Genomic DNA, 283,525 nt, shown 5'->3' with positions numbered 1-283,525 from the left:
GGGTGGGAGAGGCGGGGAAAGGAGTTGGTGTGGTGGAGGTCAAGGGCGGACCGGCAAAGAATGAGTGGTTGACATTCCCAACGGCGGCAGAGACAGGTGCACAAGTCTAGGGTTGGCCAGGAAGGTCCCTTGGCCGGAGGGATGATGGTAGAGCGTCTGGCAAGGTCGTGGGTGCTGACCCACAAGAGGCAGGCTGCTGTGACCTCTCCTGCCTGCACAGCTCTGACCGTGGTGCTGGGTACTCAGTGCTCCGTATAACACATGGTCGGGAGAGTTTGTTGGATGAACGACCGTGGCGTTGAAGAAGAGACTTGTTTGTTGTTAAGTCGGTGAGATTTGAGATATGAGTGCCTCACCTCTCCCGCCTCCCTGCCCTCAGAGTGAGTCACAATCAGAAAGGTGCCGGATGGGGGTTTCCAGGTCTTATCCAGATCTGGAAAAGATGAGCTAACCCGGGAGAAATGTGGAGGCCCTTTGGAAGGTCACAAGTGCTCCCGAGCGAGGGCTGAGAACTCCGTTCTCCGGGGGCTTTCCTGTAGTTCTAGCCTCATCGGCACCTCCGGTGGCGAGCGGGGCATTCGGGGACCCTGTAACTTGCAGCTTTTCTCCTTGGAGGACTGGGTGACTGGAGAGCCTACCCAGGCCAGCAGCCATCATAAGCAAGGCGCACTGAGGTAGGAGTCCGGGGCTAGGATGCTGGCCTAAGCTCTGCCATTATCTTGTGTGAGGCAGGCAGTGGTCTCTCTGGGCCTTAGTTTCTCCATCTGTGAAGTAGGGATTCCAATACTGCCTCCCCGGGGGATATCCCGAGGATAAAATGGAATAATGGATACAGCGATGATGTGAAAATGAAAAGGGTGATGCATGGCCCAGGGGTTTCTTCAATCCTTCATTCGTTCATGCACGCATGTGTTAATTCAGCAAAAAGTGACCAAGCGCTCCCTAGGTGCCGTGATTACAAAATACTAAGCGCTCAGGGCAGAGTAAGTGAGTGGACAGACGTTGTGATTAGAGCCTGCCTTTGACCCTGTTTGTCCCTGGCCCACCCTGCCTGCAGGGGAACGAATGGGGTGGGGCTGATGAGGTGTGGCATCAGTGCCCTAGGCTGGGAGGGTGGCTGCTGCCCGTAGGCTCTGCTGCTGGGATTGGGTGATGCTAGCATTTCGCTCTCTCTCCCTCGCCGTTCTGGTGGTGGGTGGGGGTGGGGAGTTGAGGGGGAAGGGGGAGGAGTTTATACTGAGTCGGGTCAAAGGTTGCCCCTCTTCTGCTTTGTCCTCTGGACCCCGAGGCTGTGTCCCCTGCTACTTGGTGGGCACGGACGTGGGCACAGATGTGCACGGGAGAGGGTAGCACGTGGTCATCAGCTGGCTCCCGGGTATGCAGGATCTGTGTCCGGATCCGGTGGGTGAACTAGGATGAGGTGCTTAACCTTGATGGGACTCAACTTCTCCACCCACAGCATTCTTAGTACCTGTGCTCTGTGCCGTGTTGAAGATGAGGTGGGGTGTAAGAGAATTTCGAAATATTCGAAACTCCTGCTCCTTCTCTTCCTCTTCCCCAGACATCAACTCATCATCGTCAAAATCATCAGACCACCTTTCTGGGCTCCTTCCTCCTCCCTCCTTCCTCTCATGGGCCCCTCTGTGCCATGTCTCCTCAGCCTGATAGCCAAAGAAGCGTATCCCCAACTTTGCCAGGAAATGACCCCTGGCTTGCCGGTCAGGATTGGCTGATTTCTTGTCATGGCTCGATTCCATTACAACTTATGGGGGTCATAACGCAAAGGATTCTGGGCCTCAGAACCATGAAACATCAGAGTGGGAGGAAGCTTTGGAGATTGCGTGCTCTGGCTGAAAAGAATAGGGGGATAAGAAATTGATTGGACGACGCCCCTCAAGTACAAGTGACTAGTGTTGGCAATCCTTCCAGCCCTCTGCCCTCTCCGGTCAATCTGGAGGGCCAAGGTGGGCGTGGTTCAAGTGCAGGGCCCCACACAGGTGCACCTCATCCCTCCACCGGGATCCATGCAGACGTTCAGATTTGGGCCGCCTTGCGGCAGATTACAAAGGCGCGGGGTATCGTTGCGTTTTACAGCTTAAGCTTTGAGGTATAACTACCCACGAATGACTTGAAGGCCCGTTGCGTGCCGCCATCTGTAGATGGGCTGAGGCTGAATGCCGATTGTCGGCCCTCCAGGGTCGTGGGAGAGGAAGAGATTTGGCCTGGGGAGGGTCCTGCTCATGGTGCAGCCTCTCATCGGCGCGTGGATTAGCTGTTCTCCACCTGTCATCAAACTCTCGAACCCACGAAGTGACGACAAAGAAACCCAGCTGCTGGGGCCGGAGGTGCCGTGAGGAGGAGGTCATGGGGCATGACCAAAGCAAGGATTTAAAGCCGGAAAATAGAAACTTAAGGTAACTTCAACGTTTCAAGTTACGATTTTATCTTATCATACGGGAAGTGTTATGTGTTATCCTGATGTGAGCAGCTTGAGGGATTCACAGAGACCTTCGGATATATTCTTTGGAAATGGCTTAGAGTGCCGAAGAGCAGCAGCAGAAACTAGAAACAATTGCAGCGCCACTCAGTAGGAGACTGGATAAATACATTTTGGAGCTTTCGTGCTTTGGAATGTAGTGCAGTTGTTAAGAAAAAGGAGGAAGGAATGGTTTAATAAACGAGAAGAACAAGGTTTAGAGAAGAATGTGTGGGTCCATTTATATACGTTTTTTAAAAAACCTTGTGCGTACGTATCCCAGGAGACACCTTGGTTTTTACTTTTATTTTATTTTATTTTATTTTATTTTATTTTATTTTATTTTAATTTTTTTCTGGAAGGAACATAGGCATCTGTTAATGAGGGTTCCCTTATGGAATCCTCACATCAACTCTCCGAGCCTCAGTTTCCCCATCTGGACAGGGACCCTTATAATCCCACATCCTAGGATGTAAGGGCAGTTCCCGTGGGACACCCTCTGAGAAGCCAGCCTTGTGCCCGCCCTAGAGCCTCACGGGAACAGTAGTGGTTTGTAGCAGGAGGTCGGGGAGGTGAGGAGGACCCTGTAGTCCGACACGTCTTGGCTGCCACTGTGTTCGTGGGGTCAGAGGTGACCTCAGTGTAAAGACCCTGTCGCAGCTCCTGGAACCGAGAGTGCATTTGCTCCCCACATCCACCCTGAGGGTCTGTGTGCACCACAGGCTCCCGGCAGGAGAGGGGCTTCCAGGGACCCAGACCCAAGGCTGCCCGAAAGGCAGCCAGGCACCCCGGCGTGCCCCAGTATGGCATCTTCTTCCAGGTCGTCGTCGTGCCTGGAGGTCTGTCTCCTCGGGGGCAAAGGGGAGACAACTGTTCCCTGGGAGCTTGTGTTCTCATCCGCCAGGCTCCACGCGCTCTACTGGCTGGTGGACAGCCTTCTGGGAGCAGCCTAGACACCCCAGATCAATTTGCTAAAAGCCAATTTACCAAATGATCAATTCGCTGAGTGACTAAGTTGCCGTAGGACCGAGGATCCGTTTTTTAAATTTCAGTTTCCCTGCGGCTTTGTATTGCAGTTCTGGCAGGAGAATTCTGCCTGCGTGTCAGATTTCTAATGCTGAGCCTGACGCTAGCACTCAATATTTTATATGGAAAGGCTAGGCTGGCCCAGCCCCCGCCCCTGCCCCAGAATCTACGTCTGCTCTGCTTTCTAGGTGGGCCTTCTCTTGGAACGTAGTTTCCATCTTCCATCTTTGGGCCGGCCTAGCCTGGGTCTGCTCTTGGACTTCCGTGATGAGAGTGGATTCCTGTTGGACTTGGGGCCGCTTTCCCGGAGGGGGCTCAGGACCTTGCATTGGGGTCGTTTGACAAGTGGAAGGAAGTGATATTTTTCCCAGACCGGAGTCTGAGATCTAGGATTCACACCCCTGGTATTATTATTTACCATTCTAATTGAGGTAGTAATAACCATTGAAATGGTGAGCATTTCTAAGTGGAAGAACGAACCTTTTACTTACTTATTTATGAAACTTTTTAGAATCTGAATTAGAGTTTAGAACCATCTCGCTGCCAGCTCACATTACCATAAAATTTGCCAATTACCCAGAATGAGCAGTTGAAGACTTCAAGTTATGGGGAAAAAAAAATCAGTTATTCCAACTCTCAGTTTTCTATACATGTTCCCCGTACTTGTATCTATATCTGTGTCTGTTCTGATACCTAGATCTATCAGTAGGCAATTTAAAAGAGAGGATTCATCCCAAATATTTTCATACACTTTGGAATGGGTGATATTCTTTATTGCTATTTTATTTTCTCTCTTAGGCTTCACTTATGTTGGCCCATGTTTGCCTACTCGTACCTAGTGAATGCTGATCTTTCTTCTTTACCTCTTCATCAGGCCACCGTAGTATCTTGCACAAAACGCTGTGGAGGTGACCTCGGGGCAGGTTAATTAATTTCCCCGAGTCTTAATGACTTCATTTGCAAAGCAGGGCTCAAAACACCTACCTGATGAGGTTGCTGTGAGCATGAGAAGAGACAGTGGGTGCGAAAATGCTGTAATCATTCATGTAGCTGTGCAGATGTAGGATGTTACGGTGGCATGAATTCTGGACAGGAAAAGCAAGTCCTGATGTTTGTGGTCCTTTAGAAGAGAGATGGCAGGGAGAAAAATTGCCATGGCCAAGTTGAAAAGCATAGAGCTCTTTCTTTGCTGAAGTTTTTCACGGGCTCCCCAATCTGCCCGGGCTCGATCCTTTGCTGGCCTGGGAAGTTCTGCTGCTGTTTCAACCTTGTTAGACCCCGTCTTCCCTGAATGGCTCTGAGCTCCAACCATACGGGCGCTCTAGATTTCTGGAACATTCCATGCTCATTCCTGCCTCAGGACCTTTGCACAGGCTGTTTGCCCTTTGCTTCCTCTCCCCTACAGACCATCTTTCGGTCTTAGCTAAAACATCACTTCTGTGAACTTCCCACTGGTAAGCTCCTCCTGGAAATCGTTCTCTGTTAACTAACACCTGCCCTTATTAATGTTTCACAGCATCAGTTATAACAGCAGTTAATTAATTCATTGTGTAATTATTTGTTTAATGTCTGCCCTTTCGACCGGTCTACAAACACTGTGAAGTCAGAGATTGCGTCTTGTTCCACTGTGGAACTGGCACTGTGTGCCAGCATTCAGCGCTGTGCCTGGCATGTAGCGGGTGCTGGGTGAACAGTTTTTGAATGAGTGAATGAGTGAATGAATGAATGAATGAAAGCGGGGCAGCAGGGTCGGGGAGGATGGATGTCTGCTGGGCTCCTCTCTTTTAGACTCAGTCTGGCACGCCTCAGGAGGGCCTGATTCGCTTTCCTCCTCGGTCTGTCCGCAGTTCAGGTCTTTGCCTCTGGTCTGGGCTGGAGTCCATCAACCAGCAAACATCCCGTGAGGTGAAACAGAGGGCGGCCTGGGTGACACAGAATATAAGGTCTGTGGGCTCTCTGAGGAGGGTGATAGCTCTGGTGGGTGGAGAGGGTGGGACCGAAAGCCCAAGCCCATGAAGGTTGGAAGGGGGCCTGGCCAGCTGTCGGCAACCCCAGCGGGACCTTGGCCAGCCCCATCTGCTGTCTGGGCCCCGGCTGGCCCGGCTATGGGCAGTCCGGGTGAGCAAGCCCTCTTGCCCTGGAAGGTCCCCGAGTTAGCCTGGCCCCTCGGGGAGAAGGGCTGCTTGAACCCGGGCAACTTCTGCCGGCACCTACTTTCACCTGCTTGCTCGGGGCGAGTGGGCACGGAAGAGGGGCGGGGGGGGGGTTAGGGGAGGGGGAACCCCTAACCCTCTAGTTTCTCGAAGGCACCCCGCCCCTTTAACCTACTTCCTGGCCTGAAGCTTCAGGGGGCGGGGAGCCAGTTCTGCTCCTCTGGAGACAGCCCTCCATCTCACCGGACATAAAAATCCAAGGACTAAAACCTACAAAAAGTCAACGGACAAGGGATAGAATTATACCCCCCTCCCCCACCCCTTATCAAAAATGTTTTACGGAACCAGAAAATGTTGGAGTTGAAGGGAAGCGGGGGCAACCTGACCTTTTGTAAGAGAAGGAGGTTTAGACACTGGGAGGTGAACTGAGACCTCCCTGACCCACCTACCACACTCTGGCGGTGCGTGCCTTCGATTCAGAGTCCTGGACGCTAATGCCTGCGGCCATCGCTGGGTGCCCATATTTGGGCGGGCCTGTCCGTGGGCTGAGAGCCGGGCCCCATGGGAATAGAATGTGAGTGCAGCACCCAAAGATGGGACAGCTGACCCCAAGAACTGAGAGAGTACCTCCTGTTACAGCCTGGCTCTTGTCCCTGGACAAGACCGTGAAGGGTTTCAGGACAGCACTGAGCTGTGCTTCTTGATTCCCGAGGTCACCCGTAACTTGAGGGGTGTCCGTCTTGGGGCCTGGGCCAGGACTCAGGGGAAGGTCTGAGAGGGGTACTTCCTAGGCAGAGGGGAAAGACACCAGCTTCTCTTGGGCCCCTTTCTGATGGGCCACCTGTCCCCAGCCTCCCTAGGTCAGGCTGACTGTCACTCAGAGGAACAAAGATTCCAGGCCCTGAACACCCACCTTCATCGCTAGATTCTTCTTCTTCTTTTTTTTTTTTTAATTTTTTTTTTAACATTTATTTATTTTTGAGACAGAGAGAGATAGAGCATGAGTGGGGGAGGGGCAGAGAGAGAGGGAGACACAGAATCGGAAGCAGGCTCCAGGCTCCGAGCCGTCAGCCCAGAGCGCGACGCGGGGCTCGAACTCATGGACCGCGAGATCATGACCCGGGCTGAAGTCGGACACTTAACTGACTGAGCCACCCAGGCGCCCCTAGATTCTTCTTTAAAAACGCCTATTGGATGGAAATGCACCGAGTTGTGCTTTCTTTTTTCTTTTTTTTTTTTTTAATGTTTTTCTTTATTTTTGAGACAGAGGCAGAGCATGAGCAGGGGAGGGGCAGAGAGAGAGGGAGACACAGAATCCAAAGCAGGCTCCAGGCTCCGAGCTGTCAGCACAGAGCCCGACGCGGGGCTCGAACTCACGGACCGCGAGATCGTGACCTGAGCTGAAGGCGGACGCTTAACCGACTGAGCCACCCAGGTGCCCCTGAGTTGTGCTTTCTTAAGGAAAACTCAACATTTCCTCTAGCATCTGGTGAGGGAGCTACTGAACATGCCTCCGCACCATGGGACTCCAATGTCCAGGAAGCCTTGGCTTTGCCGAGCCAATCGGGGGCCTTTGATAGGAAGGAACTCGCTTGGGTCAGCGTCACTGAGAGAGAACATTGCCGCGTTCAGGGTGCATCCCTAGCCTCCTGTCCCCAGTCCTTAGGAATATAGAGCTTTGGTCCTGCTGAGACCCTCTAAACTCGAGCAGGAAAGACACTCTAATGGTGATATGCCCATCTCTCCCTCCCACTCATCCTGGCTCCCTCTTCTCTGCCGAACACAGGCACCTGTGCCAAGGCCTGTGTTGTGGCCCATCCTTCTCCCTCCTGTTCCATAGTCTACCTTCCCTTCCTTCTTTCTTCTCAGCTCACACACTGAGCTCACGCACTCAGCTTACACACTCAGCTCACACACCAGTGAGCCGATGGCACGGAGAAGCAACGAGAATGGAGAGGCCCGAGTGGTTGATGGGGCTGCTATAGTCAGGGCAGCCTTCCTGAAGGAGGCGGCCCCAGCTGGGCTTTAATGGATGGACAGGGTTTGGAGAAGCACGGAGGAGGAGTGGTAAGCGACAGAAGAGTTTAGGGATGGGTGTGGGGGGCCCGGTTGGAGACCTGGGGGCAGCGGGCGGGGTGGGCGTGTGCGTGGAGGGAGGTTGGCTCTGAGAAAGTCAGGAAACCAAAGTGCAGATGTTTTGTTTGACGAAGATTCCAGTGTCCCGGCTGTGGTCGTTCCAGCTAAATAAAGCAGTCACTGTGATTTTGAAACCACAGTGGACTTGTTCCGCTGTGATGGCAACTAATTATGGATCGTAATTGTTTAAACACAGGGAGGTGTTTTGACCTGAATAGTAATAATGTGAAGGGGCTCCTTTGGTGTCTTCCCACAGCCGGCCCAGGAGCCAGGGCCTGGCCCCACGCACCCCGCCCTGACCCACATGGGCACGGCCAGGACAAAAATGCAGCGTCCCCTGTGGCCCCGGGAAATGGGCTTTTCTGGACCTTCGAGACTCAGGCTGCAGAGGTGGGGAGAGCTGAGAGGGGCCTGGGTCAGCCCCTGGCAGGGCTGTCGTGAAGGTGTGACAAGTCCCCATGAGGAAGGCGCCTGCGTGTGGGGGACACTGGATGCGTGGGCTGGCGGGCGGAGCGCGGCAGAACCAGGTGACCTCATCGCACAGAGGAGGACCGACCCGAGTCGCACAGCCCGGCGGAGACCCGGGGTTTTCTGAGGACTCTCATCGGCCTGGGGCACCGGGGCTGATGATCACCCACGATCACGATCACTTGTCGTGTGGACAAGTTGCTTTACCCCCCTAGCCTCAGCTTTCCCATCTGTGAAGTGGGAATAACGAATGCCGAGCCCGAGGGAGTGATCACGCGGAGGACGGCAGGGGAGGATAAGAGCAAAGCCGCACAGCGCCTGGCGCGCAGAAGGAGCTTCCCAAGTGGTGGCTCTCCCCAGTCCTCCTTCAAGAAGCATGTCCCAGTCGAGGCCTGCGGAGACACCGGCCGCCGCTCTGTCCACCCCTGTAGGGGCCTCTGGCTCTGCAGCCCGGTGTCCCAGGGTCCAGGCGAGGCTGACGGTGCGTGGATGTGAACTCCCCTGAACCCTGCAGCGGGGCTGGATTGCCTTGCCTGGGCCAGGTCTCCTCTTACAGCTGTCACACCGCATTGGGCTTCCTCCGTCCGTCTTGTCCGAAAACCGAGTGGGGCTGTGGCCTCGGGTGGCGTGCCCTCTCCCTGCCCCCGTGTAACCTAGCAGAGGCCCTCCTGAATATTTCAGGGATCTGAGCGTGCACTGCTCACTTTACAGCCAGAGAGGCTCCGAAGGGGATGGGATGTTCCTGCAGCGTCACAACACGAAGCCAGGTCTCCTGGCCCCACCTCAGTGTTCTCCCTGCGGATTCACTGACTTCCCATCAGAGTTGTCCTCTCGGGTTCAGTCTTGGTCCTCTGCCTGGAATTCTTCCCCAACCCGTTTGCTTATCGGGCTTCACATGTTCTTCAGGCCTCAGCTTCAGTGTGATGGCCTTGAGCCCCTACCTTGACCTGCTTGGATCCCTCTGTGTTCTGTTTTCACAACGTCATCTGGGACAGAGACTGCTGGTTCCTTCCTGATCTACATGATTACTTCTTCTTTTATCAAATCCCCGTTTCACAGGGAAGCAATGTGTACAGTTGAAAAGACTATCTCTTACAGCCTTCCTGACAGCTAGGAAGTTGCTGAGTAAGGTTTCTGAGAAATTGACAAAGGACTATTTTTTCTCTTTGCATTTTGCAAAATGCACTCCCCTGCATTTCGCCTGGGACGCGGATGTGGTGGCTGGAGCCCTAGCAGCTGTCTTAGACCTTTCTGTTAAGGGAATCAAGGATACTTTTATGTCAGAGCAGAAGCGGAGCAAGGGTGGGGGCCCTGGCAGGCTTTGTGGGAGCCATCACTCCAGCCCTAGGCTGTCCCCATCTGGACTTGTTGGATGTAAGAGAGAGAACCCTCACTTGTTTTCATCACTGTAGTTGGATTTCTCTTCCTGGCAGCCAAACTCGATCTCAACTGATAGAACATTCTTTGTGGCTCTTATCATGGCTGATGCTAGCTGTATGCAGATCCTTCTAATGCCACCATCATGAAACAGTGTGCTCAAAGGGGGCAGGGATTCCTTCTGCCTTGTTGACTCCTGTGTCTTCAGCAACGAGTACAGTGCCCACGTTAGGAAAGTTTTGGGGAATGGATGAATGTATCCTGATGAGTACCTGGTGTCTAGCCAGGGGTCCCATGGGATCATTTAGGGAAAGGGTGGCTCTGACAATGGCCTTCGTAATAATTATGAGAAGCAACTTTAGCTGCCCAGGCTGCTGGGAACTACCGTCCCTTTCCCTATAAATTGGTTCCCCAATATCATCCTTGAATAAAAATATAAACTGGGGGGCTTGGGTGGCTCAGTCTGTTAAGCGTCCGACTTCAGCTCAGGTCACGATCTCGCGGTTCGTCAGTTCCAGCCCCGCGTCGGGCTCTGGGCTGACGGCTGGGAGCCTGGAGCCTGCTTCGGATTCTGTGTCTCCCCCTCTCTCAGCCTCTCCCCCACTTGTGCTCTGTCCCTCTCTGTTTCTCAAAAAGGAATAAACATTAAAAAAATAATAAAAAATGTTTTCCCATGTCTTAAAGGCTGGACTGCATTATACTTTTTCAGTGGATACGTGGCAGCCGGGTTTCCATCAAGGGGAATGACTTTGCCTGCCCCCTTCTTCCGGCACTCTTTGTCGAAATGACGTTGTAATGACCACCTTTGTGCCCGAAGCTTTTCTCGTGCTGAGGGTTATTTCTGCAGAGGAGCTTCTCAGAGATGGAGTTATTTGATCACAGGAGATCAACGTGTCCCAATGTCATTTTGCAGAACCGGAGTCAATGCAAAATTAAAGGGAAAGAGAGACTTGGTCCTTTTACTTTTCTCTGGGCTCAGTTTCTCTAGCTGTAAACTGAGCAGGTCAGATTAGAGGGCGCCAGGTTTCCTTACAGATCGGAAGTGCCGCTGATGGCTGGGAAGGAGGCCTCTGACATTCTCTGGGGCGCGAGGTCAGGAGGTGAGGGGGGGGGGGGCAGAGACCCGGATGTGTCAGCCAGTACCTCAGTTCCCCCCACTGGAGATGACCCTGCCTGTGGAAGGGAGGCCTCGGAGCCTCCAGGCCCCTTTCCTGCGTCTCTCTCACCTTCACACATCTTCCTCAACTCCCGGAAAGTGTGTGCTTTATCGTAGCCCTAACGGTTCCAGAGAGGAAGGAGGGCTTCAGATCCCCACCGAGTCCGAGGGTCTGCATGGGGACTCCTATGGGGCCAAGGATTCACCTTTGAAGGCAGACGTAGGAAGGGGGCAATGCTTAACCTGAAGGAGGACCCCTGGACCAGAACGTCAGACCCTGTGGCCGGCCCCTGAGGGACCCGAGCACAGCACAGGTCATTAAGTCATTATGAGCACAGCACAGGGCATTAAGTCATTCGTGTGAACGACCAGAAATGCTCCCCGTCCTCTGTCACGAGGCTCCCTAACCTCCTCTCTGGACTGTATTATTGTGTATATTCATCTGTGCTCCACCTGACTATGAGCTCCTTGAGGGCAGGGTTTGTCTCTGCATCTGGGATACAGTAAGTCCTCGATACTATTTTAAGTGAACAAGAGACTGGCAGTGCCCGAATGGGGTGGAAGGTAGAGCTGGGATAGGAATTGGGGGGTGGGGGTGGGGGTGGGCAGGAGTGGAGAGAGGAAACGGTGCGGAAAGTCCTGGGCTGTCTTTCTCTGTCAAGGCAGCATGAGCTGAGCCAGCCCCAAATCCCTGCAGCCTGGTCCTTCTTGTGTGGGCAGGTTGAAGGGCTCCCGGTGGACAGCCATGGGCCGGGGGAGAAGCAGGTGGCAGAAGGAGGAAGCCGGGGCCTTTATGGCTCATTTGTCCATCAGAAAACATTAGTTTATGTTTTCACTCGTTCTTTCACCCAATGTTTGCACCACCCTCTGGGTGTTGTGTTTTGTGTTAGGTCTGATGTTCAAGGATGGGAAAGAGAGCTATGGCCCCTGGAACGCCTGGAGCGTACGAGGACAATCGTACCTAGGAAGGCGGTGGGGGTCGGCGGGCAGAGAGGGTGATGGGATGTGTGGGGGCATCCTGGGGGGAGTGGCCATGCCTTTCCCAGGTGGAAGGGGCCTCCCCAGCTGTTGTTGGGCCCCATGAGCCACCGTGAGGCCCCTCACTGGGGAAGCAGAGCCGGGGAAAGGGATGATTCCATGTGGTAATAAGTGGGTACAGCTCTGAGCGGGGTTGGAGGCCTTGCATGGAACACGAGCCTGGGACACACTGCTCACACCTAGAAAAGTGGCAGATGAGATCAAACAGTAAATTACAGCCTGGGGGCACCTGGGTGGCTCAGTCTGTTAAGCATCTGACTTTGGCTCAGGTCATGATCACGTGGTTCACAAGTTCAAGCCCCGCGTCGGACTCTGTGCTGACAGCTCAGAGCCTGGAGCCTGCTTTGGATTCTATGTCTCCCTCTCTCTCTGCCCCTCCCCCACTCATGTTCTGTCTCTGTCTCTCTCTCTCTAAAAAATGAATAAACATTAAAAAAAAATATTTAGGGGTGCCTGGGTGGCTCAGTAGGTTAAGTGTCTGACTTCAGCTCAGGTCATGATCTCGTGGTTCGTGAGTTCAAGCCCCGTGTCGGGTTTTGTGCTGACAGCTCGGAGCCTGGAGCCTGCTTTGGATTCTGTGTCTCCCTCTCTCTCTGCCCCTCCCCTGCTTGCTCTCTCTCTCTCTCTCTCTCAAAAATAAATAAACATTAAAAAAAATTACAGCCTGAAATGCATTACAGGGTCTTGTCGATGTAAAAACGCTACCCGCGGAAGGTAACACGCAAATGAGGAAATACCCATGGAAGGTAATATATAAAAAAAAGAGAGAACTGTTGACTGCATTAATGGCAAGGCTGAGTGATTTGTTAGACGGTTTTACAAAGTTTAATCTCACTATGTTAGTAGGTATAATATTTTTATTCCAGCAATAATAAAATTGAGAAGTAGGACAATACTAAAGCTTATGGGGATGGGAGATGTCTCCTCGAGATTCCTTATCACGTGGTAGAAGTTACCCAATAAAAATAGGACAGGATGGATGCCCTCCAGGTCCCCTGTGCTTGGGGTCAGGGCAGCTGTGAGCCCTTCAGGGAAGTTTTTTAAATTTTTAAAAAATTTTTAATGTTTATTTATTTTAGAGACAGAGCACAAGCGGGGGAGGGACAGAGAAAGAGGAAGACAGAATCTGAAGCAGGCTCCAGGCTCTGTGGAGCTGTCAGCACAGAGCCGGACACGGGGCTCAAACTCATGAACCATGAGATCGTGACCTGAGCCGAAGTCAGACGCTCAATGGACTGAGCCACCCAGGCGCCGCCCCTAGGGAAGTTTTGATGCTATAGGTGGTCCAGCTACGTTTTCATTTCTTTTAAGGATTAATGATTTGGTGTTTATTTCCCTTCATGAGCAATGATTAGCCACTACCCCTCCACATGTTAGCAAAGTAAAAGTTGAATCTGTCTCGACACTTCTGGCTGGGTTGTCGGGGTAACTGGTGGATCCTAACTGCATTAGGGCTGGTAGCACATCGGAACTGTTCCTCTGTTGTGATGGGAAAATAGAAAAAAAAAAAAAAGTGCCTACATTTTCTCTGTGGTCTTGTAAAGTTTGTTTGTTTGTTCCAACATATCTTTGCTGGGGTTGGGAGATAGCTTGATGGATGTTTGTTGAGTGACTAATGACTGACCGATAGGCTAACAGCCTCCATTGAAGTAGGCTGAGCAAGCAAACCACTGTGTGGAAGGAAGTCTAGGCTACACAGCGTAATCATCTGCTAATCACTGAGCCACCCTGCTGGTTCTCATTATGGGAAACACTAAAAGGAAGACACGGAAATACCAGGAGAGGAAGGCGTCAAGTTAGATGTAAGGGCGAGGAAGAAGTGGTGAGATACTCAGTGTTACACAAGTACAGTCCAGAAAACAGGTGATTTCTTAACAGGTGTCTTGGTCCATAACTGTTCGGTACAAGAAACAGAACTATAAACTTAGCTCTTCATGATGATGATGATGATGAATTTGTTGGAAGGCTACCGGGAGACTTGTTGAGTCCGAGGGCAGGGATGACAAGCAGTGTCCACAAGAGGCTCAAGGTGGAGCTACTGGAAAGTCATCAGAGACCCAGACAGCTTGCTTTGTGTCCCTCCCTCTCTGGGACCGCGTGGATTTTTAGCTCAGCCTCTCTCCATAGGTCTGTTTCATTCTCGTCTCTGGAGACTGGCCTTCTCCAGGTCTAAAAATGTTCGCCTCCGTCCAGACCTGATCTCTCCCATCATAGACCCGACACCAAAAGTCTAAACTTAAATTCCCAGCAGCAAGAGTCTGATTGGCCAGTGGCCAGCCAATGGGGGTGCCTCTCCTGAGTCAGGTGTCCATCTCTGTTCCAACAGGGTGCATTCAGGTGCAGGACGGCAGAGACACTTTTATGGGTGGGAAGGCGGTCCTCAGACGAGGGGGCACAGACTGGGCAGGCGCATTGGCTAAATGGAATGATTTGGTGTTGAAGAAAAGCATTCAACCACGTATAGAAAACGCCCACCGTGTACTTTTAACAATGAATAGCTTCTGGAGCTTAGCGTCCAGGTCTTCACAAGGGCCTACAGAACTGCTGATTTCTGAGGAGGTCCCCCCTCGTTTTCCAAGTCTTTGGAGAGAGCAGTTAGTAGAAAATGTTAATGACCAATTTCAGCAAATGACCATTTTGGTGCTCCCGGGCCACTAGGGCTGGCCAGAGCTAATTTTTAGAATGCCCCCTCGATGATTCTGGCAACTTGTTTAATGTTGACCTAGAGACACGGGATGGGCCCAGATCCAAACGTACAGCTAAGCCTAGATTTGCTTTACTGTGGGCAAGGAAAAGCCGCCCCAAGTACTCCGTGCGGATTTCTCGTCTCTGAGCGCCCTGTGGCTTGTTCGGTCTCACCACGGAGCTGCTGGCTGCGGCTGGGCGGGTGGTGCACAGCCGTGTGAGGTGGCCGTGCCCATGACCCTCACCAGAGCTCCTCAGGAGCCTCGATCCCACACTAGCTTCGCAGTTTTGTTTCTGTGCCTCTGGGCTCCTTCTCTGGACTGCGGGAGACATTGCCTTCCTCTTACATCACTCATGTGGCTTGTGCAGGCCTGGCTACTGGTTTCTGTCCCTTGTGCCCTCTGCCCCTCGGGATGGCTCTCGGGAGGAGCCTGACATCCACGCTCGCCCCAGACATGAATGGAGGTCACCGTCCTTCTCCGGGACTGCATTTGAAAGCCTTTTGCTGTGGCATGTTCAGGGTTGGCTCCCGTTAGAGGGACTTGAGCCCAGCTGGCAGGGAGAGTGCTTTTCTGAGAGCGGGTTGTCGTCAGTTCTGAACTCGTGCCCAGTGGCTGTACTCCCTTACAGCCAGGACCGGCCCCAAGACGGAGGCTGTTTTTCTGGGTCTTCATCCTGAAAACATGGTGGCCACATTAGCCGGTCCACAAAGGCCCTCCCAGTTCTCAGCTTCTGGTTCTAAGGGGCGCAACGTCTGGCACCTGCGTTAAGCCCTCGGTTATCGGGGGCTCGGTTGTTGGAAGGATTCCCTGCTTGGTCACCCAGAGCCAACGAACCCCCAGTCCTTGGGGACCTTTCCCTGCGGATCCCAATGTAGGGTTTGGCCGATGGCCTGGGGCTGCCTCACCATCATTATTCGCTGGTCCCGCCCCGGGGGGACGGCCTCCCGCATGTAACCTTTTTCAATTGCTCAGGCTTCCCCGGAGTGTTGACTTAGCCAGAGAGCAGGCTCCCTCTCTAACCTCGGTGTGTTTGCTCAGTGGAGGGGTGGGCATTAGGTCCGCTGGACGCCAGGAGCACATTCGTTCCTCTGTCTCTGCAGGAGCGTCCCACGGAGGGGGTGAGGCTGGGGGAAGGGGAGGGGTGCCTAGGAGGGAGGCGCAGCTTCCTGTTCTGCTGTCGGTTATCACAGGCTGTTCTAATGCTGCTCAAACAATATTGAGAATAACCCCGGCTCAATAGCACCAGTGTTAGGCTGCAGAGTCAATATTGGCTGAGCAAACACGGCAAATAAGGAGTTGCTATTTGCGTAGCTATGAGTACTTGTGTGCTCTGGGTGCCTCAACAGGGCCCTTGGAAATGAAGGGGAAAGGAGGTGGGGTCTGGAGGTGGAGGGGACGCAGGAGAGGGCCAGGCCCGGGTTGCTCCCCTCAGCCCTAGTCACAACTGGGGCCCGGCAATCTTCTGTCGTGGGCGGCTGTCCTCTGCGTCGGGGAGCATTAAGCGGCATCCCTGGCCTCCAACCACGAGATGCCAGGAGCCCCCCCTGGCCGGGTGTGACAAATGTCTCTAGACGTGGCCAAATACTCCCTGGGGGGCATCTCCCTCCCCTGCCATGCGCTGGCACAGCCCCGGGCCAGGCCGAGGAGCCGGAGGGGGCGAAGGGACGGGGGTCGGAAGGGCCTCCTCGCCCCTCCTGACCCTCTCGCTCTCCAGATTGGTTGGCCAGTCTGGTGAGCGCCAAGAAAAGCCAGCCGCCTTAAGAAATCAGTGCAATATGAAAGTGCCCCTTTCATCGAAGCGCCTTTTCGGGCCCTGGCCAGGGGTCCGCGGCCACCTTCTCCCCCTTCTCGCCCCGTCTTAGAACCTGCTCCTGTTCTCTGCCCTGAGACGGAGAGGTTGTGAGATGCTCAGATGAGCTTCATCTGTCTCTCTCTTGTAGAATTTCTGGCATGTTTCACTCTGGCTGGTGACCTTCTCAGTCACACATGCCTATTTATAACAATCTGTCCCTGGCTGTCCGTCCTCCTCTTTGTCGCCCAGGGTTGTCCTGTGCTTGCTCAAGTCCTGTAGTCAGCCAAGGCTGGGCCCCGTGGGAGGGCATGTGCCGGGGAGGACAGCAGGGCGTGCCGGCCACAGAGGCCTCCCTGGGGACAGGCTTAGAGCCACTTAGAGCTCTGCAGGGTCCCATCCAAGCTCACTTTGGGTCCCTCCTCAGGAGGGCGGGAGACAGCCTGGGGCAGGGACAGGTTGTGGGGGGCGTTGTCTGGGTCACAACTACATCTGGGCTGTTGGGCCTGACCCTGGGGCCAGAGGCGATGGCCAGAGAGCCCACACTGAACAGCTCTGGCCGCGTGCTATCGCCTGGAACCTTCCTCTCCAGTCTGGGCTCTCAAGATGCCCCGGCTGGGGTGGATTAGCAACGAAGACAACGACATCCAGAGCAAAGGGACGCGGAGTGCAATTCCTTTCCTACGTGTTGATCTCTTTTGCTGTGATGGGACCGGGAGCCGGGTCATCTGAGCAGCTGTGTCGGCACGGGGTCCTGACCACCACAGCCATCGGCTTGGGCCCCAGGAGGTAGCATCTTAGGAGGAAGGGAGGCTCCTGGGTGCTTAGACGCGGAGAAAGAAGGAAATGTGTTTATCGTCGGGGAGCAGGGACGCGGGCAGGCAGAGGTGGGCAGCTGTTGTGTATTTAAGCAGCTGCAGAAAGGCAGGAAGCTTTTGTTTTGTTTTTTTCTTTTCCGGAAGCGGACACGCACTTCTCCATGCCCCACACCACTTGGCCTCCCTGCCACCTGCTTCCCTCCTTCCTCGCGCCTCTGTTCTTTAGATAGAGTTGAAAGAAGGTATTCGAGAAACCTGCCACACATATTCCTTCCCAAAGGTCCTTGCCTGCTCACGTGTCCTAGAGCAAGGGAAGCCTTTCAAAAGTTTTCAGAGCTGCCGCCTGATTTCTTTAGAGACTTGGCCGGGGGCTGCTTTGTACGATTGGACCCCAGGCTCAAAGGCCCAGTGATTGGGGACACTCCTTACAAAGCCACCCTGTTTGTGGGGTCGCATGGGGAAATGGGGTCTGTATTTGGAGCACCTGGGGAGAGAGTCCTGGGGCATGGCTCACCCCAGTCAGAGCCTCCCTGTTGCCTGATCCTGGCTGTCCCCTTCGCGGCTCCCCGCAGGTGTATTTCTCTTCCTGCTGGGGAGGCCGCGCGTGCGCCATGAGCGGCTGTGACTGGTGACAAGAAGCCTCAGGGGCAGCCCTGGGGTTGGAAAGGGCGGCTCTGGGTCCTGCAGTGGGCCCCAGCCCGAGTCTCTCCCTCTCACTCTTGCATCCTGAGAGCCTGTGTCAGTTTTCATTTGAAGAGAGGCTTTTGCTGTTGCAAGACAAGGTTGCAAGGTTCCCCCCCCCCCCCCCACCGCCTGCACCCCCCAGGGAGTCTCAACAGCCCCGCCTCTCGAGCTGCCAATCACATCCTCCCTCTTTGACAGAGGACAGTAGCTGAAAGAACATCAGTGGCAGTGGAATGGAAGGACTTGGCTTTGAACCCCGACTCAGCAGCTTAGCGGCTGCAAGACCTCGGGCCAGGGACTTAGCCTCACTGAGCTCTGGTTTCCTCGTCTGTATAATGGGCCTGATGATACTTTCTTCAGAGGTGACAGGAAGGTGGGGGAAATGTTGGAATAGTGATGAGGCCCCCTTTGGAACTTGTTTACAGTACAGATTTCAGAGGGGCCTGGCTGGCTCAGTAGGTAGAGTGCGTGACTCTTGATCTCAGGGTCGTGAGTTCGAGCCCCATGTTGGGCGTGGAGCCTCCTTAAAAAAACGCCACTTTCTTGGCATCACTACCAGAGTTTCCGATACAGTTGGTCTGGGGTGGAGCCCAGGAAGCTGCATTTTTAGATCGGTGGGCAGGTGATCGTGATGTAGACAGTGTGTATGTGATCCCGGTGTCCTGGGGCCCCACCAGATGGTGTGTACCTGGGAGGGCACCACTTTGCACACACACACTCTTGCCTCCAGCTTCTCGGGCAGGGCCACCGGCTAAGTTTCCCTGAGTACTTCTGAGGCTCCCTCCAAAGTGCCCCATCACGTTGCCATCACCACGTCGTGCCTGCCCAGTTCTTCCTGTCCTGCCCCGTTCCCCACCCATCCGTGCCCTTCTCTCCCAAGGCTGCTCAAGTGGTCCTCCCAGTCTGTGACGAGGGCACTGTCCCCAGACGCGTCCAAAAGTGCCCATGACGCGGTGTCAGATGGGGGGCAGGTCCAGGGCAGAGAATCAGCCCCCCAGACTGCCCGCAACGCTACAAAGTGCCTTATACTAAAAGCTCCTCAAGGCCTCCGGCCAGGACCCTTACGGGAGCGGAAAACAGTCCCAGGGCTGGGCAGGGGACGGATGCCAGCCCTTCTGTGCCGGATGCTGAGGTCCGGACGCGGCAGACGTGGTTCTCCCCTCTTTCCCCCCTTTTGTACTCTTTTGTGCGGAGTACAAGCCCCAAAGTGCTGGCGCACTGGCGGGTAGCTCCGGGCAGGCTCCGGAGGCTGCTCCGTGGGCCGGTCTTTGCTCTTTCCTCCACTCCATTCTTTGCCACCAGTGGTGCTGCCCGGGGATGCCTGAGGCTCAGACCTTCAGTACACCTCCTCGTGGCCACCACCCCTATGAGATCACACCCCCACAGTCATCCCGGGTTTGGCACCTGATCAGTCTTCCTCCTCCCAAAGGCCTGCCACCGTCCCAGGGGACATCGGGGGCCTCGTGAATGACACTGCTGTCACCCACGCGTCATATGCATCCCACACCTTTCAGATCCGATGGCCGTCACTGCCACTCCCTGCTAGGGCCATGCCCTCAGTTCTGCCCTGACTGTTAGGGATTCCCGGCGCTGGCTGATCGTCAGTGCCATTTGGGGAGCTTTAAAAACGAGATTCCCAGGTCCCAGAGATTCTAGAAATGAGAGCCAGGAACCGGATTTGGCTTTCTGATGATCAGCCAGGGTGGGGACCCCTGGGACTTGTCATCCTCTCTTGAGGTTCCCTTTGGAATTCAACCTGACAGCAGCACCCCCCCCCCCGCCCCGCGACCCCACCACAACTGGTCACCTCCAGGTCCCCCCCTCTCTGTACCTGAGTTTCCTCCTCAAGTCACGGAGGCTTCCAACCCTCTCTTTTCCTCCTGTCCAGGCAGCAGGACCCACACTTTGACACTTGTGCCCATACCCCTGTCTCTTGTCCCTGCTTGCCTCCCACTACTCCTGTCTGATAAAACCAGAGGTCTGCCTTCTTCACCCCGGACATGAGGTTGTCCCCGAGACCGCCTGTTGTCACTGCCACGTGCCCATGCAGGAAATCCACACCCCCGGCAGGAAATCCACACTCCCGGCAGTCCGCGGGGCACCTGGCCATCCTCTCGTGAGCTGGCGGCCCCATCTCCCATCCCCTCCACAACCGTTTCAAGCTTTCCCTGTTTCCTCTGCCCCCCTTCTCAGCACCCATCACCTTGTGCACCTGCTAAATGCTGAGCAAGACAGACAGGGCCCCTGCCTCCCCGAGGCGCACAGCCTAACCTGGGAAACAGACAAGCGACCATCACCAGGGCTCCTGAAGAAGGCCAAGTGCAATGCCCGGCCTCCTACCCCACAGGGAAAATGGGGCCCTTAAGTGGCCCCTGCACCGTCTGCACACCTGCGGTCCCCACAACCACCTGGTCTCTGCCCCTGTGCTTGCGGGCTGGGCGTCCCCTGTGCTCCGCCCCCCCCCCCCCCCAACATCGGGACCAGCTCCCACACATTCAACCTCTTTTCTCTGTTGCCTCATCCCTTCCGGCTACATCGCTTCCCTTTTATCATCAGTAATAACATTAACTGTTCGCTGGGCTTCATGCAAGTAGGTCTTATTGACAGGATTGCTCACAAAGAACCAGCCGTAAAATAAAATGGCCTTTTGAAGGTGGGCGATGGCATGTCAGAGGGCAGAGAAGCCGGGGACTGGGCGGGGCGCTTGCCAGGAGTTCTCTGTTTAGTCCTCCCGAGGACTTCCTGGGACAGGAGTTAATCACCCCATTTTGCCTTTGAAGAGGGAAGGTGGTTTGCCTGAGGTTTGCTTGTCAGAACGGATTCTGTGTGTTCTAAGTACAAAGGGTGTTAATTCAGGGAATTAGCACCTTCGCAGCTGCTGGAAGGGTAGAGAGTGAGTGAAGGTCACGAAGTCATTGCTGAAGGTCACCCTGCAGGCTCCAGAATGGGTGGTTCCCTGAAACTCCCCTGGAAGCTGTGCGGAACCTCCTAGAAGCCAGTGGCTGTGAGCAGCGGCTGCAAATCTCCCATCTGCCGGGAGGGTCTGCTTCTGACTGCCTCTGGAGGAGAATGGACTCTTTCCTTAGCCTTCCAGATATCTCGTGAGTGTCTCCCGGGCAGAATCTAGCCTGGGACCCTGTGCAGAAGAGGAGCCTGAGAACCCCAGTTCCTGGACGAGTCTGTAGGACAGCAAGGTGGCAGGATGCCAAGGTGGACCGACAGACCAGTCCAGCATGGCTGTTGCTGGGCAAAGCTGGGGTCTGAGCTCAGGTCTGCAGACCTTCCAACCCTCCGCTCCATTTCCCAAACCACACTGACTCTCATCACACTTCCTTCTAAGGGACTTTTGTCCTTCCTGCCCCTGGCACTCTCTAGAGTTGTCCGAAACCCCTTCAAGCATCAGTGGCCGTGGAGGGGACGAGCTACAGACTACACATTTTAGGCACCTCCCTTCTGTAATAATATTTCTTGCTTTAGAATTAAATGCTTGGGGTGTCAGTTTCCATCCTGTGGTCTTTTTTGAATGTTTTATTTATTTTTGGAAGAGAGTGCTTGAGAGGGGGAGAGGCAGAGAGAGAGAGAGGGAGACAGAGGACCTGAACTGGGCTCGGCACTGAGAGCAGTGAGCACAGTGTGGGGCTCAGACTCACAAACCTGGAGATCATGACCTGAGCTGAAGTCAGACGCTTAACTGACTGAGCCACCCAGGCGCCCCGATGACTAGACTTCTTTAGGCCGAGTGTGGCCTTAAGTAAGGTTCATCATGTAGGAATGGAGCTAAAGAGAAAGTTATGTCCCTCCCACGACAGTTTTCCACGGTGCTCATCGTCTTTTTTCTGAGTAGCTTTGGCTGGCGGGACTGGGGACACCTTGTTGACAAGGAGCAGTGCCCTGGTCTGGGTGGGGCTGCAGAGTGAATCCACAGTTTTGTTCTATCTTCCTTCCCTAGTTCCTGCTAGTATGTGTGTGTGTGTGTGTGTGTGTGTGTGTGTGTGTGTGTATTCATTTAAGTGAGAGAGACAACACTGGATCCTAAATTTTTCTCAGCAAATTGCAAATATTATGAGATGTATTAACACTCTGGGCCAAGACAAATGTAATTTTGGATTATTAAATCCACATGACAAATGAGTGCCTATTAATTTTTATTTATCTTGACTGAATTAACAGGAACTAGCAATGGAAAAGAAAAATAATTGTCTTTCTGCTTCTTTGTAGAGAACAGCGGATTTAGAGAGAGCCCTACGAAACAGCAGCATAAAATCATAAAATGCTGGAACTTAGAGAAACCTTTATTTGCCCCCATTTAACAAACACATATGGATTATCTCTGAGGTCTTGGGGATTCAAAAGCACACAAGAAACTGTTCCTGTCTTCAAGGGCTCAGAGTCTGGTAGGGGCACCGACGCGTCCCCACTCCCCTGCAACAGTGGGAAATTGGTCAAGGAATAAAGGTTGTACGAGGTTAGAGTGGGGTCTCATGAACTCTTTTGAGATGGAGAGACAGCCAGGGAAGGCTTTCTGGGGGAAGTTATACCTGAGTTGGGTTTTGTTGTATGAATAGGAGTTTGGCCAAAAAAAAAAAAAAGTTAGGGAAAGGCATTCCTGTCAGAAAGAAGGACAAGGGGGGAGCCTGGGTGGCTCCATCAGTTAAGCGTCCGACTTCGGCTCAGGTCATGATCTCACCGTTCGTGGGTTCGAGCCCCGCGTCGGGCTCTGTGCTGACAGCTCAGAGCCTGGAGCCTGCTTCGGATTCTTTGTCTCCCTCTCTCTCTCTCTCTCCGCCCCTCTCCTGCTCACGCTCTGTCTCTGTCTCTCAAAAATAAATAAATGTTAAGAAAATTAAAAGAAAAACACAGAAGAACAAGGGCTTATGAAACCAGAAGCCAGCAGTCTGAAGGAATAGAGCCAAAGGAGGGGAGGCGGGAGAGAGACCACTTTGGTGGTGCCGTGGAGGAAGCCAGCCCGGAAGCAGGAGACCCTCATGAGGAGTCTGCAGCAGACGGGGGACAGAAGCCAGGCAGGCACCGTGCGAAAGGAGAAGAGTTGATGGACTGTATTCGTTTCTTTTCGCTGCGGTAACCCCTGGCCACAGATTCAGTGGCTTCACGCGACACAAATTTATCTTACGGTTCTGGAGGCCAGAAGTCCAAAATCCGCTTCACTGGGCTTACATCAGGATACTGGCAGGACTGGCTCCTTCCGGAGGCCCCAGGGACAATCTGTTTCCAGGCTGCCTCTTCTAGCTTCAAGAGGCTGCCTCGGTCCTTGGCTCGTGGCCCCTTCCTTCATCTTTAACACACATCGCGCCAGTCTCTGCTTCTATCATTACTTCTCCTTCTGTCTGGCTCTGAGCCTCCTCTGTCCCTCTTATAAGGATGGTCGTGGAGGTCCAAGCCTCCCCCGTTCCCTCCCCCCCGGCCCTGGGTAATCCAGGATACTCTCCCAACTCAAGGCCCTTAACTTAATCACATCTGCAACTTCCCTTTACCATAGAAGTTACCACTCCCCAGTTTCAGGGACTGGGATGCGAACATATCTGCAAGGCTGGTATTCAGGCCACCACACGGATGCCAGGGGCCCTGGGCAACACAGCCAGCCCAATCCAGGGACTGACGAGGGGGTGATGGGGAGGAAGGAGTGTTGGGATAGCCCCCCCTGGGCAACAAGGGGATGGTGGGGCTACCAGCTGAGAAGGGGAAAGAAAGAGGAACCGGTTTGGAGAGCAGTGCGGGACGGGGCGGTGAACAGTGAGCTCTATTTTGAACACATCAGATTTGAGATGTCCAGTGGCCCACCATTTCTGGACCTTGGGGGAGAGGTCTGGGCGAGAAAGAAGTCTGAGCCACTAAGTGTAGTTGCTAATTAAAATTAGGGGCATGGATAGAATAACTTGGGGAGAGTATATAAAAAGATCCTTGAATTTTACGGTACATCGGAATCAGCTGGGGATAAACAAGTAATATTTTAGTATAAGTATGTCTCAAATATGGTGTACCTCTGCGTGTCTGACTTTTGTCTACCTGCCTTACCTTGGGCGCTGGTTAAAAGGCACATCTGTGGGCTCCATTTCCAGAGAGGCTGGTTCGTGGGTCTGGGGGCAAAGCCTGGGACTCGGGGTTTCGCGCAGTCAGACCCGTAGCATATGCTGCAAGGTGGGGGCGAGGTCAGTGCTCCAGCGTCCCAGCCTCAGGGAGCTCTGTAGGCTCAGTTCCTCAGAGGGGACCCCCACGGGTGGCTCTCAGTTGCCCACAGTGGTGACCTCTCAGTAAGTGCACAGGGACAGCTTTTCCCCGCCAGCCCTCGCCCCATCCTCACTTCCTGGGGTCACCTGCCAGTTATACTGTATGTACCCGGGTCCTTGTTCACACCCTGCTTCTTGGGGGGACCCAAACCGACACTTTGGAGATGGCTGTTCCCACGGAACATGGGGAATGAGCTGACAGCAATGCGGGAGCAGGGAATGTTGTCCCCAGTGAAGCCCAGAGGCTCCCCTGGTTTGCCTTTCCACACTGGTTGCATCCGTTCGAGGTCTTCTGATATGACCCTGGTTCCCTGAGTCCCTTCTGCGGAACCACCTTCTGGGGCCCTTGACCCCTGGTGAGCCAGTTCCCTGGGGTCCGCGCTCCCGCCTGGCCAACACGCTAATGGGTGCCTGTGGCTCCCCTCCTCCCCTCCCCCCATAGTTTGTGCCTTTGAGAGCAGGCCTTCGATGTCTCAGAGGAGGAAGGAGTAGGCTCTCTTGAGCGCTGCCCTCTGTCCAGCTCTGCCATCGCATTTAATTTTCATATCCGCATCTTTATTCCCATCTTTCGGATGAGAAAACCGAGGCCCGGGAGAATTCAGTAACCTGCAGTGTTCCCCAGCTCGGGACGTGGTGGGGCCGGCCCTCGGATGTGGGTCTGCTGACTGTCTAGGCTCACTCAGGCCCTCGACAGGTATTTGAAGATGGTGCCCACGCCCAGCCAAGCCTTTCCTTGCCCTGGTCAGGACCGTGATCTAGTTATCCAATTTTCTTTAGATAATTCTTCAAGGGGTGTGACTCTTTGACCTCCCACCCCTCGGGGGACATTCTCGGTCTTCGTTCCTAGTGAATGTGGCCCCCAGGGCTGGAACCTTTCCAAATGAAGCCCGAGCCTTATGCCCGTTACCTCTGCTGGCCTGAACCTCACGCCTGTGTCTCTGGTCCCGGGATCGTGTTCGCTTCCGAAGCAGTCACAGCTCTGTGTGGGCTCACGTGAAGCCCTGGGGCCACCTAAAGCCCCTGGGCCCTGTTCCCACAGGCTGCGGCCAGATCAGGACCCTCCTGGCGTGGTTAATCGTTCCGAACCCCAGGGCAGGCCTGGACATCTGTTACGACTGTGGTCTTTGCGATTTGGGCTGGTATTACAACAGTGGGGATTGATTTCTTTACATCGCCGTTGTGAATTGGCAATTGACAGATTCAGATGTGTGTCTCAGATATCGGAGCAGACTGCTAGTTCCTTGAGGGCAGAGGATAAGCTTTATTGCCCACAGGGCCCGGCACGAAGGTTTGCAAGCAGTAAGTGCTCCACGAGGATTCCTCGGCCCGACTGAGAGTCTGAGTTTCCACTGCTGCTTCTCTTAGCCCCAGCTCTAGCTGTGGTCGACGCCCCCAGGCCGCAGCGCCGCCAGCAGCTGGCTCTGGTGCCCAGAACGCCCCCTGTTTGAACCACACCCATAGACTGGCTTCCTAGCGGCGTCACAAGCGACCCAACAAGTAGGGGGGAGGGAAGAGATCTGGCCCCGGAGCCAAGAGATCCGGGTCTGAAGCCCAACCCCAGCGCGTGATCACGTGCCGCTTCCCCACCTATACAAGGGGCGCCACAAATAGATAGTATGTGCTGAGCCTGTGCCATAAACCGTGTGCTAAAAACCCCAGTGCATTAAGGATCATTAATATCACCATGTTTTAGATTAAAAAAAAAAAAAAAAAACAACCAAACAAACAGATTCAGAATGGTGAAGAAATTTGCTCAGGATCACGGGGGTGGAGAGTGGCGACGGAGACCACAGTCTGTCCCGCCCCCAGCCGTTAGGCGTGATACATCTATCACTTCAGAGATTATCGTGAGAGTGGATGAAAACTCAGGGGCGCCTGGCTGGCTCCGTCGATTAAGCGCCCGACTCTTGGTGTCGGCTCAGGTCGTGATCTCCACGGTTCAATGAGTTCGAGCCCCGCGTCGGGCTCTGCGCTGACAGCGCGGAGCCTGCTGGGGATTCTCTTTCTCTCCCTCTCTCTCTGCCTCTCCCTCTCTGTCAAAATAAATAACCTAAAATAAAAAGAGTGGCTGAACGCTCAGAGCTAAAGTACCGCTTACCGTGCCTGGCACGTGCGTTTGTTGGGAGGTGTTCCATCAGGGCCGGTTCTCTCCCCTTGCTGCTTCTCCCCGCTCACTTCCCCTGCGCTAGGACAGGAAGAACGTTCTGCCAGTTGGGACCCCTGGTAGCAATGTCTGCTCTTGGCAGAGGAAGACAGAGCCTAGCTGACAGGTGGCTGGGTTTGACCTCTTGTCTCGATTCGGGGAAGAAAGAGGGCACCACGGGAGACTTGGCTGGGAGCCCTTGGACCTTGGGGCAAAGGATTCACTCATGCACGGGGCTGTTGACCTCTCTCTCTCTCCCTTGGGTCCCACACACAATCCATCACCAAACTGTGTTGACTCTGCCCGAAATACCCCCGCATCCATCCGTTTCTGTCCGTCTTCATTGCCACCACCTGTTCCTGCATTTCTTCCATGGACCTTGGCATTGGCCAAACAGCCAGGAGTGTGGCATTTCCTGACCCCCTTGTCCATCCACACAGCACTCGGCGGCGTCTTTCTGATGCAATGTGATCGTGTCCCAGTTCAGTTCGGGACTCCCCAGGGCCCGTCCATCCGTGTAAGAAAAGATCCAGAGACACCTTCAGAAGTCCCTTAGCTACACTTGCCCACAACCTCTCAGGGGCCATCAAAGCCTCCCCCGGGCCTTTGCACATGCTTCCCCCCTGCCGCCCACTGCTTGGGAAAATTTTTCCCACCTTCTCTGTCTAGCTAATTTTTTCTCCTCTTTGCAGTCTTAGCTTGTACATTTCCTCCTCTTGACAACTGTCCTTGACACCCTCATTCTTCCACCCTCACCCCCCCCTTGATGGGATGAGTTCACTTATCCCACGTTGCCAGAGCCCCCGCCTCTTGTCTCAGCTCTCGGGCCTAGACGTGAGCCACCCACCGCAGCCTTTCTGGAGTCTTCCGAGTACTAGGCCCTCGGCTAGAAACCTGAGGGCAGAGGTAAGTGTGCCAGGTTCCTAGGCCTGGATGAGCTCACCATGAGAAGGAGGCAGGTCTGGGCCAGATGGGACCGTGTGGGGCCAAGGTAAGCCCAGGTGCTCTGGGAAGGAGCAGGGTGGGGTGGGTAGGCAGGTAACCCAGCCTGACGGGACAAGGGAGGGCTTCCTGGAGGAAGTGCTGAACTGGAGTTTTAAGGTCTCAGGAGGCTATCTGAGGCCAAAAAGGGAAGGAGGGAAGTGAATGCCCAGCTAGAGTCCGGGATGCGCAAAGCAGGCTGGGACCTGCAGGAGGGCTGAGCCAAGACTGGTGTGACCTTGCAGACAGCAGCCATGCTGGGTGAGCAGAAAGGGGGACCCATGGGGCCCCCCCCGGTTTCTACAAGAGCACTATTGGGATGGAGTTTTCACCGAAACACACAGGAAGACTAGGTTTGGGGGCACAGTGGGGTGCAGAGGATTGATCAGGAGCCTGTTCGATTTGGGAATTTGGTGCACGTTACTGTGTGGAGATCCCTTGGTGGGAAGGGCACCGGAGGTGGGGAGAACGGCGCGGATAAAGGCCAAGAGGCCAGAGCGAATGGGGCAGAGGCAGGTGGGACAAAGAGGACACTTGGCTGGGGCTTGGGAAAGGGGAGAGGGGAGCTAGAGATAAAGCCAGAAGATCAGAGGGAGGAGGTGCCCGAGGGGACATATCAGAGAATCTGGTCATGAGCCAGACCCTGTGTAGGGCTTCTCACATCACTTTTCACCTCCCCGGCAATCCGGCGCGAGCCCATTTCACAGATGAGAACGTGGAGGCCCTCAGGCACATAGCACCAGCCAGAGCCTGCTTGTTCATCACACATGTGTGAAAGGGCGGACTGACTGGCCGAATGAATGAGTGAATGAGTGAATGAGTTCGAGCCCAAGCATGGCTGGCCCATCCCTCTAAACCAGGAGCCCGCCCAAGTGCTTCCCACTTCTGGAATCTTCCCTACCTGCTCCTGGGGCAGCTCCATACCAACTTCGCCCGCTGCCCTTTTGAAGATGCTGTTTGCTTTTCCTGCCTCGGGTTTTATCATTTTCTCCGGGAAAACATTTGTCTTCCCATCACTTGAATTATGCCTCTCGGGTCCAGTGAGGAGGCCTTGGAGAAGAATTTGTCCTGTTTTTTTTTGTTTGCTGTACTGGGAGAACAAATAGCCTTGTTTGACTTACCTGCGTCTTCCCAGTAGGTGGACCCCTCGGAGCAAACACAGCGCGGACCTGCCTTCTGCCCCTTGGGCGTGGAGTTGACTGAGGAGCTTTTAAACCGAAAGGGCCTCCAGCCAGGCCGGGGTGGGCCAGACCAGCCTCTCTGCTTTACCTCAAAGCATGCTGGGCCCGGCACCTTCTAGAATCCAGGGAACATTCTGTCTTCCTCCCATAGCAGCCCAGCCCTGTAATGCTTAAATGGCTTGATCCAAGAGGGAGACTTCAAAATGAAAGGGTTCTGGAGAATGACGGGTGGGGTGAGGTGAGGGGCTGTGACCAGGAAGAAACTTGACTTTGTTGTCTGCGAGGGGCCCGGGTTTGGAGCCGCGCGGGGCCGGTTCACCGTCCGTTATGGGCCGGCTGTGTATGTGTGTGTTACTGGGGGCCCAGCTGGTACCTGACGCTGCAAATAAATGTTTAGTGAGCGCTTCCTAGCTCCCAGCCCCGTCTCAGGTGTTAGGGACGCCTCGGTGAACAAAAGAGGTATTAGACTCTGCCCTTTGGAATTTACATCTCCGTGAGAGACAGACAGACGTAATACACGGGAAGAACACGTAGCAAGTTAGAAAGGGGAATGGGGAGACACGAGCAGGATGAGGGTGGCAGGGAAGGTGTTGCGGGTGAGGGCACAGGAGAGGTGGCAGTCGCGGTGGGCCTCGTGGAGAAGCCGCTATCTGAGTAGACATCAAGGAAGGGAGGGGCTTCATTCCGGGCACGTCTGGTTCCAGCACCCCGATGCAAGCCTACACCCCGTCTTTCCCGGCTACGTGAGAGCAGAGAGCTGAGCACGTGACAGTATTAAGTGTTGCCTTCTTTCCACCTTCTTCCTTTCAGGGTCTCTTTGGGCGTTCACGCGCCGGGAGGGCAGACACGAGGGTGGGGGTCCCGGCAGGGCAGCGTTGCTGGAGCAGGGCATGGGCCTCGAGGGGCGACCCTGGGGAGCAGATGGTCCGCAAGATGGCCATGACTGACCTTGAGGATGGAGTTGACTCTGGTTGGGGAGGGCAGTTACCCTGGAAGGATGGGTCTAGGGAGACAAGCTCAGCTCATGGAGCGATGGCCACTGTGCCCCCTAAACTGGCCCTGAGGACAAATGAATGAGCCATTTCCTGAGGATCGGCTAGCAGCCCGGTGCTTCAGGTGCCTCCCCGTCCATGCCATTCCCACAATGCATTGTGTCCACTGCCTCTGAGGTAGGCAGGAGTATCTCCGTCTCACAGCCAGGGACGCAGGCTCAAAGGTTGAAAAGCTTATGCGTCTCTGGCTGGGATATAGCTCTGGATCTGTCTGATTCCATAGACCAATGTCTACATCACAGTCATGATCAAACTTCCCCATCTGCACGGCCACTAACAGCGTCACCGTCACCACCACCAGCAGCAATATCAACATCGCCGTTGACATCCACCGGTGTCACCATCAACCGCGTCTGCAACACCCTTTGGGACCCCGTGATCGCAGGCAGTAGGGTCACGGTCTAACAGGTGTCTAGGCTTTGGGTAAGTCAGGTTACCTCTCTCTGCTTCAGCGTCCTCGTCTACAAAGTGGAGATAAACGTATCTACCTCCGAAGGTCCTGGTTCCTCCACGCCACTGACAGTACTCTTGTCCGGATCATCGATGATGACCTCCGTAACTGTCCCTTGGTACTCGCTTCCCCCAGGAGCATCAGAGGTATTTGGCCACTTCCTCTGCCTTGGTTCCTTCTGGCTTTTGTGACACTCACTTTCTGGGTTTCACAGATTCCCCCCTCCTTTGCTGGCTCTGTCTCTTTTACTGGACGTCTAAATGTTAGAGTGTTCCAGAGCTTGGAGATAGCCCCCTCTTTTCTTCATCCATGCAACCACCGTGCCTCCCTTGGAACACGGCAATCACCTGGACATCACCAGGGGATGGTCAGGGAGGTGGACCTCGAGGAAGGACCTTTCTAGCCACGTTTGGTACTAAAACCAATCTCGTCAAGGAGGAGGTATAGGGCCCATCCTTAACAGAAGTTTTTGCAGGAGTTTGGGTGGTCTCTGTCCTTGAATCTGCCGCCCTTTAACCTTTCTGTTGCTTACTGGGTCTGCACTGTCTCGGGTGATCAGAACCCCTGGACTCCTTCCACCCGCTGAGATGTCAGTGACAGAGAACCTTCTAGAGAGTGACCCTCACCACCTGGGCGGGGGGGGGGGGTTCTATTTAGCAAAGAACTAAGCAGAGAGCTAAAGAGAGATCTCCAGTTGGTGGCTGGGGATATTCACAGGATGCTTTCCTGGAAACCAAAATAGCACCCCTTTGGGGGCTACTGTTTCTGCCCCCACATTGGGCCCATCCTGAAACAGATGGTCCCCCGTTGGGCTGTTCTTGCACACACGAGCAGAGGTATTCTTTTAGGTCCTCTTGGCCTCGGGAGCGTTTTGAATCAGATGCCAGAAGAAGCAGGTTGCCAACCCCTTATTCTGGGGGTTGTGGGCGGACGGCTTTGAGAGGAGATCTCTTCCAAGAATGTGTTTTCTCTTACATCTTCAGGATGCGGTGCATTTCACTCTCTGCTCTTTTGAGGCTGGCAGGAGTGTGAGATTGCTTCGGGGGTATCGCCCGCACTGCCTGCCCCTCCCCCACTCCTGCTAGGAGAAGTAGGGGGGTGGGTGAGTCACACTTGGCCTCACCCTCTGTGCCCTTCCCGCAGGGCTGCCCCACCGGTGACACTACAGTCTGCTCCCCACTGCTAGATTAGCGTTCCTAAAATGGCTTTGTGTGATTGGGCCATTCCCCTGCTCCAGAACCATCCGAAGTCTCTCATTGCCCCTAGAAATAAAGCCCCAGGCTTCAGTCTCCCCTTCAAGATCCTTGCAACTGAGGCCTCGCTGGCTTTTCCAACCGTGACCCTCATTCCGGTTCCTTCTTTACCAAATTCTTCCCTCCAGACAGACAGACAGACAGACATCATGGCGGCCTCCTCACCACTCTCTTGGCTAAAAGGCCTTCTCCCACCCTCTCGTTGCCTATCTAAACTTCTTGTCCTTCCAGACAGGCTTCTGCCCAACCTTGCAAACCTTGCCTCTTCCCTGGGAGGTCTTCCCCATCCTTCTCCTCATTCACCCCAAGCCCTATAGGACCACCTGTTCATTCTTCCATGACCGACCACCCACGATGTCCCCCACTGAGGAGGGTTTGTTGACAAAGGACCGCTTGCTGAGGTGTTGTCTGGGAGCAGTAGAACCACGAGGGATAACACAGTCACCGTAGGGCTGTTCCCACCGTGGGGCCTGGAGAAACAAGGGGAAGAGATGGTAAGAAAATCCGCAAGGAGAGAGTCTGAAGAGAAGACCCAGGCACTGTGACTTTCCACGGGGAAGGAGAGAGAGGGAGCAGAGCAGAGAGGAGTCTGGAAGGCCAGAGGAAGGGGAAAGACATGACATCGCATACCTTAGATTTCCAGTGTGTGAACGGTGAGAATTTCAAGTCACAAGTAGACAGGGTCTTAGGATCAAGCCGTTCAACTTGATATCACGGATAGGAAGACAGAAGCCCCAAGCAGCTTCGTGCTGGTCTGAGGCCACACAGCAAGGTAGTTTCAGAGGTGAGACCAGGGCACGTGCGAACCCATAGTTCATCAGCAAATGGGTTCTTTGGAACAGGCCACCTGACACATTATTCCACAGCGAGGATGAGCTGAAGGCCTATTGACCATGCTTGTCCCCTAATGGGGGTCAGTTTGCAAGGGGTAGTTGACAATCCTCCAGGGAAGGGATTCATCCTGAAGGGAAAGGCTGCTACCGGTGCGTTAACCCGAGTGTCAAGTGAATAGAAGTTCAGAACACAGCGTGGTGAGGGTTTTTCGAGCCTGTTCCTCGCCTGGCTCCCTGGACAAGCGCTTGAGTCCCACAGAAAACAGTGTGTGTGTGTGTGTGTGTGTGTGCGCGCGCGTGTGCGGACGCACACACGCTATCGGAGGGGGTTCTGTAGCAGAATCTGAAAGAGCTCTTTTAATAAACTCGGAAACACGCCGGATTCCAGGCGACACCACTGTGGGACCCCTATAACAGACTGTGACACAGAAAACCGGAGAAGGGTCCTCCCTCACCCCGCCTGAGACCTCACCTTGTCTCTACGCTCTTTCACTCAATTTCCCTCTGCTCTTTGATGACAAATTAAGGCAATCGTACAGCGTGTTATAGTTTTGAGACCTTTCTGTTTCTCACTCTGAATCTCACAGCAAGCCCGTGACAGAGCCAGGCTCCAAATATCAGATGAGGGAATGAATTCAGGGAGGTCCCCAAATGGTCCAACGTCCTACAGGTGGAAAGTCATGGCGCCAAAGGGCTTGGGTCTGAAGACCACGCCCTTGTGACTGTACCATATTCGGTCCCCTCCCTGTCCAGACACTGCCTTCCTCTGAATCTTCAATTCTTTTTCTCTCTCCTTCTTTCAGCCCACCTCCTCCTCCTTTCTGCCTTCCCTTCTTCATCTCCTGACTTCCCGTCCTCTCCTCTCTGTCTATCTCCTTTTTCCTTCTCTCCCTCTACAAAGCTAAGGCTTCTCTCCAGCCTGATAGGTCCAAAGCGGGAGTTTCAGGAACTTTCTTGCCTGCTTCCTGATATCAAGCATGTCCGTATAGAGATGGCTTTGCTAGGAGAGCCTTTGCGTCCCTGGGAGCAAAACCTTCTGCTCAGGATTGACCTCGAAAATCCTGCTTTTCTGCCTCCTGTACCAACCAAAGTGTTGTTTGAGGACAGTTCCTAAAAATCACAAGCACTGTAAGTCATTGGGCAATGTTTCCTTGAACCAATTTGATTGTGACATCTGCTTACTGTTTAATTATCTTCCGACTGAGGAAATGGAAAAGTTGACAAGTAGCTTTGACCTAACAAGAATCGGGTTCCTTATCCCAACCTCCACCCCCCTTTGTGAGCATGTTTGTAGAGCACATCTGCTGGTACCTCCGAGTCTCTCTGGGGCACTGGCAAAAAAATACAGACAAATATTTATATTCCATAAACTCAAGATGTTTTTCATACTGTTTTCATGTTTAACTGATTTCGAGTGAACGACAATGGCCCTTAATGTGGTTACAAGAATTTGCCATTAATTTTCACTTAAAATTGGGTCCAGCCTGTAGATATGCCTCCATGGTATCCCAGTTCTCAATGATTTGCCTTCCAGAAATGTGGGCTGCTTCCCGCTGGCTAATTGGCCCAGTGGCTTGGTGGGGGCATCGGTCTCCTATTACATACATTTGAACAAAAATTAAGTTCGGAATATCACTCCTAGTTTGGAACTCTTTGCACATAGCGTTTGAGGCAGGCCGCTGGGAAACGGGGTGAGGGCCACAGGAGGGAGGCTGGCTCAGCGTGCAGGAGACAGGGCTGGGTTGCCAGGGCACATAGGAGTGCGGTGCAAAGTCCTAGAACACCGTAAAAGCTTTCTAGTGTGTTTCTACCTTGGCTTTTGAGTGCATCCCGGGAACGTCCTGGGTTCTTAGTGGGGTTTTGAGTCTTCCTTTCCTTGGTCTAAAACGCCGATGGTGGAACGGAGTGGGGCCGTGACAAAAAGAAGAGGAGTTGAGGCAGAGGAGTGGGATTCTCCACTTTGGGGGACATCGTTTTACCCTGATGGCATTCGGTTTCTGCTTAGTCAGTGTAACCGTGTAATGTATTCAACACTTCTGTAGGGGAGAATATGAAATGGGATGGAATGTTGGGGAAACAGGCATAAACCGGAGATAGGGTCCACCTCTGAAAAAAGAGGGCTTAGACCACATGGCAAGCGGTGGGCGCCGTAAGTAGATTTCACACCCGTATTAACACACTCCTGGAGTGTGATGCTACTTCTTCTTAGCTTGGTGAAACAGCTCCCTGATTGATGATGATTGATTATCGATGTCTGCCCCGGTCACCGGGAAGGGAAGGGCAGCAAGCACCCATGTTATGCATTGAGCATTCCGGGATTGGATGACTTTCAAGGGCCCTTTGGATTCTACTTTTTGATAAGGAATAATGGAGGAGTGAACCACGCTAACTTCCTTGTCTGACAGTGGAGACCTAGAGAGCCAGACCGGGAGGTCTAAGGCAGTGCTTCTCAAACTGGAACCTTGTTGCAAATGCAGATTCTAAATCCGGAGGCCTGGGGTGCAGCCCGTTTCCTGCATTTCTAACAATCTCCCGGTGAGGCCGATGCTGTTGGTCTAGGACCCGCACTTTGAACAGCAGGGGGATCTAAGACAGTGCTCTGAACCTAGGGCAGGGCCCCTTTACCGCAGGCTTGATTTCAATGCGGCCCCCATTCGTTAAGCACCTTCTGTGTCTATGCTTTTTTCCCAAGGGTTTTTCACGGATCATTTAATTTATTCCTCTCGCCAGCTTTTTGATGTTGGATAGATTATTTCCAACCCCCACCACCCACTTAAAAAATTTTTTTTGCAGATGCAGTGGGTTTTGGTGCTTAGCCCAAGGTCTACGTATGACAGAGCTGAGACTCACGCCCAAGTCTCTCCTTTGAGCGCCTACTTTGCCGCCCTAATGGGGTGAGCTAATGTTGTAAGCGCCCTCAACTCAAATGGGGCCGTGCTTGGAGCTATGCCAGGGGATTGGACTGATGCCAAATGTGCCCTCGGATCATGTCAGAAGGCCAAGTTCTGCCTCAGTGACCCCCGGCTCCACCATTTCAGACAGTCATTAGGCAGGCAGGAAACATCCCGTGATCTGGGTTCGTGGGAAAGGGCCCTCTTTGACCTTATGAAGGTTTTGGAGCAGGACAGATGCAGGTTGGCGTCTGGCCACGTTATGTGACCTTGAGCAGGTTACTTCACCTCCTTGAGTGAAGGCCCCCTCACTTGTAAAAAGAAAGGTGGTAAATATTCTGGCCTTTCAAAGTTGTTGAGAAGAGAAAAATTAATAATGTAGTAAAATGCATGGTCCGGTGCACAGAACAGATAGAGCCCTCAATTTCCCCCTTCTGCCCTTCTGAACCACCATAATGGCTTAGTTTTTGCGCTTTGCCACACAGATATAACCATTGTAGATTCTCTTCCAGTGTGATGGCATCATCGGACAAAACCGGTAAAGTAAGAAACTGTATTAATTACTAAACACGATCTTTCCTGATACAACAACAACAACAACAAAAAAAACCTATCGAAATAAACTTCAAAACTTATCCTCTAAAGTAAGACATGTCAGCACCCAGACATTCAGTCAACACAGACAGATTTGGAAATTAGGAGCAAACTAGCGCCTTCCGTTGTGATTTGGCTTTAGCGAGAGCATCGGCAAGTTTCTCAACTTTCGCTGCCTTGTTTCTACAGGGAGCGGCGTTAATTCTGTTAAACGCTGTTGTCACAGAGGGTTCCTTAGATAGTTTTTAATTGGTTTGAATTCAGAGGAAGACTGTTCTGCTTGAGATACCGGGGCAGGGATTGTCAAAAATAAAATGAACAGATAACAGTCTGCAGAAAAACATGTAGACATGTTGTACCATTCCATGCAAATATACGGATACTTTGGATTTCGTCAATGTCATTTGTTAATGATTCTCACAGAGCAGTGGTTTAATTGGCAATGCCTCTAATGGGTCCCTGGAACCTTCTGGGTGTTCTTCACGGTGGACTTTCCAGCCACGTGGATTAATTGGGATGGCGGAAAAAAATGCAAACAAGTCAGCAATCGCACTTAACCCTGAAGTTTTAGTTCTACTTAGGTAATTAATGTTACCAATGACCTGTGAAAAAAGGATAATATAACGTCCTTAAAAAAAAAAAAGAAAACTACTGCAGATCAAAGTACGGTCATCCTGACACTCAGAAAATAAACAGGGGCAAGCAAATGATGCCACAATCTTTTTCTTCTTGTGGTATCTTTTTTTTTTTTTTAATTTTTTTTCAACGTTTTTATTTATTTTTGGGACAGAGAGAGACAGAGCATGAACGGGGGAGGGGCAGAGAGAGAGAGGGAGACACAGAATCGGAAACAGGCTCCAGGCTCCGAGCCATCAGCCCAGAGCCTGACGCGGGGCTCGAACTCACGGACCGCGAGATCATGACCTGGCTGAAGTCGGCCGCTTAACCGACTGCGCCACCCAGGCGCCCCTCTTCTTGTGGTATCTTAAATTTCAGTCCAAGCACTTTTCCTTTCTCCCCCTCCCTCCCTCTCTTCCTTCCTTCCTTCCTCCGAGAAATATAGTCAGAATTTGTTCACCTATCTTTTTTTTTTTAAGCTTTGTTTAAATGTTTATTTTTGAGAGAGAGAGACAGACAGAGCATGGGCTGACAGGCTTTACAAAAAGCCAGGCAAGGGGCCCACGTTCTCTCAGCTATAAAGGTGGCAGAGGTCAATATACTTTCCTGGGAGTTGCCAAATAATGTCAAAGAATGGCCGCCATCTCACTGCGCAAAGCATTCAAGGCGTGCCATACTTTGTTCAAATGGCATCTGGCGTCAAATATGTATTAGAAACATGTCCCCCCCCGGGGCACCGGGGTGGCTCAGTCGGTTGAGCGTCCGACTTCGGCTCAGGTCGTGATCTCACGGCTCGTGAGTTCGAGCCCTGCGTCGGGCGCTTGTGCTGACGGCTCCGAGCCTGGAGCCTGCTTCCAATTCTGGGTCTCCCTCTCTCTCTGCCCCTCCCCTGGTTGCTCTCTGTCTCTCTGTCTCTCTCTCTCAAAAAAAAAAAAACATTAAAAAATAAATAAATACATAAATATGTATCAGTCCCCAAGCTCCCGTGCAACAACAATGATAGTAAGTAGGGCTTATTAAGAGCTTGTTCCTCTAAACAGTTTATTGTGATGGCCTCATGTAATCCTCACGGTGACTGTAAGAAGACAGTGTCACTGTCCCCATTTTGCAGATGAGGAAGTGAGGCCCCAGAGAGATTAAAACCCTTGCCTGATATCATGTAGCGGTGAGGCTATGTTTCTGTGTACTTGATTAAAAACTGTCACCAGTTGTACTCTTCTGTTTCCTGTCTTGTCCAACCCACCCAGGCTGGTTGCCCGGCGTGGGCCCCGGGCTGATGCTTGGTTGCTAACTGGCACCTCAATGCTGATAAACTTTAACAAATACATTGAACATTTCTTCCTCCCTGATGATTGACTTTAACCTTTGCTCCCCAGTGGGGTCATGAAAACAAATCCAGGAGCACTCAGCCTCTATGTTGAATTAAGTGCAGAGCTGGCCGAGGACTTTGGATCCAGGAGATTTTAGGAGCACCATGATCTTGGGCGGAGAGCCAGGAGATCGGTTCTTTTTTTGGTGGGGAAAATCCAAAACGAGGCCCGGCTTTCGTCGGAAACAACCTTACGCTGGAATCTGGCGTGCCCTTGGGCAAGCCGTTTATACTCTTGGAGTTTCAGTTTTGTCACCCGCAAGAGACTAAGTCCTGCCTCTCCTGTGGGTGGTTTGAGGTCGAATGGACCTGAAGACCCAATGCCTGGGACATGGAGACCCTGCAGCAAACATACTGTCACCCCCCACCCCAGGAAGCTTCCAGATCACGCTGATCTCTTTGTTTAGTGAAGGGAAAAGAGCCCTGCTCGTCTTCTGGACCACACATTTAGAAGTAACTGAGGTTGTGTCTTGGGAATTATACAAGTTATGTTAATCTCTACCTCGGTTGGGAAACTTCTCGTTCCCTCGTGCGTGTCTTCAGATAAGCCACCGCTGCAGAGGGACAGACCCCAAAGCCCGATGCTACCTCCCAGCCTAGCAGGTGACCGCAGGGTCCGCATGCTAGCTGCTGGCTGACGGTAAGAGGGAGGCCTGGGGGCTCCTGTGCTGGCACTGAGGTTTCAAGGAGAGAGAAAACCATGGGGGACCTGGCATGTACCTGGGGTGGGGCAGGTGAGGACGGCTGGGCCGCCTCTGTGGCCTGCCGTTCTTAGGTAGCATCAGCCTGAAGAGAAACGTGGGCCTCGCAGGGTCTTCCCCACCCCCCCCCAACCCCCCCGCTGACTCTTCCTCCCGTCTTTCCCCAGGTCATTTCCTCTGGTGAGTCCCCTGCAAGAGTTGGTTTTTCCCTGGGTTATCATTTGGGGTCTGTGGGGGATTCTGAGCACCCCGAGGTGGAAGTCACCGAGGCGTCTGGAAAGACCATGTGACTAAGTCTTAGGCTCGGTGACATTATCTCCAGGAAGGTTAGGGCGCAGCCGTTTGGTGTGCCAAGTGCTGACTTTGGACTCTGACTCCCCTGGGCTCCAATCTTGGCTCTGCCTGTTACCAGCGGTGGGTCCCCGTCAGTTCCCTCCCTTCTTTGATGTTCTGGAGTCTCAGAATACCAGCTTTGTATGGGGGTTTTCACAGAAGTTATGCTTTCCACTCTCCCAGGCCTGACGTAGGGTGACAGTATTCTCATTTTGCAGGTGACGAAACTGAGCCTTCGGGCAATGAAAGGGCTCCCTCTCCCCCTCCCCCTGCCTCTCTCCCCCCACTCCCTCCTTCCCCCCTCCTCCTTCCTCTTCCTTTCCTCTCCTCTCCCCTCCTTCTTCTTCCCCCTTCCCTCTCTCCCCCTCTCCTCTTTCGTCCCCTCCCCCCTCTCTCCTTGACCTTCTCTCCTCACAGCCAGCTGAGTTCTGGGCCACCGACCTCTGGACCCCTGGTCCCAAACTCTACATTTACCACACGGAAGAGACCTTGCTGTAAATCACTCGTGGAGGTGCGGCCCCACTGGCTTGACAGGTCATCACCACCAGGCTTGGCCGTCACCCAGACCCCCTCCGAGCAGGAGATCAAGGCTTTGCGCTCTGGAAGGGACATAACACGAGGCAAAGGAGAGACGTTTCAAAAGCAAGCATTCCTGACCTTTGTCCAGACTCTGGGAACGTTCTGTTTTGAGAAAAGTCTAATTCACACAATGGCTTTGGGGCTGAGGACACGGGTCCACAGGCTCAGTAAATGTCAGTGAATGCTGAATGCTGGGCAGAGGCAGTGAGCCCGTGGGGGGAAGGCTCTGCTCCACCAGCTGTAAATGACCCTGGGGAACCCCCCAAAGGAGTTTTACTTAAGGTGCCTACTGGCAAAGAGGCATAGAGGAAGTCCAGGACCCTCCCTCTTCCCCCGTCCCAAGCTGAAGGCAAGCTGGATATATGTTTATATGATATATGATATATACACCTTTAGGATATAAGCTGGATATAGGCATATATACGGATACAGGGTCCTGCCCTGATCTTCCCTCCTTCAGCGACTCCCAGGGCCCTTGGGAGGCCCTCTCAGCTCACAGGCTGTGTTGGCAGGCGCGAGAAAGCCAGCTCTGCCCCCAAACTGAATGAAATGCACCCGCCACCCCACGCCGTTTGTTTCGAGAACCACCCTTGGACCTTCCTCCTGTCACAGGGCCATTTTCTAACAGCCTCTGGTTCCGTTGGCAAAATTTCAGGATCTGCTCCTGGAAACTCCTCTGCCCACAGCCCCAGCATTCGTCTACCCCTTCCCCTGTTACTTCTTTCAAAAGTAACAATCCTTCTTTAAAAGTAAAAGTAATACTTTCTTACAGAGTTATGGGCGCTGGCCCGGTATGGGGAGGAAAGTGGCCAACTGAGGAGCGGGCCCAGAGAGGGGAAGGGACTTGCCCGAGGTCACACAGCCTGCTGGAACAGAGCGGGGGTGGGGTGGGGGGGTGGGGGTGGGGGTGGGGGGGGAGACTTCCCGACTCCCAGGTGAGGGCACTTTCTTCCAAAGCTCCATGCCCCACCCACAAGTTGTTCTTCCGGTTCTTGGCTTCCTTCTTGCCTGCCTTCCAGGTATCACGCGTCACCATCTAGAACCACCCCCACCCCTTGACTTTTCAGACCTCACTGACAATAGCATCAAAAAGATGGGCGACAAGACCAGAAAGTACTAAAACCATCCAGGATTCCCTGGCCCTGACCTGAGAAGCCTTCACTGCATGAATCCGAGAGATTCACAGCCTGCTCAGACCAGGGCCATTTTGCAGGGGAACGTAGTACCCTTTGGGATCACACCCTGCCTTGCCTCTGGAGGGGCTTTGCATTTGTACATGTGGGTCATCATGTCTTCAAGAGCGCCGCCCTGCTGTTTGTCTTTCTTGGGCTGTTTGCCTTAAGGCTCTGCCTCCTTCAGGGGGAGCCAGGGACTTCATTGCGGCACAGGGAGGTCATCTCCCCCCCAACTAAGTTTCATCTCTTACTAGGCGGCGAGGGCCTCCCTGCCCTAGCTCTGCTGTCCGTTGGCTGGGAGGTGAGGCCGCCTGGGTCTGCTGGGTAACCCACGCTGACCGCCCGTAATGCTTTGTGAGGGGAGGTGGTTGTCATGTGGCTCCCTTGCCGCTTTCTAGAATGATAATATCAGTTCCGGCAATTGAGGGCAGAGATTGCTTTCTTCACCTTAAGTCCCCAGCACCTGGCCCGGGCCTGGCTCGGAGCACAGGAAAGATAGGTCGAATTAGAACATATTTCCATAAACTTCTATTCTACCCAGGTCGATCAACCCACTGGCTCTTGAGCAAATGGAACCTTCCATTTGCTTGCACGCTTTCGCTCGAGCTGTTCTCCCTGCCTGGAACGCCTTTCTATCAACTTTCGATGCTCAGAATCTTACCAGCCTTCAAGGACCCCTTCCATCCCCTGCTAGATGGTATGGTCCTTAAGGAAAAGGCTGAACTCATTGATGCTTCTATCCCTATACAGAAGGGCCTCAGCACATGCCTGTTGCATGAATGAATGAGTGAATGAATGAACAAATGGAACTCTGACTCCCTTTCCTTTTTTTTTTTTTCTCCATCGTGATTCCATTTTATATCCTTCTCAGAAGCTTGCCCCTACCCCGGCCTACAGAACCCTCTTCCTTTCATTGGGCTGACTTCCTGGGTGGACGCTTCTGACACTTTGGTCCCCGTCTGGCTCTAGCGTCCCGGATGATGCTTGGCTATGTGAAAGAAATCCTTCTCGCTGCCTTCCGACATTCTTTGCCTTACTGCCCGCAACTAAACCGCGTTCGAAGGAAGTCCTGGAAGCAGGTCTGTAAGGCAAGCTAGCCGGGGTTATTCCAAAGGGGCCGGCTGAGGCAGAGAAAGACAGGTGGGATCACTGGTCCCGGCAGGGAAGGAGTCAAGTCTTGGAAACGGGCCTGGACGCTGAGGACATGAGACCAGGTGTGTACCATGGGTTGTAGAGCTCAAGTCTATGGTTTTCCATCTAGAAGGGACAGCATTCCTGAGGGCTAGCATGGGCAAAGAAGAGTAGCTATGCCAAAAGACACAAAGACCTGTGGCTCTCGGTTGAGACTGGCTGCTCTCTGCTGGGTCTGGGGACTCAGGGGCCCATAGGAACTGTCAGTGGCCAGAGGAAGGCCAGAAGCCTGGAGGTGAATCCCGTTACTAAAGTCGTCAGTGACATCGTAGGCTCCTTGAGGGCTGGCTCGTGTCACCACCATGCCCCAGGGTCTGTCAAAGTCCTCCCGAATCGAAGAAGTCTGTGGCATTAAGCCTGGGAACCTCCATCTTTAACAAGCTGCCAGGGTCCTGATCAGACCCAGTAAAATGTAATCATCACTACCTCCCGCTTCTCGGAGTTCCCACAGCCCGGAGCTCACGGTGGGACACGTACTAGGTACAACATAAATATTTCATATGATCGAAATCAGCTTACATGTTATGGGGGGGGGCTTCTCTGCCTCTTGAGATCCAGGTTAAGATTGACTTAGACCCCCAAAGTTCCTTCTCCGTGGAGCCGCAGCCGTGAGTCCCCCGAGGTCTCTGAGACTCTCTAGGGGACACAGAGTCTCCTGGCTCCTGCTGCCTCAGGCTCCTCCCGTCTTCATCTCACAGCACATGGACCCAGACAGCAAGCTCAGCCACTTCTCATTTTCCGTGGAACAGCTCGCTGGCACAAAGCATTCGTGGGTGAGGCAGATTTATTTGAAGATACAGGGTGGGACGGGGGTGGGAACGAAGGAAGGATTTATATCACGGCGGTGCAAACAACTTCAAGTTGAACATCAGGTGTTTCCATTCTTAAAATGCCCCTCTGGCCACCCCACTACTCCAGGTAGCTACAGCTTCTAAACGTACCTTCTGCTCCCCAAGCCCCTCCCCCCCCCCCGACCTTCTCTGATTCCCTTTTTTAAGCACTCCCCAGTTTCCTTCCTCATTTCCTGCAGGGTGGGTCAGCCTTTGCCTTAGAGACCTTGGAATGGGCACACCCCCGTGCCTTCAGACCTCCCCATCCGCTCCTTAAGGTATCTCCCCAAACAGAGACCCTTTGCTCTGTAGAGGGGTTCCCGTATCAGCGGTAGGTAATAAAGCTTCCTTCATTGCCTGTATGCGGAGTACAGAAGCTGGAAGGGATCCCGGAGATCATGAGTCAAACTCAAGTCAGACAGTCATTGGCCCAAGGTCCCTGGCAAGCGACAGGAAGGTCAGATGCTGGAACCCCGGCCCCTGGCTCTCCTTCTCCCATGGATTAATCGATTCCATGAGTCACTCAGGAACTCCCGCACAGTCTTGCAAGTGTTGTGATCAGGAACAGGTTTTGGGGCAAGCCCGCCTTGTCCAAGTAGACTTCCTGATGACCCCTACTGGTGCTTCTTCGTCACTCCCTGAGTCGGAAGTTCAATTCCATGAGCATGACCCCGTTGTCTCTGCACCGGTCTTGGGCTGGCAGACAGAGCCAGGATTCTAGCCCTACATCTACCATTAAGATGCTGCTTGATCTTGACCCAGGGTTATCTTCCCTTTGGGCCTCAGTTTGCCCACCCTTAAAAAGAGAGTTGTGTCTGGCATGGTCCTAGCAATTTGTAGAAATGTGTCAAGTGCCTTAAAAGGATGGCACACTTCAAGTGTGTGTGTGTGTGTGCGCGCGCGCGTGTAGGAGCATTCAAGGCGTTTTACCCCAATCCAACTGAAGACAGTTCCACTTATATCTGTTCTGAAGACTGGGGTTTCATGAGGGTTTCTAATTAGAAAAAGATTTCCATTGCTCAAAAAGCACTTGAAAACCTGTGGTGTAGCTGACATCTGGGATCCAAGTCTCTGTTGAAATATGAGCCTTTATGGCTGCAGTAAGAAGGGCTGTTCCACAGGGCTCCCTGTGGCCGTACCTTCCATGTGGCCACCATTAGCAAACTGGGACGTCCATCACAAGGCAGCTGGGGAAGCTGGGGGGGTGTTGGGTAGATCCCCATCACGGGGGCTGTTTTGGGGACTTTCTGAGTATTGGTAAGTGTGAATCAGGCCCCAAGTTTTCCACTTCCTCTGCCCAATAGACTCTTTCATCAGAGTGTATAAATGTGCGCTTCAGCAAAATGCAGATGCAAAAGTTCCACGGTCCAAAGGGGGTGTGGGCGGGAGCAGAGGGCTGGGCCCAGGTAGGCACCCAACATTTCCACCGCAGGTAGTGCCCAAGGGTGGAAGCCTTTCCTGCCTGCAGCCCTTCCCAGGAGCAAGTCTCTGGCCGGCCCACGCATTCCATGATCCTTGTCTCTCCTTGTTCTCAGCGTGTGTGGTTTGAGGGCGGCCAGGGAGGGACACAGGCAGCCTCAGTGTGGATACGGGCTCTGCTGGCCAGCAGCGTGGCCTTGGTCCCTGCTCACACACAGAAAGAGCCTGATCCACCAGCAGCTTCTTTTGGCCTCACGCCGAGGTTAAAAGGCAGAATAAGGTGTGCGTACAGCACTTTAGAGTTTGCTGGAAGACCTGAGAGCCAGGCCTCCCTGTGCCTGTGGGTCGTCCCCACGCCCACAGTGAGGGATGGACTGGGTCCCTGGAGATCACGGCTCTTCTGCTCTTATCAATGTTCCTGTGAATAATCCCTGGGAACATTGCTACTGAGTATATTCTCCTCCCTGATACACAGGATAAATACACAAAACTCAATTCCTCACATACCCACCATGACCAGGTTGAAGATAGAAGCAAACAAAACCACGATCTACCTCTGAATGACTCTCACTGAGGATTATGTGAAACTTTCATGAAGAAAGCCACACAACTTTATTAGTTCGGCGTAAGAAAACTTTTGAGTAAGTGGAGAATGCACCCGGGTTTTGACTGGGAAAAAGGAACAACGAAAAGACGTTCTTCTTCCCTGAATTAGTACGTGGATCTGGCAAAACCCCAATAAGAATCTCAATGGAAACTTTTGGTAATTTGAAAAGACAGCTCTGAAATGAGTCTGAAAGAATGGCAACCTCAAAATAGCTGAAGTCTTCTTAAGAACCTGAGAAGCGATTTGCTTTAACAATATTCAATCATATTTTAAAGGTACGCCGGTTGTACAGCATGATGTTGGCTCCTGGACCAGCCGGCATCAATAGCACATAACTGATAACTGTAAAACCAACTTGACTATGGGTAGAAAAGCAACACGAGATAGACGGAAGCATTACAAATGAATAGGAAAGGGTCAGATCGACAACTGGTGTTGAGGAAATGGGCTACTTGGGAGATAATCACTGTAGATCTTAACCTTTTTCTAAAGGAAATTTCAGGTCATTATAGCATTAGACAAAAGAAGCCCCATAACGATAGAAGAAAACATAAGTGGACATTTAAATTAGTATGGGGGCGGGGCGCCTGGGTGGCTCAGTCGGTTGAGCATCCGACTTCGGCTCAGGTCATGATCTCGAGGTCCGTGAGCTCGATCGAGCCCCGCATTGGGCTCTGCGCTGACAGCTCAGAGCCTGGAGTTTGCTTCGGATTCTGTGTCTCCTTCTCTCTCTGCCCCTCTCCTGCTCACACACCCTCTCTCTCTCTTTCAAAAATAAATAAACATTAAAAAAAATCCCTTAAATTAGTGTGGGGGTGACACCTATTTAAGCTTAGAAACAATTGGAGAAATGACTAAAGCAATTGCCTACCCCAAACTCCACCTATATATTAAAAAAGAAAGTACAAAAATAAAAAAAGGAAATGACAAACTGAGAAAAATATTTGGAAAAACAGATATGGCAAAAGGTTAATGGCCTTAGTATACAAAGAGCTTTCAGAAAGCCTAAAAAAAAAAAAAAAAAAAAGGCCTAACATCCCAGTAGAAAAATTGGCAAAGAACATTCACAAAATAAGACATACAAAGGGCTAACGTATGAAAAAATTTTAATTTTACTATTGGGCAAAGAAATGCATAATAAGGCAAGATTCCATTTTTTTTTTTTTTACCTGCCCAATTGTTAAGATTGCTGCTGCTGCTGAGGGCAGTTGCAGAAATGTTAGTGACCATGTGACGAAATGGGAACATAAATTGGCAGCAATCTGCGTGGAAGAATTTCAACAGTTTTCGCAGTTTTGACTCACCGGTGTTATTTCTCGCCATCTATTGGAAGGAAACCGCGGAGACGGTATCAGAATATTCATCACGATATTATTTATCAGATCTGAATATTAGAAATAATTACGACGTATGGCAACAAAGCCTTGATAAAATAGTGTGTATTTCTGTTGGAGAATACATTAAAAAAATTTTTTTTTACATTTTTTTATTTTTTATTTTTTATTTTAAAAAAAATTTTTTTTTTCAACGTTTATTTATTTTTGGGACAGAGAGAGACAGAGCATGAACGGGGGAGGGGCAGAGAGAGAGGGAGACACAGAATCGGAAACAGGCTCCAGGCTCCGAGCCATCAGCCCAGAGCCCGACGCGGGGCTCTAACTCATGGACCGCGAGATCGTGACCTGGCTGAAGTCGGACGCTTAACCGACTGTGCCACCCAGGCGCCCCTACATTTTTTTATTTTTGAGAGACAGAGAGAGACAGAGCACAAGTGGGGGAGGGGCAGAGAGAGGGAGAGACACAGAACTCGAAGCGGGCTCCAGCCTCTGTGCTGTCAGCACAGAGCCCAATGCGGGGCTCGAACCCACAAACTGCGAGATCATGGCCTGAGCCGAAGTGGGACGCTCAACCGACTGAGCCACCCGGGTGCCCCAGGAGAATACATTTTTAAAGGCATATATCAAAAAGTATTTAATAATATGGGAATATGCTTACCATGGAATGTTAAAGCTGTGTGTGTGTGTGTGTGTGCGTTTGTGTGTGTGTGTGTGCATGTGTGTGTGTGGCGAATCTCAGGTTTCTACTCCTCTGGATGTGGTGTGGGGAAGAGGCAGGAGTGACATGGTCTGTTACTGGATTTCCTGCCCTCAGTCCTCCCACCTATAAAATGGGATCACAATGCTTGCCTCTCGGGGCCCTGTGAGGATGAAGGAAGTACCCCATGCAAACGTGATGTAAGTTCTAATTCTTCATGCACCTGTATCTTCTCTCTCCAGGGAGGCTGAATTTTCCTAAGAGTACGAATCAAGCGGCTCCTCTACCTGTGAAACGGGGAATTCGCCTGGTGTGCATTGGGATCTAAAGGTAAGCTTTAAAATTCTTTTTTTTTTTTTAAGCTTATTTATTTATTTTAAGAGAGAGAGAGGGAGCATGCAAGTGTGAGCAGGGTGGGTGGGGACGGAGAGACGAGGGAGAGAGAATCGCAAGCAGGCCCCACACTGCCAGTGCGGAGGCCGACTCGGGTCTCGAACCCGCAAACCGTGAGATCAAGAGCTGAGCTGAAATCAAGAGTCAGCTGCTTAACCGACCGAGCCGCCCAGGCGCCCCAAACTTGAAAGTTCTGAGATGGTTGAGTTCCAGCCTTGATTCACCCTCATGCTCCTTGTGTGACCTTAGGTAACTCACCATCCACGTCTGGGCTTCAGCCACTTAGGACCCGCTGAGGGAATAGCTATGGTCCCCTTGAAAGCTGTCATGAGGGCACCATTCTCTTTGCACAGGTAAAAGTCACAGTCATCTAGTCTGTATGGGTCAAGGCCGGGCTCCCAGGGCCTTCCGGCAAGGCTACTGCCCCTACACAGACGGGTTACCTGATGGAAGGACTTGATGATATTGACACGTGATGGCAGGTGTTTTCATCTGTTTCATTCACTCTGTGTCCCCCGTGCCCAGAACAGGGTCTGGCGCCTAGTGGGTGCTCAACACCTATTGACTGAATGGAGAATGAATGGGGAGAGGATTGGTGGGCAATCCTGAAACACGGGCTGGGTGGCTGACTTGAGCGGGGGTCCTCAGGACCTCCTCCACGGGCTGCGGAGCCATCAGGGAGGGAGGTGAAGGTAAAAGGTAAAAGGTGAAGGAAGAGAATATGTGGGAGGCTGCGGCTTGCAGCTCCTGCTGTGTGCCCACTGGACAGGTCCGGGTGGTGTTCCCAGGGCCCGGGACCTGGCTCTGCGCTGTGTGTTTTACCTGTATTATTTAATTTGAGCTTCCCTTAAATCCTGGGAGGATAGTATTATGACCTCCATGTTATACACAAGGCAATGACCTCAGGGAGGGAGGAAAACGGGCCCAAAGGTCCCACAGCTTTTCGGTGGAGGAGCCAGGATTTGAACCCGGCTCTGTCTGGTTCTCAAACCCTTGACCTTGGAGCTACACTCTACAAGTGTTTCTCTCCCTGAACTCCTCTCAGTACAAAGAAAAGAGTCCACTTTTGCTGTGTGTGCATCTTGGGAGGTATCCCAGCGCTGCCCCTAAATCACCTCTGGATATGAGTGTTGTTCTGGGAATGGCCGGCCGGCCGGTGATGGATCCCCACCGTCCATCACGCCCCCGCGGCGCTCTGACATGCGGTGCTGGAGTGCAATGAGAGCGATGGTGTCCTGATCTATGGGGGCCGTACATCATCCCAGGGCTGCTACCTTGACATAGCACCTTAGCTTGCTGTCAGCGGGACGGCCCCTTAATGTATTTCTGTAATATATCACCCGCCGAAGGTGGCCAAGGAGGCCCGCGGACGCCAGTCAGGTAGGGCCCTTTCCATGAGTCTCCCTGAGTTAGTTCTTGGTCTCTTAAGATTCACATGTGCTGGTTTGTGTGAGCACAGAGAGAGCAGAAGGGGAGGACGGGCAGGAGCGGAGAGCCGCTGAAAGGCGAGAACAGAGATGGGGGTGAGGCGGGAGGGTGCAGGCAGCAGAGAGCAGAGAGGACAACGGAGGAGGGGGAGAACCCAGGGAGGGAAAGGAGTGGGGAAGGGTGGCGGTGGACGGCTGGGGTATCCAGGTGCAGGAGAGTCAGGAAGCTTGGCAGTCGGGCACAGACGTCATCGTGAGGAACATTTGTATTTGGCCCCCTGGGTGCCTTGTTCCCCTGGGGAGAGGAGGGGCTGAAAGAGGGGGTATGGGTGTTAGAAGGACATGGGTCCAGGACTAGAAACTTCTCCTTCACAGAGAGCAAAGGGGGCTGTGTGGTTTACCAGGCCCTTTCTCATTCTGCTTCCATTGCTCCAGAGGTCACCTTGGTGGGAAGGATCCCCCCTCACCGTGCTGCATCTTGGACCCCAGAATGCCATGTTCACTACCCGCTGGACAGCTTTATTCGGACAGCTGAACAGCGCCACATGCTCAGAGGATCCCACCCTGTGGTCATCCGTCCACTCCTGGTCTCCCCCCTTATTGCAGTCCAAGGTCTCTCCGGTCTCCAGTGCCTGAGATCTCACGGTCATGTCCCCTCCAAGGGCCCCACATTCGGTTCTGTCAATTCCTTTCCGTTTCTGTCGCCTTCATTCTAGCCCACGTTAGGTGACTCTTGGGCCAATCAAATATTTACTGAGAACATACTCTGTGCCAGGGTGACAGCTTGGACAGGCGCTTGAGCTCTTCCCTCATCAACATATTCTGCACATCACTACCCAACTGGCCTGCCTAAAGCACTCTTTGGTCACTTTTTAATCCCTAACATTTTTTAAAGTTTAAAAAATTTTTTAAATGCTTATTTACTTTTGAGAGAGAGAGAGAGAAAGAGAGAGTGAGAGTGGAGGAGATGCAGAGAGAGAAGGAGACACAGAATCGGAAGCAGGCTCCCGGCTCCGAGCTGTCAGCACAGAGCCCGGCATGGGGCTCGAACTCACAGACCGCATGACCATGACCTGAGCTGAAGTCGGATGCTTAACTGACTGAGCCACCCAGGCGCCCCTAAAATTTTTAAATTTTGTTTATTTATTTTTGAGAGAGAGACAGAGAGAGTGAGAGGGGGAGGGACAGAGAGAGAGGGAGAGAGAGAATCTTAAGCAGGCTCTGAGCTGTCAGCACGGAGCCCCACGTGGGGCTTGAACTCACAAACTATGAGATCATGACCTGAGCCAAAACAGAGTCAGACGCTTAACTGACTGAGCCACCCAGGGGCCCTATTTACTTATTTTTGAGGGAGAGAGAGAGAGAGAGAGAGAGAGAGCGAGCAAATGAGTAGGGGGAGGGGCAGAGAAAAAGGGAGAGAGTATCCCAAGCAGGCTCTGTCAGCCCAGAGTCTGATACGGGGCTTGAATCCGTGAACTGTGAGATCATGACCTGAGCCCAAACCAAGAGTCAGATGCTTAACTGACTCAGCCACACCCAGGCACCCCTTTCCCTAATATTTCAAAGAAAGGGCTCCCCACTGCCAACTGGATGTCTATGTGCCACCCTAATGGACCGGGAAGAGGTGAGTGGGAGCGTGATTTGCAGGTGGGTGGGTGTAAGGGTCTAGGTCCAGCCTGGAGGGGTGTTGCCCATGTTGTCCATGGCTCCTCGACTGAAGGAGAAAGAAACGTGAAGAGCGTGTAACTCTAGTAGAAGGTCGAGGCCCACAGGGTCCTGTCTCACCGTGCCGTCACATTACAAATACAGCCTAGAAAAATAAAACGGACTTCAATCTTTACCGGATCTCTTACAGGGCGTTAAAGGAGAGCCACTTTATGAGTCTCCTTAAAATCCTGTTGTGTCTCCTTCCATCCTCGTAGCCCTGTAGCGGCTCCATGGCCTCTCCCCATCTACACACATTTCGCGGTGTTCCATCGACACTCTTCAACACCAGGCTTTTCTGTGTCTCTCTCCTTCATCCCGCTTCTTCCTTCTGCCCCTTAATGTTGTAGGGCAACTTAATCCTCTTGGACTTCTTACATTCTTTTTTGCTTCGTGCATTATCCAGATTCTGTAAATACACCGGAGAATCTAGAGGCTACTCCAGCAAGCCTAAGGGCGACCAGCTGCTCCAACACCAGCTCTCGAAAAGGCTACCTTTACTGCATCGAACTGCTTTTGCTTTCTTATCAAAATCGGTTGCGCATATCCGTGTGGGTCTGTTTCTGGATTCTCTGATCTGTTCTATGGATCTGTGTGGCTCTCCCTCCACCATAACTATTCAGTGTTGATTACAGTGGCCATATACATCTGAAGTCTGATTCCTTCCACTTTATTCTTTTTAAAAAACTGTCTTAGCTACTTTTGTGGGTTTTTTTTTTGTCTTTCCCTATAAATTTTAGAATAATGTTGTCTACAAAAAATCTTGCTGTGATTTCGAATTAGGAATTATGTTAAATCTGTAATCAGTTTGGAAGAATTGGCAATATTTCTATGGTGAGCCTTCCTATTCATGAATACCGTATGTTTCTCCATTTATTTAGATCTTTGATTGCTTTCACTCACAGTGTACAGCTTTTTCAGCACGTAACTCCCGTGTATGTTTTATTATGTTTACACTCCAAGTATCCCATTTTGGGAGAGCAACTGTAAGTGGTATTGTATTTCTAATTCTGGTGTCTATGTGTTCATTGCTAGTACATAGACGTGTAATAGTTTTTGTATATTTATCTTGTATCCTGTGACACTAGGGCACTGATTAGCACTGGAAGGTTTTCTTATTGGTTGGTTTTATAGAGTCCTCGAGACTTTCTATGTAAACAATCATGTTGTTTGTACAGAGAGGCAGTTTTTATTTGTCTGCTTTTTATTTCCTTTTTCTTGTGTTATTGCACTGGCTAAAGCTTTCAGAGCTGTGTTGAGTAAGAGTGGTGAGCACAGATAACCTTGCCTGTTCTCAGTCTTACAGGGAAAGGATTCAATCTTTCACCATTAGGTATGTTAACCAAAGGTGTTTTGTAAATGCTTTTCATCAAACTGAGGAAGTTACCGTTCTATTCTTATTTTTCACTGTTGTTGAATTTCATCAAATCCTTTTTCTGCATCAAATTATATGATCATGTAACTTTTCTTATTCATCTGTTAATAAGGTTGACTACATTGATTCACTTTCAAATACTGAGCCAGTGTGCACTCTGGAATAAACCACATTTGATCATGGTGTATAATTCCTTTTACTTGTTGCTGAATTCTATTTGACTAATATTTTGTTTGCGATGTTTACATCCGTATTCATAAAGGGTAATTGTATCTTTGTCTATTTTGGTATTTTGGAAGTGTTTCATAAAAGAATAGGAAAGTTCCCTCCTCTTTCTTTTTTTTTTTTCCAGAAGAAATTGTGTAGAATTCGTGTCAATTCTTCTTTGAACATTTACTAAAATTCTCCTGTAAACCCATCTGGGTCTGGAGATTTCTTTTTTGGAATTTTTAAAATCATGAATTCAGTTTTCTCAAATAATTACAGATTGTAGGACTATTCAAATGATCTATTAAATATTGAATGAATTATGGTAGTTTGTATTGTTAAAGGAATTAGCCCATTTCATCTAAGTTGTCAAATTTATGTGTGTAGACTTGTAGTGTTCCTTACTATGCTTTTGATGTCTGCAGGGTCTGTAGTGGTATCCTTTTTTTCATTTCTGATATTGGTGATTTATGTTTTTTTCTTTTTCTTCTTTGTAAGCTTTTCTAGAAATTTGTCAATTCTATTGATCTTTTTTTTTTTAAATTTTTTTTTTCAACGTTTATTTATTTTTGGGACAGAGAGAGACAGAGCATGAACGGGGGAGGGGCAGAGAGAGAGGGAGACAGAGAATCGGAAACAGGCTCCAGGCTCCGAGCCATCAGCCCAGAGCCCGACGCGGGGCTCGAACTCCCGGACCGCGAGATCGTGACCTGGCTGAAGTCGGACGCTTAACCGACTGCGCCACCCAGGCGCCCCTCAATTCTATTGATCTTTTTAAAGAACCACCTCTGTGTTTCATCAATTTTCTCCATTTTTCTGTTTTCATTTTCATCAGGTTTACTCCTATCTTTGTTTCCTTTGTTCTGCTTTGGGTTTATTTTGCTCTTCTTTCTTGAGGTTCTAAGGCAGGAGCTTAGATGAGTGATTTGAAATTTTTCCTCTTTTCTAATGTGTGCACTTAGTGCTATAAATTTCCCTTTTCAGCTTGGCATTAGCTGTGTTCCACAAATTGTGATACGTTCTATTTTCATTTTCGTTCAGTTCACCGTGCTTTTAAATTTCCCTTGAGACTTCCTCTTTGACCCATGGGTTGGTTTAAAGTGTTTGGAGATCTTTCTGTTACTAATTTCTCATTTGATTCCATTGTGGTTGGAGAACACACTCTGCACGATTTCAATTGTTTTTAGACTTGAGGATTGTTCTATACCCTGGGAAATCATCTGTTTTAGTATTGGTGTATGTTCTGTGGGCACTTGAAAATAGTGTATAATTTACTATTGTTGGGTGGAATGTTCTATAAAAGTTGATGAGAACCTGATGGTTGATGTGGTGAGTTCTTTTATATCCTTGCTTATTTTCTGTCTAGTTGTGTAAAAATTGTTGAGAGGGATATTTAAGTCTCTAATTATCATTGTGGAGATGACTATTTCTCCTTTTAGTTCTAGCAGCTTCTGCTTCGCATATTTTGCATCATTGTCGCTTGATGAAGTCACATTTAGGATTTCCAAGTCTTCTTGGTGGATTGATTCTTTTATCATTATACAATGTCCCTCTCTGTCTCTGGTAATTTTCTTTACTCTGAAACCTGCTTTTTTTTTTTTTAATTTTTTTTTTTCAACGTTTATTTATTTTTGGGACAGAGAGAGACAGAGCATGAACGGGGGAGGGGCAGAGAGAGAGGGAGACACAGAATCGGAAACAGGCTCCAGGCTCTGAGCCATCAGCCCAGAGCCCGACGCGGGGCTCGAACTCACGGACCGCCCGACGCGGGGCTCGAACTCACGGACCGCGCGATCGTGACCTGGCTGAAGTCGGACGCTTAACCGACTGCGCCACCCAGGCGCCCCTCTGAAGCCTGCTTTAACTGACTGCTCATATAGCTACTCTTGTTTTCCTTTGATTAGTGTTTGCATGATTATCTTTTTCCTTTCTGTTGCTTTCAACCTGCCTACACCACATTTGAAGTGCATGTGTTGTAGCCACGTTTGGTCGGGTGATAACTCTTAGTTCACTCTGCTAATCGTTGTCCTTTAACTGATGTACACAGACCATTTGCATTTAATTGAATTATCGCTCCGTCAAAGTTTAAGTTTGTAATTTAGCCTTTTGTCCTCTGTTTCTTGTCTCTGTTTTTTGTTTCTCTGGTCACCTTTTATTGCCTTTCTGCGGGCTACTTTAACATTTTTTGGAAAGAAAAGGGAGCAGGCACGGGGGCTGAGGGACCCCCTACCCTACCTGGCCCTGTCCCTAATGTTTGTCAAACCAAACCCTGCCGAGCTCTATTCCCAAGATGTGCATATTGAGTAGTGATTTGCTTCTGTGTCCCCTGGGTGAGTGGCAGACAGAACCCTGAGTCTTCGGAGTTTCATTTCAGCTCTTAATCTTGTGACATCACTTCAGGCACCGGGCAAGCTGGCCTGCAGGAGGTGATCCAGAGGACCTTCAAATCCTGTCGATAAAGAGCAACCGAAGACTTCAGTCAGGAGGGACTTGACCTGAAGGCACAGGGGACAAGAGAATGCTTTTCCCTGAGTCCAGCAGAAAGGCATTCAGGAAGGGTTGTGTTCTGGCTGAGGAGGCTTCAAATCCGGGGTGTGGGCAAACGAGAAGAACTCGAACTGTTTCGTTACTAAGCCCTGTGTTCCATTTGACCAGTCGGGACAAAACAGTACAGCTCATCACTTGGAAGACAAAGAATGGGAAGTCGGAGGATCTGTGTCTGCTCTGTGGCCAGCTAACAAGGGGGCATAGTGAGTCTCGTCTAAGTCACATGGGGAAGGATGCTGGGGAACTGCAATGGCCTTTTCTGGAACAAAAAGGGGGCGAAGGTGGGGTTTCCTTCACCCTCACTGCTTTCCAGGATCACAGATGTAGGAAACATTCGACGTTGTCCGTCCCATCCTAGAAATTGAGTTGGATCCTTGGGAAACCTGGAACAATCCCCGTGTTTCTCCATGAGGACAATCGGGGGCTCTCGGCAGAGCGGGGTCCCCACGTGAGCTGCTCTCAGCAGGGCGGAAGGTCCCCCCTGAGCTCGGTGGGCAGGGCCAGGGCTGGGCCAGGGGTTTTCCCAGTAGGCGGCAGGGTTCCTGGGTGGGTGGCTGCTCCTAGCTCTGGGCTGAGCTTCCCTCCTTCCCCCTCCCCTCCCCTCCCTACTCCTGGCCACCCCCTTCCCTGCCTGCCACACAGCTGTTTTGCCAACACTGCTGCCTGATTATCTTTCAAGTGGCTTCTTGGAGCAGATGTTCTGGCTCCTTCCTGCATCGAAAACAAACAGGCGCTGTGTTGTCATTTGCTCTCCTGGGGAAAATCCCTCTGCTGCTGTAGATTCTTCTTGAGAGGTTCAGGGACTTGTGTGAAGTCTCTCCCGGCTGCTCCTTGCCAAGAATTTGCCTCCAGATGGATGACGGGGGCTCCTCAGGTCTTCCGAGGTGTGTGTGGCCCCTCACGGGCGTGGGCTGGAGGAGTGCATTCATAACAGAATCAAATTCCGACCTGGGGGAAAGCGAGGGTGGGCCTCACTCGGTCACTGCCTTCCAATATCATTTAACCTTTTGAAAAACATAAACATCTCACCCACTTTGATTCTGAAAGACTCCCCCCCGCCCCCCCGCCAGGGGTTTCTCCCCCGTTGGAACATCTCTGTTTTGTTTCCAGAAGCCTCACCAACAAGGAAATGTTGTTGGCTTGCTTTTTGAGGTTTGCGTTATGAAAGCACTGGGTTTTCAGTTTCTGTTGTATGAATATGAAAGTTGAATGTGTCTTTCCAAAGGTGCCCATGTCATCACCTTACCCTATTGAGAATCGGGGCTCTGGGTCCACCGGGCAGCTGCTGGGAGAGTGGCCGGGATGCCCTGTGGGAGGCCAGGAAGGTCCTCTGGCCACAAAGTGGCTGCCTTCCCAACCTGCTGTGTGCGGGGGAAATTGTAGCTTTAGCAATTCGCTCCTGGAGGCGAGGCCTGGGGACACAGGTGGCTGTGGGTCCTTTAACACCTCTATCGGTGGCTACAGCCTGGGAACTGCTCTGGGAAAAGAGGAGAGAGATGGGGGGGGGCGGGGAACATGCCTGGGGAAGGAGATGGGGCGTCAGGGTGGTTCCTCGGGGGTGGGAGAGGGATAACAGACCTTGCTGTCATCCATTCCGCTCCCCCACTTTGCTGTCAAAGTGTCCTCCTCCGGCCCGCTCAGTTCCTGCCCTGTTCCACCCTGGCTGGGCCCGGCATGGCCTGGAGGGGTGCGTGTGGCCCCATCTCACGTAAATGTCCTGTGCTCCCCCTGCGTGACTGAGTCGGGCTCCATGGACCCCCGGGGCCTGACACTGCCTCCTCTCTCGGCCTCCGAGACACCCATTCTCTCCCGATTTTCCTCCTGTTTCTCCGGCTGCTCCTTTACTGGTGCCTTTGCTAGGCTTCTGCCTGACGTGCAAATGCCCGCGTTTCTCCGTCCGCCCTCTGTTCTCTCCCTAGGCCAGTGTCTCGCACACGCTAGCTGCATGCAGACACTCCGGGGTGGTTGCCAAACGTGAGGACTTCTGAGCCCCACCCCTAGAGATCCGTCTGCGTGGCCCGGGGGCCCGGAGATTTGTACGTTCCACAAGCGCCCTGAGGGATGCTGATGCCGGTAATCCACGGAGCGCACTTCGATGAAGTTCTGCGTCGCACTATTGCATGTATGATTTTATCTAATCCCAAGGCATTGCACGGCATTTATATGCTGACACCTCCTCAATTGATATCTCCAGCTCGGATCCTCCTCGGAGCTCCAGGCCTGTATTTCCACATCTACTTGTCATCTTTATTTGGACGCGACCCAAGCCTCTGAACCTTAGGATTCCCGCAAGGAAACGTGATTTTTCCTTCCCAGAACATGTCTCCTGCGCTTCATCTCAGGAAGTAGAAGGACCAAACCGGGAGCCCCAGGGCTTCCTTGCGATTCCCCTTTCTGCCAGACCCATGTCCCAGACGTCAGCAACTCCTGCATCCGTGTTTACCTTCAGAATATTTGGCCAGCCGGCCGCGTCTCTCCCGTTCTGGTGCCACTGTCCCTCTGTGCCAAGCCACCATCACCACTGAGTGGACGACCATGGTAGATGCCCTAATCCATTTCTCTACACCAGCCAAGGAGGAAGTATGAGACATACCACAGATCCTGTGGCTCCCTTGCGAGGCTTCTCGCTGTACTTAGGATGAAATCCAAACTGCCCTTCCCACTCCGGCCCTGTGCCATCGACCCCTGCCTGTCTCTCCCCTGCCTCTCCCATCACCCTATGCCTGTCACCCTGATCTCTGTTCACACCGAACGCTCAGTTCCCGGAACAGGCCAAACACTTTCCGGTCTCAGGGCCTCCGTACATACTGTTCCCTCTGCCCAGAATGCTTTTCCTTGGTTCTTCAAATGTCTCTGTCTCCTCCTCATTTTGAGGTCTCCGTTTTCCTGACCTCCTCCTTATTAATATTATTGCTTTCATATTAATGTTATTCTTCATCATGGCCACCTGCCCTTTCTTTTCATGGTGTTTCGTGGAAGCTCGTGATTTGTAATTATGTATTTATTACTGCTTACTTATGTCTCTTTTTTTGGGTCCTTTTCTCCAGACAGTGTGTTCTGTGAGGGTAGGGACCACGTCTACTTGTTACCTAGCATAGATCAGCCCTCGATAAATTTGTGTTAAATGAACGGAATAAACTTTATTTCATCCAGTTACATAACATTTGGCTATAGCCCTGTTACTGGCTACTGTGCTCTTGTCTGTTCACACCTATTTGAGTCTGTTCCATTCCGTTTTAGTCTGGTGAACACCATTCTCTCCTGTCCTATTCTTTTCTACCTTGTTCCAATCTGTCCTGACCTAGTCTGTTCCATCCTGGTTGATTCTGTTCCAACGTGTCCTGGTCTAGTTCAGTGTGTTTTGTCTGCTTCCTCTTTTTATTCTGTTCCATGCTCTTCTAGTCTATTCTGTTTTTTTTTTTCTTCCCCTTTCTACTGCTTTCTATCCATATCATACTACTCTTCCTGGTTCTATTCTATTACATTCTGTTCCAGTTCATTCCATTTGCTCCATTCTGAGAGATTTATTCTCATCTTGCCCCAGTGCTTTCCTTAAGAGTTTGGAATATCTGCTCCGTGCCCTGTCTTTTGGTAAGGATCTATGGGATTGCAGGAGAAGGAAATGCCATCCTGGGCGTGACGTATCCCCTCTGGAGGGTGAGTAAGTGGTGGTGAGGAAAGAGATTGTCACATGGATCTAAGATGACCTATGACAGAGAGGGTTGAGAATAGAGGATGACAATATAAGAGAAGGACAGTATGGGTCTAAGTGCTGATGACAAACTGAGGACACCAGCCTGAGAAATTTAAGAGGGAGCCTAGGGTTAGGGCAGGCAGGAGGTAGTGAGGAAGGTCAATTAGTCCCCTGCTGTCTGGCTTGTTGCTTTGAGGTCTTTAAACACGGGCACTCCGGGATTTGCAGATGTCTGTTGGGACACCATCTGGCCTCGTGACATCAGGAGAGGCAATGTGGGCCAGTAGAATGAGAATCCTTGGGTGAGCTGCTTATCTCTTCTGAGCCTCAGTTTCCACATCTGCAAAATGGGGATAATAACGCCTACCTTGAGTTTTGTGAGGAGACAGAGCTTAGGCCCCTGCCTAAGAGGGTTGGACGGGCATTGTTGGATCCCAGTAAACGTTCACTTCTGTCTCTCATCCTGCCCCGGCTATTGACCAGTCTATTCTGATTTTACTGGGTTAGCCGTGAGCCTCAGTTTTCCCGACAACGAAATGGAGATATAGTGTGAAACAAGCTTGAAGTATTGGAGAGGCATCGGAGAGTTCATGTTGTTGCTTTGAGCTTGAAGAGACTATCTGCGCCACGAATGTTCGTTGATGCAATGGTTGATTGTAGCTTCCCTACAACCACCGCACTAACGCCACAGGGCTGGGAACACAGGAGGTGCTTAATAATATCCATTGACTTGAAGCAAATGTCAGAGAAGCTGAAAAAGTGGCAGGTGGGTTACAGCCTTTCCAGTGTGCACCAGACAGGTGGAAGCTGGGGCTGAGCTGATGAAATTTACACCAGACTTCCAAATATATTCAGAATCAGGGAATTAGGAGACAACGGAGGAGGCTGCCAAAAAGAATTTATCTCGGAAGTGGAGCTTGGGGAATAGCACTAATATTTTCGGAAATTGAAACTCCAACCATGAAATTGCCTATCATTTATCATACATGGTCTCTCAAAGGGGAAACGGAAAAGCATTTAGTCTTATTGCTTTTTAAACACATGATTGCTGAGCACAGCCATCCAGGCTGCGGTTTTAAGAGATGATGTGTCTGAGAGGGCCCTGCCAGCGCGTCCCTCCAACCCGATGCAAGGCCGCTCTCTGCAGACCGTCCTCTGTCAAGCGCCCCGGGCCACACACAGTATGGGTCCCACCCAGGCCTGGCCTGGGCAGCTGGGTGCAGTGCGAATTCTGGAACGTGTGGGAACCCCCAGACCTTCTCAGATCTTCCCTGGCCCCTTCTCAATGCCCAGCGGCCATCTCGCTGTGAAAGGCTCTAATCGTTTTAATTTCAAGTTTCCCTTTGAAAGGGTTCCACCTACCTGCTGCCTATCGTCAAGCTTCTCTGTCTCCCAAACCTACTTTGGTGGGGGGGGGGAGTGGAGCCTGTCTACATGCAACTGACTTCTGGTCCTCTTGGTGTGAGATGTTCACAGCATGTAGCAGCTTCCCACGCTCCTGCCCAACCTCCCGGCCTCCCCTGCTTGGTGTAGGGTCTCCCCGTTGCCTCGATAGCTACAATCGGCTTCAAGGCCCAGAAACGCCATCACCCAAGTGTATCAGTGGGTTACCAGTGCCGTTCTGCTATCGTGTGGCTCATCATAGCAGATATCCCAGCCAGGGGCAGGTCCTGACTATCCAGGTAGGCGACCCGTGGCAGCAGGAAGCCACGAAGGAGACTTTCTGGAGCACCTTTGCCTAGGGGCTCCTCTGTTTCCATGTGGACTGGTATCTATGTGGGATGGTGGAGGGGGGGAGAGAAAATGGGGTAGGCACAGGCAAAAGCCCTCTCCAGCCCCCCCTTTTGCTCCCAATAACCTCGCGAGGGAGACGGGGCGGCCCTGAGAAATTTTTGTCACCATTTACAGCTGGGGGTCCTGAGGTTGCAAGAAGGTGTGTAAGTCAGTAGTGCTGACGTGAGACTCTGACCCAAGGCTTCTGATGTCCAGCACTGTGTTCCTTCTCCTGAGCGGAGAAGTGCCCTGGGGCAGTGGCGTAGGCTGACAGAAAGTCAGAGGGCATGAGTTCTTGCTCCCGCGCTGAGAACTCCAGACTTGGGTGGGCCCTGGGGAAATGGGGGTGATCACGAGGCAGCATTTCTTGCCCTCCATGACCCCCCTGACCATTGCATTCCTGCCCGTGGCTTTGGACACCCTCTCTGTGCTGGTGACGCTCGGACCTCACCTGCACCGAGTGGACCTCTCCACCGAGCTGGGCAGCAAATTACCAGCTACCTCCTGAGGCCCCTCCCCTTGGAGATCCTATAGCCACTACTAAGTGCCCTCTTGGGAATCTTCACATTTAGACCTTATGAACTTCATTCCCACCGGAGAGGCTTTTCTCGAATGAAGTCTTATTGGTGTTCTTCTCACGTTTCTTCAAGACTCACCGCCGGAAATGGTCGGGTAACGAATATGTCTCCGGACATCGTCAGCATTCGTCGTTGCCTTTTATGCTATTGATGCCTCTCGTAAGGCTCTCTGAGGCCGATGCCTGCTACGATCCAGTCCTGGCCAGGGATGGGGGCGGGCGGACTTGAAATCTCTTGTGGTAGTCATTTTTTCCATGGACTAAACATCAAGGCTCAAAAGTTTCCCTTTATGCCTTGGTTACCAGGAAGCTCAGAACATAATGAAATGCTCACTCCTAGTCATTTTATGAGCCCACACTGTCATATACGTTTTTCTCCTCCTTGTGCGTTTTTTTTTTTTTATTGTGGTAAAATATACACAACATAAAACTTGCCATTTTAACCATTTTTTTTTAACTTTTATTTATTTTTGAGACAGAGAGAGACAGAGCATGAACGGGGGGGAGGGGCAGAGAGAGGGAGACACAGAATCTGAAACAGGCTCCAGGCTCTGAGCTGTCAGCACAGAGCCCGACGCGGGGCTCGAACTCACAGACCGCGAGATCATGACCTGAGCCGAAGTCGGCCGCTCAACCGACTGAGCCACCCCGTTTTAACCATTTTTAAGCGTGCAGTTTAGTGGCAGAGTTCGGTACACTCATTGTGTGCAACCATCCGTCTCTAGAACTCTTTTCATCTTCCCCAGCCGAAACTCTGTCGCCATTAAGCACCAGCTCCCCGCTCCCCCCACCCCTGGCTCTGGCCACCCTACTTTCTGTCTCTATGAATTTGACCAGTCGCGGTACCTCGTGTGAGTGGAATCAGATACCATTTGCTCTCTTGCGACTGACTTTGTTTCACTTAGCGTGATGCCTTCCAGATTCTTCTGCGTTGCAGCACGTGTCAGAATAGCCTTCCTTTTAAGGGCTGGATAAAATTCCACTGGAGGTGCGTACCGCATGTCGTTTCTCCCTTCATCTGTCGGCGGCCGCTTGTGTTGTTTCCGGTTTTTGGGGGCCGTTGTGTTCGCTGTATGGACTTGGATGTACAGATATCTATTCAAGTCCCAGCTTTCAATTATTGTTTTTCTTTTTAGTTTTTTTTTTTTATGTTTATTTATTTTTGAGACAGAGTGCGAGCAGGGGAGGAGCAGAGGGAGAGGGAGGCACAGAATCTGAAGCAGGCTCCGGCCTCCGAGCTGTCAGCACGGAGCCTGACGTGGGGCTCGAACCCATGCACTGTGCGATCATGACCTGAGCCGGAGTCGGACGCTTAACCGACTGAGCCCCCCAGGCGCCCCAACCAGCTTTCGATTCTTTTGTGTATGTATCCGCACAGGAATTTTAGTTTCCTATTTTAACAGCTTGCTGGCTATACGAGAGGCAAGTACACCTAACTTGTTTTGACCAGCACAGGACGTCTGCCCCAGTTCTAGGTCCTTTACGCTGTATCTTTTGATTTATTGTGTTCATTGTACTTTATAGTTGAGAAGTTTCTCCTTTCTGGAAGAAGGAGGTGTAACAATGATAACAAAACACGTAACTAACGAACTGAGCGGACTCCATATTCCTCAGGCCAGAGCATTGTGACTCCCTCCATGTCCCCAATTCGATGGGAATGCTTTGGGCGAAGGTCACCAGGGCCCCCCCCCCCCCCAGACAGCCAAACCCATGAAGGCCAGACCTGCTGCTGCTACTGACCTCATGACCCCCAGTCCTTCCTGAACCTTCTTCCTTGACGTCTGGGATACCACTCCGTCCTGGTTTTCCCTGATTCCTTTCCTCATCTGTCTCTTTGTAGGTCCTTTCCCTCTGCTGACCTTCAAAGGTCGGCAGTCTCCATGGCTCTGTCCTGGAACCACTGTTCTTTTCCCTCAACGTGACCTTTCCAGGTGACTCCCCGACCTTCACGCCATTGTGGTCCCTGCCTCTCCTGGCAGATGGTTCCCCAATTTCTATCTCTAGTCCCGGGCCCCATCCTGAGCATCACACTTGAGTATCCAGCTACCCATCTAGTGCATTTCTCCCCAGAATGCTCCACAGTGACCTTAAACTCAATACGTCCAATGTGGAGTTCATTACAGCCCACCCCACCCACGGCCCCATCTATCCAGCTACCTAAGTCACCACTTAGCTGTTCCACCTTATCCACCTGCCTCGCCACTCTTCCCTCCTTGGTATTTCTAAGGCTGGCCTTTCTTCTCTCTTCTTTCCAAGATCAGGCCTCACCCCTCTTGCCTGGAGTATCAGAGCTGGCCCGGGACAGGTCCTCTCCTCTAGTCTCGCCCTATTCAGATTCATCTCCCACAGCTGCCTGATGGGCTTCTCTCACACACACGGCTGGCGGTGCCACTTCTGTACCCAGAACCCTCCGGGGTCTCCCTGGTACCGAGGGCGTAAGGTCTGAGCTTGGCACCTAAACCTCCACAGTCTGGCCCTTTGCTCCCCTCTAGCTGGCCTCACCTCTGTGTGGTCCACCCTTTCCTTGAACGTGCACTGAGCACCTACCTCATGCTGGCAGTGAGGCCCAGGTGATGGCGGGGCTGAGGGTAAGGTGCCCCCAGCCGGTGGAGGAGAGAGATGGTCACCAGTCCAGGGTCACCCGGTGCAGTCAGTTTCGTGATGGGAAAACACTAGTGATAAGGAGCACGTAGTGGGTATTGGGGAGCATTCCAGACCGAGGGAAATCTGTACCTGACCCTGGACATGCTTAGCCTCTTAGCCCTGACAATGAGTCTCCACTCCTCCTCTGTCTCCCCAGTCTGGCTAACTCAGGCCTTCCTGATTTCTCACCCGGACCCTCCCGTGATCTCCTAACTGGTCTCCTCTCTGGGCCTCCAGCCCACCCCACCCAGTGACACCAGAACATCCTTTCTAAGACACGAATCTGAAGACTGCTCCAGGAAATGGCCAACTTTGATTGAGCCCGAGGCCCATCACAGTTAGGGTCTTTTCTGTGCCCCCCGAGCTGTCCTTCCTCCTGCTCTAGGCCGCTAGCCACATTCCACTGCCCATCCCTTCCCAGCCGGGGGGCACGCAGGCGGGGATCTAGCTGTGGGCCCCGAATGCCCAGTGAGAAAAGGAGGCAGGAGCCACAGACCATTCTTTGGCACGTTCTGCAGTGAAGGGGAGCGGGAAAACCAGAATGGGAGCCGGGGAGAGGCGTGGCGGTGAGTGGAGCTTGGTGTTCATTATAGGAGATTCTAGGGCATGCGCATCCTGCTGGGGGTGACCTGGTGGACGGGGACAAGATGGGGTGCGGCAAGAGGGGACACCCAGGTCTTGGAGCAGGCGAGGGAGGTGGGATCCTGGCCCCAGGTGGAACAGGTGGCCTTGGGCAGAGCAGTGACCTTCGTCCGCTCATCGGGAGGGAGGAAGGAGAGAGCCGGGGTCAGTTTCCCGATGGGACGACGAGGGAGTTCTCTCTGACTGCTGCTATCTTCAGAGCAAAGCATGAGGCCACCGAGGGTGGGAGTGGCGAGGGGCATGTGGAGAGGAGAAAGGGTAAGACATTTGTTTGGGAGAACGGGGTCGTACTTGCCAAGGTGGTTGTGCCACGGTAGTGACTGAGACTTGAGGCCATGAGGAAAGGCTGTTTGCTTTCTCTCCAGCCGTGTTCGGCGTGGGCACAGGCATCATGCAGGTGCATGGATGGACGCAGCTGAGGCTGGGCATGGCTTCGAAGTGCAAAGAAGGAAGAGAGGAGAAGGATTTGTGAAGGGTGGACAGGAGGGCAGCAGATGGGCATTGGTCCTGGGACGGCGGTGGTTGGTGGCCTGGGGGCCCCGTGAGGCTGGGGGGAGTGGGATCTGGAAGGTTAGCCAGTGGCAGGTGGTGACCAGGTGGGGTGCTTGAGGTGGAGATTGTGTAGATGGTAAGGTCAGGGTGTGATGCCCATGGCCGTGGGGTGGGTCAGATGGTTGGAGCCGGCCAGGTGGAGGAACAGAGAGGCCTCAGTGTTGGACGGATCCTCCAAGTGGACGTGAGGTCGCCCAGTGGGGCTGGAGAGGAAGCCAGCGGGCCAGGGTGGCGGGTAAGCCTGCAGTGAATGAGGGGAGCGACCCAGGGGGCAGCGGATGGCCCTGCCGCTAGGATAGTGGTGACAGGTAACGTCACTTGGCATAGGATTCAGAGGAGCTGGGGCTTTTGGAGGGAGAGGGCGGATAAGAGGACACCCACCTCCCCTCCAGGCCCCAGGCGGTGTGGCCCCAGGCGGGCCCCAGGCGGTGTGGGACACGGAAGAGAAAACAGTCTCCCCTGGGGAGGCGCCGGGGCAGGGGTGTGTGTGGGGACAACCAGGTATCTGTCAGGGCAAGACATTCAGAAGAGATATCGAGGGAACGGGGTGTCGGCGATGACAGGCCCCGCCTCCCTGGCGCTAAGGGAGGGGGGCTGGAAACCCCTGTTTCTATGTGATGCTTAGAGCCCGCCCCGTGAAGGATACACCAGCCCCACGCCTCTCTTGCTTCTGGTTCCTCAGCAGCAAAGCGGCGTCACAGTCGCTTGCTAGTGGACGATAAGGATGTTTGGGATGGGGGCCCAGCCCTAGGCCTGGTCTGGTGGCCCTCGGGTCTGGCGGGGGGCGGATGGGGGGGAGCATCCAGCCAGGCGAACCCACCAGGTGGCGGTGGGAGGCTGATGGCCCTGCTTCCCCGGGCAGGCCCCGCCCTCCGCTCTGTCCAAGTTTTCCTGGTAAGAGATGCGACGCTTTTCGAGGTCGATTGAACATTGGCAGCGCCCCGTCTTGGCAGGCGCTCGCGGCACAGGTGCGTGGGTAATAGTGAGGTGCGGGGAGAGGGGTGGAGGTGCGCCCGGTGCTGGCCTGCGGCGGGAGTAGAGGGCACCGGCCAGAGATGGGGAGGGGGCGGGCGTGGGCCCAGCAGCAGGTGATTCCTCTTGGCCCCGGGAAGGGACCTCAGTGCCCCAGCCTCCGTGGGAGAGAATCTTGCATTTTTTTCCTCATCCTATCAAGAGGGGGCAGAATTCAACCCAGCGGCGCTGGTTTCCAGGGAGATGCCCACTGCCCCCTGGTCCTAGCCCTGGGGTGCCTGGGGACACCAAGGGCACCCGAAGCCACCTTTGCCTGTCCATTTTGCAGATGAGCAGTGGGGACCCCCAGAGGCTGCTTAGCCCATACATAATAGCTCACCTCCCCACGACATCTTTCTTATCTGGGGCCGGATCACCAAGGGACCTGCCGTCAGGAAGGGTGGGGCTGCGGGCAGGGGCAGCCATTCCTGACGCTCAGGAGGGACAAAGGGCTTTTTGGAGGAAGCAGGATGTGACTAGGACCTGGGAGGACGGGCTGGCCCTGCCAGTGTGAGAAGGAAGGGCCTTCCTGGGGGGAGGAAACAGGGTGAGAGGGCATGATTCCAGATCACAGACCGTTTATCCTGAGGCTTGGGGGTCCCTGGACTCATGTGATCCCCTCTTTAGACCCTCCGCTTGTTGATCGGAGGGAAAAGGGTCCTCATCTGGCCCTCGCAGGTGCACACTTGGGCTCACTTAATCTCCTCGTCCGCCCTGAGGGGCAGAGGCTATTGGCCCCGTTGTGCAAATAAGGAAACTGGGATCAGCCAGAGGCCTTTGAATTCAATCTTGTGCCTCCCACTGCTCACAGCCATGTGGGGAGCTCATGTTGTGCACCCCTAACTAAGCACCACACAGAGGGGAGAGGATCCCCGTCATCCCACAGGCAGCCCCTGGGAGACCGACGGTCAGTTGTCCTCAGAGGCAGCGGGCAGAGCTATGAAAGCGCAAGGCCAACTGGGACCCCAGCTCACTGCTGGACCCCCTTGGACCTATCAGGTTCCATTCTGCCTTCCGTTCCCCATTGCTAGTAGGCGGGGTCTGGGTGGCCCATCTCATGTCCCGTCACCTCTATTTTCTGGGACTGCTTATGTTTCATTTGTTGCCTCCAGCCTGTGTTGCTCCACTCCTGCCCCCATGACCCTCCCCAGCCGTGGATCGAATCTTCTTCAGCTTCAACATTTCAGGATCTGGGAGGTGTCACAACCCAACCCCATGCAAGTGGGGTCTGTCTCCAAATGGGCTTACCCATTGGTGCCAGCCCCGTCCTTTAGGAAACTTTTGGGTCTGGATTCCCCACTTGAAAGTGCACGTACATCCAACGACACATGTGACGGACCCACTAGGGCTCTGATAATGGGAGCCGTCGTTGGCCGAGCGCCTGCTATGTGTGGACACACCAGGAACCATATCCATATTATATTCTCCCTGCCGGGATTGGAGTTGCCTCTCCATCCGGCCCAGAGAGAGGTCACGTGACTTGACGAAGCTCTCATAGCTTACAAGAGGCAGCGCTGGGAGATTCGAACCCAGGACCCTGTGACTTCAGTGCCTGGGCTCATGCTGTGTGACCCCTCCCTGGCTGGGCCCCAGGACACAGAGACATTCTACGTTCGTGCCCCTGTCCGCGGAGCATCCCCCCACCCCCCACCCAATAGCTTCTCCGCGAGGCGAGGGGATCTATGATCTGGAAGCATCGACTGCCGGGGACCACTACCCAGAAAGGACAGTCAGACCCACCGTGTGGCCTCTCCGTGGTGTTCGTGGGTGGGGGCCTCCCTCCCTGGTGCAGGCGGGCAGGCGCGCACAGCGGCCGTCTCCAGGCAGCCGTAGGATGAATAACTGATGGTGATTAGCTAAATCATAACATCGCTCATGCCATGCATAAGTGATGAACCAACTGGTGCCAGGCGGCGCTGAGCAGCAGCGGGCACCCCCGCCCCACCCCCCCAGCCCAGAGAAGCCACCACAGCGCTGCCTCCCTGTGTTATCTGGCACATCAAGTTCTGCGACAATGAATATAGATTGACCTTATTATAGCAGCCGGCTGCTGATGCCAGGCGCAGCCAGGCATACTTTGCACAAATTAAAGGTGTCAGCATGTAATTTACGGTTCATGGCGAAAAGGGGTGGTGGTGGTGGGGGGGAGGCACCGAGGCAGGTAGAAGGGAAGGTGGGCTGGCTCCGGGGTTTGCACCAGGAGCCCACACGCTAATGACAGGAGGTGCAGCCGAGGCGTCAGTTTCATCCCGGTTTGCACATTTGTAGCTCTTCCCTGCTCAAGGGGAGCAGCCCCCCTCCCCCCAGCTCCCCCCTCTCCCGCCCAAACCCCTGTGCGTGCGTGTGTGTGTTTCAGCTAAATTACTGGTTTTACCTGAAGAGCGTAAAGTAGGTGTGCTAATTTACGGCTGGGCAGATAAAGCTGCAGTGTGGGGCGCTGTCTGGGAAGCCTGTAATACAACATCATTTTACTAACACACCCGAGAGCAGCTTGACATCTCGAGTTGGGCCTGTGATTAAAGTTGTAGTCTTCCTCCCCCTCCCTCTCCCCGCTCCAACAGATTCAACTCCAAGCAATAGATCTCGGTTTTCTTGCCATCCCACTGATATTCACAGTACACAGTTTGACACAAAGAGTAAGTTATACATCACAAACAACAGCCTCTGCTCTTTACCGCCCAGAATTAATTTTCCATTTGCTAAGCTCCCTGCTTCTCCAAGCCCGTTTTCCTGTCGAGCGGGCCTGTATTCTAGAAAAGGGCAGGGGAGGAAAACGTCAGGTCAGGACTGGAAGGGGATGGCTCGTTTAGCCCCTTTGGGTTATGGATGAGGAGGCCGGGGCCTGACACGGGGACCAACACATCCTCCTGTGTGTTGGTGGCAGAGAAGGGGCTGAAGCCCTGTCTTTGGATGGCTGTGTCAGGCACGTCCCCCCGGACCCTGCAGAGTGGAGAGGGTGGGTGGGGGTGTGGAGGAGCTGGGAGATCACTGGGCTGCCCGAGTTGTCTCCCCCCCCCCCCCCCCCGTGTAACCTGCAAAACTCTCTCTGCCCTTCTCTGAGCCCCAGGAGGGGGACCTCTAGGGGCTGCCTGTGCCTCTGGCTTGGCAATGGAAGGCACCAGAATGAGAAGGGAAAGTGGGAGGAGAAAGATTGATCTCTATGTCATTTGCTTCTCTCTGCTGTGATGCTGTGGCTCCGGGAATGACCACCTCCCTCTGTGACTGTGCTCTAGCGGGGTGGCCCCTCTTCCACATCTCCAACTTTCCCTCTGGGTTCTGGCAATGCCGTCTGCCCCAGCCTCTTTAGGTCTGGGGCACGAGCACCGCCTGCTATCACAGACGCTCATGACCCTTTCCGATCCCCTTAACCCTGGCCGCCTCTGTCAGCAGCCCCGCCGCTCCTGTCTCTTCTATTGAACTGTTTGCGGGGAATTCTGTCTTCTGCAGGACAGCTCTGAGGGTCATTCGAAAGGTTCTTTGAGGACTCTGAACCTCACCTGTTCTTTGTGGAGGACCCACGCTTGCCTGAGTCCTCTGACTACAGGCACACGCTGGGTGGCAGGTGTCCAAATCTCCCATATGGCAACCCATCAAGTCAGGGGCCCTCTGGGGCCCTTCAGGGGCCTCTGACTGCCCCCTCCCACCAAGCCCTGTGCTAAGGGCTTGCATGCTTCAGCTCAGGGGGGCCCATGGCAGCCCCCCGAGGTCACGTCTGTTTAGGCTCATCTAAGAGATGTGGAGCTGGAGGCTTGGAGAGGTTGAGGCGCTTCCCCCGGGTCACCCAACCCAACCTCGGGCAGCCGAGCGCAGCTTCGAACTGGCTCCAGTGCCGAGTGCCTTCCTCTACGCCGCATGGGAGGTTCACCTCGCTGAATTCACAGAGGACACACACACACGCACACACGCACACACATGCACAAATGACTAAATGCCTTTTGCGAGCGGTAGATGAGCGTGGGCGAGGAGGCAGGGCCAAGAGTGATGAGCACTGGAGGTGGCAGATGGGGCGGGTAAATCTGGGAGGGCCTTCCGGAGGAGGTAAAGAAGTACTGAAGAAAATGATGTCTGACGGAAGCATGTCGCTGGGAGCTTTCCAAGCACCCCTCTGTGGACCCGTTGTGCCCGAACCACCCGGTTGGCCAGGGGTTAGGGAATAGGGATTATGGACTTACCTCTGACTTACTGAATTGGAATCTCTAGGGGTGCGGCCCAAGAATCTGTTTTGTTTTGTTTTCTTTTGAGGCAAATCCGATATGTAGCTGGTCTGGGTCTGGGGCAGCCCAGGCCCTCCACGTTTTGCATAAGGAAGGTATACAAAGGAAGTGGGACAGGCTGACTGTCCCACAGCTGCCGATTCCAGGGCCTGGTCTTGAACCCGGGCTCCCTGTGCAGCGCCCTCCCCTCCGCTCACCCAGGGGGCACGGTCTCACAGCACCTCCGCCTCCCCTGGCCACTCTACAGCCCTTCTTCAAGATGGCAAGCGGGGGGTGGATGAAGGTGGTGGCAAAGTGAGAACGCTCCTAGAATAACATGACATTTAGAAATATGAATCAGCTGGCACTTTCTGTGTTCTCCTCTGCACCAATCCCCCTCCGTCCCCCACCCTCCCCTTCCCAGGCACTGGCTCCAAGCTGCAGGAACACCAGGACTGGACATCCAGTCCGGGAGTGGAACCAGGAGGGGGCCACCCACTTGGAAGAGTCTGTGCGGTCTGAGATGACTGTGGGGACCTGGGCTCCCTGCCAGGGGCTGCCCCGTCTTGCTGTGTGACTTTGGGCAAGGTGGGGCACCTCTCTGGGCCTTAGCACCGGGATGCTCACCGCCACTCCTGTCAATGCCCTTGGGCTGCCGTGTGAGGGATGACCCTCTAAGGCTCGCTCTTTTTTTCTTTTTTTTTTTAAGGGAGCTTGGGCTTCGGTCTCACACCCTCCCCAGTCCCCTGCAGCAGCCCGCTGTGAGTCAGCTCAGTGTGTGTTTGCGCCCCCTACCCCCAGATCAGGCCTGACCCCCCTGCAGTCCGCCACGGTGCTGCGTGCACAGCAGGTGCCCCAGCAGGTGCTTGGAGTCCATGCACCCACACTGGGCCCTCTCGGGCCTGGAAGGCACAAGGCTTGGTCTCAAGAGGGGCGCCCTTGACCCCCTTCCCCAACCACACCTGTGAAATGGGGCCGGTGGTGAGACTCACAGGCTGAGTTCCCCTTTCTGCTCTTGGCCTCCAGGTCCCTCCGCTTCCGGAGAGCCGGCGGGAGCGTGGAGTTAGAACCCCAGACAGCGGTGTTTCATGCGCCACATGTATGTAGTCACTCAGCAGGGCTGCATATATTAGGTGCTTAGTTAATGCACCTTAAGAAAGGGGGAGAGGGAGAGAGAAAGGTGGGGTCAAGCTGGGGTGTGCAGCCCTATCAGCTGGCTCCCGCCCATCCCTCCTCTACTTTCACCTCTTCCTGATGAAGTCACCCCAGCAAGGATGGCGGGGAAGGACATTGGAGGAAGCTTCCTGCAAAGCAGAGCTCCATTCTAGAGACTAGGGAAATTCCCCTGCAGTTCTCCAGCCCCCTACTCGGAGGAGCCCTCTGGGTAGCAGCAGGGACTCAAAGCTGAAAACCCCAATGGCAAACCACCCCACCCCAAAGTTCCACTGAAGGAACGCGAGTTGTGGACCCCTGTCTAGGAAGGGTGGGATTTCGGTCGCAACTGAGCGAGGGTGTGGGTACGGGTAAGTCGTTGAGAATAATACACCCCGGAAGCAGGAAACCTAAGAGCAGGGAGACTTTCTACGTCTAGGGGCCCGGGGCCCATTTGTGGTTCCTCACCTGGCTTTGTCACCTGCCACTAGCTCTTAACCGTCGGTCACAAGTAGACGTTTTGCTCCCCTGTGTGTGACCTGGCATGTGGTCAGAGCGCCCTGCCTTACCTGGGGCTTGTCTCCACCAACGTCCTGGTCGGCCTTGCCCCTTGCCCAGGCAGGAAGTGCCCTTCGTCCCCTCTCTAGGTGACAGGGCTGCCCTGCCATCAGCCATCAGCCAGCTGGAAGAGTTTATGCCCTGTGATCTTTTTTCAAGGCGAATTTCTTCTTCTTTGCTCTTTGTCCCTTCTTTGTTTGTTTGTTTCTCTCAAACAGGATGTGGCCCAGAAGCATCGCCTTTCCCACCCTGGACCTGAATGCCATTCCCCAGGGGTGCAGGGTCTTTGATGGCACGTTGGGTGGGGAGGCTGTTGGGACAGCGTGGGCCCTCGCCTGGTAATGAGGCCTCAGGGAGCTTTAAAGTCAAGAGGAAACCCTGAAGAGCTGCAACCAGGCCAGTTAACTCCTGAGGAAGCAGGAGCCCCAGAGAGGCTACGCGACTCACCCAGTGACTTAACATTCTTTCTTGAAAAAAATTTATTTTTTACATTTATTTATTTTTGAGAGACAGAGTGAGACAGTGCACGAGTGGGGGAGGGGCAGAGAGAGAAGGAGACGCAGAATCGGAAGCAGGCTCCAGGCCCTGAGCTGTCAGCACAGAGCCCGACACGGGGCTCGAACCCACGAACCGCGAGATCCTGACCTGAGCCGAAGTTGGACGCTCAGCCGGCTGAGCCGCCCAGGCGCCCCAACATTCTTATTCGGTAGAAGAATGAGGAAAGGAAGTCGGCCCCGGGTGGTGCCACAGCTCTGCCAGGAACACCAATCTCTGGGCTCCCGGTTCTCTCCCAGGAGGCTCTGCTGGCGCCTTTACGTGCACGATTATTTATAAAGTGGCTGTGATTATCCCAGTTCTGCCGATGAGGAAGCCGAGGCCCAGAACCGTGACGTGCTGGGTGAATAATTACACCTTCATCTCTACTGAGATCAGATGCCGCAGGTCTGGGGGGGCGGTGTGGGGGGGTCCACATGTCAGCAACTCCAGGAAGCCCACGGGGAGTGCTCCCTGCTTCAGGATCTTAATGAACTGCTTTCGAGGGACAGAAATAGAGAAAAAGGAAGCAAGGAAGCATTCGTGAGGCACCCACTCATGGCGGGGGACAGTGCAGGTGCTCACGGGTCCTTCTGGGCCACCCTGCAGAGGGCTCGCTTTATAGATGAGGAGGCTGAGGTTCGGAAGGCTCAGGTTCAAACCCAGGGCTGGCTAACTCCCAAGTTCAATGTGCCTTTCTCCCTTAGTCACCCCTTTAGTTTGTCATTCTAGAATTGATTCCTGGATGCCGTCTTGTCTCTGCGACTCAGCCCGTTGACTCCAGAGATTCTGTCCTCGTGTGTATACCCTGCGGCGGCCCTGGGGCTCAGCTCAGGTTGACGGTCGGCGAAGATTCAAGACCCTGAGAAGGCAGAGGGGGCATGGGCCCCCCTGGAGCAGGCCGGCAGGGCTCAAATTGCTCATCTGTCGCTTCTGAGCACAGGGACCTTGGGTGCTCAATTCTTCCCTGGGGGCCTCAGCTGCTCATCTGTAACGTGGTGGTGGTAATAACCCCGAGTCTCAGGCTCACCGTGTGAAGTCGGGGGGTGGGGGCGGTGATGAGCTGTGTGTCAAGCACCCCGCCTGACACAGAATGGGGGCACCAGGCCGAGCATGTGCCATTCTCATCAGCTCAAGGGGTTCCCCGGGTGCCCCCACTCCCCCCTAGGACCTGGCCCTCCCATCCTGGGGGAGGCCTGCCTCTCCTGTACCCTGTGTGCGTGGGGGCCTGCGTCCAGCTATGGGCACACAGGGACCTGTTGGCCCTTGTGTCACTGGCCGTGGGTGGCAGCCAAGTGTGCCCAGCCCTACAGACTGTCAACCCTGGGAGCCAGGCTGGGTTCCTTGGTGCCTCCAGCCACCCCAGGGGAAGGCAGGGAACTTAGTGAAGGGGCCGGCCTCCCCCTGGTCTGCCCACAGCTGGGGAGGAGCCCTGGAGACGGACTCCTGGCCTCACAGCTAGGGAGGTGGTGGGTGGTTGCCAAGGGGACCAGAGCACCGTCATGCGGACTTGCTGTAGACGGAGGCCAGTCACGTCTCAATCACCAGCGTGGCAGTTGCCGAGGCCCCAGTCACGGTGGAGGAGGAGGCCGGGGGCGGGAGACGGAGCCACTCAGGAGGTGTGATGGGCAGGACCTGTCTACACCATCTAGGCTTCCGGCCGGGTCCCCCAGGCCTTGGTCGTAGGTGGCAGGGGCTCCTTTGGGTGCTTAAACCAAACCGACCCCTCAAAGGGGAGGTTGGGGCTGTCTGAGGCAGGGGTGCTGCTAACTGCGGGCTTTCTTCTTTGTACTGAACTGTTCCCTGGAGAGAGGTGAGGAGGGGGTCCGAGATTCTGCGTGAAACCGCAGCTTGTATGTCTACATCTATATAATGCACCCCCTCCCCCACCCTGGCTCTGAGACTCATCTTTATGGAGGAGATACTTTTCCATCGCGACCACCCAGCTCCTGGGGGACTTCCGATCCCCCAGGCGGATGGTCCTCTTTTATGATCTTTATGATCGGAGGTCACTCTGCTGTTTAGGAGTGGTCTTTGGATTTCACATCCATCAGTTTCTTTGTTTGCTAGGCAGGCTGGGCAGGCTGGAGACGTGAAACTCCCAGGTGTCTTTGTGATGCGAATGGGGTCTCAGAAAGCCTCCTGAGGTGCTGAGGGTCTCAGAAAGGGTCAGGGGGAGAGAGGGCCAGCAGGGCTGCCTGGAGTTTGGTTTTGGAGCCTCTGGGCAGGGGTCAGTGCAGGAAGGAGCCTATGAAGGAAAAAAAAAAAAAAACCAGTTACCAATATATGCATAGGTATTTGTTTATTCATTAGGCACATTCAAATGTCATACTATGTTATGTACACAACGAAAATGTACAAGTATCGATGTTTTTAAATGGGCTTTTCATATGCAAAAAACCATTCCTGTTATTTTCTTCCCATGGGCCAGTTGCTCTGAGGAGCCCTGGGGTTTCTGTGCCCGCCGTGCAGAGCCCAGACGAAGAACGTAGGCTTTAGAGTCCAACAGACCTGTGTCTGAATCCAGGCTTTTCTTGTCATTATCCGTGTGGCTTTAGGCCAGCCTCTGACCTGAGATGTTTCTTCCTTTGTCAAATGGGACAGGAAGTCCTACTTTGCTGTGTGGCTCAAAGGAGATGATGGGTCCAGGGCCTGGCAGGCTGGAGGAGCTCGCGTTCAGTAACTATGGTGACGATGATGGGCCTGGGCTTGCCCTTTCTTGTTGAAATGAACGAAATTCAGCTCCAACTACCACGGGCCCCACAGGCCGGTTTTCTGGGCTGCCCGTTATCACGAGGGACGGCAGGTCCTGAGCCAGCGTAAGTTGGGAGTAAGTCTCCCTTCGCCGAATCCCGTGGCCCCGGAGTCTGTGTGGACTTGAGACTTGGCTCACGTGAGGACTGCTCAGGATCCCTGCCGGCTGGGGCTGAGAGGTGGGTCAGGTGTCTGCTTTCTCTGTGTTCCTTTTCAAATAATGGACGTGTCAGCTTGAGTTCACGGGCTGGTCACGGTTTCGAGCCCTCCCGAACTTCAGAAGGCAAGTCCATGAATTATACAGTGCTGAAGCAGACGGCGCAAAGTACGGATGCATCACAAGCCGGGCTTAATAAGGACACTCCAGCTATTCTTGGAAGGCATTTGCAAGTCAAAAATATGGTGCACGGGGATCTGATGTCGACTTCAAATTCTGAAGATTTCAGCTGGGTCAGCAGTATTTTACGTTAAATCCCATCAACAAAAAATAAAGACGTGACGCGGGGGCACTGTACTTTGTTTTGCTTTTAATTTTAATTCCTGGATGATCGCACACATGGTCCAACGGGCCTGCCTCCTCCCACCCCCCTCACCGGCCTACCCCCACCAAGCGATGTCAACCGACATCTGTGTACGTCCACGGACTCAGGGTGGGGATGGAACGTTCCCTTGTCGCGGAATTCGAAAGTATTCCAACCATTGTGGTTTTGTGCTAAGTAGGGAGAAGATCAAAGCTTCCCCATTTTCTTGCCTTTCTTTCACCAAGATTTTACAGGACCGATAACCTGCTATTCGCTATAATGTGTGTGTATGGGTCGTTCGAAGCTCAGTCGAGAAGAAAGAGAAGAGAAACCGGGATCTTCCCATTGACCAAAAAATGGGAACTGAGGCTTGTTTTTTTTTGTTTTTTTTTTTGTTTTTAAAGAAATTGCGGTGAAGGCAGGAGAACCACAGTGAATATCTCTGTCTCGGAGGGCAGACTTTCCTAAAAACGCAGATGCTGGGGCCCTGGCAATGCAGGGCTCCGGCCCTGACTTCCCTTGATAGGTTCACACGTGGGTTTGTTTACAAAACTTACAGTACTTAAGGGCAAAGGCAAGCAGTCAGCAAGTGTCAGGAGAGGAGGGAGAAACAGAAGCAGGAACATCCAAGGTGCCTCTGGGACCCTCCTTTTCTGGTCCTTCGTGACAGCAAAGGACCATGACTTTTCTCACTCCCCTCCTTGGAAACTGGAGAGCCAGTAACATCTTTAGGTGCACAAGGGCCCGGTGTACCTGCGAACCCTCAAGCGTAGACGCATCAGAGGCAGTAACGAGGGTATTTATGGCAGCAGCAAAGTGCAGGAACAGCCTGTGGGTTGGAAACCTTTGAGGCTGGGAAGCATCCCGGTGCTCAGAGCGAGCACTTCCCAAATTTAGATATGCGGAAGAATCCCCTGGGGATCTGGTCAAAGTAAAGACCCTGATTCTGGGGAGGACCTGAGACGGTCTCCGGTCATGTTACTGTTGCTGGTTCGCAGAACACGCTTAGGATATCAAGGATGCAGACCGGGTTCGTTCTTCCAAAACAGAAGTACGTTCAGACTGTTTTGGAATCCCTGGGATCTGGCACCATGAAGGGGACGTAGAAAGGCCAACACCTGGCTTGTGGCTTCATGTCTCCTAGACCTGTACCCTAGATGGCTGGCCCACTGGAGATGGAGGTCCAGGGATGCCAGACAAACTGTGGGCAGAGGAGGAGCACCAGGCCATGTGGGAGAAGCACTCAGCCGTGTGGCACCCGGCGGCCCACCATGGCTTCCTTTTCCTCACCTGCGTGGGGTGGGGGGGGGGGCTTCCCTACAGCATTCCATAAAATCGAGTAGGGTCGAGATTCAGGGGCTGGATGATGCCCCAGGCAATAGCAGCTGTGGGAAAAGAACCTCATAACTCGGTTTAAATCATGGTTCTAGTAACACTGATAAGTCCTTAGGCAATTTTGCTCATTTCCCTGAGCCTCAATGATTAGGACACTGGCTAGGCGACCCGTGAGCGTGAGCCCAAGCAGTCTTGAGAGCGAGAGAGAGATGTGGGCTCTGCCCCACTGCCCTTTCTTTTTCCTTTTGGGGTCACACAGCTGGATCCCCCAAGATGAGACCATGACAGCTTCAGCCCTTCCTGAAACAGGCCTCCAGTCCTGGTCTCCCAACCCAAGCCTTTCTGTGTGAAGTTCTGGAAGGTTGGTGTCAAAGCCCACCTTCCCCCACGATAAGCCTGTCCCGCTCCGGCTTGTCTTAAAAGGGAAGTCAGCCAGTGGAGGGATACAACAGCTCATCTGGGCAAATCTGACAAATAGATAACTTTGCCCATGTTTATATGTCAGTGTTCCAGTGGAAAATGGAGTAGAGCACCTGCTTCCCTCAGGAATACCGCGAGCCCAGGGAGGACACTGAGAGCACAGGTTTGCTAAGCAGCCGTAATGTTTGCATCCCCCTGAGACGTTTCCCCTTCTTTTGTGGAAACTCGTTCATCTCTCTAGGACCCGTTTCTCCGTCTAATAACAGCCCCCATTTTATGGAGGGTTCTGCCCTTCCTCACTCTGGTCCACAAGGTCTGGTCGAGATTGCAGTCCTTGGAGTGGACCTACAACGCAAGCCTTGTCTAATCGGAACATGCCCTCCTCTGGCTACGGTGATTGGTTCAGTGGGCTTGGGCATGTGACCCTGGCCGGTCCAATCAGAAGGAGTCTCTGGATATTTGCTGGCCATGTTGTTCTCCATCCCCGCTCTCATCCATCACTGCATCCTCGCACTGGTAAGGCACCCTTGTCACCATCTGTTTCCCCTGGTGTCTACTGAGATTTGCCATCTAGTCTGGTCTTTGGACAGTTGCTCCCTTCCTTGTCGACATGAGCCTTGCTTTCCTCTCCGCCTCCTATCCATCCCCACCCATCTTGCCTATCCATAGACAACCTCTGACCTTACGGCAGTCTAGCTTCGTCTATCCTTTTTCCAATCTACAATGTATGCCCGATTTCCTTCAGAGCTTTGCTTCTGATGCTAAAAATTAGGCATTTAGAACTTAAAAAGCAGTTCCTGCAAATCAAAAGCCTTAGCTTTCAAGAACTTGTCTCTGCTCTGAGTACCAAAAATGTACTTTGAAATGAAAAGAGTTGACTGTTTCTTTTCTCTTCACATCTCGCATTCCTGATAGAACAATCCTAATCTTTCTTGAGGCAAGGCACCTTTAAAGAAGCGCACAGGGGCCTGGGAAGCACGATCATCCTGCTGTGGCATCAGGAATATTCTCAGCTCCCTGAGGCCCTTCCAAAGCTCTTGCGGGGGACCAGGAAGAGACAATTTTGGAGTCAGGGCACCCAAATTCTAATCCCAGTTCTGCCACTTAATAATTGCACAGTGTAGAGGGGCACCTCGGTGGCTCGGTCAGCTACGCGTCCGATTTCAGGTCAGGTCATGATCTCGCAGTTTGTGAGCTTGAGCCCTGCATCAGGCTCTGTGCTGGCAGCTCCGAGCCTGGAGTCTGCTTCGGATTCTGTGTCTCCCTCTCTCTTGGCACCTCCCCCGCTTGCACTCTGTCTGCCTGTCTCTCTCAAAAGTAAATTTTAAAAAACATTAAAAAAATAATTGCACAGTATAGAGAAGTCACTGAATTTTCCTAAGTCTCACTTGCCACATCTGTTAAATGGGTATTTGTTACTACACCATAGCCTTGCCTATCCTGACTAATATACTGGATTTGGGATGATTTTGAAAGTGACCTTGTGCAATGGGGGATTTACTGGACTTCAACCTGTCTTCTTTTCTCTTTGAACTCATTTGCACAGGGATCTCTGGGATGTTGTGGCTGGAGAGAGACACATGTAGATGGTGTTGGACACTGGATTTGTCCATCAGAGCTCAAGGAGTCAGAAGTCACTGTGGAAGGACCATGGGGGATAATTTAAGGAGCTCCAAGACCCCATCTCACGGCCGGGTAAGGCCAATGCCAACTTTACAGAAAGATAGAAGATGCTTATATTTATTTAATCACCGCAAATGTCACTATTATCACAGATGACATTAATTTTTAAGAGAAAAGGAAGAAAATATGTTACATTTCTGTTTTGTGCATATGCTGATTGAATGAAAAGTTTATGCCAGATGCCAACTTAAAATAAGGACATATAAATATTTAATTGTTTGTATGTATATGTACATTTCTGTATACACAATATGTGTCACACGGAACACTGGCTCCCAACTAGGGGCCGATGTTGCTTCCCAGGGGACATCTGGCAATGTCTGGAGACACTTTTGGCCGTTCCAGCGGGGGGAGAGAGAATGCCACTAATATCAAGTGGGTAGAGGCCGGGAACGCTGCTAAACACCTTGCGATACACGGGGCAGCCCGAATCTGGCTCAGACGTCAGTATTGCTGAGGCTGAGATCCCAGCGTGGGGAGATACATGGAGTACAGGGACCTTTCTTCAGTGTATCATTGACACATCTCCTTGACTTATTTAACATCCCCGTCTCGACGGACTTATCTAGAAAAAAAACCCCACAAATCACAAGCTGGGGGGGGGGGTTCCTCACGGCCCCTGTGAGACACAGCCTCTGTACTCTTAGGAATACACTTGGAGGCAGGCGCCTCCGTCCTGCTGGTTTCTCCTGATGACAACTGTTGACTGGCACCTAACGTCGTGTGTGGCTCACCTGGCTGGAAGCCCCACCTGTAGAAAGGGAAAGGGAGAGGCAAGGCGGGGAACTGGAGAGGAGGGGGCAAGTCATTTTAGAGCTTTATGAAGCCCTGAGTATTAGCGCGTCCTTTCAATCACTGCCCCCCCAAAGAACCGCGTAGGCATGGTTTGTCTCCATCCGAAGACATCAAGACATTTATAGCTACACGTAAAATGTCTATATACATATATAAATTTGTGCGCACATGTAAGGAGGCAAAACACTGACTGCCCTCACAGCGGGCACTGAACTCCCACAGGGCATAGGCAGTCCCTGAGAAATTTCCTTGATAAGCCACCGGACCAGAGAGAGACTCTGAAGGCAACGTTGTCATCTGGACCGTCGAATAACAAGTTGGCCTGCTACCGAAAATGGAAAAAAAATTTAACTTTTGCTTCTGGGGGGTGGGGGGGGGGATGGTTAAGAAAAAAGAAGACAAAAAAAAAAATCAACCCAGAAAGGGAGAGACAGAGTCGACGATAAGATAGTGAGATGCTGGATACTTTTTGGGGTGACAGAGGCCACTGGGAATGTATGGGGGGGTGGCATCAAAGGGGGCTTTTAGGAGTCAGAGTATGGCTCTGTACCACTTTGCCACTTTTCTAAATGAAGAAAAAAAAAAAAGAAAAAAAAGAAAAAAAAAAAAGAAAAAAGAAAAAAAAAAAAAAAGAAAAAAAAAGAAAGAAAAAAGAAAAAAAAGAAAAAAAAAAGATGGGCGTGAGCACGGCCCTGGGATGTTTGTCCTGCAGTGTGTGCTCAGAAATGTTAGGACCATATTAGGACATCTCTCTCATCTGCTGCTTTGGTGAGCTGCTTTGTGCGGGCCTGGGGAGAGGCTGGGCTTCCCGGAGGCGGTGTCTACGGCAGCAGGCAGCAGAGGGGCAGTGGGAGGGAGGCCTGCAAGCAGAGGCAGGCCGCGGCCCGGGGAATGGGGGCAAATCTAGGGGAGAGCTTGCACACCCCTAAGGCACGGATTCATGGTTTCAGCCACACTGAGCGGGACTTGAAGGGGGCCGGGGAGCTGCAGCTGACAGCTGGGATGCCACACAGATTCCACCAAGTGATTAGCCCAGATGCCACTTTATTTCCAAATCTCGGTGCCGGAGATATTGGAAAAGCCCTTGGGTAAAACCAAGCGAAGGATCCGCGGCAGGCACAAATTCACTAAGAGATTCTAAACGCAGTCACGGGGACGGGACTAGCAGTTAAAGAAAGGCCTATTCCTGAGATTGATCACACGTTTGCACTTTCGGGCTCTTGACATTCCAGAGTGTGGGACGGGGGCAGAAGGAGGTGTGAGTCAGTCACACGCGGCGCTGGGCTGCCTAAGTCGGCTGCGGGTGCTGGAGGAACTGTAGGTGAGTCACCATAGCCTCGCTCGGCCGGGTGGGCAGCCTGTGGGGACAGGGCTCCATCAGGCGGTCCCTGCCCGGGTCACCCGGTGCTGAGCACCGGATCCCTACCTCCCACAATCAGGTGAAGTCCTCCTAGCTTCTCTGGCCTCTGCGGGGCCTTTTAACTGGGAACTCAAGCCAGGCATTGTTTTCGGGCCCTCAGTGAGCACCCACCCTCCCCTTCTTCCAACGCGCCTTCCGCAGCTCCAAAGCTGGGCAGGATAAAAACACCATTTCTCAGACTCCCTTGCAGCTAGAGTTCTGATCGTGAGTCCGGTGCTGCTTATCAGATGCCGTCGGGCCGAGCTGTGAAAACTGGAGTGAGGCCAGCTTCCCGTCAGTTAGCCGATGTCTGTGGGCAAACAAGGTGGGGACGTGTGGGGACCTGCTACAAGTGTCTCCGTGTCTGAGTGCCTGCCTTGTTGGAGCCACGCCAAGCAGAGGTGACGGCTTTGCGACCCTGGCTGCTGATTCCAGGCATCTGAACACAGAGTCCCTGATTCTCCACCTTCCCGGCTGGGCCAGAGGCAGCTGCTCCCCTTGTGGACTGTTCTATGGTGTCCACAGACATTCTTGGAGGTCCCAGGCAGAAGCCTGCTGCCCTCCAGCCCTCCCTGGGTTTGGTACAGTTTGGTTTTTAACCTGCTACTAAACCCCTTTCTGTTTCAAATAGCTACACTGATTTCTGCTTCCCACTGATTGACTCAGGACATTATGAAGACATCACAGGACTTGCTGAGAATGACGGGACCAATGTGTGGGTCTAGAAAGCCACAGAGGAGGAAGAGTGGCTCCCGTCAGCACTTCTTCCTCCGATTCTCACCGACCAGGGGACTGTCCCTTCTGCTCTGGGCCCCAGGCTGGCGAACAGAGGCCCCTGGCTGTGAACTTGAAGGAGGCGTTCTCTCCCTGGGTCGTGCAAAGGCAGGGTGGCCCCTGAGGGAGAGCCCCTCCTTAAAGTGGACACCCCAGGTGCCTCGCTTGCCTCATTCTCGTCCTGGCCCTGCTCACAGGTCAGACCTCGGTGCCTGGTTGACGTCAGTGCTGAGTTTGGAGAATTCTTAGCCTGTGCACATGCTGTGGCTCAAAGAACAGCCTGTGGGTGCCTCCTCTGAGGGTCTCAAGCCTGCCCTGTGCTGTGCACTGTGCCTGTGTGAGGCTACAGCTCCCAGAGGCTCCTCCCTCTGCTGTCTCATCCTTGTCCCGACCTGCTGTGTGATGGAGGACGCTTGGCCCCGAACGTAAAATTGGTCTCGTTAGCCAAGCCGCCATGCCGTCGCCCCGTAACATCATCCGATGCCTCGGGGGAATGGCAGCTTGCGGCATTACTCTGCAAGCGCCTCGTGCCCAGTGCCCAGTCAGTAGGTTGGATGAACAGAAGCATGGTATGCAAAACAAGGGAGGGGACAGCTCTGCTCCAGCTGGTCAGATATGCCTGGAGAGCTGCCCTTCCACAGGGAAACCAAGGGGCCGGGGCCCCTGAACCCGGGGGAGCCTTTGGCAAAGGGCTGAGCGACGCACCGATGTCTGACAGATGCTCAACTTGAACAGAAGACCCGGAAGTGTGAACTAAAGCATCAGGGGCAAGGAAGTGCTTTTTCTCACCTGCTGGAAGGACGATCCCAGTAGCTGGGGACCAGAGCCGGGTGTCCTCAGTCCTCTCAGCACCCGTGAAGCTGTTGGCTACACCAACAGCTAGTGGGAGGACAAGGCCAAGAGCCTAGCCAGGATTTTTTTTTAAGTTTATTTATTTATTTTTGAGAGAGAAAGAGAAAGCGTGAGCGGGGGAGGGGCAGAAGAGAGAGGGAAAGAGAGAATCCCAAGCAGGCTCCACACTGTCAAGCAGGCTCCACACTGTCAGTGCAGAGCCCGAAGCGGGTCTCGAACCCACGAGCTGTGAGATCATGACCTGAGCTGAAGTCGGATGCTTAACCGACTGAGCCACCCAAGCGCCCCCCCCCCGCCCCTCCCCACAGTGGTATCTTTTGGAGGGAATCGCAAGTGGGTTCTTCTCTCTCAGGTTCATAATGACTGTGGAGCTAGCGAGAGGCAGATAGTGGAGGAGCGATTGCCTGGCTAGCCCCTCTTCTGCCTCTAAGGCTTGCTGTGAGGCTCGAGGCACTGGTTGCTGAGGCCGACCTTCCAGGGCGGGGGTGCCGGACCAGCTTAGCTCAGAGATACCAGCCTTAGAACCTGTTCAGAGGGAGGGGTGCACTGTTCCCCTTGCCCAGGGGCAGAAGAGATCCCACACCGGGTGTCCAGGCAGCCCTGGGAACTCCTGGAAATACATCCTCAGTGGAGACAGAGGAAGTCATTCTGGAAGAGACTGCAGCCATTGACGGTGCACTGGCCTTACCTTTGTTACCGGATGAAAAGGGGTGCTGGTGGGGGCTCTATCTCGTTCAGTGCTCTGACAGCCTGATGAAGTGTGTGCTCATTCAGGTCCTCGATCCTTGACCCCCTAGTTCCCAAACTCCAAATCGCCCCGACAGCCAAAGACTTTTATAACTCACTTGGTGGCAAGTCCTGGGCCAAGGCGATATGAGGTTATTTATGGTCTCAATTATCCCATTTACTGTAAATATTTATATCCCTACAGAAATACTCGTGTGTTTGTTTGATTACAGAGTTCCTCGGAACTCGCTGGTGTTCCATCATCGGCTGTCAGGGGCCATATAACTTTTCTAACATCCCACATTTCTGAATGTTGAGGTGTCTGGCCCTGACACCTCAGGGCCAGTGAGCCTACATTGTTTCCGTTTTACATACAATGGAAACCCACGTTCGGGAAAGAACCAGCCGTCCTGCCCGACACCACGAAACTCCTAAGCGACAGGCAGTCTTGAACCCAGGGTTCTCTGACTGTCCGTCCCGCGCTCTCCGATTCCGGGAACAGGGACTGTGCTTCTTAAATGCATGTGAATTCCGAGGTTAGAACAGCTGTGTTTTCTAACTGCACTGTCACAGCCTTTCAAACCCTCTTGTTCTGAGAATCAGGGAACAATACCGAGACTCCGTAGCGCCCCTCCACTCAACCCCAAGCCCCTGATGGGATCCGGCATGTGAAGATCTCTGTAGAGCCTTTTCAGTTATTTTTATAGCAAACTTCTAAAAGCTTTCTGTGCTTTGGGTATTTATTGTTTCTGGACATCGTGGCAAGCAGAGATTTAGCCACAGAAAGCCTAGCGTTTAATGGAACCTTTTGTACCGCAAATGTGTTCACGTGACCAAAAACAGCGTCAACTCGTGGGTGGTTCTCCTCCTTGTCCCCCTCTGTGTCATCCCTCCCTCGCTCCAAACCCTTGCTGATCCGGGGCCCCTGCCAGCACTCCCCTCTGATCTAATTCATGTTCAGTAATGAAGTCATTCAACAAACACTTATTGAGTCCCCATTGCTGCCAACAGTGCGGTATAAGAGGTTTTTTGGTTTATTAGAAGCACACTGGTCTGACGGACAAAAGATTGAGGTCCTGGTGCTACAAGAGTTTGAACAAGGCATTTCCCTGCTCTTCCCAGTTTAACCATGGATGAAACAAGGTCTGACCAGGGATCTTAATTCAGCCCTCCTTTGGGTATCTTTTTTAATCTTCAGGAAAGCTAGCCTCATGATCACAAAAGAGCTGCCAGCAGCAACCGTAGTCACATGTTTCACAACCAGGGAGGGGGAGGCAGGGCTATTTAAAGGCATTGAGCACAGTGAGCAGACAGATTGCTTGGATCCGGTTTTGTTCTCATTGAGCCCCTGCTGGTTCCAGTGGGTCAGAAACTAACCTGGACGCTATTAAATATTTTGGGCATCACACCAGGAAAAAGTGCCATTTCTTACAGTCATTAGGCCAAAGTCTGGGATTTCCAGCTGATAGGTTTAAGTCTTAAGTTACCAGAACCAATCCTCATGGCAGGGGGTTTCAGAGTGCCTCAGCTGGTTTGGAGCCATCAGGCCCACCGCTAGAGCTGGGGGTCGGGTTAGTTCTGCTCATATGGCATGGTCACTATGGGAGGGGCGGGAGTGAAGAGGTTTTCAGGTTGCACACGGGGCTGCTGTGTCTACCAGCCCTGGGGGCCCTTCCTACTCGAACCTTCCTTACGTCGGACCTTCCTTATGCACGTGGCATTGCAAAGACACCTCCCACTTGCCTGTTTCCTTGCCGCACCCTTAGTTCAGTTGTGTGGTGGGGGGGCTGCTTCCCCTGCTGGGGATTGTGCCATCCACTTCCCATCTTCCCAGAATGTTCCTCTGGCTCTGTCGACGAGAAGGGAAAACCCAGATACGGGGCAGTGCTGGTTTGCACCGTCGGCCTGGGCTGAGCAGGGAGAGTCGCGGAGGGTAAACACATCTGGCTATCTGCAGGGCCTCCCCCCATGCCTGGCACTCAGATGGCACTGAACGCATGAGCGTTCATCAGTTTTTCAAATAGAGGAGTGGCTTGTTTCTAAAAGGCTCAAAAGGTCCTGTGGAAAGTCCTCTTTCCCGTCTAATACCCTCCAGTCCCCAGAGTGAATGAATTGTAGCCATCCTGTGTGGCTTCCTGGGTTATGTTCGACGCATATCCCGAAGATATAAACAGTATTTACATCTGTGTGTGTACGAAATGAAATCCTGCATCATATATACACCAACAGGGGTTATGGTGCAAACCAGTGTTTGTTGACTGAATAAACGAGTCCCTAAAACGAAACGTGAGACCTATGCCATCCAGGGTGACCAGCCAGGAAGCAGAGACCACACAAGTGACTGTATCGGGGAATCTTACCATAGACGATCCGTGATACAAGGATCGCGGGACGGGAGAGGCAGAGAGTGGTCTTTGAGGATGCACAAAAAGGCAGCTACTGCCCTGAGTGGGGGGAACAAAGAAGGAGATGGGGGTTGTTAGCTCGCCCTGGAGTGGGGCCTCGGATGCGGAGCAGGGGGCGCTGGCTGACTGGTACCTCTGTCCCTGAGGGGGACAGGCTGTGGCTGGTTCTGAGACTGTGACGGAAAGGCGGTGATTGATCTGAAATGATCTGTGGCTACTGGGGTGACGCTACCTGGAAGCGGAAGCCCATGAGATAGACCAAGTCCCTCCGCCTGCAGTGCTGCTTCTTACCCCCCACCCCCACCCCTGCAGCGACAGTAAGGCGGCAGGGAGCACAGCAGGAGGCGGCCAGCAAAGGGGAGGGGTTTGCACAGTTCCGGCCCCAGCAACACCCAGTGGACTCGAAGCGTGGGTCTGCCGCAGAGACAAGGGTATCATAACCAGGGCACCCTGCTTCTGTTTCCTCGCAGCCGCGAGGCAGATTAGGGACAATCGCCTGCTCTGGGCAGGCTGGCCCTGTGTCAGGGCGCGTGGTCTGGTGAGCGGAATTAGAAGAAGGTGCGTCCCGGAAGAAGCAAACCATCCCAGGGTGTGTGGCTGGGTAGAAAACCGCGGGCCGGAGTTTAGCTCCTGACCCCCTTCTCATCAAGGCACGCCTCCCCTCGTACAGGGTGCGACCTGTGCCGTCACGGCCGGTGGTCTCACGCAGCACCGCCTCCGGCATGTGGCACATTCCGTTACAGATGGGCGTCGCACATGCACGCGCGTGTGCAGATGAAAACGGGTTTTCTGCCAACGCAGTATATGTGTGACGGCAGATGTACATGTGGAGACGGTTTGCCCGAGCAGGAGAGGGGGCTATCCTGTTGCCCACCCTCCGTGGGGGCTGGGAGTGAGGATGGGCTATCGAGAGACCCCCAGGGTCCCCGGGGTGTTCTGTGGGTAGCTCACCACGCACCTGCCCCGTCTCGATGCAGGACCCAGGGTCTGAACTAAACCAGTGTGCTTCTGCAGACAAAGGCATAGAAAATAGAAACAGTTTCTCAGCGAATCTAGGACAGGAAGCCGCTTCTGAGGGACAGTGTGGTGTTGGTGGTGAACCAAGATGTGGGGGCGGGAGTCTTCAGATAGTAGGCATTAGAGAAGTTTGAGAGGCTATTTCAGAATTCCTCATAATAGAGTTTTCAAATTGGATGGGACCCTAGGAATGATCTCGTGATAATGATAATGACGGTAACACTAGTTGTCTTCGATTAGGTTTTCGGGAACCAGACTCTGAGACGGTTCTCGGAGAGGCCGGGGAGCACTCATCACAAATAAAGAGGGGAGGAGGCTGACCAGGCCAAGGGGGCAAGCAGACCCAAGGTGTGGCTGTGAACGAGGCCCCAGGACCCTACAGGGGGCTCTGGAGTGGGATGGGCCTTCAAAATGGCCTCCGACCGAGGTAAGAAGGCTGGCCCTTGCGTCCACACATCACCCGGTCATCGGCCACAGGCCCCCGTGAGAGAGCAGATCCCTGTGGTCTAAGGCAGGTTCTCATGAGGGATGAGCTTCCCATTAGCTGGAGATGTGTTGCTCCCAAGAAGGGATCTGGGCAGAGCTTCAAGGGAGCCACAAAAGTAGCAATGAGGTGACAATAACCTCCCACCTGTTGATCACCTACAGGGAGCTAGAAGCCTTGCCCACAGACCTCCCCAAGTATTCCTCATCCCAGTAAGCAGCACGGGCATCCAACCACAGCTCAGCACTTTTTCATCCGCAGCCAGAATGACCCCCAACCATTGCTCTCCTGTGTAGAGCCCTTGAATCGCTTCTTGTCGAACTGCAAGTCTAAACTCCCTAGCGCAGGATGCAAGGACCCACGCCATGGGTCTCTGCGCCCTCGTCGACGTCTGTTTTCCCCTAGCCCACCATATTCTAGTCTCACTGGTCTTCACTTGATTCCTTCTGCATACCCAGCTCATTCTGGCCTCAAAGCCTTTATAGTAGCTGTTCCCCATGCCTGGAATGACCTTCCCCAGAACTGCCATGGCGTGGCTTTGTCATTCAAGCCTCAGCTCCAGTGTCACCTCCCTGGTGAGGCCTCTCCTGACCTCCCTAGTTAAACTCTTACTGGAGACATCAGTCTAGCCCGGTTTCAAGGACCAGGCCCCACCTCTTGCAGCCTGGGGGCGATTTGCAACTGATCAAAGCTTCCTTTGTACAACCTGACCTGGCTGGTGGGGTGTCTCCTTGGGAAGAAAGTTCTCACGTGGTCTTTTTCAGGATCCCAGAGCTGTCTGGGACCTCCCTGGCCCTATTGTGGTAAAGCGAAACTCACTGCGGAATAGGAGGAGCTCGGGAACTGAGAGCCCGGCCTCTCTTCTCCAAGTGAGTCAGTTAACAAGTGGAAAAGAGAAACCCCTTCACCATTGAATTTTTAACCGCACCAGAAACTGCCCATCTGTTTGGTCCAACGCGGGAGGGGCAATTTGGTTACTCTGTCTACAGGCTTGGGGCAAGTAGGAACAGAGACGAGGTTGGAAGCATTGTTAACGTGTGCGTTTTCTTCAGTCATTAAAGGAGAGCGGCAAACTTGGGACGTTTGAAGGGAACCGTCATCCACTTCACAAGCAGTCGTTTGGTGCTGTGACTAAGACGTGGAAGGACTTGGACGAGGCATCGGGGCCACCGGAGTGTCACACGGTCGGTCCCTTTTGTCGTGGAGCTTACTTTTAGGAGAAGAGACAGGGCAGAGGAAGTGGGGGCATGGGACAACGCGCGCTGAGACCGCGTGCTGCGTCAGGCTGTGTCTGTGTTTCTCATGCACGCGGAGCCCCTAATAGACAGCAGGCAGGGTGCGCCCAGAATCGAGGGGCCGGGCAGGCACTGAGTCCGAATTCCCAGGAAGGCGGGCGAGCGAGTGAGCTCCGTGGGGCAGAGGCAGTGAGAGAGGACATCTGCGGGAGTGGCCTTGGACGTGGCTCCCACAGAGCGGTGGCCTCCAGGCCAGCATCGCTGAAAGAATAACCCATCTGCCCCATGTCCCTAGCACACTTCTGCCTCTGCCTCCTCCCCTTCCCTCACCTCTTCTTCCCCTGGCTGGGGAGCACTCAGGAATGACTCTCTGAGCCCTGGTGGTGGGGGTGGGGGCACCCTACCTGGCCGATGTCTTACAATCTCCAGCAACCACACACCAAACAGAGTCTCTTGGCTGGAAAGCACGGCGGTCCCTTGGAACCTCTTCTTGGAAAAAGCAAACGCTCGCTCAGTGTTTGAGCCTCCTGGCTGGTTCCTTTGGAAGGGGGGTTGCGGGAGCCGCTGCCCAGGGGGACGGAGGGGTGAAGTGGAAAAACATGGACTGGTTTCACAGCAGAGCATAGGGAGGCTGGGAACTGTTCTGCTCTGTGAACAAAGTCAGGCTAAAGGCGGCAGTGGGGGGGGGGGGGGGACAGCGTGAGCCAGCGAGTGTGAGAGAGAAAGGCATGGAAAGGCATGGAGGGAGTCGGCTCTTGGTAATTTGAAGTTAATTTGGAATTGCCTGGAAAATCACCATGCAGCATCCAGTTCTGCCTTTGATGGTCGAAAGAGACCAATGCTTTTATTCGTCTTCAGGATTTGTTTCCTGCCTCCCCGCCCCCCCCCCCCCCAGCCCAGCAGTGAAGCAAATTAGGCAAAGCAGCAGTGGAAGAGGAAAAGGTCAGGCTAATTGTTGGTTGGGAGCTCATAGAGAGGAGGCATATTGCCCCTGCCTGCTTTAACCTGCCCCCCATCGTGTCCCGTTGGCATCTGCAAAGACAAGGCACCCACGCGGGCTTTCATTACTAGCCGGGACCCCTCGTTCCAGCCACCAACACGCCTGCACCACGCGCGGTGTCTGGGGGCAGACGAGGCAGGTGGAACTTGGCCCCGCGTTGCCCAAGAAGGGCCTACAAGGGGCAGCAAACCTGAACGCCCACCCCAAGCCGCCTGGTGACGCGGCTCTTAATTTGCAACGTCAGCAGTGCAGGGATTGGAGGGAAGGGTAGCTTCATTTTTTTTTTTTTCCTCTTTTTCCCCCGGTTGCTTCATTCTTATCAACTCAGCTGTAAAAATTAATATCATCGAGCTTCGTGGAAGGATACGCAATGTAGACTCATCTCTGGAGAGTCTAGAATGTACCTTTGTATCCCATTTAAGCAGTCACCTGGGGAGCTCGCCGGTGCTGTTTGGGGCCCCTGGTAGAGCTGTTGTCTAATGAGCAGCGTGCTGGCGGGATGCCCGCTGCCGGGGAGGAGGACCCGGGAGGGGCCTGACCTTGGGAGAGGCAGACGATGGGAGAACTGTCTTCTCCAAACTGCGAGTGGTTCCTCTCTTGGTAGAGGCAGAAGCTTTCATCTTTAGGCAGATGTTTCCTCTGGGCCGCTGAAATGATCAGGACGGACCTTTGAGTCCATAAAGTGAGCTCCGCCCGCAACTGCGGGGAGACCGGAAAGTAACCTGAATGTCAATGTTGTAAATGGGAAACACCAGAGATGCATTTGTTGCGTGTGGCTATGCCCCGGCTGGGTCTCTCCTTTTGTCTCTCTCCCTCCCTCCCCGCTCCTTTTTTTGCTGACTGTGCCTCCCCTGGTCACTTTAGTCGGGCGGTGTGGATGCTGCTGACCCAGAAAGGAAGCCTCTTCCCTTGGCTGCCTCCTGAGTAACGATCCGGGTGGGAGGTTATTCAGATCTAGTTTGGGAGCTCTGGGATTCCATCCGGACCATTCCTGGGTGGGATGTATCTTTCCTTCCCACCAGCAACCCCCAAAAGCAAAGGGGGGACCTGCGGGGGTTCAAATTTAACTTTGGTTCGGTCACCTGGATTCTCTTGTTGGATTGCCGTGATCTTGGAGCATCAGGGCGGTGACCACATGGATGAGTACATGGCTCACCACGTCCTCCTACGGTGGCCCCCATGGGCCAGAGTGGGGGATGTAACGGGTCTCTATATGCTTTATGAAAACGCTTCTCACTGCTCTTGTACCCGAACCTTCTGGACAGAGTATGAGTAGGAGATTATCAGGGGAAAGGGTGATGTTCTTTCTAGCCACTGGGATGACAGCAGAAGGAGGCCAACAACCCAGCCCCTGTGGAGGAAACATCTTAGATTTGTGCTCGGCGGTCAGCTACTGGGAAGCTGGGGACATTCGTGGGATTGGTCTTTTGGAACCACTCCTGGGGACTTCCTCTCGAAAGAAGATGCTCTGCGCAGCTTCTCCCAAACTGTTGAAGTGCCTTAAATTTAACGAACTGCTGGGTCCGCCGTCCTCCGCCAGGCAGCTCTGACCATCATTTGGTCCCTACTCCCCATAACCTCACTGAGAACTCTGTACGAAAGGCAGGAATGGCCCCAGCTCCTGCATCTCCCGCACAAAATACCGTCAGCACCTCTGGGTGTCTGGATTCTCACAGCTGTTACTCGGTCATTCCATGGGGCAGGTGAATGTCACCCGGCTGGGGGAGTGGGCACCCGGCTGGGGGAGTGGACAGACAGAACCGGTTGGACAGTCTGCCCTCAGGCGATCTCCCCCAAACCAAGGACTAGACAAGACTGATGGCAGCGGAATTGGGAACCCCATGGCTTATGACCCACTGAAGGGCCATGGGAAGTGCTGTCAACCCGTGTCCCCTGAGTGATGAAGTCCCCACTTGGGGGATCTCAACAGTTGTAAAAAAAAAAAAAAAAGTACTTTCTTTCTAGGGTCTCCATATGCACCCTTGGGACTGTAATTCTCATGTGGAAGCCAGACATTAACCTGTGTCCCTTCTGAATACATGGTGACTTACAGCTTAGAAGGCATCAAAGAGACCTTCAGGGGGCGCCTGGGTGGCGCAGTCGGTTAAGCGTCCGATTTCAGCCAGGTCACGATCTCGCGGTCCGTGAGTTCGAGCCCTGTGTCAGGCTCTGGGCTGATGGCTCAGAGCCTGGAGCCTGTTTCCGGTTCTGTGTCTCCCTCTCTCTCTGCCCCTCCCCTGTTCATGCTCTGTCTCTCTCTGTCCCAAAAATAAATAAACGTTGAAAAAAAAAGTTAAAAAAAAAAAGAGACCTTCAGTATCTAAGTAGACATCGCTAGCACGTCGGGAACCCCCCGATGACTGAAGCCACTTGGCACCTGTGTGTGTTCCTGCAGTTAGTTATCCCTATCATGGGGGTCCCCCACTCAGAAAAGGCAGCAAGAAATCTGTCCCTGCCTTTAGCTGACCTCACCTTGCCCTGGGATCTGGAAGGCACTCATGTCAGTCTCAGCTCAGTGAGAGCCGAGGGTCGAGCCAGGGTTGTTTTGAATGATGGAACTGCCCCACACACTTTCTCCTGGGAGGTCAAGGTGGAGCCTGTGCCGTCCCTAATACATTCTGTCTACTTGGATCACTGCCTTGGGCCAAGCGGAAAGGTCAGTACAGAACCATAAGGCGGAATCCCCCTGGCTTTCTCAGGTAGACCCTGATTAATATGACCTTTGTTCAGACGGCCGGGTCTAGGACTCTGGGTAGGGCAAAGCTGAGGTCAGTACTGCAGGTTGGTCTCCTCTTGCTGCCTGGAGCCCTGTTGATATTTGCCTCACTTAAATGCTGCATGACTCTAACAGAACAGATTTGGTCCCGCTCCCTGTTGGTCAGCTTAATCAGAGTGGCCAGTGGGGTGGGGTGCTCAAGGGAAAATCGGCCAGAAGCTGAGACTAAAAAGGGTGGATATGGTCGGGAGAAAATTCTCTGCAGGCCTTTGGAGTTCCTGCCTGTTTTGTGAACAGAGGCACCACCTGCCTTTGTTCCGGGCTATGCTTTCAAGTCCCTAGTACAGCCAATAGCCTTGGAGGAGGGCGTCCCTCTGGAGAGCAGGGCAGGCAACCCCGCTGTTCCTCGTATGAGATTCACCTTCCCTGGGGTGCCTGGGTGGCTCAGTCGATCGAACATCCGACTTCAGCTCAGGTCATGATCTCACAGTTCACTAGTTCAATCCCCGCTTCAGGCTCTATGCTGACAGCTCAGAGCCTGGAGCCTGCTTCTGATTCTGTGTCTCCCTCTCTCTCTGGCCCTCCCCTGCTTGCGCTCTGTCTCTCTCTTTCTCAAAAATAAATCAGACATTAAAAAAAAAAAAGAATTTATAAAAGATTCACCTTCCCTACGCTTGGGGTTTCTCTACTATAATACGACCCATTGAATGTGCAGGCATCATTTGGCCCTTTCCATGTTGCCTTATAGGATTTGGGGCTTGGGCAACCGAGGCAAGAAAGGCTGCTATTCTGCCTCTTACTATTTCTGTGAGGATTGAAGTCTTTTGTGTCTGGCCCAGGAACCTTGACTGTAGGGTGCGCTAGCTTCTTAGTGAGTAGGGTAAACCTTGGACACCTCCCAGTCCTCGACAGCCATGATTTGGCCTGGACCACCCTTAAGTGGGGTGGGCACGTGAGCGTTATCCGTCGTGGGCATCACGGGAGGACAGAAGTCCACATCACGTGGACTGTGCCGGACTGGGCTGGCTGGTGCGTGCGGGGCCACCGTCCAACGCTGTCCTTTGTCCAGCCCACAGAGTCCTTTCTGCCTATGATCCGGGAGGCTGGCGGGAGAGCGCGAGCAGGGGCCTCCGGGGTCAAACCACAGGGACTTCCACCGTGGCCCTCCACGCAGCCCAGCCTCCGTTTGCCCATCTGTCAAGCTGGGCTGACGAAAGCACCTACTTCAGAGGGGGTTTGTGGGGACTAACTAGGCAGGCTGTCGCCACCGTGGTCGTTATTCTCCTTGATAACGTTATCGCCTCGACCTTGACTCATTCTTTGTAAGCCTTGCCTCTCCCTCTTAACAGCCTGTCTGTAATCTGACTTTATCTCTTCTACACTGAAATTGGCCAATTTACATGGCACCCCTCACCACAGCCACTGGATGTGCCTCTAATCTAATTAGACTAATTTCAATTTCCTGGATTTAATGACTTTTAATTTAATTAATTTAGAATGCAGTACACAGGGTGATTAATTAGGAAACGTTACTGCGGGATTTGGAAGGTGAGTCGCAGGATGTGTTTAAATATTGTGGCCGTGGCCGTCAGTCGCTTTACACGGGGGGCCCCCCCGCCCCCAGGAGGCACAGAATCCGGAAAACCCCGGGCGGAGCCGGGACCTGAATGGAGATCACCCGACGCCAAGCTTGGATCCTTCGTCTCTGTGCTTTCAGTGACAAGGAGCAACTCCCAGGGGAAGCGAGGGGGCGGCGGATTCCAGCGAACGTCGAGCGGGAACGAGGCAAGTGTCGCGAGCGGTGAGGACGGGCCTTGTCTTTCTGCAGAGCCATACCCTTCACCGTGTTCTCCGTGCGCCAGGTAAATGGGCAAACCCGCTGCGATTTTGTTTGGTATATACTGCGTGCTATGTTCCCTTCTTGAGTACTCGGGAGAAGAAGAAGAATGTTAACACATACGTAACGCTATGCACCGGGAGCTATTCTGAGTGCTTTTGTATTGATCCGCTCATCCTGTCGTCATAGGAGGGGGGCACACCGAGCGATTTCCATCGTCTGAAGGAGGAATCTGAGGTGCTGAGTCGGCTCTGCTGGGGAGATCTGTTCTTGTATTGCACGAAAGGGACAGCCCCCGGTGGAGTCCCGTCTGTGGCAGGCGGGTAGGGAGACGGGTTAGGGCTGGGCATTGTCTTGAGCCCCGCTTGTCACGCGCCCTCCGTCTCTGAGGGGAAGAAGTAGCAATGACACCACTCGGAGAGCCCTCTACGGGGCCGGGCTGGCCTCCTAGTGCTTGTCGTGTGTTGACTCCACACATGGCTGGCCCACCCGCTGCTCACTGAGGGGAGGATGCCTGGGGTCTCCTCACAGCCCTGGGGGTCAGGGTGAGCCACCCGCCCTCACCGCCCCTCTTCCTCTTGGCCATCGACTTCAAGAAGCCATAGGCTCTGTTCGCTGGTCGGGGCTTCTGACTGCATTTGGGTTGGGCCCTCGGAAGCAGAGCTGAGCCAGACCCTCTACCCGGAGCTGGGCCCTCTCCCCTAAAGTTCAGCTCCAATCCCAAGGTCACTTATTTTCCAGATGGGTTCGTTGAGCATCTTTGGGGCTCTGACCCCTGTTCTTCTGGAATGTTGGGCCGTGACCCAAGTAAGGAAAACAGGGTGCAGACTCTACTTCCGGACGCAAGCAATGCCTGAGAGGGCTAGACCCTGTTACCCAAGGAGAGAAAGACAAGAGTTGCCTTCCATAAATGCCCTGTAGGGAATAAGGCCAATCAGGGGAAGCCAGAGAGAGAGACTCTCTAAAAGAAAGGATTTCCTTAACTAGAACGGGTTCTTCAGTAGGCGGTGAGGTACTGAAAGGGTTCAAACAGAGGCTGGTTGTCAATAATTCGCTCACCTAGTCCTCTTTTTCTGGAATGTTCTTTCCTTTCCTTTTCCGCTGGTTCCCTCTCATTCAACCTTTAAGACAGCTCAGGAGTTACTTTCTGACGGACCAGGTGTTCTCTATGCTCCTGCAATGCCCTGGGCAGAACTTAGTCATGGCACTCAACGTACATCGCAACGATCTGCGTATGAGTTTGTCTCGTTCACGTCGCGTCCATGTTGCCCTTCGATAACCCTGCAAAGTGCCTGTGGTTTCCCCTAGTTGGAGGGTGGAGACCTCAGCATGACTGAAGGTCTTGCCCATGAAGCCAGAAGGAGCCAGAGATGGTCGGGAATCTGGTTCCCAGACCTAATGTCTGCAATCTTTCCACCATGAAATACTGCTCTCCCAGCAGGGGCCCCGATTCTGTGATTCGTGAGGTCGTGGTCTTGTGTGCAAGCTGTGTGTCTGAGGCACCAGGGGCAATCTATCAAGGGGTGGCTCCTGGGCCATCTCTGGAGGTATGTTGACCCTTGCGGACAGCCACGTAAGTACACAAACCCACCTCATCAGCTCACAGGCGCACTCTCTGAGCCCTTCGGAGGTCACGGAGAGGCCAGGCAAAAATGAGAACCAGGGCCGCCAAAGCCTGTGTTTCTCCTGGACCTGTGGGGCTTGTTTGAGCCTGAGCCAAAGCCCCTCTTAGCGCCCGCATTCCTTGACTTAACAAAGGTGAGGAGAGCCCTACCCTGTGGTTTTAAGGCTGGATTCCATTTCTATTAAGATCGCTGAAGGCCTCGTAAGATTAACTCACGGTCACCCCTGTGAAAGCCGATCCGAGTGGAAAATCGAGTTAGAAAATTCTGCCTTCCCTTTCCCTCACACCGCAGCAGATTAAGGGAAGGCCTGATGCTGAGTTTTGGGGATTTATGGGAATGTGCAGTTGCTGGCTGTTAAACGTGCACTCTTTGGGATGTTGGCAACCTTGCTTCCTATAAATCGTTGCTGGTATTTCTTAGCCTTTCCTTGCCAGCAACGCGGAGGCCTGCAACACCTTTTCCGTGCAGTAGCCTGTGAAAATATTGAAGCTGGGCCCAGAAAAACACCAGCATAGAAAGGGGAAACTTTGATGTTTGCTAGTTATTTTCAGACAACCCTTGCCAAATCTTAATTTTTCTAGTTTACAAGTGAGGGATTCTGACCATCTGCCTGCTGTCAACCGATGTTTGTTTGGGTGAAGATTTTATTTTTTTCTCCCAATCTAGCACTCCTGTTCTTACAAGTAGTTTATTGGACTTCATAAATGTCAGCGTTTTGCAGGCATTTTGTAAGCAGCTTATGATTTAGTATTTAATCAAAATTGAGCAGTCAGCGTCTGTCATCAATCTGAAGCGGGAGTAACAATGAGATCGCAGCTCAACATCCACCAGGACCACGATTGGTGCGTCCCAACTATCCCTGTGAGAATTATGTTTGCGTCTGAAGGGAGGGCGGTGAGTAGGACGGTGGAGGAAATACCCACCCTTCGGGCACCGATTATGCACTATCTTGTGTTTGTGTCAGCTATCGAGTGCCAATACTGCGTAACAAGCCATCCCAAACTCAGTGGCTTAAGTCAATAGACAGTTTTTTAGCTCCTTAATTTAAGGAGTCAGCTGGGAGCTCCTTCTAGCCTCAGCTGAGCTCCTGAAAGGTGTGGGAATGAGTCGGGCCGTTGGTTGATCTTGCCTGGCCTCATCTGGGACAACTGAGGCAGCTCAGCTCTACTCCACAGATTTCTCGTCCTCCACCAGGTTAGCTCAGGCATAGTCAGGTGGTGATGGGGGAGTGCAGAAGCGAAGAAGCCAATCATTCAAGTGCTCTCCTAAGCTTCTGCTTGCCTGACATGTGCCAACATCCCATGAGCCAAAACATGGCATGGCCTAACCCTGAATCAAAGAGGGGGACAGACTCCATGTCCTTGTTGTGAGAGGTTTTCTCCAAAGTCACAGGCAGAGGCAGCGGGCACAGGGAGGGGCGGAGAACCGGGGCCCCTTGATGTGATCTAGCCCAGTGATTCTGGAAATCCCACAAAGGAGGTGATGTTTCAACCCCAACGTCCAGAGGAAGAAAGAACGCTAAGTGCCAAAGGCCTCTTCTGATGTCGTTACTAAATTCCTTCCTTGCTTGGTGCTACAGACTGAATTGTATCCCTCCAGATTTATGTGTTAAAGCCCAACCCCCCGAAAGGGACACAGGGAGAAGGGAGGTTGTTCTTTTTCTCCTTTGCTACCAGCTTCCCCGCCTCCAAGGATCAGCTCCGTGTTCTAGTCAAGTTGGTAAAAATGGTCAGGAGGAAAGAGAAGCTCGAGGGGGACATCGAGGTGCTCCTAAGAATCGGGCTCACCGGTCCCCCCGCCTCAGCCCTCTGGCTTCTCCCCTGCCCATCTCCTCCCTCCTTCTGGTTGACCCTGCTTTAGCTTCCGCTGCCTTCTCTCCAGCCCCTCCAGCCCGCCGTCCCTCCCCCATTCTGACTGCTCTGGGGGCAGCAGGGCACCAATGAGAGTCAGCCTGACCTGAGCTGGACTCCACTCAATGGCTGTTTGTCCCTGGAAGTCAATAAACCCCTCTGAGCCTCTGTAAAATGAGACGACTCGGCTTAGTGTGACGTCATTGTACAACCGCACAGCCACGCCCCCAGAGAACGTCTAGCTCGTGGGCACTCAATTCATATTCTTTTATCGCCCCCTTCCTCCCTACTCCTGTTGACCTGAATCTTCATGGCATTTTCCTGTCCCTTCGATAATTTAACACGGATGGTTTATTAAACAGGGGCTTCCTGATGGGCTGTTACTGACCTGGCAAAGAACAGATGTGCCCTGTGAGGGTGCCCAGGCCCTGAAGGAAGAGTAAGCAGTGGGCGAGCCTGCAGGGATGGTGTCCTCTTGCCAGAGGGGAGTGGCCGGCGGGGGGGGTGGGGGTGGGGGCAGACCCCGATGCTGTCACCTTCATGCCTTGGGCCACCTCTTGGCCTCCTGAAACGGTGGTTTGGAAGATGGGGTTTCCCCATCTTTCCCCGTGAGGTTTCTATGGAAACTGAAACAAAGCAGGTGAAATTCTCAGTGCTTCACCCCTCCTTGTTCTGCACATAGGGCTCAGGCCAGCTTCCAATCTGGGGAAGGAGGTTGGTTACCCACCTGGTCTAGCTTTGGTGCTGCGACAGCCAGGTATTTCTTCAGAACTGGTCATGTGGCTTAAAGCATGACTATCCTAGATTCTATTCCTTTGGGTCCTAAGGAGTCAATTTCTTCTTTCTTCTAAGAAAGAAGTTTCTACGATGAAAGACATGTCTTTGGGGTGGAGACGTTCGTGGACCCCTGATGGCTGACGTTTAGGAGGAGGGCACTTGAGGATCCCAGTGCTAGTTCTGGCTGTGACACTGCAAAGTGTCCCGATGTGACCGTGGATAAGTCACGTCCTATGTCTGGGCTTCAATGTTCTCAAATATAAAACTAAGGGCTTAGGTTGTGTGGACTCTAGGATTTTGATGAGCTCAAAAGGTTAACTTTGAGGTTACTCATGGGGTTCCAAAAGGGGTAGGTTTGATGAAGGTGTGGTTAAAAGGGCGGAAGCAGGGCAGCCGGGGTGGGGGCGGGCAGAGGCAGCCTGCCTGGGTGTGGCACCTGGGCTCACGCAAACCTGTTAAACTTGGAGGTTCAAATCAAGGCCCACTCGTGGATTGATTGGCTCATTGATTGATTCATTCTCTTCATAAGACTTCCTCTGACCCTTCCCAGCCCAAAGTGCTCTCTCCCTTCCCTGACCTTCCGTGGCCCCTCCATGCAGCCTCACTGTCGTCTCTTGCAACATCTCTCCGCTATCTCTTGCTGGCCTGGCTGTTTTCCAGATGGCCCCTTGCTTCCTGTTCCATGTCCCGGCTCCCTCGCTGCCTGATCGCGTGGGAGACTTTCCTTTCTGTCTCCACCTCTCAAAGTTCTGGCTATGGCTTAAGGGGCTGCTCAAAAGCCACCTCTTCCAGGAAGTCTTCCCAGGCAGGTAATTCAAAACTCTCTTTCCAGGTGCTCCTTATTAGCACCCTTCAGTGTCTGTCCATTGACATAAGACAAGGCCAGAACTTTGAGCTTAGGTCCCGAGCCTTGTCTCTCATCCCTGCCTTCCCCATCCCCCAGAGAGGCCAGGGTGTCTCTTACCTCCACACAGAACCAAAGATGTTTCTCTTGCCTGGAAAACCTTTTCTCCACCCTGTCCCCATGAGGATGACACTTTAGGATTCTAAGACTCCGCTTCTGTCCCCTGTACTGGTAAAGAGTTTCTTGGACTTCTCTTTTGGTCTGTATTCTGTGTTGTGCCATGCGCTAGTCTCATCCATAAGTCTGGTGACCCTGAGTTATTTGCCTCTAAGGTCACAGTGCCTGGCACATAGCAAGTGCTCAATGAACATGGCATTGAAGAGTATTCTTCTATGTGTCCATCACAGCACCCAGCAGAGGCTGGGGCCCAGGCAAATATATGGATGGGACGATTGATTCAAAGGTCTGTTTGTAGCAGTCTTGGGTTCTGGGATGGAGCCTTGAAGCTGGTGGAGCTGAGAATATGGCTCCTGCTGTGTGTGTGTGTGTGTGTGTGTGTGTGTGTGTGTGTGTGTGTATTCTCCGTGGGCATGCTTGTTGGGGTCTTGGTAACCTGCCATGGGTGGGGGGAAAGCCTTAGTGCCCCAGAGGCTGATGCCTCTCCCTGGACACCAGGCTACCAGCCTACCAACTCCAGAGTCAACACCGGAGACGCTCCTGGAGGACGCTCCACAGTCACGGTCACGCACAGACTGCGTTCTGCAGTGGACCAGGGCACGGTCTTGGAGCTGCGTGGTCTTGCACCGGGTACCTTAGACAGGTTTCTGACACCTCACATCCTCTGGGAAACTAGCCATGCTGGGCTGCCCGTGTGCCAGGCCTTGGGTGAGGCCTCTGGGGGCAGGATCCGATTTAATTTTCATGACCACCCTTGTTGGCAGAGGGGAAACTGAGGCACGGAGCGGTTGAGTTACTTGTCTTAGACCACGGAGCAGCCAAAGGGAGAGCAGGGGGATGGGGCGGAGCAGCCTTAGCCACAGCCCATGCTCATGGGTGCTATGCCTGCTCCTTCTCACATAATAATGCCTCCTTGAGCCACTGGATTAATGTAAACAGGTGACATTTATGGCATGAATGCCACACAGCAGGCATGCAACCAGTGGAAGCTGACATTATCAATCTCTCACTCAGGCCTCTCAATGTAAAGGTGAGGAAACCGAGGCACGGTTCACGTAAGTGACTTGAAGGTCACGTCGTGAGTCGGGTGAGGTCTCCTGATGGCCGGCTCTCTTCCTTATGTAAAAATGAGAAGGAAAGAGAATCTCACATTTGGGAAGAATTGAGGCAGAGAGGGAGGTGGTGGGGGACGGCGGTTGAAGACAGATGGGGAGCCAGTCCTTCCTTGTAACTCTCCCAACCACCAGTGAGGACGGTCCTGCTATCCCAATTTGCAGTCCTGCCAATCTGATCGCGGGGGGTGGGTGACTTTCCTGAGTCTGTCAGCTGGTGAAAGAGAGCAGAATTTGAACGTGGGCTTGTCTTTCTCCAAGTCCCGTGCTTTCTTCTGCATCGCTAGCCTAGGAGTGAGGTTGAAGATCAAGGTCAGAGTAGCCACGATTTGGACCGTCGCTTGTGGCAGGGAGTGGACCAGCTGCTGAGGTTGTTCCTTCTGAGTATCCGGAGAGCTCCCGGAGCTGGGGAGAGAGCGGTGTGGGGAGGAGTGGGCCCCAGGGGAAGAGGCAGCTCTTGAAAGTAGAGAGCTGCGTTTCTTTTTTAAAAAATATTTACTTATTTTTGAGAGACAGAGAGAGCACGAGCAGGGAAAGGGCGGAGAGGGAGAGAGGGAGACGCAAAATCTGAAGCAGGTTCCAGGCCCCAAGCTGCCAGCACAGAGCCCCACGCCGGGCTTGAACTCACGAACCGTGAGATCATGACCTGAGCGGAAGTCAGATGCTTAACCGACTGAGCCACCCAGGTGCCCTAGAGAGCCAGATTTCTTCCTTGCAGTACTGAGGGAGCCAAGAGGCGCCATTTTGTCTCTGTGCATCCAAAGAGCCTGGCTGGTGGGGTGCCTTTCAAAGGGCAGAGAGTGACCTTGGACCCTCAGGTTGGAGGAAACATCTCATAAATCTTAAGTTTTATTTTGAAAATTCGTGCAGAATTTGCCTTGTTTCCCACAGTGTACCCACATGTGCAAGAGGAATGGCTGAATCTAACTACATGAGCCCAGCTGAGCAGCCCAGATGAGGTATGCCAAGGGACACTGTCTTGGGCCACATCCTGTTCAACACTTACCAATGGCTAGAATGGCCTTACTACTCACGGCGTCCCTGTAAGATAGGTTGTGTTACCCCTTTTACGGGCCAGGTGATTCCCCCATGGGGCTGAACCGCCTTGTCCCCGAGGGGCGTGTGGGAAAGTGGGAAGGGTGGACGTTTCAGGGAAGGCGAGAGGCAGGGTTTGAAATGGCCTTGGCCAGGCTGAAATGGGCTCAAATTCATGCATAGCAAGATGAAAGGCGAGAGAGACCTTTGCTTGGGGTTCAGAATACCCACCAGACACACACAGGATGTGGGATACCTAGGTCAACAGCATAAGTGAAAGAGGCTGGGTTTTTAGTTGACAGGAAGTCTCGTATGAGTCAACAGGGGGGAGGTGGCAGCCAGCAAAGCTAATGTCACTGTAGCATCCACCAAGTGGAGGTACAACGAGTGGGGGAGGGAGGAGATACTCCCGAGTCAGTCTGCCTCCAGGAAATGGAGCTCAGGTCTGGAAACCTGAGTCAGGGAAAGGGGCAGAGAGCTCACCAGGCTCTCTGACCCAGAGGCTGGGGGTGGAGAGGTGGCTCCTGGCTGCTGCTGGACACTCTCCTCGTCCTCTGGCATCCCCAAAGCGTATTAGTCTATTTCTGAACAATTACAGCCCCTTCTTGCTCTTATCCGACTGCCTTGCCTGCCTCCAGAATACGTTACTCATGCAACTTCGGGTTTTATTCACGTAACCTGAGTACCTGTGGGGGATTCCTTGTGACCTCGTTTCTCCATGAAGTCACGTTCAAAGAAGCCCAATCCAGCAAGCGAAAGAGAGAGATTTCCATCTTCAGGCACACCTCTCAAAGAGATGAAAAAGAATGAGGTCCCTGTTTCCTTTCCTCTCTTACTAGCTTGGGCTTCAAGTCTTCTTTAGAAACTTTGACTCTTCCAAGGCACCCCAAACCCCCCGGGCATCCATAATCGACCTGACACGCCATGACTCTCGACTTTCTGCATCCCCATTATACACAAAGGACTCAACACCTATGTCTTTTTTTTTTTTTCTTCTGGTCCCTCCTTCCCTACCCCCTCTATGTTCTTCTTGAGTTTTCTTTCCACTTCACTGCTGACCCAAATTCCTCCCTCCGACAGGGTGGGGGGACTCAGAGACTGATCTGAAAAGCCAGGATGCTCCCCCGCGACCTGGGTCTCTCCAGCACTGTCTGTCCCTTCCTATCCTCCCAGGAACTGCGCTGGCCAAGATGGAGCTCTGAGGGAGCTGAATGAGAAGAAACAGAGCAGGCAGAGACCGCATTTTTGGAGAGTGGGGTGTGGGGGGCAAATATGGCGACGGGAGGGATGGCGGGGACGCCGGGAACACTCCGCATGCAAAGTTTGTCCTCGGTGTTTGTCAGCACATGGTCGCTGTGGGTGGAAGAGCCTGGCCACCCGTGCGTACAGATCCTACCTCAGATTGCTGTGTGATGGCTAGTGAACAGCAGCAGACAGAGGGCCTTCCCCGAAAGTTCCCCATCACCTTGCATGGTTCATTTCCATGGCCATGGGCTCCTCTCCTCCACAGGGTTGAGTCTCGTTTCTTGAATGGCATACCCTGAGATGTCCTGGGGGAAGGCTGGCTGGAGAGACAGCACTCGCCACAGATTCCATGTGCTGGGCTACACTTCCCTGCCTCCTCTGCAGCTAGATTGGGGCCCCGCGGCTTGTTCTGCCCAATGGGCTGAGACCAAGGCAATCGCGGGTTGATGTGCCTCCTCGTTTTGCCATAGGGACTTTGGACGCCCCGTGTTCCAGACGGCATGCCAAAAGGGGGAGGGTCTCGCCACTCACCGGGCACCTGATAGGCGCAAGAAATAAACTTCCATCTCAAGATTGAGATTTCAGTCTTGTCACTGCCACATGGCCTGGCCCGGCCCCGCGAATAGTCAGAGCGTCAGAATTAACGGAGCAATTGCTATTCTTGAGCTCTTTAATGTGAGGAAGGAAGAAGCTGTCTCTGGAGCCACGCGGGGCAGCTGATTGACGCTTTCCCTGACTGTCATCATCCAGCACAGATGGCACTTCCTGTTTGGTAACACCTCACGTGGGCTTCTTCATCCCCCACTGACTCTGCCAGTCACCATCCTACACAGTCAAATGTGCACAGTATTAGAAGTTTGCCAAGAGCACATCCTTGTGTCTGCCAAGGAGTGTCTGTTAGAGGAAGAGTATTCTAGCAGACGATGTTCAGAGGAGAAATGGACCACCCCAGGAGGCAGCAAACCCCTGGTCTCTGAGGTGAGCACGTGGAGGTTCGATGCCCGTCGGGGATTTGGGGGGAGGGGGCATGAAGATGAGACGCCATCCCAGAAGAGGGAGGGCTCAGTGTGGGAGGGCAGGCTGGACCAGATGATTTTTAAGTCCTGTGCAACCCTGAGAGTCTCCAGCCCAGAGTCTATTTCTTTTTTTGGAAAGTGGATGAATGGATAAGCTTTGGTCACTAAGAAAGTAAAGACCTTAGGAGATCAAATAGCCTGGCTTAACGAGCAAGTAAGTATCATAACACTAACATTATCCTTGCTTAAAGGTATATGCTCATGAGATCAACGTTCTCGGCTCCCCTGAGGTCGACAAATGGTGACGAGTAGTCACGAAGGCATGTGAAGCATATCTGTAATTTACATGTCAACCGCAAGGAGGGCTGAGCTGAGGGAGGAGTCACAGCCTTGAGACAGACCAAAGTCATCATGATAACAGCCCCGTAATAAGGGCATCGGTGCTTTATCATGTGCAAAGTGTTCTCCGTGACATCCTGAGTGCTTCGAGATTACTATCTCAGAGCTTATTGTCATACATCATACCTTATCATATATCTCTGAATTTATTATCATGGCCTCTGGAGGAGAGCGGCTGCCATTCTCACTGTATGGATGGGCAGGGAGATTTTCAGAGATTGTTCCCACCCAGGAACACATAGCAAGTTAAGGGGGGATATCCCAAGACTTGAACCCAGATCCTTTGATTGGAAGTGATGGATTTTAAAATAAAAAAGCACGTCTACTCCTGGCACTAGAAGGTGGGACCAAGCTCCATTCGCATGCTCCTTGGTTCCTGAGGGATTTCTGCTTTCTGTGTGCAAGATTGTGTGGGGCAAGGTAGAGTGAGGATAAGGATAGCCCTGAACTGCTTATAGGAAGAAGGATTTTTTTGGGGGGGGGGGGGAAGCAATGAACTGAGGCACAGAGTGCTGGAGTTCAGACCCTAACTCTTTGTTGGACCCATTTCACATCCATGGCACCCCAGTTTCCTCATTTGAAAACGGGAGGAAAGATACTGACCCACCTTGAAGAATTTCCGTGAGGACCCACTAAGAAGACGGGCTGAAAACATTTCGAAAACCCTACAAAGACCAAAGTTGTCATTTCAAGAAGGGATTCATTCAGCGGCAGGTAACAGGCGTGCCGGCTACAGATGGTTTTAACAGAGGCAGCGTTATTTTTCCCTGGACACAAGAGTAGCACAGGGCAGGGTGGCAGGTGATGGGATTATGCCGTGGAGGGCCTGGCCTTTCTGTTTTCCTGTTCTCCCTTTATCCTCTTGCTGCTACCTTATAAACACAAGATGGGTGTCCTATCTCCAGGGTTGCATGCCAGCTCCAGGCAGGACAAAGAAGGGAGACAGAGGGAGAACCGGAATGAAGAATGGGAAAGTCTTCTTAGGAATGCAATAGCTCATTGGCCAGAAGTGCAATCAAATGGCCGGGTTCTAGATCCGCGGGAGGCTGGAGGCGTGAGCACTTTGTGGAGGTGTGACCCGGAACAAATCCGAGGTTTTGATGGAAACGAGGGAGAGGCTGGGACCCACAGCGGGTGGCGGCCCGCAGTGCCTGCCATGGCTCCAGTACTGAGACGGGCGCTCAATTCACAGGGATCATTTGACCTCGGTCTCTGGACAGAGTGAAGGCAAATTGGGTTGCCTCGTGCCTTGAAGAAAAAATGGGTCTACAGGATCCCGCTGTCAGGATGGGAAAGGGAGGTGGGCCGCGGATAGAGGAAGGCTGTGTGCGGCTGCGGGTCTGGGCATCTCCACGGTGTCTCTCCCCCCACCTTCCCCTGCTCCAGGCTCTGTTTCCTTAGCCTCCTTCCATGGGGCTGGGCCCGGGCGGGCTGAATTCGAGGAGCTCATCTCTAGCCTCTGTGTTTGTGTACGTCTCCACCCGAAGACGTCTAACCACAGACTTCCTCTTGACTCCTGGCAACAGAGAGAAAAGAAAACCGCAGCAGCTTTCATTGCTGAAAACACAAAACTGCCTCCTTTGCCTAATAAGCCCAGACGGAGGAGCTTTATTTCTGCTCGCGACTCCAGGCCAAGGAGTCTCGGGTGGGCAGTCACATCGCCAGACTGTGCGTTGGGAGCAAGCCACCTGCTGGGGGGCGGGACCCCGAGCTCCAGGAGCCTGCGTTACTGGCCGGCGGGGCTCCAGGGCGACCCTCACGGATCAGGGGGCCCCAAGATACCATTGGCCTCTCCCTCCCACCAACTCTGGTTTCAAAGCACTTGTTTAGTGTATATACATATTTTTTTATCCCCTTAGTTTCTGGGCTATTAATTTCAGCTATTGGTCAATTCCCATTTTGTGCTTTCCTTTTTTGTTGGCTTATTTTTCTAATTTCCTTATGATGCGTATTCAGCTCCTTTATTTTTAGTCTTTCTTCTTTAATAAGGAAGGCGTTTCAGGCCATAATTTCCCCCCGAGTTGAGCTTTTTTGGGGGTCCCGTAGGTTTTGAAATCAAATGTTCCTCTTTTCATCTGTTTCTAGATGGTTTTTGAGTTTCGTTTTAATATTTCTTTTGATCCATGGGTTATCTAGACCTCTGTTTGTTAATTCCCAAGCACTTAAGAATATTTTCAGCCCCATTATTTTTTTACTTAAAAATTTTGGATTGCGGTCAGAGAATGCGACCTATAGACTCTCCGGTTTTAGATTAAAAGATTTTTTTTCTCTGTGTCCAAGTATGTGGTCGAATTTTATAAATGTTCTGTGGGGAAGGACAAGCTGAGCTGGTGAGACCAGCAGAAAAGAATGATGTTCTAAAATGTTCTTGTTCTGCAGATAAGTCGCCCAGTTTCGAATCTTGCTTCTACCTGTCTCTAGCTGCGTGTCCAAGGACGAAACGGAGCATTTTTTTTTTTTTTGAGAATTTGTTTTCCATCTTTAAAATGGGAGCAAAAGGAATATCCACCTCTTAGCATTTCTGCGAAGATGGTGTGAAATTGTGTAAGTAAACGGTACATATGCCCTATTGCTATTTTTATTGTTGGTTTGTTATTTTTGCAGAAAGGGAGGAACCTTTACTGTTAGTGCCCTAAGCTTTCTCCCTGCCCCAGAACCGTGGCTTCTGGTTATTGAGAGGCCTGGCAGGAAAGAGGAAATGGACGGCCCAGGGAAGCCACCACCGTCCTTGTGAAGGGAGCCACCTGAGGTGGGGGCCACTTGCCCAAGCAAAAACAGCGATTTGGTGGCAAGGCCAGGTTTCAACCTCAGGTCTCAACTGACCAGTCCCTCTCTCTCTGCTGGCGGTCACTCTGTGGTTTCTCTCTTGAAAGAAGAGACTGTTGACCAAAGGTTGGCCTCTGGGATGAGGGAGGGGCTGGAAGCTTCTGATGGGTGGCCACCTCTGAGCGTTGCCTTATTACAGCTTTGCCGTCTGGGAAGGGCGACTCTGAGGTCAGCAAGCTCCAGGAGAAGCCAGAGAAAGAGGGTTGGTTGGGAGCGGTTGGCTGCTTCGGGCACTGCTGTTTCACGGCTCAGTGGGGGGCAGAGGGAATCACAGAACAGAATTACGAGGCAGGGGGTGTCTGGGCTCTCTGATTTGGGCCATTGATCTTAGGAGCAAGACCATTCATTCGCTGAGGATTCCCTGTTTCTATCAGCAATCATGTAACCATGCTGTGTTTGGACCATGCGTGGACAAGGATGCCTGTAACATAAATGGATTTGTCTAGGCAGCGGGACTCTGACTTCAGATAGGAGTGTGTGCCGTGGGCTAGGCTGCCGGCAGGTAAGGCCTGGGATTGGCTCCTCCATATAAAATCTAAAAAAAAAAAAAAAAAAAATTATAAGGCCTCTAATGATTATTATGAAAATTAAGTAAGTCAATGTTTGCAAAAGTGCCTTGTAAATCGCAGCACAAATACCGAAGAAAGTCACGGTGTGTAGAATTTGGTCTGAAAATGCTAGCTGACGCTTGACTGTGTCCCCAGCTCTTCGCTGGAAGCTGCAGGGAAACCAAATGGGGTTAAGCCTTGTTCGCCCCTCGTGGGGCTGGTGGGCTTTCTCAGCGTGAAAGCCTTTCCCTGCCCCTTCCTTCGAACACGCTTCGATTAAGCACCTATTAATAGGCCAGCTTCTGGGCTAGAAGCTGAATAGTATGGTGATCACTGTCTCCTAGGGGACAGACGCTGAGCAAACGGGTAGGTTGCAAAGCCCCGCTGGGGAGCACCCCGCTGGGGTGCCCTTCAAAGGGCACAAGGCAAGCCTCTGAGCCTCCGTTGCATCATCTCTAAGATCCGGACCGGTGGCCTGAACGTTCTCTTGGAAATCGGTAGCTTGGTTGGAGAGAGTAACCACGAGGTGGGGTGGGCGAGTGGACAGAGGCCAATTTACGCCGGACCTAGCACTGGGGAAGAGGGAAGCAGTGGTGATCTTGGCCCTTGGAGAGTCCATAGTGCGGTGGAAAGACAAGAAAGCGGCCAGTGACAGCGTAGTCTGGTCTGAGTTTTGACTGGCTAAGTGAGGCCAAGAGGTACGGGAGCCCAGAGGAGGAACCCTTTTCCCCAGCCTGGGAAGTTGGAGTGGAAGTTAGCAAAGCAGAGACGCAAGCTAAGGGAATTCTAGGCGGAGGGAACCGAATGAGCAAAGGCATGGAGTTCTATCCGGCTAAGACACAGGATCTGAAATGGGGCGCGATAAAGCTGCAGGAGGTACACAGTGAACTTGAACGCCGTGGTGGGGAACTTGAACTTTACCCTGTAGGTAGCGGGGAGCTACTTTAGACGCAGAAGCATGAGATAAAGGATTAATCAGGCTTTGCCACCAGGATGGCAACTGCGAGTGGGTCCAGGGGAGGCAGGCTGCAGAAGTCCTAGAGGCCAACGTGAAAGGCACTTGTCTGGGGTTGAGCCCATCGTACAGCAAGTCTAGAGTGCCATTGAACTTCCACGGACTCAGCGGCAACCTTCCCCACACAGTGCCCCTGGTCCGGGGAGGATGGGGCCCCGAGCTGAGAACTCTCCTGCAGGGCCCAGGCCTTCAGAACAGCCCTCCGGGGGATGGCCCCCTCCAGCCTCGATGGGCTAGTTCAGGCTGCTTTAGCTGGGGCCCATTTGGCTGCAAGGGACATTCTGCTCAAGCCAAATGATGACCTTGTGGAAGGGAGATGGCGAAGTTTCACAAAACCCAGGGGTGAAAACTTCAGCCCCGCTTCTGAGGGACTAAGAGTCCAAAACTGCAGAGTCCTGCCTAAGGCTCTTTTCCCACACTCGCGGCTCTCCTTCTTCCTTCTTCTCTCCATCTGAGGGCTGGCTCTCTCTGGTAGAGGAGAGCCCCACTGCCCGGCTTCTCCCCCTCACCGCCAAATGCCCCGTAGTGGCAGAGGAGAGGACCTCCCTCCGGTTGCTGGGATCCGGGCAGTCTGAAGGGCTGTGCCTTGGGACAGGGGGCCTGGGGCCAAGAAAGGGGGTGTGTCCTAGACAGCAGGGCTCCAGAGCCTGCTCCTCTGGGTCTGTTGGGGGGTGGGCTCGTGGGTGGGAGGGGTGCCGGCGCTGGATTGGCCCCCAAGGGCTGTCCGTTCTATTAGACCCGGTGAGCCTGCCCTCCAGGTGCACGGTAGTCAGAATCCACAGAGACCTCCACTCACCTTTTCAGGAAGGGAGGCAGACCAGAAAAATCCCCATGTTTGCTATGTGGACAGTGAAAGCAGATAAGTAAAGGGTCCGAGAAGAGCTTGCCTTGGGGGTGGTGGGCAGGGGTGCGGGAGGCCTGGGCCCTTTTGCTACGGGCTTGGGGAGCCGGTTCAGAGCCCGGCGACCTGGTAGGAGGTGGCCGATCTTGGAGGAAGAGGCTGAGGCCCCCTAGGGCTGGAGGCTAACGGGGGCAGAGCCAGCATCTTGGGGCTGAGGAGGGGCCCAAGACTCCTGGGGTGGGCATGCGAGGTTCCTTTGTTTCAGATGCCCCGTGGACTTCACACGGCACCAGCTGGAAGAACCAGAGACCATTGGGTGGTTTTCCCCAAATGTGGAGGAATCTCTCCCCTCCCCCCCTCTGGTGTTGCTAGACGCTGGGCTTCCTGGGGGTTCTCATAAACTCAGGAGGCTCTGTAATCGTTTCCATATAGAATCGTTTCCCTGAATAGCGAAGGAGGCCAGCTGTAGCTGATGGAACACAAAACAGCATGCGCTCCTGGGGGATAAACGTGAACGCCTATCCCTGTGCCTGGCGCGCCGCCCCCTCCCCCCCGTCCCCCCAACTCCAGGAGGGAGGAGGTTGCCCAGTGGTTAAGCACGTGGCCTCTGGTCTCTGCACCACACGCTTCAACTCCGGCACGATTGCTCACTGGTCGAAACCCCAGGCACGTTACTTAAATCTTGCCGGGTCTCAGTTTTTTCTCCTGTGAAATGGGCATGATGATAGCCCGAAGAAAGGTTGTGGTCCTCAGGATTTAATGAGACACCTGGAATAGCACGCAGCACGGGTGTCTGGATGGGCTCACTAACACTAGCGGTTTCGATGGTCACTGTCCCTGCTTCGGCACGCGCTGCAGGGCTCAGCCCAGTCCCTTGTGGTTTCTCTATTGGTTTCCAGTGCTGTTACAACATACCTGATGCGCTAACCATCCCCACGTCCTCCGTGCTTGCTAAAGTCTCCCCACAACTTGCTTGGGCTCTTTCCTCCTCTGTGAACCCTCCTTGTGAGAGCTGCCTGGCCACAACCTCACCGTTCCTTGGGGTGCTGCCCGACCCGCCCTCCTTCCTGAAAGCGTGCCGCAGGCCCGGGAAGGAATTCTCCACTTCGCCTCCAACTCCCCAGGCTCAGAATTTCCACGAATCTCTGTGAGAGGGAGGCAGCAGCACGCAGCACGTCACGTCACGGTGCAGCTCTAGGGTGGCACAGCTGTAGCCCTAGCTGTGTGACCTTGGCTTGCCTGGGCCTCAGTGTCCTTGCGTGTCACACGGAGACAATACAAGCAGAGCTTTGTTCACAGGGCTGTGGTAAGACACGTAAAGCAGAGACAATGCCTCCTGGCACCTATGAAGGGCTCACAAAAGATTGGATATTTCTATAAAAATAATCTCCAAAAGCCTGGCTTTTAATGGCTGTGATATCTACTGTGTGGGTAGATCATAATTTCATTAACCAGCCCCTTGTTGTTGGGCATTTAGACTGCTTCCACTCTTTCACTATTATAAATAATGCTGCGGTGAACATCTTGTATATAAATCTTTCTGTTTATCTCTGCTTCTTTAAAAGAGCTCCCCAAAGATTGCTTGTCTTAGAACAAAGCCCCTGCCCCCCAGACTTTCCAGTGATGCCCTTTGAAATAAAAGCAAAGTCTATTTTCCACCAGGGAAAGGAACATATGGAACATGTTAACCAAGAGGTGGTTCAGGAGGAAGGTAGAAATAGGTTCAAGATGGGTTTGGATCCATTTCAGGATGTCTGACACAAAGCCAGTGACAAAGCTCCCCTCGAGCCTCCTTCCCGGAGCGAGGCAGAGGCTGATCCTCGGGGACCACTGACTTCTTTCTTTGAGAGAATTCCAAAGGGCTTTGATGTTCTTGGCGTGGGAGAAGCAACAATGACAGATCAATAAACGAAGCCAGAATGTGTGGACAATCCGGGACTCCTCCAGCCGGTAGGGGGCGATATCGCCTGCTTCTGTCTTCCAGTTGGGCCTAGGGTTTCTCCCTAACAAGGACTCCCTTTGTTGTTGTCTTAAAACTTTGGCTTATGCTTTATATATTTCTCTCGCCTGTTTTCCTTCCTCTCCTCCCACCTACGCACTTTTCAGAATCACTTTGGGTTGCCATTCATTTATCCCCTTCCTTTGGGAGAAATGTACTGCGTGCTTCCCCTAGGCCAGACATCAAGATTGTGTTCAGGCTTTCTAAGACCTAGACACGCTTGCTCTGCAAGCGCCGACTCACACGGATCGAATGTATTGTAATTCACCCATATTCCATATGACGTATATTTGTCCTGTGAAGAAAAATAAGGATTGTATTTTATAACGTCACTTTTGAAATTATTTGGCTACAAGTAATTCGTTCCATCTACGGCCGGCTTTGATTTCGCAGCAGTTATGGGGGTGCTCGAGAGTTCTTGCAAAGTGAGAAACATCTAACCTGCACGTTGTCCTCAAAGATAGTGAAATGTTTACGAATTTTTCGGAATGCTACATGAAACCATTAATGCGGTTGGCGTAATGTTCTGTTTTGTGGACGTTTCAGTAAAATTTTATCCATTGCCATTGCAAAGCTTTTCCTTCGTGTTTGGGATCCAATAATTTTGTTTTCAGGTCTACAGACAGTTTTTAGGGATCTCTGAAAAGTTCCCAGGCCCTGTAACCGTGCCCAGTGGTTAGCAGAGCCCTCTGTGAGGCTGGGGCACGGAGAAACGGAAGAGTTGGGACAGTTTTTTACAGAGTTCCCAGGCCATTGAGTGGCAAACTAATTTAGGTAAGCGTTGCTATAACGGAGTGTGAGCGGGCCACAGTGAAAGTATCATTTGCTTTAAGTTGAGACTCCAGGGGGAGTCAGTGAAGGCTTTCAGAGAGCAGGTGCGTCCGAGCCAGAATATGCGACGGGCGAACAGTTTTCGAAGCAGATACCAGTGGGGAGGGTGTTGCGGGCAGGCGGCACAGCAGCACATACAAAGGGGGTGGCTGGGAAAAGAACCTCTGCCTATGAACAAGCCAGCTGACCTCTCAGTGCTGCCCACACCGATCGCTAGGGCATCGTTTTCCAGACCAGCGGCACTGGTGTTGGAAAGGCGGTCGTAGGCTCCCCCCACCCCCCCCCGGATCTCCTCCATGTTAATAGGATCCCTGGCGATTTGAATGAACCCCAAGATCTGAGAGGCAGGCTCTAGTTCCAGCTGGATCGGAGCTAGGCCTCCTCAGGGATTGGGGCTGTGGGAGATGGGGAAGGTGGTGGTCGGCCCGCGGAACTGCAGCCCCGACAGAGCGGCAGGCCAGCTGTTTCAAAAGTTGTTTTCAAGTTTGGCCTGCGAGCCCGTCTGGGGCGGGGGGCGGGGGGCGGGGGGGGGGGTGCGGCCAGACAGTTCGACGATTGTTGGAGGGCTGGGCTTTTCTGTTTGGAGACTCCTCCATGCACTGGGCCCACACTGTCCCTTCTGCTGGCCTACACTCCAGACAGCCTGTCTTGCCTGTTGGCTCCCCTAGCCGGTGCATCACCGATTACCTAATAGACTGTAGGCTGTGTGCGTAATTTATTCCTGTGAGTAATTGATCACATTAGGATGAGCAGGGGAAGTACCAGGGAGAGAAGGGAGAAGAAGCATCAATAACCAGGGGAAGGAAAACTGCTACAGTCAGCTAATTAGATATCTCTCTTGAGCAGCTCTTTCAACATGATGGCCCATCCTGCCGCTGCTGGCTGAGCACCCCCTCCCCCTGCCCCGACGCGTGGAGGGGCTTTCTGACGGGTGAGGACTAGAGCCAGGAAACTTGGCTCGTAGGCCGGGTAATCTTAGGCAAATTACTTCTCTCTGGGCCCCAGTTTTATTGACTTACAACATGGGGAAGGCTGGATCAGTGGTTTCCAAACATGGCTGATAGCGGAATCACCAGAGGTGTTTTAGAAAATATCAACCCCAAGGTCGCTGAGACAGGAGGTACGGAGCGAGGCCAGGAAGCTGCGCGATCATGAGCGCCTCCTCCGACTCTGACGCGGTTGGTCCGACAGAAATGCGGGAACCCCTGGGTTGGAAAGATAACCCTGGAGCTCCTGGCCTGCTCTGACGTTTCCAGGTCATTGGTAAGGATGGATGCCTCCACGACCCCTTCGGAGGGTGAGGACGGTGCTGTGGAAAAGAGACTAGAAGGGCCAGAGACCCTTTATCTACTCCTGGCTGTCAAGAATTCACTCTGTAATCACGGTTTCTCCCTGAGCCTCACCGAACCCACCACTAGGCTTTATCGGAGCGCCATGTCGCCGTGTGCCCGGGAAGATTTCAAAATACAGCGGACTGGCTCCCCTCGTCCCTAGAGTCTGCCGTAATACGTATGGGGTAGCTCAGTATGTTGCATTTTTTTTTAATTTTTTTTAACGTTTTATTTATTTTTGAGACAGGGAGAGACAGAGCATGAACGGGGGAGGGTCAGAGAGAGAGTGGGAGACGCAGAATCTGAAACAGGCTCCAGGCTCCGAGCTGTCAGCACAGAGCCGGACGCGGGGCTCGAACTCACGGACCGCGAGATCATGACCTGAGCCGAAATCGGCCGCTTAACCGACTGAGCCACCCAGGCGCCCCAGGATGTCGTGTATTTAAAGGCTGCCGGGCGATTGTGAAGATCGGCTGGCTTCATAAGGCAGCGACCTGTCCGAAGGCATTGCGGAACGGGACACTGGAAGACCATTGGACTGGGCAGCATCCGGTTGGAGGAGGCCACTGCCACGTTGGCAGGAAACACGGACCGTAAAGAGCCCCGGGCAGATCCTCACGCTCCTGTCGGTCTCAGCGCGAGTGTAGGCAGAGCCCACCGGTCACGCACTCCGGCGCGAGCAGAAGACCTGTCTCCCAACTGGTGCTTTTACGAATAAGAGCAAGTCACAAGAGCAACGTGAGTGCGTTCCTTTGTCTGTAAAATGGAGCGTCCATGGTAGGGCCTTCCATCCTCCCAGCCCAGTTGAGAGGATTCAGCGGACCCACTCGAAGCCTGTGCCCTATGAGCGGTCTCTGCGAGAACTGCCCGCTTCATCCCAGATCCCCCCCAGCACTGGGACCGGCGGGAACTGGGCTGTTTGACTGTTAACCTCTCTCAACCCGCCATGGAAGCAGGACCTGGAGGGTCTGCTGCCGCGATGGGCCAGAGGGCCCGCGAGGAGACAGACTCCCGGCTTTCGGTCCAGGTGGAAACTTCTGGAATTCCTCCTCTCCACACGGCCGGCTGCATGGCCCAGTGCTTTCGTGTTTTCTCTCATCTCTTGGGGCCGCACATGACAGCCCCAGGTCGGCACGCGCCTGCGTGCTGGCTAGCCAGTGAGACTGGAGCCAGTTTCCAGGGACTGAGGTCTCTGAAATCTGTCACATTCTCTTCATCCCCTTCCCCATCACCTAACCCAAGGTACCTTCGAGGGACCGTTATTGCCCTCTGCAGATGTGTTCTCCTCATAGCAGCCAGAGGGGTCCTCTTATGACATAACTTAGGTCATGTCATTAGTTTTGAGTGGCTTCCCATTCTCACTGGATTAGATCTAAACTGGCGTGTAAGGCATACCCTGGAATGGCTTCTCATTCTCTTTGCCTGAACCCCACACTTCTCCTTGTTTACATGGCCCTGTACAACCTGGCTTCCACGTCTCATCTCACTCCGGGCTACCTCCCCTTACTCGCCTTGGGAGGCAGAAACATCGCTATGTGTCTGCCCAAGCTGTTTATTGCCTTCCTGTGCACATGGCCAGACACCGTCCCCCGCTCCTCGCGGTAAGGCGGGGCCGTATCTTGGAGTTCTTGTCAATGGAATATGAGTGCAAGTGAGATGCATCACCTCTGGTCTTGGCCCCCAGAGCTTTTGCTTTTTGCCGTTGACTGCATGCAGAGGCTATGATGGACCACTCCAAGGAGACCTCGGAGGATGGCAGGGAGCTTGGGTTTTGAGCAACCGAGCAAAAGACCTCCAACCAAACACCCGATTGGTTCTGAGGAGAAAAAAGGATACACTAATATTGTCGGAAATCACTGAGATTTGGGCTTGGGTGCTCTAATGGCCCGACTCGTCGCCTGTTCTCTGTTCCTGGAATATGTTAAGGTACTTTGTGCTTCTCCGAGGCTGTGTCCTCTGCTTGGAATGCTTTTCCTGACCATTCCTCACATGCTTGCGTCTTTAGCCGCTAGGTCTAAAACTCACCACCAGCTCTTAGCCTGCATCTGTGTTCTTGTCTTATTTTTTTTTTTTATAGAACTTTTTACAACTTGTGTGTTGTTTTTCTTAACTTTGGTTTTCATTGTGCTCCCCACTAGGATGTGAGCCTCCAAGGGCATGAATCAAGTCTGTCTCACCCCCCAGCATGTATCCCGTGCCGAACAAAGTGTCCGACAAAAAGTCGGCAGTTAACAACTATTCGCTGATGGATTGAATGAATGAATGAATGGATGAACCAATTATGTGTGATTCAGCTCAGTTCGTTTCGAATATTTCCGGGGCACCAACTTTGTGCAAGGCACTTTACGCACATATAATGCGTTCTCTACTCAATTCTCATTAAAATCCTAGTGGGGAGGTAAGAGCATTATCCCCGCTTTACGTAAAGACATCAAGAGGCATTGGCAGCAACCATAACCCAGGTCCTTCACAATGGCATTCTCCAGCCACCGTTTTACAAAAGGAAAAACTCATGCTCAGACAGACTGAGTCACTTTCCCAAGGTCATGCAGCTAATGAGGTCATGCAGCTGGGATTTAAACCCAGGTCCAGGGGGAGGGAATGGAAGAGAATGGGGACACGCCTCTCTTACAGTGCTATTCTTCCTGACAGCCTCATTAGAAATCCCCACAGAATATCTGCAACATGGGTGGAAATGAAGACTGGATTTCTCCAGAGTCCCATGAGCTCGGTTTGCAACGGGCTTTCATTTTAAATGCAGGACCTTCTCTCTCCCATGGCGCCTGGGATGAGGGGGCGCCATTTTGTATCCTGGGAATAGGAGCAGCTCCCGTGACCTTGTGTGAGCCAGGCTGGCCTGGCCACCACCGATAAGCTGGAGGCATGAGTGCCCAGGTTCATCTGGGGAGAGCAGCCGGAGCTGTTGATAGGCAGAGAAAATCTGTGATTAATTATGGCAGATGAAAGTATGAAGTAATGAATCCTTCTTGAGGTCTGGGCAAACTGAAGGGCCTCGCTCTCTGGACGCATGTGGAGACTGCACAGCCCCTTCTGAAACCAGCAGTAAACTTTAACGGCCGCAAGTTCTGTGACTTGGCGGGCTGCGGATTGGATGGCGCATAGAACTCATGAATTCTCTGGGGTGGGAGCTAATTAGGGTGCAATTTTTCAATTACGGAACATTGAGCGAGCCTCTCCCCAGACCCCCTCCCCCCCCCCGCCGCCACCATCCCTCAATGGATACACTCCATTTGTCTGTTTTCCTTTATTTCTTAATCATTTGATGATATGACAGCAATTATTTGTCATTTGGAAGAGAAAATCGTCACGGAGCTATTGTTTCCCTCCTGAAGCCCCAGCTCTTCTGTGGAGATGGTTACATGTGATAAATGGTCTGCGTTCCCGCCGCTCCTCCCCCAACCCCCACCCGGGGTTGGTGTGGCAACAGGAAAGCATTGGCCTGTGACGCGCCTGCTCTGATTGAAACGCCATTTGTAGAAAGGCCTGGAAAAGAGCAGGATCCAGCTGAAAAGAGCCGCAGCCCGGAGCTCTAGGCCCACCCACGTCACCTAGGTTGAGGCTGTGGGACATTTGCTTTGGGAAATTTGGTCACTTCTCTGAGCTAATAAGCCCAGCGTCAGGATCAGGAATGCAAAACAGAAATGGAGCAAAAAAGAAAAAAAAAAAAAAAAAGGCAAAGAAAAAAGGCAGCACTCCGCCAGAAATGGGAACACTTAAATGACTTTGTTTAAATGTCATGGTACTCTCAAAACCCTGTTCTCATATGTATGCAAGTTAATTAAATGGAAAAATGTCAAATTAGTTGCTTAAAATATTAATGGCAGGAATTATCCCAGATTCTAGAGCAGGCAGTGCGGAGGAAATGAACCTTTTAGGGCTTAACCCTTTTTTGGGTCACCCTTCTCGCACAAAATAGATCTTTCTTTTAACCCTGGGAATCTCCGTGACTCCCAAAGAGTTCTGTGGGTTTCAGGATCCAAGCTTTCGGTGGTGGGGGGTGGGGGGAGAGGGTTGCCCTGCAAGTCCGCCTGGAGTACAGAACTCTCTAGTGGCATTTATTCCTGTAGCACTGGTTTCTTCATGGGCGATTTGAGGTTTCCGGGAAGGCCCAATGATCCTGAACATGTCCCAATGGTCTGTTCTGGGGCCTGGGTAACTTGCCATTTTTTCTTTTGGTTTTTCAAGGGTATTTTGGTTTACAGAACCCAGTAAAATGCAAAATAGGAAAGGCTTGCACAAAGAGGGGCACCCATGTTCTACTCACCAAATGTTTATTCAGTACCAACGGGGTCTAATGGCGGCGCTGACCAAAATGGTGGGAAGAGGGAGAGCCACAGACTCAAGGGCTTTGAATCCAGCAGGGAGAGGCCACAGGGCCCCGGATCTGGTCTCATGGTAGCCTGTGGGGAAACTTAAGCCTCAAGAAAACAAGAAACGTTCCAAATGCCACACAGCTATTGAGTGCTGATAAGGCTCATCTATTCATGCACACAGTTTCTGCCCACCTCCCCCAGGGACTTCCATATATTAGGGGACAGCAGGGCAAATAGATACAGGCCCGTGCAGGCCACATGCCTAACACCGTAGGAGGAAGGGCAGAGGATGGACGACAGGGACACGGTTATCGGGGAGACCTTGCCTCTATCAGCCAAAGAGCATTTACCACTGACGATGGCAGCCAGCTCTCCATTCTGGCAAAGGCAGGCAGGGAAGGAAGGCAAGGCCTGTCTGTTGAGAAATTACGGCTGGTCACCGCCTCGACAGGCTCAGAAGCATCTTGCGGAATTCGATCGGTTCAAGCCTGACAGATGTTAACCCTCTTTTACAGTTTAGGAAAGCAGGAGACCCTCTTGGCAAGGGGAAGTGGCCGAAATGAGTCCGCAGGAATTTGTAATCCTACAGTGGCCAGGGGGGTTTCGGTTTAATTGCAAATTGGCAGTAGAAATACCCAATAATAGAGGTAGGGCCCAGTTTCCAAAAGGGGTATCCTCAGAAGGAAGGAGATATTCTGAGTTGCCCTGTGAGAAAAAAAATTCCAAAAAACGTAGGGAACCCCTATATATCTGTATTTTTATTTTTTTTAATGTTTATTTACTTTTGAGAGACAGAGAGAACGCACGCACGTGAGCGGAGGAGGGACAGAGAGAGAGAGAGAGAGACAGAATCCAAAGCAGGTTCCAGGCTCTGAGCTGTCAGCACAGAGCCCGATGCGGGGCTCAAGCTCATGAGCCATGAGATCATGACCTGAGTTGAAGTCGGACGCTTCACTGACTGAGTCACCCAGGTGCCCCAAGAACCCCTACATATTTTTATCCTTTTTCGTATCAGCCAGTGTAGCAAGTTGTATCATGGACCCCAAATACATTTCCATCTTAATCTCCAGAACCTATAAATGCTGCCTTATATGGCAACAAGGACTTTGCAGATGTGATTGAATTAAGCATATTGAGGTGGGAAGATTATTCTGGATAATTCACATGGGCCCAGTGTCATCGCTAGGGTCCCTATGACAAGGAGGCAGGAAGGTCAAAATGAGGAGTAAGAGATATGATTGGAGTGAGGCACTTTGAAGACAGAGAGAGGAGCCCTGAACCAATGAATACAGGTGGCCACTGGAAGTTGCAGAAGACCAGGCAACAGGTTCTCCCCTGGAGTCTCCAGAAGGAACCGGCCCTGTCAATACCTTGACTTCACCCCAGTGAGACCAGATTTTGGAAGTGTAAGGGAATGAACGCACGCCGCTCTAAGCCACTCAGTTTGCGATAGTTTGTTACGGCCTCAATGAGAAACTAATACAGTCAGTTACCGCTAAGTAACAAACCAGCTCGATGCTACTGTGTCATTCTTTGGCGGGAAGGGGTTGGGGGGAGCCGCTCGGTCTCAGGTGATAGGTTGGTGTTCAGGCTCTTCACCAGCTGCGTTCTGGGAGAAGGGCTGTGATCTTTTTGTGGCAATGACAAAAATGGGAGAGAAAATGAGGACACTTGCCATGTCTGTTACCGGTTCAGCTCTGAGACACCCCACTTCTACTCATTTTCCATTGGTCAAAGAAGTCACGTGGCCAAGCCGAACACCAGTGAGGACCCTAGAACTGCACACAGCCTGGTTTAGTGGGAAGAACTGCAAAACGGCACAGCAAAGGGCAGGGACATACGATTCTAACATTGGGGAGGGGTAGGAAACAGCTGGGTCCTGCCACACTTTCCTTGAAGATTCGGAATGCGCGTGGACATGTGGAGAGCTCCGAGAGGTCCTGCACAAATAAGTCTGTGTAACTCTGTTCACACGATGTTCTCCAAGCTTCTCGGCATGCAGAGCCCTCCTATTAGCCTGCAGGGTTAGTATTTTGCGGCGTGCTCCTGAAGGCGGTTCGTCTTTAGAAGTTCAAGGGAGGAGAAGACTGCGGGCTTGCCTGGGCCTTGAAGAGTGGATTCAAGCAGTTGATGAGGCTTTTCCCATGGGGGGAGCAAAACTGAAAATTGTTCGTGTGAGCTAATGTCCCTATCCTCAAGGGACTCTTCCTCATGAGAATCTGATCAAATACTCCGTTCCCTCAGGGACAAGAAGAGCCCAGGATGAGATCCTTGTCTAAAAGAGCAAACACCGCTGTCTGGGAGTCCGGTCTTCATTAACCCAAGGACCTGTTGGAAATTCCTCAAAAGGCAGACCCTCACCTCTCACCCAAGAGCTGGGGTGCCTCCTGCTGACCGGGCTTCCTGCGAACAAGCATGGATTTGGGAAGTGTTGCTGGATGGGAAACAGAGGCGGGTAAAACAGGTTTCCCACCAAAGTTGATCATCAGGCCTGCTACTAGAAGTTTCCCTGGACTGGAGACCTGAACTCTTTCCCCCTTCCTGTGTGGACCCAGACTAGGAACAGGCAGAGGAACAGGAAGCAAGTTTCCCAACGTGGCAGCTGTCAACTCCAACTCATGCAGGTGGACATGACTCCATGAGGCCCCCGGAGCAAAGCCGTGAGCCTCTGACGTGTGGGCCTCCACTCCTCTGAGGAACAGGGTTGAGGACACGCTGTCCCTGTGCCCTGCCTGCTTCCCTCCACTGTGAGTCACCACAGCACTGCCCGGGGAGGGCTGGCCACTCTGTGGGATGGTGACTTATTTGACACACTTAATTAGCCTATTTCCATGTAACATGTTTTAACGGAGGCCATTACAGCCTAATAAAAGGAAACAATAGCGCCATAAATCCCAGGATCAATAGAAGGGAAAGCAGTGAGGCTGAGAGTGGCTTCCTCTGAAAGATCCAGAGGGGTTTCAAGAATGCAATTCCCCTTGAAATTGAAGGATGAGGGGAAAGAATGTTTGCCGGCTCACTCGCTCGCTCCCTCTCTTATGCATTCAGCAAATATTTAGAGGGTGCAGACTATGGGCCAATCTCTCCCGTAAACTCCTAGGACGTAGACAAAAGGCAAGGTCTAGTGGAGGAGAAAGACGCACAATTCAGTGTGGCCAATCCAATGAACAAGAGCTGGAGGGAGAGACTTCCTGGAGGAAGAATATTTGAATGGGTTTTGAAGGATAAGCAGGAGTTTTCTGGGCGGAGAAGGGAGTGGGGGAGGACGATGGTAGAGGCAGGAGGAGCACATGGAGAGCGCAGAGGCAGGAAAGGAGCACGGTAAGTTTGGGGAACAGAGTATGAGACAAGCAGAGAGCAGAGACACAGAGACATGGGAGAGGGTGTGGCTGGAGAGGTATGTTGAGGCACGGTGGGAGAGAACCCTCTCTGCCAAGCTAGAGTTTGGATTCTTTTGAGATCCAGCGGAGTTGAAAGAGATCGGAGGGCACAGTTACCAGAGACAAGTGCCGCAGAGAAAACTCCTTGTCTTGGTTCATCCCGTATCCCGGGCCTGGCACCCTGTAGCTTTGCAGTCTCCCAGGCAAACTTGGTAGGGACACCACAGCCACTTCTGCTTTGTGCCCGAGCAAGACGTATACCCCAGCACAGACATGAGGTCACAGCTTTGGGGGCAGGACTGGAGGGATCGAGGAAGACAGCAGAGGAGCAACCTACCTCTTTAGTTGGAAGGAAGAAGGGGCTGGATCAAGAGAAGCCTGCAAAGGTGTTTGGAGGGACACATGAGACAGTCACACTCCAGGAGGCTCCAGGAGACACTGTCAGCTCTTGTTGAGACAACGTGCCAGCGCAGGATACACGTTTTTGGCTGATTAGCCATATGGCGAAAGCGTCGTATAGCGAGGTCACGGCCACCAGCTTAGTCTGCTTTCCCGAAATCTCACGAGTCCATGGGTTGTACTCAAGAGGAGAGCTGGATTCTTAGCTTAGCTTTGCCATCAGCCATGACTTCACTGTGGACTGCCCGCTCTATCTGTCTGAAGTTCAGCTTCTCTTATGGTAAATGAATTTTCCTCAATAGTTCTCTCCTTCACCGAAGCATCCAACCAAGTCCGGTTGATTTTACCACTCAATATGGCATCCTTCCCTCTAGTTGAAGCCGCCATCAGATGTCACTTGAGGACTGTTGGAATCCCTGACCTGGACTTCTGACTTCCAGTCTTGCTATGCAGGGTGTTCAAGTCTGTGAAAAGATGGAGTATTTAGGCTGTGTGAGCCACATATGTCTATGCCCTTCTTTGGTGGAAACAACCCAATGTCCACCAACTAATGAATGGAGAAACAAAATGTGGTATGCCCATTCAATGGAATATTACTTAGCCACGAAAACATTATACTAAGCGAAAGACGCCAGACACAAAGGGCCATATGTTACAGGTTCCATTTATAGGAAATATCCAGAATAGGCAAATCTATAGAGACAGAAAGTAGGGCTGAGGTGAGATGGGGAAATGGGGCGGGTGATAGCTAAAGGATATAGGGTTTCTTTTTGAAGAGATGAAAGTATTCTGACATTGACCGAGTAAAGGTTGCAACTGCATTGCATTGACCGAGTAAAGGACTCTGAGTATGCTAAAAGCCATTAAGTTGTATATTATAAATAAGTGAATTATATGGTATGCACATCATTTCTCGGTAAAGTTGTAGTAAAAAAAATATCTGTAGCTCACAGGCCATGTGAAAATAAGCTGTGGACCACATTTGGCTCATGGACTATTGTTTGCTGATCCAGAGGCTCTATGTTCCTGCCAAATGAATGGCCTAAAATGCAGATCTGGTTTTGTCACTCCCCTGCCAGGAAATCTTCGATGGCTCCCCATTACCCATAGGATAAAGAACTAATTCTTTGGCTCTCATACATGCCCTTCCACACTCTGTCTCCCGCTAATCTTTCTAGTTTCATGCCTTTCCACCCCTCTCCATGCTACAGCTGCACGGATGATTATTCGTATCCATTGACACTCCCCCTTGGATTTGGTTTCTGTCGTACCCTCTGCCTTCGGTATTTTGGAAAGTTCTTCCTTATCTCTCAAACTTTCACTCAGGCATCCCTTTCCTTTATGGAACCTTCTGTAGCCTCCCCCAGGAAAGGGGATCGCTGCTACCTTATGTGTTGTCTTGAATTATATTTATTTGATTAAAGATAGGCTTGCCTTCATAAGACTGTGAGCTCCTTGGCAGCGGCAAAACAGGAACCCTGTCTTTTCTTCTTGGCCCAACCAGCGCTCAGCACAAGCCCCTGGCATGCAATCAACATTTAGTAACTGCTTTCTTGAAATGAATTGAAGCCCAGTGAGAAGCTGACTAGCTACATGGCATCAGAGGAATTCAGCAAAATCTCACTGCAGAAAAGGCTCTTGGAGGATATCTAGTAACCTAAAGGCCCTCATTTTCTGGGATAAAACTTGCCTGGCTATGATAAAACTTGCCCGGAATCATCCAGCAATTAGAGGCTGAGGCATATCTAGAGTCTGAGTCTCCACCCCCCACCCCGGGGCTCCTGTGTGCACACCTCCGTGTCTTTCTGCAGTCCCTTCCAACGTTAACACTCTGGCAATCAGGGCAGTTTGCCACAGCCAGGCTTTATAACCATCTCCTTGGCTCAGCTAAGCCAAACATCCCCATGGCCACCAGCCCACTTCTCTCTCCCTCCCACTCCGGGCACTCTTGAGCTCCCTAGAAGGGGTCAACTACCTCAGGAGTGGCCAGAAGAGTGGGCCAGAAGCTCCGGGCAGTGCTGGCTGTAGGAACAGAGAGTACGGCCCACCCTCTGATGCAGCTGGAGCTGGAGGTTGGACCCCGGCTCAGATTTGGATCCCACAGTTTGATTTATTGCATTGGGTACTTGTTCCACACATGTTTTTCCTATGCCTGGGAACACCCCAGGCTGACTGTGGTTTTCTCTTTCTTTTATCGTGTGTGTGTGTGTGTGTGTGTGTGTGTGTGTGTGTGCGTGTGTGTCTGAGAGTGAGAGACAGAGACAGAGAGAGACACACAGAAACAGAGACAGAGAAAGAGGTATTTCTGAGTCAGATACAGGATCAAGGTCCTTGGAGACTGCTAAAGAATTAAAGAAGATTCTGGATTTTGCTAAGGCTTATTCCTCTCTTGCAGGCACATGTATAGCCAGCTACAACCTCTGTAGCCTGCACAGCGCCTACTATGTGCCAGGCACCTGGTCCTGTTGAGCCTCATGCCAGCTCCATGCCGTAGGAGGGATTGCCCTTGCGTTCAGGACAAGGGAACCATGGCTGGGAGGGCCAAGCCATGCTTACGACCCTGGTTAGCAACGGTGGAGCCTAGACCCAGAGTCGAGCCTTTGTTTCTGCCACCTGAGCCCTTGAACCTTCTCCTCTATAGGAAGGGCCTCCTCTGGCCAGACACCAAGCTTTCACCATGACAGGCATGTACCCACCCTCCCCCCCTTCTTAGAGCTTCATTGGTATTTGTATGATGCCATTGCCACCAGCCTTGTGCATAGCTTTACTAAAACTGATCAAACTCCAAGCTATTTTGGGGGTCCACCTCTATGTTTTGTATCGATTCTCTGACTTATTAAGGCGCAGATCAGCCATTCCAATGTCTCCCATTAGCAGAGGAAGAAATCAAGGACTGGGGAGGTCAAGCGACATGCCCAGGGCCAGCTAGCTAGTTGATGACTGAGCCGCGATGCGGGGGTCCTTGTCTCTTGTGTCTCAGCTCAAGGTCTTTGTGTCCTGCTGTGTCGCCTTCATGCTACAAGCTCTCTCTTTCCACGGAAGTGTTTTGGACCCCCATCTCGTCATTTCTACTTTAGCTGTGCGTAGTACCCCTCCTCATATCCTTGCGATGCTCTCTTGTCTCCAAGGGTGGAAATAGCACAACAGCTGAGGAGCCAGGAAACGCAGGCTCTGTCCATGGTTTCCGTGGTGCTGGCTTCTTTGAGTCCTTGAGTCTAAGGCGGCCCCCGCCCGGACAAAAGCCCATATACTGAAAAGGCCTTCCCCGTTTTAGAGGTGAGACACGGAGGCCAGAAAGGATGGAAACGACTAACCCAAGCGCACACAGAGATGACAGTCAGTCTAAGACTGGAAATTGTTGCCCCCTGCTGCCAGGTGTAGCTGTGGCTTTGAGGAGCCATTTGTCTTTTCTGGTGGGTCCTCATGAGCAGAGAAGCAGATGCCAGCTTTTTTGAGGAAGTACGTCCTGATGCTCAGTGTTGCTTGAGTTGTAAGAAGATTCTCTGAGAGGTAGTGAGCTCCCTGTGGCCGGAGATGGCCAAGTAGAGGCTGCGTGAGCCCCCGCCCAAGGGAGTGTGGAGCAGACCGAAGAGGGCTCCGTGACTTTGGGCTCAGTGCCTAACCCAAAGGGCCCATGACCCCAGGATCCAAGACTCCTGCCTTTCCTTCTGGGAGAGTAGGGGAGCAGGAAGGGGTGGAGTAGCAGCTTCAAAGACAGAAAAAGCCTTCTACCTAAAGAGGTCCCACTGTTGGTCGTCAACCAAAGGTTTTGTGGGACGTTCGCTGAAAAGTAGGTCTGAGCCTTGTAATTTAACCTTCGCTCCCGAGGGGGTGTCTAACTAGATCAAAGGGTACAGCACTTAGAGGAGGTTACAGAACCTCCGGCGGGGGGGGGGAGGGGGGGCGGAAAGGAGCCCAGGAAATGGGCGGGGATTGTCCCAGACACTCAGCTGGATTTGATGGGGCAGACGAAAGTGCAGGAAATGGCCCGGCATTCAATTCTGGGCAGCAGCCTGGACATCTTCACGGACCAGGGGCCAAGGGCCTCGGCATCCAGGGATCCTTGAAAGCTGGCGTCCAGGGACGCCTCTTCCAGTAGGTGAAGCAGATCTGGAAGTTACGTCTTCGAAGTTTCTTCCTCAGCTTGGGGCCAGCCCAGACCGAATGTGGTTTCCTGTCTTTGGGGGTGAGGCTGTGTGCGTGTGTGTTCGCTACCTGCCTTTTGCTGGCCGCAGGGTTTGTGTCCATCCCAGGAGCCCAGGACTCTCAGACCTCAGCCCGACGTGCTGAGATGTTCTGGGACCCAGCCAGATACCCGTGTACCTGGGTAGACCGCAGTGAGTGCTAATGGGCTGCAGCCCGCAGACGGGTGAAAGTGGGGTGGGGTATTGCCCCTGGAAAATCAAATAATAGAAACCATAGAAAATAAAACCATGCAAGCCATAGAATTCTCATGTTAATTTTGCCTCCCCTAGATTTGCTGAAATCTTTGCTGCCTCATGTTACCTTCATGTTCGAATCTGGCATAAGTCTGGGTCTGGTTCGACACCAAATCAGCTAGTTAAAAATCTCCTTTGTCTCTAGGTCTTTCGGATAGCACCCTCGCTTCCAGACTGTGTGCCCCCATAAAGGTTCGAGAGTCACTGAGAGTCCCTGCTCAGAGAGACTTGGGATCTAGTGTGGTTCTCGCCCAGCCCAGCCAACCTCACCTCACCTCGCCAAGCCATTTGCCGGTTCTGTTTGGAGAACAGCAACGCCTGGCCCCATCCTACCTCACAGGGCAATCAAGCCTCTGGGGGGGTTGGAAAAGTTGTGAAATGCCAGGTCAGTCCCTTCCAGCGGATTCTCACCTGCGAGAATTTCGCAGTGACTTCTCCGGACTCCGCACACGTGTTGTGCTAGGCCCTGGGACCTAGCCATAGCAGGACCTACCCGCTGCCCCCACGAGCTCAGAGCCCAGCCTTGTTTCTAGAAGCGGACTCCCAGTCTGTGTGGTTTTGTGCCTAGGGAGCACAGAGTCTGTGTGCCTGTGATGTTTTGGCGATGGGCATTCTTACCATGCTTGCCTCCCTCCTCGAAATGTTCTCACCCTTTCCCCGCCCCACATGCTCTCTCTGCAGGAATGTAGAGCGGCGGTGGGGGTGGGGTTGTATGCCCTCTTGTCCCTATGGCAGTTGAGGCCAGTGAGGCTCAGAGTGAACGACTCAGCAAGACCCCATAGCAAGATGGCGGCTGATGGGAGACCAGGTCTCCTACCTATTTTTTTTTTTTTTTAAATAGCTTATCAAGATTTACTATTACCTTTGCTTTCAACGCATGGGACATCGAGTGTAGAGATTTCATACTGAACAGATGATATTCATTAGGCCAAAAGAGGAAACGACATGGAAGAATTTGCATTGTTTCGCCTACATTGTTCGAAATACAAATATGCAGATTTTGACCCCGGAAAAAAAAAAATCTGAGCTGTGTTTATCAGGGACTTAAACTGAACCTAGGACTTTTTCACACCTCCATTAGAAAGAACACACAACAACAACAACAACAGCAACAACAAATCCCAGAAAAAGAAATAGGCTAAAAGTTCTTTGGCTGCCGAGGCAGTCAGGACTCTTGCCTTGTGCCAAGAGAGGTGACATCTGGCCGGAGATGAAATGGCCGTGTTTCACTTTGTGCAGGTTCCCGACTTGCTGACTTGTGATACTATAAAAAGGTGGCTGGGAAGGGACCAGACTGTGGGGACCTGGGAATGTATGTCACAGGAGCATCAGATGTACGCATCGCTTTCCCGGCGGCGAGTTGCAAAGCAAAGAGACCGGGGAAGCTCAGGGTTGGAGTGGCCGGGCAGAGCCTGTGTCACCAAGGGCCAGGAAGGATGGGTGACCCAGCACCGGAATTTCACCACCACCCCTGGGGCTCAGGATTAGTAAAGGGAGGACCTCTTAGGGAGGACCCTTCCCAGCTCCTGTGGACCGAGCCTGGAGGAGTCAGTGCCTTGGAGATACCTCCATGTCGTCCGAGGCCCGTGTAGACAAGGGAAGGATCAATGTGCCCGGACTAGCCTTTCTGCCCTTCATCAAGGGAAGATGTGGTCTTTGTTCCAGGCTTTTCCAAGACTGTCTCCTTGAGTTTTTCCCACGGAGGTCACCCACTGGACACCTGTGGGCTTTATGTGGGCTGGAGACGGCTTTTATTTGCTGGGATTTTCTTTCAGGAGCTGTAATTGCTGCTGGCATTGAAACGCTGGGCGTTTTCACGTCCAAAAAAAAAAAAAAAATCTGGCCTTTCTTGAGAACCTGGGAAATCTGGCCACACGGGGCCGAGTCCCCGCGTGACCACCATCGCTGGAGCTGGTTCAGTCCCCGCCACCCTTTGGCCCCAATCCCGTTTGCCTTGGTCCCCACCCAGCCACTCGCTCAGTTTTATTACCTTCCTGGCCCCGGGGCACGTGCATTTGTGACCCATGCCCGAGTCCGAGTCCTAGCTTAATATTTGTTGTCCCCGTCCCCCCCCCCCAGCCCCTCCCCTGGGGATATCCCCACTCTTCTCAAGCAGCTCCAGGCTCTGCTGGCTAAAAACAGCTGGGCCAACAGGAGGCTCAGAGACGTCGGCCCTCGCCCCACGCCCACCGTGGAATGTGCCCCAACCCCCCAAGAGCCATCGCAATTTCCAGATTAAAGATTCCAGGCAGGCTGGGGCATATTTCCCACCCAGTGTCTGGGGCTTCTTTTTTCCTTCAAGTCATTACAAGTTCGAAGTCTCTAGCAACCCAGGGTCTTGAAGGCGTAGCTGCCTTTCCTGACAGCCCAGGCTGTTCAGACACCAGGTTTTCTCTGTTCCTTTTCCATATGCCCCGCTCTAGCCTTTGGTCTGGGTGCAGCTTGTCAACATTAAATAAGCACTTCTTGTGGTTCACTCATAACAATTCTTTAGATCTTGGAAGCCAGGCTGTGGAGCTCTGCATATGTATAGATCTCATTTTCACACAACAGTCTGCTTAGCAGATGGGGACCCAGACCAGCCTCCAACATTTAGCTGAGAGTTAAGATGTGGGAAACTAGGTGGCTTTTAACCAGCCCGGACTGCTGTCAGTGTTCAACCTTAGAGAATTTTCACAGGGAAAAGAAAAAAAAAAAAACAAAAAACAAAAACACAACAACAACAACAACACGCACGCACGCACACACACGCGCGCACACACACAAAACCAACAAAACCACAGTTTTCCTTGCTCCCCCAAACCAGATGGCAGATGGTATGGAACCAATAAAACACAGACTCGAACGTTTGTTTATTTAACTTTGAATGTAATATGGCTTTGTGGTCTCGCAAGGAAACACCAACCTTCCAACCAAAGAGATGACGGGTTAGTCGAACTTCAGAGCGGCACTTGGAGGTGCTCCTGAGGAGGCCATAGAGAGGGGCCAGGGGCAATTAATGGCCAGACCCCAAGCCCCGTGGCCCGTTTGCCTCTCTGGGTAAAGACGTAGGAGGTCCTCACGCACGCTGACTGACGCTTGGTTTCTGTTGCTGGTCTTTTGTCAAGGTTCAGTCCAAGAGGCAGCCTGCCACATGAGGAATGTTTCTGCGTCATTTCCAAAACAGCTGTGGAAGATGTCGCTCCGGGCCACCAGTGCGAAAGACCATGAGAAAACGGCCCGAGCCCTTGAGGAAAGGCGCTCTTTCATGGTGCACTGGGGTTTGTGATGTCAGAGCACGAGAGTTGTGTGGTTCACTTTTTGCTTTGGCTTTCCAGAGACCTCGGGCGAAATTATATGCTCAGTTGAAATAACTATCGCCATTAATTAAGTTTCTTTGGGTTACAAGTGGCAGAAACCCAGCCCAGACACCTTCAAATAAAAAGATAATTTATCAGGTTAAGTAAGTGCAGATGGCTTCATAGATGGCTGGGTTCAAGGGCTTCATGTTACCAGGGCTCCCTTGTAGATAGGCTTTTCTACAAGGCAGTCCCATACCTTAAACTGCCCGCAAAATCACATCCTACGAGGTTAGCAATGCCAGCAGAAAGAATCTTTTCCACCAGCCTTGTCGGCAAATCCTGCTTGGCAGATAGGCTCGTTTTTGAACTAATACAGGGGCCAGAGACTTGGGGGTACTCTGACTGGTTAAATCTGGGCCATGGTGACCCTCCCTGTAGGTGGGAAGGGGGCCCAACTTAGCACCACCCTAAGCACATGGAATATATTCCCTATTGGAAATATGGGGTGAGGGAAACTAGGCCAGTAGACGTCTACTTTAGCCTGGGATTCTGGCATAGCTTTCTGTTCTCTCCGCTAATTCATTCTCTCTCTCTCTCTCTCTCTCTCTCTCTCTCTCCCTCTCTCTCTCTCTCTTTTGAAATGAGGTTAGTAAATATGCATCTTTCATGGTAAGCAATCCTAAAATTATGGAAAGTGGAAGTAACTTATTCTGCACGAGTGAACAGTGAAAGATTGAACATACTCTAAAATATAGAGTTCTTAGGTAAAACAGAACCATCGTTGGTTCAGAATGCCAAAGCCAAGGGAGGTGGAGAGTTTATAGCGTGGGTTGTGGATGAGCTCACAGAGGCCCCAGGGCCGGGGGTGGGGGCGTGGGGCTGCCTTGTTTGAAGTCTGGTTGCAAATCAACCGCAGAGCCTGGAACTCGGAACCGGATTTCAGATCCAGGGCTCTCCCCGTTCCCTGTCTGACTATGGTTTCTCATCTTCCTATGTTGCTCTCCCAAGGCCTGACCCATGTTCCTTTTTCAGACCCTTGTTCTGGAATCTTCTATGAAATGGGTGGCAAAAGTTTCTTGCCAATGTAAGAACTTACAACTGATAGGAGTAACACTTAACAGGACTCTCCCCTGCACTATTTGGGTCTTCAATACCCCAAAGAATGCATACTTTAGGAATGATTTCTGCATCAGTTTGTTAACTGCCAAGTAACAGGTTAGCACAAATGGAGCAACTTAAAACAACACACCCATTTATCACCTCACAGCCTCCATTGATCCGGAGACCAGTTGTGGCTCAGCTGGGTCCTCTGCACAAGAGCTCACAAAACTGCAACCAAGGTCTAGGCTGGGTTGCAGTCTCATCAGGAGGCTCAACTGGGGAAAGATGCACTTCCAGGCTCGCTTGGGTTTGGCCAAAGTCATTTCCTTGTGTCCGTATGACCAAGGTCCCTGGCTTTTTGCTGCCTGTGAGCTGGAGGCCTAGGACCCTTAGATCCTAGAAGCCAGCCCCCCCAGTTTCTGGCCACATGGACTTTCTCGACACGGCTGATACCTTCATCAGGCCAGTGAGGAGAAATGCTCACTCGGGTCTGGAGTTTTATATAAAGCTCCATAATCATGTGGTTGAAAGCCCATCATCCTGGCCTTATAACATAACCTAATCATGGAAGTGCTGTCCTTTGCCATAGACTGTTGGGTAGAAGCAAGTCACAGATTCTGCCAGGGTGGGAATTATTCGGGTGACCTCGGGGTCTTCCTCCACGAGCCCTCACACCTTGGTGAATCACCCTGCGTGTACCCACGTCTATGTAACGGGGAGCACCTGCCCCGTGCCAGGCAGTACCCTGGTCTCTGCAGACGGCCAAGTGGATATGTCGGACCCATGAGCAGATAGTGGCCCTATGGCAAGGCAACATGCCAAAGGCTGCATATTTGAAGGGTCTGGGGTCACAGGGGATAGGGTCTCTCCTTGGGCTGGGAGAGCAGGGCAGAGGGCCAGAGAGGGCTTCCCAAAGGGGCTGACGCTGGCACAGCCTTGACGGATTAGTAGGACATCAAGGAAGAACAGAAAGGATAGCAGAGGAGGCCAAGATGTGGAGGCAAAAAGGCAAGGGGGATCTGGGGAACCACAAGTGATCCGGTGTGACCGATACAAGTGCACTGGGGAGATGGGGGTGGGGCCAAGTCACCAGGGACTTAGACACCAAGATTAGAAGTGTCTTCCTTCTGTGGTCCGTCGAGGGCTGCCATGCGGCTATAGTTGGGGTATTGGGGGCAATGGCACGATCAGGTTGGGGCTGCAGAGAAAGAGGTCTCCTAGCAGGAGGCTGAGCAGGGAAAGTCACTGTGGGTCCTAAGGAGGGGCCTCCTCCCCCCCACTCCCCGACATAAACCCCAGGGAACGCAAACCTTCTTAGAGCCGTTTCAGGCAGCCAAGTTGTCAGAATGATGAGTACTGCAGCCCCGCAGCTGAACCAAAGAAGAAAAAAGTCCCAACAAGCCCCATTTCACTGCCCTTGACCTTGCAGTAGAGCTCTAAGTGCAAAATCTGTCATCTATTAATCTGTTAGAAGTTGACAAAAGGGACTTTGATCAGAGGTTGTTTTTTCCCCCCTTCTTAAGTTTCCTGATGACACATAATAGCCCATTTCAGCCGGAGGGCCGGAAGCGCGGCCCTCATTCTGTTCACTTCAACCCCAGTGGCCTCCCGCCCCGTGGCTCTCTCCCCGCCCCGATATTAATTGGCCTGTAAGTGGTTACATGTGTTCCTTTTTATGTGTCAGTTGGAGTCTGTTATTTGAACTTCACAGCTATTTGGGAACACAGAAGTGATGCTCTGGGCCCAAGTGGGGGAATGGAACAGTCCAGAATATGTTGCACTGGCTCCCACCTCCTGATTCTTTCCTTCCTCTATCCCCGGAGGTCTTAATGCCTCCCACTGCCACCCCCACCCCCACCCCCTCCCCATCGCCCCTCTGAGTTAGGCACCCCCCCAACACTGCAGCCCAGCTCTTGGAACCATGAAGTTCACAGCCAAGAAAAGCCTCGGGGAGTCCCAAACTGTAGCTTCTGGTTTTAAAGAAATGAAAAGCCCCAGAGAGGGGGAAGGGTTTTTAATGAAAATAACATTTGCTGAGGGGCTATCATGTACGTATTTCTTACATGTGTTCTCTTGTTTCATCCTTAAAATAACTCCATGCGTTCGGAACCACATTGCCACTTTCAGATGGGGGAATTGGAGACTCAGACTCTAAGCAAGAAGGCTCTAGGGCCAGATTGCCAAGATTAGGTCCTGCCTCTAACTCTTACCAGCTGTGTGATCTTGGGCGACTTGTCTAGCTTCTCTGTGTCTCAGATTGCCTGTCAATAATGGATCGACTAATAGCACCTACTTCAAAGGGCTGTTGGGAGAATTAAATTGATTGAGGGTTTTCAGGGGCTTAGGGTAGGGCCTGGGGTACAGAAAGCACTTAATATGGGTCAGCTGATGCTGCTCTGCAAGGCAGTGTGGCCCCGTGGTGCAGAACACTGCTTCCGGAGGGAGAAGCCCTGGGTTTGAATTTCAGCTACCCCAGTTTGCAGTGTGAGCGTGGGTGACTCACTTATTCACTCAATTTTCCCATCTACATAATGGGGATATTCCCAATGGTTGGCGGGGGGAGGGGGAGTCCCTCAATGAAATGCTTAGTTCCCCACATAATTACCTTGGAGTGAATGTCACCGACTGATAAGCCCCATTCAACCTCACAGAGATTTTCACCTGATATTTGGTGACTCATTTTATTTTTGAGAATTTTACGTTTTTAAAAGCAATCTCAGTGCCCAACATGAGGCTTGAACCCATGACCCTGAGATCAAGACTGGCGTGCTCTACGGACCGAGCCAGCCAGGCACCCCTAGTGATCCATGAATGTGAATGGACTTCAAAAAATTATGTGTCGTATCATCAGCGAGTAGAGAAGACTTTTGCATTTAAAAAAAACAATGGAAAAAGCAAAGGGGGGAATCAAACCAAGAATAAAATAGGGTTCTTGAAAAGTAACATTAACAGACCAAAAAACATGTTAAATAACACAACATTTGGAACATGAGAACTCTCAGAAAGTAAAACCAAGAGATAACCAGATTGAAGAGAGGAAAGATAAGAAAATTGGAGGGTATATCTAGGATATCCAGCATCCAAATAGTCAGAGTTCCAAAGAGAGAGGAAAACAGAGAAAACACAGGGGATGCAATATTTAAGGAAATAACACAAAAATAAAAATTCTCGGAACTGAAATCATGAGTTTCCTTGACTGAATTCACCACATGCTCAACACAGCCAATGATGAAAAGACCCACATCAAGGCAAATTATTGTGAAATTTCATAATACCATGGATAGAGGGAAGATATTGAAAGCTTCCAGAAAGGAAAAAATGAAAAACAAAAACAAAAACAAGACATGTGTAAAGGATCAGGTTATAGGATGGCACTGGATTTCTCAACACTCAGTTCTGGAAGCTGATTTACACCCTAGAATTCTATACCCAGCCAAACTATTAACCAAGTGTGGGCTTTCCAGCAGCAACACTGAAAACTAGAAGCCAAAGAAGCAATGTTTTCAACATTCTGACCAAAATACTGATTTGCAATGTAGAGTTTATGTCCAGCCAAATCACAATCTATCAGAGGCTCTAAGGGCGTTTTTAAAACACAGATTTCTTCCACATTTGCTTTCCATCTTTCCCGTCTCAGGATGCTACAACAGGGAGTGTTCTGCTAAAAGGAGGGAGTCAACCAGGGAAGAGGCAGACCCGGATCCACAAAGAAGATAATCCTGTGGTGGAAAAAGAGAAGGGATCCCTAAGAGCGTGGACGGCAGTCGTGGCCTGGATACCTCGCTCCCTCTCATCCTGCCGTCAAGGCCCCACCTTACTGTGGCTGGCACTGTGGCTCCCCTGACAGCTGACTGACTCTCCATCAAGCCCCATCTGCTTCCTGAGCCTCCCCACCGCAGCTCCTGAGCCCGCTTCCTCCCAGACCCCTCACCGGGCAATGGAAACTTCTGGAGCCGTCTGGTGCTGTCTTCTGCCATCCAGGCGTGAACGCCCCGCCCCGGTCGCCTCTTCTTTCAAACAGGATAATAATCACGGTGCTGAAGTCACAAGGTCACCGTGAGGATGGAGCCAGCGGATGTTTCCGAAGCAAGAAGCACGTAGAACGGCACCTGACGCGTGGTGACGCAATACTGGCGTCTGTTAAGTGAAATACGTTACGGAACGAAGTGAAGGTCAACCTGTAGTAGATTGGAAACACATCAGTTTAAACTTCAGCCGCGGCTGAGGTGAATTCGTCCTCCCCTCGTGGTCACGTACACCTGAACGCTCCCAAACTGGAGGCTTTTGCACTCATGATGCCAGTACAAGTCTGACCACATCGCTTCCTGCTGATCGCGACTGAGCGACGCGTCACCCGAAGGGAGGAAGAAGCTGGAGTCTTCTCCTCAGCCCATGAGCCTGGCTCGGCTGTCCTCTGTAGAGTCACCTTGACTCAGCCCTCCCTTGCCAACCATCCTCCCGCTGCCTCAGCCAGCAACTTGTGAGCTGTGCTCCCTCCCGCCTCCAGACCTTCAACCATGCTGTTCCCTCTGCCTGGACTGCTCTTCCCCATACCACCCCTTTCTCCTTTAGCTGCTTCCTACTTAACCCCTTGGATCTTAACCGGGTCATCCTTTCTGCTGAGAAGCCTTCCTGGGACCCAAAGGCAATTAGATATCCCAGGGTACGTTCTCCTGGTGCCTGGGGTATGTTTAATTCTTCTTCTTCTTTTTTTTTTTTTAATTTATTGTTGAGAGAGAGAGAGAGAGAGAGAGAGAGAGAGAGAGAGAGAGCAAGTGGGGGAGGGGCAGAGAGAGAGAGGGAGAGAAAGAGAATCCCGAGCAGGCTCTGCACTGTCAGCGCGGAGCCAGAGGTGGGGCTCGATCCCACCAACCGTGAGATCGTGACCTGAGCCCAGATCAAGAGTCAGATGCTTAACCGTCGGAACCACCCAGGCCCAGACGTCCTTCATTCATTCAATGTATACTTCCCGAGCACCTCTACTGACTAACATGTCATCCTCGAAGATACAGCAACGACCCACATAAACAGAAGCCCCCACCCTCGGTGAGGTGAGTGTGCTATTTGACGTCTTTGCCTTAATGACCCTCAGCTCCATGGTTATCACGTACGTGGTGGGAAACAGACTTTGGTAGCTATTTGCGGAGAAATGAGCCACGGGAACATTGCTGCCCTCTCTGGGAGTAGAGCTGGGGCTGGGGGACCTTCCCCGTCCTATTAAACTTGAAAAGAGCTCCTAGTAGCACCGGCAGGAAGCAGGGGTGCTGACAGGCAGTTTAGAGCAGTTTAGTGGCAAGTTAAGAGAACAGAAGCCCCACCCAGGCAGAAGGGCGCTGTGGTTTCTTTGGTGAATATGCCTCCCCCCGCTCCCCCTCTTCACCTCCTGTTCATCTGGCCATGCTTGTAACCAGGCCAGCCTTCCAGATTAACTGGGGCTGGGGGGGGGGGCCTTCATGAGTGGGTAACCCTGTGACTAATCCAGAGAAACAGCTCTGGCCCAGCGGTTCACCCCGGGCTTGTTTGTGTCTAATTTCCCTGGGGCAAATCAGCCCCTTATAATTTCACTCTGAGGTTTAGGGTTTCCCCTAGAGCTCACGGGGAGTCAGGCCAGGATGTTTTGCGTAAGTGTGGGAAGTCTTGGAGTCGGAAGTGAGAGATGGGGGTCGAGGTGAAGGTGACACGGGGGGGGGCACCCTCCCCCTCCCTCCGAAGGACCTTGGCCTCGACCCCCACGCTCTGGGTTGTTCCTTTCCAGGCCTTGTTGCAGAAGAGTCTAACAGTGACACCTAAGGAGAGAGAGGATTCAGCCTTTTTCCCCTGGCGCAGGGGGAAGGTGGGGAGAGGAGTTAAGAATTAGGAAGCAGGAAGCTCTGAACGGGTGAGAAGCAGGGGGGCTGTGTCTTTGGTACCCGAGCCAGGCATGGAGCACGCTTCCCACTGGCTTTGTTGGTGAGCGGGAGGAACTTGCAATCTCAGAGCGGATCCTCTGGGTTTGGAGCCCAGCTGTATCACTTCTGTCCCATAAACCATGCATTTCTCTTCCACGGGTCCCCTCTGTCCTGGGCTCCGGCAGTACAGACACAAAGGAGATGGTTACTTGGCGTTTATTCTTGAGAAAGTCCCTTTCTGTCCCCGATCCTCACTAGGTGCGAAAGCCTCCTCTGCCTACCTCAGAGGGTCATGAGGCTTCCGCAGGGCAGCGCTCTGCACGTGACAATGGGCTGCAACATATGTGCTTAAATAGCAGAACCCTCTTAACCAACCTTCAATTAGGTGGCCGGAGGCTGTCCATGCCCCTCAGCAAGCGCTGTACCCCGCGCCCAGGACACAACCAACCCTTGAAGCTAGCAGGGAACCCTCTGATCTTCCCGGGCTCATTCTGAGCTGGGGTGTGCTTCTCAAGTGCTACGTGTGTTCATTCTCAATCTGTACCTGTCACTCGAGTTCAATAATGCAATAATTATTCCATAATGCAATGAAGTACGAGTGCAAAAAATTAGAGTTGTTTCTTTGCAAGCGAAGTGGAGTGCTTTGGAGAGAATCAATGCATGCGGTAACCCAACAGCGCTCTGGTGAATTAAATGGAAGTGAGATAACAGTAAAGGTGAAAGGGAAAAAAAAACAAAAAACAAAACCCAAAACCTGTGAAAGTGGAGTCTTTGGCGCTCAGCTTTATGTCTTCGCTCCGCTTTAAAGAAACAGACTGGACATCGGCGATGGCAGTTCGTGGGTGTGGCTTCTTGGGGGGAAGATAACAGAGGCATCTAATAAGCTAACACAAATGACTCCCCACTCTCTGTGACTATTTGGGCCAAGTGACCCCGAGAAAGCTGGATCTTCTCAGGTTCAAGAGGGCTAGTCCTGTAGAGAACCTCTGAATTGGGAGAGGCTTTGTGGTCATTAGGAGAGGCTCTCCCTGGGGTGGGCACGTCACCACAGACCCGTGGCTAGGTGGCTATGCAGGCTTTCTGTGAATGCCCCCGTGACTCAGTATGCCTGAGTCTGTAGCCTGGCTCATTTTGAATTGTATTCTGGTAAGCATGCTTGACTCATTTCATCTCCCCTTACTGTGCTCCTTGATGGGCCCTCCTTCACCTACAGGTGAAAAATCTCTGTTCAGTTAAGAAGAAAGCGGGTCCAGAGAGAGGCTCACGCTGTAGGATAAATTGGCTTACTATAATCTCAAGATATCAATTTTCCCAGCAGGACAGGGTCATCTTATCCCTTCAGATGAGCCTCTATTCTTTCCTTACCATCTCTCCCAACCCCACGACCCAGCCCTTCTTGTAAAAGATCTACCATTGACTCCGTTCATACAGATTTCTCTCAAGATTCTACCTGACCCCTTCTTCGAGTTGGTAGGAAAATGCTGTACTGTGGATCGAGACGACTTCTAATTCTAGCACCTTCTAACTCAGAGACCTTTGACTGTATACTTAACCTCTTCTAAAAGCTGTGGTTTTTTTCATTTGCATAATGGGAATTAAAGTAACCTATTGTGATGGTTCATTCATTCAACAATTTTTTTTTTAGTACCCACGATGTGCCAAGCACAGTGCTGCCAGGTGCTCTGGGTACAGAAGTGGGAGAACCAGAGACCTTCTGGAATACCCTCAGGAATGAAGCTTCACTGCTTGATTGATGGGCTAACTCAGGGGTTGGCAAACCTTTTCAGTAAATGACCAGAGAGCAAATGTTTTAGGCTCTACCTGCCACGGTGGCACAAAAGCGGCCGTAAACAACACATCCACAAGTGGGATGTGGCTACCTTCCAGTACAACTTTACAAAAACAGGCGGGGGGCCAGATCTGACCTGCAGGCAGTCGTTTGCCCACTTCCGGGATGAAGTGTTCATACCCTTGGACTGAAGGCCAGTTCCAGATCACTCTAAGAAGGCGACTTCCGATCGTCTGCCTGTGGTGCATTTAGCCCTGAATGCAGGGAGTGCTTCTGGAGGGTCTCCAGATGTCTTTCTCACTCTCCACAAGCATCATTCCCTTTGCTTATGTGGAGCTGGGTGTCATGGATCCCTCATGGCTTCCCTAATGGCAAGGTTGGACCCAATAGCATTCGGTGGTCTCTTTCAGCAGATTCAACAAGCATGCCAAAGAGGTAAGAGATCTGTACGGGTAGGGAGGGAGGTGACGTCACTTCTCCCCTCTGGGAACCAGCTTGCCTCTTTTAAATGGTGAGACCAGTGGTTTCCCAAACTTGAATGCTCATCAAATGACTAAGTGTGCCTGTTAAAAAATGCAGATTCCTGGACCTCTCCTTTGGAGCCAGTGTGATCGATTCTAGGGACGGCTCGGGGATTCTGGACTATTAACAAGTGCCCCCGGAGGATTCTGAAGGAGGGCGCTTCAAGGAGCATAGAATTAGACCTCAGCTAGCTCTGACATTCAGTGGTTACCGACAGAATAAAGGAAGTCCGTCTGCCTTCGCCAGGCTGGGCTGGGCTGTGGTGGAACAGAGAATGGTCGTGGTGGGGATCGTTGTCTTGTCTGCGAGGACGTGGCAGGATGTGGTTGACCCAAGCTTCCTGTGAATGGGGGAACCAGAGAGCAGGGGGAGAGATTCACACCCCAGCACCAGGCTCAGCCCACGTGCTCAGAATGTGCTCAGCAGGTACTGGGGAATGGGAGCCTGGTTCCCCCTCCTGTCCGTGACCTTAGGCAGGCCATTTCACCTCTTAGAGCCTCAGTTTCCTCATGTATCAAAGGGGAACGATGACAGGTCGTTTCAAGGACAGCATGAGGAGTAAACTGAGTAATGCTTATAAAATCTCCCTCTTAATTGGTGGTAGGAAATTCTCTTCCGGTGGGATGAGTGTCCTCCTAAAAAGACCCAGGGCCGAGAGTCAGAAGCCTGCTTCACAGGCTGGGCTTTTTTCAATGACTCGCTGTTCCACCTCGGAGTGAGTGAGACCCTTGGCCTTGCTGGGCCTCATTTTGTTCGGCTGTAGAATGGGATGCTAATGCACCTGTGTTTCCCACCTCCTTTCCCAGGACTCTCTTGAAGGCTGGCTGAGACCGTGGGGTGGAAAGTGCCCTGGTGCTATCAGGGACCATGGCAAAAAAATGTCCGAGACCATCCTTGTCAAGTAGGAAGGTTGCTTTCCCCCTTTTTTTTTTTTTCTGTTTTAGACAGAGGAAGTAAGAAAACAGGATCTCTGAAGACATCCTTGTTGAATACAACCTTCTCCCTTTGACTTATTATTATTTTTTCCCTGAACTTACCAGTTGATTAAGAAACAGTCATGGATTGAAGAAGACACACGAAAGATGGAGAGGCAGTCCATGCTCATGGATTTGAAGAACAAATATCATTAAAATGTTTAGGGGCGCCTGGGTGGCGCAGTCGGTTAAGCGTCTGACTTCAGCCAGGTCACGATCTCGCGGTCCGTGAGTTCGAGCCCCGCGTCAGGCTCTGGGCTGATGGCTCGGAGCCTGGAGCCTGTTTCCGATTCTGTGTCTCCCTCTCTCTCTGCCCCTCCCCCGTTCATGCTCTGTCTCTCTCTGTCCCAAAAATAAATAAAAGTTGAAAAAAAAAATGTCTACCCTACCCAAAGCAATCTACACATTTAATGCAATTCCTATCAAAATACCAAGAGCATTCTTCACAGAGCTAGAACAAATGATTCTAAAATTTGTATGGAACCCCAAAAGACTCTGAGTCGCTAAAACAATCTTGAAAAAGCAAAGCGAAGCTGGAGGCATCACAATTCTAGACTTCAAGATCTGTTACGCAACGGTGGCAATCAAAAGGGTATGACACTGGCACAAAAAGAGACACATAGATCAACAGAGCAGAATAGAAAATCCAGAAATAAAAACCCACAACTATATGGTTAATTAATCCTGGGAAAAGCGAGAAAGAATATTCAATGGGAAAAAGACGGTCTCTTCAACAAATGATGTTGGGAAAACTGGACAGCAACATGCAGAAGAGTGGAGTTGGACCACTTTCTTTCACCATACACAAAAATAAATTCAAAATGGATGAGAGACCTAAATATTGGACCTGAAATGATAAAAATCCTCAAGGAGAACACAGGCAGTAATCTCTTTGACATCGTCCATCACAACTTTTTTTTTTTTTTTTTTTTTTTTTTGCTCTGTCTCCTAAAGCAAGGGAAACAAAAGCAAAAATGAAGTCTTGGGACTTCATCCAATTAAAACCTTCTGCACAGTGAAGGAAACCATCAACAAGACTAAAAGAACTTTGCAAGTGATCGATCTGATAAAGGGTTAGTACCCAAAATATATAAAGAACTTATAAACTCAACATCCCAAACCACAAATAATCCAATTTAAAAAAAATGAGAAGACATAAACAGACATTTCTCCAAAGAAGACATCCAGATGGCCAACAGACACATGAAATAATGCTCAGCATCACTCATCATCAGGGAAATACAAATCAAAACTACAATGAGATATCACCTCGCACCTGTCAGAATGGCTAACATCAACAAAGGCAAGAAACAACAGGTGTTGGTGAGGATGTCAAGAAAGGGGGAACCCCCTTGCACTGTTGGTGGGAATGCAAACTGGTGCAGCCACTGTGGAAAGCAGTATGGAGGTTCGTCAAAATGTTAAAAATAGAACTACCTTATGATCCAGCAATCACACTCCTGGGTATTTATCCAAAGAATACAAAAACGCGAATTCAAAGGGATACCTGCACCCCTATGTTTATAGCAGCATTATTTACGATAGCCAAGATATGGAAGCAGCCCAAGTGTCCATGGACAGATGAGTGGATAAAGAAGATGTGGTGGGTATATACAACAGGGCATCATTCAGCCAGACAAGAGAGTGAAGTCTTGCCAATTGCAACAACCTGGATGGAGCTGGCGACTATAATGGTAAGTGAAATAAGTCAGTCATAATATACACTATATGATTTCACTCATATGTGGAATTTAAGAAACAAAACAAGTGACCACAGGGAAGAGAGAGAGAGAGAATCCATGAAACAGACTCTTGAACGATAGAGAACGAACAGATGGTCACCAGAGGGGAGGCGGTGGGGGGATGGGTGAAATAGGTGATGGGGATCAAGGCGTGCACTTGTGATGAGCACTGGGTGATGTAGGGAAGTGCTGAATTGCTCTATTGTATGCCTGGAATGAATACAACACTGTAGGTCGACTAATTGAAATTAAAATACGAACTTAAAAAAAAAGTAGAGCTAAAGCAAAAACAAAACAAAGGAAAAAAGAAACATTCATGGGATACCAGCTGTGAACGTAGCCCTGTGCTAGGTGCAGAAGGAGGGGGTGGGGTCCCACACTACGGAGGCTCACAGTCCGGCTGGGAAGAGAACACCGGCATGCGTGGGAGGTGAAGCAGCAATGTAACGCTCCTGCTGGAAATAATGGCGAGAAGGAAGAAAATGAAGGTACTGATCAGTCTTCGTACAGGCGCACCATCCTGCGGTTCACAGAGCATATCAATGGTGTTATCTTACTTGATACTCAAAACTATCAAAACCAGCCCACCAGTTCTACTAATGAGCAAACTGAGAGTCATAACTTCTCTGAGATCAGATAGGAAGAAAAGTAGCTGAGTTGGACGACTTTCGTTTGGCCCCAAGAATGCCACTGTCACCAAGACACCACAACTGTCTTCCTTTACGTTGCCACGCAACATTGCAAAATGCACATTAGCATTCCGTAGTAACGTAGGTAACTGCCGTGTGGGGAGTGGATGTAACGGGAGATCAGAGAGCAGGCAGGTCATGAGGCTGGTGGCCGTGGAGAAACAGGTAACTGGGCGGAGCTCAGAGGCTGTGCCGTACTTGGACATGTGAGCCGTGGAGACGAGAGGAGGGCTGCCTCTCTGGCAAGAAGACGTGTGTAGGTAAGAAGAGAAGTGAGAGGGGCGCCTGGGTGGCTCAGTCGGTTCGGCGTCCGACTTGACTTCACTTCAGGTCACAATCTCACGGTTCATGAGTTTGAGCCCCACATCGGGCTCTGCACTGACAGCACGGAGCCCGCTTGGGATTGATTCTGTCTCCCTCTCTCTCTGCCCCTTCCCCTCCCCCACATTCTCTCTCTCTCTCTCTTTCTCTCTCTCTCAACGTAAATAATTTTTTTTTTTTTTAAAGAAGGGAAATGCGAGTTCAGCCAGTTGCCGGAATGATCAGAATGGGGCTCCATAGTGGATCTCCTGGAGGAAAGGAGGAGCCAGGGAGGTTTCTTCCCAAGGCCTGGAGCGTTTCTTCTCGTGCCATAAACAGGAGGGTCCTGCCATTTTCACCTGGACATCCTGGCCTCCTTCAACCCCAGTTCCGTTCATAATCAAATCAAAGGGCTGTCTGCAGTCTTAGCCCAAAGACAGAGTCTGCCTCTTCCGATTTTTTTTCTTTTAAAAATGTCAGCGCGCTGCTTGAGACAGCAACAGTAGTGAGGCAAGAGCAGCTCTCTGACTCACAAAGAGCACATCAAAGAAACAGCCATGATAAGGGGCCGGTAGGAATTGTGCGTGAGTCGAGCTTTCCTGACAGTCTGTGAGGCTTAGAGGCCCCTCTGGGCAGCCTCGGGGTGGAAAGAGGCATGTGGTTTTCAGAAATTAGGTGACTCACCACGCAGGCGAGGTTTGGGAACAGAGATAGGGTCCTGGTCTTCTGTAACTCCCAGCCCAGAGCCCAGGCCTGGGGCCCTGCGTCACTGCACATCTCGGGTCTCCATTAAGCTGAGACTCAGCTGTCCGTCCTCCCAGGCTTCTAGGCATCCATCCAGACATCCTCACATCCACATATCCATCTGTCCACTGTTTCATCTAGTAGTTCAACAAATACCGCGAGCTCAGACTTTGTGCAGGTCCTGGGCTAGGTCTAGGAGGATACAGGGATGGCTGAAACAGACAGAGTCCTGCCTCATGAGGCTGCTTGTGTATTGAGGGAGAGACTTTATTGAACAAGATAATACTATGTGGAACCAAATCGCTGCTGTGGTACGTACTGTGAAGGAAAATACAGGGTTTTTGGGGAGCAGGTGCATGATAGCAGAGCCTGACCTGGCCTGGGAGGATGGTCAGTGAAAGCAGGGCTAACTAAAAGATGTGGCTGAGAAGTGGACAATCAGCTCTTTAGTACCTTCCCTGTCACCATCTCAATCTCTCTACTCCCCACTCCCCAAACACGCGGGCGTGCGCGCACACACACACAGCCCATGATGAATTAATGGAACCACCGTGGTCTTCTGAGTCTCATAGACGTGGTTTCAAATCCCATAATCTCAACTTCCTATCTCTGTGACTGAATGAATTCTTTACCCTCTCTGGCCCTCCGTTAGAATTCCAGAAGTCTTTCATGAAAACAGCAAAACCCTACACTGGGAGTGATACATCTTGCTCTAATCCCAGTCCTGCCACTGATAGCCATGGCATCTCTTTTGCCACTGTGAGCCTCATTTTCCCCATCCACCCAGTGGTGGAGTTGAATGCAAGAGTCCTTCCAAGCTGTGAGTCTAGGATTCTGTAATTCCCCAGGAGGTGTGGCCCTGAGCAGAGCTGGTGCACCCTGTCCTTCTTTAGCCATACTCTTTCTGCTGGCTGGTTCCACGTGCCATGACTCCCACCTGTCCAGGTTCCTCCAGACAGAGCAGGGAGCAGAAGCAAGAGCTCAGGCTATTCCCACTGTGATCCCTGGGCATTAACATGGGGAATGTGCCTTTGGAAAGATGCACCTGGAGAAGGTAATGCTTGCCTCCACTGGGACCCTCAATAACAGAGATCTCCGGGGCTTGGGAGGGAGAAATGTATGACTTCACCTCATTCTACACCCAAGAGGGAGCTGCTGATTCTGTGCATAGGCAGGGCACCAACACTTGGGCTGGGGGAGGAGGGATGGGATATGGGGTTGGAGAGGGAAGGGTTTGAGGGTGCCTTCTGCCTGGTGGAGCCTTCCACTGAGAGTGAGTAGACGGGCGGAGGTCCAAGCCTCTGTTTCCTGGTCCAGTGTCTGGGGATCAGCCAGTGTGGCCCAGATCTAAGGTCATCTTGTCCTAAATTCCCTCTGAGCTTTATTCAATTCCTTAATAGTTAAAGGTCTATTCAGATTTTCTATTTCTTTGTGATTCAGACTTGATACATCATGTGTTTCTGGGAATTTGTTTATTTCATCTAGGTTATGTGTTTGTGTGTAATTGCTCTGAGCCCTTTTTATTTTTATAGAATTGGGTGTAATGTTGCCACTTCCATTTATGGTTTTGGTCCTTTGAATCTCCTGTCTTTTTTTTCTTTGTCTATCAAAATGTTTGTTAATCTTGATCTTTCGGAAGAATCAACTTTTGGTTTTGTTGATTTTCTCTATTGTTTCTTTATTCTGTATTTTGTTGATCTCTGTTCTCATCTTTATTATTTCTTTCCTTCTGCTGGCTTTGGGTTTAGTTCTTTTTCTAGTTCCTTTCATTCCTTTCATTGTAGATTAGGTTGTTGATGGGATAGCTTTATTGTTTTTTTAGTGTAAGCATTTATAGCTATAAATATCCCTCTTAGCACTGCTTCTGCCGTCTCCAATGTTTGGGTATGTTGTGTTTTCCATTTCATTTGTCTCTAAATATTTTCTAATTTTCCTTGTGATGTCTTCTTTGATCCATCAGTTGTATAAAAGTGTGTTGTTGAGTTTCCATAAGTTTGTGAATTTTCCAGTTTTTCTTCTGTTCTTCAGCCCATTATGAAGATATGTGGTATTGATGTCTGTCTTTATAAATCTATTGAGAATAATTTGTGGCCTAACATATGGTCTATCCTGGCACATGTTTCATGTGCACTTGAGGAGAACATGTGTTCTTGTTCAGTAGAGTGTTCTTTATGTCTGTTAGAGCTAATTGGTTTATTGTGTTGTTCACATCCTGTTTCCTTATTTCTGTCTGGCTGTTCTATCTATTATTGAGAGTGGAGTATCGATGTGTCCAGTTATTGTTGTAGAACTGTCTATTTCTTAAAGTCTGTCCATTTTTTGGCTTCATATATTTTGATGGCTTATTATCAGGTCAATAAATATTTCTAATTGTTATATCTTCTTGATATATTGAAGATTTTATTAATATAGTCGCTTTGTTCTCTTTTGGTTTGTTTGCATGGAATATATTTTTTCCATCCTTTCACTTTCAACCTATTTGTGTCTTTGGACATAAAGTGAAACTCCTGTAGACAGCATACTTTTGGACCATGTTTTTTAAATTCCTTCTTCCCACTGGGTGTTGTATGGAAACCAATTTGACAATAAATTTCATATATTAAAAAAATAATAATAAAAAAATAAAACAATAAAAAAATAAAACTTTCACTTAAAAAAAAATAAAAATAAAATGCAAAAAAAAAATTCCTTCTTCCAATCCCTGTATTTTCATTGGCAAATTTAATCCATTTACATTTAATGGTATTACTAATAAGGAGACTTCTGTCATTTTGCTATTTGCTTTCTATACAGTTTATAGCTTTTTGTCCCCCCATTTCCTTCATTACTGTCTCGTGTTTATTTACTTTTTCTGTAGTGAAATGTTTTAATTGCTTTCTTATTTCCTTTTGTATATATGCTATACCTATTTTCCTTGTGATTACCCAAGAGATTAATTAACATTCTAATGTTATAATATCCTAATTTTAATTGATGCAAGATTAACTTCAATAACATAACTTTACTTCTTTATAGCTCCATTCCTACTCCTTTCAGTTATTGATATCACAAAATTACATATTTATACTTTGTATATCCCAAACAATAAACTAAAAGTTGTTTCTTCAGTGCATTAGTCTCTAAGCATAATATGGAGTTTTTAACCAAAATTATGAAACATTTGCCTTTATTTTATTTTTATTTATTTTAATTTTTTATTTGAGAGAGTGAGCACAAGTGGGGGAGAGGAGCACAAGGAGAGAGAGAGAGAATCCCAAGCAGGCTCTGAGAGTCCAACACAGGGCTCTATCCCACAACCCTGGGATCATGACCTGAGCTGAAATCAAGACTCAGATGCTCAACCTACTGAGCCACCCAGGTGCCCCTAATATTTGCTTTTAGACTATAATGTTTACAAAATGTTTTATTCTCTTAAATCATGTAGAAAACAAAAAGTTGTGTCACAAACTGTTGTTACAATAATACTTTTAAATTGTCAATGTAGTTATCTTTATTGAGATCTTTATTTCTTCACCCAGCTTAGGATTATTATATAGAGCCCTTTCATTTCAATCTGTAGGACTCCCTTGAGCATTTCTTGCAGGGAAGGTCTGATAATAACAAACTCTATCAACTTTTGTTTATCTGAGAATGAAGATGTCTTAATTTCTCCCTCACTTTAAATTTTTTTCTTTATTTTTTAGAGGCAGAAAGAGACAGGGCACAAGTGGGGGAGGGGCAGAGAGAGAGCGAGACATAGAATCCAAAGCAGGCTCTAGGCTCTGAGCTGTCAGCACAGAGCCTGATGCGGGGCCCGAACCCACAATCCGTGAGATCATGACCTGAGCTGAAGTTGGACGCTCAACTGACTGAGCCACCCAGGCGCCCCTCTCCCTCACTTTTAAAGGACAGTTTTGCTGGGTATAAGATTTTTGGTTGATAGGCTTTTTCTTTTAGCACTTTGAATATATCATCCCACTGCCTCTGGCCTCCAAAGTCTCTGATAAAACTTATGCTGACAATCTTATTGAGGATCCTTTGTATGTGAGGAGTAGCTTCTCTTGCTGCTTTCTCTCTTTGTATTTGTATTTTTGAGGATCCTTTGTATTTGTATTTGTATTTTCTCTCTTTGTATTTGTCTTTCAATATTTTTATTACAATATGTATTTGTGTGGGTCTCTTTGGGTTCATCTTACTTTGAGTGTGTTAAGCTTCTTAGATGTTTCTATTCATGTCTTTCATCAGACTCAGCAGTTTCGAGCTTTTTTTCTTCAAATATTTCTGCCCCCTTTTTTCTCTCTTCTCCTTCTGGCATCTCCACACTGCATATGTTGGTGTGCTTAAAAGTGCTCAAAGTGCTTAAAAGCTTAAGGTACCTATAGGTACTTAACCTCTGTTAAGTTTACTTAAATATTTTTTCTCTCTGTTACATAGACTCAATAATTTCAATCATTCTGTCTTTGAGTTCATTGATCCTTTCTTCTACCTGCTCAAATATGCCTTTGGATCCTTCTAGTGAATTTTGCATTTCAGTGAACGTACTTTTTAGCTCTACAATTTCTTTTTGGTTTATTTTTAAGTTTTCTCTTTATTGCTATTTCCGTTTTGTTCATACAGTTTTCTTGACTTTCTCCGTGTCTTCCTTTGGTTCTTTGAACATCATTAAGACATTTGTTTTAAAGTCTTTGTCTAGTAGGCCAGCCATCTGGCCTTTCTCAGTGACCATTCCGTTGGCTTATTCTTTTTCCTTTTACCAAGCCATACTTTCCTACTTCTTTGCATGTTGTGTGATTTTGTTGTTGTTGCTGGTGTTGTTGAAAACTGGACATTTAAATATAATAATGTTGTGGGGTGCCTGGGTGGCTCAGTCAGTTAAGCATCTGACTTTGGCTCAGGTCATGATCTTGCAGTTTGTGAGTTCAAGCCCTGCATTGGGGTCTGTGCTGACAGCTTGGAGCCTGGAGCCTGCTTTGGATTCTGTGTCTCCCTCTCTTTGTGCCCCTCCCCCTCTCACACTCTGTCTGTCTCCCTCAAAAAATAAATAAACATTGGGGTAACTGGGTGGCTCAGTTGGTTAAGCGACCGACTCTTGATTTCGGCTCATGTTATGATCTCACTGTTCGTGAGTTCAAGCTCCGCATTGGGCTCCGTGCTGACAGCACAGAGCCTGCTTGGGATTCTCTCTCTCCTTCTTTGCCCCTCTGCTCGTGCTCTCTCTCTCTCTCTCTCTCTCTCAAAATAAATAAATAAACTTAAAAAATAAATACATAAACATTAAAAAAAATTTAAATATAGTAATGTTGTAACTCTGGAAGTCAGATCCCAGCCCTCTCCCCACCCCAGATTTACAATTTTTTTTTGTTTTTGTTTTGATTGTTAGGTTATTGTGTGTACTGAGGATCAGTCCGAGGTACAAACTTAAGGTTTTCTCAGGTCTTTTCTGAGCCTTTTCCTGGGTATGCTCAGTGAGTTTCTACCCTCCCCCATAAATGCAGTTGCTTTTGAATGTCCTAGTCTTTAAAGTCTGGGAGTCTGCCGTCCTTAGTTTTTACCAAAAGGGGGAGAAAGAAAAATAAAGGGCGGAGAAAAAAAGAGCTGGGCCCTTTAAATCCCCTAGAAGCTGCTTCAGCTGGAAGGGAAGGGCAAAAAGGCCAGTTTTGTAGGATATGGGACTCTTGGTTGAGGACGGGGTACTTAGGGCCCATCCTGACTCCCACAAGCTGTGTGCAGGCTGCTTCTGGAACATGTGCACAGCTGCCTGCCATGGGGCTGGGCATGGGCAAAGGGTAGCTGCTACTAAGTTAAGAGCTGAAATTGACCCAAATTACCATCCAAGCCTTCTCCTGGAACTTGAAAGCCTTCAATGGGCCTCCCTCCAAGTTCTAAAATAGTTACATTATACAGATTCTGCAATTGTTGTCTAAGGCGGGGAGACAGATTCCTGGGGCTCACTACTGCATCGTCTTCCCAGAATCCTCCTTGTATAACATATTTTTAAAAAATAAAATCATCTATGCTGTTTTTAACTTCCTTTCAACTAATCGAGTCAATAGCCATTTGTATCCTCAATATTTTATGGCAGGGTGATCTTGCATTATATGGCTATATCCTAATTTATTTAACTATTATTTATTTAGCTATTGTTGGACATTTTAGCTGATTTCCACTTTTTCATCACTACAAACCACATTGCAATGAACATTTTATTTTCACCATGCATGCGTACATAAATTTATACATGCCTTTGCTCACTTGTCTGATTATTTCATGAGCAAAGAAGAAAGGGAGACTTTGAGTTACTCCTGGAAGAGTAAGGACAGTAAGTACACAAAGGAGATAGGGCTTTCTAGACAGAAGGGAGAGCTTCAGCAAAGAGCCAAGGGGCTGAAAGTGCATCTCATATTCAGAAGATGTTGAGAACTGTAAAGATATCCAGGCTTTGCTGTTTTCCAAGGTTCTCCCTGACCGCTCGAGCCCACAGTACAATATCCATACTCTTGGATGTCCTGGGCCATGCTACTCAGGCTTCCTCCTCATGGTCCAGTGGACTGCCCCAGAATCCTAGGCTACGTCCCACACAGTTGGCAACACACGGGCCAACTCCCCTAAAATACGAGGCAGCCACAAAAGGGTGGGAAATATTTTAAGGACAACCTCCTTATGTCTAATTCAGTGTGTAACAAAATACAAGGGTCGGAGGTCTCCCTTTCCCCTTTCTTTCTTTTTAATTTTTAAAGGAGCTATTTGAAGTCCTGGAAACCCTTTGAGGGTTTTTATTGCCCTTGTAGACCTAACAATAAAAGACTCTAAGAAGCAGAGCTCTTGGTAGTTTTGGGTGAAAAACCCAAGAACCAGAAAGAATCTAGTTATATGGAGGTTGAAAATCTCAGGATTTTGCAAATGGTTCAGGCTGGGGTTCCAGGTTAATGTTCTCGGGGGACACATGGAAAAGTAGAGATTGTCTCTGTGCTGTGATTTATAGGGGGCACCAAGCCAACAGCTGCCTGCCTTCCCCACAAGACCAAAAATTCCCCATTATGATGTTGGGTAAAGACTGATAATAGAGAGGCACCGATGCCTTCCCCCACTCGAGCACACAGTCCTGTACTGGGGAAGACATGAAACTACAGCAGTGGCTCTCACTAAGGCCATATTGCCACCCAGGAGACACTTGGCAAAGTCGGGGGGCATTTTTGTCTGTCTGGAGGGGGTGGGGCTACTGGAGTCTAGTGGATAGAGGCCACGGGTGCTGCTAAACATCCTACAATGCACACGGCAGACCCCACAACAAAGAATCATCTAGCCCCAAATGTCAATAGTGCCGAGGTTGAGAAACCCTACGGGACAAAGGGATCCGTTTGGGGCATCTACAGGAGCATCTGTCTTACTCTCCGGCAAATGGAGTAAAACCTTGGATTGCGAGTAACTTGTTCTGCGGGTGTTCTGCGAGATGAGCAAACATTTCTACTACATTTCAACTTGATAAACGAGCGCTGGCTTGCAGTCTGAGTAGGACGTGATGCCGAACCTCACGTGATCACAACGGAGCCAATGGGTCTTGAAATTCGCTTTGATTGCGCAGGTGCTTTGGATTGTAAGCATGTTTCCCGAACGAAACATGCCCGTGGCCCGAGGTTTTACTGTAATTTAAAACGATTTCATATTAAATTTTTTTTTTCAACGTTTATTTATTTTGGGGACAGAGAGAGACAGAGCATGAACGGGCGAGGGGCAGAGAGAGAGGGAGACACAGAATTGGAAACAGGCTCCAGGCTCTGAGCCGTCAGCCCAGAGCCCGACGCGGGGCTCGAACCCAATGCCTGCGAGATCGTGACCTGGCTGAAGTCGGACGCCTAACCGACTGCGCCACCCAGGCGCCCCAAAACGATTTCGTATTAAAATAAGTATGCCTATGAAGGTGTAATAAGGCAGGACAGGTTTATTTCCTTCCCCTCCAACCCCACTCTCCCTCCACTCTCCCACCCCTCTCTCCCTCTTCCTGGGGCATAAGACCCATCATAAACCTCATTGGGAGCCTGGCTGAGCCAGGATGAGGAGAAAGGCCATCTGTAATCTGCCTCACAGGGCTCCCTCTGGGGTGGTACCAGGAAGAGCGGAGCAGGTGTGCATGTGAGGGGAAGGGGACAGTGCGGGCTGAGACAGGAGAGCCAGGTAACGGAGCATAGAGGCTGTGTGTGGGGCCAGAGCAGGCTCCATCTGGGCGGGAGCACAGGGAATGAATGAGAGGAAGGACAAGGGACTCTAACCCAGCAGACGGAAGTAGAGTGGTACTTGAGAGACCACGGTTAGGAAAGAAACTATCTGCCCTGACAAAAGATGGAGTTATTCCATAGCTCGCCTGGGAAACTTGTGAGACGTAACGGGTCGGGAACAGGGAGAATCATCCAGAGAGAGGCGGATAAAAAGAGGCTCCCCATGGAGTAACCCTTCTCTGCCCGCCCACCCTCACCCCTGGGGGCAGCCCGCCTGCCCGGTGACTTTCATGCCTCAGACTGGCCCAGCTTCCCAGCTCCTCTCCCTGCCAAATACCACTTAGAAGCTGCGCTGCCCTACTCAAGAACCATCGACGGCTCCCTATGGCTCGTCTCCTCACCCCCAAATGCCTCTCTCTCTGGCTTCCTAGCCCGACGGTTAATTCAAAGAGTATTTATTTTCCAATTCTGTGTTGAAATTGAAAAGGTAACACATGAACGTAATCGAATCACACACAGTACCGAAGTATAAGCGACGAATTCCAGCTCGAGCTCACACCCTCATTCCCCCGGTCTCTCTCCCCAGGGACACCAGAAATAGGCTATCGTATCCAATGATATCTGTGCATGTGTTTTTTCTTCTTACAAGGATAGGATATTATGTGGTTTGCCCTTGACCTTGACTTCGGTGCTTAAAAATACACGTTTGAGATTATTCCTTTTCAGCAAGTAATGCGTCCTATGGATACCCCACCGTCTAGGCAGACCCTTACTGAAGACCCGGCTTCTGATCTTTGGTAAGATAAACACCAATGCCGTAAACACCCCTGTGCGTTCCTTCTTTTGCAGATGAGCAACGCACAACTCTACCTGGGTATAAACTCCCAGGAGCAGAGCAGCCGGATCGAAGGGTGCACACATTTCCCTCTCTGAGAGATGTTACAAATCCCCCTCGGGGCCGGGCACAGCCCACAACCAGGAGTCTAGTCGTGCACCTCCCCCGGTTCTCAGGAAACGTTGTGATCTCTGCCAATCTGGTAAGTGAAAATCGCTCGGGTTTTAGTTTGCATTTCTTTGATTCTGATTAAGGCTGCGTACCTTTTCATCCATTTCAAAGTCGTCTGTGTTCCTTTTGCTGTGAACTGGCTGCTTTCAAGCCCTTTGACGATTTCTTCGTATGGGTACAGAACAAATGTTTATAGACGTCCCCTTACATGCCAGATAAGTGCGAGATGGCCTCTGCCCACCCTGTACACTTGGTCCTTGTCCTCTCTTAGCGACTCTTATCACTTAGTCCCGCTCCCCCCCTCCACCCTGACTCCAGTCCTGTCCTTGTCGCAGGCCGCGCCCGCACAAGGCAAGGCCGCGTGCTCGGCTCGTGTCATGACTGCCTCGTTTTGTTTATGTCATCGTTCAGTCTCGAAAACAAGTCGTTATAAGAAGCGATACGTGTTCTTGGTAGAGCGCGTGGATGATCTAGCAAAGGGTAAACAAGAAAATAAAAAAATCCCATGCAATTTCCAGACAAACACCTTCAGGTACTTCCTTCGATAACGTGCGTGTATGTGCCTTGCTTGTAAAACTGCGATCACACTCTACATAGTTTGGTTGCTGCCTTTTCTCCTTAATACTAGGTCATTGCAAAATTATTCAAAATTTGTGAATAATTCATATTTATCGGTCAAAAATTTTTCTCCTATGACAATTCCAAAATTTATCTAACCAACCCCCTGTTTATGGATTTTTCCCCTCCCTCCCTCCTTCCCTCCATTCCTTCCTTCCTTCCTTCCTTCCTTCCTTCCTTCCTTCCTTCCTTCTCATTCCTTCTCTCCTTCCTTCCTTCTCGTTCCTTCTCTCTTTCCTTCCTTCTCCTTCCTTCCTTCCTCCCTTCCTTCCTTCCTTCCTTCTTTCCTTCCTTCCTTCCTTCCTATTCCTTCATTTCTCCCTCCCTCTCATCCTTCCTTCCTTCCTCTTTATAAAAAATACTGTTTATGTCAATTTCCTTCTGATGAATTGATGAATTCCTAGAAAAGCAATGACAATTACTAGAGGTGACCATTTTCATGGTTCTTGATTTGGTGGATCGGCTCGTTCAAAACATATTTCACCTCCTTCTAGTGTGTCTAGATAATGGACGGCCAAAAGCCAAGACTCCATTACAGCGTGCATTCTAGATGCAATTTGGGCTCTGCTAATGAGATGAACTTCTAGGAGTGTGATTCAAGGCTGAGTCACGAGGCGGGATGGCCAGTGGTATGGAGCATCTTTGCCACCACAGATCAGGATGCAGGTGACCCACTTCTGGAATCGTGAGTTATGGTGACCGTTCCTTTCTGATCAAGGTAGAAGCAGCCGCTCCAGTGACAGCCAGTTCTGGCCTGTGCTTCTGGGACATGTCCCTGGACCCGAAGTTACTTCGACTTCCAGATGATTCTGGGAGCTATCTATTCTCCTTAATAAATCCATTTCTGCTTAAGCTAGCTGAATGGCTTCTAAGAACAACTAAGAACACTGACCAACAAAATCCCCGTTTGGCAAAATGTCCTCCAGGAAGAAATTGTACCAATTTCTGGTCCTGCTAGGTGTGAGATGACACAACCCCAAGAGCGTTTAGGGAAAGTTTGATTCTCTCCTCAGGGGGTGTGGTCAGGGAAGGCATTTTTTTTTTTTTTAATGTTTGCTTATTTTGAGAGAGAGACAGAGACAGAGAAAGCACGAGCAGGGGAGAGGAGCAGAGGGAGCGAGAGCATCCCAAGCAGGCTCTACACTGTCAACACAGAGCTCCATGTGGGGCTCGATCTCATGAACCGTGAGATGATCGTGACCTGAGCAGAAATCAGCAGCCGGATGCCCAAGCGACCGAACCCCCCGGGCACTCCAGGGAAGTCGTTTCTAAAGAAGGAAGCTGAGAACTGGGATCCTGGCCCGGAAGATCAGTGTCTGTACTTTGTATGCCGGGAACCGGGCCATGCTGTTGGCATCCATTAATCTCACCATCCTTACAACTTCACGAGAGATGTGGAATCACCCCCCGTTTCACAGAGGGAGACACTGAAACTCAGAGAGGTTGTTTGACTTGCCCAAGGACAGCTAATTCACACAGATCATGGGCTACAACCACAGATGGGCTGGACCCCAGAGTCCACACTTGGCTCGTGGCCATGGGTCTACCTTGCTAGTCCATTCCTATGCCCAGGGTTATCTGCCGTGAGTAGACACTTGCTCCCGTCCCTGGCACCTCTCTGAGCCCGGGGCATCATGACAGCACCAGTGACACCGGGTTCCTCTGCTGCTGTTTCCTGGGACCCCCCCCCCCCTTCCATCAGTCCCCTCCGGAGCCTCGGGCAGATGCCCAGTCGACTGATGTCCACCAGGCACCCCCGATGTGCCAGGCACCGGTGCCCACTGCCCAGCGCTTCACCTGGTCCCATCTGCTCCTGCAAACATCCCTGAGAGGTAGCAGCACAATCGTTGTTTCACACGTTCAGAGAGCTTAGGTAATTCAACCAAGGCCACGTAGCTGGTAAATGTTGAAGTGCAGACACAAGCCAGCTCCGTTGGATTTGAGAGCCTGGGCTTAAAACGGGACCACGTTCCCCAAAGAACGGGAAAAATGTCACCTGCGTCACCCTAACCCCAAATCAATCAGCAGGAACATCCCCGTCGACGGGCGAATCGATGTCACTTTTTCCTGACGAGTTGCCCTGGGAAGGGCTCGGCATCTCTTCCGTGATGTTTCTGCTCAAAGCGCAGGGCCTGGGTCTGATCACAAGGAAGCATCATAAGGCAAGGCCAAGGTGAGGGGCATTCTACAAAACACATGGCCTGCGCTCCTCCCAAATGTCAGGGTCACAAAAGACATATAAAAGCACGGTAGCCGTTCCAGACTAAGGAGACCTGACCATCGCGTGTGAGACCTGATTGGATCTCGGGCCAGAAAAACATTGCTCTAAAGGCCATGATAGGTGGTTGTATGAGAAAATGTCCTTGTTGCTCGAAAATGCATGCTGAGGTAGCTAAGGGGGAGGAGAATGGTCATGACATAGGAAGAGCGGTGTGTATAAATAGGTAAGTCAGTGTCTGCCATGTCACAGGTCCTCAATGAGTGGGGATCAGTTACCTTTCTTCCCCCAGTGAGGACCTGCCATGTGCCAGGCACGGACCTACCTACTTACCCAATGATGCCCATTTTACAGATGAAGAAACTGAGGCTTAGAGGACCGAAGTTACCACACCGGGGCACACAGCTGTTAGTGGTTGGGCAGGCAGAGGGGCAGCAGAGGAAGGGCATGGGTGAGTATGGCACCCTCCGTGGCTGGTCCCAGACCGGTTCCCCTGAGCGCTGAGCCGGGGGCAGAGATCCCAAGCCGTGGAGGCCACTTTGGGAGGATGCCCAGTGAGGGGACGGGATGTTGGGAGAGGAGCCCCAGGCCTCCCACGCCCTCAGCTCTAGGACACAGCCCCGATTGTGACAGGGCTTACAGAAAGGAGAAAAGAGGGCCAGTATCCAGGCCAGCAGGAGCTCAGAGCTACAGCTCTCCCGGGGAATCACAAAGTCCCGTAACTGAATATGAATCCCAGTTCCACCTGCCTTTAGTCAGAGCCCTCTGCTCTGATGACCAGTGTCCCAGTTAACCCTGACCCCCCAGCCATCCGGGAGAAGGGTCTGCTAAATGAATTGGCAAAGAGGAGTCAATACTTATAACATTAGGTAGCGTCCCCTGATTTTATTTTATTTTTAATTTTTTGATGTTTAGTTCTTTGAGAGGGAGGAAGAGAGAGAAGAGAGCGGGGGAGGGGCAGAGAGAGAGGGAGACACAGAATCCCAAGCAGGCTCCAGGCTCCGAGCTGTCAGCACAGAGACCAACACGGGGCTCGAACTCACGAACTGTGAGCTCGTGACCTGAGCCGACGTTAGACGCTTAACCGACTGAGCCACCCAGGCGCCCCAATAGCATCCCTTTATTTAACTGGCATCCCCGGGAGATCATGACGCCTGACTTCCAATGAATAAAGCTCTCATGGTACAACTTGAGGCACAACGGTAGGCTCTGAGGGAGAAATGTTGACTTGGAACCAATGGAGAAGACACGCACACCCGTAGCCTGAAAAATCACAGTTTCATAAGACCTCACGCCACCCAGAGCAGTCTCCTTCCCCAGTCTGAAACTGGAATCCACGTAAAGTATCCCCACCAGTGGTCATCTGGTTTGGTTGCCTCGAGCGTCAGGGAGCTCATTACCTCGTGAGGCAGTTTATTCCATCTTGGACAGCTGCTGGCTAGCTTCATTGCATAATAGCTAGCATGATCCATTTTTTCCCAGGACTCCAGCTGGTCTCTCTGACGGTGGCTGGCTGGGGCTGACTGTGTTCCAGCTGGAACAGGTGTGCCCTTCTCCCTGTGACAGCACAGAATCAGTCAGCGTTCCTCACACCCGAGGTCAAACATTTGTCGCCTCTCCATGGCAGCAGCAGTCGGCCTGCCTTATTTTTCCACATCGGAAGAATCCGATTATAGCAGTCCTCTTCTGGGGTTACATGTCATAGACTTCTCTGACATCAGGTTGTATTTAAAGGCTCGGCGCCGGGACTGTCCCCTGCCACACCCCACCAGCCTTGGCTGCTTCATTTTCCTATCAGTTCCTTTTGGTAACACGTAGGTCAAGCCCCCGAGTCTCAGTTGAGTGTTACACGCCGGGAATGGTGGCGACAGAGGTCTGTGACCCGGCCCTGCCCTGCAGAGGCTTACGGCGCTGTCTGGAAGGCACTGTGCCCACGAAAGAGACACCAAGCTAAGCACTCCTGATCTGCCTCACTCTACACGGGAGTGAATAACATGAAATACAATAGGGTCTGGTGCCTCAACATTTGGCTCTGACAATGCCTTCTGGGATGGGGGAGGCGAGGCCGGCTATCACTGGCATGATCGGGGCATACTTCCTGGGGTTGGTGGCCTCTGGGTACGTTTTGAAGAATGGTTGGAAGGGGCTTTGCAAAGCGAAGGGGTCCAGCCGCCATAACGAAAGAACGAGGGCTTAACCTCAGTGGAAATGCATTTCTCCTTCACGGAACCGTGGTGCTATCTGAAGCAGTCCAGGGCCAGGATGGCAGTTTCAAGGGTTTGGAGACCCGAGATTCATCCGTTGTATTGCTCCGCTCTTGTCCACTGGCAACTTTTATCATATGGCCCAAGATGACCCAGCCCCTGCCATCATATGGGTTCAAGCGACGGAAAGAAAAGGAGAAAAGTGGAGGTTAAGGAAACACCAGTCCCATTAAGGCCAGACATGACCCAGACCTGGCACACACTATTGCCCTCATGTGTCACCCGTAGAGCATGGGCTCTGGGCCACACGGCCTCCGGCAAGGGGGCCTGGGGACCAGGGCCTTTAGTTCTATTACTAAAGGCCATGGGAAGAGCGGGTCCTTGAAGGGCACCAACAGTCTCTGCCAGAGGAGGGTCCCGGGCAGCAGGAGATGGGCGTGAACTTGGCCTGGGAGTGTGGGGAGGAAGAGTTGAGTCCTCGAGGCCCTCACACGGGGCGGCCCTGGGAGGAGAACTCTGGCGGATAGGTGGGAGGCGCGGGGCCTTACTTAGCAGGTAGGGTTCATCTGACACCTCATCCTGAGGCCGCAGAGAATGTAAAGGGGCCTTGGTGAGCACGGGGATGAATTCACAGAATTCCACACCTGAGCTTTGTTCTATAAACAGACACGTTTCCTGATAAATCAGAGCATTTACAGTCGTCCCCTGTTTTATCTATCTATTTATTTATTATTATTTTTTTAATGTTTAGTTTTTGAAGGAGGGAGAGAGACAGGGTGTGAGCAGGGGAGGGGCAGAGAGAGAGGGAGACACAGACTCCAAAGCAGGCTCCAGCCTCTGAGCTTGTCAGCACAGAGCCCGACGTGGGGTTCGAACCCACGAACCGCGAGATCATGACCCGAGCTGAAGTCAGACGCTTAACCGACTGCGCCACCCAGGCGCCCCTTTTTACTTATTTATTTTTAAATGTTTACTTACTGGTTTTGAGAGAGCACTCGTGTATGTGTGAACGTGCGCGAGACCAGGGGAGGGGCAGAGAGGGAGCAGGAGAATTCCAAGCAGGCTCCTCACCGCCAACGCAGAGACTGACGGGGGCTCGAACTCACAGACTGTGAGATCGTGACCTGAGCCGAAACCAAGAGTCTGATGCTTAACTGACTGAGCCCCCCAGGTGCCCCTGTCCCCTATTTTAAATTAGCCTAGAGGAGAGGGGCCAGCAGGGGGTTGCAACTTAAAGAAACCCAGTGGGTCATTTTGCAACTCGGAGAATCCTTGGGTCAAATGAAAGGTTACTTCTCCATTAACCTTTTCGCGGTAAATCCCTCATCGCATACACCTTTTTGGGGACAGGTTTGTATACCTGTGTAGTGACTTTGCCCGACTGGAAGGATCTGCTCACGTCAACATCACGCGATCAGCAGACTATCCCCGTTTGAAAGATGCGGAGACTCAGGCTTTTGTCTCCCCCACCCCCACCCCCACCCCCCCGTGCCCCCTCCCAGAAAACAGGTGGGTGTCTCCAGCAAGACTTGCCCACACCTGACCCACCAGGGTGCCTCTCCCGCGCCCCCTGTTCCTCTCTGGCAGTGTTCATCGGGCCGGAAAGGGTAGGAGGCTGAATGTCAGGGGACCCCCCCCCCCCAGGTAAAGTCTGGGATTCTCTGAACGAGTTGCTTCACGCCCCCTGTTGGGGTTTTGCAGAGACAACACTCCTCTCCCCCTCCTGGGGTTCAGAACATATCGAGGGATCCCTGCAGGGCCACTCAGATAGAAACCAAAATGGCGGCTTTATTCTGGTAAGTGCTGCTCCTGCAGATGGGGCTCGGGTCTGCGGACAGACTTTCCCACCCAGGTGCAGACCCAATGGTTGACTCCAGACCCCCTCGCAGCAGCAGGCCCGAAGGCACCCTCCCCGCAGGCAGGCAGGTCCCCAGGAGGCGGCACCAGGAAGGGCGGGGCCATGACTTCCGTTTCTGTCCGAGGTCACCATTCAGGTAAGCCTCGGATCCCTCCTAACGCGCTTCATGCCTCAGTTTCCCTACTTGTCCGACAGGATTGATGAAACCCACTGTCTGCCTCCAGTGGGGGCAGTGCCTTGAAAGGCAGATGGGGAAGTGCCTCGAAACACCGAACATGCGAAACGGGCTTATTTGGGGGTCGGTTCTCCTAGTTTTCTCACCGGCTTGGTGTCTGTTACACCACTCGCTCACCCGTTCCTTCAAGGAGTGCGTATGTTGGGTGTAAGCTGGGTGCTGAGAGAAGCAAGAGCAGATCTCCTGCTCAAGGAGGCAGAAGACTTGGGGCTCATCTGGCCCAAGTCCCCGCCTGCGGGTGAGGAAGCAGAGCTCAGATCAGGGAGGGGCCTCGCCCAAGAGCTGGGACAGCAGGGCTGCCGCCGAGCCTCCACTCTGCCCCAACATGCCCCGCCCCTGGCGATGTCGCTGCCTGCCTGACGCTTGAATGCTCTCTCCCCTCCTCGCTAGCTCTCCACACCGATTCCGTCTTGTCTTCGAGAAAACTCCAGACCCGTTTTCTCGGCGGAGCCGTTGTTTATTCTGGCCACCCCTTCCTTGCAGCTCACCAAACCCTTATTATCCTCTGTGCTCATCTCTGCACTTGACTTTCTCCTGTGGTTTTACGAGGCTGTGTGTCACCTCCTCACTTAACTGCCCCAGGCCCCTTGTCTTGGGCACAGGGCTGGACACGCAGGAGGGGTCAGGGAGGGCACGAGGACTGACGGCCCGCCGGTGGATCTAGCCGGCCAGGGAAGGTGGCAGGCTGGCCATGATCTCATTTTCCCCTTTTGCTGACATGCTCCTAATTCGGCTTTATGAGATTTTTCTGGAGTGTCAGCTGTGCTGTTTTGAGCTGGACCGCGAAGGGCAGAATGTCCAGAGGCAAGGGGAATGGTATGTGGGAAGGGCTTGGCACAGGGAAGGGAGTCTGCAGTCCTTCCCAGCCTCCGGCAGGGTCTCAGAATGTTCTGGCCCACTTTGGAGTCTTAAAGGGACATGTCCAGGAAAAAAACACGGAACGCTCAGAGAGATTTGGGGAATGTGGACCATAGGGAGCACTTCACAAAAGGCCAAGGGTTAGGCCCTTCAAGGCAAATCACCTACAGACGGAGGAGTCGGGGCTGGGGTCCAGATACTGGCAGTGCCCTCTCGGGGGATGCCATCTTGTCAACGGTGTGGCCACGACCTGCATGGGGGATTCCCCACAAATGACTCAGCCACACTGGCCAGTGGTCCCTGCGTGGTCTCCGGAGGGCCACCACTCTGTGCCTCAGATTCCTCATCTATCAAAACAGGATGCAGTTGAATTCTACTGCCGGTCATAAGTTAGTCCCGGGTGTTTTATTTTTAACCTTGGATTGTTTCTATATTTAAGTGTTGGACTATTTTACATTAAAAACTGTATTTTATAGATGCTTTTAAAAAGCCAGAAGGTGCAGAAATCCTCGGCCTGCGGGACGATGATCGGTGTGGCAGTCACCCCCTCCCCCCACCCAGGTCCTGGCTCACCTCTTCTGACAGGACATTGTGGGCCCCCCTCCCCCTCCCCGCCACTGAGGCATTCGGGTTTGTCCCCAACTCTTGCCCTGACTTGATCACAGTCTTCCTGTAGTCCTTTCTGGCGAGAGCACTGGGGATTTGGAGTGGAAAGTGGGAAGGGAGGTCAGACGGAGCCGCAGGGTCCGGGAGAGCCGGCCTGGGGTTCTAGCCCAGGCCCTGCCTACACTGACTCACTGGCCACCCCCCCCCCGGGGGGAGCCGCCCTCCCTCTCTGCCTTCTTCTTCCTCATCTATTAAAAGAGGGAGTTGGTCATACCCATCAATAAGATCCTTTCAAGTTTTTGCATTCTGTGACCCTATGAAAATGCCATTTACCAGAAGTGAAATGGGCTGTGACTTCCATGTTGAGGAATCTGGCTGTCCCGCCCGTGCAGGCGCCATGGGTGCGAGGGGGGAGAGAGAGAAGAAGGGACGGACGGGTGGCTCAGGGGATCCTTACTGTGATCTCCGAGCAAGTCTGTGGCTGAGGCAGGCCTTCTCCAGCGGCCGGTGGAGTGAGAGGCAGCCCAGTCTCCTGGAATTCCTTCCAGGTCGAGGTCCTGAAATTCCCCCAGCCCCACCCTTTCCAGAAGCCCGAGGCTCTGGGATGAAGCTGAGGGTGTACAAACCAAGCATTCACAAGAGTGGACGCACAGCCAAATTCTTGGCTACTCCGTGCCAACAGAGACTTCTAGACGGAGCCCTGGGGCGAGGGCAGAGTGCTGGGTCACAGCGCTCAGCGGGAGAAGCCCGCTCTGGGGGGGCGAGGCCTCTGTGTCCCCTCCAGCTCTTTCCTGATGCGCCATTACTTAGTTGTCTGGGCCTCAGTTTCTCTGTTTGCCAAGCAGGCTGGAAACAAACAAACAAAAAGCAAGCCTGTTCTCTCTGTCTTCTAGAGAGAAAAACGTTAGAGAGCAGAGGCCAGATTCTTGGAGAAGAGATGAATGATATCCCCCCATCCCCCCACCGCCGCCCCAGGGGACCCGTGGGGGTTTCTCAGGGTCCTCTCTGCGGTTTATGTGTCACAGTTTCTCTGGGATGTTCCCATTTGCCCGGTACCATCGGGGGCCTGCCTGGCTCAGCCCGGGGCAGGCAGGCGCCACACCGCTGAGCCCCTAGTCGGAATGGCTTCCCAGGAGGCACCATCCGGGGACCCGCACCCTTTCAGCTGCCAACTGCATGCCCTCTTTCACAGCCCTCTCTGCCTCAGGACTCCTCAGCAAGAGAGGCCCTTCCTCATCAGCAGGGCAAGGGGCCTCCTGGTTGGGGGAGGGCCCCACAGGAGCGCAGAATCCTGGGAGGACTCAGCGTAAGGGCCCTCAGATGCAGGGACTCCTGGCCTCGGCTATTCCCTCTCTAGCCTGCCTCGAGGCTGAGTGCCAGGGAGTTAGGGTCCAAGGGACTGAGTCCTCCAGCCTCAAAGGAATCAGAGGTGGCCCCTGTCCCCTACCACTCTGCACCCCCACCCCCCACCTCCCACCCCCCGTGGTTCCAGATCGCCCCCTTGGTCCCTCAGCCCCGGAGATGACCAGGGATAAATCGTGCACACGTCATTTCTTCCCCACCCACAGTTATCTGGAGGCAGCATCCCTCTGCTAGGGAATCGGAGGTGCCGTGATACCCTTTCTCTAAGGTTCTGTGCAGCCATAGAGCAGTGCTCAGGGGCTGGCCGGGCCTGAGCAGGAGACCTGGGAGGAGTGAGGCCCTGGCGGCCGGCCTCAGGCCCACCTCCTGGGTGAATGCCCGGAGCCCTGTCAGGCAGCTGGACTAGCCCTGGGGGGCCACAGGTGACTTCGAGAAGCGGTCAGCCAGGAGACGTGAGTCCCACTGGGCAGGTTCTGGTCCCAGGCCCGGATTTCCCTGGAGGTGGACACTATCTCCCCGAGTCTCGGCTGCAGGGGGAGACAGCGGTCAGGGAGATGGGGCTTTGCCAAGGGCTTGCATGAGCATTATCGTAAGGAAACCTCGGAGCGCCCTGGGAAGGTGGGGGCTGCTCCCAGTTCACCCAGTTGCCCGCACACGGTCCATAGGAGTGGAGCTGAGACTCACAGACCCGGCTCTTCTCTGGCCAAACCCGCGCTCTTCCCAAGACCCCATAATCAGAGAGGTTCAGCTTCCGTGTGCGGTGCGGGTGAAAAACAGAGTAACTTATTGATGAATGTCTTCATTACTTATTGATAGCCCGCCTACTTGCAAAGAATCGTCAACCAACTTGCAACATGGAGCTTCGATACCGTCTGAAAATAAGGTAACGCACGCTCAGAGTCTTGGTAACAAGAAAGCGGAGGCCAGGGGTGGGAACTGAGAAAGGGCCGAAAGGCGAGTTGCCACGGGGAGCCCTCCCGGGTGCCCGACATCATAGAAGGTTCTGCGCGACGTGCGAAATAGTTTGATGCCCTCTCCGAGCTAATGAACAACTGGATGGTCCCAGTTACATAATAGTCACGATTCACTGAACGCTTGCTTTGGCCAGACGTTATTCTGAGCACTTTGCTTTTGTTTTTTGTTTTTTGGTTTTCTTTTTTTTTAGATAAATTTTTATCTTGGAGTAATTTTAAGATTCACAGAAAAGGGGTGCCTGGGTGGCGCAGTCGGTTAAGCGTCCGACTTCAGCCAGGTCACGATCTCGCGGTCCCTGAGTTCGAGCCCCGCGTCAGGCTCTGGGCTGATGGCTCGGAGCCTGGAGCCTGTTTCCGATTCTGTGTCTCCCTCTCTCTCTGCCCCTCCCCCGTTCATGCTCTGTCTCTTTCTGTCCCAAAAATAAATAAACGTTGAAAAAAAAATAAAAATAAAAAATAAAAAAAAAAGGCATTTTCTGCCCGTTCAAGGCCACACGGCTGGGAGGTAGCATTGCTGAGTTTATATCCAGTCAGCAGCGTTCCTGGGAAAGACGAAGGAGAGGAGACAGAGGGGGAGGGGAGGGAGAGGGGGAGGGAGGAGGGAGAGGAAATGGGGGAGGGGAGGAGGAGGGTTAACAGGTGGGGAAAGACCCAGACACAGGAGGGTCTGGGAGAGAAAGCATTTCCTGGCCAGTGCTGGTGACACATTTTTTTTTAACAGAGGGAAAAGAGAAAGGTGCTGCCCCCAGGATTTATGCCTCAATATTCACCCCTTGTCCCTCTCTCTTGCTGCCTCTCCCGCCACCGGCGGGGGGAAATTTTTGTGGGAAAGATCTAAAGTTCAACCTGTTCTCCAGACCACCCCTCTGCTTGGGACGAAGGCTCCTTTCTTCAGCTGTTGCTTTCTTTTCGTCATGGGTAAGCCCCACCTGTTGGTTGGTTGGTTGGTTGGTTTTTAATATAGTTTATTGTCAAATTGGCTTCCATACAACACCCAGTGCTCATCCCAACAGGTGCCCTCCTCCATACCCGTCGCCTGCTTTCCCCTCTCCCCCGCCCCGAGTCCCCCTCAGTTTGTTCTCTGTGTTTAAGAGTCTCTCATGGTTTGCCTCCCTCCCTCCCCTTTTGTAACTTTTTTTGTTCGTTTGTTTGTTTGTTGCAACTAGGGAAAGAGCCTAAATGTCCATCAACGGATGAATGGAGAAAGAAGGCGTGGTTTGCACGGGATACTACGTGGCAATGAGAAAGAATGAAATCTGGCTGTTTGTAGCCGCGTGGGCGGAACTGGAGAGGGTGATGCTAAGTGCAATAAGTCAGGCAGAGAAAAACAGGTATGTTTCCACTCCTACGTGGAAGTTGAGGAACGAGACAGAAGAACACGGGGGGGAGGGAAGGGGGACAACGTGGTACCTGTTTATGTAGGAAAACGTGGCTAACGTATTCATAAATGATCCAGAAGGCTGTCTCTGACCCATCATGCCACATAGCATGCCTTTTCACAGAAAGGAAATGTCATTTTACTGCATGGACTCTGGCGTCCGCTAAGCGGCTTTTCCTATCCAGCGATGTATCCTGAACATCGTTTTTATGCCCAGGTGTAGGTTTTTGTGACATGAAGTCCAAAAGAATTCTGTTGTAGGGACGGACCACAGGTGACGGAGCCAATCTCCCTTTGTTGGACAAGTATGTTCTTTCTAATTCCTAGGAGTATGCCTGAGTTCAGATATTTGTGTCCAGTCTTTATCATTCCACTGGGACCGGACTCACACAGAATTGCTGAGTTCAGAGGCCGGCACCCGGTCAGAGTTGTGCGGCCCCTGCCACCTTGCTCTCCAGAGAGGAGGTTCTCCGTGTCCGTCCCACACAGAGGGGCTGCTGGTCTACGCAGCAGCCCGCTTCCCTCCAGGCTCTCCCCAGAGAATAGTCATCTTTTTTTTTTTTTAATTCTTTTTTAATGTTTATTTTTATTTTTGAGACAGAGGGAGACAGAGCGAGAGCAGGGGAGGGGCAGAGAGAGAGGGAGACACAGAATCCGAAGCAGGCTCCAGGCTCCGAGCGGTCAGCACAGAGCCCGACGCGGGGGCTCGAACCCACGAACCATGAGATCGCGACCTGAGCCGTAGTCGGACGCCCGACCGACTGAGCCACCCAGGCGCCCCTAGAATAGTCACCTTTGCCAAAGGCATACCACTGTTTGGTGTGCATTTTTCTTTATTATTTTTTTATTTTCTCGTTTTTACTGATTTTAGTTTTCACTGCGATTGAAACTACTTTCATGCGTTTCTTAGCTGCTTCTGTTCCTTCTGTGAATTGCTTGTTCATTTAAGGCTGACCTTTCTGTGTTTGCTTTTGCTCTCTCTTGCCTGGAAGGAGTAGTTCCTGGCTGAACTGATGGCTAAGGGGTGAGCCAGGATGTGGGCGTCCTGGCTTCCAGAGGTTTCTAAGATGGAAGGAAATGAGCCGGTTGGCCTGAAAAACCTGGGAATGCGCCAGCCTCCACTCCCTGCAGAAAGATGGGCGGGGCCAGCTTTCCATGGAGAATTTTCTAGGGAGAATTTTCCCTGGTCCCCAGACTCCATGGCAGAGTGGAAATCTGGAAGCCTGGCTTCCAGACCTGTCCTGGGGTGACTGTCGGAGTCAGGGGAGGAGGGCTAGAGAGGCAAAGGAAAAGCAAAGGCCTTACGCTCCCAGGGCGAGCAAGGACCACCCTCATGGTGCCTGGCTCCCCATCTTAGCATCACGCAAAACTGGTCCTTGGTGCTGTTTGTTTCCCTATCACCTCGCCCTGGGATTCTTCCAGCCCCGGAAATGTGGACCGCCAGCGCCACAAAGGCCCCAAAAGCTCTTCCCGAGGGAGGACGGGACCCAACAAAAAGGAAAAGTAGAAACAAGGCTGGGCATACATGCCTATGGCCGCATTTATGCACGTATAAAACATTTCATGTATTTATACCTGAAAAGAAAACGGGCAAAACACTTTTTTTCCCCAAAAATAATCCCACCTCCCCCCCCGCCCCGCGCCGCCAACGATGGTTCCACAAAAGCTCTGCTAAAGAATGGTGACGGGGAGATGAGTTTCTTCTTACCCATCGTCTTATTTTACAGAAGGAGAAACTGAGGCCCAAGCATAGGCCCAACAGGTGGCACTTGATCCCGAATCCAGGCTCCTCTGTGATGTCTGGTTCCGGTGAAGCTACGTTGAAGGGCTGCCTCTTGCCTATAGAAAATATTCCTTGGGACTGAAAAAATACATCAGAGAACAGGCCGGGTTGGCAGAGGCACAGCGGAGGGAGAGGCATCCCCTCGTTACCCCGACCTCTGTCAACAGGCCACCATTTTCAACCTGCTGAGAAATTGTCCTTTTTTCCCCTCACGTCATATTTTGGGAGTTTCTTTCTGAGCCTCCTGTGCAGGCACTTCAAAGCTGATGACACACATCATACAGAGCAGAGGCGGAGGGACAGAGAGGGACTGGGGGGTGGCCCCAGAGCCAGTGTGAGAATCAGGACTCCAAGCCGCTTTCTAGAATCTTTCCTTCTCACTAAGGAGCTGCAGAGACATATTTTTTTCTTATAAGTGGAATGTTGGCTTTTGGGCATTACGACCCCCCCCCGGCTTCTAGAACATTCTCCCTTAATTTCTCTCTCCGAATCCTCTCAACCTCCACCACTGGGTCACGTTCTCCTTTTCCAAGCACGTTCCCAGTGAATGTCTCAGTCGGATGGTCACGGTGCTCTGTAAGGAGACAGAGCCAGACCTAGGGGATCCCTTCTCTGCAGAGGCCATGCCCCGAGATGTTCGGGGACAGTCACTGGGCACGTCAAGGTCCGCATTTGAAGACTTCGGACTCCCAAATCAGTGCCCTCTCTCATTCTCCGGCAGGTGTGTGATCGGCATTTCGAGAAGGTAGAGCCGAGCCCTGGCTCAGCAAGCTTCCTTGGAGGGGCCCCACTGGGGCTGAGCTCTGGGCGACCCCAAGGCTGGGCTGGAAGAGCGGGGTGGGGGGGGGGCTGCTTCCAACCAATCAGATGGTCCCTCCTGTGTCAGCCGCTCTGCACTCCTCCCGAGCTCTGATTCCACGACTTGCTGAATCCAGCCTCATTGGACCCACCGGGGCCTCTGGGCTCGTGGGCCTTTATTTTCCCGAGTTGCCCTCAACGCATCACTCCGTTGACCACCACCATTTCTTCACGGGCTGTCGCTGACCCTGCCACCTGCTAAGCGTCCTCGCGGTGGCCCAGCGTCCCCCCAGCTGCCGGCGGCTTGTTAGCACCCCCAAACCCGGACAGCCGGGTGACAGCCCGTGACACAGTGGATAAAGCCCAAACCCGCAGCGACACTGAGCCCTGAGCCTGCCACAGGTGACGCCAGACCGAGAACAGGACAGTTGCGGGAACTCTCAGCTCTCCTCGCGCACTGGGGACACCGTGCCAACGGCTAGACCCCCTTTCTCCTTTCTTTCTTCCCGATTAGACTTGCCAAGGATTCTCTGCTCCAGAACCAGGTCTAGCCTTTGTATCTCTACTCTTCTCCGTGCCCCGCCCCCGTCTGATTTCTCATGACTGTCGCCTTTGTATGTGTCCCCTTTGCGTCCCAAGAGAGCCGGCCGCCTGCTTTCTCTCTGCGGGGCTGATTCGCTTTTCTGGGTCATCAATTGTATGTGTCACTACCTACTTCCAGAGTGGTTTTTTAATGCAGCCATTGCGTTTTTAGCTACTTTGTAATACTTCCATTTCTCACCTCCTTTTAATGTCGCCTCCTGAGTTCAGCTCGGCGCCAGATCTGTATCTTCTCCCTGCAGGTCTTTTCAGCGGGTCAGGAGCTCCCTGAGGAGGCGGACAAATGTTCTGCTCGAATCTCCAGCGGGGTCGGGCACCCGGCTCGGTCCCTCCTTCCCGGTTGGTCTGTGCCGTGCTCCGTTGGGATCCGGAAAATCCCGCCTGGGTCTCTGGCGCTCTCAGCTGCTGTTGGGGGTGAAGGGGGTTCCCTGGGAGGGGGGAGGGGCTCTGCTCGATGAAGGCGTCCTGGGCAGGTCAGCGGCCACTGCTGGGAATTCTGCCCTTTGTCAACATTCCAAGACGTACCTAGTGAGAACGTGTAAAGTCTAATCAGGGAGCCACTCACTACGATGAGCTACACGTCTATCCAGTTCCTAAAGCACTCTTACTCTTTGATCCCTCCCCTGCACTGACTCCATCATTTTCCAACAACCTCCCCGAGTTTTCACTTAGGCACCAGCCACCTTTTGGCCCCGGTGGCCTGAGTGGGTCCCTGGAGATAGAGCACATGACCCTGACCTTAACCAATCAGCCCTTCGCATTCCCCAGCCGCGGCTACTGGTTCGGGGGCGGGCACGTGACCAGACGCTGGTGCGATCGGAATGAGGTTCAGGTCTTTGGCGGAAAGTCCTAGGAAAGAAGCTCAGGTTTCCCCTCTAGACCTGAGCCTGAAGGCTGGTGAGCGGAGCTCCCCCCCTGTAGCATCCGGGAGCCTGGGCACGAAGCCGAGGACTGGAGAGAAGCTTCGTCCTGAGGACGGCAAGGAGCCCCGGATCCAGCTTTGCCTGAAGCTGGCCCTACTTCTGGATCTTCCCGCGATGAGAACCAATAAATTCTCTTTATATGTGGAAGCCCCATCTGAGCCACGGTATCAGTCATGGGAAGGCGAATGAGCCCTCATTTATGCGGGTTGCGGTCAAAGGGTTAGGGAAAAAAAGAAGGAGCAAATATAAGGAGGACACATTCCCAAATGTTTACAGTATTATCTTTGGGTGGCAGGAATGTGGGTGATCCTTATTTATCTCTTTGTATATGTTACTCCATTTTCCTACGTTTTTGGTAACAAGCACGTCTTGTAAAAAAGCACAAACAAGAAAGTCCCCCAATAGACACTATATTAAACATTTGCTTCTTCATTTTGGAAAGGCAAAGAGGCTAAGGGCGGATGCTCGTGTTCTTGCTGAACTTGTGGAATCAGAGCCAGGCGCTCCTGGAGGGGCGGGGCGGGGCGGGTGGGGTAGGCAGGCCCCCCCCCCCCCCCCCCCGCCCCGGCCCTGTCATCGCCACGCGAGGAGCTCCCTTAAAGCTGAAGGAGGAAACCCTTCTCGAAGCAATAGGAGGCGAACCAGCTGTTCTCACCCGAGAGGATACACGTTGAAAATAGAAATGGTTTCAAGAGGTTTTGAAATGTCCCCGAATGGCAGTTCTGTCACAGAGGGGGAGAGGGGTGTGGTAGGGGTGGGGCCGTCTTGGGCCTTGGGGTGGGTGTCAGGGAGGCTCCCCAACCGTCCCCAGGGGCCAAGCCGGGGCCACCCGAGGGGCTGGGCAGGGGGCAGCCCACGGGGAGCTGGGCCGGGAGTGGGGGAGGGGGCAGTGGGCGGTGCTTGTCGTCAGCCTGCCCCTGAGTGTTCTCCCCACGGCGGGGACTCCGCGGGCAGGAGGCTGCCCCCCTGCCAGCGGAGCGCCCAGGGCTGGGAAAGCACACGTGTTTTAGCACTTGCCTTATCTTGAGTGGCACAGAGGACAAATGAGCCGCGTGGAGTGTGGAAACCCCAAATCCTGAGTCGCTGCTGACTGTTGCCGCAGGCGTAGGACTCCAGCTGAAGGCGTTTAACACTGCTTCTGTCTGTGCGTGCAGGAAGCAAAGTGGTGGCAAAGAGAGAGAGAGAAAGAGAGAAGGAAGGAAGGAAAAAATGGAATCAGGCTGGGCCAGGGAATTCCTATGTGTGCAAGTGTGTGTGTGTGTGTGTGTGTAAGAGAGAGAGAGAGAGAGAAAATTTTAGAAGTCATGCAAGATGTCTTTTCTCATGTGACATTTGACATCTGTTTTTCTGCAGCACTGTTGTCTCCAAGTGTGTTCCATTGCACTCCAGTTCGTGAGATAAATCAGCAACAAGGAAATGTGTTTGTAGCAAAATTCATTTGGGAAATCAGGTGTGTGTACCATCATCCCGCCCTGGAAAATCGCCAGTGGACCGTAGCCTATGAAAGGCTCTGACAAGTCCTGCAGTAGAGGCCTGGTTGACTGAATGATCGCGGAACTCATTTCGGGTGGCTTACCCAGCCGCTGGATGGAATGATGAGGCACGAGGCCAATTGCGCAGAGGGTGACCACTCCCTGAAGTGTGGACAGGGGTCGCCTCGAGAATGGTGGCGCTTTGGGCATGGGTGCGTGAACCAGCCAAGTAAGCTGTGTGGTTCGGCCCCAGAATATTTAAAGCCTAAAGCAGATCGTGAGATCTCGGAGTTCATCTGGTTTCAACACCTCATGTTGTAGAGAAGGCCAGTGAGGTCCCTAGAGGGGAGCTGTGTTACTATCACCGGTCCGGGTTCTTGGCTGTGCACCGTGACCAATGCTGGATAACCAAGGGGAAAGAGATGTGATGGTGGGGGGAAGGGGGGATATTAGGGAGCCCACCGAACCCACTGGAAGCCTAGAGATCCAGGTTCAGAAAACAAGCAGGAGTCCAGAGAAGGTGGGCTGCTGAGGGCATGGCCCGACCACGCTTCAGCTGGGGCCATGATGCACTAGAAATTGACCCAGGGCTCTTAGGGTCACTCCCGGGGGGAAACAGCCGATTGGCCATGTGCCCCCCGCAGTGGTCAGGGTCTGGGAGAACATGTCTGGCTGTTTTGGTGTCTGCATCTGAAGCCTGGAGCCTGCCTCTCACCAAGACTCATGAAGGAAGGAAGTGCCTCCATTTGGTGGGGGACAGAGTGAGGCTTCAGATCCTGTCTCCTATCTCCCAGTTGACATGATGCAGCCAAGGGTACTCTCTCCGATGCACGTTTAAAGTCTTGATTTCACCAATAAGTTGGACCTTGACGAATTTCTACTTACCATGGAGGATAACATTTTGAAAATATTTAAAACATCCCCCTATACCGTTCTTGGTGGTTTCTACCTTTCCCCAGTCTTTACTCACGGACCCCATGGTACGGTCATCACAGCAGAACTACAGAGAAGCGGGGCGCCTGGGTGGCTCAGTCGGTTCAGCCTCCGACTTCCGCTCAGGTCGTGATCTCGCGGTCCGTGAGTTCGAGCCCCGCGTCGGGCTCTGTGCTGACCGCTCCGAGCCCGGAGCCTGCTTCGGAGCCTCTGTCCCCCTCTCTATTTCTCTTCCTCTCCCCTGCTCTCTCTGTCTCTCGAAAATAAACATTGAAAAAAGAGAAATACAGAGAAGGAGAAATGAGCGAGCACATAGCTTGTGAATCTCACAGTGGAGACAATAGCTTGGGAGTCTCAAAATCTTCCCTTCTGAGCATTCAAATCCTGGGCATCCAGCACTTGGGAGGACTGGTGTGTGGTTAGTTAAGCCACTTTTTTCCACCGATAACCCAGATTAGGTTAATGCTTCCCTGAGGGGGGTGCTAGGGGAGAAGCAGAGGCCTCCGAAGGAAAGAATGAGTTAGATGGGTCTCTGGGAGCGATGCAGGCTCCATGGTCCCACAGCCGGGGGCTGCGGGAGCAAAGGACCCCCTCACCAGCCCGTGACCGTGATCGTGACGCCCGGGACTGGATGGGCAGGGCCCAGCTCACTGGAGGTGACCCCAGAGAACCAGCTGTGCGCCCCTGGGGGCCCTGATGCGATGTTTCCCCCACCCCACCGGGTACAGCGCTTGAAGGACAGATGGGGAAAAATCCCCGGATGAACCAAAACCGAGGTCCTGCCAAGAGCAGAATTGAGGATCGAGGGAGAAATCGGCTTTCTCTTTCTTTCTCTTCCCCCCCCCCCCATCTGAATTGGCGGCCTATGAAATTCGTTCTGATATGATACAGCGAAGACGAATCCGCGATCTTTAAAAGGCTTCAGGCGCCGTTGTCCTTGAATTACTATCAAACGCTATCTGACTTTGGTTTTCCTTACCACATCCTGGGGCAGAAAGTGAAAATGATAGACCGCACGTAGGGCAGTTATTTCCTTAACAAACGGCTGGTGCTAGTGGTCGCCTTCTGGGCCCTGCTGGTGGTTTCCGCATCCCCCACCCCCGCCCCTGTCCCCTCCCCCCGGCAGCTGAGTGTCCAGAAGCAGGCCAAGCCCCCCCCCGTGGAGCCAAGAGGGAGTCCCTCTTGCTGCTGGTTGAGTGATCGTGGACACTGGTGACATAGGGGCTGTGACATCGGCATCTGCTGGGGCTGTGTGACTTCAGTCACGGCTCCCCTTGTGAGGCTCAGTTTCCCCATCTCAGAGGCCACATGGCTTTGCAACTAACAGCCCCCCCCCGCCTTGCCCAGGCCTCACGCATTCAGGGTCTGCAACACGCAGGCGCCTCGTGTCGTCACCACAGCCCCACCAACTGCTGCTGGCCCCAGGTGACGGGGACTGGAAACAGGTTCCCAGAGGAGAGGGAACTTGCCAAAGGCCAGACGCTCAGAAGTCCTTCGTCAAATCTCAGATTCCGTAGACCGTGGGACTGTTTTCTGAACAATATTTCAAAAGCCCCCAATATTTTATAAACAACAAGGAGAGGGAAAGAGCTGCCAAGCATTCACGGGTGATATGACACCTTCTGATTTTAGAGAGGTTAAAGGCACAGAAAGCGGGCCTCGGGGCTGGGGGATGGCCGCGGTAGGCAGACAGTGACGCGGCGCAACCCCAGGTCCGGGGGACCCAGAGCCCGTGTTCTTTATGTTCAAGCAGCCACGTGCCGATGTGGGGCTTGAAAGAACCACGGGACAAAGGAGGACTTCTAAGTGGGCAGCATGCCGTGCAGACCCGGGGAATCATCTCCGGGAGGGACGTGCCAACAGCCGGAATGAATAAGTCACCTGCTGACTCTTGTAGAAGCCGCCTCAGGCAGGCGGATTTTCAGCGAATCGGAGTTGGAATAGGACTTGGGTGGAAATCTGGCCCAACGCGGAAGACTGATCTTTGTCTTACGGGGTCTGATAAAACCTCAGAAGCCAACTCATCCAAAAACCTCCCAGCTTAACACAGACCCGATTCACCCACAGAGAGTAAACTCCAAAACCAGGGTAGGCAGCCTTTTGGGCGCTCTAGGGGACTTCCAGTTGTTGGAATGGACGAGAACGGGGTCCGCAAGATGGCCTGGGCTCCACACGCCCGGAGGCTGGTGCGGGAGGCCCTGGGGCCTGCCTCTCTTCTGCCCCTCTCCTCGGGTGGTGTGGAACCTGCTTCCCTGGGGCCCCGTGCTTGACTGGGGGACGCGTCCCGGTGAAACGAGGTGTGAAGCACCCACAGGCCCCGGAAACTGACTTCTCTGTGAAACCCTCCCCCTGCATATCTGACCTGCCTTTCAGATGCAGTCCGAGTCCCCATGGCTTCCGAATTGGGATAGAGCCCTTTAACCATCCCTTCTGGGATGGTGTACCCCCTTCTGGATCTGGACCTTTCCTTTTCTGGCCCCGTCGCCTGCCCTGCCCCCTTCCCAGATGGCCATCGGACACAAGTGAGCGTTGCCATCGCTGGCTAACACAGACTGAGCGCGAGCGGTCCCGGCACCGTAGGGGGCTAATTCCAAGTCTGCTCGATGTGACCCGAGCTAGCAATTATCACCCCTATTTTAGAGACGGCAAACTCGAGGCTCAGAGAGGCCAGTAGATAACACGTCCGAGGCCACACAGCCCAGAAATAAGAGAGGTCTTCGCCAAGTCTACACCATCTGGAACAGCGCCGGAGTCGGTGTGAACACTCAATAAATCCCCGTTAGGTGACTGAATGGAAACCGCCTTAGGATGATGATGCGGAAAAGTTCACGTCTGAGCACCTGCATTTGTGCCCGGTGTGGACCTACCTACAGAGGAAGTGGGTTCCAGGCAACCAAGGCTGTAATACACACGCACACACACACACACACACACACACACACACACACCTTTAATGACCCGCCTGCAATTGATATACTGCTAAGTAGCATTTCTTGTACTGGGGAGATTCTATTTCCACACTAGCAGCAAATTTGACCTTTGTGTCAGCTGCCAGCTGCTTATAATTCTGACAGATGCAAGCACATTTCTGGGAAGCTATAGCCACTCAGGACCTTGCAGATCAACAGGCAGCGCTGGCGGCTTTGGTGAGATTGATCGGCCCACGAGAATCCCATTTACAGCCCGAGCGGAGCCTCGGTTTACCGCGGCCAGGGCACTAATGACTTCGACAGCCCCCCTCGAAATCTGTCAGCTGGGGCCGGTGGCGATATTAAAGAACACTCTATACGAAGCAGCAATTAGAGGAATGCTTGCCAATGGGGCACCGCTTCCGAGTAAATCCCTGGCCTTCCAAATGGTGTCATGCTCGTGGTTATTTTAATCCGCTTGGAATTTCAGGGATATTAATGTGACGGGCCATCGAGGAGGATTAGCCAGGTTTATTTCTGCTGACATTTCGGAGAGCACACTCAGGTTCCCAAGACGAGCCTGCGCCTCCCCCCCCCCCCCCCCCCCCCCCGCCCAGGCACATGGCTTGGCTGGCGGGGGCAGCCCGGGCGGGAGAGACAGCTGCAGAGGGGGTGAGCTCTCCCTCTGGCTCCAACTGCCCATTGCTTCTCCTGCCCCGGCCTCCTCCCCCCCCTTCCCTGAGGCACCTCCGTCTTCTGCCCCCCTCCCTCTCATTTCCCTCTCTGCACTGTCCTCCTCTTGTTCTCTCCAGGAAACCAACCTGTGTCCGTGCTACGTGGTCTTACGGAAGGACGTGGAAGGGGCCCGTTTGGCAGTTAAAAGGGCACTGGTTATCGCGGGCAGAAATGGGGTTGCCAGGTAAGATACAGCATGTTCCCTTAAATGTGCATTTCAGACAAACAACCACAACCACAACAAAAAAAATTTTTAGTATAAGTATAGCCCATGCAATATTTTGGGATATACTTACACTAAGAATGTTTTTTTTTTTTCCATTGCATATCTGAAATTCATATTTGACTGAGTGTCCTGAATTCTCATTTGCTAAATCTGGCAACCCTACACAGGGAGGGTGAGCATGAAGCAGACAGAGCACTCCTGGACAAAAGACTGTCACTTTGTCCTTTGTCTCAATCACCTTGTTGGAGACCCCGAGGGCTCTGTGCATCGTGTGACACAGCCCCTTACTTTCTGATGATCTTTTCCCCACTACACGGTGAGTCTCCTGAGGGTAGAGAGCAGGCCTATTTCCCTTCAAATCCTCAGGCCCTGACATCCGTGACATCTGGAGGCGGCCAATACATATTTATTGAATGAACGGATGAACGGAGGCACGTTTGACTCCGACAATGGTGACGTTATCTCTCGAAGCATTTGGGGAACACTTTTTAATTCAGTGATGAACCGGTTAGCGGAGTGGGCCCCTCATAGTAGCTACGAGCCCTTCAGTTGCCAGATTACAGGAACATCTGGGGGGGGGTCTTGAGTGGCCCTCAGGGACACGAACAGCTGACTGCCGCCAGCTGGCGTGGAAACATTTCGATATTTTAGCCGTAAGCACGGCTGCGTCGTTGTAGATAGCAGCTGAGTGTCGTGGCATGCCTGTTCTGGAAACAGGTAGAGTTATCATCACTCCCCTCTGACAGGTGAGCAAACAGAGAGGCTAAGGAGTTTGCCACCTGTGAGCCCAGGCAGCCTGGCTGCTGGCTCTGTGCTGTTATTTCCTTTCCCAGGGCTGGCTACCCTTTATTAAGTTCCTAGGTTTCCTCCGTGGCCAGGCGTTGTTCTGAGCACTTTCTTCTACGTGCACAGTCTGTCTGAGTCGCCCTGGGCCGCGGTAACAAAGTACCGCTGACTTAAAGCACAGAAATGTAGCTCTCACCCGTCTGAAGGCTGGAAGTCCAAGATTAAGGTGCCGGCTGATTTAGTTCCTGGGGAGAGCTCTCTTCCTCGCTCGCAGAATGACTTCTTGCTGTGTCCTCATGCGGCAGGGAGAGAGAGGGAGAGAGAGAGAGAGAGAGAAGGGGAGAGAGACAGAGAGGGAGAGGAAAAGACAGAGAGACAAGTCTCTCCTTGTAAGAAGGACACCCGTCTCATCTTGTGATCAGCCCTGTGATCGCATCTAAACCCGAGCGTCCCCTAAGGGCCCTGCCTCCAGGCACCCACGTTGGGGGTTAGGGCTTCAACCCAAGAACCTGGGAAGGACACACCCCCTCAATCCCCGAGGCCGCTCCCACCAGGACCCTGTGAAGTCGGCTCTTGTTTCCACTTTGTAGATAAGAAATGGAGGCAACCTGCAGTTAAGTTACTTGCCCAACTAGCGAGGAGAGGGGTTCGGATTGACCCCTGAAAAGTCTGTGCCATTGCCCACGCTCCTGTGGGGCCTCCGAATGGGGGTCGGGACCCTCTGTCGCGGCTTTCCGTAGGATTTCTATTTGAGGCTTGCAGGGCCCGGGCCCTTGTTCATTCCCCACCAGCAGGTGCTTCGAAAGCACTTGTGCCTTGCAAGGCACTGACCACAGTAAGCACCACGAAGGACACAGAGGGGCATGGACCGCCGTTCCCACCGGCAAGTAACTGAGCACAGGAAGTGCGTCCACTGCCGTGCTCCGGCTTTCTTCTACTTCTGGGATGCTGTCTCCAGCTCTCCGGTGACGGCTTTCAAAGGTGCACATCTCCGTGTGCCCGGCCGGCCTCTGCCTACGGCACAGAGCACGGATCCAGAGGATCTGGGGTCGCAATGGAACTCCAGGGTCACGGCCAGGGGCCCGCAGGTGCGAGGCGGCACCCCACAGCCTCGCGTCAAAGAAGGCCTTCTGTGGTTGGGTTTTAAACCGCGGGTTCCCTTGATTTAGCCGGCAAAGTCCTATGTCCCAGCCCGAACGAGCTGCTTCCTGTCCCCTGTACTAGCTGACGGTTTCTGACCCGGGGTGCCTGGCCTTGTATTTCCCAAGAGCCTAGCTCTCCTACTGGACTCTCGGCGGGGCCTGGGTTCACTATGGCGGACACTCCCAACTTCGGAGAGACAGAACGGAAGAGGCCTGCTGGGAGGCAAAGGTCCAGGGAGAAAGGGGGAAGCCAGGGACACGAGCAGTGGCTTTGGGGTGGCAGGAGGGGACACCATCTCGGCAGAGAGACCGAAACGGGGACGTGAGGAATGGCGGAGGAAGTCCCAAGACAGGGCGGTAGGTGGGGTTGGTGGTGCTGTAAAGTGAGCTAAAAACCCTCAAAATCCTCTAGAGGAGGAGCGATCTGAGTTATTGGCAAGATCTCAACTCACCCACCGGTGGCTGACATTGGGAGTAAGAAGGATTCGCTTTCAGCCCCTCCCAGATCGCTTTGGCCACCGCCCAGGGGATGTGCCTGGGTGTCTCTGTTGTCGGCAGACTGCGGGGGACCCTCAAGAAACATCCCCCGGCCAGGAATTCTTTCTGTCCCACTCGGCGGCTGGAGGTGGGGAGTGTACAGGGAAGGGCTGACTGAGCAGGGACACTGGAGGGCTATTGGGAAGCAGGGGGTGGGGGGTTTGCCCAGGCCCCAAAGATGGACAGAACGCAGAGCAGGCCTGGGAGGGCAGCAGGGGAAGCATAAGGGCGCTCTGGGACTCACTCCAGCCCTTGGGCAGGAGGAAGGATTCTGGCCTTTCTGCTGCACCCACATGATTCACCCTTAGGCCTGAACCAGACTGGCCTTGCAGGGTGGGGCCCTGCGCCTGTCCCTGAGCAGGAGGCGGGCAGAGCAGGGGCGAGGATGGGCTGACCCTGCGGCGTGCCCGGCCCTGTGTGCACACGGGCACGGGGTCGCCCGGAATCCTCGCTCCAGCCTGCCAGGTGGGCGTTATTGTCCAGATGGACAAAGCTGACCATCGACAAACGAAGGGGCCCTTCAGCTCAGGAGAACTCTGGGAGCCTGGGTTTAACTCCGGGCTCCCTGATTCAGGCTTCGGCTCTCCGTTTACCACCCCCTCCCCACATCTGCCCACGGCGCTGTGCTCCCACCTTACAGGAGTGTTTTCAACCCCCCGACACCACGGCCTCCGTGGTGGTGAATTTTATGTGCCAAGCCGATGGGCTAAGGGGTGTGTCTGTGAAGGTGTCTCTGGAAGAGATTCGCAATCGAATCGGCCAACAGTCTCCTCGCTGGCCTCCTCCATGCGGTGGGTGATGGCCTCCTGGGCATCATCCAACCCCCTGAGGACCCCTGAAAATGGGGAGGGAGGGCAGATTTACTCTTAGGCCTTCGGACTTCTGCACTCGGACTAAATTCCGCCATTAGCTTTCCTGGTTTCCTTCCTATGTATCCATCCATCCATCCTGTTGGTTCTGTTTCTTTGGACAACCCTGACTGATACCCACTCTCTGGCCTCCAAGCAGTTGCCCATTCACCTCTCTGGTCTTCTCCACTCAGACGTCAGTTCCAGGACCCAGACTGACAGCTGCCCCCTCCCCCCGTGCTCCTGCGTGACTAGAACTGCTTGGTGACTTGTTGCCTCCCGCCCCCCCCCCCCCACTGGATTTCAAGGTCTTCCCCCCTGCCGGGTCCCCAGATACCGTTCCTGGCACATAGTAGGTGTCCTGTCTGTGTCTCTCCAAGGGATGTGTCCAAAACGCAGGCCCCTCCTCTCTGTATGTTGAGGCCCCAGACAGCCTGGCAGACCAGTGAGGAGGAGCCTGCGGGCAAGGACGCAGGCCACCTCCGTGTAAAGTCTTTCCAGGGGAAGAATGGCTCTGTTATCTGTGACTTGGCCTGAGGCTAGGATGCGGGGAGGCCCAGGACCGTACATCTGGGCATGTGGAAACGTAAAAGAGTGCTTTATTGCTGTTTTAGGAGTCTTTGGACAATTCCTTCTGGAAATAATTTTGGACTGCGGCAAGAGCCCGGGGTTGTCCAGAACTCGGCAGGGGACCAAGAGGGCTGCAGGCGTGGCCTCTGTGACTAGCTGCTCCACCCAAGCGGCGGGCCAGAAGGGCGTTTATTGGGGCTTTGGCTCCCCATCCTGGAGACCCGCTCATAACTGTCCCTACCTTTGCGCCTCGGGCAGAGCCCCGTTCCTCCTGGGCGGGCCATGGAGGGAGGGACGAAGACGGCCCATTCCTCCTGAACCCAGCCCGGGTGCGTGTGCTTAGTTCTCTCATCTACGGAATGGGAGGCGTAGCACCAGAAGCCCACGGTGCAGACTGCTGAGAGAACGCCAATTTGGAAGTGCCCGGATACCTCAAACTTACCTCCAAGAGAGTTATTGGCACTCTGTTTGGGGGGGGGGGTCTCAGTAAACCCAGACTTCCTCAGCCGCTTCGTGTGAAGAGTATACAGGACTGTGGACTCCAGTCCCGCCTTGGGAGGGAGCGGCCCTAACACAACTTCACAATCCCAGGAGCTTCCGGCGTGATGTGCGACGCTGAGTGTGCAGAGAGAGGAGGGGTGGGAGGGACCAGCTGGGACAGGGCAGGCCCAGGGCTCCCTGATGGAGGGGAGTGGGGACCCGGGGCATTGAGAGGCAGGGTGGGGGAAGCAGAGGGCTGAGGACCGACTCCGGGAGGGGGAACCGGGCAGCGAGGTTCCTTAGAATTTGGGTTTCCTAGAATTTGGCAGGGGGTGGGGGAGGGGGGGCTGGAAGCCAAGCTGGGGCCCCCCAGGTCTCCACGGGCCCCGGGAGGCGAGCCGTGGGGTGGAAGCCTGTTCAGGCAGCCCCGAAGCCTGGTTCTCCACGTCTGTCAACCCCTGCCTCCGTGCCCAGAAATCTCCCTTTCTCTGGAGTGATCGCCCCAAGCCCGCTTGGGGCCATCTTCCGCATCTCTGTCAACACCCCCCTGTTTTCCGTCCATGAGAACAAGCGAATGTTGGGGAGGGCAGCGCCCACCACTCCTCTCCAAGACCTTCCCGTCAGCTGGCTTAATGTCCACCGATACGTCCAGATCCGGATCCATTTACTTGTGTACTCTTCCCACGAGAGGGGAGGCCTGCCCGCTCTTTTGCTTTTGGAGTTGATGCTTCCATCCAGAAAAAGAAGGTAGAGTGGGCCTCTCTTGTCCCCACCCTCCACCTGTGCCAAAGGCCGCGCGGCTGCGTCGTGTGGGGACAGACGCGCCATGCCCAGGGCAGAGCCACGTGGCGGGTACCTTGTGCACGGGGCCACAAGCCCTGGGGCTGGATCCCTCCACTCCTGGGCTGGAGAGAGCGGATGCGTCCCGGAGATCGTGGGGCTTGTGCGCGGAGAGGGGCAGGGCGTGCCTTGGTTTCTCTCCTTCTCCCTCGATTCCTGCTCCTCGACTTCCCCCTCGCCTCCCCCAAGCCCTTCAGGGGGTGTCCACGGCAGCGGCGGCCGGCTTTGCCCCGTGTGCTGGCCGGTGAGAAGGCGCCAGGCGCCAGGTTCAAGGGGTCGCTGGCCGCGGGGCTGGCTGCCCTTTGAAATTCCTCAGCTGGAGAACGTCCTCCAAGAAACCAGACTGGGATCGTAGCGCAGACCTTAAGTAACACTTAGCTCATGAGTGGAACCAGACAGCGCGTAAGACTACGGGTTCCACGTGGGGAATTTGGTTTTTCAATCAATCTGGAGTTCCCTTTGGTGGATTTCTTCTGGGTGGGAATTTGGACCCCACCCCTGAGACAGTGAGGTCAGGTTGGCCGGCAAGGGCTGCGGGGGCCGGTTATGACAGAGCTGGGGAGCTACCGTAAGGACGGAAAAAGCTCGCGGGAGCTCATCTCAAGGCGGGAAAATAAATCGATAATGGGATCCAGCTTGGGCGATGGTATTACAGGGCTGAGCCAAACCGACTTGGGCTCAAGTCCCAGCAGAAACACCGAAAGGCAAGTTACTTACTGCCTCTGAGCTCAGCTTCCCGAGGGAGGGCGAACGAGAAGAAAAAACAAACAAAATACCAACCATGCACCCTTCTCTGACATCACATGCTCTTTTTATTTTTTTTAAGTTTATTTATATATTTTCTGTGTGTGTGTGTGCGTGTGTGCATGAGCAGGGGAGGGGCAGAGAGAGAGAATCCCAGGCAGGCTCCGCACTGTCAGCACAGAACCCGACACAGGGCTCCAGCTCACGAACCGCGAGATCGTGACCTGAGCTGAAATCAAGTGTTGGACGCTCAACTGAGCCACCCGGGTGCCCCCACGTGTTCTTTTTCAAGTTGCATCGTTAATTCCCAGCGGGGCGTGTAAATGTGTGTGTGTGTGTGTGTGTGTGTGTGTGAGTGTGCTGGGGTCTTCCACTGTTCACGTGTACCCCATCTACTTACGAAGCTTCGCGTTAGTTAAATAGCCATTATCTCGACACCCCAGAATGAGCCTCTTCGCCTGCTGGGCTTCTGGGTCACCATCTGTCAAACGCCGATAAATAAAAATGGTTGCTTTCCCTCCAGGGCTCCCACGGCGGGGAGGGAGAGGGCAGGGGTGTTGGAACCTTTAGCCACAGATCAAATCTAGTGCTGACTCAAACGAGCTGTGTGAGCTGTTGGCCCCCGTCGTTCAGCAAATCCTCGTCTACCTTTCTGGGTCTCAGTGTTCTCACAGGTAGAATGGGTCGAAACTGGACGTCTACCCTGAGGCTGGGGGACTGCCTGGGCCGCTGTCAGTGAAGGTGCACAGAGCAGTGGCTTCCCTCGGGGGGCGGGGAGGCAACCCCAGACGTGCTCAGAGCACCGCTAACGGGGGGCCGGGGGGTCTGGGTGGAGTGCCTTTTCGGGAAGAAGGGAACTGGCTGTCTATCTCTCTCGAATATAAATAAACATTTAAAAAAAAAAAAGACCGACTTCAGCCAGGTCACGATCTCACAGTCCGGGAGTTCGAGCCCTGCGTCGGGCTCTGGGCTGATGGCTCGGAGCCTGGAGCCTGTTTCCGATTCTGTGTCTCCCTCTCTCTCTGCCCCTCCCCCGTTCATGCTCTGTCTCTCTCTGTCCCAAAAATAAATTAAAAAAAAAAAGAAAAAAAGAACGTCTAGAGCCCCACTCTGACTCCGTGAGCACTTTGGGTAAGTCTCCGGATCGCTCCAGGCCTCAGTTTCCCCATCAGCAGGGTGGAACCAATGTTCAGAATGGGGCCAGGTGTGGAAGTCGCTACTGCCCCTATTCGACCAGGCTCTGCCATCTCTCTGAATCACGTGTCACCAGAAATACGGAGTCTCAACATAAGAGGCTAAAAGCCTGGGTCTCCTGCTTACTTTAACTTGTCTCCCGGCACCGCTTAGAGAACACGGCAAAATTTTAAATGAAGTTTGGCTAAAGGCAGGGTGAGTAACTGCTCACGCAACTCCTTCTTTCTTTCCTCCTCGAAAGCCACGCACATCTAGCCAAATAGATTAAATTATCATTATGTTGCATTGACATCCAACGCGGTGCCCATTAAATGCATTCATTAGCGAGTAAAAGTTCAGTAAAGCCCCTTTGATAGCTACTCACTTCTCGCCCCCTGCCTTGAGTTCCCTATCAAAAGATGCCCCCAAGTTTCATCAAAGACCTCCCCAAGATCCCCCCCCAAACCATTACTTACGAGGCTGGAGCTTCTGCGGAGCGGGGAAAATGCCTTTAGAAGGATATAAATAGGGCCAATTTAGAGATCTTTATTGCCATGGCTCCACCGAGGACCGAGGGACAAAATAGATTCCTGAGACTTTCTTTAAACGTTACTCCAACTCTTAGCTTCCTCCTCTGTGAGAGCAAATGGATTTCAATTATGCCAAGCCCGCGAGCAGCAAACATGGAATTTATGCCCGAAATTTCCCCCCATTCACCAGTGATTCGGGTTTGTTTGTGCTGCTAACGAAGCTTTGTGCTGGCGATATCAACGTGCAGTGAGCCGTGGTTTGATTTCACATAGAAAAGCTCCCCTTTCAGCACGACTTTCCAGGTGTGCTAGAGTACAAAGGCCTTGATGTTCTGGTGATTTCTCATTGAAAGCTGGAGTCAATCACATGGCTTTTGAGGTCCTTCCCGCCTCGCCTGCGGTGTTCGGGCCCTACCCCACCCGAATGGCACATCGCTGCAGGGGAAGTGCGTGGAGGTCAACACCAGAACTCTTCTGGCCCTTGGCTAGGTGGGGTGGCCTTGGGTGAGGTGCCTCACCTGCCCGCAGGGTTGCTCTGGGGATGAAACGGAGGGCAGAACCGTCCTAGGAACTGTACAAGTCCACACAAAGGGAAGGTGTCATCTGATGTCCCTGCTTTGTGCGTTCCTGTCTCCCTGCTTCTCTGATGTTTCAGTCTCTGGATCACACCTAATGTTTGTGCCGGGCAAGAACTGAGGAGCTTCTAGAATGTTCTTTGTGTCCAAAGGACGGCACATCCGTTTGTGTTACCTACGGGTTTTCCCAGAGGGTTTGCTTGTGCTTCCTTTGCTTCAGGGGAACCCTGGAGAGCTAAAGAAACTTCTGGCAAGCCTGGCAGCCGCTAGGGTCCCCGGGCGAAGCCCCTCCGTCTTCTGGGAAAGGTGGAGAGACTCCCAAGCTGGCTTGAAGGCTACTACCCCGACGGAGAATTGGGCTGGTCGTATTAAACCTTAGAATTCTGCCGGGTTTTAGGAAGGGGTAAGCCTACGTCTGGTTTCTGTCACTGGAGCACTGATTCCATCTGCTGAGCCCCTGGTGATGAGAGCTCCGCGTTTCCTGCTGAGACTCGGACAGCGAGGGTGGAAAGCAAGCTGCATGTCCTTCTGGCATAAACGCCCAGGACGTGGAGAAAACCCTGACCCTCTGAAGATGTGAAGCGGGCAGCCTCACGAGCCTGGTGAGCTGGTGTGTTGACAAGCTTTCGAGAACCTCTCTGGAGTGAGAACGAGGGTAGCGGGAGAAACAAAGCCCCCTGATGTTCAACATAACAAACGCAAAGGCATTTCGAATACGCGCGTCTTTTAATTTTCATATACGCCCTGTGAAATAATCACGTCTGCCCACGCGGTGCCCGAGCGTGGAGGCCAGAGCAATAAAATGACTCTCTCTGGGTCACGTCGACCAGGACAGAAAGGATCCAGACCCGGAGGGAGCCCTCGCCAGGATTCCACACGGGCCATCTGATCCCACTGGTGCCTCTGTGGCCGGCACGGCTGCCTTTTGGGCATCAAGGGACGGCCGAGAAGCCGGGCTGTGGTGTGGGACGTCACGGGAAGCCAGGGGAGAGCTTGGCGGGGCCCCCTCGGGCCCTCCCACCAGCAGGCTTTGTTGCACCAGTGCTCTCGGCCCACCTTGCCCAGGGACAGACACGGAGGGGTGCGTGGATCCGGCCAGTCTCCCAGAGGAAAAGGCCGGAGCCTCTGGGAATGCACGCTCTTTAATCAAGGGCTTGAGGAGGAGGGTCAGGCTGGGAGGCCAAGAAAGTTAGCTCTGTTTGCGTGCCCCTGATGCTAAGGTGGTTCATGAATGCGCTAATCTGGTTTTGCTGCTACCCTGACGTGGACCAACGGTCCGTCCTAGGCCCTAGGTCTGAGTCCCCTGGGAGGGAGACCGAAAGCGGGGGAAATGGGGTTGGCTCAGTAGGCCCGAGACCACACCGAGCATCTCAGGGGAACCGTAGGCTCACGCTTCCAGCGAGGTGGGGATGAGCAAATACCTCTTCCTCTCGAAAACCGTCAACGTTTTCCGTTGTCAGAAGTCCGCACCTCTTAACAGTTTTTGAGGTGGACCCGATCCTTCCCGTATTCTACCTTTCTGTTCGCAGCTGTAGAAACTGGGGTCCGGAAAGCGAGGTACCAGGAGATTGGCAAAGGGGGCGCCGCGCTGGGTCTCCAGCCTCCCGCACAGAGGATTTATGCGTTGCGTTACTCCTTCCTGGGCAGTATACTTCCTCCTTCGGGGACAGGGATCGTGACTTGGAGTTCCCTAGCCCAAATGTGACAGCTTGGGCTCCATAAATGCTCCCGGGATGAGTCGGATTTGGGAGAGATTTCTCTTGCCTCGCGAGCCCGCCCCCCTTTAACACACAGTTCAGGTCCCCTCTCAGAAACGTGTCTGGGAGGCAGCTTCTGGGTGAGCTGGGGCTGACGGTCCCTAAGGACTTGTGGGGGGAGGGGTGGTTAACGGAGCGGCAGGGCACCGAAACATATTTGCAGGGCATCGACTCTATTTTCCGACTTAGATTAGAAGCTCTTTTTTGTTTTTTTAATTTTTTTTAACGTTTATTTATTTTTGAGACAGAGAGAAACAGATCATGAATGGGGGGGAGGGTCAGCGAGAGAGGGAGACACAGAATCGGAAGCAGGCTCCAGGCTCCGAGCTGTCAGCACAGAGCCCGAGGCGGGGCTCGAACTCCCAACCCGCGCGATCATGACCTGAGCCGAAGTCAGACGCTGAACTGACCGAGCCACCCAGGCGCCTCTTGGCATCGTATGCTTTTAAATGCTTCTTTCGGGGCAAAGCAAATTGCTCAACCCCCCAAATACAGGCTCAGGGGTTCGAGAGAGATGTGGTTAGGGGATACGAGGGCATCGCTTTCTCTGTTGCTACAACGGCAAAAGCCCACAACCTTAAAGTATGATTTGGGCAAAGGGATTCTATCCATTTTACCGACAGGCCAGTCAAAACATCTCACTGGGCCGGGGAGTGTGAAAGATCTGAGCGCGCCTTTGACTGAGGAGTAAATGGTGTGCGTGTGACGTCTGCAGAACCCCCCAAATCACACCAGACAGGCACCAACAAAGGGACTCACACTTACTGTTTGAAAGTATGCCACTTTAAATGTTTATTATTAATAATAATAAATAAATGGCTCCGGGAGTTCTAATTTTCTCTTGCTACCAAAAATTAGCATATTTTCCCCCCCTCTTCCTAAATTGCTACCTTTTTGGTAATGTGTATATAATTACCAAACTGCTCCTTCATTCCACCCAAACTCACTCTTTTGTTAGGCTGGCTGACTTCGCCTGCACGCTGTCAGATGCCGGTGAGATCTTCAAAAAAAAAAACACTGTTACGATTGATGTAATTAAACCGAGACAAGCCTTGCAGTTTGCCTCTTCTCCTGTTTTCTTTTCTTCCTCCGTCCCCCATCGCAGCCGAGTTGAGAGAGACCGGGAGAGAGTATTAGTTATCTTTGATTTGTTGGAACTGCTTTACCAGGATGCACACAGTATCTGCGTTTTGCTCAAAGAACTTAATAAAACACCCAGAGCAAACTTCAGGCTGAATCGTTCTCGTCAATTACTGGTGCGGCCTCGGGTTTCTCCTCGTTAATTGCTGTGAGCAGGGAAGCTTTACTCAGTGCGCAGTGTACCCAGGCATGCATGGAGTTTAATGAATCATACTAACTCTGCACTCCAAGCAATTAGGTAAATCTAGCTGTTAGTTAGTGAGGCATAAAATAAATTTAATCTCTCTTCTAAAAAATCAATTATAGTGCTGTAATGTATAATTCAATTTGGGTCATGCTACATAAATTTTCTGTTTTTAGTATGTTTTTAAACGGGTTGTTATTAGATTTTGCAAGCTGGGTGTGCGTGTGTGTGTGTGTGTGTGTGTGGACTGGAGGATGAGAGAAAGGGACACTTAGAGACTGGACTTAGTAAGGAAAGAGTGTCTCAGCGGGTCTCTGTCCGTTCGATCCCGTGCCTTCCTCGAGCGCCTACTTACTGCGTGGCCTTGTCTCGTGGCAGACAGACAGAAGGTACAATAAATGCCTGCCCTCAAGGAGCTTGTGGTCTAATGGGTAGGGCAAGACGAAACCAAGTAGAAAATTAGAATGTAGTAAGCGAAACTGTAGACACACCCGAGGAAGGGGTATGGGAGAAAGAATTGGCTATTTCAAATCTGGGTATTTGGGCTCCCTGTTGAACTCTGCTGCTGACTAGCTGTGTAGGCTAAGGTAAGTGACAACCTACCCAAGCCTCGGTTTGCTCATCTGTAAAATGGGCATGGTAGCCCCTTTCTCCCAAGGTTTTTGGGACGGATCCCTGTAATACATGTTGTAGTATCTCAAGTCTGCTGCCGTGCCAGAGAGGAGCGGATGAAAGTGTCTGGTCTCCTCACCTCCCTGTAAGCACCTGGAGGGCAGGGGCCACGTCTTGATCTCTCTGGCACTGCCCTTGACACCCAGTCCTGGCCCGACATGCAAAGGATAGTCCAGGTGTAGGAACCGGCGCGTGAGAGGCGATGATACAGATCTGGGTGGGCCGGACGTGGATACGTGACATTTGGGGAGTCACCAACGCCGGGCCTCCATCCGGGGCCACTTTGCCTCAGGTGCCGTGTTCATCGCCACTGCCCCTGAGAATAACACTGCATGGTTATTCCGGGCCACGGCCAAGGAAGCTGATGCTCAGAGCGGTTAAGCCACCAGCCTAAGGCCACACAGTGCCACAGTGGCAGGGTGGAGATTGGAACCCTGTCTCCCTGTTCTCCACGTGGATGACAGGCAGGGGTAGGGAAGATGGGAGAAGGCCCGAGAGAACTTTGCACTCACACCCCAGAGCTTTTGCTGAGTTCCTGAGCCTAGAAGCTCCCTCCCCAGGAAGCCCCCAGAAAGCTCTCCAACCCTTCCCCGCCCCCCCCACCGCCACTCCCACCTCCGTCTGCCCATTGGATTTTGTTAATGGAATTCTTAGGAAAAATTACACACCGTTACATTTCCCTGCTAATCTCCCAGCAATAGCCATGGTGCCAAACATTATTAAAATAGTTAAGACTCCATCCCAGCTGTCTCTTTCCAATTTTCTTGCTTCCAGGGGGTACTCAGCAAAGCAGTGAGCGGGCTTACCTTGCGAGCCCTCCTTCACCGTGCAGCAAGCCCAGCGATCGAATCCAGAGCTCCCGAGACAGCCAGGGGCACGTGGGCATGTGCGGCGTGGGGGCGAAGGGAGAGCAGACGGAGCTTTGGGGACTGGCAAGAGATGGGGTTCCCGAACTGGGTTCTGCCAGTCGGCTGGGATGCCCTGGGCGGATCCCTCCCCTCCTCTCGGCCTCAGTTATCTCAAAAGGCTGCTGCGTTCCCCTTGGTTCTCTGTGGCCGTGTGCGCGCGCGCGCGCGCGCGCGCGCGCGCGTGTGCGTGTGTGTGTGTGTGTGCGTGTGTTTGCAACTCTGCGAACGCACTGACCACGGGCTGCATTCGCGAATGGGGGCTCTGGAGTGCACGCCGTGTTACTGTCTAATAAGCCATGAGCTGCTCAGCGCCATCAGTTGACTCACTTTGCAGAGCCTATGGGTCATTAAAAAAAAATCTAAACGAGTGCGTGTGAAGTGGCTTCCACAAAATGATTCCCATCACAAAATAAGCCTTTAATTAGCAGAACATCTCAGCCAGCTGAAGCACAACTTTTCACAGACGTATACCCAGGGATGTTAATTATGAGACGAATTTGCACATGCATGATTTATGGGTCTTTGACTTTAAAGAGAGAGAAAAAAATTGGCTGCCTACTTTATTTATGCTTTCTGCCCTCTGAGAGAATTCACGGGAGAGGGATACCGTGGAAGGTTCCAGTGTTTCTTGGAAGCTTAACGTCCCCTTCAGTGACTTTTATGCTTTGCTTACATCAATCAGCTAAATATGTATTGAATTCTCAATTGCCCAGCACAGAGCCAGAGGCTTGGAGGGGCAGGGGCGGGGCGGGGGGGGGGGGGGGTTGCGGATTCAGGATGTCACTGTTCTGGTGCTATGTTTCGCTGAATTATGTACCCTGGAGGGAACGTGCAGACACAGGGTCTACCTTCCTAATTTTGCAGACTAGGAAGCTGGCCACAAAGGGGAGAAAGGGGACTAGTTCCCCCGGAATCGCACTGTGAGTCAGGATCGGCGCCCCAGCCCCGGCCTGGCCTCCTGGCTGAGGCCCTTCCTTTGCACTCCAACCACCACTGACAGCAGTCTGCTGGGCATTGGGGTGGTTAGGAAGTAGGGCACCCCCAGTTTAGAGGGGTAACTGAGATGTGTCTGCGCGCGTGCTCGTGAGCACACACACGCACACACACATTCAGACCCCTTGGGGGACCATAAAATAACAAGGTAATTGGACCACAGAATGGCACCTGTTGGGGACCCCAGGATTCTAGGGGCTCTGAAGAGGGGTCCTCAGAGCCATCAGGAGGACCTGGGGGAGGCAGCCCTTGGTCTGGCCGTGGGGGAGCGGGACAGGCAGAGAGTGGCTAGACTTTGGCTCTCTATCACCCCCCCACCCCCACCACCGCCACCTTCACCAATCTTAAATCAACCCCCCGGGGGGGGGGCAGTGGGGAGGGCCGGGAAAACCCTGGAATGATGGAGAAGACTCAGAACGGGCCGGGAAATATTTCTGCCAAAGTAGATTCTAAATTGACTTAAGGATATTGATTTCAGGGAAATCAGGTTGAGATACAAAGCACCGAAATCTATGGCCTAAAAGCTCCGTCCCCAGGTTGGCCGGGGGCGGGGTGCGGGGGGGAGTGAGCTGGAGAAATGGCAGGGAGCCGACCGCAGATGATCGCCTTGCTGCGGGGTCTCAAGAGGCCCCAGCTAGAAAGATACAGAGCCCCGGACACTCCAGCGGACCGAGCACCTGGTTTCTTGCACTCTGCCATGCACCGGCTGTGTGACCTTGGGCAAGTGGCTCAACTTCTCTGTGCCTTGTGTTCCCATTTTAAAATAAAGAGGGTGGCTTTATAATCTCTAAGCCATGGGTTCTCAAGCTTCAGAGTGCCTGATACTCATGGGGGACTTTGGCTAACATGTAGGTTCGGGGACAAACCCTCAGAGATTTAGCCACCAGGGTCTGGAGTTTCCTGGAGAACCGCTGTCCCCAGGACCTGTCATGATGCCCATTGCATCCAAGGCTCCGGTGGTCCCTAAGATCCTGCCCCCTGCACGCTGCTGCCCTACCCCTGCCGGATTTCCTCCATGCCCCTGACGTGTCTTCCCTTTTCTGTTCCACGCCTCTGCTGGGAATGTCTTCCAAATCGTAAAACTGTAAACTTTGGGACATCCCTTCTGGTCCCGAATCTTCCTCTTTGGGGGGACCTTCCCCCTTCCCCTTCTGCCTCCTTCTGTGAAGCCAGCTCTCCTCCCCTCCTCTGTGAGCGCCCTGGAGAAGTTCCGAGGGGTCTGCCCTGAGGGACCTGAGAGCCTCCGAGATGCCCGCACCGCCCGTCCCCTGCTGTATCTAAACTCGCCTGTCCCCGCAGCCTTCACCACGCTCTTCCTCCCCTAAGAGTCCTTTCTCCTGCTCTCTGGCTTCACAGATCCTACCCTCTTGTATTTTTTTTAATTCTTGATGGGTTCACTTATTAACCATATTTTCCTTCTGCTTACAAATATAAAAGAGGGCAAGGTAAAAATTTGCAAACACAGGAAGCCGAGCACTCCTTATGCCAATGACCCTCCTCTAAAATAACAAAAGTCAGTGACCTGCTCTGCTTAAGTTCGGATGTTTGAATTCAGCCTATCAACACATTTAAAAAAGTAAAATTATTAAATTTAAAAATTAGTAGAGGGGCGCCTGGGTGGCTCAGTCGGTTGAGCGTCCGACTTTGGCTCAGGTCATGATCTCGCGGTCTGTGAGTTCGAGCCCCACGTCGGGCTCTGTGCTGACCGCTCAGAGCCTGGAGCCTGTTTCAGATTCTGTGTCTCCCTCTCTCTGCCCCTCCCCTGCTCATGCTCTGTCTCTTTCTTTCTCAAAAATAAATAAAACGTTAAAAAAATTAAAAAAAAATAAAAAAAATTAATAGAAAATTTAAGAATTAAAATTATTTTGCTTTGAAACAAAATATAGTTGTTCCGTACATATTCTTTCGTGTCACCTCCCCACCCCACGTGCTGGGAACGGTTTTATGCCCTAGTTCATACGCCACTGTATGGAGATGTAACATATTCTTTTTCATTACTGTATATTACTGTGTTGAATTCATTTGATGGACTGGCCGTTGATCGGGACGCAGGTATTGTCTAGTTTTTCACAGTTACTCACATCATTGCGATTTATCATCTTTGCCTAGACATCTCCGTGCGTTTGAACGGTTGGGGGACACATCCTAAAAGCAGGGCTGCTCCATACAAGGGTGTGAGTGTTTTGCATTTTGCCCGTATTGCCCATTTGACCCTCAAAATGGATCACACGTGTACTCTGCCACCAAGATCTTGTGAGTGGCTGTTTCTCTCTACACCCCCTCCCCCGCTCCCCCCCCCAAACCCTGGGTGCTACCTTTTAACTCTTTGCCAAACGGATGAGAGCATCCTTTTGGTTATTTCCTTTTCCTTAACGATCGGTGAAATCGATCAGGTTGGGACTGTTCTTCGAAGCGCCGCATCGTGACCTTTGCCCGTTCTTCCTTTTTCTTGTATTAAGCACTTGTACAAACCCCACGGAAGCAAGGCATTAGCGTGGCTTGAAGATGTAGCAGTGCGGGAGGGTGTGATACGAATAAGAGAGCCCCTGCGCCCCCAGGTTACAACACACTCGCACCGCACCCAGACCCTGGTCTTGAGCCCTTGCAGACCGTGAGCAGAGAGCTTCCTTGGGGCCGGTCCCGCCCACCGCACAGAGAGCGGGGTCCCAGGACGCTGTCCTCCCGGGTGGCACACGGCTCCCAGGGTGCAACTGTGGCCAGAGCTGTGTTAAGGGGCGACAGTGGTGGGGCCCGCCGGGACCCCCCCCCCGTCCCTGTGGGGAACACACAGCCAGGGCCCACGGGCAGCCACTTAAGCCGCAGATAGGCAGCTGGGGGTCGAGTGGCCAAGTCCCAACGTCACAGCTAACTGTCCTTGAGACTCCGTGTAAGTAGCTGTGGCTCTCGCTTTGACACAGTTGTAAGAGGAAAGAATGACGTCAACTTCATGGGTCTCTTGTGAGGCTCAAACGAGACCGTGCACAAATAAAACGAGCCTCCCATACACGGTGAGCCCTGAATGTCGATGCCTGAAATTCCACCGATGGGTGATATCCCTCGTGACTTGTATGCAGCTCACGCAGACTCCCGCGTGCATGCGGGCCGTGTTCTTGTGAGTTGTTCCATATGCAGCATGGTGGCTAAGAGCATGGGCCCCGGGACTGAAAAGAGCCGGGTTCACTGTGCTTACCGACTGTGTGACGACTCTAGGCAGGTACTATAACCCCTCTGGGCCACGGTGTCCCTCTAGATAAGGTGGCCGTCACTACTCCTCGGTTCATGGCGAGGCGTTAACGAGCTGTATTAAAAGGTTGATGCAGGGGCGCCTGGGTGGCGCAGTCGGTTAAGCGTCCGACTTCAGCCAGGTCACGATCTCGCGGTCCGTGAGTTTGAGCCCCGCGTCGGGCTCTGGGCTGATGGCTCGGAGCCTGGAGCCTGTTTCCGATTCTGTGTCTCCCTCTCTCTCTGCCCCTCCCCCGTTCATGCTCTGTCTCTCTCTGTCCCAAAAATAAATAAACATTGAAAAAAAATTAAAAATAAAAGGTTGATGCAGGGTTAGAGGTCAATCAGCGTCGACCGTGTTATTATCCTTAATAAATCATTAGCGGCACTGATCTTAACCACAATGGCATCCTCTGTCTCCTCCTTCCCACCCGGGGCCCGTTGATGGCCGGCTCACCCAGACCTGGTACCCGCCAGCCCCCTCCTTCTCTTTCCCTTCCCTTTCCTCTCACCCTGTCTGGGTTGAACGGAGCCAGTGTCTCCTGCACCGCCAGCCCCCTAGTCCTACAAATGTCCATCCTGCGTCCTTTGCTCTCACCCCAGAACCTGTGAGAAGGAGGACGTCCTTTCCCGGCACGATTTGGAGAGTTCTATTGTCTTTCCACCTGTGTCCGTGGTGGGGACAGGAATCCCACGTCCGTGGGAAGCCTTATGCTGGGGTTGACATTTGTTTTTGGCGTTAGGAACTGCTTCGGGACATTCGGCTGGGAAATACGGCACGTCGTGACCCCCTCTGCCTTCTCACCAGAAGACCTTGGGCCAAGTATCCAAGTGGCTCTGTGTCTCAGCATCCTTATCCAGGAAATGGGACATAATGGTACTGGCCACACAGAGGTCAGGGTCAATGAGATAAAGGAGCTGGCACAGCCTGGCAACAGCGAGTACTCCCTCCGTGCCAGCGATGATGAGTTTTGCCTCCCGGGGCGGGGGGGGGGGGGGGGGGGCAGTGTCTGCCTCTCCCGTAGATGCTCCTTCCACGGAAATTCTTCCTTTTGACTTCTTGATGCCTCAGAGCCACTCCCCACCCGACCTTGTGAGTGGATCAGGCAGCTTTAAAATTTTAGTGCGGGAGTAGGGGAAAGGAAGGTGGGGGCTGGTGCTCATGTTGGAGCTTCAGGAACCCCCTTGGAGGGAGAGGAGAGGAGAAGAGGCGAGGGGAGGGCAGGGAGGGGAGGGGAGAGGAGAGGAGAGGAGAGGAGAGGGGAGGGGAGGGGAGGGGAGGAGAAGAGGCGAGGGGAGGGGAGGGAGGGGAGGGGAGAGGAGAGGGGAGGGGAGGGGAGGGAGGGGAGGGGAGAGGAGAGGAGAGGAGAGGGGAGGAGAGGAGAGGGGAGGAGAGGAGAAGAGGCGAGGGGAGGGAGGGGAGAGGAGAGGAGAGGAGAGGGAGGGGAGAGGAGGAGAGGAGAGGAGAGGAGAGGAGAGGAGAGGAGAGGAGAGGGGAGGGGAGGAGAGGAGAGGAGAGGGGAGGGGAGGAGAGGAGAAGAGGCGAGGGGAGGGGAGGGAGGGGAGGGGAGAGGAGAGGAGAGGAGAGGGGAGGGGAGGGGAGGGGAGGAGAGGAGAGGAGAGGAGAGGAGAGGAGGGGAGAGGGGAGGGGAGGGGAGGGGAGGGGAGGAGAGGAGAGGAGAGGAGAGGAGAGGAGAGGAGAGGAGAGGAGAAGGGAGGAGAGGAGAGGAGAGGGGAGGAGAGGAGAGGAGAGGAGAGGAGGGGAGAGGGGAGGGGAGGAGAGGAGAGGGGAGGAGAGGAGAGGAGAAGAGGTGAGTGGAGGGGAGGGAGGGGAGAGGAGAGGAGAGGGGAGGAGAGGAGAGGGGAGGAGAGGAGAGGGGAGGAGAGGAGAAGAGGCGAGGGGAGGGAGGGGAGGGGAGAGGAGAGGAGAGGAGAGGGAGGGGAGAGGAGGAGAGGAGAGGAGAGGAGAGGAGAGGAGAGGAGAGGAGAGGGGAGGGGAGGAGTGGAGAGGGGAAGGGAGGGGAGGGGAGGGGAGGCGAGGCGAGGCGGCTGGAAAATTGTGGTCACAGAATCACAGGATGGTTTTTCACCCGCTTTCCCAACAGAGAGCTACAGGCCATTGGGTGCCCTCCAATGAGGGCCCTGGGACCCTCGTGCAGGATTGCGGCCGAGGAGCGAGACGCTCCTATGGGCAAGCAGGCTGCTCCTTGCACACCAGCCCCCCCGGCTCCTGGCTGCTCCTGGTAGGAGCCAGGTGCCCTCCCGACTCAGGGGCTTTGCACTGGCTGTTCCCTCTACCTGGAACTCTCTTCTTCCAGACAGGTGCATTCATCGCCTCCTTGGGTCTTTGCTCGTACGTCATCCTCTCCGCGAGTGCTTCCCTGGGCACACGGACACTGCCTTACACATCCTCCATTCTCCGTAGCATTTTCCTCCACTGCATATGTTTGCCGTCTGTCAGTCTGTCTTCCCCTGCTTCCCCTATTGCTAGAGGACACACTTTCTAGAAGTTGAACAGTTTAATACAAGAAACCTTTCATTATTTTTTTTGTGAGTGTGGGGCATTCAGGGGAGGCCTCTTGGTTCATTTACTGATAAATGAAAAGACCACTGCCCGGTGGTCTTCCGCTGGTGGGCAGGGATCGGACATCCAGGCTGGCGTGGCTTGCCTCTCTGTTGCCTTACCAAGGAAAGTGGGCAGGCTGGGCCCAGTTGGACTGGAGCTCCTTGAGGGTAGGTAGGGTCTTTAGAGTGTTTTGCTCCCTGCTCTATTCCAAGTGCCTGGCACATAATAGGTGCTCAATAAATACGTATTGACAGCATGAGCGAATGAATAGATGTAATCTTTATAGTCTCTGCCAAGCCCACCTCTGCCAGGAAGCCCTCTGCACCTACCCCAGGCTATGGAATCCTCTCCTACCTCGGCCTCCACCTGCCACCTGCCCTTCCCTCCCTCTGGGCTTTGGGCTCCTTCCTCCTCGGTAGATGACCCTAGAAACCAGGCCTGGAGCTCCCTGAGGGCAAGCGTGGGCTCTGTCAGGCCGGGAGGATTCAGTTAGGCGTTTCTAACCGTACGCAGGATACAGTCACATTTTATATATGTATTGGCTGATGAATCAGAACCACTGCCGAGGTGACCGTTGCTACCCCATCTTACAGATGAGAACACCGAGGCCCAGAAAAGTGGAATCATTTCCCAGCCTGTCCAGCCCAAGTCTAGCCCGGTGTCTCCACGGAGGCAGGTGCTCAGGGTCTCCGAGGACCGATTATTCCAACTGTCTGCCCCGTACGTGGAAAAGGAGGCACCCAAGGCTTCCCCTTGATGTTCCAGGGCCCCCTAAAGGTGGCGTTCAAGGCCCCCGCTTTCCTCTCCCCTGGAGGCCACGGTTTGCCACGGCTGAGATGCACTGGCAAGGGAGCTGGGTTTAATATTCATGAACCAGCCAGGCATGAGTGATTAGCCCACTGTGTGTTGGAGGAGGAGGAGGAGGAGGAATAATTGAATAAGGTATTTACATAACAAGTTAATGCTGTGCCTGCGGGGCTCCTTTGCGGGACCTCCCCACCCCCAACTCAGTTCTCTCCCACCTCCTGCTTTCCCTTGCCTTGACCGTCAGAGGGGCAATGCCGGGGCTCCGCCCCCCTCAGCAATCGGGGCTGACATCGAAATGACCAATAATGTTACTGAAAGAAGAGAATTAGAGGGTCTGGGAGGGGCCAGCCATAGGCTGATTGGTGGCCGGCGCAGGGGCCTGGACCCCCAAGCGAGCAAGCGAGCGAGCAAACAGACCCTCTGCGCAATCTGAGAGCCCACGAGGTAGGGCCGAGAGGTCCACAGGTGGATGGCAGGGTTCCACCCAGTGCTGCCCGCCACCAACCCTCCGGGAGACCCTGGGCGCCTCCCACCCCGTTTCAGGGCACGTCTCCTTTTCTGTAACATGCAGGGCCCCAGCGGGACCCTCTGTGGTCCAGACCTGTGTTCCAGCCGCCCAGCGATGACAGCAGGCAAAGAGAGGAACCAGGCCTTTCTGCCATTAAAAAAGAGAATTCCTCTTTTGTGGCTGCAAGGGGTGAGGGAAGCCACCGCTCCCACGCCTACCTGAGAGCTGCCTTCGGGATTACCCCTGGTCAGTGCTCACTTGGGGTGCTGGAACCAAAGGTTATTAGCTCATAATCACCTTGTTCACGGCTGGCTGGGAGGCGCGCAGCGCGTCTGACCCCGGGCGAGAGGAACACAGCCAAGTGCTCTGGCTGCAGTTAAAAGGGTTCACCACCCTCTCCCTGAAGGTGAACGGCAAAGACAGGCTGGGGAGTTTAAAGGGGAGTAGGAGGCATTAACCACTGGCCAACCCTGCCGCCCACTGCAAATGCAATTAACCAGCGTCATCCGAGTCTCTGGAACGGTGGATGGTGCCCCGCGAGGGCCAGAACAGTGCGGTTCTCCTTGCCCCGAGTGCGGAGGGCGGACCTGGGCAAGTTGCCCGTTCTGTCGGTCGTGTGAACGCGGGCAATTTCCGTGACTTGTCTGAGGCTCAGGTCCCTCATCTGTGGAGCGGGGAGGATGACGGTGCTCCCGTCACAGGGCTCAGATGAGGACAGACCCGCTGCGTGAACCATTCCTGGGTTCCTTCTAGAAAGATCATGGGGTACGATGCTAAGACTGAATTCTAGCCTCTTCTCGATGACGGAACGAGGTATTTTCACAGTTCTGAGTCTTTGTTTTCTCAGCCGCAAGGCTGAGAAAATTTCCTGAGCCCTGTATGATGAGCTGGCTGGGAAGATTAAGTGGCACACACACCGTGTAGAAGATGCCCGGACTCGGTGCCTGGTACATAGTAGGTGCTCAGTGAGCATCCAAGGAGGCAACACCAGGTCTGCCAGGACCTGCCTGGAGGCTGACGCCACAGACCCCAGAGAGAAGACCCTGCGGGAGAGAGGGTGGGCTTTTGTGCAGTTCAGGGGGCAGAGCTGGGTCCATGAGCTGAACATTGCAACCAGAGTATTTTAACCCAAAGCCAAGAGGAGCCCAAATCGCCTGAAAATCAGGCAGCATCAGTGGGTGCGAGTGCCCGTCACAGGGTGTATCCAAGCTAAGACTAGTTGGGATGTCACGGAGGGGCTCCGGGGACTAGGGGGAAGGAGGCTTGCTGGCTGATTTCTATGGTTCCATCTGTGATCCACGGTTGCGAGCTAGGAGGGAGCCCCCTCCTCGGAACCCAATCTGGAGAGTGTGCAGTGGGGGCCTGGGATGCCGGGGGGCTGGTGGCAGCCAGGGGACATTGGCTCTGGGCAGGTTGGCCGCAAGGCAGACTTGCGGGAGCCTCCCCTCATCCGGATGCCGGACTCCGTGGACAGGAAAGGAAGCGGGAATCTGAGACTGTGCTGGGGGACAGGGTGCCATTGATGAGGCAGTGAGGACTCCAGGTCAGAGGTGGGTGGGCAGTGCGGGTAGGGCCGAAACCGACAAGCAGCCCCTGCCCTGCCCTGCTCTGCTCCATTCACACTGCCTTCCGGACTGAACACCCGCCACCTCGGTTAGTCCTCCACAACTCGCCCGTCCCCATTGTGCAGATGAGGAAACTGAGGCTCGGACAGGAGCAGCCGCTGGGGCGCCTTCTCCGGGCGGTGTTCTTTCCAAGCTCACACGCTCCCTGCGAACTCGGGCCCCTCCGCAGATCCCAAAGTGTCACTTTCCCCCTTTTCCCTCCCCTCTTCACTTTCCCGAAGTGAATATCATTATTAATATTATTTGCCTAATTAACACGCTGGCTGAATGACAGAAAACATGCAAACAGGTTTCGCCAAGGAAACTCTGTCTGATTAAAACTGCAGCCTGTCTAATTAGATGGAGATTTCTTCATTAGTTTCCCCATTTTAGATGAGCCGTCTCCCTCCCCTGGCCCCCTTCCCTTTGCTGTCACCTACCTTCCTCCAACGGCTCTGCCACTCCCACCCCCACCTGCACCCCCCTTCCCTCTGCAGCCAGTCAGAGGACGCTGTCTGTGGGACGGGCACTGGCTGGCCCACCACACAGCCTTGGAGCTGATGCTGAGAGCCCTCATGGGCTCTGTGGTCAGGGGTGCCTGAGGTCTGGGTTGGGACTGGGGCTTCCTGGGCCTCCTAAAGGTGCCTTTATTTAAAAAAAAAAATAAAAAAAGCAGGGGGATGCCTAGGTGGCTCAGTCAGTTGGGTGTCTGACTTTTGACAATTTCAGCTCAGGTCATGACCCCAGGGTCGTGGGATCGAGCCCCGCATCAGGCGCCACGCTGAGCATGAAGCCCCCCTGAGATTCTCTCTCTGTCCCTCTCCCCTGCTTGCATGCACTCTCTCTCTCTCAAAATAAAAAATAATAAAATAGAATAAAATAAAATAAGATAAAATAAAATGCTGTAGTCTTATTTAAAAAAAAAACCCCTCCTGGTTTACAAACAAAGCAAAGCAAAACAAAGACCCCTAGGTCCCCTCAGTTGTCGTGAGCAGCAAAACGCTTGTGCAAAAATACAAGTGACGCTAGATAGCGGAGGTTGACCATTCACTCGCTATGTATCAGACACCTGCACGCGTCATCGCATTTTCTCCAGGGCAACCATACATATAAAGAGATGGCCCCACTTTCCAGATGAGAAAGCTGAGGCTCGGGGGCAGCTGGCAAGTGGCAGAGCCAGGACTCAACCCCAGCCCAGTCCGGTCCACACCCTGGCTTCTCTCTCTTGGGGGCTCCCTGGACTTGATGTCCACAGAACCCACATCCTTTCCTCATTTTCTCCTTCTTGCTTTATCCCAGTGATAGCTCTCCAGGTGACCGGGAGGGCTGGGGGGTGTGGACCGGGCGGCCCGCGGCGGTCCAGCAGGTGTCCTGTGTCGGGGTCCGGCTGAGCCTGGGACTGGCCCAGGACGAGAGGGGCCAAGACACGGAGGAGCACCGGGCCCCATGACAAGTGATATCAATCGTCAATAGGGGTGTGTGGCCCGGGAGAAGACAAGCAGGCGTGGGATTATGGATTACCTGAAGGGGGTAAGTTCGAGCCATCACGTTTTTAGCCTATCCCATGCCGGGAGGTCGTGAGTACCCGCGTCTGCTTCCTACAGCGAGGTGACGTCATCGTCAACGTTTTATAGAGGAGGACACCGGGGCTCAGGGAGGTTTAGAAATGCCGACAGAATCACACAGTGAGGACGGGGCTGCATTGTCTCCTGTGAGTACGGATGTCCTGGTGACTCTGAGAGCACAGGGGCACAGAGGGCGGAGGCGAGACGGGTGGGATTCAGCTCAGGCTGGGAAGAGAGGTTGTCACCATTGTGGGCGGGCTGCCGCAGCTGGAGTGAGTCACTGGAGGGCTGCAAGTGGAAGTGGACTTGAACGTTGCTGGAGGGCGGGCGCTGGCGTCTGAGGCTGCTTTCCTCTCACGTGCCATTCATTCTGCCATATTGACTGAGTGCCCGTGGGCAGGCACGGTCCCTCTTGGAGCTGGCGAGGCTTCTGTCTCCCTATCTGCTTTGGGTGGGTCTTTCCTCCCCTGTCTCAAGAGTGCCCGGCGGCCCAGCTGCCCCGTATCCAGCTCTTAGGCCCTTCCACTGGTCTCTTGGGACCCAGGACTCCTGACCCTGCCTGCAAGGGCCTGACCAAACCCACCTCAACTTGTGATTCGTGTACTGAGGGCAGGACAGGGAGGGCGTAGGTGAGATTGGCTGTCTCTTCTTACCTCCTCCCCAGACCCCATCGGCCCTCCAAGGATTAGCTGGAGCGCTTAAGCCCCTAGAAAACTCTGGAAAGCTACTTCCTGGCCATGTGGGAGAGCAGGTGGCCTGGTGGCCCCGGGGAGAGACACGTGGGCACAGCTGGTTAATTAGTAAAGAAGCCTGACTTGGTGACCCAGATCCTTGCGAATGAAGCTTGTTTGTGACTTGGGGTGTGAGCCCTGCGTCTGAGAACGTGTGAGGAGAACCCAGCCCCGCCAGTCGGGAACCTCGAGCCCACCGGGGAGAATAGCTCTGCGCCTTTGGCCCCTGATCCCACCATCCTATGAGAAGGACCCTGGCCTGGGGTTTGAATCCCAGCTCTGCCACTTGTTAGCTCGGTGCCCTTGGGTGCATTTCTTCACCTCTGTGAACCTCTGTTTCTTTGTCAGCGGAGTGTGGAAACAATAATGCCCCACAAGATGGTTGCACAGATTAAATAACTTCATGGGAACAAGGGCACCTGGTATAACGCCCGGACACGTGGGACAGCTCCTTTCCAACACTCCTCCAGTGGGCGAGTCCAAGTTCACAGACGCAGTAGTAACATTCTGAACTCAGGGCGAAGGGTTCATCACCGTGGGTGAGAGGACGCTGACTCTGGCCCAGGAGGGCTGAACCCCTTCCCAGAATCCCAGCTTCCAGCCGGTTCTGGAGCGTCTCCCACCGATGGGTCTTCAGGCGCTCCGAGAGTCAGACTCTCCCAGGGGCCCGACAACCCTGATGGCTTCCCTGTGCCTCGCTGGGCTCTTCCCACAAATGGGCACAGGCCCAGCCCTTCCTCCGGTGGTTTGAGGCCTGTGGGCCGATTGTACGAGGAAGCCGGAGCCCCCGCAGGGAGCACGATCAGAGGCGGGGAGGACTCGCCTCATTAGACAGCTCCCGCGCCTCGGGGCCTGTCACCATGGCAGCCGGCCCTCCGCAGACCAGGTGGTTTTTATTACTGAACTTGGAAAACTTTACTGCGGCGCCAACAATGAATCTTTATTCTGTTGTTAATAGCGTGTCTCTTATTAGCATGTATCTTTTCCCCTTCTTAATAACCTTTGCATTTCCAAGCCGCATTTATAATTAAGTCATTAATCCCTTACTGGAATTTCTTGTTTTTCAGAAGCTGCAAACCCGAGGCCCCGTCTGGCTCTGGCGTGAATGGAAGGGCAAACGCTCCACCAAATTGCTCTGGGAATGTCATTCTAATTACTGGATCCTGACCCAGCAGCCGCGTGCTGATAAGCTCTGGGTTGGAGACGCCCTATCTCGGAGGAGCTCAAAGCCTGCTCAAGGCCGCTTCGCTCCCCCTGTGGCATCCCTGCCAAGCAATTAGCCTCGTGGCTGCCTGAGCGCCCGCTCTGGGAGGAGCAGGTCCCCGCAAGGGCTGCGGTGGGGAGGGCCGAGGGGTCAGGGATGTCCTCCCACTGTGTTCCCACGAGAGGCAGCCCCGGCTCCTCTGGGTTTCCCTTCTCCACCTCCCCTGCAATGCAAGCACTGCGTTCTAGTCTGCACGGGGGGAGCCTGGGGGACCGCGCGTGGTGATCCCGGGCTCTGGGGATGGGCTGACTTGGATCCCCCCCCGGATTTCCATGTTCCAGTCCTAACCCCCCGGGACCTCAGAATGTGACCATATTTGAAGATGGGGTCTTTAAAGAGGTAACTAAGCTAGAGGGCGCCTGGGTGGCTCAGTCGGTTGAGCGGCCGACTCTTGATTTGGGCTCAGGTCACGATCTCGCGGTTTGTGAGTTCGAGCCCTGCGTGCGTCGGGCTCTGTGCTGACAGCTCAGAGCCTGGAGCCTGCTTCAGGTTCTGTGTCTTCCTCTCTCTCCGCCCCTCCCCCACTCTCTCTCTCTCTCCTTCAAAAATGAACAAACATAAAAATTTTTTTTTTTTAAAAAAGAAGAAGAGGTGATTAGGACACGGACACACACAGAGGGGAGGCCACATGAAGACACAGGAGGAAGACGGCCACCTCCGGGCAAGAAGAGAGGCCTCAGAAGAAACCAGCCTGCCCGCATTTGGATCTCAGCTGGCTGGTCTCCAGAGCTGTGAGGAAATGAATTTCTGCTCTTTAAGCCCCCCGGTCTGTACCTTGGTTGTAGCTCTAGCAAACTCCCACAGCGGCCCGCCAGCTGTAGCACGTGTTGGCTCTCCCACTGACGGTCCCTCACCTCTTCCCAGGGTCTCAGTGAGAGAAAGCCAGGCCTCCCAGCACCTTGCTCTCGTCCTGCACAAGGGTGAAGGGCAGAGAGGTTTCTCTTCTGCAATTTCCACTAGCTCCTGGCCTCCAAGGAGGCTGGCTTCCAGAGGCAGGGACTTGACCAGGGTGTCCACCCAAGACCTTGACAGTGAGTCTAGGTCAGGACCCTGTGGGCAGAGTTGGGAGGGAACCCTGTGCCAGCTTCCCAGGGGTATTGGTACAGGCGCAGGTCGGGGGCAGGGAGGTCCCCAGCCCTGGGGACCTGAAGTGCTCCAGCGTTAGTCACAAGCCGCCTGGCAGGGGGGTAAGTAGGCCAGCTGACCTGAAGGGCAAGAGGATGGACAGACGGATACCCAGAAACTTGTGGCCCATATTTACTTTCTGCTGTTTCCTAGCTATCACCTCCTTTCTGCCCCAATCCAAAATGAGTCCCCTTAACCTCTTCTCTATGACCCTTTGGTGGCTCTGAATTGTCCTCTGTGTGACCAGCCACCATCCAATCTTGCTTCTATTTACCCCCCAGGGTCATTTCATATACTCTTCCTGTCTGTCACACTAATCTTCTCACTATCTCTGGCATAACATGTTCTTTTCCATCTCATTTATCTGCCCATCCACACATCCATCCACACATCCACACATCTATCCATCCACCCACACATCCATGCATCCACCTACCCATCCATCCATCCATCCATCCATCCATCCACACATCCATCTATCCATCCATCTGTCCATCCGTCCATCCATCCATCCATTCACACATCCATCCATCCATCCATCCATCCACCCACCCATCCATCCATCCATCCATCCATCCATCCACCCATCCATCTATCCATCCATCTGTCCATCCATCTGTCCATCCATCCATCCATTCATCCATCCATCCACCCATCCATCCATTCACACATCCATCCATTCATCCATCCATCCATCCATCCATCCACACATCCATCTATCCATCCATCTGTCCATCCGTCCATCCATCCATCCATCCGTTCACACATCCATCCATCCATCCACCCACCCATCCATCCATCCATCCATCCATCCACCCATCCATCTATCCATCCATCTGTCCATCCATCTGTCCATCCATCCATCCATTCATCCATCCATCCACCCATCCATCCATTCACACATCCATCCATTCATCCATCCATCCACCCATCCATCCATTCACACATCCATCCATTCATCCATCCATCCACCCATCCATCCATTCACACATCCATCCATTCATCCATCCATCCACCCATCCATCCATTCACACATCCATCCATTCATCCATCCATCCATCCATCTATTCATCCACCCACCCAGCCATCCATCCACACATCCATCTATCCAACCATCCATCCATTCATCCACACATCCATCCATCCACCCATCTATCCATTCATCCATCCATCCATCCATCCATCCATCCATCCACACATCCATCTATCCATCTGTCCATCCATCCATCCATCCATCCACCCACCCATCCATCCATTCACACATCCATCCATCCATCCATCCATCCATCCATCCACCCATCCATCCATTCATCCATCCATCCATCCATCCATCCATCCATCCATCCACACATCCATCTACCCATCCATCCATCCATCCATCCATCCATCCATCCATCCATCTATTCATCCACCCACCCATCCATCCATCCACACATCCATCTATCCATCCATCCATCCATCCATCCACACATCCATCTATCCATCTGTCCATCCATCCATCCATCCACCCATCCATCCATTCACACATCCATCCATCCATCCATCCATCCATCCATCCATCCACACATCCATCTACCCATCCATCCATCCATCCATCCATCCATCCACACATCCATCCATCCACCCATCTATCCATCCATCCAACAAATATTTGCTCAATGCCTTCTGAGTAAGTACTGTGCTGAGCCCATATTCACAGCCCCACCCCTCACAGAGCTCACAATCCAACAGGGGAGCTGGACATCAATCCCATAAAATGACATACACTTCAGATTATAAGCTGAAAAGTGCCACGAAGGGAAAAATCAGGGAGCAATGAGCATGTAGGACAAGGAGACTGAGGGGTTGGTGTTGATGTGAGCCCACGAGGAGGGAATATGTAAGCTGAGCCCTGGACTGAGAATAAGAGTCAGCCAGAAGGAAGACAGGGACTAGTGTTCTCATCCAAAGGAATAGCACATGCAAAGTCCCTGAGGTGGCAGGGAGCTAGAAGAAAGGGAGGGGAGCACAGAGCGCGGGGGGGGGGGGGGGGCAGGGCTGAGCCTGGAGAGACAGGCAGGGGTTTGCTGCTGGACTGGAAGGTCAAGGTTGGGCTGATACCCCTTTTCATTCCTAGGACAGCATCTGGTTTGGGCTAGGAGCTCAGTATCTGAGGGGTGCCTGAGGCTGTCACCAGTCATCCTTCATGTTGGTGGGGGAGACGGTTAGTTCAAGGGCTTTGTAGCACATGACCAGACCCTACGCACTATCTCTAAGGGGTGCCGTGAAGGTCATCTGTCTACTCTGGGCTCCTTTTGTTCCCCTGTGCTACTGTTAGCGTTTTGATAGGTTTTCTTCCAGATGCGTAGGTAGGGGTCGCTTAGATTTCAGCAGGCCAGCCCAGCCCCAGTAGCCTTGTTGTTCCTCTGGCTCTGTCCTGCCTGTCAATTCCCTCTCTCTCTCTCTCTCTCTCTCTCTCTCTCACACACACACACACACACCATACTCCCTGCAGTCCCAGGGGTGTGCCCAGTATGTGCTCACACCTAATACTAGAGTGCTGCTCTTGTGTTCTCAGGCTGCCCTTGGTGATGCCCACATCTGACACCTCCACGGGGTGACAGGGCCTGGCCACCACCGCCTCTGCCACTGCAAGGTGCCGAAGGGGTGCTGCAGCCAACCAGCAAGGAGGCTGCCCCGTGGATTTCTGCCCTGAAGACATTCTACACGACAGTGGGTCACCTGCGCACCTTGTCAAAACAGCACCTGCTATCCCCCTGCTGCCCTCTGTCCCGCGGACTTGGCCCATGGGAGGGTGTCTGGGAACCATACACCTAGGGCAGGCAGTGCTGGCTCCCCGGTCCCCGGGGCCCGCCCCTCTGGGTGCCTCCCTCCAACCTTCGTGCAAGCCAGCACATACACACGTGCCCCGGGAAGCCCACCCCACACGATGACCAAGCACGCTTGGAAATATCTGGATCCCCACGCAGACATGACTCAGGCTCTGACTTCCCTCTAGTATACGGGATTGTTAATTTTTTTTTTTATAGATTATAATCAGCGTGCATTCAGTTTTGAGTGCTGTTTCTTCACTCTACGCTGCAAGCACGTCCGTTCAGCACACTCTTCATCAACATAATTCCCGGCAGCTCCCTGATGGTCCCTTAAGTGGATGCACCACTTCCCCCCCAGCACCCCCCATTGTCGGACGTCGCGCGTGTTTTCAGATTGACGCTGTTATAGATGGCGTGCTTGCCGTCTATTGGGTGACTGGTATACACTTTCAGAAGAAGAATGACCACCTTAGGAAGTATGAGAGGCTTAGATTCACGGGGTTCAATTGCCATCCAAGTGGTTTGTAGCAATTGCCCCCTCCACCAACATTTCACACGGGTAAAGGCACCAGATCGTTAACCGTAATTGCCGGAGGGGGCTCCGGGCTGGACTCCCCCTCCTTAACAACACCACGAATGACTCTTGAAGCTCAAGGTTGTATAAAAAGCAAGGGGCACTGGCTAAGTACCGAATGCAGACCATAGGGATCAACTGTGTCGAGTTTCAAACCAAACATTTAAGCATAAATATGTACCTAGGATAACATGATCCGCCTACACCACTGTGTCTGTCGTGGGAATCTTGTTTATAACAGTGATCTCACTGGTTGCACGAGTGAGGAGCCATGTGGGGTAAGACCCTCACCGCTGCCCTGGATTGCCTTCTGTTGTCTGGCGCAGAGATCACCCCCACTTCTCCGTACCCGCCCGGCCCCAGTTCTGACTGTCCGAGCCGGACCGGGAGCTCATTCACCCGCCAAGAGGGCTGGAGGGTGTTTATTCTAGAAGTGCGCAATACCCCCAAGGCGAGGGCGGGGTCTTCCTGAGCGGCTCCTCCAAAGCTTTGCCTAGTCGAGCTCCTATTTGCTACTGTCCCAACCTGCTGCAAAAGTGGGGGGTGTGGCTGTCCTCCGATTTGGCAAGAGTGTCTCCTCTAGGCGCCTGGGATTGGCAAGAGTGTCTCCTCTAGGCGCCTGGGACGCAATGGCCATCGTTTGCGCTTTGCATTTGGGTGGCAGGAGGGGCTTAAGAACCTCCTGAGCTTTTCGCAGGAAGAGAAATCCACTCCATGTATGTGATCCCTGAATCTATGCACAAGCCGTTTTCCTAGGTTGTGTAAGCGAATACACTGCCCTCTCCCACCCCGGGCAGAAGCTGGGGTGAACTGCACTTGGGCCCGGTGTACCGGGGAGGAGGGATGTTTCCCTCTTTCGTGCTTTCCTGCAACACCTTTACTAGCGATTAACTAAGATGATTATACTCATACAGAGTTAACAAGGGGACCCTGGCCAGGGGGCTATTTGTCCTTTCGAATGGGACAATTCTGACCTTTAACAACAAGATGCAAAGCTGCAATGGAAGAATGGCAGGCAGGGATGAGTCTACCTCATTCAGCAGAGACACATCTTACTTGGGGCCGTTTTTCGGTCATCCTCCAAGGCGACCGACAAGTACAATTTCCTGTTTGGTTGATGATATCAGAGACCGCAGCTGCTTGTCAGAGACTCAGGAACAGGTGGGCAGTTTCTTACAGTGACCAAGTCAGACCGGACTCAGTCCCGGCTCCTCCGAGAATAGCTGTGTGACTTTGGGAGAATCCCTCAACCTTTCTGGGCTTCTGTTGCCTCCTGTGTAGATCTGAGATAATAGCATTTCTTACAGGGTAAGAGTTAAATGAGAAAATTCATGGAAAGTGCTTAATGCAGTGCCCGGCCTGTAGCAGGGGCTTAATAATTGCTGGCTATTATTATAATTATGAGCCTGTCATTTTGAAAATCCCTTTCTTGGAGCTCCAGCAATAATCACCTACCGGGTCCAGTGTCTTACAGCTCACGGGTGACGTTCATCCCATTAACCCTCTGAAGTCTCACAGTAAGCGGGGAGGAAAGTTAATCTTACTTTCCTGCTCTCGGGATAGCCTCCTCATCCCTAAAACGTGAGGTTGCACCTCCCACCCTCTTTACAGGGCTGCAGCCAGAACCCCACGAGAAGGTCTATTTCCAAGTACATCGTAGGCACCATGAAACGGCGACCATGGAAGCCGCGTGACCATCTCAGCGGCCGTTTGAGCCTGCACCCTTGCAAAGCTAAATCCAGCCACAGAAGTCTCACGGACAGCCTGCAGCCCTGCCCTCGTCCACGGTCTTGCACTTAAAGGCCGCAGGGCAGACCGGAACGAGAAGCACTGTCGTCAGACAGACTTGAACTGAGTCCGCTGGCTTCGGACAAGTTATTTAATCTCTGAGACCCAGCTTCCTCTGCTTTAAAATCAGGCGGTCCCTTGGGGCGCCTGGGTGGCTCAGTCGGTTGAGCGTCGGACTTCAGCTCAGGTCACGATCTCGCGGTCCGGGAGTTCGAGCCCCGCGTCGGGCTCTGGGCTGATGACTCAGAGCCTGAAGCCTGCTTCCGCTTCTGTGTCTCCCTCTCTCTCTGCCCCTCCCCCCTTCATGCTCTGTCTCTCTCTGTCTCAAAAATAAATAAACGTTAAAAAAAATAAAAAAAAAATAAAATCAGGGCGGTCCCGTCTGTCTCCCAGGGCTGTTCTAAAAATTCAATGAAATAATTCAGGTAAAATGCCCATTTATTCCACAAACACCGAGCGTCTACTCTGTGATGGGCTTGACTATAAGGCATGGGAAGAAATTGCTGAGCAGAGGCGGGGTGCCTGCCCTCTGGGACCGGAGGAAAGAGACCACACACAGTCAGAGTGGTTTCTGCTGCCAGCGCCACGACATCCGACAACATGTGACTGCAGCCAGCTTCAACAAACCGGAGATCTAATATCTTACGTATAGTATACCCAAAGACAGGACTATCCCCGGGTCTCCTAATTCGCAGCTTCTCCGCGCACCCAAGGGCAACTTTTTCCATCTTTCTGCTTTGCCACCCTCAGCGTACAGATGTTTGCCTCCAGGCTGGTGCCCTCCTGGGCACGAGCGGGCTGCTGACGTTCCAGGCTGGCGTCCTCACATGGCAAGAAGAGAAGGCCAGCAAGGCGAGGGACGCCTCTGGCTGTCCATTTTTTCTCCCTGGAGATGAAAGTCACACAACACGAAATTGATCGTTTTATTTATTTATTTATTTATTTTTTAAAAAAAATTTGATTTTGAGAGAGACAGAGAGAGGGAGCATGAGTGGGGAAGGGGCAGAGAGAGAGGGGGAGAGAGAATCCCAGGGCAGAGCCTGACGTGGGGCTCAGTCCTGCCATCCTGAGACCACGACCTGAGTCCAAGTCGAGAGTTGAACACTCAACCCGAAACATTTTCGCCCCCCCTTAAGGAAAAACCCTTATGTCCATTTTTAAAAAAAAATTTTTTTTCAACGTTTTTTGTTTATTTTTGGGACAGAGAGAGACAGAGCACGAACGGGGGAGGGGCAGAGAGAGAGGGAGACACAGAAGCGGAAACAGGCTCCAGGCTCCGAGCCGTCAGCCCAGAGCCCGACGCGGGGCTCGAACTCCCGGACCGCGAGATCGTGACCTGGCTGAAGTCGGACGCTTAACCGACTGCGCCACCCAGGCGCCCCAATGTCCATTTTTAAGAAATCTTTTCCAGCAGCTCAAGAGATGTGTCCTCAAGGCTCATCAACTCAAATTGGGTCACATGATCATTATTAAACCCATCACGGAGAGGAGGAGTGGAATTATTATGCTTGGTCTTTCAGAAGTCCCTCCAGTTCAGCAGCCCCTGAAGCACAGGAACGTGACCATGACCATGAGGGTCCTGAACAAATGAATGACCGAAGGAATGAGGGAATAAAATTGTTGGCACAGAGTGGAGCACCTAATAGATGCCCAATGTATGTTTCTTTCCCATAGCAACGAACGTTGGATGAGAGGGCAGACACACTCCAGCCTTCCCAATTTGCCAAAATGAGAAAGAAAAAAAAAAAAAACAACCAAAATAAATACAATCATAACAGCCCCTCCAAGGAAATGCCCAATTAATTTTCGGTGCCTGGAGAAGGCGTCTTTGCAGTCAAAGAACAGCACACAGCGTTTCAGAGACGGCGAAGGAATCGGCATCTGGAGCCTGGATGGTTTGCCAGCCGCTCGCGAATTACCCAATTACACCATTTTTTCTGATCTTTTTCACTACCCCAAACCGACTGCTCTTCTACTCTTTTTTAAAAATGTTACTCAGAAACAGTAGGCCATATTATGCATTTTTGAGACACCTGTTTGCAATCACATTGCCTTTTATGGAACTATTTTGAAGCTGGTTTTCAGGAACAACCTAGAAAGCCAAATTGCTACAGCTTAGCACCTGTACAAAATGTTCTTCCTGCTTCCTGCTGGAGGGTGCACATCCCCTTCCTCCTTGCCCGATGGTGACTGAGAAGAGAGGCGTGTCCCTCCTACCCGTACGATAGCACCTTCGATGCGGGGAACATTCCAGATCATCCCTGCAGCTCCCACCAGGAGTCGTGGCTGATTAAATTGGCACCTTCCCAGAGTCCCTCGTTCCAGGTGACAGGGTAGGCCGGACATTCCCATCATGGGCAAGTGAGGCAATACCTCGGTGAAGCAGGGGTCGATGACTCGTCTCCTGTCTCAGAGATTCAGGGCTTCGTTGATTTAACAAATACTGACGGGGGTCATGGATGACCCAACACTGTGCAAGGCATCAAAGTTACACACTGCTGTGTGGACCTTGCTTCCTTGGGGCATAAAGTCCACATTAATCAAATGATCTTCCCCAGACGTAATTAAGCACTGTGGGAACTCTTTGCACCATCCGGACCGGACAAGTCCATTACCAGGAAAAAGCAGCGATAAGTCTCACTGTCGGAAAATTCCAAATGCTCACGGCCCACACCAACCATCTACTCTTCTCTTCCAGTACTTTTCCCATCCCTTCTGGGTTGCCTCCAAGGAAGTCCGGACTCGCTCCTTCTCAAGGTCTCTTGGCTATTCATCTTTGGCTAGTATCTGAGTCGCAAATATCTCTTTTCATAGCTGGCTGGGTCTGCGATAAAGCACGGGCCGTAAATATTAATTATAGAATCTAAGTCAGAGGTCACCACATTTTTTTTCTTTTTTCTTTTTAAAGGTTAATTATTTATTTGAGAGAGACAGAGAGACAGCATGAGCAGGGGAGGGGCAGAGAGAGAAGGAGACGCAGAATCCGAAGCAGGCTCCAGGTTCTGAGCTGTCAGCACAGAGCCCGACGCGGGGCTCGAACTCACGGACTGTGAGATCATGACCTGAGCCGAAGTTGGACGCTGAACCGACTGCGCCACCCAGGCTCCCCAGGATACGGTGTTTATTTTTTTTAATCAGTGCAAATGAAGTAGTGAAATATTTGTGACTAAGCTAAATCTGTTGGCCTTGTCCCTCGTGGTGTATGATTTTGGTGAGGAACCTTTCCCTCCCTGACATCAGGTAGCTATTCTCTGGGGTTTTCTGTGTTCTGGGGGGACTTCCCCGTGTGTGTGATGACAGCTCAGAACAGAGCTGTATTTCCATGAACACGCTCAGTCACCCACGCCCTTGACATGTTGGTCCCTCCTTCCTGCTGGCTGGGAGGCCTTCTCAGTCACCTGCTGAGCTCCCCTTGTGGCGGATCTGTTTCCAGCTGTTTCCACGGTCCCTTTTCCATCCTGGGGACACTCTCCTTTCTTCTTGCTTCCCCTCCCCCGCCCCCTCCCCCAGCCTCTCCCAGCCTTTCCAGGGGGTCCCTGAGAGGTGACAAGTCCTTCTTGGCTCTGGGCAGTGATCCCCATTGTCCACTCGGAGAGAGGCTCAGGTCCCCAGGCCTCACGTTCAGTTCAGGGAAGGACACCCGCTGTGACATCACTTCCTGCTTTATGAAGCTGATACAGTCTCTGTCTTCACTCTGTCTTACCCAAGTCCCCTCCCCACCAGGAACAAGGAAGAGGAAACAGAAGGGGGGTGGAGGTGGGAAAAGAAAGTTCTAGTCACTCCTTAGAAGGAAGCAAGCAGGGAGGCCCCACAACCTCCTGTGGGGCCTCGCGAAGCCATGGAGAAGACCCACCTTCCAGCCCCGTGTCTGCCTCTCACTGACCTCACTCCATGGCCTCCCTCCTCATGAGGGCACAAAGCCAAGCCTGAGAGCCATCTCCCATGACGACGGCCTTATCTCTCCTTTCCTGGCATCTCTGCCCACCCCCCCCCCCGAGTTCAGAGCCCCCTCCCGGAATCCTCTCCTCCCTCCTGGGATTCTCTGGCAGCATTCGCCGATTAGAGACCCTCAGGGGACCCTGGCATTAAAGGGCCCTGTGGCCTCGGGCAGGACCCTTTCCCTCTGGGGGCCCCGTGTGTCTGTGCCTCCTCTGGTAAGATTTCCACGCAAACGGTGCAAAATTCCAGGCCTCAAAAGGCCCTCATCGCAAACCGGAGCTTGTGAGCGGTCTACACCGCGCGGAGCTCTTTCACCCCTAGACAAGCTGACTCCCTACAGTCATCGGATATCGGGGCGGGGCCCGGGCGTTGCCATCGACCCCCGAGGTAAGTCTCACTCAGCCTCCTCCTGCCACCGCTGACTTCCTTTTGGCTTCATTTCTAAATTAAAACAGGTGTCTTAGCCGCCCGCGAACATTCTGGCAGAGTCTAGCTGCAGCACAGGGAAGGAAGGCATCCACCTCCATGGCCAGGGGGACACAGCTCATTAGCCTGCTCCCTGGGCTCTTCCATTTAATTAGGGGGCAGGGTTGCCCAGCCCCTCCGAGCTACCGGACTCACGGGAACCCTGCTTTGCACCTGCAGAGAGGATATAGAAGGGAGGCCCGGTCACTGCTTCCTGACTCCCCAGCTTAGCTCCGGGTCCCGGTGTCCCCTGTTCTCACCCCCTTGTGGCTCCCTTGGGGGCAATCCCCCCTGCTTTTATAAGTGGGAGTGGGGGGCTCACGTGGGGGTAGGGGGCTGGCATCCTCTGCTGGTTTCCAGGGGAGACTGGAAGCCTTTCCTGGCCCTCTTTCTCAGAGGCAGGAGCGGGGTCATGCAGCTGGATGAGACACGAAATGCTTCAGGCAGGCCCCATATGACAGTCCTAAGCCTCAGTTTCCTCATCTGTGAGATGCGGCTAAGAATACCCGCCCACGGAAGGGCTTCTGTGAGGGTGAAGAATGAGATGCTGCGTGTGTAACATTACTGATCACCACGTTGGCCTTGGTCTGTTGTCTCGTGGTCTGTTGGGCTGAACTTTTGTAGGTGCTACGTCAGCGACAAAGAAAAGGGAACACTTTTGAGGTCAGCAAGAGGAAAAAGAATGGCGTTGCGCCATGCAGGGATGGGATTGCAGTGGGCAGGCCCCCAGGCGGGGAGCATTCTCGCCCAGGCAAGACGCCAGAAGGGTGGGTGGCCCTGGGCAGCCACAAGGAGGCCGGGCCCCCAGCTCAGGGTTACCTGCCTGGCAAAGACCTTCGCCCTTCACGACGCCGAGGAGTGGACAGTGTTTGGGAGCTGAGGGGGTGCAGGAGCTTACCCCATGCAGGACGAGGGGGGGCCGACCACCGCCTGGCCTCTGGGGGCCCTGCTTCAGTTCTGGGCTCCATGAAAACTCCAGCAGCCTGAAGTTCCTGGGGGGGGGCGGCGCAGAGAGAGTGGGGGGGTCAGATCATAAGAGTAACTGCCACAGAATTACCCGCCACCTCAGGCGCAGATTTGGGATGACGGAGGTAAAGAAGCTGGGCGTTTCTCACTCGTCGGTGATTCTGGCCTCAGACCACCGCGTGGAGCGCGGCCTGAGGTCGACGGCCGGGAAATGGGGGCTGTCCTCAGTTTCCCCTCTGGAAACCGGGGATCACCAGCTGGAGGGTTGGAGGGTTGAGCCTGACGCATAAGTAAGCACCGGGGGAGGGGTGGCCATACCGTTTCATTCTGGTTGGCTTCTTCCTGCACGGGAGAAGGCGGGTGGTCCAAGAGTGCAGGATTTACTGCAGTGAAACAAAGGCACTGCGGCCAGCCCCGCCGTGGCCCCCTCGCCGCCACACTGGCGGTGCCATTTTCCAGGTTGACCTGGGGGGTGGCACCAGTGAAGGTCAACAAACATCTTTGGGCGGCCGCCCCCCTACCCAAGGGACAGAAAGAACTAAGCACAACTGGGGCGCCTGGGTGGCTCCATTGGTTAAGCGTCCGACTTTGGCTCAGGTCACGATCTCGCGGTTCGTGAGTTCGAGCCCCGCGTCGGGCTCTGGGCTGACGGCTCGGAGCCCGGAGCCTGCTTCGGACTCTGTGTCTCCCTCTCTCTCTCTGCCCCTCCCCTGCTCACGCTCTGTCTCTCTCTGTCTCGAAAATAAATAAAACATTAAAAAAAAAAACAGAATTAAGCACAACTAAGGGTGATTTTAAACAGGATTGTTCTGTCTTCCAAGGTGGTCTTGGCTGGACCTATTGCAGGGTAGAGGGGAAGGGGTTCGGAGCAGCTGTTTGTTGTTGGGGAGGGTTTCAGACGCCTTTGCCACTTGGTCCCATCAGCCAGTGCTGCCATGAGTCAGCCTCAGTAAGGAAGAGACCTGGGGTGATTGGGAGCCCCAGCGTGAGCGGCAGACCACCTCCCGTGTGTGCGAGGATGCCGAGAAGCCCAGGAGGGCATTTGGGCAGGCGTGGAGACACAGAACCCCCAGAGGGTTTGCACCTCAAAGAGCTGGGAGTGTAGAGGGGAGCAGGTGTCACAATGGGGTCAGGGCTGTCGGAGATACTAGGCAGGGGTCAGGGGCCATGAATGAGGACGGGCCCACAGAGGTAGGCGGGGCCAGTCCTGGGAAACAGTCAGTCTTTCCTGGTGCTGTGCTCTCGGCCCCTGACACGGCTAAGTCTGCACCTTTCCTTACAGCCAAGTCTTCCCCAACTCCTTGTGTCCAAGGGCACGACTCCAGGACTCGATCCCTGGCAGTCCCCCTCAACAGCTTTGCCCAGCTCGGACTTGAGATTTCACAGACCAGTGGCGTTCGAAATATAAACATAATAGCAAGTCAACAGAAGGGGCCAGCTGTTTCCTTTGCCACGTAAGGTCATGCTTAAAACCTAATTGTTCCCATTATTGCATAAAATAGGGGGGAAATTTACTACCCAAACATTGGGAAGACATAACCTTGGAGTCATCCCTGACCATCTTTCTGGTGTCCCCACATCCAACCTGCCAGACTGGAGCCAGGTCTGGTTAGGTGTTCGTTAAAGAAAAAGAACGTCGAGTCCAAAATTCAGTATGAGAGTGCGTGTTATTGAAAAAAAATTTTTTTTAATATTTATTTCTTTTTGAGAGAGAGAGAGAGAGAGTGAGCAGGGGAGGAACGGAGAGAGGGAGACGCCGACTCCGAAGCAGGCTCCAGGCTCTGAGCTGTCGGCACAGAGCCCCACGCGGGGCTGGAACCCACGAACCGCGAGATCATGACCCGAGCTGACATCGGACGCTTAACCGACTGAGCCACCCAGCGCCCTGACTGAGTGTTATTTAGGATGAGAAATCACAATAAATCCCATCTTAAAAAGCTGACAAATACCACACACACGACAAAATCCAGGAACCAACAACAATATTTAGCAGTTAGCTGCCTGACATGCCCATCAGATAGCTTTCCCCTCTATTCTGGACTATATTCTCTTTGATCCTTCTCTCCCACGTCAACGGCTTCGTGCTAGCATTTTCTGGAGGCAAAACAGCAGGACGGTTCTATCTTCCCTTTAGCACCGTCGACTGAATTTGGCTGTTATTGAGCATTCGGAGGCGTTTCTTTCAGCTTTGGAGATCGCTGCTGTTAGGTCATGGGGATTGTAAGGCTGTGGCCACCTCTACCAAATTTCCTTCACCGGTGAGCGGTCAACGTGTTCCATGTTCCTAATTGTATACGGGAGAGTGTTGAGTATGTTCCTTACAGGAAGGAACCTCCCCGAGTGGGCCAGGCACGGTGACAGCCAGAGTCCCCGCTCAGAAGTGTGCAGGCTGATGACAGGAAGAGAGTCCCTTGGACTAGCTTCTGGCTAGCTTCTTTCTCCTCCATAGTCCGCGGACAGAACCCGGTTTGCTCAAGAACGTTCAGCATTTCTTTCTTCTGTCTCCAGGCCGCGGGCTGCGGCGGAAACATCTCCATTGACCAGCTGGGGGGCCCGGGGTACCGGGTGGCTTCCCCGACAGCCTGTCGACTCACCAGTGCACATTGTACCACCTCTCTGGGACGACTCCCTTTCAACAAGGGAGGGGGAAAAAAAAATCTTCTCTGTGGGATTCTCAGCCCAGGAAACACTGGGAGAGTTCTCGGCCGGAGGGATCTTGCCAGGGCCTGCCCACTGGCTCTGCTCCGGCTGAAAACGGTCACAGGGATTGTCCCGAGAACAGAAGATCCCTAACGAGGTGGCAGGGGCCCACAGCCTGGTGGTGCACCCTCCGCCGCCCGCTCTCCCTCCACACCGAATTTTGGAGCTTGATTTCTGGGCCTGTTCTTTTCTCTGAAAAAGTCATAATAAGGCATTCTGGCTTGGGGAAAAGATGATTAAATTTCAAATTACCCTTCCTGCCAGATAAGATTGAAATCTCTGGATCCAGGCCGGCCGGAGACCTGTTCTGCACACAGGAAGCGGTAACAGGGGTTTATTTGCACGTGGCGGTGGGAGGGGGGGGAGGGGGACTGAAATGGAGCAGTGTGTTTAAAAGGACATTAAGGGGCGGCAGGCACGGTAATTGGGGCATTTGTTATACTGTAAGGAGCTTCCCCGAACGTGGAAATTAGGAACATTGCGATTATGATTTTGAACTTGGCGAGGGAAATCAGATCCGTCCGCCCGTCGCAGCACCCCTCCCCCCACGGCCCCCTCCCGCTCCTCCTGCCACTAAAAGGCGGAGGGTGAAGGAAGGAGGCGCCAGAGGGCTTTCAGGGTCTTTGGGAGGGAGGAGCCGTGGACAGTTATTAAACGCTTTAATAATGCGGAGAGTTGCGGCTTCGGCTTGGGTTTGGGGAGGCTTTGATCAAACCCGGCCTCGTTGGCAGGGCCTGCTTCCCCAGGGGAGGCCGGGAGGAAAACCGCAGGCGGGAAAGGGCAGGGAAGGGCCGGGAGCCCAGCCTCGGATTTCAAAGCTGCACCGAGGGTGCCCTGCAACAGGCTAGAGGTTCTCAGTTTCTTCCCAATGCCTTGAAGGCAGGACCCAGGTGTCTCTTCGCCATTCAGGCTTGTCAGGGGACTCAGACTGGAAGCAGGTGTTCGAGTGTGTGTGTGTGTGTGTGTGTGTGCGCGCACGCGCGCGCGCGCGCGTACAGGCTAGGCCACCATCTAACGATGAGTGTAAACTGTGAGTTACGTGAAGACAGGCTGGCGTGTGATGTCCTTGCACACTCAAAAATGAAAACTAGGCTGGGGCGCCTGGGTGGCTCAGTCGGTTGAGCGTCCCACTTCGGCTCAGGCCACGGTCTCGCGGTCCGTGAGTTCGAGCCCCGCGTGGGGCTCTGCGCGGACAGCTCGGAGCCTGGAGCCTGCTTCGGATTCTGTGTCTCCCTCTCTCTCTGCCCCTCCCCCGCTCGCACTCTGTCTCTCTCTCAAAACTGAATAAACATTAAAAAAAAAAAAAAAAAACATTTAACAAATGGATGTTCCCAGCCCACGGCCTAAACCCCCTTCTCATCCCACCCCGGCTGCATCCCACACTTCCAGAACCCTTGCCTCCACGCCTGCAGATGCATGGCCTGTGGTCTACGTTTCTCCTCCCCAAGTTGCCCCCGCTCTGGGCCGCCCCTTGGGTCCAGGGCTACACCCGTGGGTGGTATGGTCAGACCTCAGCGGAAGGGACCCCAGAAAAAGATTCACTCGGGCCCCAGAAACCCAGTCATTGCCACTTGGGAAGAGAATTTGGGGGTCCTGGGTTTCAAAATGTGGTCTAGAAGGAGGGGGCCACCAGCTTGGCGTGGGGATGGCTCTTTCGTTCTGTGGCCTCCTCAATCCTGGGGTGGATCATGGCCAGAGGTGGCCCTGGGCCCTGTCACCCGGGTCTAAGGACGGTGCAGACTTGAGTGCGGAGAAAGGAGGGACTTCATCCCACCCCTCGGTCCAAACACGGGCTGCTGAGCTCCACAGTGTCCCATTGGCGGAACATCCCTTTGATCCAGCGGCACCCCCTACAAAGCTCTTTTCAAATGCTTCTCCCTTCCCCTCTTCCTGCCCACACGGGGAGGGCAGAACCCTGATTCCCAAAACCACAGGGGCGCAAGACCCCGGCCCATCTCTTGTCCGGCGTCAGGGACGGAACCGGTGCAGAAGGGAGGCGGTGTAAAGGACAAATATGGAGTTTGATCAACACCGCCCTTGGCTCTGAGCATGGTTTCAGGAGTGGTTTGGGGCAGCCCGTGCGGAGGAACATGCCCGAGCAAATGTCTCGTGGAATTTCAGAGCCACAGAGGAGCTGGGTATCTTCCGGGCACAACAGAGCTGCAGGGGCGACTGCTTGGCCGCTTTGCTCAGAGCTGGGATCCTGGCCGGGGACCTTGCCCTTGCCCCTCAGAGCCTGCTGTCGTGGAGGCTGTGAGGATACGGGTTTTGTTTTGTTTTGTTTAATATTTCTTACATTTATTTATTCTTGAGAGAGACAGAGCACGAGTGGGGGAGGCGCCGAGAGAGTGGGGGAGGGGCCGAGAGAGAGGGAGACACAGAATCTGAGGCAGGCTCCAGGCTCCGAGCTGTCCGCACAGAGCTCGACACGGGGCTCGAACTCACGAATCGTGAGATCGTGACCCGAGCCGAGGTTGGACACTTAACCGACTGAGCCACCCAGGCGCCCCTAGGATAAGTGTGTTTTAAAGTGCCGAGCACTTGACCTGGCACATAGGAGGGGCTCAAAAATGCCCACTAAGGGGCGCCTGGGTGGCTCAGTCGGTTAAGCGTCCGACCTCGGCTCGGGTCACGATCTCATAGTCCGTGAGTTCGAGCCCCGCGCCGGGCTCTGTGCTGACAGCTCGGAGCCTGGAGCCTGTTTCAGATTCTGTGTCTCCCTCTCTCTGACCCTCCCCGTTCATGCTCTGTCTCTCTCTGTCTCAAAAATAAATAAACATTAAAAAAAAATTAAAAAAAAAACGCCCACTAAATGGAGAGTAAATTCACATAAATGTGAATGTGAGACCAGGCTGGCTCCCAGGGCTCCTGACCTGCTGTCCCATGGTGTCTCTTCTTCTACACAGGGCTTATGTGCCCAACCAGTTGAGTGTCCACAGGTGAGGGACCCTCGGTCACAACCCAGCTTCCTGCTGTAAAGATAAAAAGGCTTTCTAAAATTTCCTGTAAATTGCAGTTTGGCTCTGTTCGAAGGACCCTGCTGGGACCACGGTTCTAAACCTCAGTCCTCTTAGCAGGGCGCTTCCCAGGCCAGGATGCTCAGTCTTGACAGAAGCCTCAGAGCCAACCCCGGCAGCCTTGGCCGCACCTCCAGAGGCTGGCACTGAACTTGGCACGCGGTAGGAACTCAAAAATATGTGTTGCTGGACTGTGTAGCTGACCGGTGACGGCCTTGCACACCCAGCTCAGACCCAGGGACTCCTACTTTGCACACACTTCTCAGGGGCTGGTCGAGGGCTTCCCCATCCCTTGGCCCGTTCGGATCAGGAGGGGACGGTTTCTAAAGGCCAGCACGCTGACGGCAGGGAGAGAAGGCACCAGGACAGAGGGCAGCAAGGGAGAACACAGCAACGTTGGCTCAGGAGCATTGGTTACAACCCACCGAAGAACTCTGGAACGCTCGGAGCGATGGGGCCCTTGTCGGCTCACAGAAGGAAGCTCACAGAAGGGGACCCAGTGTGGGAAATAGAGTGAGTGTTTCCTGGTCTCCAGGCTGTAGGGACCATGGGCAGGGATGCTCTTAGACCTTCCTCTACCTTCTCACTCTGACGTCAGCAGCAGACCCCCTGGACCGGGAGGGTTGTGGCCTGGCTCAGCGTGTGGCCTGGGCCTGCTCTTAGCTGGGTGAGCGACCCCTCTCTTGAGAGCCCTTCCGAGGCGGCCCCCAGAGGGAGACCCTGGCGCTCATCAGGCAAGGGGAGGGTTTGCTGGGCAGCGAGGAAATCAACATGGGCAGCACTGGGGAAGGGACTCCCACTGGAGGCTCTGGGCCCCTCAACTGGCTGCAAACTGAATAAAAAGCAGGAACAGCTCACCTGCCCATCATCTGATGGGCAAATGATGTGTGATTTCACCAACTGTCCCCACTGTCTTTTTAGGGACAGCGCGATTTCCGTATGAAATGATACGAACTTATTTTTAACTTGTTATTTATTTAACTTTTTAAAAACGTTTTCTAATGTTTATTTATTTTTGAGAGAGAGGGAGAGAGAGAGAGAGAGAGCATGAGCTGGTGAGGGGCAGAGAGAGAGGGAGACACAGAATCCGAAGCAGGCTCCAGGCTCGGAGCTGTCAGCACAGAGCCCGACGCGGTCACGAGATCGTGACCTGGGCCGAAGTGGGATGCTTAACCGACTGAGCCACCCAGGCGCCCCTATTTAACTTATTTTTTTAAATATGGTGCTTAAATTGAGAACCTTCACTTAGCTGGAGATTGACTTTTGAGAACGCTTCCCATATTTCCAAGGCCAACGGGCATTCCCCTTTCCTCTTGCCCACTGAGACCCTAACCTGGGCTCCGGCGAAAAGGACACGGGCCCTGCCTTGATCTTTGCCTCAGGCCAAGAGCTATCAGCAAAGGAGCACTGGACAGGGAGTCGAGCGGATCTGGACATCAGCGTCAGCCCTGCCCCTAAGAGCTGTGCCATCTGAGCCTCCCATTGTCACACCGGCAAACGGGGTGGAGCAGACCCCGGCCAGCCCGAGAGAGGGGTGGTGGGCAGGACTCACAGCAAGCAGTGAGCATCGGGCTCTGGGCTGCTCCGAGAATTAAATGAGATACGGTGCGTGAAGCGCCTCCCGGAAGGCCCGCCGTGGAGAAGGGAGCGCGGAGGTTAATTGAATGGAAAGGCGAGGGGAGAGAAAAGGGAGGACTGACTGTGTCCCCGCGCAGAACGTCCCAGATCCTGCTGGACTTGCCAGTTGCTGCCTGGAATTTTGCAGTAAAGCATTCTCCTTTTCGCCTAAAGCATTGATCCCAATTAAAATGCTAATTATCTCCAAGGGTTCTCCTTTTTCATTTTTTTTTTTTTCACTAGTCTGCCACTGACCCCAGAGTGTGGCTGAGGGGGATCTGTGAGCCACGGTTCATGGACGGGGATGGAAAAGGTGGCTTATCCCCGCAAGGCACCCAGGGCCCCCACCTTCGCGCCATCATTTCCCCATGTGATGTGAGCGTGAGTCAGATGCTCAGATGCCCTTCTCACTGCCCCCTGCGTCCACCACCCACATTCCAGCCGCCACGCCTTTGGTCCTGTTCTCTCCGTGCCTGGAATGTCCCCCCTGCTCCTCTCTGCTCCGCCCCCCCCCACCACTCCCCAGGGCCGGGTTCGAATCCTACCTCCTCCAACTCGCACCATTTTTTTCTTTCCTCTCCTCCTGTGGGATGTCTCCTCAGTGCCACACACTTTACCCTTAGTGAAGGACAAAGTGCGTGGTAGGATGACCATCCTAGGAAAGGCTTACAGGTGGTTAGCCCTCCCTGGTTCCACAGGCAGCACATGTCATGGAGACAGTATCGCGTGGACAAGAGAATGTGGCCCTTGGTGGGGCTGACTTGCGCTCACATCCGGGTTCACCCTGGGCATTCGTTGGCGTCTCTGAGCCTGCTGCCTCCTCCGTGGAAGGGACGACTCAGCACGAATAATAGGGCAGCGATGTATGTAAACAGCCTGGCGTATAATAGGGTTCCAGAAATATTAGCAGCGTCCTCTGGCTTGGTCTTCCCCTCCTCCACCAGATTTTCTGATGATTCCATGAGATAGCCCGAGCATTACATTCCCACTGGACAGATGGATAAACCGAGGCCCAGGCAGGTAAGGAGACTTGTCCAAGGCCACATGGAAGCAACGGCCATCCTGGACCCTGGATGGCCTGATTCCCAGGTGGATGCCCCAGGCAGCCCCTCCCTGGCCCCTGCCTTAGAGTCTCCTGCTCCTGTTCTCGCTCAGGAGGCTCCGTCTGGGGGCAGATCAGCCATGCTGGGGGCACTGAGGGGACAAGAAGCAGCGAGAAGGGTGCAAACCAACAGCCCCGAAGAGAAGGCTCTGCTGTGGGAAGTAAACTGTGACTTTCTCTTCTGCGTAGTAGATATTTTCTAACAAGGTCCTCGGTCTCCTGCTCCTTTTCTGCAGTGGAGTTAACCTCGGTCTCTTCCTGCACTTCATCTGCCGATGCCGAGGCGGTTTACGGAGCGGGCAGCTGTCACCCCGGAGGGGTGGGAGCTCGGAGCAGAGTGAGGTCAGCCCTGTACGGGTCTGTGCTCCTCCTTTTACCGGGGGGGGGGGGGGCAGGAGGGGAACTGAGGCTAGAAGGGACCAGCTGGAGGCTTCTTGGCCCAGAATTGGAACCAGCCAGGAACTCACTCAAACAGAAGAAGCAGGACTGGAAAGGAGCAATGCCTCGTCATTCCTAGGGTCCTTCGTCAGAGTCCCCTGGCCCAACTCTCTGCTGGCCTGGGAACCCGGCGCGGGGGGGGCTCCTAGCACAGCCAGGAGAAGTCAAGGGGGCTTTCTTGAGGAAAGCGCTACCCCTTGCTGAGTTTTGGAAGGCAGGTCGCTGCAACCCGGGCACTATCGACATTTGGGCTGCACCCTTCTTTGCCGTGAGTCCGCGCGGTGCACTGCAGGCATTCAGCGACATTGACCTCTTCTGGCCACATGCCGACAGCTCCCTCCCGAAGCTGTGACTGCCAAAAAACGTCTCCAGGCATCACCAAATGTCCCCGGGGAGTGAAACTGTCTCCCGTAGAGAGCCACTAGAGGAAGAAAAGAGGGAGTCCAGGCAAAGGGCATGGCTTTGACATGTTTGGGGAGCCCTGAAGTTTGCCACAACACCGGTGAGCAACCCCCCGCCCCCAGAGGGCCTCCTGCGGGGATAGATGAGGCTGCACACATACTCAGAGCCTTAATGAAAGGCTTCGTATGATCTGCTCAGCCTTTTAAAAATTGTTCTGGAAGTTACTGTCCCGCTCCTCTGAGCCCTTTCCTTGGCAGTGGGTTTCTTGTCTTATCCACCTCTGCAGAAGCCTCTGCAAATGCCCTGGGGGCAGTGCTTTTGCAGGACCTCTGGGAACACGCAGTCTCTGTGGGGCTGCCCTAGCAGGTGGATACGGTACAGAGCCCCCCACCCCACCCAATCCAAGCATCCATTAGATGGTCACCTGTACCAAACAGATAAAGGAGGCAGACGTTGCTAAACCTTAACAGAAGATTAGCCAACGGAGCCCTTTAACTGACGCCTGCCCGAGCGCGTGTAAATATCATCCACTTTATGAGGGACAAGTTTGCCCATGGTGTTTCCAGACAGTCACTGCAGAAAGCAAGTTACCTCATGTTTATCTGTACCTAATTCCCAGCCCAAACACACTTGACTATTTCGGTCTAGACCACACTTGATCATTGCAAACAGCCACCAAATCCCTCTCCTCTCCTGTTTACGGATGGAAACAGCTGCTGTATTTGCATGCCGGGCTCCTTAGGATAAACACGACTCTGATTTCCTAACTTTCTTTGGAGAATTCCTCCTCGGCGCCCATGTTTATTAATGAAGCAGGCTTGGAGAGGTACAGCAGGCATCAACGTAATCTCTGGGGCTTTCGCTGAGGTCAGCTGGGGAGAGTGGACATCACCTGGGGAAAGCGGGGGGCGGTGAGCCCCCTCCCGGTGGGCCGTATCTGACGCATCAAGCCCGGCCCCACCTCCAGGAAAGGATCGAGGTTTCCCTTCTCAAGAATCCCCAAGTTCCCCATCACCTTTCTCTGGCTACTTCATTTTGCCTTGGCTGCCAGGAGGCTCGGGGGTCAAATCAGATCTTATTATTCGAGGCTCCTGACGCGTTCTTCCTCCCAGTTTGCTACGTGGCTCAGGAAACCTCTTTTTTGGTTTTCTTTTGGGTTGTTCTCTGTGTGTTTTCATATTAGAAACTGCCTCAAGTACTCTCAGGAAGTAGGCGGGGTGTCAGGAGCAAACAAACATCAAACGCACCAAACCTTTTCTCCCGCCTCCGTCAAAATGCAGCTACGATGTGTCTCTTTTGCTGAAGGAGTCCCTCTGTATGGGAGAGGTGATTAAGATAACCCACAGTGATGCTGGGACGGGGAGGTGTGAGCTAGAATGGGCCTGCGGGTCTCAGAGAAAGGAAGGAAATAACATCGTTAACTACGCCCAGGCCTTGGCCAGTATTTACAATCCAGGGATGAGAACACCAACATCCGGGAAAAAGGAAAAGGCTCTTTCAGGTCGAGACTAGAACCCGCATCTGCCGGCCCCTCCCAGCCTGGAGCTGTAGGCATGACTGCCCTGCCGTGTCCTTGAAGCTGAGGAGACTGGGCCAGCCGGTTAACAGAGGCCTTCTCTCAAGCCAGCGTCTTGTTCCAAAGGGGAGGCTCTACGGGGGGCATGTCATTGGGAAATGAGGTGTGAGTGGCCAGTCGCCGTCTGGGTTCTGAGTTCAGGCAGGGGAGGGCCTCCAGACAGCTCACTGACGGCCTTGGTTTGTGATGGGCAGGGCAGGGCGGGCTGGGAGAGGAGAGGCCGGGGCATGTCACCAGCAGGAGAGAGCAGCAGCTTCTGAAGGACGAGTAAGGTCAAGTGTTAAGCCTAGAGGACAATCGTGGCTCCTTGGAGCATAGATTTGACCCAGAAGTAACTCGGCCAAGTGTCGTCCAGCCTCACCTTAAACATCCCCGGGGGTGGAAAGATTCATGACCCGTCCTGAGCCAGACGGGACAGGCAGGCGCTGAATGTCCTGACTCACGGGGTCCTGGGTCCCAGAGGTGAAAGAAATGTGAAGTGGCAGGCGAACGGTCCCTCTGCTGAAGGCAGCTGTGGGTGGTCGGGCCACCTCTCAGGGGACCGCTGTGCAGTGCCTGGCCTGCCTCTAGCGATGCCTCAAGTGCAATGCTGAGGACTGCAGCCGCGATGATCCATAAAGCTGCTTTTCAGCCTTAGACGTCCCTGCGAGAGACGGAAGGTGAATCTGGAATTGGGTTCGGGGACGGGGCGGGGGGAGGTGCAACGCCCTGATTTGTAGTGTTTGCCGGCTCCCACGGGTGCCAGGCTCCCACCATGGTCAAGCCCAAGCCGCCAATGTCCAGGTCACGGAACGCACGTTGCGAGAGATGCTAACAGTCCTGCCGCCGGCTGGTCTCACGTCACATGGTGGCCTGGTCTCCGTTACAGCTCTGATTCTCACTCGCCAGGTACCTTTAGGCCCCGGCTTCCTCATCTATAAAATGGGATGTCCCCATTTTATATTTCCAGGACTTTTTGGAATACAAGAATACAAGAGCTTGTCACCAATTTTGATGGGAGGCCAAACAGGACAATGTGCCCCGGCAGAGGACTAACGTGACATAGCAGGGAGGCCCGGGGTTTGAATCCAAAACCCCAAGCCCGAGTCCACGTTTGCGGCCCACGTAAGCCACGGGTCTCGGCCTCCCCGCCTGTGAAATGTGGGTCCCCCCTCGCCGCCCCGGCCACCTCCTGGGGTGTGGTGAAACCGGAGGGATAAAAAAAAAAAAAAATCCCGTATTTTTCAAGAGCCCCACGCACGGGAGAGGGAGGTGGCAGATGGCTGTGACAGAAACGACAAAAAAGAGGGCCAGCCCAACCATCAAAGGGACAATTTACGCTCCAGAAAACTAATCCCTAATTATTCCTTTCTGTTCTGAAGAGACAGGGGCCCAGAAGAGAAGCCAGTGGTTCAACCTTCACGTGACTATTTAAGCCTGAACCAGGAAGAGGAACAACTATACATGTACACAGGCTAGAATTTGAATACCTAATTTGAGGAGGCATAGAAATTGGCAGTTATTCAAATGAGTGCATTTGCATATATAGGGTTTAAGGCTACATGATAATTCCTTAATATTTTTCCCATAGTGCAGAGTAAGGACTTTAGATCTTTCTCCTTCTTTAGATCTCTCTCCTTCTTTTAGGAGGGGATTGCTAAGACAGCTGGGTGGAGCCCGGGTTCTGGGTGAGCCAGGATTTGGGGGTGTGGGGCGAGCACCCAAGGGGCTGCCGAGAAGCCCTCTTCTACAGTAGAGGAGGTGATACTGACCTGTGGGCATTTGACCGTGACCTCCTGACTCAGCAGTGCCAGCCGGGGGCACGTCCTCTGCCTCTTAGGGGTTGCAGAGGCTCCAGGACGGCTTGTCTAGGTCCTAGTAGAGGGGGGTGCTCCAAGTGTGACCCCCCGACCGGCGGCAGCAGCTCGCGGAAGCATGTGAGGCATGCAGGTTCCCAGGCCCAGATCTATTAGGTGGGAGATGCTCCGAAGGTAGAACCCGAGCCACAGTCTGTTTTAACGGGCCCTCCGGGGATCCCGGTGCGCGCTCCAGTGGGAGAACCCTTACCCCGAAGCGTCCCTTCCTTCGGGAATCTGTCTCACACACATGGGGCTCAAGGTCGCCTGGTCATTTTGGATTTATTTCCCAAGGCCACGCCAAATTCTCATCCGACAGCTTCCGGGGACGGTTTTGACTTCCTGGGTTCTCTTCAGGAGCCGGGATGAGGAGGAAACCACTCCTCCGCTGTGGTGGCCTGGCTGTCGGCAGGCAGTGGGGGACCTGCCACCCGCTGACCTCATGCCCTCCTTCCTCACCAGTAGGGGTCCGCTGAGCTCAGGCTGGGCTGCTATTGTGGGCAGGTGCAAAGAGCCCCAGGTCATGGCTGAGACACCCAGATATTGCTGGAATTTCTTGGACCCAGGCCCTGGCCTATGCTGTCTGCCTGAGCAGAGCCTCTACCTGCCATTCCTTAACAGGGGACAGACAGGGGGGTCTTGGGACCAAGAAGGTTCCCCGGTCCGGAGGTCAAGGAAGTCTTCCTGAGGATGGCTGGGGTGGACAGAGCTTCACTCTTACCTGGGAGATGGGGCCCAAGAATAAAGTGAACTTCTAGAGGCCACAGCGAGTCTTTGAAAGTTGCTAAGTAGAGGAGGTACGTGACCAGATTTATGTTGTGCAGAGCAGCACTGGCTGCAGAAAGGGGCCTGGCTTGGAGGCTAAGGTTAGGATCCAGGTTGGGATCCCAGATTTGTGCCCCAGGATCGGGGGCCTGCCTTCACAGACTTGACCACCGGATTTGTGGTTGTGGTCCCGACTCTCAGGGCGGGCCACTGGGTGGCACCACCCCCAGCCTTGGGTGGAAATGCCAAGCAGGAAGGATGGGCTGCCACGAAGACCAGGGATAGGGACCTGAGTCAATTCGGAATGGAAGAGGCCATCAGGAGAGCTGGTCCAATAGGAGGAAAAGGCAAGAGTTTGGGGTCATGCAGGTGGATCTCGGAGAGAAAAAGATGGCGTCTGGATTCAGATCAATATGAAGGATCTGGGACTGAGGTTGCCCAGGCTACTCCTGAGGTTGAGTTGAGAGACCCAGATGGGCCACAGCCATCCAATGCTTAGGGTGGTCCATCAGGCACCCAGGCTCCTTCCAGCTCTCTGCTCTGCCAGCCCCAGAATGTGACCACATCTTCTTATTCACAAGACAGCTGCTGGGGCTCCAGTTATCACGCCCATATTCCAGATGGGAGGAAGGAAGGGAAGAAGGAAGGAAAGAAGGAAAGAAAGTCATGCGCCAGTTGAACGCCCTTTAAAAGGCTTTTCTGGAGGCCCCACCCAATGACTTCTACTTTTAGCTCCATTAGCCACAGATAGCTAGCTATAAGATAGCTTGGGATATGTAGCTTTTTAGTTGGGCCCATTGCTACCTGCCCCCCCCCAAATCTAGGGATTCTGTTATAAAAAATTGGAGAACGGACATTGGGTAGGCAACTAGAAATCTCTATTGCAGAAAGAATAAATAGGAGAAATTAGCATCTTTTTTTCCATTAGATTCTTCTTTTTAAAAATTAAAAAAAATTATACACATTAGTAAATGAGGTCAAGTTATTAACAAAACCGTGAGTGTCTGAGGCAGAAACCCTGGTGCGGGCAGGTACAACCAGGGTGGGTCACTGGGGGTGGATCATCCAGGAGCTCACGTGGGCAGGCAGGCATTTGGGCCATATGTCCCTGCAAATACCCAAGGACGGCACTGTTCTCTTCCCACTGCCCTTAATGCAACCCTAGCTTCCCTTCCAGGTGTGTGGAGAAAGCTTCTTTTTAACTCCCTCTAGTCTCTGTATGAGCCGGCCCCTTTTCAGAAAGGCTCTGAGGTTCCAGGATAGGCAACATATAAACTATTCTTGACACTCGTTCCTGTATTTATTTTCCTCTCCCAAGTCAAAGACAAGTAAAACTGACCTTGGCCCTATTGGGTCAGAGTCTGGGGGAGGAGGATGGACCCGTGACTCACAGTCAAAGCAGACGGTGGGTTTGCACCCTGCACTGTGTGCCCCGGTGGGATATGGGGGAAATAACCAGAATTGCCTTGACAGATTCTGGATGCACAAGATAGAAGCAAGAGTGAAAAATGCTGACTCCAGCCAGTGAGAGCCAACCAGAGCCAATAAAATTGAGAAAACTGACCTATTCTAGCAATTGACGTGGCAGAATTAATGTAAAAAGTAGCACTTCGACTTTAATTTCCCAACATGTTGGAGTGAATAAATCATGATAGCACCAAAACCAAGAAAAGGCCCGAGGCCCCTGTAGATGGCCAGGTTAACCAAGTCAAGCTTAGAAAGTAAATTTCATCTCTGTGAAGTGCCACTGTATGCTCTTTGCTCTTAGAAGGATTTCTTAACGTTGAATTCGAATAACATGTAATATTATGTGTTAACCTTGCGAAAGGAATGGCATCCCCTTCCACACATATGAAAATAGTGATACACAGTGCTGGTGAAGTTGTGGTAAAACATCCATCTTTATCCACCTGGTTAGCCTCGGCATAAACTCCTTTGGGGAGAAACTTAGCTATGCATTCCCGGAGCCATAAGAATGCTTATTCCCTTCTATCCTAGGAATTTATCCTAAGGAAAGGATACCCCATTACCACCAAAAGAAAAAAGCTAAAAAGGATCTGTTATAAATAACCAAACTTATTTCTTTTTTAAGTTTATTTATTTATTTTGACAGAGCGCGTGCGCACGTGTGTGTGTGTGTGTGTGTGTGTGTGTGTGTGTGTGAGAGAGAGAGAGAGAGAGAGAGAGAGCAGGAGGGGCAGAGAAAGAGAGAGAGAGAGAATCCCAAGCAGGCTCTGCACTATCAGTGCAGAGGCCAATGCAGGGCTCGAACTCGTGAAACTGTGAGCTCATGACCTTAACCCAACCCAAAAGTTGGATGCTGAACCCACTGAGCCACCCAAGCACTATTAAACAACCATATTTATTAAAGTAGAAGATGCAGGCATGTGTTTTCTTACTTTTCAATGCAGGCTAAGCAGGAGGCATTCATTATCTCCCCTTTCGCCGAGTAAAACAGTTGGGATCTGGGGTGTAAAATGTCACAGGATGGGAGTGAATAGCTGTGTGCCCAGTGCTTCACCTTCCGGAGCTCAGTGACACGGCCGCCCCCCCCCCCCCCAAACACACACACACACCTGTTAGGCGAGTAGCATCATCCCCTTATGGACGAAGGCTCAACTCTCCCAGTTACTGGGAATGGCAGGATTGATTTCCAGCCCAGCGTTTTTCAAAGAACTGCAACGTGGTCCATTATTCTTGGAAACTCTGCCCTTGGCATTGAGGCATCCCATCTGGGGTTCCGTTCAGGTTTGAAAGGAGAGAATATAATATCATCTGATACCTTACCAACGTGTACTCGACAAAGGAAAAAAATCTCAAGTTCAAACACATACACATGGAGTTTTTTTTTCCCCCATTTCTTTCCCCCTCCTTTCGTTACACACTTTACATTCTCTAAGAAGTTTGGACTCATTAATTACAGTGGTGGTAATTATAACCCACTTGTACTTCTGCAGAGCTCTTCTGAGGAGCTGAGAGTCCTTTATAAACACGAGCTCATTAATCGTCCCAGCAGCAACACAGGTAGAGGGCAGCTACTGTCCTCGGGGCTGGGGCTCCGGGCTGCCTGGGCTGGGGCTGCAGGTGGTGTTGGGGCTGGGCTGCCTGGAGCCCCCTGCCGGAACGCCATTTGCCTGAGGGACTTACCTGGTTACTGGCTTCAAGGGCATCAAACTGCCTTGGCGTTGCAAAATCAAAGTCCTTGGCCGAGCACTCCTCCAGGCCACGCTCACAGGACAGACCAGACACCCGAGCTGGCACACCACGACCGGGCACAGTGCCATCTAATGCTCTCTGACCTCTGCACCCTGGCTCTCATCCCTTGTGGGTCACGCCTGCCTCCTCTTTCCCAAGCCAGCCCCCTCCTCAGCTGAGGATCTGCCCATTCTGCAGCCCCTCCCCTTCTCTGCCCTCAACCAAAATGTGCAGCCTGAACCACTCTTTTCGTAGGCAACTTGGAGCAGTACGGCCTCTCCTGGGTTGCCGTCTTGCGTTGTGAGTGATGTTCCGAATCGTGGTTTGGCATTCCCTGAAAGGACAGTCTGGTCTTCTTCCCAGCCAAGAAGAGCCTCTCGCAGGAGGGGAACGTCTTCCCCACACTTCTGGGAACTTCAGGGACTAGCACAGGGATTGGTATGCAGTAGGGGGGTAAGAAATACTGACTGATGGGCAGCTGGGGTCCTAAGCAGCTGTCTTTCACAGAACGCCAACAGGAAATGGATACTGCTGTTACCTCCCTGCCTCCACTGGGCTAGAGTCCTGAGTCACTTGGGTACCATCTGAGTGCCTGATCTCACATCTCCATGCCTTACCTCGGTGGCCCCTTCCCTCTCCCACCAGGCCTACCTGGAATACCAAACTGTGCTCATCCTTCTCACCTATATTCGAATGCTATGTATTAGTGAATCTCCCTGAGCCGGTCCTTCCTCCTCGAAAGGTCATTGCCCTCTGCTCTGAGCCCCCACAATGTAATGCACATGAAATGGTCCAGGTTGTGGCTGTGCCCCTTCCTAGCTGCAGGGCCTTGGATAGGTCCCCACCCTCCCCAAGCCTCTGTGTCCTTGTCATTCCATGGTACTGACATGCCAACTGGGTGATGTCACGGGCACGCAAAGGGAGAGCTCAGTGCCCGGTGTTTCGTATGCCCTCACTGCTAGCCGTTCTGTTCTGCTGCATGGAGGGGTGTGGGGTGGAGGCTGGGGCCTCATTCATTGTTGGAATGAGTGACTGTCAAACCTCTTGGTTTTGAAAAGCTTATCAAGTGACCCCTGATGTACAGTTACATTTGTCCAGTCTGAAGACTCTCCCATGAGAGGGAAAACCAGGTTCCAGAAAGTGGGGCCAGGGTTGGGGAGGGTGTATCCAAGGTCAACACCTTAAATAAAAGTTGGAGCAAAGATGAGACACATAGAGCCCAGCTCTGGATGGGACCTTCCATGTCACCCAACCAACAACATATCTGATGCTCAAATAGCACCAAATATTGGGTACGCCTCACCACTCTTTTCATCATTCTTTCTTTTCATTCTATTCGCTCATATAAGATACGGTCATATTCTCATTATCAAACAATCATCGCAGAGAAAGCAGAATTCGCCGGGATGCCCACCTTCTGCCTCTCCCCACTGGCATTGGGTTTTCTATGTATCCTCACAGAACCTTTTCTGTATGCCCGATTATTTTTTATTTTATTTTGAGGGCACATGGAAAACTTCATAAAGATTATGCTACACAATTGGTGTTATTCTCAAGATAATATTAAACTTGGCTTCTCTGTCTCATATGTGTATATATATATATATATATATACATATATATATATACGTATATATATATGGCGGGCAAAGTCCTGGGGGCAGATCCTCTTCAGTCATGGCCACAGCTGTTGCCCACATTGACACTCCATTTGGGAAATGTTGCTGAGCATCTACTGAGGGCCAAGCATTAGGCATCAAGCAAAGTCCTCTGAGTTACACTGAACTCAGTTTCCTACATTCCTGCCTGCATTTCTCCATCTCATCCGTTAGGAGGTACTGGGAGTCCGTACCAATTACTTTACAGAAATTTAAGTCTATTACATTTATTGTGTTTTTCTGATCACCCTTCCAGTAACCTTGTCCAAGAGTGCTTGTTTTGACATAGGCTTATTTTGATTCAGCTAGTTGTTGTAAAGCCTTCTTGAGGCCTGATGGTCACCATCTCATTTCCCAGTGGCCAATACATCCTTGCTTTAATCACTTGTACTGCAGTCCCTCCCTGGATCAATATCAGGCTCATGAGAACACAATATTTCTCTCTTTTTTTAAGATTGCTTATTTTGAGAGAGACAGAGAGAGAAAGAGAGAGAGAGAGGCAGTGTGAGTGGGGGAGGGGCAGAGAGAGAGAGGGAGAGAGAGAATCCCACACAGGCTCCACACTTTCAGCGTAGAGCCCAATGCAGGGTTTGAACCCCAGAACCCATGAGATCACGACCAAAATCAGGAGTTGGACGCTTAACTGACTGAGCCACCCAGGTACCCAGAGAACACAATATTTCTATTACTACTCGACTTATCTCATCTCCACAGTCCTCCCGAGATCACCACCAGCTGTTTGGTGGTCTTTTTTGCAAGAAGCTCTCAAGACCCTGGGGTATATAGCTCATTGGCCTTAGGAGACTGGACTGGTTCAGAGTAGTCTGAGCTCTCTAACCTCCTCCCTCCTTTATAGATATGCCTCCAGCCCATACCATTCTTTCTTCTCTGGTCTGAAGCTCACTTCCTGGCCTGAGAAGAAATCAGCAGGAGAAAATATCTATTTCCTCTTCACCCCCTGACATCACTGGAAGGCACGGTGGGAAGGCCGTGGGGCCTCAGGAATCAGACAGACCCTTGTTCAAATCCAAGCTCCGCCACCAGCCAGTTCTATGACTGGGGGCAAACTGTTGAACCTTGCTAATGCTTGCTTTTCATTTCTGTAAAGTGGGCAGAATTGGTTTAAAATTGGGAATAATGTCTTTGCTCAACAATTGGTAGTTACAATTACCACTATCTTCCCAGGTGGCTTGACCAACCATCCCTTGGAGACAAGAAGTTCTGAGCTTCTATAAGAAGCACCGAGAGGAGAACGAAGTAATTCAGGGCACTTTGGGCTGGAGGGCAATTCTCCGAAATCTTTCTGCAGCACAGCTGCTCTCCTGGTCCCTGGATGGGGAGAGGTTATGATTGGTCCAGTGTGCCTTGCTTAACCCCATCCTCTTTCTGTCCATCATGGAGAAGACCCTAGCCACAGCTCACCCCCAATACTGATCTCACTCATGGATTTCATAAGGTTTTTGCTATTACTACTTAGTCAGACTCCTTTACAAATGAGGAAACTGAGGCTCAGAGAGGCTCGAGGATCAACCTTGGCTCAAGGTTCTCCAAAAATTTGGCTGTGGAGCTGGGGCTCCTACCAGGAATTCTGGAGGACCATCTCTTCCCCTGAGCTTCCTCCCTTCTGATCCAGTTCCGCAGAGTTGACAGGGAGCCTTCCTTAAGCCCAAAGGCTCAGTGCAAACCAATTTCCATCACTCACCCCTGTTCCTCCTTCTTCATGCCCTGTCCCTACGCCGGGAGGCTCGCTTACGCATCAAGAATCATATCTCTGCCGTATGACCTTGGGCAAGTCACTGTCCCTCTCTGGGCCTCCCTCCAATGAGGAGGTAGGAATCTCTGATCTCCAAACTCACCTCCACTCTGACAACCTCAGATTCCGCGCGGGCGAGATCCACATCTTCATCACTCCCCCCGCTCAGGGTTGTATGATCCCCAGGCTCCTTCTAGTCCGTAATGACAGTTGACCATTCTCTTCCAGTCTTACTTGCAGGCTTCGTGTCTCAAGTGCTCGGCTCGCGGGGTATGGGGCAGGCATGGTGGTCCCTTAATGCAACGATGTGTGCACCGTGAGCTTATATAGCAGTCAACTAACAACAGCCTCTCCACAGCAGAGTTTCCTTGGAAAGATCCCAGTCTTGCGGAAGGCACCTGAATGCACCACCGCCCCCCCCCGCCCTGCACCCCCCGATTCCCCACCAAAGCTACCTGGGGTCCTGCTGAGGGCTCTCAGGAAAACTATTCTAGAACTGGGGCTCCCTTGGCACGGTCAGCATCAGATCATCAGCTGTTAAGAGCCAACTCTGGAGGCAGCCCCAACCCACATGCACACACACACACACACACACACACACACAGACACACACCTCCCACCCCACCTGAATCAGCGTTTGGAGAGGAGCTGAAGCAACTCCTACTGGGGCCCAAGTGGCTCCCTGCGCACGCAGCCACATCCTGCCAGCGCCTCCCACTCTCTCCCGGGGCCACACCTGCAGAAGGATGATAAGGGAATCGGATTCACCAGCGACACCGGCGGTGCAGTCCAAAGATCCAGCATATTTAGCTGTGTTTACCCGCAATAATCAGCTTCTCAAAGACATGTCGCCGGGCAGCTCTTGCTTGATACATTGATTATGCCGCCTCCTATTTTTGGCCCCCAGGGGCAAACAGCTCTGATTAATATTTCACAACACAGCTTCCCGCCCCCCCCCCATATTTCTTTCTTCATGTTGTTGCTTTTCTCTTTTTTATTTTTTTTTTATTTTTTCCTCCTCCCGAGCCCCTGAGAGCCTGATAGAGAGACGAGGAATATTTTACCGTCTCTTGTGTCTGCCTGCTCCAGTAATCAGCGGACTCAATCACACTTGCAGTGTTTTTATGAATTAATAACAGGCACTTTGGAGGGCTAGCGGGGGAGGCAGGAAACTCCATCTATGGAAGCTTAATGAACGCCGTGGGGAACAGCTACCTCTCCGCCTCCAACGCCGCCGCACGGTGCTCTAAATCATGGTCGCTGAGACTACCCACTCACAGACCAGCCCTGACCACTTGCGTGGGGCTCCCGAGGGCCCCTCTGTCCCTGCCGGGTCCTCCCAGGAGCAGGGATGTGGGAAAGAAAGAGAGACGGAGGGGCTCTGGGTTGGCCAGGGGAAATTGTGAAAGCCGATGTTGTGAAACACCACTTTCTGGATAAGATATCCAGTCCGTCGTGGTCTGACACGTGGTCCTACTGTGGCTGACCAACCCCAGTCCACACCACATGACATTCGCTCCTGGAGCACGACTACCATCCCAAACGCCATTTGAGAAGACCCATCCGCCCACCATGTGTTTGGCTATTAGGGCAGTGACAAATGGCCACAGAAGTTTCTCAACATTTATCGTCGGTTACCCTGCGTTCTGGTAACAAACTCACAGACGGGCCCCTACCCTCACATGATACTTTGAACGGCGCTGACCCAGGCCTGAGTGCCACATTCTTTGTTGTTTCCATTTTTTTTCTTTTCTTAATGTTTATTTATTTTTGAGAGAGAGGGGGAGACAAGAGCATGAGCAGGGGAGGGGCGGAGAGAGAGGGAGACACAGAATCCGAAGCGGGCTCCAGGCTCCGAGCTGTCAGCCCAGAGCCCGACGCGGGGCTCGAACTCACGGACCGTGAGATCATGACCTGAGCCGAAGTCGGACGCTTAACTGACTGAGCCACCCGGGGTGCCCCCGACATTCTTTATTTGCAAAGGGAAATGTAACCACCGAGTAAACCAGGACGGTGTGGCCGGGATCAGAGCAGCAGGCCAGCAGGGCAGGACAGGTTCTAACCAGAAAGTTCTATTAGAAGTAAGACGTGTGTAGCTCACTCTTTCGCTCTCCCTCCCTCCCTTCCCCCCCTTCCTTCCTTCCTTTCACTTTTTATTTTGGCAGATGTCATATCTACACAGAAATAAAACATCACTGAGCTTTGGTTATTAAGCTGAATATTTATGACCTCACCTACCCTGCAAGGACAGGGTTCTCGGCCACCGCGTGCCACGGGCCCAGGATGCTGGGGGGCCAATGTGCTCACCCAGCCTTCCTCTTCAGAGGTGTTGTGCAGCCCAACCCCCCTCCAGTGGCCAGGGCTACTCTCTGGCATAAGACCCTCCCCAGGGGACGCCCCCCCCCCCCACCCCAGGCGGGATAGGTCCTTAGATTACACGTTCAGATACTCAGCTGCGTTCCGTGCAATAGGTGACCGGTCTCATTCTTCATATTTTGAGTCTTTCTCATTCCTTCTCACGTCGTAATCTTCCAGGACCCGGGGAAACAAGGAAGCGAGAGCTTGGAGGGGCGCTGTGCACTTTGCCTGGGGTTTAGGGGGGCTCCTCCATGAGACCTGCTGAGGCACGTCCACACGCAGGAATACCAGCAGTGGGAAAACTGGCAAAGCTCTGCACCCGAGCCCGGTGCCAGGCCCAGTGCTGGGCAGTGGGGCTCCAAAGAGAAGAGCGCCTGTGTCTCCCTCAGGGGGCTCATCGGCCCACGTTCAAGTGCCCGGGCTTGCGGGACAGTAAACACTGGTCACCTGGTGAGAGAGCTTGGTAAACCACCCACGCCTCTGTGAACCAGCTGCTGGAGAGGGAACCCGGAGACGAAGCCAGCAGGGAGGACGGTGATGATAGACGGAGGGGGAGGGGGCGGAGGGAGGTGGATAGACAGAAATAGAGAAACAACACACACACACACACACACACACACACACACACACAGAGGGGCTCTGGGAAAACCTGAACTGGGGGTAGATGGCGAAGCAAGGGGAGGGGAAAATGAGGCAGATAGAAGCCGCACTGGGCTCTGTCCAGGGGGCCCGGCAAGGTCTCAAGGCCCCATCACGCACGCCTGCCTTCCGGTTGCTAAGGGCACAGCTCACTAACCAGGCTTCCAGGAAACCACCGTCCAGATCAGCAGACAGCCCTCCTGGGGATTAGTCCCTGCGCTCGAGCCAGAGAGGACCGCTTTTTGGCCACGATTCCTCCCAAACCATCAAATTCTGCCGCGCTTAGGCCTCTGACCAGGTCTCCCTGGGATAGTCGGGCTTGCGGGTTTTTATCACTGTGCTCCCCAGATGTGGACCCCAGACCAGCAGCCTGCGCCTCCCCCGGGAGCTCGTGAGAAACGTCGGTTCTCAGGCCCCTCCCGGGCCCCTGAAGGGGAATCCACATTTTAACTCCCCCTCAAGGTCATTCATGGGCACGTTCAAGGGTGAGAGGCTCTGGTCTATCACACACCTGGGGACCCCTTCCTAGAACACCAGCTTGCCTACCACGTCCCTGCCGGCTCCCCTGCCCCCCAGACCCCGTGCCCAGTCGGTGTCCTGGCTTGTCGCCAGTGGTCCAGCTCTCCGGCCGGCCTCTCGGGGCCCGGAGATAATGGCATCATATTGATGTCTCCCAAATGCATTTTAGTGAAAATGTCTTAAAGATCTAAAAGCCTTTAAACATCCCAGGGAATGCGCTTCTAATAATACGATTTCAGGCCCTTGACAAGCCTTGACAAAAAAAAAAATATATATATATATATATAAATATATATTTATATATATTTATTTATATATTTATATATATTTATATATATTTATTTATATGTTATTGTATTATATATTATATATATTATTATATATATATAATAATAATATATATTATTTATTTATATATATATTTCTAGATAGGGAAAGAAGCCCTCCTGATATTGCTTAAATTCGGTCACGGAATAATAACTGGTACTTGTATAGCCTCTTAATTTTACAACATGTGTTTATTCCTTCTCTCCTCCAACGCTCCTGTCACCTGCGAGATACACAAGACAGCTTTCGGGGTCCCTATTATACGATGAGGAAACTGGAGTTCAGAGCGCTTAAGAGACTTATCGGTGGTCACCCAGATGCCGTGGAGCAGAGGCCGGCACGGACCCCCAGGTCACCTTCCCCACTCACAACCCCGGGCTCCGTCTGGACACGGTCACAACCTGTCCTTCCAGAAAGAACTGTGTGCACGCTGAGCTTTGTTTATTGATTTATTTATTCAATAGTAGCCCATCTTACACAGGAGTCAAATGTCCGGTCAGCACAACAAATATATCCCTTAGGCTCCCAGCTCTAAACCAGAAGCAGGGGCGGGGGGGGGTGGTGGTGGTGGTGGTGCAGGGAGCGGGGGATGGGGGGGGGAGACAGGATAAATGACATCCAGCCCTTACTTTTGGGAGCTGGCACGTTACGGCTTCATTTTTAAAAAACCCTTTGCTGGAGCAGAAATGCGTTCTCACATCCCAGCATCACCAAAAAAATACATGGATTTGTTTTTCCTGTAAGAAAGCAGAAATTTCTTTTATCTTCAAAACGAGGTCACACACACACACACACACACACACACACACACACAGAGACAAAAATCTCGGCTGCCGAACCCCTCCCCCACGCCCCAGCCAACAGGTGTTTCCCATAATGCCTCTGGTTCCAACCGGAAGTGGGGGGCCGGGAGGGATGGGTTAGCACCTTTCAGAGCTCCTGGGGCAAAATCAAACGTCTACAAAACACGAAACCTCTTTTTGTTTTTTTTTTTTCAGCAACACGTTTAAAGAAGCTCTTCTCAAATTGAATTTAAGGTGGTTTCACTTCCCTCTGCTCTTCTATCAAAACCTACCTTTTCTGTGTCCCATTTCCTCAGAGGCTCTCAAGTAATTTAAAGCTAATCTGTTAAGCCACTTTGCATTTAGGAGGATTTAACCAATATTAGTATAATATTTTAACCCGCCTCCCCTCCCCTCCCCCCAAATATGCTTTTCTAAACTCATCACTGCCCTAATCCAGCATTTCAGAAAATGTGTGTCCGCAGAGCCCTAGCGAGGGCTTGGTGAAAATACTTCCCTGGTCAGTGGGGCTGGGAAATCTTGGAGGCTACAACCCCCGCTTTTGGTCATCAACATGGTAAAGACTCTGAGAAGTCCTGCAGGGTGGAAAACTCCACACTGAATTCAGCACTGCTCAAACTTGTTCCCCCCGCGCAGAGCCCTTTAACACCCGGTCCCAGTAATCTAGTGCTCCTGTCAATGCTCTTGGGAAATTGTCAAAACCCAGTGGTTGACTCCCCCCATGGGGATTTTAGGTTGTGCAAGTGAGCCAAGCAGGACTTCCTCTGTCCCTCAAGTCGCCCTGCACCCGTGGCATTCCCCTTGGCCTCTCCTCTGGGTCTGGGGCAAAAGTAGCAGAAAAGCTCCCAAGCTCATGCCTGTCTTTGACTGGCTGTGTGACTGTCCCTCAGCCTCTCCGACACTCACCTGTGAAATGGCGGGACAGTCCCTGCCCGCTGTGTCTCACGGGGGTGGGGAGGCCCAGCCACAAGCTGCACTTCTAGGGCACCCCAACACGGGTTGCCCTGGATTCCACGGCGACACCAGAGCAGCTGGCTTCTTACCCACTGGACAGTGGAGGGTAGAAAAGGCTTTTCCCCGGAGCGGCGACTCCAGCTCCCCAAATCGGGCTGACATTTATGTCGTCTCTCCTCTCCCACACAGGCCAGTGTCGGAGCTGTAGCATTGCCCGGAACCTTACGTTTTGGCCACGGCACCCGTGATCATGCCTCCTACTTGGTCTAGGAGGGGGGCCAGCCAGGTTGTGGGAGAGCGAGGCGGCGTGCCCCGCCCCCTCCGCCGTGTGGCTGGCCACCGGCTTCCCCCCAGTCATCCTGCCTGTCTTTTGCCCTGTCCTTCCCCCGAGCCGCACCTGTTGGTAATCTGCACTGACATGTGTCGAGCACAAAAGCCTGGCAGTTAGAAATCCCGGAGGATTTATTTTCGTCACATACATGCATACCTTGCGTGCAGTCGGACGGGGGTGGTATTTATGTCTCAGCTCTCTGTTGCAAAGGGTAAAAAAAAAAAAAAAATACAGTGGAGCTATAAATGTGTACATTTTGAACAGTTGCCCTCATGTACTGTGTATATAACTCAGCTGCAAGAAATTTAAACATAAACGAGGTTGTTTTTTTTTTTTTTTCTCTTCTCCCTGAGATTGGATGGAGGAAAATTTGGCCATTGGCATCTCCATTATTTTTCTGCACCAAGTGCCAAAATCAGGCATTAAAATGCAACACCTCCACCCCCAGAAAAAAGAAAAAAAAAAAAAAAAAGAAAGAAAGAAAAAGAAAAGAAAAAAAAGCCACATGCACATGACATACAGCCTAATTTTCTCTGGGGAAGAGGTTGCCGTTGTTGATATGACATGTTTTGGTAGCACAAATGTTGGCTCCTCAACCTATTTTGCTCTTTTCTGTACTCTCAAAATGGGAAACATTTGAGAGAACACACACTCAAAGTTCAGAGCACTTCCCCCCTCGCCCCCCACTGGCTGTGAGATTTCCTTGCAGGAAAATCTGTTCCAGACTCCAGGGCAAACTGTCCAGGAGTTGAGGCTGCACGGTGGGGTTTTATTAATGGGCACAGGAGGAGAAGGGTCTCGCGTCCCCTGCAGGGTCGAAGAGTGGGCAACTGGGAATACTAGGAAGCGATGAAGATATGGACCAGGCAGGGAAAGGGGAGGTGACAGGGGGCGGCCACTGGAGAAATCCCCAAGGCCAAGGCAAAGCGGATGGGGATCGGGAGCTAACTTGTGCGAGCTGGAAACGGACATAGGAAGGATGAGACCTGCAGGCTTTGCACACAGAGGGACCTGAGTTTGAATCCTGACCTAGGCAAGGTCTTCCTAGATGGGGGGCTGCCTCCTCCTGGGAAGCACAGGTTTTCTCCTTTTGTCCAGCAAGCAGCTTCCCAGCCCCGAGTCCACATGATCCCTAATGGTGGCCCCATGGCTCGTCCTTTGTGCCCTCGGCTGCCATTTTGGATTCTACCCTCCCTCGCTAATGGCTCAAAGGCCCTGGCGCTCCTCGTTCCCAGTCCCTCCATTGGCACTTGACCTTTGGAAAGGCTGTCTTCTTCCCTACCTTCCTGACTACACAGCTGTAATGAACCCTGCGAGGGCCGGGCCAGGAACAAGGCGCAGTGGGGAGACAGGGCAGGATCCGCCACGTCCCCAACCCCAAAGAGGTACTCTGGGGAAGGCAGGTGTGCAGACCGCCCACTAAGACGCAGCCCAGTGGCCTGTGTGCCCTGTGTCTGCGAGTTAACACGGGCTTGTGTCCGTAATGACGGAGGTTGCCGGCTTTCGTGCCCCCTCCGCGAAGCAGCATCGTCCCTTGGGGGAAGTCAGCCCTGCCGAGTATTTCCAATAGTTCCACAGCTGTTTTCACAGGCAGCTATGGCCCAGCCTGGCTGGGCCCGGTGACAGGTCCCGGCATCACCCCAGCTAGCGGGTAGAGAGCTTTTCTTCCCACGGGGGAGTCCTCCACCAGCTCCCCCCCCCAACTCACACCCCGACAGCGTCGCCCCCGCCAAGCATCAGGCGGACCTGCTGTGTGGCCCTACTGGGTGCCCAGTGGTCACACAGTTCTCAAGAACTGTGTGTTAAGTGGGCATCAGAGCATCACTGTCAGATCTCAAGAGGGGGGCTAAACGTGTTGAGAATAGTGACTTTCTTGGAGTCTTGTCAATTTTTCCAATACACATTTCTTAAAGTTGAGAAACTAGCCAAAGGGTAGGGGGAGAAATGTAAAATGTAGAACCCACACTTACAATCCCGTTGCCCAGTCCCCTACTGTTAAGTGTTTTTCTGTATTTCCCCTAACGGGCTTTTCTGGAAGGGCCTTCTGCAGGGGCAGCAGGAGTTCTACCCTGAGCCACGCAGATGCCCAAGAAGGAGATGAGAAGGAAAAGTCTGAACAAGAATCCAACAGGCTTTGGGATGGGCAGAAAGAAAGGGCTGAGTCCTGCCCCCCCCCCCACTCCGGTCCTCAAAGACGAATTGAGGGCGGCGGGGGAGGCTTCTGGAAGAAGAGAGGTCCAGAGTGGGAGACAGGATGCTATGCAGTGTCAGACCAAGAGACGGATTCAGGCTATGCAAGTGCAGGGGTGGGTGGGGTCCCGGGGAGGGGGGAATCGGGGAAGGGGTGGGGGGCCAGATGTCAGACAGGACCTTCGCGTCCCTGCCCCGTAGGAGCTTGGACAGCTGGCCGGGAGCATGGGAAGCTGCTAATTGACAGCCCGATGGCAGGTGAGCCCTTGCTAAGTACTTGCTCACCCCTTTCCCTTCTCATTCCCACTCACACGACACCGTCCTCGGTCTCCAGCTCCCTCTCTCTGAGCAGACCCAGTCGTTCAGACAGGCGTCCTGAGGTATTCCACGCTACCTCTGTGATGGCCCGGAGTGGCATTATCCCATGGGGCACTGTCGGGCCAGGTCCCTGACCGTTTTGTGATCCAAAAGAAGAAACTCACCGAAGCTAGGCCAGTGTGGTTTGGTCTGAGGAATCTCAAGGATCCCCACCCCTGCCTGAGGCCATCATGTTTTGGGGTGCTACCCTTCCAGCTCCTTTTTTTTTTTTTAATTTTTTTTTCAACGTTTTTATTTATTTTTGGGACAGAAAGAGACAGAGCATGAACGGGGGAGGGGCAGAGAGAGAGGGAGACACAGAATCGGAAACAGGCTCCAGGCTCCGAGCTGTCAGCACAGAGCCCGGCGTGGGGCTCGAACTCACGGACCGCGAGATCGTGACCTGGCTGAAGTCGGACGCTTAACCAACTGCGCCACCCAGGCGCCCCATACCCTTCCAGCTCCTTAAGAGACAGTGTCCTGGGGGGCGCCTGGGGAGCTCAGTCGGTTGGGCGTCCGACTTCAGCTCAGGTCATGATCTCACAGCTCGTGAGTTCAAGCCCCACTTTGGGCTCTGTGCTGACAGCTCGGAGCCTGGAGCCTGCTTCGGATCCTGCTTCCCCTCCTCTGCTCATGCTCTGTCCCCCTCTGTCTCAAAAATAAATAAACATTACAAAAAAATTAAAAAGAAATAAAAAAGAGACCCTGTCCTGGTCTGAGCGCTGAGAGAGGAGCGCGGACACCTGGGTCCTGGTCCAGGACCTGTTTCGGACCCTCTGCGTTACGACTTGGAAAAGTCATTTCATACTCTTGAGTTTGTATTTTTCATTGGGCGAAAAAAGAAGACGGTTGTCAGAAAAGCAAAATCCAAGATGTGGTCAGGTCAAAGGCAAGATGATTCTGTAACATACCAAGGGGCCGAGGCCCCTTTGGGAAAACCAGTGTTTCTCCCCTCTCCCACCCCCACACTTCCTCTCTGGATTTGTTGAGCCACTGAGGAACCCAGGAGGCTGGAGGAAGGAAGAAGGGTGCTCCTGAACTCAGGAATGGAGAAAGGAGTTGGGGAAAGTGGGGGTGGCGATGCCTCAGCCCCAGGGGAGGGAGTGACCCAGGCCCAGGGCTTTGGGTGGGACAGACTGCTTCAATGTCCCATTTGAGCCTCAAAGCGACCCTGCAAAGTACTGTTATCACCATGTGAAGCCCTTTCAAGGCTGAGACACGGGAAGGGACTTACCCGAGGCCACACAGCTGGAGGAGCCAAGTCTTCCAGTCGGTTTTACCTGATTCCAAATTCCAGGTCCTTCTAGAAGGACTACGGAAGCCCTCTGGAAGCCCTGCGCAGAGGTTAGGGCTCCTGGGTTTGTGCACAGCCCCCACGCTCTCCTGCTCCCTCTTATGTCAGCAGCATGGTGACCGCAAAAGTCCCCGCCAGGAGCTAACGTTGATCTGAAACTGCCATCCGTGGAAAGCCTTTGAGGAAAGCTCCGGGCAGAGACATTTTCCCTTATGCAGGGGCAAGGGCAGGACTTAAGGGCTGCCTTCTGTGGGGCAAAAAACCAGATTGCTGGTTGATGACAGCCAGAGGCAGGGGCCCCAGGAAATAGGTGGGGTGGTCTGGGCCCCTCCACAGGGGAAGACTGAGGCTCAGAACTCCTTGCCCGGACTTGCTGCTGGGACTCCAGAGGCCGCCCCTTATCGCCCCTTCCTTCCCACCTCCCCCTGGAGCCCCCACGACATTCTTCAACACCCCTTTAAAAATTACGGGTGCGGCAGAGGTGGGGGCAGCTCCTGCAACAGATAAGAGGTAACTGCCTGCCTTTGACTCCTCTTGATGTGAAAATGGGATTGGAATGACTCACTCTGGTTGAAAGGTTAGTTGAAGGTTATTACAGGAAAATTGTTATTCATACATTTTTTCTGCACGGGGCCGGATAGCCTGAAAGATTAAATTCACAGAGTGCATAATGACCCATCAGGGCGGACAATGGTAGGGGCGTCCCCGGGGAGGGGAGATAACGGAACAGAGACTTCTCTGAATAATTCATGCTCCAGCAGAGGCGGCACTAACAGAGATTAACGGGAGGCCTTTCATTAGAAAGGAGAGTAGTGGGTGTGTTTCTCGGCGGCCAGGGCAGCGCCAGCCCCGTTTGCTGTGACTTCAGTCAGTGTGTGTCCCCACACCTTGGGGGCCGCGAGAAGGGGGGCAGGTAGGATAATGAGCATCGTCGCTGTCGTTGTGCGGTCTGGGCTTCCTGGCCTCATCCTGAGTCTTGTGGCTCCCAAGCAGCAGAGGCCAGATTCATCTGTGGGGCTCTGCATTTTTTTTAGATGACGATACGGTGATGGGAAATAGCCATCTCCCGAGAGCGCGGGGACAGACGTCTTGCTCCTGTGCCATCCGAACCTCTGAGCGCAACCTCGCGTGGGCACGGAGCTGGAAGAGGGACTGGAGGCCGTTTGGGAATGAGCGGGCAGGACGAGAATGTTGTCCCTCGGGGAACACCCCAAATCACGGCTGTGACCCTCAGTGCGGGTGTAACCTTGGGCAAGTCGAGACCGTCGCTTTTTAGAGCAGGTGAATCCCATTCTGTCTCCCAGGCCAAGGCCGATGTGCAGGGACCTCTGTTGGGCGGCTGGCAGGAGGCCTGATGCAGGGAGAGAAGGGAGGGGCCCGGGAGCCGTCTCGCAGCCTCTATGGAGCCTGCTTGGCACATCCAGCGGCCCTCTTGGGCCTCCTCTGCTCTGCCGTCTGGAGCCCGGGGCCCGCTCCAGGTAGCTGTCCCCTCGGAGGAGGCCTGGGGCACAGCCTTCTGCCGGGACCTCTTCTCTCCCAAACCCCAGTGGCAGGGCAGAAAGGATCAGGCCACCGTCTCCTGGGATCCGACCAGACACGGTGTCTGTGACTGCTTACCCGAGGCCACACCCCCTTTGCTTCCGGGCGTCCAGTGTCCTCGCTGTCCCCACACAGGGGAACCCACAGCCACACCGACTTTACCAGAAGCCTCACGGCCTTGCTTCCCCACACTGAGGCCCAAGGATGGCACCTGTGCCCGAGTCAGTGAGGTGCATCAGGAAGGGCCTCCGGGCCACGTACCCATCTCGCTGTGGCCCGAGAGGAAAAGGAGAGAGAAATCCACGCCACTCAGTATAGTGGAAATGCCAGAACACCAAAGACAAAGGGGGATCTCCTTGGGAGGGTTCTAGAACCCGGATTCTAGATCCTGCGCTCTAGAATCAGCTCTAACCCTCGTAAACTATGGCGCTGAGCTGTCGTTTCGCCCCCGTCTGTAAAAGAATGCCAGACGGCAGCTGCCATGGGTAACCTCGCGGCGGTGAACGTAAGAGCCAACAACACCGAGCCCTGCACCTGCTGCTTTGTTTATCACCAGCTGCATGTCAAGCCCTGCGTTAAACACTTCCCACGGCTGATCTCTAATCCCTACAGCAGCCCCAAGAGGGAGACAGCATAATTCCCCATTTGACGCAGGAGGAAACAGAGACCCAGAGCGGTTAAGCAACTTGGCCGAGATCACACAGCTGGTAGGTGGGAACGCCGGATTCGAGACCGCGTTGTATCTCGTTCTAAAAAAGGTAGATCTCCTTCTTCTCTAAGGGTGCTGGGGGGCGGGGGGGTAAGGCCCTCCACCATTTCTGCTCGGTACGGAAAGGCGTTCTCAGGGCAGAGGGGCAGGAAGGAAGCTGCTGATGCAAACGCGGGGCATTCGTGCATCCATCCACCCGTTTGCCCCCTCTCTGGAGAGGCCTACTCCCTGCCCGCCCTCGGCCGGGCGCCGGTCACCGAGGACTGCATCCCATGTAGGCCCATGGTCACGACCTTCCGTGCAGGAGGCAGACACAGGTACTGGCGCTCTCCCTCCCTGACCCGTAAACTCCAGAGTGGCGGAAGAGAGACCAGAGAGGGTGAAGGGAACGCACCCAAAGGCCGCGCTGGGGACTCAAACGAAAGGAATTCTGACCGCCTTCGTTCTTTGAGTCTCAGGCGGAAGCCTGGAAGCCCAAGTGTGCTCGTGGGTCGGCACAGCTTCCCGGCTGGCAGGGATCTAGGCGGCTGGAAGGGATCCTCACCTCCTGGACGAGGCCGCGGAGACCCTGGTAGGGGACTCGCGCAACGTGACACGGTTAATAAACCACCACGGCTCAATCCCAGCTCTCCTGACGGCCCGTCTTAGCGAGTGGGCTTCTGCTGTGCCCGCCGTCGCCAGCCTCGTCCGCAGGTACGAGCTATCGGCCGACTTTCCCTTTAGGGCTTGACGAGGTTTCTCCTGCCTTCTAAATGCGGTCCGTTGTTGCCCTCGGTTTATGGAAGCTTATCTTAAGTGCATACGGTCTCCGGCAGGTAACCGGACCGCGGGGCCGTCATCTGCAGTTGGTGTTCGAGATAAAACAGCTGTTGTGTTAAATCCTAATTAAATCCTAACTCAAGCAATTAACTTAGCCCCCGAATGCTCATGATTTGAGTTCTAGGGATTCAGACTACTCGTTTCTCCCGCACGCCCCTCCCTTCTTTCCACCCCTACATAATGAGCAGCTTCTTTACGTCGGCCACTGAGCGGGCACGTCTAGAGAGCCAAAGGCAATCACAGTCCTGCGGCCATATCTACCTCGGTAGAGACAATAAGCAGGCCAGGGGGCTTCTCCCCGCCGCTACGACGGGAGCAGACTTGGGAGATGTCCTTGGCCACACCGCAGCTCTTCTGAGCCCCCCTCCGATTCGGCGCCTTAGCAGGTGCAAGGGGACTTGGCGGGTCATACGATGCCTCACCTGACTTTACGCACGATTCCCTGCAAAATCCTCCCAGGTAGCTGCAGAGAGGTAACACGTCGAGCAATTCATAAAGCGGAAACGAAAGCCTTGGCAGGTCGACTCTTGCCAACCCACCCCTACCTTCCTGTCACGTGCAGCCGGGCCCAGGGAGAAGATCGCCCGTGCTTTGAAGGGAAAATTCTACTCAGATGTCCTCTCTGTTTCTCAAAATGAAGGAATCAAAAATAAAGCCCATCCACATGCCATATGGGATCCTGGAGTGTGTCCTAGAACAAATAGAGGTCATTAGTGGATATGCACACACACGCGGACACACACACACACACACACACACAATCACAACCAAGTGCGAAGGTCTGCCCACTGTCCGATTCTTCTGCAGTTCCCCAGCGTGTCCCCTTTTCTTGACGTCCACAGCTTTGCCTCAGTCCTTTGCTATATCTCATCTCAACTATCACTTTTGCTTTCTAAATAGCTCCCTTCCTCCAGCCCATTCCCTTCCAAGCCACCCTCCACCCTGCCGAAAAGCGCAAAGTACTGCCCATGTATTGCCAATGCCTGTTGGGTACATCCCAAGTTCCTCCATCGGGAATCCAAAACTTTCTGTAATTTACAGAAATAAACAGCCTATTTATATTCCGTCGTGGAGATGGTCTCCACTCGTCCTCCGAGGTGTGATCTTATTGGGTCTGAGCGTTACAGGAAGGCATGCGGATACAGAGACTTAGAAAACTTTATTGCGCTCGCAGTGGGCACCATATCCAGCTTCAAGAGGTAACTTTGGGGAAAGTTTCATACAGCTTACGACCCAGGCTTCTAATGAGTGCCTGTAAAACTGGTGAAATCAATAATATCCATGGGTTGTGTCAAGGTCGGGTTCCTGCTGGTGATACCATACTGTAGGGGTGCAGGATGTTACCCCTGGGGAAACTGGGTGAAGGGTTTAAAGATCTCCCCATATCCCTTCTTTTTTAAAGTTTTTATTTAAATTCCAGTCACTTAAAGTACAGTGTAATATTAGTTTCGGGGGTACAGCAAAATGATTCAGCACTTTCATACATCACCCGGTGCTCATCCAACAAGTGCTCTCCTCAATCCCCATCACCTATTTCTCCCCTCCCCCCACCCCGCCCGTATTATTTCTGACAACGACACGTATACGCACAATTGTCTTAAAAAGTTCAGGAAAAAAAACAAAACAAGCAAACGAAACAAAATCTTCCCCGCTGACACCTTTCCCCCCACAATTCCCTATTCCTCCCTCCTTTCCTTTTGTCCCATCATTATAGCCCACCAGATCCCCTCACAGAAGGGGAGGCTATTTTCAGGAGAGATCAGAGGAAAAGAGCCTATGAAGGTAACATTAACCCGAACCTTGGAGGTTCATTATCAGAAGATCCATTTGCTAATTCCACGGGCGTCTGAGCTCTTCGCGTCTGGTGGCGGGTGGCCAAGGGCCCATGCGCACTGGAAGCACCACCAGATGGGTTCTTGGGAGTCCCAACATCTTGGCACCAAAGCTATTTCTTGGCCCTGCATGTGCCTCTTCAGTGTCCGACATAAAACACGAAATGAATGCTCATGGTGGTTGGATATTGTTCTGGGCACACAGCCCTTCCTTTGGAGGAACCATCCCTGCCACACACCGCGTGGTCCAAGAGGCGCCCCAGTATGGCGCCCTGGCCCCTCCCACACCACGAGGGTAAACTCTGACCTGGGGCGAGCCCTGGGTATCCTGATTGGTTCAGAGGTGTGCATGTGATCCAACCTAGGCCAATCAGAATCTTGCAAGGACTTGCCTGCTGCAGTTGCTTTCTGCCCGGAGCCTGCATGTCAGGGAAATGTGAAGTTGGGGTTCCTGGAGTTCATCCTTTCTGACCGCACAGAAGAAGGCCCTCGGTAGGAGTGACTGGACCCACACATGAGGGTTATCATCTGGGAGAAGAAGGAAGGTAAAAAGAGAGCCCTTATTAAGGCTCTTGATTTCTTCTGGATCCGGCCATGACCCTCTAAAGCCTTCCCGGTAACAATGTGCCATTGTATCGATCACAAGTTGTTGTTGTTGTTGTTTTAATTTTTTAAATGTTTTTATTTATTTATTTTTTTCAACGTTTATTTTATTTTTGGGACAGAGAGAGACAGAGCATGAACGGGGGAGGGGCAGAGAGAGAGGGAGACACAGAATCGGAAACAGGCTCCAGGCTCCGAGCCATCAGCCCAGAGCCCGACGCGGGGCTCGAACTCCCGGACCGCGAGATCGTGACCTGGCTGAAGTCGGACTTTAACCGACTGCGCCACCCAGGCGCCCCTGTTTTTATTTATTTTTGAAGGAGAGAGAGAGAGAGACAGAGCATGGGCGGGGGAGGAGCAGAGAGAAAGGAAGGCACAGAATCCGAAGCAGGCTCCGGGCTCTGAGCCGTCAGCACAGAGCCGGATGTAGGGCTCGAACCCACAAGCTGTGAGATCATGATCTGAGCCGAAGCTGGACGCTCAACCGACTGAGCCACCCAGGCGCCCCACAAGTTCGTTTTGATCACATGTGACTCAGACAGTTTTGACTTCTACAATACCCTAATTAAATAATTCCTTCGGAGCCGGTGAAGGAAAGGCGAAAGAGTCCAGCTCTCCTAAACTTTTTAGGCCAAGGGTTATGTAGATGTCCAGAAATGGAAATGCAGGATGCTAGGGAACCGTAAATGCCTCTCCTGGAGAACGAAGAAGAGGGAGACACTTTCTAGGGCAGGCGGCAAACAACCACTAAATCCTGACTTCTGCTCGTTAAGCTTTTTCTAAATAATTCAGCAGGAATAGGACTAAATGTTCCCCGGTGTTTTTCTTTAGTTAGAAAATTGTGTGTTTGTTTTGTAATGCAACTTTTTGGATACCTTTCTTAACTCACGTTGAACTGCCCCAACATGTCTACAGCCATTTGGTCCAAAGTGACTTACCCTCTACTTTATGTTACTTTATTCTTATTTTCCCACTTCCGGTCACGTCCCTGCAGCAAATTAGGTGGTGTCACGGCATCTCACTCATGAATTTCCAGACCTTCCATCATCTGACAGGAGCTTTGGAGAATGCGGCTGCTTAGACGGGCCCCTAACTTCAGCTAGACCCATCAAAACCGTTGCCCGGGACTTGGGGATCTTATCCATGAGGCGCGTGGGTGAGACCCTCTTCACGTGGACGCACCTTCACCACGTGACCCGGTTCCTGGGACTCGGGGTGGTGCGTCACCGTGCGGACCAGAGGGGTAGAGGGTGGCGCTAAGGGCAAGAGGAAAATGAAGGCGGGAGATGGAAGGACAGCATTTCTTGTTCTGATCGGCTTCCGAGGTCAGGGAGCCTGCTTTCCCTTGGCTTCTGTTAGAGATCGTGTGCCCCGCAAATAAACCTCCCCGTTTCCCCTGTTAAGTCAAATCCAGGTGGTTGCTGCCCCCTTGCAATGGAAGGATCCTCTCTAAGCCATGCAGGTTCTTGCCCGGCCGTAAAATGCTTCCTCCACCCCTCTCTTCCTTGTCCTTCCCCCTCCTCAATCACATGTGTGATCACTGACGCATGTATATTACGCAGAATATCAAATATAGGTCAATGGATGTCACCATGGTAAAACAAGCAAAGGAAAAGCTCACACTCCTCAATGCTTGTTAGTAAAAGGATCCAACAATGCGCTCCTCCCCCCTGCTGGTGGGGGGGGGGTCACCGGGGTCAGCCCAGGCTTTGGCGTGTGAACTTCTTGTTCCCACCAAATCCGTCAGCTGAAGTGAGAAGGTTTTATTGAGGCGGACATGTGTCAGCCTGGGTTTGAAACAAAGACACGCTGCCAGCCTGTACCATCACAAAAGCGGGGCTGTGTGAGACATCTTTGCTAAGGCAGTGATTTTTTTTTTTTTTCTCTATTGCCAGGCACCATTTTGGAAAGTTGCTATGGGAGGTTGGTCTGCACTTGAACGACGTCTGAGACACATTCAAGGCTAATGCTTTTGAAAAACAAAGCGCCTGAAAGGTTTCAGGACGGGGAGGTGGTGAAATCAAATGACCCATTGAGGCTAAATTACCAGCCTCACAGAGCGTTTTTTAGAACTACCATTCTGCCTCGGCCTGGGGCCACCACTCATTCGCTTGCTCTTCCAATTAATTATTGTGTTTTAACACTATCTCCAAAGATAATTGCCTGTCAGTGAATCAGTATGTAACACCTCGGGGTGAACGATGTTCTTGCACTCCGTCTGTCAGTGCTAATAAACACGGGGCGGGGGAGAACCCACCTGCTTTCCTGAGCATCCCGTCCTTCTCCTGAGTCACCTCCCTCGCTCACTCGCCTCCCCCCGCCGCCTTCCCCCCCCAGCCCAGCACTGGGGGTGGGTGAACTGGGAGAGAAACACACAAGCTCCATGGCGGAAGAGTGCCTGATCACAGCCCTGATTCCGAGGATGGCTTCTTTCCAATAGATCCGCCCTTGTTAATTTAATTCCGAGAGCCACAGAATAGATGGCAAAGGAGAGAGGGGTGTGTGTGTGTGTGTGTGTGTGTGTGTGTGTGTGTTTAACCACCCATCCCATCACCTACCAAAAGAAAAGGTATAGATCAATAGGCTTTGTAATTACAGAGTTGGTTAAAAAAAAGAGGAAGAAGAAGAAGAAAAAACTTTCAAAATAAATCCAGGTCGGAGGGGTCTTTTATATTCTTTAAAGCAAAACAGAGGAGTGACGGAACGTTAGCATCGAAACTCTTTCGCTTCAAAGCCCGCTGCATTAAATATTTCAATAGGGGAAAGACAAAATTCCCCATTTCAAATTAAATTGAACCCACTCGGTGAATGTATGAGCATCATACGGAGTAAGTGTCAATTAAAGTGATAAGTAGTGGGTCTGGCACCGAGTTCTGGATTGTTCTGAGGCCTGCTTCCCCGGCGTGGCCGTTCAGTGCTTTGGGGTAAATTGAAACTGATCCACCAAGTGTGACCGGTGATTCTTCTGAGAAACAGATTCTCGTCCAACACCTCTGAGTTAATTGGCATTTTATTCTCATTTAAATCTCTGTCACAACCTTTTACTTTATTTTATTTTTGTATTTCAGAGGAAACTACCATTCCAGTGCCTTCCCCGCAGCGTTCAGGAAGCTCAGAACAAATTAGGGGGTGCCCTACCATTTCACCCACGGATCACAGAGCCCTCCAGCTTCTGTCGGGACTTGGGGGGTTCAAGTTTCCTGCCAATTGCACTTTCGGTCACAGAACGGAGAGGAAATGGAATCATTAACGGCATTGGAATTTTTCTCCGAAGCCCATTTGCTGCCTATCTCCTGGAACAGCTACCCTAGCACACAGGAGCTTCTCTGCCAGGAGAGGAGGAAGCCCTGAGATGGGAGAGGAAGAGTCTAGAATAAATGATAACAGGAATGCTGCCTAGGGTGTGCCCTCTGCCCTAGCTCCTCCCAGAATGAGCCCCCGGGATGCCCATCATGGAACCCCCTATTGCTGGCAAAGCAAAGCAAGTGGGCTGTTGGTCTCATCTTCTTAGGAAGCCCCCCCGCTCAGGTAAGTGCCTGGGTTCCGGGCCCTGATTTCCCTGGCTTCGTCTCCAGAGGGCATCAGTCCGTGCTTGGCTTCCCAGGGGGGGGTTCAGCCTCTTGCAGGGTCTTGGATAAGCAGTATGATTAGGGCCAGCGGGTTCCACACGCACCCCACCCACGCCGGTCCTCACCGAGTACCTCCTACTTCATATGGACTTTCAGACCCTCAGATAACCAAAGAGTGTCTCTCTAGGAACCGTTGGGTTATGGCTGCTGTTTCTACCTTCCTTGGCCACTCACGTTCCCACAAACACAAGCCCACACAGACGTTTTTACTCACGCTTAACCCCGTCTCTCATCCCCCCAAATGTCCTGGTCCCTTTGGGGCACCCAATTTCCCTAGCTTCATCAGTTCGTTGGTACACGAAAGACCTCAGTGCTCCATGGTGTTCGCTTCGATTGTTCTGGTTTACCACGTCGATGTAAGGACCTCCCCTCCAAGATGGCTGCCCCCAGGAAGTGTATTTCCGGGAATCCACAAGAAAGGCCTCGTGCAGGTTCTCCAGAAGCCTATCCTCTTGCCACTTGAAAACAATCGCCCATGACCACGGGGGCATCAGCTCTCGCCCTCCATCTCCACTGGGAATTACACCCCCACTCTGGCATCAGCTTTCCCTCACCCTTGCACGCTGCTCATGGACACCCATCGTGATGACTCCGCCTTCTTGTGGGACCCAGGCAGGGGAGAAATGCATGCTTCCTCCACTCTGCGGGCCACTGTGTCAACTGGGCTCCCAAACAGCCCCTGTGAAAACAGCTGCACCACACGACATGGGCCAGGGGCTGGGCCAGGGAGAGGGATCATGCTGTCTTCCTCCACGGCCGCTCAGCTCAGCTCCCGGCGTCTATGCGAAGACACCTTCCCAACGCGCTCTCCCCCGTACAACGCCCTCTCCCTGGGACGTTGCCAGCCCACCAAATCAGCAGATGGGGCGAGAGGCTGACCCCCCTGGGCCCAGCCCGAATCCTTGCTCAAAGTCCACACCATGTTTTGCAGTTCTCTTGGCCAGTGGATGACAGAAACTGGCATCGCCCTTGTATGATCTCATAGCCCCTCCAGAGTGCAGCATTCATGGGCTCTCAGCGGCATTGCCTTAGCGAGAGCCATAATTTCATTGGTTTGCATTCACTCATGAAGTTCTAATTTGTCTTTTTCTTTTCATGTCTTTGAGCTATTTGAGGGCAGAGCCCATGTCTTCAACAGTTTTGTACTCTGCCACGGAATGTGGCCATTCCCGGGCACGGAGGAGATACTCCGTGGCCACCAAGGACTGAACCAGGGTCAACACGGGACACTTGGGGCGAGATGGAACTTGACCCTGGAGGCCCCTCGAGGCCCTTCCCAAGGCTTACTTTTCTACATTTCGATTCTGGAAGAATCTATGGGAGAGGCGCCTAGAAAGGAATAAAGGTCTAATAAACACCATCATTTGGAACCCTTGGCCTGGAGTTGCTTGTTCACTAGGTGTGGGATGTGTAAGCAGAGGGGGGCGGGCATATGGACTGTCTTTCCAGCCGTGTCCCCCTAGAAATCCTTGTCACCTCCTCCTCCACATTTCCTGTGTCTCAGCTTCCCATATATAGGGCACATTACGTACCACATCTGATGAACAGTTTTCCAGTTTTCCAGGAGGCTGTGAGGCCTCCTTGGTTAGCTCCGTGCATCCCTACCTTCCTGACCTTGAGAGATGCCAACTTACGGGACACTGGGCCTGTGGGGGAGAGAGCAGTGGTACCCGGCCAAGGCAGGTGCCCTGAGACTTGGCAAAGGAACGGGATGGGCTGGGGGTGGGGGGGACTTATTTATAAGCATGACGAGGCATCACCTCAGAACCCCCACGAGTATCACAGGGCAGTGGGACATGTTCAGGGGCTGAGGGCCCTGCATTGGCAGATGGGGGCGACGAAGCAGGTCTGAGGTATAACTATCTGTGCGATCTTACTTGTCCCCCGGAAAGGTTTGGTTTATGGACTTAGCAGAAGCACTGTGGGAAGAAAGGCTCCTGGCAATCGAGTCTCACGGTTTTAAATACCAACTATATACTGATGACTCCCACATTTATATTTGCAGCTCAGACCTCTTTTCTGGACTTCGGTCTTCTATATCCAAACACCCACTCAAGATCTTGATTTAGATATCTAACAGGCATCTCAAAGCCAACAGACCCCAAATTCCTAATCTCCCCCTCCCCAAAACTCTCTCCACCCCCAGTTTTCGCCGGCTGAGCTGATGCTCCCTCCGCCCTCCTCTTGTTCAGCCAAAACCCTTGGGGGACGTCTTTGACTTCTGTCTTTCTTTCACGCCCTGCATCCCATAGTCAGCAAGCCTGCAGGTTCTGCCTTCAAATAGATCCGGATCCCAAACACTTCTCTCCCTTCTCCCAATACCGCGCTGCCGCCATCATTATTCCTCTCTGATGTCACAGAGGTTTCCTGGAGGGTCTTTCTGTTCCCGCCCTTCCTTCTCTACCATCTCGTCTTTACACAGACCCAGGAGACAAGGTAAGACAAGGTCAGTCAGGCCACGTCTCTCCTCTGCTCAAAACCCTGCAACGCCCCCCGCCCCCGCTGCATGCAGAGTCCAACACCAAATCGTTACAGTGGCCATCCAAGCCCTGTGCGATCTACTTTCTCTGCTCCGGCCTCTGTCTTCTTCTCACACCTCTGTCCCACCTGGCGTCAGCCACCTTGGCCTCCTTCCTGTCCTTGAGCACTCCAGCATGACTTCCCAGCCCTGCGCTAACATGTCACCCGTCCATGAGGCCACCCTCTGCCGCCCCTCCTCCCACAAGCTCTCGGTCCCCTTTCCGGGCTCTAGTTTTCATTTCCTTTTGGCCCCTACTGCTTTTTAAACAGGGGGCGCCTGGGTGGCGCAGTCGGTTAAGCGTCCGACTTCAGCCAGGTCACGATCTCGCGGTCCGTGAGTTCGAGCCCCGCATCAGGCTCTGGGCTGATGGCTCGGAGCCTGGAGCCTGTTTCCGATTCTGTGTCTCCCTCTCTCTCTGCCCCTCCCCTGTTCATGCTCTGTTTCTCTCTGTCCCAAAATAAATAAATAAATAAATAAATAAATAAATAAATAAATAAAATAAAAAACAAACAAACAAACAAAAAAACAAATTGTATAAGTTACGCATGGGTTATAGTTGTCATCTCTCTCCCTCCGTTAGAATGTAAATTCCACCAGGGCGTAAATCTTTGTGTTGTTGGCAGGAGGGCCTGGCGTGTAGGTTATGTGTGAGTAGGCACTCAGTGAATGTCGAAGCAGAGAGAGTTTGGGAGCACAGATCAGATAGGAAAGGAAGGCGCCGTGCCAAAGATGGAAATAATGATAGAAAACTAGTGGTTCTTGGAGTGAAAGGCACCAAGGGTTTGAAGGTCCAGTGTGAAGGTAAAAAGAAAGTTCTTTGAGAAAACCGAGATGAATAGAGTGGCCGTCTCAACGTCTTAATATTGAATCAAGACATTAAATAACAATAATGAAAACCCTACTGGTCTTAAAGTAGTTTCTTAGACAGTCCTATGCAGTCATTTCACCCTCTAATGATTCTACAAGATAGATTTAGCAAGCCCATTTTATAGTTAAGGAAACCGAGGCTCAGAGAGATGACCAGACTTGCCTAACTTTACATAACTGGGAAGTGACCCAGCCAGTGGGGCTACCTCACCTCCCTACTCATTGTGATGCCGGCCAGAAGAGGAGAGAGGATAATATTTCACCACTGGTTGAGCACACCGATCTGGAGTTATCACTCTTCAGAAATGTCCAGCTTGGAAGGGTTCCTTTAGAGACTGAGGTCATTCCAAGACATGCCAACACACATTCCTCTTTGCAGCCTGGCTCCCCACTCGAGCATGAAGACCTCATTCCCCGGATTGGTGCAGGAGAGAATCTTCTAGCAACGCCACCCTGGACCGTCCTCCCCCTCTACCTTCCCACCCGGAAATGCTGTCCCTTCCTCACACCTGGGCTGGCTAGTCCGCTTACCTTTCACACCCCCTCCCCTCTTCTAAGAGGATATAAAATCAATAGCGATCCGGAGACCGATTCTGGCATTTTAATCGAAACAATAGAATCGGAGGCCAAAGGGCTCTGTGTTGACAAGACAAAGACCACATTGAGGGCTGCAGGCAGCCAGCAGAATGGAGTTATGACTGTGTCCAGCTTAATGGCAGCCAGACACAAAAGAGGTTATTCACCCGAGCAAAGTTTTAAAAATTCTATAGTGTGCAATTTGGACCTCGCTGGAGTTGTTTTGTCTATTTCTGTGGATGCTGGCCTACCCCCTCCCTTGGCAAAGCCGACAGTGCCTCCATAACTCACTTGCAGATGTCCCACAGCGCTGTTCCACTTCTGGACTTTATGCTCGTTAGCAGACACAACTGGAAATTCTTGAGCTGTTGCAAAATGGGTCATTTGGAACCAAATTCCAGTCTCTGACTATGTTCATATGGTGGATTGTTGGAGCCCCCTTGGCTGAAAGAGATGTGAATGTTGTCATCAGGCCTCCAGCACTGAAAAGGCTCAGCTAGAGACAGGTGGCATGGTCTCAGGTCACCGCAGCTGGAGCAAGTCTTCAGGCAAGGCCAAGTTCGTCCTCCCATGAGAAACCGTGGCCCTGAGATGGGGGGGTCACAAAGCCATGATGGCAAACCCTCATGAGTACGCTCACAAAGCCCATCGCCAAAGCCTTCTTCGGCCCTCCCTGCAAATACTGTGATTGCCTTGGCCGTGACCCTGGGCTATTTTGTGGGAAGCAAAGGCCGTTACAGACCTTGACCTTCAGCTTTCGCTCGGTTCTGCGGGATGCTTTTTAGTTTTGCGTACTCGGCAACCTCGGTCGCTCATGCAACAAACGTGTACCGAGCACCTAGCACTCTTACCTTCGCTGAGTGCTGTCTCCACAAGAGTAATCGTTGCCCCTCGTAAAGTATTCACGGTGCGTGCAGCAGGCACTGGTCTCTTAGTTTTAGCCACAAAAGCTAATTAATCCTCCCCACAACCCCGGGAGTAGATGAGCTAGTGATAACATCTAAGAAAAGAAGTCTGAAAATCAATGAAAGCCAGATACTAAGTTCCCTGGCTCCCCAGGGGTTGCTTCCCCAACATCCGTAAGAAGTGAACTGTGAAGGTTCCAGGCATCGGCTTACCCTCCTCCTCCCTGAGACACCCCTGGTCTCTTCCCCACTCCCTCCTCGTCCTCTGGGACCAGACGTCCTTCCAGGGGGAGGAAACGTTCTCTTGTTCACAAGCTTGCCAGGTGTCACGGGGCCTGGACCGTCAGAGAGGTCGGTACGGGGCACCTGGGTGGCTCGGTCGGTTAAGCGTCTGGCTTTGGCTCGGGTCATGACCTCGCGGTCTGTGAGTTCGAGCCCCGCGTCGGGCTCCGCGCTGACAGCTCAGAACCCGGAGCCTGCTTCGGATGCTGTGTCTCCCTCTTTCTCTCTCTCTCTGCCCCTCCCCCACTCATGCTCTGTCTCTCTCTCACACAAATAAATAAACACTAAAAAAAAATTCCAAATGGTAAAGCCACAGCTATGCATGGCTACTGAAATTTAAATCGAAGTTCACTGTGAATATAATTAATAATTCGGTTCCTCACCTCCACTGTCTACACGTTAAGTGCTCAGGAGCCACAGGGGGTCAGTGATTCTTGGACAGAGATCCTTCGACGCAGAAAATTGTATTGGACGGCACTGCTCTGGGGAACCGTTTCTTGAATCGTCTTTGATTCACAGACCAGTGACAAATCTGATAAAAAGATATGTGTTTTTTCCCCAGGAAGGAAAGTGTGAATGCATTGAACTTGCACTCAGGCTTCCCGCGAACCCAGGTTAAGAACACTTGCTTTGAGTTCAAATCTTTCTTACAGTTCAAATAATCCCTTGGAGGAACAATGCATCAAGTGGTTATCAGTTGTCCATACCTGAGTGTGTGTGAGTTTATCAGATGCTGTGTGGAGCTCTCTCCATCTGATTTGAAGCAAGAGGAGGAGGTGAGAGCCCTAAGGTAACGGGGGAGGCAGAGAGAGACTTGAGGAGAGAGAGAGGGTATGTTGGCGCTGGAGACTCTTGTGTACCTGCAAGGATTCAGGGGACTGGTTTTTCCTGGACCATGCAGCTCACCACAAACGGGATCGTGGTGGCGGTCCCGCACGATGGAAGCACACAGTAGGCGCCTAATGCACAAAAATGGCCAATTTCTCTTACAAGTATTGTGTTGGACTTCCTGAGGAGTACAATCATGAATGAAACATGACTCCTGTGCTCAAAGAACTCAAAGTCTCCTCTGAGAAAGACAGCGATATAAACAGCACGGGCTCGCCCTTCCCCTGATTCCGCAAGCCCAGAATTTTCCCGGCACACCTACTCCCCTCGCCTTCGTGTTGATAGTTTTGCCACACACACACACCCACACACACACACACACACACCATCTCTTTGAAGCCGTCCAGCTTTGGATGCCATGGGGTTCTCGCCCCTTGTTCCGGATGAGGACACCCAGGCCCGGGGGCGTCAGTCACCTGCTGTGGTCGGAATGGCCCTAGGAAGAAGATCGGGACCCGAATGGCTGCGGGCTGTCCTGCGCTGTGAGGTGTCCACGGCCCATCTGGGGTTTTCTGGGACGCCAGGAGGGACGTGGGGGCCCAGGAGTGTGGAACAGAGAAGGGCGGTGCCCAAGGCACAGGTACCGGATCTTCAGCATTGCCTCTGCTGTGTCTCCCCGTGACTGCAGGGAACCCACAGGGCCACCCGCCTCTTCCTCAGCCGGCAGCCCCTCAGGCTTCTGCGGGGAAGTGGGGCTCTTTCTGAGAATGTCCACCCTCCGCAGGAAGAAGAGGCCCTGGCATCACGTGGTAGGCTGGTGAGGGGGAGCCCGTCCGGGGTGAGAGTCCGCAGCGGCTGGCAAAGCACTTACCCTCTCTGAGCCTGTGGGAGGAGGAGAATCGTGCCAGCCCTCGCTCGCCTGGGAGGGAGGGGTGAGGGTCGAAGGAGGTCATCGGTTAGAAGGTCCTTCAGAAAGCATGTTGCTGGAACTAGAGAGCTTGTTCTCTCTCAAAGAAGAGGGTGCAAATGCGCCCACACTCCTGCGTGCACACACACGCGCGCACACACACACAATAGGGGTTTCCTTTGTTTTATTTAAAAAACTTATTTTTTTTTAATCTTTTTTTTCCAACGTTTATTTATTTTTGGGACGGAGAGAGACAGAGCATGAACAGGGGAGGGGCAGAGAGAGAAGGAGACACAGAATCGGAAACAGGCTCCAGGCTCCAAGCCATCAGCCCAGAGCCTGACGCGGGGCTCGAACTCACGGACCGCGAGATCGTGACCTGGCTGAAGTCGGATGCTTAACCGACTGCGCCACCCAGGCGCCCCAAAAACTTATTTTTAATGTGTCATTTTATTTTTGAGAGAGAGCGAGTGAGCACGGGAGGGGCAGAGAGAGAGGGAGACCCAGAAGCCGAAGCGGGCTCCAGGCTCTGAGCTGTCAGCACAGAGCCCGACGCGGGGCTCGAACCCACGAGCCGCGAGATCACGACCTGAGCCGAGGTGGACGCTTCACCGACTGAGCCACCCAGGCGCCCCCACATAGCAGGGGTTTCTTAAACCCTCAGCTGTGCTCCCTGGATAGCACTGGGGACACACAGGCATCTCAAGCATGGCTTCGCACACGCACACACCCCTTTGCGTCCCTAGAGAATAGGAGCGAGGGGGACCACGGAAACCTTGTCCACCGTGGGGCCGCGCTCCCTGACATCTCTTGGAACATGAAGCATGCTAATTAACAACGCTTGCTCAGGGGCCAGGCGGGCCCTGGTTGGAATCCCTGCCGTCCTGTGTATGACCTTGAGCAAGTTACAGTGCTAAGCTCCTCCAATGTCAAGTGAGCCTGGTCGCAGTACTCGCTTGTTGTGGGCACGCTGGCTCAGCCCTTGCCCGGGTGGTCGGTCCGCTTACTGTTACCATCCCCCTAGAAGGAAGAAAACAGAGGACTCACCCCAGGCAGCCCCTATACACACTGCAAAGACAAAACAGAGCCTTGGCCTCAAGGATAGCGTGGCGTGTTCAGCACCTGTCTTGTTTCACTTAATGACAATCCCATGAGGTTGTTATGGTTGTGCTCATGATTAGGGGGACATGGAGGCCCAGAGAGATGAAGTAACGTGCCCCGGGTCACACAGCCAGTAAGTGGCGGCAGGTATTTGAACCCGGGTCTGTCTGCGCCTAAAGCACAGAGACGTCCTTCTGTGTCTCCAAGAAGTTTCAACTCGCCTTCTGGCGGGGAGATGGCTCACGAAACCGGCCCCTGGGTCCCAGGTCTGCCCTTTCCAAGTGGGTGAGACTGGCTAGCCACTGGCTGGCTGCCTGCCTGGGTCCCTACAGATTGTCTCAGCCTCATCTCGTGGTCTGAGTTTGGGGCTGTGACCCGCAGCCCCTCAACCAGTTCCAGACTGCATTGATCCAGCCAGCCAGGGGGCCTGTCAGCACTCTTTAATTATTTTCTAAAGCCTGCCTAGGCCAAGGCTTCCTCTTAATCCAGAAAAACAGGTTTTGGGCATGGGGAGGGGGGAATATTTCGATTGTCTACATTCCTGAGGCCAGAGACAAATCTGCCCTAGCAGGGGTGACAGGTGTAGGGAAGGACCAAAGACGTGGGCATCAGACAGACTGGAGCTTGAGTCCTGGCTTCGCTGTTCCCGGCTGAGTGACCCGGGCAAGCAGGTATGGTCTCTGGTGGTCTTACCTCCTATAAAATGGGGGACATGGGATCTGCCTTGCAGGGCAGGGGTTAATGAGACTGCACGGGAAGGTGCCCGGGACAGGGCGCACAGTGGGTGCTCAGAAACTGTGGCCCCCTGCCCTCTCCCTTGCAGGGATGAGTATGGCCAGCCCTGGTGGCCAGCCTCTTCTCAACGATGCAGAGACTCCCTCCCTAGTCCTCGCCCTGCCCTCTGCCCTGTAATGAGTCCCGCTCCCCCTCCCCCCCGACCCCAGGCAAACCCACAAGAACCATTCCTCGGAGATTCAGAACGGAAGAATGTTTGCGGAATCTCAGCCAATGATCTAAAGCCTCAATATATTTTCCCTTCCTTCTTATTTTTTTTTTCCCCTTAACTTTAATTTCATTTAGCCTGGCTTCCATACTAAAAATACCAACCCTTGAGATAAAAGCATGTGCATTATGATTTTGCCTTATTCAACCTTCCACAATACACTGAGTGCTTGAATAATGGAGAGAGGGGAAAACCAGGGGTGCGGCGCGATGCTCCGAGCCCTGCTAACCGCTCTGTCGGCTGCAGGAGAGGGTCTTTGTGCAAGAAATTGATCACTTTCTCCCAGAGTGATTGTGCTGGAATTAGGGAAGGGCTGTAGGAAGGCACGGGTCAGCTCCTTTTCCTTCTCTGGCTATGAGGAAACTTTATTCCAGATGCAATCTTGCTGTGGTCCCATAAATCATGACCCCTGATATACTTGCTGCATCTGTAACAGGAAGAGCCAATATTCTCGCCCACCCGGGGCGGGGGGTGGGGGTGGGGGGGCGCTGTGTGCAGAGGCCATAAATCCTCATCGCGACTCCCTTCTGCTTTCAGAGGTTGGTGTGGGGGCACCCGGCCAGGGAAAAGCAGGGTTTTCAAAGCTTCTGCTACCTTCTGTGGAACCCAAGGACCCACCAGGGACAGTGCCTCTGCTGTTTAAGGCAGCAAAGTAATGGGGCTATTTCCTGTGCTGGGGCTGTCCTCCGAGATGGTTTCCAAGCAAGAGGGTGAATAAAAGAGAAACGGACACCACTCTTCTCTCGCCCCAGATGGCAGGTTTCTGGGGAAAAGTTTTCCTACCTTTCAGTGGGTCTGAACTCCGATATCCCTGAAGATTATTGTTGTCCTTGGAAACGGTGAGTGAGTGTGTGTGTGTGTGTGTGTGTGTGTGTGTGTACCTCGCATGGGTGCTGCATGGTTAAGAGAATGGGGAGGCAGGATCCTTCTTTGTATCGCCAGGACCTCCCCCCCCCCAGACTATCCTATTGTCCCCAATCCCTCCACCCAAGTTCAGTTCAATGTCATTTTATTTTTTTAATTTATTTTTAAAGTTTATTTATTTATCTTGAGAGAGAGAGAGACAGACAGACAGAGAATCCCAAGCAGGCTCTGAGCTGTCAGCGTGGAGCCTGACGCAGGGCTCGATCCCATGAACCATGAGATCACGATCTGAGCTGAAACCAAGAGGGGGACGCTTAACTGACTGAGCCCCCCCAGGGGCCCCCAGTGTCATTTTAAATTGAATCTTGGGCTCTGGGAAATGTACAGCTGGGGAAATATGATGTCCCTCTATCTTGTGAGGAGGGGGACTTTGCCCTGAAGCGAGTTCAGCCCCTGTGGGTAAAAGATAAGGTTCCCCTGAAGGGTGCTGGAGAGTCACCCCATTGAGATTTTTCAAAAGAAAAAAACACTTATGGAGGAGAGGGAGGGCACTGGGCTCCAGTGGCCAGAAGGAGACACGACCTAAGGGCACCACGGCCCCTCCAGCTCGGGGTTAACTGGCCCCCTCCTGCCATTTTCTCTAAGGGGAAGGGTCATCTTCATGCCATGGTTTCAACTTTCCCGTATGCGACGGTTCTTTTCAGATGTCCACAGCCCGCACTTACTGCCTTGGTGAGATTCAAGGGAACGAGGGTGTCTTTAAGTTATGCCTCCAAAGGCTTTTCAGTCAATGGCATTTTGTCCCACGCATAGAGACGAGCCTTTAGATTTGTTTTCCAATCAAAATTCTCTATTCTTTCTTCTGCTTGGACCAAAACAGAAGCTGATTTGTAGGTAGTGTACTCGTTCATTCAGCAAAGGTGTACTGAGCGCCTACTCTAGGTTTGCATTGTTCTAGGATTCTGTGGCAAAAAGCAGACATTGGAGACTCTAGCCCAAAGTCCCAACTTTTGGGGAGAGCCGTCTCTAATTTTTCTTAGAATCACGTCATTTAAACAAATGGTAGCCACCTATGATGGTTAATTTTATGTGGCAACTTGACTAGGCTAAGGGATGCTCACATAGCTGGGGAAACATTCTTTCTACTGTGGGTGAGGGTGTTTCCGGAAGAAATCGGCATTTGAAACAGTAGAGGGAATAAAGATCAGTGCAGGGGGGCACCGTCCAATCTGTTGAGGCCTTGACAGGAAGAAAAAGGCAGAGAGGAATGGCGAATTCGTTCTCTGCTTGAGCTGGGACATCTGTCTTCACCTGCTCTCAGAACTCAGTGCTGTCGGTGGTCAGGCCTTTGGGTTTGGACTAGAATTGGCCACTGTCCTCTGGACGTGTCCTTCACCAGTGTGTTCCCTGGGTCTGCTCATCTTTTGCCTAAACATTCCCAGTGTATTCACTATATACCCCAGTGGATGTGGCTTCTAGGCACCTACCCCGCCTTCCTCATCATCATGATTTCCTTTGCAATATGCTTTCAGGCCAGTATGTCTTCTTCTTCTTCTTCTTTTTTTTTTTTCATTTTAGTTTATTTATTTTTTCTTTTTCTTTCTTTTTTTTTTTTCAACGTTTATTTATTTTTGGGACAGAGAGAGACAGAGCATGAACGGGGGAGGGGCAGAGAGAGAGGGAGACACAGAATCGGAAACAGGCTCCAGGCTCTGAGCCATCAGCCCAGAGCCTGACGCGGGGCTCGAACTCACGGACCGCGAGATCGTGACCTGGCTGAAGTCGGACGCTTAACCGACTGCGCCACCCAGGCGCCCCTATTTTTTCTTTTTCTTTTCTTTTTTTTCAATATATGAAATTTATTGTCAAATTGGTTTCCATACAACACCCAGCGCTCATCCCAAAAGGTGCCTTCCTCAATACCCATCACCCGCCCTCCCCTCCCTCCCACCCCCCATCAACCCTCAGTTTGTTCTCAGTTTTTAAGAGTCTCTTATGCTTTGGCTCTCTCCCACTCTAACCTCTTTTTTATTTCCTTCCCCTCTCCCATGGCATTTATTTTTTCATCACGGTAAGTGTCCTCTTCAATCTCCACCCCCCATTTTCCCTATCCACCCCGCCCCCCATCAACCCTCAGTTTGTTCTCTATCGTTCAGAGTCTCTTAGGGTTTGCCTTCTCTCTTTTTCCCCTTCCCCTACATCCATCTGTTTTGTTTCTTAAGGTCCATATACGAGTTAAATCATATGGTATTTGTCTTTCTCTGACGGTTTCGCTTCGCGTAATACACTCTAGTTCCATCCGTGTCATTGCAAATGGCAAGATTCCATTCTCTTTCACGGCTGAGTAATATTCCATTGTGTATATATACCACGTCGTCTTTATCCGTTCATCAGTCGATGGACACTTGGGCTGTCTCCATATCTTGGCTCTTGTAAATAATGCTGCTGTAAACATGGGGCTGTGTAGATCCCTTTGAATTAGTGCTTTTGTATCCTTTGGGCAAGTACCCAGTAGTGCAATTGTCGGGTCATAGGGTAGTTCTATTTTTAACTTTTTGAGGGAACTCCATCTTGTTTTCCAGAGTGGCTGCACTCAGTTTGCATTCCCACCAACAGTGCAACAGGATTTCTTTTTCTCCGAGTCCTTGCTTGTTGTGTCTTGTGTTTTTTAGTTGAGCCATTCTGACAGGTGTGAGGTGGTATCTCATCGTGGGTTGTTTTTGTTCCTTTTTTTATTGTCAAGTTAGCTGACATACTGTGTATACGGTGTAGCCTTGGCTTTGGGAGTAGATTCCCGTGATTCATCACTTACATACAGCACTCAGTGCTCATTCCAACAAGTGCCCTCCTCAGTGCCCATCACCCATTTTCCCTGCCTCCCAACCCCCCATCCCCATCAACCCTCAGTTTGTTCTCTGTATTTAAGAGTCTCTTATGGTTTGCCATAACTTATTTTTCCTTCCCTTCCCCTATGGTCTTCTGTTAAGTTCCTCAAATTCCACATATGAGTGAAAACATAGGAGAGCCGTCTTTTTCTGATCGACTTATTCACTTGCGTAATACGATTTGCATTCCCCTGATGATGAGTGACGTTGAGCATCTTTGCATGTGTCTGTTGGCCTTCTGGATGTGTTCTTTGGAGAAATGTCTCTTCATGTCTCCTGTCCATTTTTAAATTGGATTATTTATTTTTGGGGTGTTGAGTTTGATAAGTGTAAGAAAGTGGTCCAGGTTCATTCTTCTGCATGTTGCTGTCCAGTTTTCCCAACGTCATTTGACAAAGAGACTGTCTTTTTCCCAATGCATATTCACTCCTCCTTTGTCAAAGATTAATTGGCCATATAATTGCGGGGTCATTTCCGGATTTTCTGTTCTGTTCCATTGAGCTATGGGTCTATTTTTATGCCCGTACCATACTGTTTTAATTGCCGCCACTTCATAATATATCTTGAAATCTAGAATTGTGCTACCTCCAGTTTTGTTTTTCCTTTTCAAGATTGCTTTGGCGATCCGAGGTCTTTTGTGATTTTATCCAAATTTTAGCATTGTTCGTTCTAGTTCCGTGGAAAAGTTTATTTGAACAATTTTTGGTCTTCCAATGCACGAACATGGAATGTCTTTTCCATTCCTTTGCGTCCTCTGGAATTTCTTTCATCGGCATTCTACAGTTTCCAGAGTACTGGCCTTTCACCTCTCCGGCCAAGTTCTATTTTTTGGGGTGCAACTGTAAATGGGAATGTTTTCTTAATTTCACTTCCTGCTGTTTCATTATTAGCGTATGGGAATGCAACAGAGATTTTCTAGGTCATTGTTGAAACTCCAGACCACAGACTTCTGGGGGCCTCATGTCAAAGATCCTCCGCATCTTTTGACACCAACGTCGGTTAGGATTAGATTCAGCTGCATAGAATGCAATGGAAAAAAACCCAAACAGCAGTAGCTCACAGGACCAACGTTCCTTACCATTGCACATGAAACAAGTCTGGAGGAGACAGTTTGGAGTTGAGATAGAAGATCCATGATTACATCAAATGCTGAAACTCCTGGGGCGCCTGGGAGGCTCCGTCGGTTGAGCGTCCGACTTTGGCTCAGGTCGCGATCTCGCGGTTCGCGAGTTCGAGCCCCGCGTCCGGCTCTGTGCGGACAGCTCGGAGCCTGGAGCCCGCTTCGGATTCTGTGTCTCCCTCTCTCTCTCTGCCCCTCCCCTACTCATGCTCTGTCTCTCTCTCTCTGTCAAAAATAAATATTAAAAAAAATTTTTTTTTAAAAGCTGAAACTCCTCTCTGTCTTCTCTGGCATCTTCAGAATGTGGCCTCCATGCCTACAGGTCAGGTGGGCTGCTGGAACTCCAGCCATCAGATCTGTGTTCCAGGCAGCGGGAAAAAGGGGAAAGGAAGGCATACACCCCTCCCTGTTGAGTGATTTCTCAGAAATGCCAGAACTTGACCGTGCGGTGACACCTTAGCCACACGGATGGTTTCCATTGCTGCGCAGAAGTTTTTTGTTTTGATGAAGTCCCAACTGTCTATTTTTGCTGAGAAGCACAGGCCTTCATCCTGGATTCAACACACTCAGCCAAAGCTTGGGATTCTACCAAGGAAGAGGGAAAAATGGATATTTGGGAATCAATTATGAATCTCAGCTGTAAGCCCCCAACTTTTATTAGAGTAGCGCCGTGACAGTGGGGGAGGGGGGCAGGGACATTCTTTTTACATTATAAGCAGGCCTTCCCTACAAAGGTTGGGAACCATGAAGTCATGCCTAAATATTTCTTTTTTACATGTTTATTTACTTATTTTTGAGAGAGAGAGAGAGAGGCAGAGAGAGAGAGGGAGACAGAGAATCCCAAGCAGGCTCTGTGCCCTCAGCACAGAGCCCGACACTGGGCTCGAGCTCATGAACCGTGAGATCGGGACCGGAGCCGAGATGAAGAGTCAGACGCTTAACCAGCTGACCCTCCCAGGCGCCCCTCAAAAGATGTCCCTTGAATCGCCGCGTCCGGAGCAGAAAAAGTAAACCTCCGGGGCTCTGAGATGCTGGCCGTGGAAACTATGAAACTGTATATGCAGCCTCTTCTTCTGAGAAAGGCACCTTTGCTGAATCACACCAGGAGTTGGAACGCAGCCAACACAATCCAGCCAGAGCGGGTAGGGCTCCTGCGGGTCCGATGGGAGACCCCTCCCCTCCAACTTTCCTTTCCTCCTTCTCTTCCCAGAAGGAGGCAGCAACCCTGGGGAAGCGTGTCCCTCCGCGGGCCCACGCAACAACTGGGTGGGTCCGATACAAAAGCCACATCCCCTGGCCTCGCTTTCACTGGCAATAAACTGACACCATGATTTCTGCCTGTTTGGAAGGGAGGGGAGTTATTTCTAGACCTCGTCACCCCCCACCGTCTGTTACGTGGCAACGGGCTAGTTACAGAGCAACAGGTACTGTGTAACTTCTAGAATAAGGTGAAGGAAAACAAGAAGAGAGCCGCAGGTCTGCCGGTGGGCCAGGCCTCACTGGGCCAAGAGTGCTCCCAGGGGAGGGTGGTGTCACAACAGCTCGGGTCCTGTGTAAACGGCCAGGGGGTGAGCAGGGGTATGGCAGGCTCCTAGACGTAAGGGAAGCTCCCCAGGAGACACCTGTGAAATATGGAAAGGTCAGAGGTTACAGCGATGCTGGCCTGGAAGGTGTTGCTAGAGAGGCAGAACTTTATTCTGGAAGCCAGGGGGACGCTGCTCTGGGATGAGGAGTCCAAGTGACTCCCGGGTTGGACAGCTAAGCCGGGAAGGTGCCACTGCTGCCCTTTACTGAGTCACTCCCCGCTGCGCATTGTTTCTAGGTCCATAAGACCTTCGGGTTACTTCCTAATGACTTGAGGCACTTAGAAGAGTGTTGTGAAGAAAGGGCCCAGGTGAGCAGGGTCAGAAAGAACTCTGGGAACAGATCTGGTGTGAGCGGCACCTTGGAAAGCATGCACACGGATGGACCGGACAAGGCAGAAATCCCAGCACCCGGAGAAGGGTGACGAGGGGAAGGAGCAAGACAGGCTTCCAGACCAGCCCTGAAACTCATCAGATGGGACACGGAGGGTCATACGGATGGTGTGTAATCAGAGGTGTTAAAAAAGAACCACATTGGTCACGTCTGTATTTGGCCAAGCTTCTGCACCCCTCCGTCCTGTGTGCACCCACGGTCGCCTGAACAAAGTCCCACGTAACGCTCATCAGGTCGCTTTGTGATTGTTCAGCGGCAAATCACACCAGCATCAGGGCTGGTCTGTGGGTCTCGGAGAATGTTTGTATCTTGGCTCACCCTGTGCTCCAAAAGGACCTCTCTCCAGACATGTCCCCGGGCAAAGTGCTGAAATGTGACTTTTAAACAAACAAAAATCCTGTGGCCGCTGAAGCAATCCGTTCCCCATCAGCCGAAGGGAGAAGAGTGGGTGTTTTCAAAGACAAAGTGGTAGACAAAGTGGATGTTTTCAAAGACAAAAGGCGAGCCATTTTGAAGGGAATCATAAGCAGAAGTGGCCAACGAGTTGGCCCGAGAAGACCCAGCCAGCCGGCCAACAAACCAAGCAGACATGTGCTATGTATCACTAAAAGCTCCTGACTTTCCTAAAATTTGCTTTGAAAATGCAGGCTTTGAAAGTTGGCATGAACCTCATTCAAATCCAGTGCGTCTAAAACAGAGGTTGGGATCTGTTGGGAGATTATATAATAAGTAAGATTAAGTCATTGTTTTTTTTTTTTTTTTAATGTTTATTTATTTTTGAGAGGGGGAGGGGCAGAGAGAGGGAGACACAGAATCTGAAGCAGGCTCCAGGCTCTGAGTTGTCAGCACGGTGCCCAACACGGGGCCCGAACCCATGATCGGTGAGATCATGACCTGAGCTGAAGTCAGACGCTTAACCAGCTGAGCCACCCCGACGCCCCAGATTAAGTCCCGGTTTAAAGACTTATAGTTACTCTCGCTGTGGATACAAGGATCCTGTCGGGGTAATGAAAATGTTTGAAAATTGGAGTGTGGTAGGCATTACACAAGTCTGTCAATGCACAGAAAAAAATCACTGAATTATACATTTACTGTTATGCTATGCAAATCACACTTCAATACAGTTTTTTTTTTTTAAAGCGGAAATCTTCAAAACAACCAAGGGTTTGATACTTCATAAAATGTCTATGTAAAAGATCTTTGAGATTACTGAATCCAGGCTTACAGAAGGCCCGGAGTAAGGCAGCCATTGATAGAAGCTAGCAGAAGCAGGGAGAAGTTGAACAAGACTGGAATGCAGATCCCTAGATGCCCAGGTAGAACCATCTTCTTGGTCTTCACAGGGTTTGTTTGGAGTATCTAACTGGAGGAAGGATGTCATTTTACTTGTCCACAGACACTGTCAATGAGGAGGCCAGCTGCTCTCTCCCTGGGCCCCGGTAGACTTCCTAGGTTAAGTTCCCAGGCCAGGCCAGGAGGAGGCAAGACACGGGATAAGGATGACACCCCACTCATCCATCTCATTTCCAGTGGGTAGCAGGTGCTGGTTGGAATCTGTACTTCTTTGCAGGCTCAGAGGAATGTAGTCTCCCAGGCGCCACCTCACCCCTCTCCAGGCCAAGGGGGCTGAAATACAGTTGCCTTTAAGTCAGTCCCCACTGAGCCTCCTTGATGTGGATGAAGCCTGTCATCTACTCATCCACCGACACCAACACTCACCCATTTATCCTGATCCATCCATCCATCCCTGCACCCATCTTTCCAAAAATCCATCCACCAATCTACCTGTCCAACCATCCATCCATCCATCCAAAAATCCATCCACCACTCTACCTGTCCATCCATTCATCTGTCCATCCATCCATCCATCCATCCATCCATCCATCCATCCCTGCACCCATCTATCCAAAACTCCATCCACCAATCTATCCATCCATCCATCCATCCATCCATCCATCCCTCCACCCATCCAAAAATCCATCCACCAATCTACCTGTCCATCCATCCATCCATCCATCCATCCATCCATCCAAAAATCCATCCACCATTCTACCTGTCCATCCATTCATCCATCCATCCATCCACCCATCCATCCATCTCTGCATCCATCTATCCAAAACTCCATCCACCAATCTATCCATCCATCCATCCATCCATCCATCCATCCATCCATCCAAAAATCCATCCACCACTCTACCTGTCCATCTATTCATCCATCCATCCATCCATCCATCCATCCCTGCACCCATCTATCCAAAACTCCATCCACCAATCTACCCGTCCGTCCATCCATCCATCCATCCATCCATCCATCCATCCACCCATCCAAAAATCCATCCCCCAATCTACCTGTCCATCCATCCATCCATCCATCCATCCATCCATCCATCCACCCCTGCACCCATCTATCCAAAACTCCATCTGCTTAGCCATCTGCCTACCCAGCCAACCCACCCTGTCATCCAGCGCACTCTGAGCCAGTCTCCAGGCTGAACCCAGCTCCTGGCCTCCAGGAGATGACAACATAGAGCATATTCTGTGGCACTTCAAACTTTCTAAAGCCATTTATTTACCTTGGTAGTTCACATATATGCACCAAACTCGTTACTCCTCCACTCTTCATTATTTCAGGAAATATCCGATTTCTCACCTCCCACATCCAGGGTGCCCGTGATTCATGTGGGCTCTCCCAAAGTACATGCAGAACCCACCTGCTTCTCTCCATCTCCTCCACCCACCACGGTCCAAACCACCACTTACTGCTTACCTGGATTATTACATCAGTGTCTACACTGGCCTTCCTGAATCTACCCCTGCTCCCCTGTGGGCCCTTCTCCTCATAGCAGCCAAAGCTGATTGGATAGCTTTGTTCTCCAGTGATTTTCCATCCTGGCATAAAATCTGAACTCCTTACCTTCTTTCTTTCTTTCTTTTTGTTTTTCACATTTTACTTATTTTTAAAATTTTTTTTTCAAAGTTTATTTATTTTTGGGACAGAGAGAGACAGAGCATGAACAGGGGAGGGGCAGAGAGAGAGGGAGACACAGAATCGGAAACAGGCTCCAGGCTCTGAGCCATCAGCCCAGAACCCGACGCGGGGCTCGAACTCACGGACCGCGAGATCGTGACCTGGCTGAAGTCGGACGCTCAACCGACTGCGCCACCCAGGCGCCCCTCACATTTTACTTATTTTTGAGAGACAGAGACAGAGCACAAGTGGGGGAGGGGCAGAGAGAGAGGGAGACACAGAATCCGAAGCAGGCTCCAGGCTGTCAGCACGGAGCCCGATGCAGGGCTCGAACTCACAAACCGCGAGATCACCACCCGAGCCAAAGTCAGACGCTCAACCGACTGAGCCACCCAGGCGCCCCTCCCTCCCTCCTTTCTAAAGGCCCTCCAGGTCCTGTGTTTCTGTCTCGTTCTGTCAATCTCCCCCTTGTTCACTTGGCTGTAGCCACGGCGGCCTTCCTTTTGGGCCCCAATAGCTCAAGCTTCTTCTCTGCACCGGGCCTTGGCCCTGGCCGATGCCCCAGCCGGGAATGCCCACCCGCAGATCTTCCCGTGGCTGGCTCCTTCCTGCCACCCGGAAAGGCCTTCTCTGCTCCCACGTTAAGGAAGTTCCTTCTTCCACCCCACTTGCTAGCCTGTCCCTCAGGGCACCACAGTACTGGGAGCTGTTTTTGGAAACCAGGGCCCAAGTAAAGCTCACTGGCTATTCACTCCCTATATTAGCCAAGATTCTTTTGCTTACAGATGATTGGTGGTAGTTTTAAAAGAAAACCACCACCACCACCAACGGGCGAAGGGGTATATTGGCTAATAAAACTTGGAGGAAGCTGGCTTCAAGCGGTGCTGACACCGGGGTTCTATCAAGACACCAAGAAGCGGCTTCTTTTCTTCTATCTCCTGACTCTGCTCTTCCTTGGGGGGGAATTGCTCCCAGGCAGGTACTCCCCACAGTGGCAAGACCACATTCCGAATGCCTGGAATCACCCTCACCCCTGGGCTACCCCCGAGGCCAGAGGCAGCCGCATTCTCCAGAATCGCATCAAAATCCTAAGAGGGCCCTGACGGGCCCAGTTGCCCAGCTCTGAACCGATCACTGGGCCCAGCAGGCTGGCGAACTCTGATTGGTCAGGCCCCATCACATGACCACCCACTCAGGTGCCTGGAAAGGCCACTGGAACCACAAACCTTGAAAATGCGGAGGGTGGTTTCCCCCCAGAGGGCGCGCAGATAAAAACACCGTGCGTACTTTTCCCTCCGCTCACCTCCTTCGTTCCGCTCCTATCCGAATGCACGCCACCAGACGGAAGGAGTAGAAAGTGGGTTATCGCCCCACACCTTTCCCTTCGGGAAAGGAACAGAGTCCTGTTCCAAACAACAGTCTTACTCTTCTCTTTCCCTCCTTTTTTTTTTCTTTTTATTAAAAAGAATTTTTTTTTTAAACATTTACGTATTATTGAGAGACAGAGAGAGACAGGGCATGAGCAGGGAAGGGGCAGAGAGAGAGGGAGGCACAGAATCCGAAGCAGGCTCCAGGCTCTGAGCTGTGAGGACAGAGCCCCAGGCAGGGCTTGAACCCACCAACTGTGAGATCATGACCTGAGCCGAAATCCGATGCTCAACCGACTGAGCCACCCAGGCACCCCCCCCTTTTTTTTCCTTTTTGTTAGTGTTTATTTTTGAGAAAGAGGTAGAGCGTGAGCAGGGGAAGGGCAGGGAGAGAGACAGACAGACAGACAGACAGAGGATCCAAAGTAGGTTCCGTGCTGACAGCAGCGAGCTCGATATGGGGCTTGAACTCACAAACCGGGACGTCGGTGACCTGAGCTGAAGTCGGACGCTTCACCACGTGACCCACAGGTGCCCCTTCTCTTTCCCTCCTTAAGCATGCGATACTGAGCCGCTTCTGGGCCTCCACCCCGCTGCAAAGAGAGGCCGAAGGTGCATCAACAGCCACGCCGTCTCCTAGCTAGGGAGTTGAACCCGACCCATGACAATTTACCGTACAAACAATTAATTACTTGGCTGTGTGGTCAGAGAAAGGGGAGTTGAGGAATTGCAGAAGGCTCGGGTGAAGGATCGGAAATCAGACTGGGTGCTTGGGGATGTTCGAAGGGAGAGAGCTGTGTTCCACGCCATCAGACCTTTGCTCTTCCAGTTATGGGTATGTGTATTGAGGTAGAGAGAGGAATCATGCTTCCATGTACGCAAGCATCCAGCCTCCATAGCTACATTCAGGAGACCCCAGGGGCACCTGGGTGGCTCAGTCGGTTAAGCATCCGACTTCGGCTCGGGTCATGATCTCGCGGTCCGTGGGTTCGAGCCCCACATCGGGCTCTGTGCTGACAGCTCAGAGCCCCTGGAGCCTGTTTCGGATTCTGTGTCTCCCTCTTTCTCTGACCCTCCCCTGTTCATGCTCTCTCTCTGTCTCAAAAATAAATAAATGTTAAAAAAAAAAAAAAAAAAAAGAGTCCCCAGGGCAGAACTGTGTTATCTTCCTCTGATGCACTCAATAAAACCTCCCGAGGTCCTGTGCGTGTTGTTCTTGATCATTTCAGGCCAACCCTTACTTGTTGGTGGGTCTTTCTTTATAGTTGTGACGTACTCTCTTTGCCTCTCCAGCCCTGAGTGAGTTTATGCCTGTAAAACACTTTGTCTCTTTCGAGAACATGCCAGCCCTTCAGTGCAGAGACCCAAGAGCCCTTACCACGTCTAGTCGACCCCACCTTCCAGGAACGACACGGTCCTCTTCCTACCACCCTCTGTGGACTACATCTGTTAGGACTTCGAGGCCAAGAACAATCCCATGGGCACCGTCCCACTAGCCTTTGTTCATTCATTCAACAAAAGCAAAGGGTAGACAGGACTGCAGAGGGCATGCGTAGCCAATTTAAGAACACCAACGATTCTCAAGCATTTTCAACCCCTTTCAGGCCATGCAAATGCCTCTGAACCGGCGGCGTGCTTACCATAGCTGATTCTTACCTATTGGCTGAGCCGGTCCCCAATCCTCCTTCGGCTGGTGCCGTAGACCCTGACTTGGCATTCCTCTCCCTATTTAGAATCTAGGGTTTTCACTGCTTTACTGGCAGGCCTCTGCTGAGTGCCAGCCCCTGATGTAGCCAGGGAACGGGTGAGAGAACTGAGTGGGTAGAAACACAGGAACAAATCTTTCTGAAACCACGAGAGCCACTCCCGAACAAAAGGGGACTTTGGGGAAGGTTTTGGAAAGGTTTGGAAAGGCCGGGGCTGGGAGCTGGCCTTTGAGGATTAGTAGCCTGAATTGGTGGTTGTCAGGATAGAAAGCAAAAAGTTCACCGGGTGGGGTCCCTGCCCAGAAACAGAGTGCTTCTCCGGGGGTCCAGACAGGGCTCGAATCGAGTCATTCAGCCAGTGGTTATCACGGCTTACTTTGCAGAAAGCCCAGGGAAACTAACAATGCTTATAATTTCTTTCTCACAATATTTTGTGCAGGGTGGGCAATCTAGGGAGCCTGATAGTAAATGCTTCTAGAGTGTAGAGAGAGAGAGCCAGCCCTCCGTTCTGGGGTAGGAGAGGGGAGACGTTTGAAGGAGGGGAAACCCCACCATCAGCCTGTTTTTCCACAAGGACATTAAAAGACTTCCCCGGGGGCGCCTGGGTGGCGCAGTCGGTTAAGCATCCGACTTCAGCTCAGGTTAAGTGAATTGCCTAAGAACACACAGCTGGTAAGTGATGAAGTAGGACTCAATCCAGATCTTTCTGGATTTGGTTACTCAGGGAGGCTTTTACTTCTTTTCCGGCAGAAGGAACATGGCAAGGGCTTAGTTTAAATTCATTCATCGGATTTGCTGATAGGGCACCGTGTATGAAGGACGTGGGGAACTGGAAGGGGAAGTTGTGGTGGGATTTAGAGATCAGGAAAAGTCCAGAACACGAATACCCTTCACAGGGGGTACTGATGATAGAGGGAACTGAACAACCGGAGGCAGCCGGTGTGCGGGAGCACATGGTAGCTACTCGGTGTGTGTTACCTTGACCGACAACGCATCCCAAAGACAAACAACAGGGCACAGAGTAAAATGCTCCTGTCCTAGTGTCTTGGGTCCACAGCGGGTCCACGGTGGCTGGGCTGGACCACACATCTTGGGTCCCTGTGCCAGGGACCTGGAGAAGCTCTCCTCCCAAAGCAGACGGAAGAGGAGTTCCTTGACCTTGCGTGCCCCCTTCCACTTGGGTATATGGCGGGTCGGGGCATTTATTTCTCCTCTCGCGAGTTCCTGAGGACACGGCAGGTGATGGATTGCCCCCCAGTTAACGCTCAATGTGGGAGCCTGGCACTCCCAGGGTTCCATCCTTGTTCCTTCACTTCCTAGCTGAGTTACCTTTGACCTTCAAACTTTGGGAAGCCATTCAGTTTCTTTTTTTTTTTTTTAAGCTCATTTATTTATTTTCAGAGAGAGAGAAAGAGTGGGGGAGGGGCAGAGAGAGAGGGAGAGAGAAAATCCCGAGCAGGCACGGAGCCCGATGCAAGGGCTCAGACCCACGAGCCATGAGATCATGACCTGAGCCGAAATCAAGAGTGGGACGCCCAACCGACTGAGCCACCCAGGCGCCCCCGGAAAGTCATTCTGTTTCATCTTCCTTGTGTGTGTCCTGAAAATACGTGCCAGAGAGAGTTAAGTAGGACCTAGAAAGCCCCCCGGCTGGGGTGTGCACAGAGTTAAGTCGTCCAACGCAGCTTACCTAAAATCAAGGCAGTAACAATGGTTCCAACATTACGTGCGAAACTTGTCCTTCGTGGGTCTTTGCTTCCATGTCTGCTCTTCAAGTTCACCGAGCTACCGTCAGGGTCAGTAAGGTGATGCATGGCAAGCGAAGCCTTGAGAAATATCGCCCGATATCCAAACGCAAGGTGCTGTCATGTTGAGTTTCAGTGAAAGATCTAAAAATCGCATTTTCCAACCCGTTAGCAGCAAACCATTTGTTCATAGACCTCTACTCCCCGTTCACATTAGGGAACATTAACAACCCCAGGAATATTTACACTGTCACCCAGCAGAAGCAATAAAACTGAGGGGCAATAAAGTTTAAATCCATTCTGGTTTATGAAACGCTATGGCTCTGAGTAAACCCCGTGGAGAGTCGAGTGGCTTAAAAAAGGAAAAAAAAAAAAAAAAAAGAAGGCAAGGAGACAAGGAGAAAATAAAACCTCCTCTCTCAAATATTTAGAATCAAGAAATATGTTATGGAAATAATACATTAGACGGGCAAGGACAGCTTGTGTGCTAGGATAAGGCTCTTGATAGCTGGAGAACACAGTGGAAAAGAGAAAAATCCTTAAGCCCAGTGTTTGCACCCCTACCATTTCAATGTGAATAAGAAACCGCCTCCCTCCCAGCTTGCACCAGCCCCCCCCCCCCCCCGGTAGCCACAGGTTCTCAGGAAATAAATGGCAGAAAATCTGCCTGTGGGAACAACCCCTTCAAGTCAGGCACACGTCTTTGTCAGCAGCAAACCAAGGGACCTCTCAGGGCCTCAGTTTCTCCATCTGCAAGATGGGTGGAACCAGACCAGCATCTCTTTTCCATCGCGTTAATTTATTTTACGGATTGTTAGAAAGCAAAGCGACAACGCCCCAATATTAAACAACACGGGAGAGGGGCACCTGGGTGGCTCAGTCTGACTTCGGCTCAGGTCATGATCTCACAGTTCGTGGGTTCAAGCCCCGCGTCAGGCTCTGTACTGACAGCCCAGAGCCTGGAGCATGCTTCCGATTCTGTGTCTCCCTCTCTCTTTGTCTCTCTCCCGCTCTCTCGCTCTCTCTATCTCAAAAATAAACATTTAAGGGGCGCCTGGGTGGCGCAGTCAGTTAAGTGTCCGACTTCAGCCAGGTCACGATCTCGCGGTCCGTGAGTTCGAGCCCCACGTCGGGCTATGGGCTGATGGCTCAGAGCCTGGAGCCTGTTTCGGATTCTGTGTCTCCCTCTTTCTCTGACCCTCCCCCGTTCATGTTCTGTCTCTCTCTGTCTCAAAAATAAATAAACGTTAAAAAAAAAAAAAAAACCCAAAACACGGGAAATCAAAACAGACTTGCTGTGACTGACATAAAAGGGAGATGGGGCTAGGCCCAGGGCCAAGTGCTCCCTTGTCTCTGTTCCACGTCCACGGCTCCCCAGAACCCCGGGGGACGCTGACTAGTGCAGTTCCCAAACTACCCTTCAGGTGATCTTTGGAGACCCTTTAAAACACGGCTTTTTGTGATTTTAGGATTCTTTTGACAGTCTTGGAGGCTTTCGGGCTGCTTGGGTCCTCTGTGACACGTTGGCCTTATTTTCTGAGGCTGTAGGTGCTGGGCGTGCCCCGTCTAGGCTGGAAAGCACCTCTTATGACATGGGGTCACACGAGTGGACCTGCCTGGCACAGGGCGGGGCACCCAGCAGGGGCTCAGGCGGACCTTCTGCTGTTTCTGACCCCCAGCCTTGCCGAGGGCGCCCACCTCCAGCCCAGCTGGACTCCCTATCGGCCCTTTCCTGTGGCGAGGCCCTGTGGCCCCTGTGCGTGTGTGCAACTGAACATGCTCACACGAGTGTGTGTTGGGGGGTTCGCGGTCCCACCACCTGCTACGGCCATGCCCTCGGTCCCCCTGGGGCTGTCTATACGCCCGCTCCCACCAGGGCCTGAAGGGGCGTGTGTACAGCTTTTTCAAATAACCTGGATGATTTTTTTTTTTAATAAAACTGTTTTTTTATTGCTGTTCCCAACCCACCTAGCACCAGCTGTGATGAGAATCACTTGTATGGTAAAGTGCTATTGATAAAATTGCTCCCACCGGAACTTAGCTATGCACTCATGCAGCGCACTTGGCTCCTTCACTGCTCAGTTCCTGCAGCCCGCCCATCGCCCCCCTCCCGGCCCTCCTGGCCTCTCCCTCCTCCCTCCCCCTTCTCCTGCCCCCCCCCCTTCTTGCTCATTTCCTTCTCCTCCCTTCCCCTTTCTTTCTATCCTCTCCTGTTGCCCTCCCTGTCCCTCAGACATCCTCTCACGGTCCCCCGCCTCCTCTCCTCCCCTAGCCCACCCAGGCCTGCCTCCCCTCCCCCCCATTTCTCTCCCTTCCTGCTTCTGCCCCTCTGTACCTCCTCCCGGGGTGCACATTTGGAGCCAGGCCAGCTCAGTGGGGCCCATCGGGAGGCACCAGGCTTCTCTTCAGAGAGAGACAGATGCGGCCCCTACCTAACGTTGAAGAGGCGACCCCAGTGACAGAGTTTAAAGGCATAAAAACCTGGCTGGAAAGCTTAACTTTGACCTCTAGTCCTTCCCAGTGATTAGAGTGCTTACCGCTTCGGGAACACAAGCTCCAGTTACTTCACACAGACGTGTGAGTTTCAGGCCCGGTTCTATCAGGGTTCCGGCTCAGTCGTGTCTTTTCTTTTCTTTTCTTTTTAACATTTATTTATTTTTGAGAGACAGAGACAGAGCGCGAGCTGATGAGGCGGGGAGGCGGAAAGAGAGGGAGACACAGAATCGGAAGCAGGCTCCAGGCTCTGAGATGTCAGCACAGAGCCCCCGACTCAGGGGCTCAAACCCACGAACTTCGAGATAATGACCTGAGCCGAGGTTGTATGCTTAGCCGACTGAGCCACCCGGGTGCTTCATTTTTTTTTTTTTTTTTTTAAGCTTATTTATTTATTTATTTATTTAGAGAATCCCAAGCAGGCTCCATGCTGTTAGCAAGGAGCCTGATGTGGGTCTTGAACTCACAAACTGTAAGATCGAGACCCGAGCCGACATCAAGATTCAGATGCTTAACCGACTGAGCCACCCAGGCGCCCCTCAATCATTTCTTATGACTTTCTCAGACGGCTTCCGCTCTACGTGGCTGCTTGTAGATGCTCACGGATGTAACAGGTCTGCAAACAGTAGTCAGGGCAAAGGGTTTCCTTGTTCATTTCCAGCAAGAGAGAGGCAAAAAGCATGGCTTCCCATAGCTCTCTTTTGAGAACGAGAAGGGGCTTCCTGAGAAACCTAGTCTCGGGTCTCGTTGACCAGAATTGGCCCCCACACCCCCTACCTGAGCCAACCATCGGCAAGGACAAAAGGAATACCCTTGCACCTATCGGGCACTCTCTCTGGGCTGAGGACAAGCCCCCCCCCAATTCACACTGTGACCCAAGGAGGTGGGGTGGGTGAGGTGTCGGTGAATCAGCCCTAACACCCTCTCCAGCTCTGTGTTCGCCCAGGGGAACGGGTGATGGGGACTGAGGGTACGTAAAACTCTGGGGCCAGCAAGGAGCATCTTCCCAGGTCAGTAATATATTTTTTTTTATAAATTTTTTTTTTAATTTTTTTTTCAACGTTTATTTATTTTTGGGACAGAGAGAGACAGAGCATGAACGGGGGAGGGGCAGAGAGAGAGGGAGACACAGAATCGGAAACAGGCTCCAGGCTCCGAGCCATCAGCCCAGAGCCCGACGCGGGGCTCGAACCCTCGGACCGCGAGATCGTGACCTGGCTGAAGTCGGACGCTCAACCGACTGCGCCACCCAGGCGCCCCTAGGTCAGTAATATTAACTGCAGATATGTCACATTAAAATAAGCAGAGATAGATGATTGCCAAGCATGCGAAACGCACCTACAGCTTTCGATGAAAACACAAGAGTTGGAAGACATTTTCTGCGTAATTAAGCCACATAGAAAACTCACAGTATACACTGGTTGAATGAGTGAATGAACAACTGATTGGGACAGGCAACTTCAGGCTACTTCCAGGCCTGGGGGTGCCATTTGCCCTCCTCTGTCAGGGGTGTTTTGGCGGAGAAGTTTGAAAAACACTGCAATAAACAGACAAGGTGCCCCAGGAGTGTTCTGACCGTTTATTTTTTTAGCAGTCGTCTTATTGAGATATCTGTAAATTTCACTCTTTTATTTTGTAAGTAAAAGATATTTCATGTTGATTTATTCTGGAGAGAGACAGAGCACAAGCAGGGGAGGAGCAGAGAGAGGGAGAGACACAGAATCGGAAGCAGGCTCCGGGCTCCGAGCTGTCAGCACGGAGCCGGATGCGGGGCTCGATCCCACGAACCTCTGAGATCATGACCTGAGCTGACCGCAGCCACTCCGGGGGGCGGGCTGGGGAGCGGGCAGCCGTCTAGCAGGGTGTGGCTGGAGATGCTGAGTCCAGGTCGGTGGCTTTCTGGAAGGTCTCAGCGCGGTGGGCCTTGGTGCGACCCGATTATACGGTGCCTTCGGTACAAAGCGGGAGGGTGGGGTAAACACCGGGGCACGAAAGCAGGAACCCAAACCTTGGACCCGGCTCTGCCTCTCATGAGCCGCTTGGGCTTTGAGGTTCCTCAGCTCTAAAATGAAAGGGTGAAAAATGTTTTTGTTTTCCCTCTGAACCTAGGCCCTCTGAAAAAAGCTGAGAACATGCCAGATACTATATCACCGCCTGGAGATCTGAGGGTTCTGAGCAGTAAAGGAAGGAAACTATTGATCTCTCCATTCAGAATTTCCCCAAGTATTTGATGGGTGGGCCAGGGTGGGGGGCTCAGAACATCACCTCCCAGCCCCGTCTAAAAATAGCTTCCCACCCCCAGGTCCCACAGTATCTGAAACCCTACCCCCGCGGGTTAATCTTGGGGCTGGGTCTCCCGGCCTCCCCGTGAAAACAGAAGCACTTTTAGATGGAGTCACATTAAGCCGTTATGCGTTGACATTTTGGCTGGGACTTACCTAACAGTTGGTTGAGCACAAGGTAGGCCTGGGGTGAAGGGCAAGGTAGGATACCAGGAGATGGCAGATGGGTTAGTAAAGGGACAAGGAGGCAACAGCGACCTATATTTGTCATTTAGCAACTCAGAGTGTTTTCAAGGAGGGAGAGTCCACATCAGGTTACTTGTGGCTGTGGCCAAACAAGAAAGGTAGAAGTCGAGACTTTTATACCCAGGATGGCATTTTTCAGATGAGGAAAAATCCCAACTAAGCCCAGAAAATGGATTGACTTGCCCCAGACCCCACGGAGAGCAAGCAGGAGGGCAGGATGGCCCCAGGCCCCGGGGCTCCCGTCCTCTACTCAGTGCCAGGCAGAGTGGGGTCTCGTGGTGGCCCTCCCTGCACGCACGATACGTCTCTCCCAGCCCTGATGTCGGTTCTGTTCCCGGGAAGGATTTCTCTTGATAAGGAAATAGAGGTAAAAAAGGCAAGGGAATATTGCCAAATGGTTGATCTGACAGCTGCAAATTTCATTTTGTGTTGCGCGCTGACCTCTAATTGTTTCCCAGGTAGCCCGGGACGGAGAGATCGATAAATCCCGCAGATAGTTCCAATCCCGTCTGGCGTCCTCGGCTTTCATCAGAAAACAGTCAGATTCATGGCTCTCTGCAAGTTTTAGCAGGTTTTTCATTTGCTGCAGAGCCCGGTGAACTATGTTCTGGCGGAGGACCTGGCTGGGGACTGAGACACTCGCGGTGACCCGGAGGGCTGAGCTGGGAGGGAACTGGGCGTTGCTGGCCCGACCTCCCCTTGTCCAGGTGGGAAGACGGAATGCCCGAGAGACCGCAGCGGCCACAAAGGGAGTGGGAACTGCAACCCCTTCTCCTGTGGATTCTTCTACTCGACCAAGCTGCCTCCATTAGGTTCTTACTGCAAGAGGGAGGTGTCATTTGGTTAACCCGTCCCCAGAGATCTCTTTAAAGGAAGGCTTAGAGGTAGTAGAAGAAACAACAGATTCGTTAATCACAAAGGCTACTTCCTTCAATCTCCTCTCTCTGCCCACCAAGGTCGTGGCACTTCCCCTATCCCCTACTTGCTGAGCCTCAGTTTTCCCAGCTGCACAATGGGGATGAGAATTCTCCGTGTCTAAATGGGCTCTCCGGAGGATGAAATGAGTGGGTGAGTGGAAACGCTCACCCAGAGCCCGCCCGAAGTCCGTGGGAGCCTCCCCGAGTGTGAGTGAGGCTCAGAACTAGTCGGCCACCTGCTCTATCAGAACTAGTCACCTGCTCTGTCTAGGAGCCCTGAGACCCGAGACTAGGCTGCCCGGCAGGTGGACCTGAATTTATAGCCACACTCTGCAAGGGCTGTGCCCTGGCCAGGGTGTCCCATGTGTCCTGATTCCCCCCCACTGGACCGCAGGAGCCTGGTGCGGGGCTCCAAGCAGGTGTCTGGGCGCCAGGCAGTGTCTGGGTAATGGGACAGGGTGGCATTGGGTCCACAGGATGTGTTCACAGAGAGGACACTTGGGTGCAGAATCACCCAGTCTCTCTCTCTCTCTCTCTCTCACACATACTACACACACACAGACACACACACACACATGCATGCACACACACGGCTAAGAAGCCAAGGTCAGTATTGGCATCAGTCTTCACCTGCTGGCCACATCTGAGCACCAAACTCTCTGACCCTCTTACATCCATGCAGTGTCAGGACTGGAATCCACTGAGGGCCGAGGTCTTCCCTGGCCTGCCCTGCGTTTCTGCAGTGAGTTTAGCAGAAAGAATCCCCATCTAGAGTCTGCAGACTCCAGGTGGACCTCAGCACGGCATTAGCCAGCCGTGTGACGGTGGGAAACTCACGTCACCTCTCTGGGCTTCCGTTTTACCACCTGTGAAACGGAGAGAGAGAGCTGCCTGGGTCGGGTCTCTCCCCACCAGGGTCTTTGAGACAAACCCGCAGCCCAGGAGAGGTGGGAAAGGCCCAGCACATCGCCAAACCTAATGCCTTTCAAACGTTGATTTCAGCAGATGAAGCTTTAATTATTTTTACTCTGGACCCCAACTTCTTTTCTTTTTCAGTGTATGAAATTTATTGTCAAATTGGTTTCCATACAACAGCCAGCGCTCATCCCAAAAGGTGCCCTCCTCAATATCCATCACCCACCCTCCCCTCCCTCCCACCCCCCATCAACCCTCAGTTTGGTCTCAGTTTTTAAGACTCTCTTATGCTTTGGCTCTCTCCCACTCTAACCTCTTTTTTTTTTCCTTCCCCTCCCCCATGGGTTCCTGTTAAGTTTCTCAGGATCCACATAAGAGTAAAACCATATGGTATCTGTCTTTCTCTGTATGGCTTATTTCACTTAGCATCACACTCTCCAGTTCCATCCACGTTGCTACAAAGGGCCATATTTCTTTCTTTCTCATTGCCATGTAGTACTCCATGGTGTATATAAACCACATTTTCTTTATCCATTCATCCGTTGATGGACATGTAGGCTCTTTCCATAATTTGGCTATTGTTGAGAGTGCTGCTATAAACATTGGGGTACGAGTGCCCCTATGCATCAGTACTCCTGTATCCCTTGGGTAAATTCCTAGCAGTGCTATTGCTGTGGACCCCCAACTTCTAAGACAGAGAAGAACCGAGCTGCCCAGGCTGAGTTGGAGATGGGGGGCGGGGCGGGGAGGGTGGCCGCTGGCCTTTAGGAAGGATGCCTCCTCTTCAGTGAAACCCTGATTGTAGAACAGCGGCCTCTTTTTAGAGGTGAGGAAACTGAGGAAACCAATAAAGAACCCCCTGCTCAAAGTCACATGTGTCCACAGAATCCTAAATCCTCGGAGGCTCCGAGTTCCAGGGGTGGGAACGCCCACTTCTGCGCCGCCCCTGTGAGCCCCGGCGTCACCTGAGGCCCCTGACAGCGCCCGGGTTACCAGGCAACCGGCCTTGTTGCCCGGCACTGCCCGTGAGCGCCTCCCAGCTGCCCTCCCAGCCAGAAGTGGTCCGGCCAAGGCTGCCCGGCTGGCAGGTAGGGACAAAGGGATTAGGCCCCATTTGACAGACAGTGTTCCTCCCATTTGCATGTCATTAAGCTGCAGGCCAGTTAGCGGAGGGGGGACACATAGCTTCAGATTCCCTGCCAAGCCGGGGCACAGAGGCGCTGGGCTTCATTTGCATTTTGGACACCTGCCCTGAGCCGCGGGAGGGGATTTGGGGGAGGGGGGGGGGAAGAGTTTTCTTGAAGAGCTGACTGGGGGGAGGGGGGGGGGCTGGGGTGGCCTGGGAGGCTGTGCTCATCTCAGTGCTCACCCCAACCTTTCTCTGTCTCCCTCCCAAACTGTGACACAATCTGGAACAGACCTTTCGGGGGGGGGGGGGGGGGGGGAGGGTCGTTATTGTCCCTGGGCTTCAAACTTGCCACCAGAAAGCATCTCGGGGGAAGACAGGTACCTTCTAACAACCAGGCTGCACCCCCCCCCCCCCCAGCCAGCATCCCCATGCCACACACACACACACACACACACACACACACACACCCCAGCCCAGCCAGGGGAAAAGGAAGGAAGAAAGGAACACAGGCTGCATTTTCTCTGCACTCCCCTTCAGAGGCCTCCCGGGGCGCTCCTGATTGACAGGATGCTAAATGCAAGAGGTTTCCTGCGATAGAGAAAGAGATTTTCTTGAAGCATTCAACTCCTGACCTTTAAGAGCTTGGGGAGCAAAATGATTTTCAGTCACTTGGGCCTGAGTGAAAGGTATGTGAATTGATCAACCGCAGGGCTCAGGCCTCCCGAGGTCTCCATGTTATGTCATTAAAATCTTACAATCGAGTTATCCTAATGCATTCGAGCAGCCACCTTCTCGGAGGCGATTAGTAAATAGACTCAAAGTTACATGGTACCGAACGCTTTCTCCCAGGGCCGCTCCAGATCCAGGAAGGTCAGCAGTGAGTTAGGGGCTTGGAGCCGAAATCTGACCTGGGCTGTTTGGGGCTTTCTTTTTGACACTCCACTAGACTGTGGTAGCGATTGTTGCTTCCTCTCGCATTT

General features: G+C 52.6%; 9 long non-coding RNA genes across 15 annotated transcripts in view; 4 read left to right on the top strand and 5 right to left on the bottom strand.

Annotated features, from left to right (window-relative positions):
- Window positions 1-46,529: 46,529 nt before the first annotated feature.
- On the top strand, window positions 46,530-128,688 carry LOC111560801. 2 transcript variants are annotated; one of them, XR_006599042.1, is made up of 9 exons: window positions 46,530-46,618; window positions 77,847-77,995; window positions 93,104-93,248; window positions 100,500-100,567; window positions 102,359-102,866; window positions 103,872-104,017; window positions 105,683-105,847; window positions 106,461-106,631; window positions 128,354-128,688. It is a non-coding gene; the product is annotated as an uncharacterized LOC111560801 (long non-coding RNA). The 2 variants fall into 2 exon arrangements; XR_002742862.2 differs by lacking the exon at window positions 106,461-106,631.
- Window positions 92,849-95,447, bottom strand: LOC123385873. Its single transcript, XR_006599043.1, has 2 exons — window positions 94,283-95,447; window positions 92,849-93,533 (listed from the first exon to the last, which is right to left on the bottom strand). It is a non-coding gene; the product is annotated as an uncharacterized LOC123385873 (long non-coding RNA).
- LOC109500602 lies at window positions 128,080-134,078 on the bottom strand. The gene is made up of 2 exons (XR_002158251.3): window positions 133,560-134,078; window positions 128,080-128,657 (listed from the first exon to the last, which is right to left on the bottom strand). It is a non-coding gene; the product is annotated as an uncharacterized LOC109500602 (long non-coding RNA).
- Window positions 133,153-133,561, bottom strand: LOC123385874. Its single transcript, XR_006599044.1, has 2 exons — window positions 133,442-133,561; window positions 133,153-133,347 (listed from the first exon to the last, which is right to left on the bottom strand). It is a non-coding gene; the product is annotated as an uncharacterized LOC123385874 (long non-coding RNA).
- A 407-nt stretch (window positions 134,079-134,485) lies between the features above and the next one.
- LOC102901951 lies at window positions 134,486-170,295 on the top strand. 2 transcript variants are annotated; one of them, XR_002742861.2, is made up of 7 exons: window positions 140,290-140,495; window positions 151,318-151,505; window positions 162,250-162,316; window positions 163,265-163,325; window positions 163,574-163,738; window positions 167,209-168,053; window positions 169,243-170,295. It is a non-coding gene; the product is annotated as an uncharacterized LOC102901951 (long non-coding RNA). The 2 variants fall into 2 exon arrangements; XR_006599041.1 differs by lacking the exons at window positions 140,290-140,495; window positions 169,243-170,295 and adding an exon at window positions 134,486-134,679 and having other exon boundaries at window positions 167,209-168,379.
- Window positions 170,296-236,317: 66,022 nt separating this feature from the next.
- LOC111560981 lies at window positions 236,318-240,807 on the bottom strand. Its single transcript, XR_002743340.2, has 2 exons — window positions 237,591-240,807; window positions 236,318-236,618 (listed from the first exon to the last, which is right to left on the bottom strand). It is a non-coding gene; the product is annotated as an uncharacterized LOC111560981 (long non-coding RNA).
- A 1,585-nt stretch (window positions 240,808-242,392) lies between these two features.
- LOC123385872 lies at window positions 242,393-247,227 on the bottom strand. Its single transcript, XR_006599040.1, has 2 exons — window positions 246,677-247,227; window positions 242,393-245,568 (listed from the first exon to the last, which is right to left on the bottom strand). It is a non-coding gene; the product is annotated as an uncharacterized LOC123385872 (long non-coding RNA).
- LOC109500601 lies at window positions 242,696-252,311 on the top strand. Of its 4 annotated transcripts, XR_002158250.3 has the most exons (3): window positions 247,099-247,254; window positions 250,381-250,840; window positions 251,219-252,311. It is a non-coding gene; the product is annotated as an uncharacterized LOC109500601 (long non-coding RNA). The 4 variants fall into 4 exon arrangements; XR_006599038.1 differs by lacking the exon at window positions 247,099-247,254 and adding an exon at window positions 242,696-244,056 and having other exon boundaries at window positions 250,381-252,311; XR_006599039.1 differs by lacking the exon at window positions 247,099-247,254 and adding an exon at window positions 242,696-244,107 and having other exon boundaries at window positions 250,381-252,311.
- A 29,952-nt stretch (window positions 252,312-282,263) lies between these two features.
- LOC109501155 overlaps window positions 282,264-283,525 on the top strand; it is a 13,178-nt gene continuing 11,916 nt past the window's right edge. The window contains exons 1-2 of one of the 2 annotated variants that reach the window (XR_006599036.1): window positions 282,264-282,504; window positions 283,083-283,231. This is a non-coding gene — a long non-coding RNA (uncharacterized LOC109501155). The remainder of the gene's footprint in view (window positions 282,505-283,082; window positions 283,232-283,525) is intronic. The other variant, XR_002743339.2, reaches the window with a different exon arrangement.

This window comes from Felis catus, chromosome B3 (assembly GCF_018350175.1).
Source record: "Felis catus isolate Fca126 chromosome B3, F.catus_Fca126_mat1.0, whole genome shotgun sequence".
NCBI classification, from domain to species: domain Eukaryota; kingdom Metazoa; phylum Chordata; class Mammalia; order Carnivora; family Felidae; genus Felis; species Felis catus.
This window is presented reverse-complemented; position numbering and strand designations above follow the sequence as displayed.